Raw genomic sequence first — 221,313 nt, forward strand, 5'->3', positions numbered from 1 at the left:
ACGGACATAAGCATGAGGAGAGACTGTATTTTAACACCCTGTATAGTCTGGCTGCGTGTTGCATCTTTGGGAATTTTACTGCATTTATGCTTCACTTTGTGTAATGTTTATCTTGAAAAGAAGGTGTTTTAAGCTTGGCTAAGCAAAAAGACTTTTCAAGGGGCGGAATGGCTGGTTCACGCTTGAGACGGCTGTCTGTTAAATGTTATATTAACGATAAGATCCTAAAAGAGCCAGCCGGGGGTGAGCAATCTTTTTCTTTCCTTTTTCACACTATCTTTGCTGAAGTTTCTTTTCCGCTTATAGTGAAGGGGAACAGTTTTCTTTTACTTTTTTTTTTTTTCTTATCACCAACTTCAACCACAGGGTCAGCTTTGATTTGGGTGAGTCAGAAACATATTTATCTCTGAAGTTCTCCTTCTGTGCCTGGGAATGAAGTGTTTCTCCTCATCTCAGAAGAAAGAGACATATTTTAAATAACAGCAGTGCCAAAAAGAAGAGAAAAGGTAATAATAGCTGTTTGTTTGACCTGCTATATAGTAGGCCTGATTTATATGTCGCTGGTACATACACGATTTTAAGAGACTTCTTTAGTTTCTCTGTGGCAATGTTTATAGTTTGTTTATAGAAGGAGATCTGTACTCCAGATTTTGTTCTAAACTCTGCTCAGCTCAGACAGTTGTTCCAGCAGATAGACTTGACCTAGCACTCACCCCGTTTAAGATGTGTTTTATTTTTGCAGGCATTCCATAGTTGCAGGAAGCACTCAAGGCTTAATCTGGACCACTTGTCGGGCAGTGAAAGGAAAAAACCAATTCAGGGAGCAATCCTCTTGAAAAACCATACATGGGTTTTAGGGAGAGCTCAGCAGGCCTGGAAATGCTGTAGGCAGCTTTGAAATCCCCAGTTTAAGAAGGGCCAATGAAGCTTTGTTGTTGATGCCCCAAGGGAAAAGCCAGATGCAGTGCTCATCACAATGTGAATGCATATCAGGAATAAACTGAGATTTTGCATGGTTTGATCTGCACATCCTCTTCCTGCCTCCTTCTGCACTTTTGGTGGAAACAAAACAGCTTAGAAGCCTGAAAACCCTGGAAATGTGTTGGGGTCTCAGACTCTAACAGGTACCTCCACAATCTTCAAGACTCTGGGTTCTTTTGTCCTCATAGCTTATGCCCTTGGGCAGGAGTACATGCCATCAGTGCAGCTGCCTATCTGCTCAGAAGGCTGTGCATAGTTAGGAGCATGCATACGCTGCTCTTGGCTATAGTTCTTTGTCAGTATTAGACATCCTGACAAGAGTCTTTGTGATATTCTTGGCTTCTGTGGTCTTCCGTTGCTGTACCCATAGTAACTGGACTATGCCTGGTATCACCAATGCCAGGCTCTTATACAGGATCTTGCATGGTCTATACGGTAGTTTCTGGTAAGAAACTTGTAACATTCTGAATCTCAGAGCGATCAGTATTTGCTTCATCTTTCTTTAGTATTTGAACTACCCATTTTTTCTTAGACTATGGTACGGCTAAACTCGAAAGAACAAATTTCTGGTTACATTAGAAACACTGCTGTGAGCTTTAATTTACTTATTTTAACCAAATGCACCATTTGAAAGAAGAGGGTCTTGGAGCAGACGCAGGATATAAGCAGTGGTCTGTAACATCCATGCGCAGTTGCTCTTTGAACCCTGTACAATCAAAATAGCAATACAGAATACTACCTGGAAGAACCCACCTTTCAGAGTAGAAGTAACATTTTCCTCCATCCTTACTCAGCTACAGATCAGAAGATGCAATCGCTACAAGCAGGCCGTAGTACATTTAGCAGTAATGTGATTGTACTTGCACAGTACAGTTGGGTGTGTCCTTCCAGTAATCATTTTCTCTATATTTAATTTTTAAGACCATCAAGAGCTTTGTTACGTTAGTTTGTTCAGACCAAATGATGATGTCATTAAGGGCAAACTGTGTCCTGCACTTTGAATTTTTTTGCCTAATTTCTTGAGGGAGAAACAAAATTCCGAGGCTGTAGATCATTGCAGTTTCAAATGAAGTTAACTGCAGCTGTGGGTGCTCAACATCCCTGAGAGTTAGCCACAAGGATTTCACACCCTAGGAAGTACCCTGTTAGTTTTACAAACACAAACAAGATGACTGGATATGTCATTTCAGACTACTCTGAATTACCTGACACACAACCAAACAATTCAGATGTACCTGTGGCAGATTGGAGAACTCAGTTTTATTGTTACATCGTGTTCAGTTTGGAAGTGGAACTTGCTTTTTCTGTTATTCATCTGGTTGCATCTGGGTAGATCAGGAAATTAGAAAGTTCTAGTAATTCTTGGAGGGAATCTTTTGATTTCTTTATCGCAAATCTCATCTGCAGTGCTGCAGTTACTGCGTTTCTGCAAGGAATATTCACTCCGATGCCATTATGATATTCCTTCTCACTGGACGATCCTTTCGGAAAATGAACCCATGGGCAGGAATAAGGTTGTACAGAAAAAGGGCAGCAGTGGACAAGTAACTCATATGTGTTCAACCACGGGGGAAAGCTATTGTATGTGCAAACCTATTCTGTGCAAGCAGTAATGATATGTGGGACCTGCATTACCACAGTATCTGAAGTGTACAAGTTCTGTACAAGTTTTTTCTTTACAGAATTCATTATTTGGTACTTGTGAAATTGGATATAAACACCTCTTCTGTCCAGCAATGGAGCAGCATTTAGCTAGAGCCCTAGAAGGAAGACATACTGGGTTGATAGCTTGATTTAAGTAGGTCCACTTCTGAATGACTTGGGGCTGAATGCAAGTATGGGGTATATCCACCCAAACTTCAGTGAGCTAGATGAATGTTTTTGTACTGACAGGATACAATTATAACTTGGTTTTATTGTCACTAAAAATGTGTTAATTTGCTGAGGTGACCAATCATTTATGTCACTGGGAAAGAAAGACATATCCTAAAAAGATCGTATTAAAATGGTGGTCATAGTGCATTTTGGCTTGTAATAGAAATGTTACTGTTTAAAATTGTTTAAATTAATTAACTAATTAACCAAGTTATTATCAATTAAAATTAATTTTAAAACAATTAACATTGTTAAAAACTACATCAGTATGGACACTAAAGGCTAAATACAAAAGGCCAGGTACTCAGCAGATGCAAACTGCTGTAGTTTCATTTATTTCCATTGAACTGTCGTAGTTTACACCAATTCAGAGAATCACTCTAATGGACCACTTTTACTAATTTAATGGAAACTCTTTGCGTGTTTTCCCACATGCACTAACCTCAATCTCAAGACAAGAAAAGCATGCAGCGGAGGTCGGTGCTAGCACAGAGAGCGTTATCCAGGCTGAAGTATAAGGGTGACTGAAGTAGCAGCTACTTGCAAAATTCCTAACTCTCCTTGGATGGGAAATTTGGATAAAGGGACAGGAAATTCCACAGCACTGATTTAAAAAAACACCTAATTAAAAGAGTATGATGCTACCAAGTACATCTTCACCTTGCCATAGCACTGCTTTTCACTGTCTGTGCTGAGAGCGGTTCCACCTCCGACTTGTCAGGTGTTGAAAAGGATGTTGATCCAATTGCCCCTACCTTGTCCTGCAGGCTTTTGTAAGCTTGGCAGTGATTTTGTATTTCTGAAAGCTTCAGGGAAGCAAGCCGCTTGCTATAGTGCTTCAAGATTATTTTCTCTTAGATCCTGCTGCTCCATGATATCTGCAGAAGATCCGTTTCCCTGCTCTCCTGCAGTGCTAGCTTTCAAGCTACGTACCTGTGAACTGAGTATGGGAGGAAACAGGGTGGAAGGACTAGCATGACTAAATAATGACCCGTGTATCATGCAAATTCCAGTGAAGCTGATGGGGAGAAAAAGACTCCAGATTGAGAATTAATTCTTCTGTCCTTCTCTCTCGCACTTTAGGGTTCTCGCAGATAGGATCTGGACTATTTAGCTGGTGTCTCTTTTTTGTGCTCTCCTTTTGTTTGACCATCCCATGTTCAAATCTGCTTAGAGAAGCACACAGCCCTGAACAGAGGAGATATGCATAGAAAATAAGACTTTTCTTCATAGCCGTCTCAGAATAATGTTTAATGGATTAACGGGTTAAAGAATGGAATGGAAAAAGTAGAATAGTCTTTTGGTGTTTGTTAAGAAACCCCTAACACATGTACACATCCTATTTTGTCAATCTGGGAAAACAAATAGAAAGTTAATGAAGCAAACCGCTCAGCCTACATGAAGATTACTAGCCACCCTGAAAAAAATTACTTCCTTCTACCAGCACTCTCCTCCCATAGACCTGAGACCAAATCCAGTGTAAAGAAACATTCGTGCTAATACTGAACATCACAAGACATTAAATGTAGAACCGAATGGCAATCTTGTCAGAGCATTTTCTTTCCTTAGTTGCAGCACAGATACCATGGTGTGTTCCCCAACTGTTGTTATTTTAAAGGGTTTTAGGCTGAAAAAAGGAGATTCTGGAAATGTCGCGCGGGTCCATGTGGGTTAACTTAGTCTGAGGTATCTGCGTTTTCAGTCTGAGGATTCAAAGCAACTTGGTGGAAGACTCTCACTTGCTTTTTTCTCTCTACTATTTCTCTTTAACCTGAAAATCAAGAGGACCAAGATTTAATATTAGAATTCTGTGCAGTAGATTATTAGCAGTATTATGAAAAATAATTCATACCTTAGATAATTAAAAAATGAGGAGTTTTTAGATGTGCGTAGATAGAAAATAAAAAATTTCCTGTTTGGGAGATTGTGTAGTGTAAGAACACTGTAATTTGTATTTCACTAGGAATGATGTTAAATTGTGCTATGAAGAAACCGTGCAGATTTCAGATTTGCCATGTGCCACAGGAAAATATCTGTATCCAGACAGTTAAGATTTTAGCAAGATTATTTCGGCTTTTGCTTTTGTAATAGAAACCTCTGGCATATATTATTATCTATCCAACTATCTATGCTCATTGTCTTCAAGCATATGTTCTTAACTATGTTTTCAGGAATCAGTGTAGATATATATATTTTTTTTGTAATATGTTTCCTCTTATTCCTTTGTTCATTTGGGAGCTACAGAATTCTGATTAAACATCCCTGTAGAGAAAGAATACCCCACTGTTCAAAAATCTTTTACTTTGCCGAGTTCTGTTTTCATTTAGGTGCATAGTCAGAATTCCATACTTGATCAGACTAGTGGTACCATTAGCCCAGTATCCTGTCTTTAAGAAAAGCTAGTAACAGATGCTGCATGGGAAGGGGAAAGGAATGCTTCAGTTAGTAACCCGGGGTAACCTGCCTGTGGGGAAAGATTTCTCCCCAAGCCACAACAGTTTTGAGACTGAGTTATGCCCTGAAGTATAAAGTTTAATATCCTTTCAAAACCTGCAGTTTTGAAAAACAGCTAACATAATTTCACAAAACTTTTTGTGAAGTATCTATTTCTTCGTAGAGTCCTATTAAGTTCCTGCCTCCACGGTTTGCACGGTGACAATGAGTTCAATAAGGCAATTATGCTCAGTTATGAAATAGATTTCCTTTCTGTCACTTTTCTGTTTGATCCATTTCAATTTAATTAAATGGTCAAAACTTAAAGTATATTTTTTCATCTCAAAAAATAAATCCTTCATCATAACTTTTCAGAAAATAGCCTATCTAGTTCTTTATTTTTCATTTGGAATAATTCTGAGCTTCTACACCGACGAAAGATTGTTTAAGCAACAATCTCACTTATTTGCTGTAAAAACAATATTTTAAAGATGCAGGTTTTGGGGAAAGAAGCTAGTTCAACATGTAATTCTCTTGTCTTTGATGGATCTTTTGCTCAGACATAATGAATTCTGCTGAGTCTGATAACTTTATTTCTCATAATCACAGTAAAATAATGAGTTACTGTATCATCATTTTTGCTTTGTTTCTCATTGCTTGCCTTTTTCACTTGAAAAAAAGTCCTTGAGTTCTTGATTAGTCTTCTTGGCTTAAAGGACTTGTCTTTTGCCAGGTTGAAAGAAAAAAAATTATTCAGATTCTTTACTTTTGATTCACCATTGCTCTGAAATAATGAATAGTATCCTTTCTTATAATGACCCAAAACATCAAGGGTGGCTTCCTACTCACTATGAAAAGACATAGGTCCAGCTTTTTCATTGGGATAAAGAACTCGTTAATAAAATCAGCACAGTGGTTCAGGTACGTTAGCCTGCTAGACCTCCGACAGGAAAGTCACAGATCTTAAGAAGAAGAAGAAGAAAGGGAAGGAGAAACAGAGATCGTGGGAGAAAAAAAGGGGGGGGGAAATATGATTTCAGATGGTATCAAACAAAAGAAAAGAATGTTACCGTCGGTTCTCTCCCACCAAATTTGCCTCTGCCCAGTTCAATGCTGGTACCACTGCTCAGGTCAGAGATTTATTAAAATGCAATAAAGTGACAATATTTCTGGCAACCTGGGACCATCCTGGAACTGCTTGAAGAATTCTTCTTAAAGGGACAGATCCAAACCCACAAAAGTAAATAGGATTTTTGCAATGATTTCAAGAGGCTTTCAATTATACCATAATCCTGCATCGTCGGACCAAATGCTGAACTGTTTGTTGGCAAGGTATTTGAGGGGAAGCTACTACTACTGTTACTAACAGAATTTATCACAAACAGAAGCAAAACACCACACTGCATTCACCGGCATGGTAAGAATACCTCTCTGTCTGATAACTTTATGCAATGAAAACCACCGCAAACTTGAGATTTTTGAAATGTTTGAGGAGTTAAAATCCATCAAAAGTTTGAAACCTGTTGTATTAAAGCTGTCAGAAAGATCTTGCATTTACTTCTCAACGGGTACATTTTAAAAGTATGTGCACTTTTTCAAATGCTATTTCACATCCTATTCCCAGTGATGACCTCTACTATCTATGCTGGACTTAGGTATTATTTTTTACTGAAATGAGATCTCTTTAATCAGCTTTAAAAACATTGTGAACTGAAACTGCTCTTATTTTAAAGTTTAACTTTACTTTCATCAATTTATAATCAGTGTTCCTCTGGTATGTTTGATTCCTGACAAACAAGGATAAAAGTCTTGTGCCCCCATTGCTAATGAGATGATAAAACAGCAGGGATCAAGTTTTTAATTACTACAGGCTATGCACTGGAGAGGTACCAATGATATTTTCTATTGCATGTCTAAGTTGTAACTTCAGGCTTATGACAGTCATGCTGTGTTCCTCTGCCTTTGATGATCACTCATCTTTGTCTCCTGAGAACATACAAAAATTTCTGAGCTTGGATCCTGGGGGGGTTGCAATTATTGCTGTAACCTGGCACAGGTTCCAGTGTAGTACCGTTGCTGCTCAGTGAGGATCTGATGTCTGAGCGGAGGATAGGACATGCAAAATATCTGTGAACTTTACTTCTCAATCCGGATTCTCAATCTAGTTGTACGCAAATCCCTTTAATAATCATGCTTTTAATTAAGCTGGAAAATCATTTAATATTGTTTCATTTTTTCCTATTATAAGCAGGATCTATTACCTTCTCATACATAAAGAATTACGGCCACAGGCACAAGCAAAACACATTTTCGACACTGGGGGACTCAGGTCTTGAAAACTGACAATACAGGCATATTTTTGGAAAAGATCATCATTCCTACCCATGTTTATAAGCTTGTTGAGTAAGTTTTGTTTGTTTGAATAAAATTAATACCGCTGCAAGGGATTAAAACACATTTTCTCCATTCCATTATTAGAAAAAGAGAGCTGAAGCTGATGATTTTGCAGACCTATCCTTCCCTTCCCCAGTTTTACAAATCTCCACCACACCGATCAAACTGCATATATTTGGCCATTATTCTGGTGATTCAAATGCTTCTTTTCCCTTTTGCTCCATACGACTATCTTAGATAAGAGTGAATATTTCCTTTGGCCCCAGCGCAAAGCAAACAACAGAAGAGCCACCAGTTGTGCTAACATAGACAAAGCAGAGATGAGACCAGAATGGGAATGTTTGTAGGTTACACGGAAAGTCACCTCTCCCGGTTGCCTCAGGACTGGATCACTGCTTAGATCACCAGAAATCTGTGGGGAGGGGAAAATCAGAGGAAAAACACTGGACGTATCTTCTCACTGGGCTTCTGTGAGTTCTTTCTCTGAATACGAGGTTCATCTTCTCATGAAAGAGTTTGTGAAATCTGAACACAAAACCACCAGATTCTTCAAGCCAAGAAGAGGCTGTCTCCGAACAGGCCGTGTACCCACCAAAATTTGCTCTGAACCCACTGCTCCCTTCTACTGCCACAGCTGCACAGCCCTGCCACTGTTCCACGGAATCCTACAGACAGACGTGATTTCCTTTAAATTCCTTTATGCTGAGAGCACTCTGTGAGAAAATTATTTCATCCCTGTTTTTTGTTGCCTTTTCTGTTTAATCTCTGCTTGATGTGAGAGATAGGTATGTCACAGCCTTTTTTCCAACCAAAATGAAGCCGCTATTCCTTTCCTCAGTTCCGTCAGTTTATACTTCCTCTCTGCAGCTAAGTCTTAACCCGGGAAGGAGTTTTCCATCTGGGGAAGGAGTTAAGACCACAGAAGTAGTGACATCTCCAGTGTTAAGTGGAGTCAGCAAGGGGGGAAAAGATGAGTCTGGAGTTGGGAGCAGGAGGTCCTCCCTGAGTGCTGAAACTCAAAAAATAAGAAAGCACTTTGTCTAAACTTGAAGATTTTACAGTAGCATCATTTCCGTATGGGAAAAATACCAAAGGATGTGCCTGCGTGCAGAGATATTGCAAAATACAGTATGAAAGCAAACTTTAACTAATATATTCATTTCAGCAAGAATTGTGAGTCTGATCTGACTTGGATTCTCCAGGGGCTTCATGTCAGACAAATGCTACAGAAATCAAGAGACCAGATGACCCACTTCTCTCTAGCTTGAGGATAAAACCCCACTGCTTTGGTAGTCCCATCCAAACTGGCTGTAAATAATAATTCTTAAGAAAAACAGGGTGGTAACACTAACTTCAAAAAGTACTTCACAAATTTGAAAACTTCTATTAAATAACCAACCATGATTAATGCACTTGGGTGTAGAATTCCATCACATTTTAAAAAACAAATCATGAAGGAGACTTCATACTTGTTTTCTTTTACAACGGATATGACAGATCAAAAATGTTAAAGCTACAAATACTGTTCTGACTGGAACCCAAATATAGCTTAAATGCACTGATTTAATTCACAGATGTAGGACATCCAGGTAATAGACAATTGTTCTGCAGGTGATCAGTGGCACTCAACTCAAACTGATGCATAAACAGAAGCAAGAGACATTTAATATGCTACATAATAGAACTTGAAATGAAGTTGACGGTAAAATGTGTATAGTCTGAACTGCAGAAATCACTCCATTTTAATGTTCTGTTCCCCAAAAAGAAAATGTAAAGTGTTTAAAAGATTTAGCAAAATGTGTGCATAGATTGAATAAATCATCATGGGTATCAATTATATCTTGAAAACAGTGTACAGCTCTTATAACATCAAGGACTGGTTTTAATTACAGCTTCAGTGTAACTAACATTTTCTTAATTTTAATGAGTGTTGTTCTATTATAGGATTAACTTGTGCTGAAGCTGAAGAAGCCAAAAGAATTTTGAATTAAAAGAATTCCAAAGACATTTGAGAGGTACACAGAACAGCAGATTCTTTTGAAATACATTGGATTTTGGCCCAAATGCTGTTCCACTTTCTCACTCAACGAGACATCTCCTGGGAGTACAGCAAACAAGATTTGGCCTTTTCTCCAGAACTGTAAAAAGTAAATATTGGGCTACAAGTGCAAAGCTCTAGTAAATTCCTGTCTATATAAGAGAAACTTGCACAACTGAAATGAGCACATGACATCATCATAATCATTAATATAGAGGTACATCAGCAACGCCAACTCTTTTAAATTCCTGTGTTTGGTTGTAAATCATGCTTGATTGACATACTGTATATATATTGAGCATGTACCACTGTAATAGCACTGATATAGCAGCAAAACTTCATCAGCCTGGCAAGGTATTAAGTGAATATTGTATAAAGGCCAAAGAACCACTCGGAAGGCTCCTGAATCATAAAGAAAACAAAAAAACCCTTTGAGTGTGCATTTATCATTGGCATTTCAAAGCATTTTAAAATTTTATTATTAAAGAACAATAGAACTTAGTTTACTGCAGACCAGGACACAGAACCAGTGCTTTGAGGGTTGACAACAGTCCATTTCGTGGGCACTCTAGTTTTTGCCCCCCCGCTTTGTCTGGCTTATCCAAAGGGTCGTCGCGATCAACTATTTGCTATTTATGTTCAGGAATTTTTTTTTTTGGTCCATTCTTAGGCTACTGGTCATGAAAGAGGTCTAATGTGGGACATAAAGAAGACTGACTTTATGATCCGCAAACAATTTATGGGAAGCAGCTGTTTTTGTGTGGACATGTGAAGTGTTAGTACAGAGATAAGAAGTCGTCATTCACCCTTGAAAGTGGGCTTGTGAATACAGGAGCCGAAGGAACATTATATTTCTTCTATGCTAAAACTATGCCACTATTAAACTAAAGTAAGAATTCCAAACCGAAATACCCATGTTTACAGAAAAGTGAACATAGTTCTTGAGGGTACTGCCATACCTCAGGCCTATAATTTCTGTACGCTGAGGACAGAAACATTTGCATTTGGCATCTCATTTTTCTTCAGCAAATTTCTTTCCTCTGACATTTTCATTAAAAGAGCTGTAGTGCGTATTGAGAACATTATTTTGCTTATACAAAAGGAAAACTAGATAATAGGTGCTTTTTATGTCAAAAGGTTGTATTGCTTTTCTCCTACTGCTGGGTGGCCGTAATATTTAAGTCATAAATGGGCAAATGTCAAAGCCGGTCTCCTGCAGTGCCTGACTCCCTCTAATAATTAGGTGCTGTTTTATTGTTCTGTGGCTTAGTTGTGAGTACAGCTGCCAGCTGACATAACTGGTAATGGAAGGACCACATTCCTTATAGCTAGACAACTCCCTTCAAAATTCATGGCATATTTACAGCCATCAGATTTGCAGTATCAGGTTCCAGACTATTGCTGTGCACAGCAAAATAATATTTCAGGCTATGTGACTGCACTGTTAAATGCACGTATTTAACATCAGAAATTTATATCCATACAAAATACAGAGGATCAGACCTTCCAGCCAGCTACGAGTGTGCCTTGCATTGTTTCGGAGGAACCAAACAGCTTCACTGCCCAGCTGGGGACTCTCCCTTCCCTGGCATTGCCCCACGGTGTAACACTGCTGCACTGGCCCGGTTCCCTCTCACACAAGTCCTGGAGAGCACAAGGCAAGGAGAAAGAAGCCCCGTGGAAAGAGCACCCCCATGATCCCCATCCACCACAGCAGACGTCTGGAGCAGTAGACCACTAACATAATCTAGGAACTTGCTAAAAAGCAAGTACAAGGCAACTGCAAAGGTGGTTGGGAGCACATCCATATGTAGACAGAGGGCTCCGATTCATGTCTTCCCAAGGGAAAATACAACAGCCGTTTATGCTTTGCCTGTGTTGCTACTGTTGGAAAGGTGTTCTATGATCCTACCATCCTTTTTCAGACTCTCTGTAGACTCCTGTGATACTTCGAAGGGCAAAAAAAGCTCAGTGACCACTAGAAAAGCTTGCTGCGCCCAAGTTATTTCCTGGGTGAAAGGACGTGGTGGGAGCGAGGGCTGCCTGACGGAGCGGTGCCGTGGCGTGGGCTGTGCCAGGAGCTGCCCGGCTCAAGGTGACCCTTCATCAGGTGTTCTGCCAGGACACAGCTCTGTGCCCCCGCCCACGCGAGCAGGCGTGGGGTGGCACGCAGCGATGATCGTTCTAGACATCTGTCGTGTAGCCTGAGCCAATCTGGATAGCAACAAGAAGAAAGCATAGATGCAGGGCCTGCTGTTCCCTCCGACGCCAGCGGGAGATTTGCCACCCGCTGTGAAAGCCCTGGCTGAGGTGTGGTAAGGGTGGGCTCTCAGAAATAGCCCTCTTCAAGAGGCATTCCTGAAAAGGAGCTACAACTTCTTGCTGCTCCAGCCAAAAAGTACGCAAGTTTAATGCTGCAGGATTATTAGCTCTTTGTGTACTTAACACAACATGTCAGTAATGTTCTGTACAAAAGCTTTCCCGTGGCAGCTGTCAGACTTGTTATAAGCTGTAGTTGAGCAACCAGTCAGGACATGTGGTTTTCTTGGGGAGAGGTTTGTTATGAGGATTGTTGTGTTACTTTATTCCAGAAAAACAAATTAGCTCCTTGCTATTCCATCTTCTAGCAATAACTCCCTACCGAAAATGCATCGTCCTTCAGCATGGTCTTAGGAAAACAAGGCAAAACCAGCTCATTCAAAGGTAGTAGCATTCAGGAGGAACATTTAGAAAACACTGAACCCTTAACATCTCTGTCTCTAGCCTTTATTCAAGGAAACCTTCCCTGGTATCAGTCGCCCCTTTTTTTCTGGGCAGAATGTGTAAGGGCAGTCCCATATTGCCAGAAGAGAGGTCAGAGGCCAGAGTTTTGGACAGAGAATTCATTTGCCACAGCGTGCTACTGGACACAGACATTATAAGGGAAAGTTTACTGAGAAGACAAACAATAAAATATCAGTAAATATTAGGGTTTTACTAGCAGTCACATACTGACCCCGATGAAGATGTTAATTCACTTTAGTGGTTATTTGAATAGGAAAAAGCCAGAGTAAAAAAAGGGAAAATAGAGCAAACAACATAAGATATTCTTCTCCTTTCTAAACACTGGCTAATCATTCACCCCACTTTTTGCTAGATAAGAAAGTTCTAGTGGTGACTATTTGTCAGATACTTAATGCAGTGAGACTTCTTTTTTTTTAATTATTTTTGCCCAGGAGACAAATGTGTAACCATATGATTTTTCCCCCTGCTATGTTAAAAATGCATTTATATTTTTTCAAGCACACCCTGATTAAAGAGGGCACATCTGTTTTAAGTCCTTCTTTATGAAAATTACTGAGCTTCCTCTGAAAGCTTATCTTTTAATTTCAAAATTCTTTGTAGCAATAACTTAGATAATAACCAACCATATTTCTGTCTTCTTTAGAAAAAGAGAGAGGGAGAGAGAGAGAAAGCAAGAAAGAACCATTTTGAGCTTTGAACCCCCCCTCCCTCCCCTCTTTGGGTCTCCTTTGAAAAGGCCCCCCTCATTTGCGTTTAAAATGGATGTTTCATACTGGTTGATTAGTGTTAGTATGGGATACCAGCCGCTCTGAGCCCAAGGCTCAGCTTGAGATCTGCGGATTATTCATCAACTTCCCCGGCAGGGGGGACCGTTTCTCACTTTCACTGCACAGCAGCAAAGTGTTCAGCTTTGCTTTTTAAGATTTTTTTCCCTTTTCACAAAGTTTTTTCTTCCCCAGCCCCCCTCCTTCTTCCCCATGAAGGGGTTACTTGAGTGTACATAACACCAGATCACTTTTAGTACCAAACCACCCCCTCCCCAACCAGCTTTCTTGGTTTGAATAGGACATAATGGATCGGGACGTATTTACCATATGTCTGTCTGGTTACAACCATTGTTTAAGGCAAAGTTCATTTAAATACATAAATTGAGACTTGGAGAGGCACTTGATTTTATCACTATATTATGGCCATATTACAGTACCTCTTTTTTTGTTGTTGTTCCTTAGCTCTGATTGATGTTTCGTTTATCATATATTAAGTTAGAAGAGATGTAGAGGACATCTGTTAGGATGTGTCTGTATTAACAATATTTCAATAACATTTATCATGGCTGCTGTTAGCAGCTTTAGGTACCGAGTCTAATCCAGCTCTGAACAGGCTTTTACAAAATTGTTATTTGACATTGGCTACAATATTTGATTATTATTAATCACACCTACTGAGATAAGGCTTTGGGACCAATGAAAAGGAGTTCTTGTGCAGAACAAAAATAAATAGCAGACAATTTTTTGTGCGTGAAATCTATCCCAATTTGGTGTCATCTGATCTCACAAAAGATGAGTTCCTTACAAACCTGGCGTATCTCAGTCCCATAAGCCATTATGGATACAGGAATACAACTGCAACATGAAGAGTTTTTCCAGACATAAGTGAGCATATATATTTTCCTTTGCTCCTTTGTCTCCAGCCGCCTAGAGGCATTCATCCTTCCCTGAGCATGGTGACTACGCACAAAATTATAATGTCTACAAAAAGGCAGAATGACTTTCTTTTAGCTTTTCCCATCTAAACCAGGTATGAATCCTGATGATTAGTTTAGAAGAATTTGTTGCTGATGGAAAGAAACCAGGAACTGCAGAATCTGACCACCCTACTTAAGATGGGAAAGAATATCCTCTAGATACGGCATGTGCTGTCCCCACTGACGAAGGCCAGATAACTAGTTCATATCAGACTCCTTCGACAGCAGAGTGGGTGAGATGATTCACACTTACTAAGACACAGGATGATTTGGTGCAATGCTCACAATCATTAATTTTTCTTAAAATTAACAGCTACCAGGAGCTGAATTTTCTCTTTTCTTTCCTATTTTCATCCCTGAAAACCCTGAAAAAAACCTTTCTCTTCCGTGGTACTTTTAGTGAACAATATTTCTCCTTTGGGACATCTTTAATCTGCTTACAAGGAGTAGGAGCAAGAGACACAGCACAGCATTACGCAGCCTTTGAAAACAAGAACTTCTTTACACCCACGCGGGCACCCACAGTTCCCCCCTCCTAGCGAATATAAACTAATGATACATTTTCTCTCTTTGTTACCTTATTTTTTGGTTTTGAACCTATACCTCCAGGCTGAGCTCGCTCTCACTGTGAAACCACTGCGTGTAAGTCAGATGTGTTATTTTAAAATATGAATGGCCACAGCCACTGCACATTGTGCCAAGCTCAGGGCTACCGATACGTATCTGCCACGCTCCGCCGGGAATTGGTATTTTGATACTCCCTCTAGGTCCTGGATCCCAGGAGGAGCCAGGCAGGACTCGTACCCGCTGCTCAGCCACCTGTGTCCAGAGGACAGAAGTGTGAGGATCTGGAAACTAAGTGGTCAAAGACTGATGTTAGGCCTACCCAAGGTTAGACATACGCTCAGGAAATTACACAGACTGAAGTTGAGGATTTAGGTGCCTAAATCTCTCCGAAACTTGTTTGGGGCACATGAATATTTATTTTGACAGCCCTTAATCTTTCCGCAGTTTTCTCGATTTTGTGTCTGCTGCAGCCATGACCACAGCAGTAGCTGCGTGTCGTTCATGTGCCTTGTGCGAATTCTGTCTCTTTCTTCTTTTTTTCCAGGGGAATACATGTAATAACTACAAATATTTAAATACATACATATATATACACACACACAATATATGCATATGTATATAGACCAGTGAAACTAGTAATCAAGATGTTTGACTCCTGCAGCCAGGAGGTGGGAGTTTTCATCACAGACATCAAAAGAAATATATGAAGGAGGTGGGGATGACAATGAAGCTGATAAGTCAAAGGATATTGCAAAAGATGTTGCAAGAGATGGAAAGACGTATTTTACATACTGTGCTGCATTACAAATGATGCAGTGCACATAGAACACTCTGGAGAGAACTCAGAGAATATACTACGTGGCTAGATTTCCTAGGGCCACTTCAGCAGGATAGTGCAAATCGGCACAGCTCCACTGACCTGAATTGATCTGGGCAAATAAACTGCAACAAGAGACACCAAAAGACAACGTAATGAGCCCTCAGTCATTTTATTCAGCTGTGTCTAGAGGCATGGTGACACTTCAGAAGTATTGCTTGCAAAGCATTTCTGACAGTGGCAGAGCCGTTTGTACCAGACTCAACATGTACCTGCACAACTCGATTCAAGCCAGTGGAGCCATGTACATAAGCACATCACCTGCTTGATAGGACAAACATAGCATAATATCAAACATATTTGATAGCAAACCTACATTTGACACACGTGAGAGCAATGCAAGGGGTAGCACCAGGGACCAGAGTTCAGTCCAGAACAGATATTAAATACAATGGAGTTACTACATCTTCAAATTACTGTTCCCGAGATCAGGATCTTTACTACCATACTGATCACCATGCTCTCTCAGCGACGTCCATGTGGAATTCCGTTCAGCGGGATCATTTCTAACATGGTCCATCGGGCTATGATGTGACATTTTAAAAGTTAACCAAAACAGAACTTAATAAAGTAATTGTCTGCAAATATTCCAAGGGAAGTGAGTGAAACGGTGACAGATGTTTTGCATGTAGGTGGATACAAACTTTGTTTAACATAACGTAAAATGTGTGAGAATGATTTAAATTCAATTGCAAAATTAATTATTGGGGTTTTTAAATTGTAAAGCACCATTTGGGCTTTTGCGAATCTTCAAAATAAAGAAAATAACTCAGGTGTTTATTGTTTTGTTTCAATTTACACTGGTGCTATAAATAGCTGACAAGAAATGATGACAAATAAGCTATTGTAACCCTTTGGGAGTTTATTAGGTCATTTGTGAGAGCATTGAATAGAGTCATTTGTTGCCCTCAGGTGTTTGAGAGTCTCTTTACCCTTGGGAAAGGAATTTAACAAAGGAGCGTATTTCAAAGACGGCACTCTGTGTTTTCCACCCTTTTTCTGAAGTGTTTTCAAACACACTCCAAGCTAAAAATTCTCAGAAGTGAGAAAAAGAGGTATATATCAGACGACCCCTGAAGCAGCTGACAATCCCAGGGAGCAGAAGACAGGGTCAGATTCTAGATACTTGAATCCCAAATACATTTTCACCATAGGAGGCCCCGATTTATTTTTGCCCCACCCACTGGGTGCAAACTTTGAAATGCACAATACAAAAGTGTTGGACTAATGCCCTACTTGCATTTTTTTATTTGGCTGAAATGTGACATGGCTAATTTTTTGTCTGCTTCCAAAAACACTGGGCAGGTCCTTTGTTACGAAAAGACATTGCATCTGCCTTAATCTATATAGCTTCTTAATTAAATAAAGGATCGGCATTTGTTTAGGCTATAATAAAACAGATTGTGAGGCAATATCAACATAGCCATCACAATAAACCTGCTAAACTGATGTAAGGAAAAAAATAACTACAGGTTTCATTATCTAGGTAGTTACCTGGTCCAAAGGCAATGGTCCAGACAGTTCCTCCAGTGGAAAGAAGGGTAAAAACAAAGCCAAGGGAAAAGGAAAAATGGAAGTGAATCTCTGTATTTATTGTTTTTCTTTTTTATTTCCCTGAACAGTAGCAATGAAATTCAGCTCATGATTCCTATCTAAAATGCACAGAGTAAGCAGTTTTAGCATCACCCATCTTGTATTTAGTTCAGGAGGTGCTATCATGTGAATTCACTAACTCATTATTTCTGCTTAATTAAGATACTTAGAGATGGAAATCTGTGGAAATTAAAAGGTTAGTAGTGACAATGATGAAATAACAACACAGCCTAACTGGGCAGAGCAAAGCTGCAATACAGAAGTCCTGAATGCAACAACAGCAGGTGATGGAGACCAGGTAATAAAAAAGACTGTTGCTTTATTTTTCCCTGAAGGCTATTGATGACGAGTCCAAGGCAAGATCGATCATCTTTGTTTCAGGAAAAGCATCCTACCCATACAAATTTTGCTTAAAATAACTTTTATTTGTAGTGTTTATCAGAGAAGTGAGTCAGACAGAAGTAAGGAATCTAAAAAATGAATGCAAAAACCTGATTTCGATTAGGGAGCTGTCGCAGGGACAGTAGTTAAGGCTCATGTCACGTGCGTCTTTGGCTGAAATAGGGGCAGATGCACCCATGCGATGCATTGATTAGGCCAGGGATATGTAAAATGATATGAAGTAGAATTCAGCATGAATTTTTCTTCATTAATCATAAAGGAAAAAATCTTAAGAATTAGTTTTCAAATTAATGCTGATCTATCTTCTAGCATCACCGCTCTGTCGTTCACTCTCTGTTTGCCACTAGCAGTCCAGAAAACTACAAATGGCTCAGAGATTTTTATCTTTTGGTGTTAGGACTGATTTGTATTTCTTGCTCTGTACAACCAGATGTTCTGTTTGCCACTATAAGACCATAAACCTGGATTTGGTGGGAGCCATTAAAAAACTCTTGAAGTTTAGAAAATTTTGTGTCCTTCTAAAAAAACCACTTCTTTAAAAATGTCCTTAATGACTTCCAGGGGCTGGGAGCTGGTGCTTTTTATCTTACTGGGAGGCTGGAAGATTTCACTGTGTTTTTATAGCGTCTGCCAGTCTCCTTTCCATTGCACAGTGTCAGGCAGGAGTTAACTGTATGTTTGAGAATGAGAAAAACAGAACAAAGCAATGTGAAAGAGGAGCTGTTTTCAAAACATCTTTCTGTGTTCTGGATGGGGTTTTGTTTCCCTTGACAGAAGTCTGAATGTACTGGGCATTTCTGGCCTACATTTCTGGGAGCTGACTGTTGCCTGTCTGTGTGTACATAACGCAGCAGAGCACTGCCTGCGTTCCCACCGCCTGCCGGCGGGCAGGGATTTGTACATTCCCAGCACCCTTCAGAGCTGGTTACGGGGGTTCCCAGACCGTCGCAGAGATGGTCCTGCAGCTTTGGTTGCTGCCTAATTCTGTCACTGAAAAGACCCACTTCAAGCATTTTGTAGCTACAATAAAAACTACAAAAACTACAAACTTTGCACCTGAGTTTAGCAACTAGGGTCTTGTTGTTATAAAGATGCCCGGCTATTGGTCAGAGTTCCTCTGCACAGTAAATAAGACTCAGGCGGAGTCCCAAACAGCCAGCCCATTGAGCCAGCCTAATATCTGCGTGATGGACTTGAACCCCTCTGTCACCTTCTTTGTGTTTATAGATGGGTGCAGGCTTGATTCAGTAAGGAAAGCTCTGCAGAGTAACAGTCATTCCCCCACCACATTGCCTGAAGTGCATGCACTAGCACATGCCATGGAGGAGGCTACAGTCCTGTTTTCTACCACTCTCAAAAATTATTTCTGGCTTATTCAGGGCCGCGAGAGTGTACTGTCACCCACTTAGACTCCACTTGAACTCTCTCTCAAGCGAATACTCTCCAGCTCTTGTCTTCAAATAGTGGTGTCCATCCTTTCTGATCATACAAGTCATGTAGATTTTTCAAAGGCAGAGCTGATGCTTATGGCCCCTCTTCTCTCTTGCTTTCTCGTTTCTTGACTGGACTCACTGTGCATTCAGTTCACAGGTAATTCATGCCAATATGCCACTTCTTGCTCAGAAGATGCTCAGGATGAAGAATGGCTGAGATTAGACTTCCCCTATGGGAATAATTCATGTGGCCCATGTATCTTTTGCTTAGGCTGAATTTGAGAGCACACAGACATTAGCTTGTCAATAGGTGGATGTTCTGACTGTGACTGCTGCTTATTCCTGGCTGCCACTTATTGCTGGTTACTATGTCTCTTACGGGCCCTTCGGTATCTTGCCCATATTGTCATGGATGTAATCCACAGGCTGCATGCATCTGACCTGGAGAGACTTTCTTCCCCTAAGCTGCCTCTTTGGTGCAAAGAACATGATCAGTTTTGTCGAGACAGTTTTGTGCTGGGAAAGTACAAAAGACTAACTTGGAGTGCCTGAGGAAATCTATAATCAAAAAGTTCCATGCATATGAAATTAGGCACCTTCAAGAACAGGCAGCATCTAAGCCGGAGATTCCAGTATCGGTTTGGCATTCAGGTTCTATATTGTACACGATAAGTAAATAGTCTGTTCCTCCATGCACCTCAACTGAAAGTTTGTCATGTAAACCGTTTAGGTCATTAAAATTCATTAAGTAATTAAAATCCATGAGTTCATTTCTGGAGTGCTTAGAAAAAATTAGGAGCTCTGCAGAAACCTGCCAATGTCCCCCTGGACGAAGCCCTGCCTGTTGCTGGTTACCAAAATGACCCGACTGCTAAGGCAGGGAAATTTAAAATCAGTTGCTCATCTACAGCAAAATCAGTTCAGCTGTGAGGGTTGAGTCCCATCACAGTCCAGATAGTATCTCTTGCTAGTCCCCGTTATTGACATCTGTGTCAGTAATTCAAGCACACAAATGGGAGACCGAACTAATACGAAAACCAAACTAGTGACAGAGTAAGTGGTAAGAGTTACTCAGCTCCTGAACTGAAACGCACCTTTGGTATCTGAGGTTACACCCATACTTTGGAAGCACCTAAAGAAAAGTCATTCCAGTTCTTTCTCACTCTCCTAATCACCACTCCCAACACAACCACCACCAAGGAAATCAGATGCCATTTTCGTACCTTGCGTTCCTAGTTCCTTAATAGCTCTGGTTTAGCAGATTGCCTCACTCGTGTGCCCTAAGAGGAAGGTCTAGGCTGAAACATCTCATAATGAAACGGTGTGCTCATTTTTCTTTCTCGTGCAATCTTTGCATCACTTTATTATGTGGTGCTCATTTTTAATTCATTTTACATATAGGAGAAATATCTTTCCACGCTGACAATTTTGCTTCCTTTAAATATGTAGCAGTAGAGATTGAGCCCTATTAATTTTAACTTACTGTATTATGTATCAGATCATCGTGATTGATTAATTCTAAATGAGAGATGCTAGAGTAAGATTTAAGGAACAGGTTTAAAATTGAGATTAAGCCTTCATTCTTTTGCTGTTCAATAATTTAAAACGACAGCCTTAACTATGGAGCAATGCATTTAATTTCCGGGGTACTTACTAGACTGCATCTGGAGTGAAGTTAAGTGCTAAGACACCACTGAAATATTCATAGTGTCATAGAGAGGGTGCAATACAGGATGACAAAAGTGACTTCAGGTCCTGACGATTAAATATAGGAGGAAAAGATCTGAAACTCTTATGAATGTCTTTGATGTAATCTAGCAAAGTTTCTGAAAACTATGAACCTTGGAGAACGTCTACAACTGCTGCCCAGGGTCTTAGAGCATCCATATATATGGAATCCCTCAGAACTGAGGGTGGGTCAACAGAGGCTTAAATGTCCCTCTGTGTTTTGGTATCCTTGCAACGCTGACTTCACAAGCACCCTAGCTAAAACCTACTGCCTGACAGGCAGCTCACGATAGATTCACTAAAACTGTGAAAAGAGGTATGTGCCGTTGCTTACGTAGACTGCAAATAATACTACTTTTGCCGACGCTGCCTATTTGTGTAAGTGCTATAGGAAGTATACCTTCTAACCTACTATATTAAGTACCCAAGAAAGCCAAGTTTTCAAGAGCGCAGCAGTCGGGCTTAAGAATGATATTTTATCTGGGTCGCTTACAGGAACTGAGCAGTAGACTATGAGTAAATGCTGCCACTTGTGGAAAGAAGTACACATTTAAATGCAACATCCTTTGAAAAAGGTTGGGGAGCACCAAATCTTCGTATCGTATTTTCCTTGTAAATACAACAAAGACAGTCGCCTTCATGCAATAAAATGTTCAGATTAAATAAAACTGCTATGGAAACAGAATACAGGGTGTGTGGTTTGGTTGCTGCAGCTACCCAGGTGTAGAAGACATGTAGGAACGTGTTTGATACTTAGTTGTGCTCTTCCCCTCCTTTCAGCCCTGCAGACCAGGCTCCGTATTTGTAAGGAGCCAGGGGAAAAGTGCTTCTTCTAATACCTTACCACAACACTGAGGAATTTACTCTGCACTTTTGTAACTAAGGATAACACCTGTGGATTTGTGTTCTTTGTTCCCATGAGGGTATATTTGCCAGATAACCAAGAACTTGACCAGTTTTTCAGAAGAAATTCTTGGAGTAGCGTATTGAAATTGTTAATTCACTTGCTCAGGTGGCCCTCTGGACTGCGACTGCGGATCTGATATTGTGCACAAAGGAGCAGCCACACTGGCCTCCGCCTGTGTCCGCGACAGCCGAACACAGTCAGGGCTGTGGTCACGCGTGAAGGCTGTGCTGCAAGTCCGCTCATTCTCGTGCGCAGCGCTGACAGAGGTTTCAGTGAAAACATTTCAAAAATGATTTTGCAACTTAAGAAAACATACTTCGGCAATTACCATTTCCTTTACCATGAAACCAAATTCACTGTACATTACAGCTTTAAAGCTGAGATCTAAGGTTCAGATCAACTCTTTAATCCTGACTGTGGCTTCGGGTACTTCCTGATATTTATGAGAAATGCTCCAGGCCTGCAGCTGGGCTTTGAACAAAAAAATAATGAACTTTGTTGACTGGGAAGAAAGTTCTACACTATTTTAAAGAAAATTAAGCTGTGACATTTTTTAATCCAACACTAAATCACATAACCCAAATTCTCTGCATAATGCAGGAATGTTCGGAGCAATCAAAATACGGTTAGATCAAACTGGGTTGCTAAATGAGCTGAAATCAATCTATCTGAACTGGAGAAATCTTGCTAGCCTCTCTCCTGAGATACGTTCCATTGCTTTTTGGAATAATACAATATTTTATGATATAATACCTGAATCAAAAGACTGTTTCAGCTGTGTTCTAACATACTCCATACACTAATTCGCCATCTCCTCTTATGACTTAAAAATATAGATAATAAAGGATAGGATCACATCCAACAGAGTTTTGTACTTATTTATACAAAATGCTTTACAAATCTCATTGTGGTATTAACTTCTGGAGGCCTTATTCCTGTCTATTTGATGTCACCTCTCCATTTAATGTGCCTATTTATTGAGAACTCATGTCAAATCACTTCTTGCTCACTTCGCTCACGATTCAGCTACAAATTAAACGTCAGCTAGGACTGATGTGAATTGTAATGGGCAGAAATCAACAGAAAATAGAGTTAAGTTGATACAGCACAGGAAATTTTGGCAGGGATATGATGGTTTGTAAACAAGAGGCCATTTTCTCTTCAGGAAGAGAGGGCTCAGGGCACGGTCTGACAAAACAGGGCTTGGAATGAGCAGTGGCGATAACTGCAGTGATTAGATACCCTGGTAAACAGGCAACACATGAAACAGAAAAGCAGTTCGCTTCTGTTGAAGCAAAACACATTGTTGTCAAGGGGAACGGGAGAGAGTCCTACACAGATTCCAAGAATAGGGTGAGCGTTGTTTTAAGAGAAGAATTACAAACGAGGGCTCAGGCAAAAGAAGTAAGGATCTGAAGGAAAAACAGAAATTAGGGATGAAAAAAATAGGCTTGAGAACAGCAGAGGAAATACAAAGTTGAAAAATATATTTTCTCTCACCTGAGAGAAAACACTTGCATTGTATTTGTTATGCAGTGAGTTGGGTATTCTCTCCTCAGCAGCAATTTCTTCCCACAACATGCCTTTTGCTTTTTGTCTTGGTATGAAAATACTAGTTTCCCTGCGCCCCATACTCTACCCGAGGCAGTGAGGGGACCAGGCTCCGCTGTGTAGGCAGATCAGTTCCTCTATCCCAAGCATACTTACAGTAAATTAAATGTGACATTAAGAACTTGCATTGGGAAGAAGCACGGCTGTTAACTCCTGAGATATTATTTCGGAGAGTAAGCCGGTCTTTAAAACCTTGCCTCTCTCACTTTAGGAAAAGACTAATTAAGAATGTAAAACCACTCTGGTCCAGATTCGTGAATACTTAATACCTACCAGAGGAACTTGAATTTTAAAGTTTATTTTTGAGCAATTCCCATTTGAAGTTTTTTAACAAATATTTAATAAGATTCAAGAGCAACATGTCGGGCTTTTTAAAATCTAGCCTCACGTCTGAATTGCTGAGTTCTGTTGTGAAGCGTTCCTTATTTTTCTTGCTTCATCACAGCAGACAATGCTTTCTGTTCTGATATCTTGAGGTATCGCCTTTTGTGGGGCTAGAACCAAAAGAGCTAGTGATACCTGGACTTGGTGTTACCAGAAAGCCACGAAGGTAAGAGTTCAACTTACATTGCTAGAGGTTTGCAATAAACTTAAACATTACACTAGAGATACCGAAGGGAGCATTTTCTTCACTGTGTGCATTGGAATCACTTATTTATTTACCATTCAGAACCCCAGAGTGCTGCTAACTCCACAGGTTAACAGCTGTCTGCTAGTACAGTTCCTGGCTCCCACCTCCTCAGGCATCTTTTTCCTGTTTATACTTGTACATCAAATGGGCCTTTGGAAAAATCCCTGATTTTCTTTTGTTCTGTTTTCTTTGTTCTGTTTCCATGCGGTCTTTTCCCCTTTGGAGAGGACATGTATGGGAAATGGCTTATTGTAGCAACAGGAGACAGAAGGGAAAAAAAAAAAAATTGCATCATGGGTAAAACAAACATCAAAGCCAAGAGCAAGCCAAAGTAGCTGTGAAAAAATTATTTCACGTGTGGTATTTCGACGTGTTGAAGTCCAGCATTGGTAGGGTTTTTTTTTTTTTGGCAACACAGGAAAAATAAAATGCAAACAGTTACCATTTTCAAAATCTTGTTTTTCTGTGTTTCTGAAAAACCAGCCAGGACTAAGGACACGAAGCACCTGCTGCAGTTGGTGCACTGCCACTTCCACGTTCCCTCTGACTGCAGAAATTCATTAAGCCTACCTGTAGAGTCACAGTTTTAGCCGGGCTTGAACATTTTTTTAAAAAAAAAAAAAAAAAGCAAGTCTGAAAGACTGTGAAAACCAGATTGGAACCTATCTTTCATTAAGTACTAATTAACTGTCTGGCAACCCACGTATAAAAATGAGGGTGCTTATTGTTGATGTTTATTTTCACATTATAAGGAATTGCTGTAGGTAGCCAGCCTGATTAAATACTTTTAACAACTCCCAGCTAAAGATAATTAACTTCTGCAGTGAAATGTAAGGAATCTGGCATAAAAAAATAAACATTAAGTACGGCTGATATTTTAAATGAATAAACAAACATAACGATTTCCAACACACACATTCTGCTTTCTCATGATTTACATAACGTAAATGACTTTGACAACATCTTTATATTCTGTTTATCTTTAAATACTGCTGAGCCAAGGAAATCTGCATATTGTGTTTTTGCAGCTTTAACCCTCTGACCCACTGGAGAGCTCTGCAAGCTACAGAGCAATGGAAGCTCCTGCTGTGGGTGAAGAACCTATGGCAAGCAGTAACCAGGGCTCTTTAAAGCTCTGAACATGCCGCATCTAAGGGCATGTATTAAGTTTGTTAAATATTTATCTAGATTTATATGTGAATAATAAAAATCACATGCTAAAAGTACTTCAGCTGTCTTTAAGCAGCAATATCCACACTTTCATAGTTTGAAAGCTCTTCTTTTTGAATTGTAAAAGAGAATCTGGCTTCCTAAGTGGGTTGCTATGCTGACATCAATGAGAAGCACAACAAAAAATGGCTTTAGGGACAAACCGACAATCTAAATCAAACAAAAAGAGGTATTTGTATTATTTATGTGAAGTATAGTGTGGACACTGGCACCTATTTCTACCTGGAATAACAGAGAACAAGGAAAAGGAACCTTGTCCTGTATTCCCTGCAGGCACCTGAAAAATTGTAAATAACCTCATGAGATCAGGCTTTTATAAAGGTAAGGTTTTAATTAGATGTTCTCTCTCGTCCCTTGAAGCCAGTGACTCCAGATGCATCACAGCCATCTAGTCTTTAAGCAAGGGCACACTTAAAAACAACAGAAATGTGCATTTGAGCCTCGGCGCTGTCTAGACATCCTGTCCTTCCACAGAAGCGTGGAAGAGCTTGTGTACGGAGCTAATTCCCACTTAAGGCTGCCTACTTCCAAGTCATAAGATCCGCTAGCTCTGTTGTGAAGTATCTAAAATACAGGTTGTGCTTCTCTGCAACAATCATAACAATTCAATCAGCCTTGGTACTTAGAAAAAGGCGTTTTTTCTTCTATTTGATTGCTAGTCTGCTGAAGAACGTATCCCAACGGAAGGACGGCTGCTCATGTGTTGGAGTTGTTGATGCTTAATTGGATTGTGTCAAGTCACTCCTGCCTACAGTGTCCATGCCCATCGCATCCATTGCCAGCAATTTGTCTGTGTTCTGTACATTCCTGGAAAAGAGCAGTAAGTTTAAGTGGCATCGGTCACTGACAAATGCCGCCCTTCGCTGAAACAAACTAAAGAGTTTTATTTCTTGTTTTATTGCTCCACCTTCTGGTTAACTTAGTTTTCAAGCAATCTGGGATAAGGAGGAAACAATTTTTAGCGGGAAAATCGTCCTCTCACGAAGGCGACAAACGTCACTCAAAGGCCCGGTTCTCGGGGGCACCGACGGCCGCACGCGGCGGCGGGTGCTGGGGGGGGTCCCTTTCTGTCACGGGCCGCCCGCGGCGGGGTTGGGGTGGCCGGGGGGGTGTGGGGTGGCCGAGGCCCCCCGGCCCTCACGTCTGCAGAGCAGCGCCGGCTCCCTTCGGCGCCCGATGGCGGGAGCAGCAGCGGGAGCCCCGCGCGACCCCCGGCCTCGCGGGGGCCTCACCAGCCAATCGGGGGAAAGCGGGCGTTCCCGCCTCGCACGGCCAGCGCGTGCCGCCCGGGGGCTGCGCGCCTGCGCCAGCCTGAGGGGTGGGGGGGGAGCGGGGGCGGGCGGTAAGTCGTTCCGAGGCGAGCGGGGTCCGCGCGCCTGCGGGCCCCTCCGGGCACCTGCGGCTGTGAGCGGCGCTCGTGGCCTCGGCGGGAGCAACGGCGCGTGGCGGCGTGAGGAGGGCGGCCTGCTGCGTCTCGCCGGGGCGGGAGGAGGGTCCCTCCGCGGCTCGGGGCGCGCTGAGGTAGCGCCGAGGGCGCGGCAGGGCTGGCGGTGAGCGGGGCCGCCTCTGGGCGCGGGTCTGGGCCCCGCAAAGTGCTCGGGGCTGGCGGAGAGGCAAGGGTCGCTGCGGGGGGAGAGGGTGGACAGGTCTGGGGGGCGAGTTTGCACCGTCCGGGAGCTGCCCGGGCGGCAGGGCCTGGCCTGTGCGTTGCGTGACGGTGCCCTGCCCCTTGCATAGCGTAACAAATCAGTCCGGACTGAGTCTCAAGGGTAACCTGAAAGTGACATCAGTAGGCCCCCAGTGATACTTGGCTGAGGTTGCGGATCCAGCCATGCTCTCCCGTATAGTTGCCCTTCTTCACAGCTTCAGAATTTGTGGTGGGTTGTGCTAGTCAGTTCAAAATTGACCAGAAGAACCATGACTTCCCACACTACCTGTTGTGGCTGTGGTAGTGTGGAGATCCAAGAGCAGGGAGGTTGGCAGAGGAGAATGTATTTTACTGAAACAGTTGAAATTAAACAAGGGCAAATGCAATAGTGTTCCACGTAATATTTGCTGGAGTAAGGACGGGGAGGACAAGCTTGAATGCTAATGCTGAAGTTGGTTTGTCTTAGAAGAGAAGATGACAGGAAGAGCTAGAGCCAGAGCAAGAGGAAGACCTCCAGCGCAGGAGGCTGCCATTCCTTCTGTTGGAGCTGCGTCTGTAAGTTAGTTCTCTTTTTAATTAGCACAGCTAGGCTTTGAAATGTCATAGCTCAACTATTTCCTATCTTATTATGAGGTATATATGTTAGATGATGTATATGCGTATATTGTATCAGGTGTACAGTTATATTAACACCTTCTAATTAAGGAAATGTCTGTGTTTTTACAAACTGCAGCCAGTGCCACATACCTGGAGACTTTTTAAAGCGGTTCCTCAAATTTGTCAGTTATTAGGACTCATCTTTCATTTGAGAATTGATCAGGCTGGAGGAGCATCCCTGGTCAGTTTCCTGCCAATGTCAGATGAGTTTAAATGCTGACAGAAGGTAGTTTGCTGTTCTGTTCCTCAAACAGTTCTTACTACTGAGGTTTTTATCAAAAAGAGTTAGTGAGGTTTAAAGGAGTCTGGGTTCCTTACTAATGTCCTCACAACCCTGTGAAACTTTCTTGCTGCAGAGGTAGGAAACAGGATAGGTTGGCCAGTCCTGGGAAGCGCTTCCCAGTGTGGAGACTGCAGCTTCCAAGGAGAACACTGAGAAGGTGGAGCTTGGCTCTTTGTAGTGGTGCATGGTGGGAGGATGAGACACAGTGGGCACAAACTGAAGCAAGGTTTGTGTTTTGACTTGACATAAAGAAAAATGTTTCCATGTTGAGGAGAGTGAAACACTGGAGCAGATTGCCCACTGAGGTTGTGCAGGCTGTGTCCTTGGAGATGGGATAAATCTCTGAGCAACCTGATCAGACCTCGGGACTGACCTTGCTTTGAGCAGAAGGTTGGGCTAGAGACCTCCTCAGGTTTCTTCTTCCAGCCTGAATTATCTGGTGATTCTACGAAGGACAGAACTGTTGAAAACCCCCTTCCCCACACCTGTACAGTGACCCCTGTCCCAGCACGATCTCTTGGTTCAGGTTACGACTTGACGTGGAGCTCTGCTCTGATCCTTTAATGGATGGGAGAGGAATACGGTAGCACAGGACAGCAGAGCTCAGTATCTAGCTGTTGGACTGGAGAGTCCATGTGGGTGACATGCCCACTTCCTTCAGGGGAGGGGATGTAATATCGGTGGGAGAGGCAAAGCAGAACTGATCTTTCCTGAACTACTCTTATAAACACTACAGGGAGCACAAAACTTGTGACAATGTGCTGTTACTGCCATAGTACTGGCCTCTGATACTTTTTGCATATACTCTTTAGGGTTGTGTATGTTCAGTCTTTGTAGTAGTGCTTATGGGTATTTACAGGCTTCTTAGAGGGTATGCTTTTGACAGATATTAACATGTAAAAATAAGGTGGAGCGTATAAGAACAGAGAGGCCTGCTCAGTTATGGATCTTGTGTTCGGTGTCAGAATGTGCATATGGGAATCACAAGACGTGCCGAGAGCTCCAAGAGCAAAGGAGCAGAGGAACTCCAGGACTGGATTGCTGGCAGGTTGTGTGACACTGGGTCAGGGGTTCCTACTGCTGCGTTGTAGGCCAAGGCAGAGTCAGGCTGGCTCTCGAGCTCAGCTTTCATCGTCGTCCTTGATACTGGACTCTTGCTTACGCTTAGAGAACTTGATTACTCCTGGAGGGGCTAACTTGTGGGGCAGGCTGCAATCCGGTAACATGAATCTCTGAATTGTGGGATTGCTGGTGGCTGAAGGTTGTGTGTTGCAGTTCTGCCAGGCGTGTAGCTTTTTAATATTATTTATTATTAATTATTTATTATTATTTCTTGGGCAACAAAGCTGGTGAAGGGTCTGGAGAGCAGGTCTTATGAGGAGAGGTTGAGGGAACTGGGGTTGTTTATCCTGGAGAAGAGGAGGCTGAGGGGAGACCTTATTGCTCTCTGCAACTGCCTGAAAGGAGGCTGTAGTGAGGTGGGTTTGGTCTCTTCTCCCAGGTAATGAGCAATAGAATGAGAGGAAATAGCCTCAAGCTGTGTCAGGGGAGGTTTAGATTGGATATTAGGAAAAAATTCTTCACCGAAGGAGTGGTCAGGCATTGGCACAGGCTGCCCAGAGATGTGGTGCAGGCACCATCCCTGGAGGTGTACAAAAAAAGGTGTGTACGTGGCACTTCAGGGCATGGTTTAGAGGCGCGGCGGTGTTGGGTTGGTGGTTGGACTTGATGATTCTAGAGGTCTTTTCTAACTGTAATGATTCCGTGTTTCTGTATGATTCGGTAGACAACAAAATTACAAAAGCTGTTTTTATAAAATAATTAGTTAGCTACTTTGAAGTATCAGAGGGGTTGTTAAGAATGAGAAGTCCAGAAATTTTGGTTAGGGCTTGGAAGGAGAAGATTTGTATTTACTACTAGTTAAAGAATATTAACTGAGAGAAAAAATTTTCCTGAACCCCATTGTTTTGGAGTCTGAAGTACAGACTAGTAACTCTGCTACTTAGTATAGGAAAAAAGATGTAACCTTACGTACTGTTCCCCTTGAGTATTTGAGTGTTCTGTACTTGGTTAGTGACTTTGTTTTGCTGTACTCTTGGAAGTGTGCAGTTTCTTCACTTGCGGTAGGAAAGGTTGTTCCCAACTGTTGCAGGTTCAACAGACCTTGCCCAGTCAGCCACCTGGCCGTCGGCAGCCTCAGCAGCCAGGTGTTCCTGCCTCGGTATCAGAAGGACCTGGTGGCCGTGGGCGACAGAGGGGCCCTCAGAACATTCCGCGAGGCTCGAACGGGGGAAGGCCAGAAGGTCAGAAAGGGTGCAAAAGTTCATTGCTCACAAGAGCAGTGTTTTGAAGAGAATGCAGTTAAGACATTCTTTAGACTGTATTTCTAATTTTTCTTTCCAAATCTTACTAATAAATCTAATTTTGAAAAAGTTCCCTGTACGTACCCTTGTGATGATGGTATTGTCATTCTAAGGTGCTCTATAACTGAACCAGGAATTTTGAAAACTACTTGAAGTGTGCTGTATTCCACCTGTACCATGTCCTCTGTCAAAATAGTTTAAAAAAACCCACTAGAAAGCAGCTGGTGCAATGAACTGCATGAATAGTAATAGTAAATTTCATTTTGATACTTCACTGTGTTTCTTGAATCTTAATATGGAAATTAAATTTTCTTACCTATTTTGCATCACAGTGTATTTAAACATTTGAGTGCTAACTGGAGCTGAAATGAAATACCTGCCCTCCCTGTATTTGCCGAAGAGATTACTCATTTGAAGGGTTTAAGTATTTTTTTTTTTTCAACTGGCTAGTGAGCTGTTCTGTTTGTTTGCTAGTTAACTGTCTGTAAATCTTAGGAAGCTATGTCTTATCTAAATGCTACTTTTAAAGAGAATTTACTACGTAGCAAAAGCTGAAACTTAACATTTCATAATTTCTTAATTTTATAGATATCTGACTTTCAAAATAGAATTGTATTCTTATTTGTATACATAACTTGATTGTAATTCTTCTTCTTCCTCAATTTCAAAACAGGATTACAGATTTCAGCAGGATTTCAGGAATTGTCTCTAGCAGATAGGGGTGGACGTCGTAGAGATTTCCATGACCTCGGAGTAAACACTCGGCAAGCCATAGAACATGTACAGGAATCAAAAACTGGTACGTTCAGATCAGACTACAGAGATATAAGCATGTTGAAGTGAAAAATAGTTTTGCTTTGTTTCTGCTGTTAGCATCCCCTAGAGAGCCAAATTTAAACATCTTCATTGTGTACTAGAAAAAGTCTGAGGAGGAGCAGTAAGATGGCATGGCTGTGGCCAAAGGGCTGTGTAGCATTTTAAATCGCAACTGTTCAGACCTAACTGGTGATCCTTGTGTGTTCCTGATGTCCAGTTCAGGCAGGACTCTTCAGGACTGTAGGTTTGTAACACATTGACCAAATAAATTTGTAAAGATCTCTTAATAAATGTGGAATTTGAGACCTCCTCTGAAGTAACTTCTTAGTTTAAATAAAAGGTGATACGCTTCTTTGAGGTGAAATCATGCATATGAAAAGAAGTAAAAGGAGGCTGTCATGATGGTCCTGCCTTCTTGCTAGAATGCAGCCGGTTTAATGTTCAGCAGTGCAGGTTGTGTGCTGATAATAGTTTGTATTGCAAGTGGCTCTGTGAGACATCCCAACAATGTAACAGCAACTGTAGTCTGCTGGTGCGTAACTGAATGATGACTGGAGCATGCCACGGGCCCAGGAATGGTAGGGCTTAGGTCTGCTCAAGTTGCTCTGGGCCAGAAGCAGTATGGTTTTCTTTCTGTCCTAGATTTTCTGTCTAGAGCTATGCTGATGCTAGATCATGGCGTGCAGCACTTAGTAGGCAACTGTATTGCTGGCATTTGGTTTTTTCTTTACAGCTTTGTACAGTTTTCAAGTATGATATACATACTTTATATGTGGTAGGATTTTTCTTGTTTTCATCTGGGGTGTTGTATTTCAGATAGGAAAAAATGAGTAATGAAAACCAAATTAAATGAATGATCCATAATTGTCTGCAATGTGGTTTTCTTGTATTAGACTTTTGTCTTTAAGTCTAAAAGAAATTCAAGTGAGACATGAAAAAAACCAAGGAAGAAATACTTTAAATGAGTGAGTGATCTGGAGCTAGTTCTTACTGTTGTCATTTTTGTGTGTTTATTTGAAAAATCCTGAAATACCAAAAGAAATGTCATCTTGTCACATATGGATGGGAACGTGGGTATCTCTAGTGATTGATACTCTTCTAGGTTTTGTTCTATGTTTATGATTCATGTAAAGAAAGGAAGTTTATATTTTGGTGGAAATTCATCTCTCTAGTACCTGGTACTAATCCTTTGGGAAACAGGTTACTGGTCTAAACGCTTACCTCATTTGACGTGGGAGTTTTCCTGACAACTGAAGGGATTATAAAAAGCTGTAATAAGCGGGTGAGCGTCTACAGTAACACTATGCCTGCGTGAGCATTTCCTACAGCTTACTGAGCTACAACAGTTGCTGAACACAACTGACCACTAATCTTTGTCTGAATGCCTTAGGCTTTTAAAATTTCTTCAGGCTGCTGCATTAGTATAAACCAGTAAAATTTTCTAACTACTGGGGTGTTTGCCTCTCATTTTAGGTTCTTCAGGTGTTATGATAAAGTTAACTACAAATTACTTTCGTTTGACGTCTCGACCCCAGTGGGCTTTATATCAGTACCATGTTGGCTATAATCCTGAGATGGAAGCACGCCGTCTTCGATCAGCTTTGCTTTTTCAGCATGAAGGGCTAATTGGGAAGACACATGCATTTGATGGATCAATATTATTCTTGCCAAAAAAACTGGGGAACAAGGTATGATGTGAGAAGGCTATTTTATTTTTTATTTTGACTTGCATTTTGTGATGCTTCTTGTTTCTTCTATTGATCTGGGTTAGAGAATTGATGTCCCATGAACAACATTTAGTTGGATTGAATATATTATTATAAGACAATTTGCTTGTGTAGAGAAATTTGGTAGTAAACTTCTGGTTCTAATACTGAGGTTCTGCAAGCTAGAATAATCCTCTGCACTCAAGTGGATAGTACAGACATTATTAGTAGTATTATTTATTATTTTTCATAACTCCTGTACTTTAACATCCAGCATAGTTGAAAGGGTGGATGTATTTGGTGTACATGGCAAGGTTTTGGTTGCTGGGGAGTCTGGGGTGGCCCCTATGGGAAGAGGCTAGGGGCTGCCACACTGTGCTGTACACAGCCATGTCCAGCTGGCTTCACAATGGACCCACTAAAGAACAAAGCTGAGCCCGTCAGTGAAGCTGATGGCATCTCTGTGTATTGAAAAAGGGGGAAAAGTTGCCAGAGCAGAAAAATCTGAGAAGGGAGTGGCAGAGGGCAAATGCCATGTACTGCTGGTAACCCCTGCCTCCCCGCCCACCCCTCGTGCTGCTCAGTGCCTCGCCAAAGGGCCTGGGTGTGACCAGTGGTGCTGACGGGACAATGACGACAGAGGAATCCAGGGTGGAATTCAGCCTGAAAAAGAGAGAGCGGGAAGATGTTTTCACTGTGTGTTTTAATGTTTGTCTTCTGAACTAGTAACTAAATATATATTAATTGCCTAATACTAAGTTTACTTCCTCAAGTTGAGTCCTCTTCCCATGATAGACATTGGAAAGTGATCTCCCTGTCTTCATCTTGAATTCAGCTTCTGTGGGGATGGCCTCTGTTCTACTACATTAGCTGTTTTCATCCAAATGAACAAAATGTTTCAGGTTGTAGTTTACTGTCATAACAGGAAATCCAATTCCTGTTTCAGCTAAGTCTTGAATTATTACTTAAAATCTTAATGTACAAGTCCAATTCAATATTAATGGTACAAAGTCCAGATAGAGCCCTCTTTGCGTCTGGTCTTATTAACCTGACTTCGCTTTCTCAGGTTACAGAATTGTTTAGTAGGACTCGAAATGGAGAGGATGTGAAGATAACAATCACGTTGACTAATGAGTTGCCTCCTACTTCTCCTACATGTCTGCAGTTTTACAACATCATTTTTAGAAGGTTTGCTGTCCAAGTTATTTTTAGAATGACTTCTTATAAAGACATATCTCACTTAAGCTTTTCCGTTCTGAAGAATGGCCTATAAATCAGTATTAAAAAATGTAAATTTTTAAGCCTTTGTAGGTACCATTACTCTGTGGCCAACCACATCTGGTGATGTTTTAATGTGCAGTTATATGCATGTTTCTGGCACGTGTTAGTGTGAAATGAGTTCATACCTTTTTCCTTGAGCAAGCAGATTCACACTGGAGTGCTGACTGTTGTGGGCAGTTAGTCCTATCTCTGCCCTCCTTCTGTGTCTCTGGATTTGCCTCTTAAAGCAAATAGTAGTGCAGGACCTTGAATTACTTTTTTTATTTTTGCTGTAATCTTTCCACTTAACCTTGGTACCTGGACTACCTGGTTCATCTGAAATGTAGCTTGTTTAAACTGCCACCTTCAGCTGGCTGGTGAAGGGTTGGGTTGTACGCTAACTTACTCTCAACTGATCATCATTAATAAGTGTCCTTGGCCTTTCTAAACTCAGTTTAACAAGAAGTTCACGTTTGTGACTGTTTCATGTAGTCAGAGGAACAAAAAATGAGGTTGTGCAGAGTTTGATAAACTGAATAATATTGTAAATGACATTCATATTTCAACTTCTAGGCTTTTGAAGATGTTGAATTTACAGCAGATTGGACGTAATTATTACAACCCCAGTGACCCAATCAGCATCCCTAATCACAGGTTTGGCAAAAAAGGGTACTCGGGTTTAGGAGGGGTGCAGGGAGAAAGGCTGATATTTTGATACTGCTCTGGTGATTTACTTTGTAATAAAACCATGGACTTAAAAACTGGTATTGCCAGGAAGCATGAGACCTTGTCCTCCTAACTTTGTTTCTTCTCTGTGTAAGATCTCATTACTTTTCACCAGTGTGTGTTGTGCTATTACATTTTACTCCAGTGTCAGAAACCTTGTTTAAACGTCTGTAAGGCTGAGATCTCTGAATACTTGAATTCTGAAGCTAGGGATTGTCCAGCCTTCATTCAGAAGGCCATTTAATCTGCCACATCAGTTCATAGCTGGCCACACCCACTGAACAGGTAGCTGTGGAACTCGCCTGTTGCTAGCTGTTCTGGCTTGCAGGGGGTCCCAGCAGGGAGCGGGGACAACGTGGCTCATCCTTCTGGCTGGCCCTGGGCCTGTTGTACGAGTTGGGGAGCTTGAGTTTGACTGGGGCCCCATCACACAGCTGTGGTATGCTCCTTGCCATTAACCTAGGTGACATAGCCTGGTTAGTGGAAGAAACTGGACAGTGTTCGACTAGATCAACTGTTGGTCTTTCTCTTTAAAGCATCTTGAATACTCATACACTTGGTATTTAAGACTAAGAGCATGCAATGAATTTCTTAGGTTTTGAGGCATCCTTTCTTTCACTTCAGTTACATTGCTACATCATTAAATAATTTTTTTTAATCTTAAATTGACTGAAGATACCTGCATTTAAAATATTTTTAATTTTGTTAACCTCGAGGAGCTTGTTTATGTTTGGATAATGGTTTCTTTGTGTCTGGATTGCTTTCTACTGTCTGGGGAAGTAGCAGACTGAAGTAACTCAAGGGGTGAGAATAGAGATGCTTTAAAGCACGCTAAGGTTCTGTATGTTCTCTTTTGACAGGTTGATGGTTTGGCCGGGCTTCACAAGCTCTATCCTCCAGTATGAGGAAAGCATTATGTTATGTACAGATGTGAGCCATAAGGTTCTTCGCAGTGAAACTGTGCTAGATTTTATGTACAGCCTGTATTACCAGGTCGAAGAGCAAAGATTCAGAGATGCCTGTGCTAAAGAGCTGATAGGTTTAGTTGTCCTTACAAAGTAAGTCTCTTTGGACTCTTGTTGTCTTAGAGATCTGTTTATGTTTTCGGATGTTCCATGTCCTGAAGTATACAGTGAAGCATCAGAAAGGGTGAAAATGGTATCACTGTCAAGCTAGCAAAGAAGTTGAGGTGACAGCATTTACAGAAGCAGGAAGTACATACTGGATTAGTTCCGGTTACATGGGGTTTTGTTACACTTTAGCTTTTAGTAGAATTGATGGCCTGTTACAGTTGAAAACTTGAAGTTACTGCTGCTGTTAAGAGCAAAACTGTCAACTTACACAAGTATTAACTTTTTTGTCCTGCAGTTCTATTTATTTTCTGTTCAAGAATTAAAAAAAAACTAATGAAATTGTTTGTTTAGGTACAATAACAGAACATACAGAGTTGATGACATCGACTGGGATGCCAATCCACAGTGTACTTTTAGAAAAGCCGATGGTTCTGAGATCAGCTACGTGGACTACTACAAGAGGGTATGGAAACTTAACTGTCCATGTGCGCATTATGCTTTAACTAGAAATGTTAGAGCATTGTTAGAGGTTTACTTGTGATGCATGGATTTGTAATTCATAATTTTCTTTAATAGAATTTTATTTTTAATGGATACTCTGTAATCTGAGAGCAGTAAGTAACCTGTGCAGCATGATTCAGCATGAGTAGTCCATCCCAATGAGTATCGGTCAGGCAGAAATGCCAGGAGGCCTGCAGAGGTGAGCAAGGAGCTCCTGGGAAAACTCAGAAAGGAAGTGTAGAGAAGGTGGAAGCAGGGACAGGTAATCTTGGAGGAATACAGCAACGTTGGTTAAGAAAGGCAAAGCCCAACTGGAATTTAATCTGGGCAGGAATGTTAAAGGTAACACGAAGGGTTTCTATAAGTACATAAATGGCAAAAGGTAAAGTAGGGAACAATTAGTCACATTCTGTGAGTGAGGCAGGGCCCCTGGTGACCCTGGAAAAAAGGTGGGGTACTGAATGTTGTCTTCAGCTCAGTCTTTACTAGCAAGACCGCTGTCAGGATTCCCAGGCCACAGAGAGCAGGGGGGCGTCTGGAGCAAGAAAGACATTCTGTTGGTGGAAGAGAGATCAGATCAGGGAATACTTAAGCAAATTAGGCATTCCTAAGTCCATGGGCCCTGATGGGTTGCAGCTACAAGTAACTGAGGCAGCTGGCTCATGTCATTGTGAGGCTGATGTCAATAATAACTGGATGATGGTGGTGATAGGGAAAAGTGCTGGAGGAAATCAAATGTCACTCCTGTCTCAAAGTTCAACGGGGATGACACAGGGAACTAGAGGCCAGTCAGCCTCACATTGATCCCTGGGAAGGTGATGGAGCAGCTAATCCTGGAAACCATTTCCACACACCTGAATGACAAGAAAGTCATCGGGAGTAGTCAGTATGGCTTCACCAAGGGATAGTCATGCTTGACCAACTTAATAAACTTCTATGAGGAAATGATTGGCTTGGTAGAGGAGGGGAGAGCAGTGGATGTTGTCTACCCAGACTTCAGTAAGGCTTTTGACACCGTCTCCTGCAAGGTCCTCGTAGAGAAGCCGGTGAAGCGTGGGCTATGTGAGCCAGCCATGGGTGAGTGAATGGCAGGCCCAGGTGATAGGTGACACTGTGTGGAGCTGGAGGCCAGTAACTAGCCTGGGGGTACCAGGCCAGTGCTGGATCCAGTCCTGTTTGACGTCATCATTTATGATCTGGATGCTGGGGCAGAGTGTACCCTCAGCAAGCCATGCTGATAATTTACTGGAGGTAGAATATATGGGCAGTCATCTTCAGAGAAATTACTGTTTGATACTTTTGGTTCTTTGAAACAAAGTTCATGTATGTCTTTCGTACATGTCCTTTACCATCGAGGCCACCACTGTAATTGTGAAATCTTTTTCTGCATGTCAGTTTCAACTGTTTGGTTCTTGGCTTTTTTTCCCCCTCTAAACTAAATTAGCGACTGCAAGACAGACCAGCTCTTGCCAGATCCAAGGAAAGGTTGCAGGAGGGTTGAATTTCAGAAACTTCACTTAGAATCTTGTTTAATTCTTATGGTATCTTGAATTAAATTGCTCGGTAGGGCAGGAACCTTGTCCATTACTGAACTGGAATGAGCATCCTAATCTTGAGTTAGATGCTGCGGGTGATACTGTCTCGAGCAAGGCAGGAGCATTGTTTCTGTTGTCTCTTACAAGTCAATAATTTGATGGCAGCAAGAGAGAGAACAGTGCTTTCCTCCAGGGACTTTTTCTGACAAAACCAGTTTCTCTGAAGTTAGATGTGCTAACTGAATTGAACTGGTTGCTTTTTTGTTTTTCTTTGTTTTAGGGAAAATAGTAATTTTCTAAAGTGAGCATTATTATTAAGAAAACTGAGTGTTTGTTATGAATAAACTAACGTACAAAATATATTTCTAATACAGCAATATAATCAAGAAATTACTGACCTGAACCAGCCTGTCTTGGTCAGTCAGTCTCAGAGGAAGAGAGGAAACATGATGCCAGGACCTGTGGTTCTAATTCCAGAGCTGTGCTTCCTAACAGGTACTGCAGCATTTTGTCATATCAAACCACCTATCAAACCATAATCACTCTTGAAACTGGTAGTTTGGCAGCAGCCTCTTGCCAAGTTAAACAGAAAGGTTTTGTTTGTATAAATGTGCGTTTAGAAACAAGTTTTGTAGCTAAAAGATCAGATCGTTAACTGAGGCTGAAAAGTTTAAGGGTTTTGATGTTGCATAGTCTCTATGTACAGTGTTCAATATTGGCCCGCTGATAACTCATAGAGTTTTTTGGTGGTAGAACTTCTGTTGAAAAAGAGAAATTTACTATAAATTGATAATTTTGTAAAATAGGTATTTTCCTCTGAGATACTCACTCTGCACTAGCAGTACCTGTCCATCTCAGTACTGTTTTGTTGTGCTTTGGAAGTGTAAATAAAGAGCTGTGTGTCTTGTGTGGTTTCCTCTCAAGTGCAAAAATCCAGAGATTTTCTTTCTATGCAGATGGGAACGTACATACAGGGAGCAACTGAAAACCTTGGTTACTACTGACACCGCTTTACGTGTCTGCAGTACATGCGTAGCTAATCTGCAGGACTTGCAAGTTCACTTTTCTTAGTCCTTAGTCTAACCCATACTCAGAAGAAGGTTTTGCTGTTGACAGGATTAACTGAGAAGATGCGTAATGATTTTAATATGATGAAAGACTTGGCTATTCATACACGACTGCCACCTGAGCAAAGGCAACGTGAAATTAGAAGACTTGTTGACTACATCCAAAAGTAGGCTACCGTAATATCTTCTGTACTTCTTTATCATGGCAAATTTGCAAGATAATTGTTTTTTTGCAACAAACTTTGGAAATCTTACTGGTTTTAAAAAAGAAGCCTCAGCAAGAACACATTTATTTCTTTTAAATTAAATCTTGTCTTTAAACAGGGATGACAATGTTCAGAAGGAACTCCGAGACTGGGGATTAAGCTTTGATTCTAATTTATTATCCTTTACGGGAAGAGTTGTTCAAGGAGAAAAGATCCTTCAATCAGGAAACATGGTAAATAAAACGACTTCTAAAATCTTCTGGATCTCTCACTGATGAAGCAAGTTCTTAAGGAAGGAAATAATCCATCATTTATAAACCAACAGCTAGTATGAGAGAAAACGTTTTACACAAGTCTTTGTCCAAACAGGAGACTGGCAAACTCGTTAAATTGTTTACAAGTTCTGTTTAGAAACACCTGAAGATTTTTCTGGCTTGCGTTACAATAGTGTCTGCTTTGCAAAAGTGCCCCTCTGTCTAAATGGAGTCGTTTCAGATACACAAACTGGGAGACTAGGGATGTTTCTAACTAGTTTATTAAAATACCAAGGCTTCCAAATGAAAAGCCACTAATTTCAGTTCACTAGATAGAACACATATGGCATCTGTTCACTCAGCAGTGGGATGACTTTCCAGTATAAATAGCTTAGATTTCAAATAAGCCCCAGATTGTTATAAAATGTTATATATTTGCTCTGTAGTAGGGGTCTCTTGTTTTGGGTGGATGCTGGATGGAAAAGGGCATTCTACACAGACCAAGGTGCTGTATCTGTGTGTTTGGTAAAGCTTGTTTTATTCTTGTTATTGGAAAGATCTGATAACTTTCTTATAATACTTTTCTCCCATTTTTCTCCCATCATTATTTTTAATAAGGTAACTGCTTGAGAAAAATAAAAGTAAGTCAATACATAAACAGCTATGTCTTTGTAGCACACAAAATATGCAGCAAATAGCAATAATGGATCTGGGCTAAAAGTCATAAGTATATTTGCATCACTATGAAACATTTGAAGAGCGTAGGATTTCTTGGAAGGGCTAGGTAGAGCTTATTTTAAATTAGTGACAATAGCCGTAAAAGAACAGAATCAAATCAAGTCATTTGTTGTAGGCAGAAGTGTTACAGTCTGTTCCTGAAGCGTGTCGGGACTTGGTTGTGGTATAGTTTGTTTGGTAGGGTGCTGATTTTCGTTCTCTCCCATCTCTTATTTACAGTTTGATTACAATCCTCAGTTTGCTGATTGGTCAAAGGAAACTAGGGGAGCTCCCTTGATCTGTGCAAAGCCTCTGGACAACTGGTTATTAGTATACACACGGCGCAACTATGATATTGCTAACACGTTACTTCAGAATCTGTTTAAAGTCACACCATCTATGGGAATCAGAATGAACAAGGCAACCATGTAAGTGTCTTTAGAAAGCTGATGGGAAAATCATTTTGTAATTACTAAGGTCGTCCTGGTTTTGGCTGGGATAGGTTGATTTTCCACCTAGTAGCTGGTGCAGTGCTGTGTTTTGGATTTAGCATGAGAAAAATGTTGATAACAGAGATGTTTTAGTTGTCACTGTGCAGTGCTTACACTAGTCAAGGACTTTTCCAGCCTCCCGTGCTCTGCCAGGGGCACAGAAATGGGAGGGGAGCATACACAGCCAGGACAGCTGATCCAAACTGGCCAGAGGGGTATCCCACACCATGAGACATCATGCCGGGGGGCAGCAATCGCTGCTCAGGGATGGGCTGCACATTGGTCAGCAGTGGTGAGCAGTTGCATTGTGCATCGCTTATTTTGTATATTCTTTTATTATTTGCCGCCTTTTTCTGTCCTGTTAAACTGCCTTTATCTCAACCCACGAATTTTACCCTTTTTTCCCTCGATTCTCTCCCCCATCCCACTGGGCCGGGGGTGGTGAGTGGGCGGCCACATGGTGCTCAGCTGCCTGCCAGGTTACGCCACAGCGTGCTCGGTCTGTGAAATGAGGAGATAGTGCAGTATGTCACACCACTGACTTCTGTGAGATTTTTGCTTAAAACTAAGTTGCTTTTAGTATGCAAATTGTTCAGTTTTCTCTAGCGACTGATTTCGTTACTTGTACTTTCATTTGTGAGATCTTTCGCTGGGGGTTAGTGTGCCAAAGCCAAACAGTGTTAGATGTATAGTCACTGAGCAAAGCCTTCTCAAGTGGAGCTATATGCAAGACAAGAAGGAATATATATTTTCTTGCTGACTTTGCATGTATTCTAATTTGTTCTCATTGCAAATATCTTCCTTTGAGTACCTGTGCTTGCTTTTAACTTTGAATATCATTGCTCTTGGAAGCCAAAGTTGGGGATGGTTCCTCTTAATCTTCAAAGCATGTGAATATTGTATGTTTATTGATAGCTATAAATGTGACACATGATGCAGTACTGATGCATAATGAGCATTTATGTTTTTGCTAAAGTTTCAATAGCTGTTAGTTGTTTTTTCTGTAAGCATTTTTTTCTCTTCCTTTTCAGGATTGAAGTAGATGATAGAACAGAAGCTTATTTAAGGGTTTTACAGCAAAGTATCACCCCTGACACAAACATAGTAAGTACTTGAATCCATAATTTCAAATCAAGTTGATCTCTATAATTGGTGTTTTAAGACGAGTGGGATTCATACTTAGGAGCCAAGAGTCTTATTTCCGAGAATCTCCTGCATGCCTAGTCATGCCGCTGATCAAACCCAGACTAACTGCAAGCATCCTGGGAACGAGCCTTTGGACTTGGCTCTGAAGCATAGGCACTGAAGCTTTCCAGGTATTTCCTTCACTGTGAACACTTGAGTATTTCTCTTGAGCATAAGAAACTTTTCCTAAAGAACTACAACTGTTACACAAATCTGAAAACGCAGCTGCTTAAAAACACTTTTTTTTTCTTTAAAGGTAGTTTGTGTTTTGTCTAGTTCCCGAAAGGATAAGTATGATGCTATCAAGAAATACTTATGTACAGATTGTCCCATTCCAAGTCAGTGTGTGATTGCTCGCACCTTAAGCAAGCCTCAGACTGCTATGGCCATAGCAACAAAAATTGCCTTACAAATGAACTGTAAAATGGGCGGAGAGCTTTGGAGTGTCGAGATCCCAGTAAGTAATTTTTTTTTTTAATGGTAACCGTTTTCTTTATTGAGCCTTACTTAAAAAGCAAGCCTATGTCCCCAAAATGAAAATTGAGTATTCTTTGTGTAGTTTGCTTTGTGTCTGTGAGAAGAGGCATGAAGGCAAGTATGATGTAAGGAGACATTTAATTCAGGAATTCAGTGCCCGTGCTTTACTTAAGTGTCCTGAGACCATTCAGCTTATGTCAAGATGTAGTTACGCTGTGGGGGGGCGATCGTAGGTGCTTTGGCATGTCTTCACCTACTAATACGTGTTCTGTGTTGATTCCTTTGAAGCTGAAACAGGTGATGGTTGTGGGAATTGATTGTTACCATGACACTTTATCTGGAAAACAGTCAATCGCAGGGTTTGTCGCTAGCCTGAACCAGACAATGACACGGTAAGGTTTGAATGCTAGAGGAAAAAAAAGAAAATCTTTTATCTTTCCCATAATTGAAAAATGATTGGCCATCATGACAGCATCCACGTTGATTTGCTGTACAGTGTTAATAAGAACTACGTATTGTGAACTATTTTTCCCATGGCATCCCTTAAGGAATAGCCTTGTCCTTTCAGTGCTTGGGAGAGGGGGCACGGGCTGGGGTGGGTAGAGGACACCAGGGTGGCAGGCGCTTCTCCCTTTGTGCTGACTTCTGTGAAAGCGTTTTGCTCGAGAGGAATTGCACGTGGTGGTAAGGTGTTTGTCTGCCACAGGGGCTTTGCGAGGGAAATACGCTCGTGGTACACTGACTCTTGCTTGACTGCCTTGACCCACAATCGTCATGAAGACTGACTGGTCGTAGCTGTTAAAAAAAATAACTTTGCTGGAGGAAGCCTGGGAAATGCTTTGAAGGTCATCTTTTGTTTTGTTCTTCACAGGTGGTTCTCGCGCTGTGCTGTCCAGGGTCGTGGGCAAGAACTTGTGGATGGGCTCAAAGCCTGCTTGCAAAGTAAGGGAAGGGTTTCTGCTCTCGTTGAGGCAGATCTGAGGAATGGCAATTTAGGTTCCTCAGAACATGCCTCCTCAGCCGCCCTGAGGCGTTACCGACTTGCACTTAGATAAAAACAGATTAAAAATACAGTGTTAAATATTGCTGAAAATTAACAGCATGTTGTGTACGTTCTTTCATTGATTCATGTATTTCTTAACAATGAAATACTGCTAATCAGTGCACTTCAAAAAATGCTTTAAAGGAGACGGATTTGAAGGATGACAGCTCCTTGCTGTGAGAGGCCAGTGGAAGAGAGAGTCTCCTTCAGTTCTCTGTTTGTGTCTGTATGCAGGTAAACCAGGATTCTCTTTGCAGGTAACGTTTGTGTATCATGATGCTTGCCTGTTTCAGGTTACTGAAAGATTGCGGACCTCAGGTTTCAAAACTTACTGCTGTTTTTCCAGTAATAAAAATCCCTTTTTATTTTGGAACGAATTGTCATTGTAGCTAACAGCTTTTACTCTTTTTTTTTTTTTAAGCTGCTCTAAGAGACTGGTTCAAGTGGAATAAGTATTTGCCCTCTCGTATTATTGTGTATCGTGATGGTGTAGGAGATGGACAGCTAAACACTTTGGTTAACTATGAAGTGCCTCAATTTCTGGATTGCTTGAAGAGTGTCGGTAAAGACTACAAGTAAGCCTGTTTCCACCAACCCCCTTTTTTATACCGTGAGAGGAATGCACACTGGGGTACAAAAAGTGGTGACAGAGGAAGATTGTGTCATCTTCCTCATTTATTTTTACTTCAGCTCAGATAACTGCTTTTCTGATGACTGTTTATGTGATTTGGGATACCTAACTTGTGGTAGAATGGGAAAAGTCTCCAGTACCCATGCCACATGAGTATCCAGTCTGCTCCTGAAATGCCCTCCGTGCAGTTTTTCAGGATAGTTTTGTGTTTTTTTTTTTCTTTTCATTTATTTCCTTTAATTTAGCCCGAGACTTACTGTGATAGTTGTGAAGAAACGAGTGAATACCAGATTCTTTGCACAGTCTGGTGGAGCACTGAAAAACCCACCCCCTGGCACTGTTGTCGATGTGGAGGTCACCAGACCAGAGTGGTAAGTTAGCAGAGAGGTAACACGTCTGATAATAGAGGAAATGTGTGCGATGTTAAATTGACCATGAGATCAGGTAGAAGAAATCTTGCCGCCCTTCTGTCCCTTTGAAAAGAAATTGTAGTGAATGTGTAGATGAAGGAAACAGAGAAGCTTAAATTTTATGAATTCATTATGCAGTTATTCCGTATATTTCAGAATATTATAAAAGCTTTAAGTAAGTATCAGAGTACTGTGTGTGCTTTAAGTACGTGTCTGTGAGTTTCACTTTTTGGTGTTTTCTTTTGTTGGTCTGCAAAGGTTTAGTACCGAATGCGTGCCTAACGGTAGGCTTGCCTGACTGTCCTTACTGAAATTAAATTCTGTCAGGCCACAGTTCTGACGTTGCCCACAGACGTCGTTACTTTGTACGCGTGCATTTCACGAGCAAGTGTTGGAAGCGCTCCGTGGTGGTTGGGAAGGCACCAGGCGAAGACTTGGAGCCGTAGTGATGCGCGTGGGTAGAACACGTGCACAGATCTCACCGACTTCCCTCGCCTGCTGTTAGTAGTGATCGTGTTTGCAAGCCACGCTCGTGAGCCGCAGGGCAGGAATGTGGGAAGTGCGAATGATGAAGGGCTCGACTGTGGTCACGAGCGCTGAGCGCGCAGGGAACAAAGCGGTTGTGTGGCAGCGCGCGGCTCCCCTGGGGTGTTTGCCTTTCCTTTTTTGTGTTTTACCAGCTTGCTGCAGGTGTCCCAAGTGCCACTGGTGACAAACACCCACACGTGGCGCGGGGTGCTGGGGTAGATGAGCAGTGTAAGCTGAGTGCGTGTGCGGGGTGATGGTCAGGAGGAAAGAAAACTGCATGCGATGATGGTTACGATCCTCACGGTCTCACAACCTGTTCCATACAGTGAGATCACTTACGCTTCTCTGGATCTCCTGGCCTTTGAGAAGTAGAGGAAGCTGATTATTTTGTGACCAAAGCATAAGTGTACTTCTGGGGTTTACTCAATATGCACAAAGTGACTTGAAGAAAATAAGTAGCACAAAATTGTGGGGATTTGCATTTTTCTAAGAAAAACAGCCCTTTCTGTACTGGACTTCTGGGGTTTTGTGTTTTCTGTTACAGGTATGATTTCTTCATCGTGAGCCAGGCAGTGAGAAATGGTTGTGTTGCACCCACTCACTATAACGTAATTTATGACACTAGCAAGCTGAAACCAGATCACGTGCAGCGTTTAACCTACAAACTTTGCCACATGTACTATAACTGGTCGGTAAGTGTTTCCTCTGGGAAGTGAGAATATTGTCCTCTAAGATTGTGCGTTGCTATGCAGTAACAACCCACAAGGAGGTAGGAACAGGTACCCTAAAAACACCCATGCAGACCCTAAGAGCCTGCAAGAATGCCTCTTGACCGAGAGCGGTGGTTTGAGAGCCAGACGTTTTATACTTATGTGATCTCTCTCAAGACTGGAGGTTACTTTGATATTTATTCCCACTAGAAAACTCCTGTTGTTTGGAGTATCGTTCCCAAATTCTATGTCAAAAGCGACACAGAAATGATTGTTCTGTACCTGCAGAAGTAATTATTCTTTGTGTAGAGATGGAGCCGTGTTCCTCCACTTGCCTCGAGGCTGCCTCTGTTGCGTTCCGCGGTCAGCGCAGGCCTGAGGCGTGCTCTACATGTCAGTTCGGAAATGCTCCCCCCCGTCGCACCCTGATGCTGTGAGATCCAGCGTCAAATGTAAACCTGTCTGAGAGACTCTTCTGGGGCGAGCAGGGGAATGGAGTTGGCGAGGATTTTGCCTCTGTTCTATAAAGTGTGGGTTTCTTTGGTGTGTTCAGTGTATGTGAGGTTATTTTCATAAATCTGCACAAACTACAGGGTCTATAAATGTTACATGTATCCAAACTTTTGAATCCCAGGGCTCTCTGTTACAGTGAATGCATGCTTATTGAAATGACTTGGAAATAATTCCTTTTTTCCCTTTTTCCTTGTGCAGGGTGTTATCAGAGTACCTGCTCCTTGCCAATACGCTCATAAACTGGCTTTCCTTGTCGGTCAGAGTATTCACAGGGAACCAAACCTGCTGCTTTCAGACCGACTTTACTACCTTTGAAGTTGAGTTACCAGCTGAAAACAATAGTGCAGCCCCTTTCTAGGGAACATAGAGTTGTCTGGGTGTTTGTGTGGCTTGTGTTGGGGTTTGGTTTTGCTTTTGGGTTCTTTTTCCTTTGTTCTTAAGAGACATGTATGGGCTAAGGAGCACGTGCAGTTGTGGAACTCCATTGTAGCAGAAGGTGAGATGGCAGGTCTGCGTTTTGAATAGGTCACTGCTTGCTACAGAAACAACGCGATATTATTTTTTAATACTTACTTACTGAAGTGTTTCTGGGATTCTTCACAAGAGATGATCAGTTGTTCTTATTTATGTTTTGGGGAAGTCTTGCACAGAATTATTTTAGCATACAAGATAGTTACGCAGACCAAACCCCAAACTTCTCTAGTTAGCACATTACACTTCTGATTTTCAAAACACGATTGTTGCTTCCTTGTTTTTCTCAGCTGTTAAAATGAAGGCAAAACTTTGTCTCCCAAACTATTTCATACCTTAAAAAGAGGCTGTCAGCCGTTCTTGGTTATCAGGGCTTTGGTTTAAGATTGCGTAGTGCTGCAAAACCTGTGGGAGGGTTTTTAACGCCTGCCCGCATAAGTGAGGTGCGGACCAGCTGGCAGCTGCCTTGTGCTCACTTGTGCCTCTCGGAGCGGCGGGAAGCGAGGTGGGACCGCCTCCAGCTGCACAGCTGAGGAGGAAGCTCTGGGTCTGCTGGAGCTTTGGGGACACGTGCCGGAGGCGGAGCCGTTCCTGCGCCGCCTCGCAGCTGCGGGAGCACCTCTCTTACCTCAGGCTGCACGGCGCTCTCCGCAGAGAGCGACGCCTTTGAGCTTGAGTGCGCTTGCAGGGGCTGCGTCACTGACCCTGGGCTGTCCTATTGCCACGCTTTGGCTTAGCCTTGTAACTTCATGTTTACTTGATGGCGTGAGTAAACCAGTGCTTCAGCCAACTGCAGCTTTGTAACTGGAATGAACTGAATTTCTTGGTTGCCATTGTTTAACTGCATGCTTGTTAAAGGAGGAAGATAATTTCCATCAAAGAATAGCAGTGCACTGACTGATGTGCAAAGGAGGGGAGGTTTTACTCTTCATGGAGGTTTTACTCTTTTGGTTATGCGGCTCCAAGTGCCAGGGAGTGCTTCGGCCTTCGTTTGTGTCGTACTTCTGAGACTTCAACTGGCACCCGTTCCGCGGGAGCAGCTTAACTTGCAAAGCAAACGGCAGCTGTGTTGGTGGGAGGCGATTTCAGGTTTTTGCGTTACCGGGCAGAGTCAAACTAGTGCATATGGAAGAATGTGGATTGGTGCTGGGTTTTTAAACTAACTTGTGAACCTTGTTCCTTTTCTTTGCAAGATTTAAATAAAGTTGTCGCCGAACGCCTTGCTTGTTTGATTGTGTGAGGTGTATTTGCACACGTACATCAAGGCTGGGCTTTGGGCGAACTGTGTGACACGCGCCAGGGTAACGCTCACCATCCGGGAAGGTGGCTGGAGCCCCGTGGGTGCACGAGGCGCCTTTATGTGACTGTTTCAGCAGCTGGAGCAGTTCTGAAAACCAAGGGAGCTCTGTAACCTGTACTCAGTTCGGGTTTTTTTGTTTACTAGGCTGAGAGAACTGCACCAACTTCTGTGTGATGTCTGTAATGGAGAGAGACAAAGCGGGGTTAGGCAAGGATTTTGGTCTTTCTGATGTTGTACAGCAGTAGCTTTCCCTATCCCGTACTTAGCGTTTTGTGTTTCTCTCCCTTACGCCTGCCACGGGCAGTCATTCTGATCTGCTCAGACCTGATTCGGGTTCCGTGCGGTGAACAGAAAAGGAGCTGGTGCAGCCGCTTCCTTCGAGGGCCGTGGGAAGGGGGGAATGGGCCGCCACGGCCCGCTCCCCCTCCACGCGGGCCCCGGGGTTGTCCCTGCACGCTCTGTGGTTACGGGGCGCGGATCTCGCCCTTCGTGCCCAGCCCCCAGAAGGGGAGGGCGGGCCAACTCCCCACGCCAGCAGCCGATACAGCAGATTCATGGAACGTACTGCACTCTACAAAATATCAAATGATTTATTTATATAAAATATAATACACAACAGTTGTACACATGCACACACCCACACGGTACTTTACCACAACTTTAGGCCAGTTATTTTCCTTAATTAAATGTTATAATCTAGCACACGGTATCTTACAGTAATTTACATTGTTATCTGAAGACACAATGGGGAAGCTTTGATCATTCATTTATAAACCTTCCATAAATTACAAAAAGAAAGGCAGTCTGAAAAGTATGTATAAACAGTAAAAACAATTTACAAATGGACAAGAGTTACAAAATAGTAACAGCCAATGACTGCCATCACGGTGTAAGGTGGTTCTCGAGATGCCAATATTGCAATTAACGTTTGATTATCACCTGTTGCAGCCTTTTTACTGGCTACGGCTTGGGTGTGGAACACAGTTTTTCACCTTTTACGTGCACTTTATCTTGAATCTGACATCAGCAATATGAAAATGCCTTTTAATGTAGGACTGTACCTCCACGGGGAAAAACGTTGGGGAGTTACAGGTGTTTTGTTGTGGAGTTTTTGGTTGTTTGGGGTTTTTTTTTTTTTTGTCCTTCCTCCCCCCCACCCCGGTAATTTTGACCAGTGAACCAGGAGCTCCAGAACTGGAGGTTGGATGGTTGAAACTGGGTGAGTCTCTGAATAACTTACACTGTATCCGATTTCAGTTTAGTGACAATGCTGACAAAAGAAATTGATACAAAGGGTTTGGTTTTGGGGAGACAAAAAAAAGAATAAAAAAAAAAGAAGCAAAAACCAGACAAAGCGTTTTGCACAGCGCTTCCAAACTCCCAGGAGTTACATCGGACATCAAATGGCGTCAGTGACATAGTACTTGATCTTAGATTACCATGTGTTAGGGAAGATGAAGACAGTTGAATACACAGTACATACAAAGTATACGCTGTATATTTATTAGACAGTACAAATTGTTGTGCATTAATAAGGCAAAACATCAAGGCTGATTAAACTAGGAGTTTCAAGACCATTTTTGTTTACGATAACGATTAGGGACGGTGGGGTGAGCTCTCCAAACCAGGAATTGGTGAACAGTTTTCTTCCCCCCACTCCTGGTTAAAGGAGACTAAAGGCTGAGATTTGTCCAATGTTGTTGCAGCCGTTGAGTTGACTTCAGCTAAAACCATGTTCTTCGGGTCTTAATCCCACCTTTTTTTTACTTTTTTTTAATTAAAAAAATATTTGCAACAACACATCCACTTCCTTTTTTCTTGCTGTTTTGCTTAAGCAGCTCACATGATTCTATTGATGTCAGAGTTAAAAACGCCAAGGTTTGGTAAAGTTGTACTGCATAGTCATGAAAGCCCTAGTTTTGACGTTTAAAAATAAAGAAAAAAAAAAAACCAAACCAAAAACAAACCACACAGACTGGAAGCTTTACAAGTTGTCCAGGAGAACATGACTCATTTCACTGCACCAAGCTTTTTCAGCAGTTTCTTGCCTTTGGAAAGCAGCCCCTTTTTCTTTTTCGAGGACATATCCCTGCCTCTCCCGGGACTACCAGAACCCATAGGTGACGGAGGTGACCCAGAATGGAGATGAACTGTGGGGGATGGTGCTCTCCGGGATGTACCTGTATTCTCAGGAGGAACCTATTAGGTACATTGTTATAATTTATTGAATGTTTGAAAGCTTAAAAGCTATTATCAGCAAGAAAGTTGGTAACATCGCTTGTCCCATTACCCACTTAAACAAAAGGGCTGGTTCCTGTCCTCTTTGTGGCTTAAAATACCTCATGGGCTTACGGAAAATACAGGATTTTGGGGAAAAAGTATAGACAGTAGCGAACATGCCAATAGAGCCCTGGTTTGGTTGTACTTTTTGAGAGAAAGAGTCGGATTCGCTTGGTTTGCCATGGCTCTGGCCACAAAAGCCACAAAACTGGTCTTGGTTTTCCATTTCGGTACTCTGATAGTACGAAAATGGAGAGGGATACTTTTAGCTATAGATTTAAGAAAAATAAACGTGTAAATCACTACAGATCAGCAATCTACAGAACCCAAACTGTTTTCAGAAGTAATTACTTCAAACACTACATGATCACTTTTGTTTTAATGTCCTTTAAATGCCTTTTCTTCAAAATCGGCTAGCAAACTTTATGTACATATTTGAGAAGATGGCACACTGGCTTAAAAAAAAAGAAAAAGAAACGGAAACGAGCAAACAAAAAAGCAAAAATGAACCTTAATTGCAATCAAAGAAAGCTTAAAGACCCTGACTGCTTGATGCGTGTGCTGCAGCTATGAGGTTGCTGAATGACGGTGAATACTTGTATGACAGTTAGATGACAGCATTCCTAAGTATTTTAAACAGCAAATTTTATTTTTTTTCTTTTTCTTTTTTTTTTTTTCAATCATCAAAAGCACTTGAATGAAAATGCTACAGCTACGTATACTCAGCCTACCCTAACTAGAGCGCCCGGCTGACAAAGTGTGATGCTGCCACTTAAGGTGATATTTTCATTGTAGAATCCACACCTTAGGGACCCCTGTTAGCTCGTGGCTCAAGTTAAAGCATTGGCGACTGCCTGCCTTGCTGTGCAACAGTGAGTTAAGCAAAGGGGCTTCAAGCCTACTTTGATTTTAAATCAAGGTCTAATTCTAATGGAAAAAACCCCAACTCGGTAAAGCACCCCAACGTACACCTGAAGATACCATATATTTAGTCTAATGCATTCATTCAGTGAGCTGCATGTTTCATACCGAGACTTTTATTGCATTGGTAACCCAAACAGCTGCCAGCACGTCAAATGTGCGCTTTCTAGGAAAAATCCGAGTAAATTTATGAAGGGATTTTTTCCGAATTGTTGAATAGCTGGTCTTAGGCAAACTGGGGTGTAATCGATCACGGCAGACACGTTTTAAGGCAGACAATTTGCGTAGCTATATTTGAGCGTCATGAGGTTCAAAACCAGCTCTACCCTCGTGAACCGCAGTGCGGATCAGCTGCTGTCTCGTTCGTACGTGCCGTAAGGGTTGGGGGTTGTGCTTGTCCCTTGACACAGGAGCTTGGAATTTTCACTTCCCGGGTTGGCTAGCAATGCAATATGCAGCTTTCGTTTGTAGGGTAGTTAGACATCAAACTCGCCTTTCTATGTAGACATAAACATTGAGCTCATGAAGAAATATGTTCCAAACGTTGACCTTCATAAAGCGAGGGCTAATTGACTTATTTCCAAGGATTCCTTTTTAAAGGCTTTGTCTCCTAAAAAAACCTAAATTGACTCGACTAGATCTAGTAGGAGCACACAGCCTCTTCTTCTGTGGCCAAGGATTTTGGAGACATATTTCTTTATTTTGTTTTTTCCCCCACAATTAAGTTTCAAGACTTGCATTAGATAGCCAGGTAGCTTTAACTGAAACCTCTATTGGTATCTTCAGTTGCTCACTTACGTGAAGGCTACATTGCCTTATTAAGGTGTGAAATGAACACTCTTCTTCTGTTCCCAAGCAGATGAGCAAAGAAATAAAAATATATATAAAATATATAATATATAAAAGTATTGCAGTGATGAAACAAAACAAAAAAAAAAATATGAGATACTCTAAACATGATTAGTCTTTCATAAAAGAGACGTCTCTGGGCAATTAACTAACGCCAGTTGGAACAGGAAGTCGTAAGGATTAAGAGGTGAAGACTGTCAATCAGCTGCATTGACAACTCGTATTTAAAGGAGCACATGTACCGGCCTTTCATCCACAAGAACTTTTGCTTTCATCTCGATATTGCGCCTAGCAGGAGCACGTTAGGAGCATTAGGGAGTCACTACTTTCACCGGGGAAAAGCTGTTTAACCTCAACACGTAACTGGAGGTACTGCAGGGACTGCGATGGAATGGTGAATTTAGTTCCTTCATTTACAAACGTAACAAGCTAGTGGAAGGTTAAGCGAGGTCGTTTTTCCTTTACGGTTCATTTTCTATATTTGAAAGTTATTTTGCAAATGGGCAAATGGGTTTAAAATGTTAAACGTAAAGTCTAAATTATATATGAGACAGAATGGAATGGAAAATAAAAATTTAAGTGTTTCTTAGCCGGTTGCTTACCCTTTTTGCTTTTGTACGCATCGGCATATCGTGACCATATCGCGAGGGTGCATCGGATAGATAGACTTCAACGTCGTCAGGCACTTCTTCAAGGAAGTTGGAAGGAACCAGCCCCTTTTGGCCATTAAGTTCACCCTGCAACGTGATGAGAATTTCAGTGACTGTGTGAGCTGAAGCAAACGCGGGTTCCCCACAAGGCACGGAAACACTTCTCACTGTTTCAGAGCCAGTGAGGAAGAGGAAATGTCCCTCTGAGGTCACTTGGGCCCTGCAGCGCTTACACGCTCTTGGCAATCACAAGCGTTAGCGTGAGTAATGGAGAGCAAATGAGCCCCTGTTCTTCGTGCGTGGGGAGAAGCGGGCCCTGAATCCCCGCCCAGTGCCTAGACCAGGGTCCTTGGGAGTGCAAGGCCAGGGCTGTGCGCGGCGCTCGGCTGCGCGACCTGAAGGCATGGTTGGGACCGTCAGATTATTGCTTTGGGTCTCAAGAGGGATCACTGCTAAAATGTATGTGAAAGAGCGCTGGGCCTCTTTTCTGTGGCCAAGCCACTGCGGAAATGGAAAGGGCAAGTTTGAGATGCAGGTTGGTGGCTACTCTCGACTTGAGAGACTGTTCAGGGCAGGTGATGCTGGAATGTTCTCTCCCATGACTAAGCTCTTCTTAAAGGAATTACAACATAGCGTGATGGGTTAACTAGTGCTTGAAAGACTACTGAGCTCTGCTATTGGTTTATTTTAATCAAATAATCCTTTAGCATAGGGACTGGCTGGATCTCGGTTTCTCACCCACATGAACTGCCTTACCCGTCAGAAGCCTTTCACGTGTTTGCATAGATACATGTATGGTCAAAATACACATTCTTTCCAGCAAACTAGATGGGGTGAATATCACTTCTTATAAAATGCCAGAGGCAGCTCTGAGCTGTGTGGACAACTCTCCCTAAAAAAGCGTGCTGGAGCGGCGAGCGGGAGCCACCTTCAGCGCCGCAGGAGCTGCTCGGGTCCTGCCGCAGCCCAGAGAGCCGCAGGAGCTGGGAGGGTGAGTGCACGTCCCAGCTCTGCAGCCGGGCTGGCCGTGAGCTCTGTGTCCCCCAGCCGCGGAACAGCAGCGGCGCTGCTCACCCCGTTGTGACAGAGCTTCCAGGCGCGCCCGCCGGGTTGGGATCACGGCTATTCCCACAGCGCGACGAGCTGGACCCGTGACCTGAATTCCACCCCCTGCTGTCATCTAATAATTCATGCTAGTGGCAACTGCTCTGACAGGTTGTCAGGGCTTGACGTGACCAACCAGAAGTCAACTTACATAGTAAAATCCATCTTCATCGATTTCACCAAAGACCGTGATAATGTCTCCTGTGCAGAACGTCAGCTCAGCCTGCGGAAAAAGGAACATGTGCCAGTGCGTGCTTTGTTAGGCAAAGGTTACCATGATCTTCCTTAATGGTAACGCCATTAGTATCTTCCCCTCCCCTTTATGTTACAACACAGTGAAACCGAATTGAATTTTGAGATCAAAACTTCTTTTTCTTTTAATTTTTTTTTTTTAAGCTTGCTAAATCTGGCACCTTTCCCCCCCAGCTGAGTGCAACCCGACCCTGGAGCCCCTCGGAACTCATGTGCACCAAGCCTTGAACAACCTGAACAAACCTTAACACTTTAAACCTCAAAAGTCCCTTAAAGTCAGTCCTTCCGCGAGGAGGGAACAAGACGGAGGGGAGGGGCCTGGCTCAGGCCCAGGCTCTGTGCTGCGCTGTGCGCCGGGACTGACAGGGACTGGGGTCTTTTAATTGCCCTTTGTTTAAACGTTACTTAATTAGTGGGTTTTAACTTATTTTCAATTTCCTTTGGCCATGGGAAAGAGAGAGAGCAAATAAAATGTTTGCAAGATATCAGTACCATTTATTTGATTTGTTGCCCAAACTACTTTGAAACACCATAATTTAGATGCAGATTTCGTTCAGTGAGAAATACAAGACACCGCTGGCTGGGTTTTAAAGCATCAAGGCCCACGTGTTTCAAAATTCACTTTCTTATTTAAAAAAAAAAAAAAATCCAAATTGTTCTACAATTCACCAATCAGAAACACCATTTTTGAGGATAACTGAGGAAGGTCCTGGGTACACAGTAGCTTTTTTAGAGCGCTGAGCGTACCCTGACATTCTTACCACAATGCGCGTACAAACGGAAGGCGCGGCACACCCTGACCGAGGGACTTGCCACGCAACGTCAGTGGCAACATAAAAAGTGATTCCGTTGTTGCTGATAACAAATATGGGAGACAAACCTGTAATGACGCCCTAGCTGATGGTCAGTGCTTTTGAATGAAGCTCTAGCTAATGCTCAGCTCTTGTTTAAGGTGTCCTTACAGTGTTATAAAAGAAAGGCTTACAGCCAAGACGTGAATTCATGAAAGCTCAGTCGCATCAGTTCAGAGATGGAAATACAACATATTGTCAGTGCTGTCCTACTGTGCTATACTGTTCTGGTTGGGGCTGCAAAGGAGGGTTGATTTTCGCAGGCATTGTAAGGTAGGTTACAGCGATTTGAAAGCTTGTCAGTGTGAGCTAGGACAGCTCCCAAAAATAATCGTGGTCTTTTGTGGAAACGTACAAAGGAAATTTGAAAACAATCAGTGGAAAATAATCATTCCCTACTATTGAGGAAACGGCTTCAAGCTGTGTCAGGGGAGGTTTAGAAAGGCTAATAGGAAAAATTTCTTCACTGAAAGGCACTGGCACAGGCTGCCCAGAGAGGTGGGGGAGTCGCCATCCCTGGGGGTGTTTAAAAGACGTGTAGACGTGGCACCTCAGGGCATAGGTTAGGAAGCATAGCAGCGCTGGGTTAACGGTTGGACTGGATGATCCTAGAGGTCTTTTCCAACCTTAATAATGATTCTATGATTAATAACTCCATGCTTTGCTCCTTACAGACGTTTGTTATATCCATATGTATGCACACATATTGCACGCCCTCATACCCATAACTGACTATATGGTGTATTGAGCCACATCATATAAATCCTACAAAGGATATTCCTTGGTTTTGTTTGAAGAAGAGCCGTAAATCTACTTGTACAGATGTCATAAGCGTGTCATAGACACCTGCCCAAAAACACTTGACCAACGTTCGTAATTCCGAATATTTTTTTTGCACATCCACTGTGAATGTACAACAGTGCTCATCAATGCCAAATATTTTTAACTAAATTATGGCTCCATAAATGGTAAACACAGTGAACAGTTATGTCTATACCTCTACATCAACGTTAGGAGAACTTTCTCTTGGGTCATAATCATAGAGCGCCACCATCCTTCTTGTAGACACAGAATGTTGCCGGCCACTCCGTCTGTTTCTTTCTGTTCCGATCACAAGGAGAGGAAAGGAAGGAAAGCTATCAAAGTTATTTTGAAAAGAACAACAAAGTGCAATTTTCTCCCCATGTCAGTGACACAACAGTGCAGTAACAATGTTGGGGTTTCTCTAGCACAGTGATAAAGTCACAGCTCACCAAACCTATTAGCACAGGTAAAGGTTTCAAAACAGCATGTATGTTTTGTATATATTCTTTATTATTGGCTTTCCCTCTTTATTCTAAGCTGCTGACTCCTCTGAACAGTAGTTAGCCGCAAAACTAATGGTCCAGAATTTTCAGCCATTCTTGGCTGGAAGCATCAGCGGTTTCCAGGCTATACAAAGCCAAACATTCAAGTTTCAGGTTTGTTTCATTTTATTCAAACTTCCACATTTACTGCCTAGTCCCTTCCCCCCTCCTGGTCACAAGGAATGTTGTGCCTGGGATTGTTCTTCAGCTTTCTGCTGGGAGACTGGAAGGAGAAAGGGACGCTCCCAGCTGCCCCAGGACAAGGGAGGCTGCCCATTTTGTCAGCGCTTTGCAATATCTTCAAGAGTGATGACAAAACCACCTTCTCAAGGACAGTTTAATTTTACAAGTTTCCTTTGTGGGGAACAAAAGGAAAGGAGTAAAATTCATAGTTTCCAGGAACCACATTAAATGTTTATTGGTTGATATTAAACATTTACAGAGAAGTCCAAAATGGGCTTCATTTTAAATTTGGCTGGTATGAGCATGATTCTTGCGGGTGATTGCTGTAGCAAGAGAAACATGCTTGTTAGTGCTGCTTACAGAGAGGCACTGAGGGCAGGCCTGATGCGCATTGTGCGGTGTGACAAGGGCACCCTGGGGTTAGGAGGCCCCTGCGGCTGTTCCGGCAGGAGGGTGGACGTTAAAGGTTGGGCTAATGTCGGAGCAAACACGGAGTGTAGCATGCACTTGCAGCTGCCGCGTCACCCACCAGCTGACACGGGAGCATTCAGTCAGAGGCGACCACTTACTTTTGCAGTGGGTGGTTTGGAGCTATTTCCCAGGGATTTACACAGAACACAAGGAGAGATCCAAAATGAAGGCACGGACTGTAACAGATGCGGGACCCGATCCCCCTGGCTCCCCAAAGCCTGGATCAACCCATACCTAAAGGATTGTCTCAGAGTCGCGCTTTCCATGCAAAGCACTTCTCTGGGGCAAGGCGTTGCCCGCTGCTCAGGGTCAAAGGCCCTGACAGAACTGACCGAGGAAAGAATCCAAGAGGGACCCTATCCCTAATTGCTCGGTGACAGTATTTTCCAACTTCTGGTTTCCAAAAGTTCAAAGGCATAAAAAAAAATAAATCTAGACAGCTCAAATCATTTCAGCTAATTTACAGCTTGAATCAAATGATCGGTTCTTAGCACAGACCTCTTTTAGACTTTCTGGATCTGCGGTGTACAGAGCGTGTGCTCTCTTTGAAACGGTCACAGTTGACTTCAGGAAAGGAATGCATACAAATAAAAGAAGAAAAGATATGAAGCTGTTCAAAGTTCTGTTTTTAAGGATTTAATGTGGGCAAAGGATTAAGAAAAATATAGTCATATGAACACAGCATGTAAAGTGTCTGATATGACATTAAAAATATGAGTAACAATATGAGACAGCCTGGCAATTCGAGCCTGTTTCTGCTACAAATCCACGTGGGCAGCCTCCGTGACGGCAAGGGTCTGAGCACGTGGATCTCTGCTATTCAGAAGTTATATTTAATTTAAAATTAAGCCAAACTAACCATTCCTTCCAAATCCATTAGGAAGAGCATTTGTTGTTTTTTACATTGTAAATGGCTGACGATTTATATCCATATTAAAGAGGAAATACATGATGCTTTTAAAGTGTTAAAATATTTAAAGGTGAACTGCTGGGGGTAGGTTGCTAACAGCTCGCTCAGAAACATCCCAGAATAAAAAAAATTGCTTAAAAATGCAAGGCAGGCAACGTTTCTGTCACAAATTGCCTCTCCCTCTTTCCCAGATAAAGACTTGCCGATTCCTCAGCTATTTCAGGAGGCACTGCCAGTATAGCACAACAAAAAAATCCAATTTTATTTGCAAAATATGACCCTCAGACAGCCAAAATATTCAAATTATGGGGAGCTACGTAGACTAGTGCTTCCATTTTGACAAGTGTGCTCTATCAACAGCTTGCTGGCTTTGCTAAGAATGGAGAGCACTGAGCAGGACTGAAAGCAGTAAGTTTCAGTCATAGCTGTTTAGGATGATCTTTTCTGTACCCATGTGTGACTGCCTTGCTAGAAGCAGAAATATATTTAGACACTTCTTAATCCCCTTAGGCCCCCAGCTGCGTTTACAGATGCACCTGAAGCAGGTTAGTTAGCCCTTTCTGATAGACTTGGAACGATGCGGACCCATCCTAAATGACTACTTGCGCAGAACGAGGCTGTCTGTAGGCAGCCAACATACTCAGGCACAGCTGCAGGCCTCGCTCGCTGCCTATCCTGGGTTTTTGCCCCATAAACGCACGTGTAGGCGTGTGTGCTGTCCCTAGAGGAGCCGAAGGGCAGGGCGTTTACACGTGCACGGGGGTGGGAGTATTTGTTGTATGTACATGGCGTAAGTAAATTAATACACAGACCTGAATTAAGAACTCACTTAAGCATGTAAGAACTTAAATCATCCTTCCCTCTCGTGGACAATGGAGAATTAAAAAATATCTCAATAACTTAAAAAAAAAAACCAACAACAAACCAAAAATTAATTTTTCTCACATTCACTAATACAATTTTGGAAACAGTAAGGTTTTATTTGATCTAAGAAAACTATTGTGGAAGATTTCTTTGGGTTTCTTTTTTTTTTTAGCAACCACTTTTACAGTTCACTTTTAAACAGGACTGAACCAATTCCAGCCCTTTATAGTCTCTGAATCATGTAGAAAAGGTTAAAACATATTGAGCTAGTTGCATGAAATTTATTTTTAGAAAGCAATCTAAGTTACTTGCACTGTGTATGCGTGTACAGCACTGAACCAACGATGTAACACAAGTGGTTCATAACACAGAATTGTTTGGCCAAACTCTGCTTTTTTAAAGGGTTTCTTACTGCAGTCTCCATAAAATCTCATCATATGTACAGCTATCCCAAATGAGATTATACATAACCCTTTGCCACCATCCCTTTAAGTTATTGGTAAAGTAGGAAAATGTAGAAGAGTAAAAATAACAACAAATAAGTGATTCTTTTTATGCTTTGCAGCAGCGAGCGTATCACAAAGCACCTCAGCACAGCACACTCCAAAGCACAGGGATCATGTTCTGTGTCTCAAAATCTTTCAGGTGACAAAACCCGTGTTTTTTTTTTTTAATAAGAAAAGAAAGTAGTGAGCAGAGTGGTGAAGATACAAGTCCTCATTTGCACCAAAGACGTAACCAAGATTAAGTATTAGTTGAATAAAGTCAGCCAGATACTGACACAGAATGTATCCCATGGTGTTGTAAATTGCTGTAAAATTTAGATGCATCTGCATATAGTAAAAACAAAAGGCAAAGCAGACCCAGCCAATGTAATAGCACCCAAAAGTTAGAAGTGAAGCATATATATTTTTCCTTACCAATTTTCTCAACTGGTGTGTTCAGAGGAAGAAAGCCTTGTTTTAGAAGCTGATCCATCATCTCTTCATCATCTGCTTGGATCTCAGAGACCATATTACATGGGATAAGGCCAATTCTTGTACAGGTTTCTCCACGATAGAAGCCATCAGCATCTTTGTCCCCATAAACCTGTTAGTCAAAGAGTGATAATGTTGGTCAATAAAGGTTTTAGCATTTAGGAATTTTAATACAGGCCAAATGGTTACTAAAGCACAGGCAGATGACTACAGCTTGGACGTGGAATTCTATTAGTTTTTGACTGACTTATGTTACAAAACTGGAATTGTTATGTGAATTTGACTGATGATCTCAGACACATAAGCCGAGTTTGGACTTTTTTTTTTAGCAGTGAAATGCACAAAACATGAAAGACACCATTAAAGTCATCAGTTTCTTCCCAGGCTGAGCCAAAAGTACACTTCATGGTTTGCACTTGTGTTTGTGGAGTTGTTCACAGGGCACTATTCTCGGTGCCATAAGAGCTATGTTCAAAATGAAGCATTTGCAAAACTGTGCCAAGTGTTGTTCCTTTGACTAGAACAACTTGTATATGATCAAACCCACCTACCTAATACTTCATATACTTGATATATGTACTTACTTAAGCTCTTCTATTGCCTTTCCAGAAAAAAATGAATTAAGGTATAAAAATAGTATGACTTTTCATCAATGAGAACAGGGAACTCCAAAATTTCTCCTACTTCTAAAAATGCAGCCAAGTCATAATGGCTACTAATGATACAAAGGCCTGAGGACTGTACTAAACAAAAATGACGTTCTTAAGGCCAAACTGCTGACTGAATTAGGTGGTTCTTTGTTTAGGCTCAATTGCTTTTTCTTTTCTTCAAAAACAAACAAAACCCCCCACCTAATCCCTTCAGTTCAAATCAGAGTTCATTAAAAGTGACCATTGAATAGCCTCAACTTTCTAGAGCAGGAATGCTTTTCAGTTTTTATCTCTGTATATCCACAACTTACCCAGCACCACTCCTACTCCACACAGTGCAGCATGTGTGACCGTAACGCACACGCACAGCTCATGGTGACACTGACCCTCCACCGTCCCACTGCGCAGGTAATGTATGAAAAGTAGTTTGAAAATGCAAACTAATCCATCTTCCCAACAATTTGATGACAGATTCAAAGCAGCAGATCACACAGTAGTCACCACGGTTCCAAATATAAAAATAAACATCACTGAGAATAAATATCTGATGCGGGACCTTTCTAGACTTTTCAGTGCCAAACAGGTACATATTTGTGAAGAAATAATTAAAACACCTGAGCTGAGCTTTCGTGCAAGAAAAAATAAGCTCTTAAACAAGTTCCATATTTTGGGCATAAATGCTCTGTCATGTAAAGGGGTAAGCAAAATAGCTAACAAAGTATTTAACACTAAAACAATAGTGATTTAGGATACAGACATTTGTGTTAGGATCCAGTCCAACAGAGTGGAAGGCAGGCAGTATTTTAATAGCTTAATTTACAATTTTATCTTTGAAACGAGTAGTGTAACAAATGAGTCTATAGTTTTTCAGGTTCTGTTTGAGATCACACTTAAATCTCAGTTACCCTTGGACTACCAGCGGCTCTTCCTTCTGCCTCTCTCCCTTCTGCCCATTTTGCACCAGCTCGATAAGACACAAGGCTGCAGGAGGAGATGCTTACATCTGCTGATTCAACAGAAAAATCTGCTAGTTTTTTAAAATCAGATCAGCAAACTGAACAACTTAGCCTTGCAGCTGCACAATCACAAGATGGGGTGAGATGGGGTAGGGGGCTGGCTAAAACCCTGACAGAGCCTAACGCTGTCCCTGTCGCATGAAACCCACCTGATTTGTCGCCTGCGCCCTGTTTAAAGGCAGCTTGTGTGTTTTACAGCGGCAGTCAGGAAAGGGAGTGTTTTTTCCCAGTTTCATAAGAGGATGACTGTGGAAGAGAAACATCTAATTTCTGGACTTTAATTAATCTTAAGCATATAGATACCAGCTAGGAGTGTTTAGCATTTAAAAAAAAAATACAGCAGCTCTGGTATGTATGACGGTACAACACTAAGCGCGTTTGTGGTACCTCCGTAGGAAAGACATCCTCTCTGAAGCAGTTTTTCCTGCAGGGTTCGTGGCAATGGACACAGGGGCCTTCAGCCTCACAATTTTGGTGTTAGCACCTAAATCTCTAACTGAGTCTGGCCCTAACTATCTATCTAAAGAACTTTGAGATTTTTGCCCATTTCCTAAGTATTTTTAAGGCATTAGCACTAGATATTAGATTCCAGGTGCAGTGGGATTTCCAGCCTGAACCTCTGGAGGAAAAAACCCCTTGGACTCTAGTCACACAAGTTGCTTTCTCCACAGGGACCAAAGGAGACCCTGTTTGTAAAAACTGTGCCCTTCATTTCCATTGTTTTTAGATCCCACCTTAATGATCTGTCCTTCTTTAAATGGCAGCTCTTCTTCTGCAGCGTCAGGATTTGGGGACATTGTCAGCGGATCGTAGTCAAAGAGTGCAACAAATATTCGAGTAGAAACATCCTCTGTGCCAGGATCTGTTTCTGATTCTTCATAAATGTCTGGAGAAAGATGGTCATGACCACCATAGCCATCTATGAAAGTAAATTCAGAAAAGACCAATTCAGTGAGACAAGTTGGCCTCATCTTTCAACTATTCCAGTCAATCTTTGAAAAATGTTTGTCATTTCAGTGAAAAAAAAAACCAAAACTTAATGCAAGTCCTATTAAGCTTGGTGTGTTTTTTTATTTTTTAATTAACAAGTTGTTATTTTTTAAAAAAGCATATACAGTCTGCATGCACCGAATGTGGTGTTGATCCCCTACACCACACTGACACTGACACGTGAATACAGCTCAGGTAAGAGAGCAATTCTTGTTAGGTTTACTAGAGTTTGCCATAAATTAATAAAGCATGTTAAGAGTGACATAATGAGGATAGGCTTTATCGTTACTGCAAAAATAACCATGCTTTGGATCCACCTGTTTTCCAGCACAGCTGCTTCTGCTCTTCATGGACACAAGAAAGCACATCCCAGCTGTGTTGCCATACCATGTTTTAGGTACCAGGGTTAAAACATGGTTATAAACTCTTCTCTCCAGACAGGCAAGAAGAAATATATTTCAGTAGTGTTAGTTATGCCAGGGTTGGAACTACACTGCCTGTGATTTTGTTTAAAAACAGTTAATAGTTACCATAGCCATCAGTGCCCCAAACCACCCCAAACACTAACAAGATGTGTTAATATCCAGGAGGAATGGTTAGCTATGGCTGCATTTAACCAGTAGCTCACTAGGAAAGATCGCCCACCACTATCACAACACTCGACACTGCACTGAGTTCTGTCCACTGCAGGGTACCAAATCAGTTAGGGCATAAAAAATGAGAATGGACGTTTTGTCTCAAATATCTTTCAGACTTTTCAAATGACCTGGAGAATGTGTTTAGTTCATGATTCAACAACAGACTTAAGGATGGACTTCAGTAAAACTCAATTAGAAAATGAGGCCAAAATGGCTAACAATGACCATTCTAACTGACGGGTTTCAAAGGCTTTAAATTTTGTTTTGAAAGAGCATGTGGCAGCACTTTCCCAAAAAGAAGGCTGTTTCAAGACATATGAAGTCCCCCAAAAATCAGGCCCTCAAAATCCCAAGCTACTTCTGAAAAACGTGGTTTATTCTGCAAGTCCCGCTAACTTCAGTGGAAGTCACATACTTTTGTTCTTTGCTGAATCAACACTTATCACCCAGTTTACAAGATCCTTCACAATGAATAAATCGAGAAAGTGATGTTATGAATTACGATGAAAATGTAGTTCAACTGTGTCAACATTTTTTCAAACAATTTTCATATTAATACAATTTTTATCCTAATTACCTCTTAAAAATTAAAGACTCCCATTTTTGGTAATAGTTTGAGCATTCAGTATGGAACATTTTAGATAAAATTCCTCTTTTTGCCTCTACGTCAGATGCGTTTTAGTCAACATTTGATATTTTTAAACTACCAGAAAAAAAATTTTCAGAGTCACAGCTTTAAGGGAACAGCTACTAACTCTTGGGTCCAGAGCGCAAGAAAGAGTGTGACTAGGGAAAAATGCAGAACAGCAAAAGGGCAGGGAAAAATTCCAGCCAAGAAGCTTTAGGCAGGCACAAAGCACAGAAAGGAAGTGTGCGAGAAGGGCACATGTGGGACAAAAAGCAATGGGACACAAAGGATGGGATCTTTCTCTGTTCTGTTCTCCTCCCATAGTCGGTCGCAGTCGTTCTGCGGTTCATACTCAGGTCCACCAGGCAATGTAAAACAGGTGGGTTAAGGGGTGTTTTGTTTTTTAAATGAAAAATTACAGATTTTTACATCCAACCTCAGCTGTGGTTAACCCCCCTTAGGTACAAACATAAATTATAGCCAAATGGGTCTCTGTTAAAAGCACTGGCCTGTAACAATCTGACTCAGAATAGTCATGGTTGCTTCAGTGAACCAGAAAGCAAATAATCTCTTGATTAGCTCATTAGCCACTTATCTTATTCTTTCAAGAGGTCTATACACTTAGTGTACGTATACACACATATAATTGTGTATGTAAAATCTTTGCCTTTGGATGCAGCCAGCCAGATTCCCAACGGATGCATAGTTGCAACCATGGTTGCACTGAATTTACTGGATACCCACCGATACACACAGAGCTGGTGACCCGGTTGTAAGTCAGTCAGATATGTTTGCTTTGAAACTCAACATTAAATTATGATTTATCTAAACTTTCAGGGCCCCTTTTGTTTCGTTTCAGATATCAATAAAACCCTAATGTGTCTCTTAGCTCTATATATGGCCTGGGCTGCTTTTATGGGTTAAGTGTTAGACACTTCAATTTACTGTGTTATGAACTGTGAAAACTGAGTTGTTGATCATGTAATGATTTCTATGTTGATGATGCAACAAATACTATCAGTAGCGGGTATAATTGCCTTACTCATGTAATACAAGTTTGTCATTATGATGTAATTATTCCTAAAAATAAGAATAATTTTTGTCTTCATGACATGACACAGCCAAAGTCCTCCGTGGTCATTGAAAAGACCCTGAATCTTCATTTAGCCCAAGCCATAAATCAGAATAACGGTTGGTAACTGCTTCCTGTTATTGGAGGTTGGGTTGCGATACGCCAGCTACTGTTTGTCCCTGTCCGGTCTGTATGAATCAAGTGGAAATGCGGTCATTCGGATGAATGGTTGTTCAGGTGTGTACAGTAAATACTGACTGGCATTAGTAGCAGCATAGCTTCACAGAGGTTCATGCAATGCAGTGTGCTCGGACTCAGTCGAGTATGGAAAGGTGGCCGCACAGCAGTTTCAGGACAGAGGACTAAGGGCTGTTTGTCCCTTACAGCTGAGCTGGAGAAACTTACCTGAGAGCAGGCAGGACTTAAGAGCTAGTTCCCCTGGCATTCTGCATTGCATGCAATGTTGTCATACAGAAACCGCACTTGTTAACACGCAGCTCTAAAATGTGTCTGTCACAAAGGATGAATAATGTTCGGCATACCGTATCTATATTCAGAGGCCATGGTACGCTGCTGAGGCCATTTCTTGTGTCCACCAATGCTGCGATAATAAGCTTCTTCTTTTACAGGTGAAATATTTCCCTCACTACCTGACCGAGACCGACCGCCTTCACTGTTACTGTCCATTGTAATTTCTATGGAGAAAAAGGGAATGATCTATTAAAACATATTGTATAGTTGCCTTTGCGGAGGCTCCTGCGGGCAGGCTTTGCCCACCATTCTTTCTGACTTGCATATAGTAGGGAGGCTAAACACTGCATAGGCTTTGCCAGATGTCTCAGCCTCTAGAAATCCTTCTTCAGCAGGGGAATCACAGAAATGTGTATCTCCTTTTTTTAAAGCATCTGAATTTCGTGCTTTTTAAAACTCATACAGTGTAAATATTGTTTGTTAGCTCTTTGGATAGGAATCATCTTTTATTATGAGGTTTAAACAATCCTACCTGCCAGATCTGCAAGGTCAAGAGCACTGTAAACTGTGTTTCACCTTCTAAAGTATCAACCTAAAAACAAAAATTAATTAATTTACTTAAATCCTACCTGCAGGAAGATACTAATCCAAAGTATTTTATAGATTAATGGAGAAAATACCTCAGATAACTTAAATTCTGGAACATTTTGGAGAAAGGTTTTATCACTGGAATCCTAAGAACATCACGGTTTTGAAGGTCTTTCCCACTAATGTAACCTCCCAGGGCTGCCTTAAGAACTCTCCATCGCTACAGGGACCCTTTAGCTGAATAACTCAGTAAAAACTCCAGGCATACATGTTCAAGGAGCAAGCTGCTGCCAAGAAATTTGGAGTCCACAATTTTGGCCTATATGCTGGGGCCCCAACAGTTTAATGTATTTAAGCAGTCTAAACTTCGGCTCAGTTGCATTTACTTTCTTCTTTCCTTTTATTTTACTCTGCTTTTCACTTTGTGGAACTACATATTATAATGACACGACTGTAATAACGTCCCTTTTCAAAACCCGTACTTGCAGCCCTGATTCATGGGGAACTTCCTCTGTCAGTGGGAGTTCTGAACGGCGGCTTCCAGTTTATACAAAGCTCTACTATATGCTTTTGGATGCTCTACTTTTACCACATTTTATTTATCTGAACTCTCAATATAGTTCATATCTTCTAGGTTTTCTTCTTTCCTAGCAGGCTTACAGGAAGCAACTTTTGTGAAGAGCTTTACCAAGTGTTTATATTTGCTTCACTTATCCCCAAAGTGATTTATTACGGTATGATGCTGAAAGCAAGACATATTGCATACGTATCTTTCAGCAATTCTAATGGCTAGTCTTTTAGTCAGAAATTAGGACTCTTGAAGTCTAAACCATATAAGACCATCTAAACCGTCTTGAACTCTAAAGTCATATAAAGCCGTTGAACAGCTCCACAGCAAATCATTATTTCTGTTAGACACTGTACATAATGCTCGGTAGTTTGCATGTTACCCACATTAGACATTATTCCTAATGGAACTTCCCCAAAAAGCATTTGTGGATTGCACATACTACAAAATACACTAATTCATCCTTTAAGTTACACTGAAAGAAATAAAAGCTGAGACTTTATTTTCTCTTTACTTATCTGTCTGAGCACAGACTGACTATCAGAAATTAATTTCTTTATCTGACGCCTAAGCTGTTGCTATTGAACTACTAAACAGCAGAGTCATTACTTAGCAGTTTCCATGTCCTAACTTTGTTGTTGGAAAGTGAGCTCTGGTAAATTTAATCACTTCCCTCATTTTTTAATTAAAATGAAATTAAAAAGAAACTCAAAGGATTAATTCAAACAAACCTGTCTACTCTCTCGCTGTTTAAAAAAAATGTTTTAGTTGATAACATAAAAGAACTTAGATACAAAGCTCGCTTTAAGTAGTCCAAACATAAACCAGAAATCTTCACTCCTGAGAAAAAGGGCTGCTTTCCGAGGAGAAAAAGGACATGAAAATCTAACAGTCTCCACATCATCATCCAAAAGCTATTTGGTTCAGCTAACAATAACCTGCCAACAGGAGCACTAGTGCCTCCCTGGAGCTGATTCTCCCCCATACCAGTGCAATTTCATTGACATCTGAGAAGATTCTCCTGGTTTACTCCAGGATGTGGGATGAGAATCAGGTCTCTGAACAGCCAGGCTATATTGAAGATACTAAGAGAGTTTCACATATTACAGCTGTGTGTTTTCTGATCTATGGTTTCAATAATAATTACTATCTGTTAGATATCGAAATAATTGTGTCCTCTAGGGGGATTTTGCTTTTAATTTACAGAACAGGCATTTTACTGTGATTCTGTGAAAAGGGAAAAATATTTAATATTTAAAAATAACAGCATTCCTTAATGATCAGCCTCTTTCTGATATTCCCCATTTCTGATGTCTCTTATTCACATAAATGTCAGGTGAGGATTGCCTGAGTCTGCTTCCTTCTCCTCCTGATGATGCCTACAGTAATCACAAATTAAAGCCCAGGTTAGGGACAGGAACTGGACCGGCTTTACATCCTCATGGAGTAAAGTTCTGCTAACAGCTCACAGAATTTCTGCGTTTGTCTTGCAAGTGTTTCCTGATTTTCAGTGTGTTTCTTATCTGTCAGTATAGAGTGCAAGGTTTAACAGATATGTATTTGTCCATAGTGTCTTGATTCCATTATCTTTTCTGCACTACTTTTTGGGTTTCTGGTACACAGCAACATACAGTTTAAGTCATAAGTAAACCAGAATAGGGATGAATCTGTAAGAAATATCAAATCTAGTATATATATGCAAGTTCTACTAAGTTGTTACATTTAACAGCTTCCATTTTTTTTGTCTGATAAATTCCAAAAAGTAGTCAAGAAAATGGAAAGTGAATGCAAAATGATGGTTGATGAATGGGAAGATGGATGGCTGAATGGATGGCTGAATGGGTACATTTATTTTACTCATCATGTAAGTAGCCTGCCTGCATTATAATTTCTTCTTACGTAAAATCTGACAGTATTGAAGCTTAACCAAGCTTAGAAAAGCTCCAACACCCACTAAATAAAATGGAAAGACTCCCAGTGATGTGAATGACTACTGATTCAGCCCCTGTGAGACCCCATCACACTCATATTTAGGTGGAGATGTTTTTAGTTCCATTTCATCCCATTAAAACTAGGAGTAACCACGGTTCAAGACAAGTGTCGTTTCATTTTTAAGGACCGCCTTCCCAACTCTAAGGCTGCAAAGAACAGAAATGCACCAATCTGTCCAACTAACCAATGGAAGGGACCAACATTGGTCGAGACCTTTGTGGCACTGCACTGCCATGAGAGGACCTTCGCCCTGCATGCTCCGCCCTTTCAGGCCGTCCTGCAGATGATGGATTACCTAAAAGCTAAAAAACAACAACAGAAAAAACAGGTTTGTAAGTTACGTGCATGGTAACATCATGGTTATATGGTTGGACATTAATCAGGTCAATCACATTTGGAAGCATAAGCTCTAAAGGCAACTAAACTTAGTTTTTAACTGAAAGGTTAGCTGAAAAGTAAATACTGCTGCCTGGCAAACCTGCAAAAGAAAAAATGGTTCCCTGATTTATGGCAGAGTTTTGTAACCAGCAGTCACACATCAGAACAAAAAGAAAAGAAAATAATAATTTTTGACATATTCTTTTGCCTTTGTTGTTGCTGCTAAGATGACGTTATAGTCTCCTGAAGAGTAGTACAACCAGTCCTGAGAGCTGTGGAGATTGCACTGCACTGAAAAGGCAAGCCTTTTTTGTATTCAGCTGTATAGCTTTGTCCAGTTTGCAGCATGTGAGCAAGTGCGCATCCTTCTGTCTTTGAGCACATTGCTTCTCTATAATGGCCTTCGGTTATTAGAGCCTTTTAAAGGTCATTGAAACAGGTAGACGGGAATGTAGACACCCTTCGTCTCGTATCACGGCTGTCTCTTTCTGTTCACTACCCTTGCAGAAAATGTCGCTATTTTGATAACTAAATGGTCCTATTTTAATGCTCTCCACAGTGTATCATGCAGTCATGGAGATTAATACAGCTTGGGCAACAACTTTAATGGGAGAAATTTTTAAGGATCATTTCAGCATAAACTGCTAGGCTAGAAGAGCAGGCAGCTGATTTCTACTCTTACATGAAACACATTAGATTTGAGTTTTCAACTCTGGACTGTTGCAGACTGAGAGGGTAAAGAACTTGCTCTGGTCTTTTGGGAGCAGGGAAGCCTATGGATGCAGCGCTCAAAGCGTGGAGACTCTGCTGCAGATTAATGGACAGAAACACAAATAGGCAAGATCACGCAGAGGCATCCTTGAAAGATATGGAATGGCCCTGGCCTCTCCCTTTGGAAGAAGCTGTTTGCCTGCATTCTCATGCAGAGATGCAGTCTGCAACTTCAAAGGCAAGAAGAGATGGTCTAAAAAGGAAGGCAAAGTGGTGACAGTGCAGAGATAAGGTAGAAAATGGAAATATGATGAAACCCATGACTCCATATATCTGGGTCACTGTCACACTGGGGGAGAATCTTGATTCTTGTCCGGAGATGTTTCATGATAAAGACCATAACTTGAAAATTCTGGGAATGAGGTGAATAAAAACAACATGATGAAATGAATTCCTTGACATTTAAAAAAATAAAAAGACTGATGAAATATTTTTCCAGTTAAAATGCAGCTTTTTTTTTTTTAAAGCAACATTTAGATGGGCAAAACAAAGAAAAATAATATTTTGGAAAAATTATAGTTCAGCTAACCCTTAATTAAAATTTAGATTCAGTTGTCCTTTAATAAAAGCAGCCATTATTGTAATTTGTTCTGTGGGAAAATCATTGTAAAGGAAATTAAACTGATTTCAGCATGACACAAAAGAGGACTGTAAAGGAAAATGCAGAATAATAAACAAATGAATGGGGAGGGAAAAAAAGAGAAAAATGCAGCAGATAAGTCCAAAGGATGGACCCTAAAAATTGTCAGAACATAAAAAAGGAGAAGAAAAAAAAGAACGAACGAAAGAAAATAGACTGATTTGGCAAGCAGATGTTAGAAGGAAGATTTATTTCACACACCAGAGAGTCTTCTGCATCTCTGTGGGATGGCTTTGCAAGTAGACCAGCTGCCCTAGAGTCAGCCATTTTTAAGTCGGTCTTCCAGCCTCCCTGAACATCTTCATTAGAGAAATTATCTGTTCTATTGCATTTCTGAGTCTCATACTTTTTCTCGTAACTGGGCTTGACCTGTTCGCTCCTGGGCTCTACAAAGGAAGGACCCAGGTCACCAAAATCTTCTTCGATGCTGGTTTGTCTGGTTAAAGTTTTCCTGCGAGCAAGCAATGGCCTCATGCTTTTCCTGCAGGAACAGTTAGCAGTCTCTGCACAACAGCTAGATGCAACGTTGGCAGAAACTGAATCGCAAGTATATCTGAAATTAAACCGAGATTCTTCTTCTTCACTTCCACAGTCTAGTCCACTGTCTGGGCTTCTCGATAAGGATCGGCTATATTTACATCCTTTGTCGTCTGCAGCAAAATCCTCCATGCCTGAAATTCTGTGCTTGGCTGGGTACCAGAAGTTGTGCTGCTGGTCTTGATTGTAGGGCCTAGGTGGTCTAGAGTCTCTAGCTATTGTGGGATTCTTTTTATAGGGCATACCTAAACCCTGCTTGTACAGCAGTTCAGAGTATTCACCATCCTCTTCAGCTACTTCTGGAATACTGAAAAGCTTTTTACTGTGGTGTATCTGCTGGGAAAAGTCAGGCTGTTCCAAAAAAGTGGCTTCAGTGGTCTTATTCTTATCGCACTCCTTAAGATTATGTAATGTTAAAAACCAGACAGGGAACAAATAGTGTGTGACAAAAATAAAATGGGAGGGAAAAGGGAAAAGAAAAGAAAAATAAAGACAGAATTAGTTTTAGAGCAATGGCAAACATAAGACATGCAGCTTATTTAGTGAAAAAGATGTCATGCTTCGAATGAGAATCTGTGAAAAATAAAGACATGATTAAGAAGTTGCTGGGTGTCAGATACAACATGAGAGGTCAGTACAAACAACTGAGTGATGCTCTTAACAAGAATAAACCCATGCATTTAAAACAAAGCAATAAAAGCTGCATACAGGTTCCAGCATGGTGAATGAGAATGGCATTAAAACACAGCACTAATGCTTCGTATGTTCCTTGCCCCATGCCAAATTGCTATTCAATTTTTCTTTGTAACCAGAACCCATAGCTGAGAATGGAAATTCTGTTCTAGCAAGCTTTCTTGCTTTGCCTCTGTTAAAGCTTCCTATATGAGTAGCAAATAATCCTAAACCTCCTGCCAGAGAAGAGCTATTCTTCAGACATCAGTAAAGGAGCTCTAGTTTCCTTTGTAAAATTGTACAAAAATGGCACCATTTTTAAAGCTTGGCTTCCACAGAAAGAACCCTGAGAAGCAGGCTGCTCTCTGATGTCACTTGGTCTGCACTGTCAGCAAATCTCTCATCTTAATCTTGTCCCTGCTTGATAAAACCAATGCTTGAAAATCAGCCTCTTAGCAGAAGTAAGGAAAAGTCTCTGTTTACACCAGAAGTAGGTAAAAACTATCCCAACCTGGATAAAATAAGCATTCTGCACACATGAGATACATTTTGTAATTTTTCTATTACACTGACACAAAACACAGGTTGGTGTGACAGAAGAATCCTACACGGTATCTTTGTTGGACTCTGAGAAACGACAAGAGAATAATGACGCAGGGGGTGTTGGTTTTGACTGACACGGTTTATAGATTCTACCTGGAGGAGTTCACCTCTCCTTGGACTTTACTCAGTGCCCAGATCAGGTGGGTCTCTGGATGCAACAACACACAAATAATGACAGGATCATCTTAGAGACTTCAGCAATACCTCTTTCTCTGAGCATGTTAAACTTAACTGGGTTTTGGATCTCTTCCCCTTTCAGGCATAATGAACATTCTAAGTTACTTTACGACTATATTTGTTCCACCTGTTTTCATTAATTTTAAAAATATGTATCACACCTGTGAAGCCTTTGAGACAAACTGCCATAAAAGGGGAAAAAAGTCAATAAATATGAACAAGAACAGTTTTGATTTGAGCTCAAATATCCCACATTCTAAAATGCTCAGATCGGATAAGAAAGTTGAATCTTCCCTTGATCACCTGTGTCGGCCTTTGTTTCAGGGAACCATTGGAGGGAATAATAAGCTCCCAATAAAGAAAATATAGATCTGCATGCAAAATGTTTTCTTGTTACTTGGGGGCATCTATTATCTCAGGAGAGAATACTCGATTCCAGCTGCAAGGGCATGGCTGGCACACTTTCAGATGCAAGAGGCACAGGAATCCGATTACATTATGGAAAATTCATTAAGCATGTTTTTCATTTTTTTTGTTAATTACTGATGTCGCAAGGTGAAATTGGATCTCGTGAAAGAGGGGGAAATTATCAAGTGCTTTGGGATCAGAATCTGACCTGCATTTTATATCAGAAAACTCAGCACGGTAAGCTGCATTCTCCAAACGAGGCTCAGACATCCATGAGCCCTTCCCCAGGAAGTGCTCATCCTGAATTCCACTTCTGCAGAATGAGTCAACCAGCCGTACCCTTCACATACACTCCTACATCAAGAGAAGTGTGCCTGCAGACTTTAACAGACTACACCAATTAAGGGTCTGGACCTTTCTTTTTAAATATCAATACTAGCAATATTAATTTAAAACCAAGAAGTAGATATCCTTTCTGATGCATAAAAACCAAGAACAATCCAGGGATAATTCACTTTTTCCCAGAGGAAGGGGACAGAAGCAGCATGCAGAAGGATTTCAGCTTCAACCTTTATGTTAGCACAATAATAGAAACACTGATTATTTTTTCATTTGAAAAAGTACCTGCCTCATTCCAGATACCTTCAGAATAAAAGGCCTGAATTTACAGTACATGAAAGCAGTTACAAGAACGGTCAAAATTCTTGTATACATGAGAAAATAGTATTGTTTTTTAGTTAAATAACAGCATATTAGAAGAAAACTCAACCTGTAAGCTTCCTTATCATTCAAGTTATCCAATGTTCTAAGAAAACACAATTTAGTGTAATCACTAGACACACAAAAAGCAAATACATTTTACCCGTACAAATATATATGGGAAACATATATTCTCTATTGGCTAGGTTCAATATTCCATATATGCTTTAACTTTTATACTGACATTGTCTTTCATGATGAATATTCCTGTGTAGTGTTAAAGCAGTATTTCTGATAGGTATTTCCTACTGTCTCTGGTGATTCCTTAATCATTGGAGCACGAGGATTTCTGATAACGCATTTGTCAAACAAAGCTGACCCATATCCCTTTCTTACAAGCACGCTTTAAAGCCTGTGGAAGAGATGGGACTAGCACTGGAAACAGGGGCAAATTGCTCAGACGTGGAAAACCTAAGTTGTTTTTTTTCTATATGTATGTATGTTTATATAAATGTCCTTGCTCAGGAAGAACTCGTCGTCTGGGTAGCACATGTAGTGTATCGTCACATAGACAGGGGAAAAGTCCCCAGATATAGATATTGAACTTCAACAATTACATACTGGAAAACAGCCAATTAGTTATAAGATTAGCTATCAAATAATGCAAAAAAAAAAAGAAGTAATGAATATATTAAAGTGGCCTTGGCAGCATAAACATTGTTCACCCCAGTTCTAGGTCTACACAACAGTGGGAGTTTTAATGGTCTGCAAATCCATAATTGACTAGAAGAAATGCTTTGAAGGAAGGATCAAAATATGGAGACACACCAAAGGTTTCTCTGCAGTCACACTTACCTTAAGTGCATTGTGTGAAGTCACACTGACTCGTCGTCTTCCTCCATCCTCCAGCTGCATTTCGGAGTATAGCTCTTCCTCATCTTCTTCCATAATATCAGACAAGTCAGAACCTCTGCTGCTCTCCGTATGGTACTCCTCACCGTGGCAATAGTGAGGCTAATTGACAGGGTGAGAAAGAAATATCTTTACTGACTGCAAAGCTGAAAATCCCTGTATAACACCAATGAGTACCAGTGAATTTCCTAGGTTTGAATATCACACTAATAATCACATATAAATTACATCATGTGGCTTGCTTCTCTGTTTCAGTGGAGAGTTCACATACAAATTTTTTTTTGCCTGCTTATACTCACAATTCAAGAAATCCGATCTTAATTCCATAGGTGATACAAAAAAGGGATGTCTGCATTCACAGTACCAAATCTAGTTCTGGTCTTGATTAAACTCCCTTGATTTAAAGAGGTCCTTCATGCATCAGTGGGCTTGCTGACTAAATTGTGAACGCCTTAGGATAATTCACATATCATCTGTTCTTCACAGCTGTTTGTTACATCACGTTGTAATTTAAAAGTGATCAGCATTTAATTCTTGCAGGATGTCACCATCTTTGTATGATATAGCTAGCTGGTGGAATTTGAAGCTTTCATTTTCCTAAACATTGTAGGAATAGGCTGGCTAAAACCTTAACTGCCTTTTAAAATTAATCCAAATATTTCAAGTTTCCTTAAGTTTCCAATTAGTTGGAAGATAAGGAGGAAAAAGTATGTCCCACTGAATTGCTAATGCTAAATAGGAGTGGCTTCTGTTAAACACTACATAGAATCTAACAAAGCAGATCATAAACCAAACTCATTGCATTTCCAAGGACAAATTTCCAAACGGAGTCATCTGACTGTCAGATTGCAGTAGAATATCTGAAGAAACCAATATTTTAGAAGCACTAGAATTCTAGAAATTACTGCATCCCTTCCCCTGCAATACTAATGAAGAAATAATTCCTGTGGTACCAGATCAATTCCCATAGCTATGTAATATGCTGATATCCATCAATCCTGGCAATGAGAAGAAAATGTCTGCAAGAAGCAATTTCTCCTAAGTGAAGATGGATTTCCCCTCCAAATACAAAAGACAATTTCACCTCTTTGAATTCTCTGTTCTGGAGCTAAAAAGACTGTAGGTTGAAGCCTTTAGTAGTAATTCCCGGTGCCAAGCCCAGAAATGTATTCAGATCCTTCAGATGGATATTAGGAATGTCTTAGGAAAAAAAGCCACTGCAGTTTCACAATGGTTTTGGTTTCTCTTTGTTAAAGATCAGGCTACATCCTAATGCTTAATTTTTCACATCTAAACTTGTCTACTAAATTTTATTATTTCATCAGTTCCATCCCAGCAGAATCTTGGTCCTGTTTTTCATAGAAACTCACTCCTGGGCTCAGCTGTATTCGGACAGACTTGGGGTTGAGCAGGCACGGTACCACAAAACTCGCCCAGCTGAGTGCACCACAATGTCTTGTAGGTTACCAAAGGCCAATACAGCTGGAATAAAGCCCTGATTGCTTGGGCAATCAGACTATAGAGACCTAGCAAACTGTCTCCAAGGCTTATCCATTGTGGTTGAATTAACAGGAGTACTTTGCCAAACAGCCACTCAATTATTTAAATAAATCTTCTAATTCAAGCACTACATTAACTGTGGTATAGAACATAACTAGGAGATATTGTAAAAGCAATAATCACGCAATTCTGCTTGCAGAATTCTGCTTAACTCTATGTGTATTAGGGCATGTATACTTTATGTTCAATAACTGGGCACAATTACACATGAGATTTCCATTGAAACCATTAGGACCATGTATTACACAAACCTGTGGGTATTATTTCACATTTTCTAACACTGCTTTTTCTGCAAATGTCGCAAGTTGCCTTTGAATTTCACGTCTATCTCCAATACTTACTTCCCTTGTCCTTAGCTGTTTACAGGGCAAATCAACAGCTTCAGAAAACAACATCTTCATATATCTTTGTGACAAAAGAAAGAACTATTATTCCCATTGTAGTCGTGGTTGGCAGGCCCGCTGACCCAGATCCTCAGAGGTGTTGAGCTATTTAGATGCAGAAAGACTTGCGAGGATCTGGGCAAGAAAGACTGGCTTCCTAAGTCTAAGTTCACCAAGAGAGTCTGTGAGATGCCGATATTGTGCCACTGTTTCAGAACTGTGATTCATGCTGCCCTTCCCTGTGGGGCATTTTAAACTGGGGAGTTTAAAATCAATATATCTTCCTACAAAATGCAATGTGACACAGATGAAGGATTTCCATTAGTAGCCATATCTAATTTTAATAAAAACCTTGATGAAAAAACATTAATGTTACTTGCATTTGCTTGCAGCTTTTTTATTCTTATATATGGAGTAAGGCAAGTCAACCGGTAGAAAGCCAAAGACCTTTGATAGGGAATCAGCACACGGACTAGCACTTGCTTCTGGAAGATACCAGCAGCACATGAGCATTATACTGAAATTAGAAAACTAATAATTTCTTATGGGGGAATCCACCACAGATTATGTTTCTCCAATTTTCTCCAATTATTTCTTCACTACAAACCAAGCAGTAAAAGTCATCATCTTTCATAAACAATGCAAATGAGCAATTAAACTACAAATATGTATATCTCTGAAGCTATAAAATAAACATTTAATAATCAATTTATACTTAACACACTGAGGCTGTTTTGCCAGACGTAATTTAGCTGCTATTTCTCAGAGTTAATTTTTTGACAGAGTGTTTTTAAGCCATGAAGGATTCTTTTGGCCTTACATGAAAACTAAATTTGAAACGTAATCAGATCTGAGAATACTTGTAGCCAAAGAGGTTTCAAATCTACCTTTCAGGACATTCCTAGTAGATAACAGAGCTTAATCTTTTTAGGTTTCAAGGAATATAACTTTTAAGGGTTCCCAGCCTTCTGAAGTTCATATCAAACCTTCCATTTCATAGAGCTTGGTAAAGCAGACACACTCCAAACCACCCTTTAATGACCTGAGGTAATAAGTCCACCCAGAGCAGCAACTTTGTACTCACATGGTAGATACTCCCAAGTTTATTTACCAAGGTTAAATATGAAGTATGGTTATCAGAAAAATGAAGTTGATCTTGGTCCCTTACGAACACTCTACACTTTTTACATTGGGACTTCTTAATAAGATCACTGGTCCTGATTAGATCACTGGTTAGAAAATCTTGGCCTCTTTGTGTCCAGAATAATTTTAACTGTACACAGAGGTATGGATGCATCTCACCCACAAGCACATTTTGTAAGCACAGCGTGATTGCAAGTATTCTAAAAATGGAATTTTAGAGTACTTCTCCACTGTATGTGAAGATGGAGCCCAATCAAATCCTGAAGCCACATATTTAGGACACTGGAAATTTGGAGCAATGGTTATACATTTATACATGCTTGAACCTTTATAATAAATGGAACCAAAATTCCAGAAAGTCCCAGAACTGGTACAAGAAGGGATGCCGTTGCTTGGGCCCTTCAAAATGGGAGGTCAGATGTTTGGCTGATGAGATTATTTGACCATGCCAAGACATTCTTTGCTAGAATTGGCATCTCTCTTGAAAGTAATGTAAGAAATTACATTTGTTTTCAGTGGGATCAGACTAAAAGCTGTGCAGATGTGCAAAATTCTTTCTATTCATTACATCATGGCAAGTATATATTGGTATTCTGGTAATTAGGATTAGAGTTTATGGCTTTTATGAAACACAAAAATCCTTCCCCCTTTCCCTTTTTTCGCAGCATGTTTGCAAACGCAGTAGTAACACATCATACAGGAAAAGCCCAGAGCCCAAAAATGACATTCCTGTTATTTTCTATTTCCATTTGTTCAGCTTCAGTTTTTTTTCAGTTCCCAGTGCTTAAGACTGTTGCTTGGGATAACAATCTGTAGAGACATGGTGCCAAGCATTTGGTTCCCATTAGACAGTGTTATGCTCCATTCATCTGCCTCCCCACAATTTAGCTGCTTATCTGTATCGTTTGCCACCATGGCTACAATAATCAGCTGGTGACCTGGATAGCCTGCTGAGCTTCATAAAATACTTGTTTCATGTCGGACACCTGACACAACAACAAGACCAGGCTACTTACTTGCTTTCCAAGTTCTGACCCTTTCAGGAAATCATCAACTGAAGCCCCCCTTCTTTTGACATTAGGAGAATCGTAGCCATCTTCCTCATCATCTGAGTTAGCGTACTGGGCCACGTTGCTCCTTTCGCTAAAAACACTCCTCCTCTCCATCTAGCAAAGCAACAAAAAATGTAAAATTGTGAAGCAGGCTTGTTCCTGCAACTAATGGAAGAAATGGCAAATATAAGACCTAAGGACGCAAGGACACAACATTTAAATATACTCATGGTTTAAAGCAGTGGTAGTTTCCCCTGACTGTAACCTTTTAGAAATTTTAAAGAATTTTTTGCTTGTCATATTACTGTTGTTTATAAACAATTTTATGCTTTTCTGTGACCATCAACCCAGCTGCTAGCTTTCTTCCCAGTACCACTTATGTCAAAATTCTCAGTACTCTACAGTCAGAAGCTGCTAACGAAGACATTAACTTCCCTGTGGCAGAGGGCTAGCAGAAGACCTAGCCACTACAGCATTTTTTACCTCAGCACAAAAAAAGCTCTAGAATGAGACTTCATGCTCTTCCTCTGCTTTGTAGTGACTCTTACCCTCAGCTACTGAACAGTAGCTTACTCTCCTGACAATAACCGTCAGTCATCTAACAGACTGGATGAAGGGCAGGGGGAAGACACAGCTTCTTCTGCAGCAGCCTACCACAAGGGAAGAATTTCTACTACTGGGGACTAAACATGACAAATATCATTGGCAGATTTTGATTTAATTTAGAGTGAATCCATCTGTAAGCTTCTGTCCAGATCCCTGAATTAAACATTTCAAGCATCACTAAAATTTATTTAATTAAACATGGTTCAGAGCATACGTTATGTCAGCAATTTGCAAAAACAGAAAAAGTATTTCAGTTCTCTTTCCCTGTATGATAGCTAAATCAATGCCTTTTCTCCCTCCATTACGTTTATTCCAGTTTGCTTTCTTTATAAAGAAAAGGAAGAAATATACATATGCATATATGTGTATTTAGCCAGAGCTTATCAATCCAGAGTTATTCACCTTCCCAAAAGCTGCATCATCACCCACTGGCTCAATTCTGTCCCAAAACAGGGACAGTCAATAAGTTGGGGCTGTTAAGACATGTGTGAACTGTCAAAAATAATGGATTTATATTGATGATACAATGGAAGATGAAAGACTGGACATAACAACTGATGACTGCCAGATGAAGGGCCAGGAGAATGTATGAAAAAGTGACACTACGTTGAAACAAGTCACAGACAGTTGTGAGCAGCCTGTGATGACAACGTAACTGCCCAGGGCAGAGGGAGTATTTAAATATTGTATGCTTGGGTAGGAAAACCAGAGCACGTTGTCAGGATGCATACGCATCAGCTCTGCTGACCCAGGAGCCTCAAATATGCGATTTAAATTAACTAGCAAACATCTGAGTCACTCCAGCAGCCATGGGTCATAATGGTCTCAAACCCAATGCATATCCTTTGGGCAGCGATGATTTTAGCAGCTACAAAAGGAGCTGTAACAAAAAGCTTTCACATGGCAGCTATGTTGAAACATCTATGAAGGTGTAGCACTTCAGAGAGGGCCACTCTTGAAGAGCAAATATGTAAAATTGCCTGTGGATCCGTGACAGCATACAAAACAGTGCTTTACGTGCATCCAAACTGCCATTTGCTGTTTTGAAAGAGCGGATGGTTTTAGTATACAAACATGTCTCTTATCTGACTGCTGGTTAGAATCCCTTATAGAAATGAGACTCTGCCCTCATTTTGTAAACTGTCAAAAAGATTAGCTCTCACAGTAAGTCTGCTCAGGACTTTTGTCTGTCTGCCTATTTCCAGACCCATTTTTAAAACTGCTTTTTATTGTTTAGATCTCTTTCAAAGCACTTCAGTACTTGGTTGACTTTTCCGACATAGGCACAAGCCTCCCCTTTGACCCCTGCAGGATCCAAGCACAAACTTTGAAAATAACCATTATTTTTTCTTTTCAGAAGTAAGGCTCTGCATTTTTGGAGACAACATTTGTAGCAATGTTACGGGGTTTCTATGCTGATCAAAGGCTGATCAATGCTCTTTATGTTTACAAGCATATTTGGGGAAGATGGGGCAGAATTTTAGCACACTGCTTCTTCTCAAACGAAGGTTTAGGAATGACTCCTTAAAGCGTACGATGAGAAAATTCTTTGATGGAAAGCGCCACAATGAATAAAGCCAGCCCAAAAAAGCCCTAAGAAAAAGTTTGCCTTTACCCTATTGCTCTCTGCAACTCGTTGTGCAGCTTCTCTTGCCATGGCTTTTGCGACAGTATTTGGGACAGGTGTGCCTTGAGGTTGAGGGAGTATTCGGTTAGGCGATGGAGACCTCCTCCCCTGAAGCGGGCTGTGAAAATTAGGGACAGGTGGCTCAAGCGTGTGTCCATGAACAGGGGATGCTGAACGAGTCTGCTCCCATGACTCATCCATTTTTAAATGTGGACCTAAATGTTCTTCTTTGGTTTCTGGGGCTCCGGCACTTGCTAATGGCTTAGATTTGGGAGCAGTTCTGGGGTGAGGGGTTGGAGGCACCAGTAGGTCAGACGGAATGACAGCAACAGAAGAGTCCACTGATTCCCCTTGTGCAGAGAGTGTTCGAACTGTAACTTCCTTTGCTTCCAAACTCCTTAGTCTCATTAGCTCCACCAATGTGTTCTCTGCTGTTGGAAAGATCACCTCCGCCACCTGAGTACACAAACAAGCAACTTACTAGCATGAAGACATATGTCTCCCTCCTCTCAACCCCACTAAAGTACAACCTTCAAAGTTTTAACATGGAGTGAATTCTTGCCAATGCAGAGTGGACTGCAAGAGCTCACACTGGGGCCCTACACCAGTTAGCACCAGTTGTCTTTAATCCTTTCAACCCCTTTGCCCAAAAGCTTAAGTGCTTATAGAAAAGAAGCAAATGAGCAAGTTATGCACGAATAAGAGTAGGTTCTACTAAAAGCTGAGAAAACTCTGTACACATTCAAGTGCTGTCACATGTACATTGTTGCCTTTACTGGCCAGCTGAAATTCCCCTGATGTAGATGGTCACTGTAACCCTGGAAGGAGAACTTACCCGTTGACCTTTCGCATAAACACCATAGCCTGTGACACTGGCGCCATGGGAGGTCCCTGTTGCTGTCAGGGTTGGTGGTTTCCAGGACACCTGTATGGTTGCTGGGCTGGACCCAGCCCGTACAGTAACATCTTGAGGTGGAGCTGGAGGACCTAAGACAGACAAGGCTGGTTACTGAGCCTTAGATCAGAAGTATGTATTTCAACAGATGCTTGCAAGTTGGAAACTACAGATCATAAAGTTTTTTTTTTTTTAAGAAAACAAGATATCCTCATTGCAGTTATATAAAACCAGAAGCATTACAATCAGCAGGTCATGGAGCCAGGAACTGACCCTCAGCTTACAGCCAGTAACTAAGCAATATTTCTTTGCGAGATGGTTTGTACTTGCAACTTGCTCTGGACCTATTTTTACCTCTCCAGGCAGTATAACTGCTATTTACTCTGAATGCAGAAGATAATAGAAAAATGCAGGGAGAAAAAGGCCCAGGAGTGGCACTTAGCAGAAAACTGCTGCAGGTGACAGCAAGTGACTTTTTGATATATATCTCTGCACTGAATGCATGCTACATACTCAGAAATCACTTTCAAATTCTGCCTCTCTGGACTATCAGTGGTTCCAGGTCACGATTTATGGGCCAGAAGCACACTGACAGTAAGGTGCAATGTGCACTGCAAGCCGAAACTTTAACCTTTTCAACAAGCAGCACGGTGGTTTAAAGGACTCAAAGTCTTTTCTCGGCACTGAAGAAAAAAAATACTCCTACTCACCTTTTAAGGCATTTACAGTATGTTATGTAATAGCACACCAAGTACGTCCTTAATTAAAATACATTACCCTACTATAAATAGCTCTACTTTGGACAGAAAGCCAAAGTAAAAATATCATAGATGTTATTAGTTCATGAATATTTGAGGTATCCTGTTGTGTTACTTTAACGGTCAAACCCTGAGAAGTGTTTCATGCTAAAACATTTCAGAAGCAGGTTCAGCTGCAGCTGTCTCTGGGTAATAGCTGGGAGAATACAAACCTCGGTTGCTGTGAGCTTGCTTTTGCCAGTGAACTAGAGTACAACCGGTATTTGTTCATCTACCAAAAAAGCTACAAATATTTTAACTGTGTGCATTCATTGCTACCAAACAGATCATGATACAAGTGTAAATATCAGACAAGCCTCAGCCTCCAGATATGCTGGCAAACCGTCAATGCATTTCAGTAGCTTGCTGTCACCAAATGTCATCCTCTAGCAGGCACAGAAATGAAATTATGTTCAGGACACTACAGGCACAACATGAGATTTTTGACTATACCATCCCTTCCACCTATAATGTATTTTTAACTTGCAAGGCCAAAGTATGCAAACCGACCTAATACTATTGTTGGCCAAGACATAGATTTTTATTTAGGATTGAATTTCAGCTTCCCTGACAGCCAGTGCTGTCAATCCAGCAAAACTCCTCAGCTTACAAGAAAGAATGCATCTGATCTAGGCCAGTCTCTTGTCTATGACTATAACATTAATCTGCTCCTGCAGGAGAAGTCACCTTCCTTCCATTCTCCCCAAACCAAACAATCCCCAGAGAGTCTATCTCAACCTTCACAGGCTGTAACAGAGAGAGGTTTAATAAACTGTAATGCCCAAGGCTTAGTACAGTTTCTCTCTTCCCCATCATTAAATGGGAAATTACTTTTGATGACTCTTGATGGTCTTGGTCATCAACATAAATGTTTGTTTCAGAATTCTGCTGCAGTTTGGTCTTTATGAATTTATTACCTAACTTAGCTCAAAAACCATAGCAGTCCTGTTGGTCCCAATCCTGTGAGTACTTAATGTCCATTTTTAGATCTGAGCACCCAAAAGAGAACGAATTCTATTTTAACTTAAACTCTAATGTTTTGATGAATCAAGAAGAGGAGTTCATTTGCTCAGCTACTAAAGAGCCGTCACTCAGCAGGAAGCAATGTGTTTTCAAGTATAAATCATGCAAAACATGATGTATCTGTGCAAAGAGAATAATGAAACGGTGACCTCTAATTGTCCTGTACTTTTCATGCAACTGCTCTCTCTAGCTTGGAAATGCGAGCAGTTATCTCAAGTTCAGTTTTGCTTAACGTATTCCTAAAAAACCCCTGAGATTGATACAGTGTGAATATTTAAAAATATTCACTGATGCTCACTCCCTTTTTGGTCTAAGTGGCTGATGGCACCCTTTTCTGTAAGGGTATCACTGAACCCACTAGTAAGGAGCAGAGCTTCTCAGCTTCAAATAAAGTAAGCACATGTATTCGTATGTAAACATTTCCAAAGCCCTCAGAAAAAATGTCAGTACAAACGTTACCAGCTGCCTGTGGCCAGTTATGTTGCAGTTCATGCTGCACTGTCTGCTGAACCTGGCATTCACCACAACTAAAGGTTTATGTGGCATCACCCACCCCCGTGCATCTGATAGAGAAGCATGATAACGAGATTCACTTCTCACAGAATATCTGTGTGGGTCTCTCAGCATACTCTAAAATCATCTTTGAAACAGGTCCCTTACAGTGTAGATCAACTGAAGGTATTTAAGGTGGAAAAGTAATCCAGAGCCTGAGAGAAAAACCAGTATTAGTCACATTAAAGACACCTTCTCTATTTTTTTCTCCTTAAAACTGTAGTTTGGAAGAAGAGAAATGTGATTACTTGAAGCCAGTAATATTTGCAAGAGAAGGACATGACACACTATGATGTTATCTCCCATTGCTGACTCTGATTTCATGGGCATCCTTTTCCCTTGTTTCAATGACTTTTGAAATACAAGCATCGGCCTCTAATCACTTCAACAGCCACTATTTTATTTTGCTGTATAACAGTAAAAAGTTGATGTGCTTTTGTAAAAATTCTCTCTGTGAAATGAAGTGGTGGGGAAGATTCTGGGATCTCTGGATCTAAAAGCAGAGGCTCTACTGCATTTTAGCTCCTCAGCAGAGAGCAGCTCATTTATTGCTTTAGCATACTTCAGCAGCTAGAGGGAGATACAGCATGTTAAGTGTTTGGCCTGAAAAAGCCTCACTCGACAGGCCTTTCCCAAATACCAAAGAAGTCAACATATCTGATAAGTTCAAGCCACCATCTCAACAGTATCTCCTGACCCCCACAAAACATATACAAAGTGTAAGATGCCCCCCTCCTAGCTGAGCCTATAATAGCACTACCACTTAATTCACAGAAATTAGTTATGACAAAAGAGTAAATACCCGAGCTGAGGACATTTTCACTGAACCTATAAACCAACAGCTTCAAAAGCAGTAGACATACAAGTTTAACTCCCTCTCTGCTTAACCAGCATTACTGTCCTGCATCTCTTCTTACATGTAAGCCATGCAAGCCAAGGAAGAGAGCAGAACTAATTCCTGCCCCTTTGCTAGAATCAAATCCCAGCAGGGAGTCAATTAAGCCATAGCACAGTACATGATATTGAAATTTCACTCGCCAGGAGTCACTTGTACTTGACTGTCCCTGCTTCAGAGGTATTTAGTGCTCTGAAAGTCTGAATATATAAGGAGTCTTCTACTTGTGCTTGATTAGATGACTTTGGTTAGATGGGTCTATAAGGGGAGATGATAAAAATTTTCAGGTACTTGCATACACTCCAAAATTATGAGATTATCCTTTAAATGCATTACATAACTCCAGCTCTAGTTTTCAATTTTACTTCACTGTTACTAAATCCTGGGAAATGACTGGTAACACTTATCAAAATTCCTAATGTAAAAGCAAGGTGGGAAAAAAGCTTGGACTTTCCAAAACATGACCAATTTGTTACCTTTACAAATGCAAATTGTACAATGTGATCACAACTTTACAGCCAAAATGCATTTATATCCCCTAAATGACTGTGTGGTCCTTTAAGGTGTCTGTGCTGTTCTTCATTACAGAAAAGGACTGGATCATCCCATCCCTGTAAAAGTGCTTTAAAACACACAAATAACATGACAGAAGTAAAAACTGCTTTTTAACCAGCGTTGTTCACACCAATGAAAACAAATTATTATCAGAAATACTATAACTGGACAAATTAAATACAAATGGAGATTAATCTGATAAAACACTTAGCGTGTGTTCTGTGATTATAACTGTAGCTTTCCCTCGTTTATCTCCCCAAAAATCTTCAGTCCTTACCCAGGAACAAAGAAGAGAATAAAGCAGGACAGGAATTCATTTTAGATACCATAAAGCAATCTAATAATCCCAGTCTACTCATGAGCGTGACAGAGATTACAGCATAAAGCTGACGGTTAGATTAATTTATCTAGAATTTTCAGAGAAACTTAATTGGAGTGTTTTGGGGTAGGGAAAAAAATATCAAACCTGCTGGCAATGTAGAGAATTCCACAAAGGCTTCCTTTTTCTCTCGTTGTTCCAGGGGAAGCTGCCAGGGCATCTGATGGGGTTTTGCCATGACCTTCACCTTGTAGGCCATATTGGGCTTCAAATTAAAAAAATGGTACTTGTAGCTAGCAGCCTTGACAATGTCAAATTCTTCTTCATTAAGAAAGATCACATGACTGTAATTACTATTTGTGGGGAGCCAGGACAGCTCAGCAGAAATCTGGGTTATATTGTCCACTTTAAGGTTAGAGGGGGCCACTATGACATCCTTCCCAACTAACAAAGTGCACTGCAGTTCATCTGAGTTACCCTTGTTTGTAATGCTCTGGACTGATATTCGGTATGTACAAGTGGAAATGTTAAGCTTTTCTATAAGAGCTTTCGTTCTGCTTCCCAAGGCTATGTTCATCCTTACTTCTTTGTCAACCAGAACATTGTAGCTGCTGATGGTTCCCCATCCGGGTGGCACTACCGGTGGCTCCCAGCCCACAATGACACTTTTGGCTAGTTGTTTAATAAGGGTGATTTTTCTAGGATAAGGCACAATGTCTTCTCCAATTTCATCAATGTTCACATCCAGAGTCCCTGCGCCATTGCTGATTACGCTAGAGTCTACGTGGGTTGGTGGACTTATCTCTGGGAGATCTCCTTCCAAAATAGGACCTGAATGGTTGATAAAATTCTGATCTTGTTCACTGCTTAATGTGCTTGATAACCGGGTCTCATTGTCTTGAACAAAATCCACAAAATTTGAAGGGACTAGTCCTCTTTGTCCATCTAGAAGTTCCCCTGGTGAGAAAGAACAATGTGATTAAAATCCTTGAATGAGCACACCTCTTGCATGTCAATGCCTTGCCAATGGCCAAGATAAGGAAAAAGATATAAGTGAAAACTGTACATAAACAGCATTCACAGTTTGAGCATGGAAAGGCTCAGTGAGGCAAAATCCAGAACTGCCAGTAAGCTTCCTTGTCAGCTTAAATCTTGCCAGTAGGAAAAGCTGACAATATAAAATATCTTATAATTAGCTATGCCTGCAAGGAGCGGCTTTGCTGGTGCAGAAACTCTGTTAATTAACACAATGATGATAGGGGTAATTTTAGCAACTGATTTAGTAGTAGATGAAGGAAAGAATTGGGAGCATGTTTGACAAATGAACTGATTTGAATCTGCATGAATTAGCATGAATTCACAGATTAAAAAAAAATACCTTCATAAAAGCCGTCTTCATCCATATCTCCATACACATAAAGGTACTTTCCTGCCGTAAGGGGGAGCTCTGCTTCTGGATTTTCATTTGGTCCATCAAAAGGGTTGTAACTGCAATGGAGCACAGATGGAAAACATGCGTTCACTTACAGCCCCCACACAACAGAATACCTATCAGAAAAAGGTGTACAGTTCTAAGGCTGCAGAGGAAGATAATTCCACAGTACAGCCTTTTTGCTTACCTTCTGAAACATGTATTCTGAGTGGAGGCTAAGTGAGTTTGTTGTCATGAACTGTATCACCAACAGATTGCTGTGAAATGCAACCTGTTTGCTTAAGCACTATACACTTAAACCCACATCATTTTCTGTAGAATTTAGACATTTCTCACTTAGAGTGTATGCACTCTTTGAATACACTGGTCAAAACCTTCTTCATTTTTTCAAGTCAATTCAAGAAAACTCACTTGCAGGGGTCTCTTCCAGTCCCCATATTCCATTTATTTTATATGGGAGTTTTTTACACAAGTTTATTAACTTCAACAGAGACAAGTTAAATAAAGACAAAAACAATAAGTTACAGCTAAAACAAGCTACTTGTAGACAAAAACTTCTTCTAAAGTATTTAAATCCATCTCTGTCCTGAAATAAATTGTTAGCCACAGATATTTTTATCATGATAGTACTTCATATCTGAAATTTTAACGTGCAGAGATATGAGGATTTCTTGCACTGATGCAGAAATTTATAAGAACAGATTGAGATATCCTCTGTAAAGTAGGAGGTACACATTCTCATCCCATTTAGACATTGAAGGCTAGAAATACAGTGGTAGGTAAAAGATCTATGCCATGTCAAACTTTCTCTGACAATTAAAGCTCTTGGAAATGGCACTATTTTGCAGCCAGTGTGAACAGGAGAGGAGTCTGCTATCTATAACGTTGGTTCCAGGTAATAATTCAGTGCATGAATAAAAGTGAAGCAAAACCAGATGTTGAATATTGCAAATACATATTATATATAGAATGAGCTGGTTTCATTACCTATAACGGGCAATGCAAAGATGGACTTTCCCAGAATATCTCTGCTTTGAGGTATTGGAATTCTGATCATTATCCATCTGTAGAGGAAAAACAAAAGACAATGTGATTTCAAGAAGGTGCATGCACTGTTTTCCTGATAGGTGATATAAATCAGACGGCAAACATGCATCATTTGAAAAAAAAAACCAACACATTAAATTCTGACATGGAACCAAACTGGTTAATTTTACTTAGAAGGGCTTAGGCTAAAAAGGATTGCAATTCAGGTTCTAACAGGGCAAAGAAATTGAGTTAATTCCTTGACGTCTTGCTAGAGATTCAGATCACTTGTCTGAGCCTGGATGTTGGTTGTCCTCAAAAGCTTGCAAAATTGAGACAGCACCAGTAGATTGGTGTTTTGTCATTTGGTCAGTGGAGATGACTGAAGGAGATGTACTGACCACACCATTCCCTTTCATGCTGCTGAGTAAAGAAATAGTCACGACTTAACTATACCAGTCCCACTGACCACCTCACTCTCCTGACTAAGCTTTTACTAGTCTTTGTTAAAGTACAGTAAACTCAGTTACTCCAGGATGACCTGTTGTAAGTGATATGCCTAGTGTTTCTGGGCATAGTACAGCTATACGATCACACAGACAACCTAGAGTGATACCCTAATATTTTAACCAGAAAACAACAGTAGAAACTTGATACCAGTGACTAAGTACTTAAATGATGAGTTTAGAGCTGGTGCAAGTGTCAACTTCCAAACACTTGGAAACAATGAGTACCTCATAAAAATACCCCCTTACCAATCCAATGCACAGCAGCAGCATCTGTTGAATTCCACCCTTTCCACTAACTGAAAGAAATAATATATTTCTTCTGAATCATATTTAATTCAATTCTGCAAAGTCACGCATTTATTCCATTACAAATCTGGTCTACAAAACCTTGAGATTAAATTGTGGTGCTAAATCAACACAAACTCCACCTATTTTAGCTCTATGCTAGGAATGCCACTGGTGAAATAGTAATTCTTTCTGTTAGACTTTGAAGTGACAGACACAATTCTTTCCTCCACGTATTTTACACTACGCTGTGAACACTTTTAGGAAGACTTAACAACTTTACACCTGAGCTTGAGAGGATTTAATTAAGGCAGAAATACTAGGTTTAAGAGTGGGATCAAATAAGGTAAGTTGTCCAAAAATTGACCAAAATTTTACAGTCTGGACAGAGTGAATATAGAACTGAAACTTTCTGGCCTAAACTGGTCCCTGCTTAGTTCCCAGTATGGAATAAAATATTGGATCAAGTCACTTTTTCTCTGAATTAGCTCTTAAGAGGTAGGTTAGCTTGTTGGGTTAACACAACACAGGCTATTCTGCCAACACTCCACTTCCAGTGAGGAAGACAGTAATAATCAGCTAACAGGTATTCTCCCCTGTGCAGCATTTGGGGATGCAGGCAAATTTTCAGGGGTATCTTCCTGATACTTTTTTATAGGCATGTCACAAAGCTCATAACTAACCCAGTAATGCTCATTCTAGAAGACTTTGTTGCTAGTAACAATCACGGAAGTTGCAGATATATTTTTGCAGAGTATAATTTTTTTTAATTTCAGATCACAGCATTATGCTCCGGTTTTAGATTTTATTCATACATTCTCCCCCTGGCTCTGGATACCTCTAAAAGAGAATGGAGCTTAATTTCTGTGAGCTTGCATAATGTAAGGACGTATCACATAATTACACTCTAGAAGGCACAAAACGAACAATTCTGCAAAAGAGGGCTTGACATTCTCAGTGAGAGATAACTCAAAAATAATAGAAAAAGAGAATTAGATTCGACGTGCACTTCTTCTGTTCCTTGCTGTTAGTTCTGCTTCCCTAAGTCTCATTGCTAAGCTGCTTTTTCTGGTTTGACTACTTCGGGCTGCTTTTTCTGTGGCCTCCTCAAAAAGCAGTGAATGTTCCTGCTTTTCAGTAATGTTGCTACATATAAATATGCACATATATTTATTTGTGGATAATCATTAGATATGCCCATGGAATTCCTACTGTACAAGAATCTAGTATTTTGTTGAATATCCTACACCATACTCAGGCTTGTGACCCATTTAAAAACATGTTGATTCTATCAACTTTCACAGGTTCAGTAGCAATAAATATAAAATAGATATAAAATATGCACACAGTTTCAATTTATTTACTTCTGTAAAGATGAAGAATGGGATTCAGGACTGTAAGGTGAGGGGTAAAATGTAAAGATCGTTTCCTCACAGCTGTTTGTCCATCTAAAACAGACTTACAGTACTTAATAATTTTCTATAATATTTTAATAATACCCTTCTGTAAGGTTTTCAAAATGTGTCCTATACCTCCTCATATTTAACATCTGTCCTAAATATGAACAACCAGCTTGCTGTGGCACCTCTGTAAAGCTCTTCTGAGCTTCCCATTGGCTTTCTACTAGAATTCTACTGAAAACCAGAAAACCTTTTTAAGACAGGAAGAACAGAACCTTTCAAAAGTACACTTAAATACCAGCTGTAAAGTTGAATGGTGGAAGGGTTTAGTGACAACATCCTGCAACTTTCGCTTCCAGGTTACAGGCTCAAAATCCATTTAGGAGAGTGTGCTGGAAACTGCTGTTAGCGGGTGGCATCCGCCAAGTTGTAGGGGTAAGATTCACATGTCATGAGAATCAGGCAAAGGACAGGTCCTGCAGAATGAGCTACCCCTCTGTCAGAGCGTATCTGCCTGGCCAGAGCACTGCATAGAATTTCTCTTCCATTTGCCCAGGCTGTATCAAAGTCACACCTTTTGGTAGATATAATATAATAACAATAACAATAATAATAACAATAATAACAACAATAATAAAAAATAATTAAAATATATATATAATAAAATAATAACATAGACATATGCCAAAGCAGACACAGACAGAAATGCTGACTTACACTTCTTATGCACAGAAATAGTACAACATTCTGAATGCACCAGTGAACGCTGAGGCTTTCACAGAAACTTGAGATTCTCACACACCCCTTTTTTATGCTGTGTAACTGGGATATCAGCTGAGACTTATTTGAAAATATCAGTTAAATTCCCACTGGTCATATCCCAAGTTATCTCAGAAAATTAGAACATTCATGGCTTGGCTTTTAAACAGCAGGTGGATCAACCTGCATTGGTCCCCTGGAGAAGAGAGGTATTGGCTCCATAACATACATTTTCAGTAACAAATTTAAAAAGACTCACGTCTGAATCAAATCTGCATCTTGGGGTACCAGATCTTGACTTGGACAGGAATGTAGGTTTGACAGACAATTGTTCTGGTTTGTCTCCAGATATCTGAAGGGGTCGTATAAACTCTGAAATCACACAACGACTTCCAGAAGGACTTTCATGACCTGGCAGTGAACAAAACACATGAGAATAAGTAATAGTTCTCCAGCAGAAACACTGCCAAATAATAAGCAACAGTGAGTTCCTTTCTCCTCCTGTTAGCAATCATTCTAGAAGACAACTAAGGTAGATGGACTACGGAGCATAAAAGTAGCCAAGCCTACTAGTTTCCAGCCTTTTGGTAAATTACATAAGTCAACAATATGTAATGGTACATAATGTAGAAAGTGAAGGTATTTTAACTTAAAATAATCAAAGTTAAAGTTTCCCCTAATGAAAAAAAGTCCACCTTTGTTCTGAGCGTCTTGGTATCTTTGGACAAGTTATCTGACACGCTGCTTAACACACCCGGCACTAAAAAGCTGCTGCTGGAACCCTTCTATTCCTTTCAGGGACTCTGTCATATACTGGAAAGTAGAACTAAGTCATGCATTTATCTTTTAAGAAAGCGATTGAAATGCTAATGATTTAGTTAGCAGGATATTCATTTTGAAATGAAGGGAAGTGGTTTGGCTTTTTGCAGGGCAGTAAGTTCCAAGATTCTTATTTCTTAAGAGCTCCTCGTTAACACCAGTACTAAAACACCTAATTTGATCATCGTGCCATCTCTCCAGTTTCTAAAAACTGGAAGACATAGACTATGAAAAAGGAAAAGTCTCCAGAAATACTTTTTGAATGTTTTTATTGTGCTTTTTTAAAGCACTGAAAAATAAAAAGGAAAAGACAGTTTATACTGCACTTTTAAAGGACCTAGGAGTCAGCCTTACAAGAGACTGAGCACTCCTATCTCCTATTTATTTAAGTGAAAACAAGGCCTAATGGTGAGGGGAGACAAGTAAAAATAACAACTTCATCAAGATTGCAAGCAGACTAATAGAGTGTAATATAAAATACTTCTACATTTTTTCCCCTTTTACTGTTAGTTTAGTCCCCAAACCACATGAAAACAAGCAGGAAATTGTAAACTGAGCCTAATTATACTTGCAGCATCAGCAGAAGCTACAGCAAAGCACAGAGTCTAGGGCATTGCTGACACAGTCAGATATCCACAGCACCTTCTCCTTTCTCTCTCTCCCATTAATGTAATGAGCCTATGCTCTAATTTTTCAGACCCTGGATACGTGTAGGTTCAGCATTTCCTCTCCAGTTCTGCCAGAAGTCGGACAGCAATGTTTTGCTACTGAATTGCAAGCTTCCCAGACACACGTCACCAGGAATTATCAGTGGAACCTCTTTATTCATATTGCAGAGGAGAATAAGCTCCAAAACGTATCATCAGAGGGTTTTTCTGATGTGCTCCTTAGTCCAATATGATTAATTTTCTCTGTAACACTGTAATTTACAGCAGGACAGCTTAAGCACATTGACAGCAGGGAAATATACAAGTCATCACACAAAAGATTAATTACAAGCAGCCTCCTTACATCAATCCCCAGGCTGGAAAAGGGCACATTTTTTATTCTTGGAACCTTTCTCACATATATAACAGAAAAGTCATCCCTGTTCAGAAACCTTTAGCCAATTTAGCTCCTTCTGTTTGCTGTTAATGTGCTTGCCATATCAGCCTGTCAGCGCCAAGCCTATAAATAATTGGTCCAACTGTGATTATTCATTCAAAGAAAACTGCTGTTTGGTCTCATACCTCCTGCATTTTTCAGGCTTTGTTACTAAATTAGTTGCACTGTATACAAAATGCAGAGAAAGATTCTTGGATAATACAGCCCTTGCTTTGCATGTATACAGGGTGATAACCAGGGTAGGAGCACACATTACCAAGAACTCCAGGAATATCAAGATGCTGGAAGGTATTTAACTGTCTTATTTTTTCCACTTGGAAAACAAGGTACATAAAATTTACCTTGAGTCCTTAATATATAGGAGAGAAAACTGTGTGGTAGTTGTAATTGCACCATGCAACTGGACACAGCTATGGCTCCAAATGGTGCTCATAACCAGATGCAGCCTACTGAGATACCTCACTTCCCATCACAGTAATTCTCTACCCATATCCATCAATGTATGTGGAAAAACAGCCTCTGCCCCAAATCTAGCTATGCAAAATGGATCTGTCTTCCTAACTGAACTTACTGCTGCCTTCAGTGTCGCCTGTTTCTCTGTTCGTTTGGCTACTTGTGCAACGTAACATCTCCCTGCTCAATAAAATCTGCACTGGGTGCCATCAATTCCTGTCTCTTTATGAAAAAGTGTGAGATGTAACAGCAGCTGATTGTCTAAGGCTCTTTCCCATGCTGTGGGACTGCTTTAAAAATTACTGCATTTTCAAGGTATCCTAGTATCTGCAATAAATTGGGAAAAAAGGGTTTTCAGGCAAGCTATATCATCCATTAGCAGTTAGTTCCTGTGTATTTGGTACAAGAGGCTTTTTTAAAAGGTCACCAGATGCTTAAATAATGTATGTAAATTCATGCTGATTCTATGTATGCAGAGCCACTGTTGGATTAATAAAAATAAACACAAGCATCATCAAGCAATGCCCCTGCAAAAAAAGCAAAACTGAGGTTCACTGTGCATGAACCACACTCCTCCTGAAACCTCCTGTATCTCTGTCATCTCCTGGTCATTTCTATCGAGGGGGTCTACTTGTGCAGACTGTGAATACATGAGTACAGGCAAAAATGGCTGTATTTAAAAACTGGCCTAACTTTACCTCCAGAATAAGAAACGGTGTCAAACTAGGTTCTCTTGTTCATCCAAGGCAATTTCACCGATGTCCCTGTGCTTGAACAACAGAATGTGGGGGAATCATACCTATAAAGACTGTTTTAAAACTTGCTAACTCACTGGAACCTAAGGAAAAAAAATGTACCTTTCTTTTTATATTTGCACTCTGGAAAAACACTAAGAACTAAATGCAAAAAATACAAGAAAGGTCAGTTCTAAGAACATGCCCCAGCTTCTAGAAATGTCTCCTCTTTTCTCTAAATACTAGAGAAGAACCCTATAAAGCCACAGGGTTTTTCTGGAAAGTCTTGTAAAATCCATATACCCTCAAAACAGCCTTTACTTTCCCATTGCTGGCCAGTATCTGTTAAGGAAGTCTGAAGAACACCCTTTCAAGGAAAGAGGCAAGGAAGAGCACCAGACTTAATTTAAATGTCTCGGCAGAATTAAAGCTGGCCATGCTTGTAGTACAATTAGACTCTCCATTTTATTTATTGGAACTGCTGATTCATTATGGACTACCTAAATTATCCAGAAAGGCCATTTAAATGAGCCTTTTATCTAATGAATAATAAATCTTAAGGTTTCTGTATCTGATTGTGACATTATTATGTCTTTAGAGTGAACTTTTTACAGTCTAATCCATTCTGGCTAGGTTTATTTCATTTCCTGATACATTCAAACATCGCCAATTAAGGCAAAGCAGCTGGTCATAAACTGATCTCATTTCCGTCATTTGCTTTGCTTTGAAAGCTGTCCTTGTGTTCCCTCTTGTGTTCTTTCTTCCTCACACATAATAAAAATAATTACACTTCTGGTTTGAAGAACTTGCTGTAGCATTACCATCATTATTGTGAAATGGCTGATTTAAATAATTAGAAATCCTGCCCACTTGCTTAAACATTACTTTATTGTTATCAGTGCATTCATACTGAGAATGAATATTGTCCAAGGATTTCTGATGTTTATACATCAGTGCTGCAGGCCCTGAATTCTAAGTCGCATAAAAATCAATAGGTTATGAGAAAAGGTTTACAGAGCAAGGCCCTTAAATGACTTCAGTACAGACCTCGCTGTGTTTTCTGTGTTTTTAATCAAGGGGTTCTTGGAAGATTTCTGTTTGTTATGTTTTTTTTTTTAAACCTGTTTCCATTAGTATTTCAAGAATAAATATAAGTTAGTTTCGAGAGTTTGACTGAGGACCTCAAAAAGTTTATTTGATTTTTATTTGAGGATTGGGGCCCATTTAGATCAGTTCCATAGGTACAGACTGGACCTTCACTGGCTGCCTAAAGGACATTTCATGACCTAATTACCTTTCCTTTAAAATTAACTGTTGCTTTGAAAATCCAATCCTTAGAGGTAGCTCCAACAGGAGCTAATCCTGTTGATATTGAGACAATTTCCACTAAATTCTTACAGCTATCAGGTAATGTATTCTGAATTCTCCATTTAGTGCACCTTTATATCCACTGGACTCGCAGCTCCAGAAAAGCCGATAAACTAATATACACCCCATTGGGCAAGACTGCAAACAGCTCAAATTTTGTGTTCAAAAATCCAAGGCATATAAAGTACAAAGTTACTGAAGTGAAATGAAAGAAGGATGTCACCTTGGTTCCTTTTGACTTGGTTTCACATTGAGTTTAGCACCCTTCACTGAAAATAACTGCTCAGCTGTAACGATAGGGAAATGATTTGTGATTTCTAGGCCCTATGCCTCAGAATTTTTCTAGAAGCTTAGGAAGATGAAATTAAAAAAAAAAGTCACGACTATTTAATTTCTGCAGTTCCTCTTCACACTTATTTTAAACCAACTTTGGGGGGAATTTGTAAGTAATGGAAATTACCTGACAAGTCTTCCTTTGCAGAACAAGTAGTTGAAGTCATTCTAGCATGGGTGATACCGAGCTGGTGAGCACACTCCTCAGCCTGGATAACTAGGTAGTTATAATATACAATCTAGCATACGATTTACATGCAAGTTACTTTCAAGTGTCCTCAGGTAACCTCTTGCCTTGATCTTTTAAATTTTCTTATGATAATGAATCGTTAACAAAGTTGTGCATTTAGGAGGAGCAGTTGCCTCTGGCAACAGGAGATGACCTGGCAAAAGTTCAACACAGATTTTGGAAAAACACATACTGTGTGGAAGGTACTAGGCACTATAAGAACACCTATACAGATGTAAACTATTTGTTTTTTGTTTATTTTACATTCTACATTTCTTCTGTGACTTTTCTGTTTCTACAACACCTGGCAGTTACATGTTCAAATGCTATTTGAAACACAGTCAAAAATTTAAACATACCTTTGCACAGTGCAGTAAGCAACTGTAGATATTACCCCTCTTCAGGTGTGATAAAATATATCCCATGAAATACCTTTCCAACCAAAATCACTTTGTGACAGAATTTGTGTTTTTGTAGACAGTGTTTGCTTCCATTTTTCTTAATATTTTACTTTCGAGTTTTTACGAAGTGCATATTTTCTGTTGAACACATGCAACTAAACCAAAAATATTTTCATGTTTTTCAAAACACTCCATGCAGTTTTGAACTGCTACTTCAACCAGATAGCAGACCAGCTCCAGTCCATGAAACAGTGAAGGTTTTACAGCAAAGCCTGTATATGTAGACAGTCTGTCTTCTTCCAACAGAAGTAGATATTTAGATAAGGAAGACATCATTTTAACACTAAACAGGTTTCTTATCACTACAGCCAACAACAATTAGAGAGAATTCTGCTCACAGCAGTGCCTGAATGACACTGGAACAACCTCAGTGAAGGCTTAAGAGATAATCTGAAATTTCAACAAGTCACCAAACAGGAACAGGAGCAAATCCTACCCTCTGTTTGTGCAGTGACACTCTACTTACATCATTGAGCTGCATCTTAAAACCTACAGGGCAGAACAGAGACCTACAAATAAAATGCTGGTCCTTACCTTTGCCTATAGAAGTGGCTATTCCATTCATTAACTGGGACAGAGATTTACCAGGAGAACCAGGGATATCTGAGGATGCCACCGAGTTACTGCTCAGGAGATCAATCTTTCCCGCTTGCTGTCGAAACTTCTCCAGTTCTCTGGACAAGAGGTTAAATTGTTCGCTCTGTGTCCGACATTTCTCCTCTAGCTCTCGGACCTTGGCCTGCACAAGCAAGACATAACACAGACATTAAACTGAGATCAGAGCAAGCTACAACTGTGTTAGGTTTTCCTTAAGTACCAGGAAGCCAGGATAGGCAAACTATTTGGGATAAACAGGCCCACAGTCACACCTTTCTCCCCTTAAATTCTCACCCAGATTTAGAACAAAAGTTTTTAGTAGCCCTGTAATACTGAGCTAAGTGCTCCTTTCATCCCCAGTTTTCAGAATGGAAAACCCTCCTCATAATTTTTGGCAGTGCTAAAAAAATCACTGCCAAGAACACTTGCAAACAGGATCCTACAGCTTTGTGACTTCTAGACACATCTGAATGTCACTTTTGTACGCTTTTCCAACTTCATCTAAAACTCTGGCTTATTTCTGAGGTTTGCCCATCCTCAGCTATTAAGCTGAAGCCTCCTGAATTGTTACATTAACACTGATGTATTAAAAAACACCACCAAAAAAATCCCCACCGTGGTTCATGCAGAATATGGACCCATCTAGTGGCTCAATTCCCTTTCAAAAATAATGCTCCTCACTATAGGTGCCAAACCACACAGAAATCAGCCATACACCAGCCAAGAGGAGATTGTTTGTAAGCTTGTGAAAAGTACCAAAATGGCCTTGCTGGCAAACATTTTTGTTTTAGTTTTGAGGTGTCAGGCTTCAACAAAACAGAACTTAAAAGACAAGCTTCCATGGTGACTTGGGAACTTTGCCTACATACGGTTTATGAATTCCTGATGTGAAAAAAATGGATGAGGTGATGGAAAGGAAAGATTCCCTGAATGACAGAAATGACAGAGGGCACATGAATTCAGGATTTCTCCTACAACTTCTGCAACTCAAAAAATATATGAGAGTAGTGAAGACACTAAAGCATGAAAAATCCCTCTTATTCAAATCTGTACATTCACTGTACCGGCTAAATTAAGGATGTAATAATGTTTTCAATATAATGCATTTAATTTTTAATCTGCATTTATAAACAGCCCATATATCGCTTTCATATACTGTCATATGTTCCTGAAGAGAACAATCTAGAGTGCCCAAAGAGTTAGGAAAGAGCATATTAACACCTGTTGCAAAAACTGAAGAATCAGCAAAGCTCCTGAGAATTTCATTTGTGAGGTCTGATTTTCGCCTAGGGGCAACAGTTGGTCTGTACTCTGGAAATGGGGCAGAGAAAGGCTGCCGTTTGAGGCCCAGGGAACACTTGTGTCTCGTGCTGTGACCCAAACGCTGCAAGCAGAAGTAGCTCAGCTGAGGCAGTAACAGGCTGTTATATGAAAAGCTAATGCATTATAAACCCCTTTATAGGGGGTTTTGCCTAGTTAAACAACTGTACTAACAAACAAAGTCTGGATATCAGCTAAATTCATTCAACTGTACCGAAGGTTTCTTCTTCTTGAAAGAGAAAAATGTTCTCAGTTCATAGAAGAAAAACTGCACATATTACATATCAAGAAAATGACATAAATTAAGTACTGCCTATGCAAAGATCTTAGCACATCTAAAGATAAACAAAACACTCAGATCCCCCAGATCACCACAAAAATCCAAATTTCCTACTACAGAAGGTGGTACTGTTTGATCCTTTTTTTGTAACAAATAGATCTTTAAAGCTACAGTGAGTTTTGAGGATATAATTTCTTCGTATTCATAAAACACAAATTAATTTAGTTCTGCTAAAGAAGTCTCAGGGTATCTATCTGACTGATTATGAAACAGAAAACAATAAGACACAGAGACATTGTGGGAGTTTTACACAAACATTAAACGATTTGATTCTTGGTTTTGTCTTTCATCTTTTCATTGTGGTTTTGAGCAACCAGAATGTGAGCCTTTGCTACTCATTACTTTGCTGCATGAATAAGGCATCTATGTACAATTTTAAAAAGCATTGAACAAACAAAGTAGTAAAGTGGTTTGGGTTTTTAGATCCCCTCTTTCCAATGGAAAGTTTAAGGATGAGCTATTCAACTGTCTAAGAATATATACTGACCTTTCCACATGCAGTTATGGAAACTCTAGCATAAAATAAAAAATAAAAACATCATCATCCAGAACCCAACAAGATGCTAAGACTGTCCTAAAATATATTTTTGAAAAAATGTTAATTTAATGTATTAGTATTATTTATTCATTTAAAACTTATTTGCATTTCAGTATATGCCTTCTTTGACTTTGCTTTCAAGTATCTAGAATCTTCATTTTCAAGTCATTCTCTCATGACAGTATGAAGCCTGGAAGAAAATGCCTTTACTACTTCTTTTTAATCAAGGTTATGAGTTAGAAGTGAGCACAAAGCCAGTACTATATAAAGAAAAAATTACCATAAGCTCCAAAATAGCACTAACAGGAGGCATCCCCATACCCACAGCTATTTCTTGACTTCAGGCAGGTGCTTGGTTCGTTCTTAGCCAGCCAGACTCCCCTCACTGCAGGTGATCTACATAGTCTTGTACATCGCTGCAGCAAGGCATGTGCTTTCACTCTCAGAAGCACTGAATTTTTATTCCATATCATGGTTCTGCCCATGTAGCCCACCCTAACATCGACGGCACCAAAGTGCCAGGCCTACCAGATCTCCTCAAAACTGGATCTGCCTTTAGCAGTGGTTGTATGACAAGACATTCTCTGCTGCAGATCCTTATTGATGTATTGCACTGAGGACTTGCCAAGTTTCTCATCCAATACATAGTGCTATTTCTAAAACCTAAACAGCATCTTAAATTGAAAATGAAGTAGACTTCATCCATTACAAGACAGATACTCTTCACACCAGACAGATAAGCTGATGAGCAACTTTCCAGGTGGACAGGCTTGAATTCAGACTAGTAATTAGCTTACAGATTCTGCTACCATTTCATAGTTTATTTGTTTACATAGCAGCAATGGCTTTCAGTAGGTGGCTCAATAAATCAACCTCAGGTGAAAATGCCACGTAAGACTATCTTTGTGTTAATAAAGAGACAATCTGAATTCAGACAAAATCCACACAGTCAGAAAGCTACAGTCTTGAATAAACTACCGAACCATTGACACTGGGCATGCTTATAAGAAATTCACTTTCAAAAACAGGATCTGAGTTTTCATTAAATCATGCCTTATTTGAAGATTAATCACTTGTAGAAAAAAAAAATCTGGTTTTGGTGATTTGGTATTAGGCCAAATAAATGCCAAGCATGCTTGCATAACAATGGTTCTAGCACACACCCCATGCAAGGTTAGGCAGGACTATCATACTCGTTTTAAAGGGAAAAGTGCAGGAGTCAGGACAGGGAAAGGAGAATTTATGCCCTAAAATACCTGCATGCTGTCCAAGGTGTTCTGGATGAAGTGCAAAGCAATAAATTCCAAACAAGACACAGTAAACAAAGAGATGTGAAATAAACAAAGGAATAAAACCAGTTTTGAACACTTCTTTACATTTCAAAGCAAAATATGTTAGAACAGTTAACACGTATAAAAACATGCATTAACGCAAACCACGCTATAGAATGTTTCAGAAATCAATACCACTGCTGGCCTTAAATGGCAAAAGGCAGATTAAATAAAGTGCTAAAAATTAATGGGTTTATGGCAATAAAAAGCAAAAGCTTAGGAAACCATGATGGGGTTATGCAAATCAGAGGTCACAGACAAATCAGCTAAAAAGGAATTTTGATTAGCTTGAGGGGGGTAAATAATCACTCGCCTGCTTTGTTCCTAATGAAGTTTTCCTGCATCATACACTTTGCACCAGGCATTACATAATTTAATCCTATGTTCTTAAAGGCAAAACAAACAATATATGTGATGATAATGAAAGCATATGAGTAAAACACTTTCTGGGGGAATATTAACTTTCATAGATATAAATAAACAATTTTTAATTTTTTTTAAAGATGATCAATGCACCACAAAAACCACCTTCCATCAATGCATGGCCAGTAAGTACACAGAAAAGAACTACTGTGAGAAGGTATAAAGACTAGATATTTCCTTCTGCTAAAAAGAGATTTCTGAGTAAAATGTCAACAACACGCTTGCTATAATTAATCTATGGTATCACATGTTCTTTCTGATATGGACGGTATGGTAAGACTTAATAATCATTTAATGCCTTTTCCTCAGACAGAAAAATTTAGTTTGGTAGTTATCAGTGAGAACCTATTTTGCATGAAAAAATGAAGACCAAAAAAGAACAAAAGGAAATTTGCATGCAGTTAGCATGCTGTTTACTTGTCCATCTATCTCTCTGACACTTTACCTTATCCAAGTACACCAAACAATATGATTTGAACTTACAGAACCTCTTGAGCCTACTTTTGCAAAACTGGGGAGGAATTGTTTGCTTTAGGAACTTTCTTATAGGAGTTCTAATTTCTGCTATATGTTGCTGTCATTGGTCCTATCTTGCACAACATTGTGGGTCATCTTGCATTTCTACACAGCAGACAGCAAAGGGAATAAAAGGCTTGTCAGCACCAGGCAGATAGTTCAGTGTATTCATTTATTTCAATTCTCCTTTGATTTTTTTGTGTTTTCATATGTAATTTAACAGTCCCAGTTTAAAATATCTAAAAATTTCACTCCAGCCTAAGACAAAGAGGTTTTGCAAGCCATGTCCTATTCCAACTCAAACTGACAGCAAAGCTCATGTTTTTTGAATGGGAGTAAGAATTTGCTCTTATTCTTCATGTCTCTTCTATACATGACACAAGCGATTCTATATCCTTAGGCACAGAAGACTAAATTACTAGATTTTTCTTTAGGATTAATGACTTGAAGAAAGTTTTGAAATGTGATGTAAAGTCCATAAACAGAACTACTAATGAATTAACATGAAATGCCCCATGCCAAGGTCATAACTGAGCAATTGCTAAGGAAAATACTAAGAATTTATTGATGTATCTTTATGGATGATATTGCCTTTCTGGATGATGTCAGTATTTGTAGGTATTTAATGTCTTAAAAGTTAGTAAATCAGATCACCTTAATCATCTCTCAAAACTTTATTTATTTAACAGTGTTTACTTACTAAATCCAATAGTCACTGGCAAATTCTGAAAACATATCTCAGCATAGTTGGAAAACACTAAGAGAGGCCCCTGCTGGTGTTACACAGCCATAGGATTAGAGGCAATGGACAGGGGTAGCATCCAGAGAAAAATTCTGACAAGACACAAGAATAATATTCTTCATAATGAAAGTGCTCAAAGCCTGGAAGACGCTGCCCGTGGAGGTTGTCATATCTCCATTCCCAGAGATATTTAAAAATGGACTGGGCAAAGCCTTGGGCAGCCTACAGTAATTTTAAAAAGGGCCATTCTTTGAGCAGGGAGTTAGGCTAGATAGCCAGAGGTCCCTACCAAACAGGACTATTCTTTTTCTAACTAAAAGTTTGAATATGTCCGGTGCCCTTGATTTTTGAATGCCCAGTTCAGACTGCTTTGAAAAGATCTAGTTTTCCAATAAAAAGAATGAAATGTTCTCTCTTTACCACATCCTTTGGAGACTTTTTGAAGTAGCCAAATTCTTTACTTGGGTTTAAAAGGTGTGGCACTTTAACACATTGCTCTGTGTTACTACACGGTATTTAATTAGGAACCTTAGGTAATCGATTGGTATTTGCAGCTATATTTCCAGCCTAAATGATAATAATTCTTACAAGTAATCACTTCCTTTCTATTTATTTAATAATATTTTACCAAAAAAAATAAAAAAGAGAGGTACTAAAATTTCCATTCTATACAAAGAGATATTGAGGTACACACATCACCTCCAACAGCTCAGCTTAATGCACTCCTCACTGACTTGTAATCGATAAAGGATGCAATTATATTTGAAGAGAAAAAAACCCTATTTGCCTACATATTACTTGAAACTTTCAAATGCGATGATACTATAAAGTTATCACATTCAGAATAGAACCTCCACAAGCAAAGGTAACACAAAGGATATCTTCTTACCTCTAGCAACTGCACTGCTCCTTCATGTTCCTTCTTAGCTTCAACCTGAGCCTTGTTTTCATAAAAAGGAAAGGAAAGGAAAAAAGAAAAATTAATTAGTTGTGCCACATATAGTACGCTTTAACCACATAAAGTGGCATACTGTGTCCTCAAATCCAAAGCCAATTACAGCCTTGAAGGGGTGGCTCTGTCAATATTACTATAGTGCTTTGGTTCCAAGCCACTGAAATAACTGCTTATTTTTAGGAGATTGAATCTCAGTGAAGCTTAATAGCATTGGTATTTTGTTGGAGCAAGAAAAGCACGCTCAACACACTGCAAGAACATGAGAAGTACAGCTGAAACCCTCTGAATTAAAACTGAAAAATGAGCTTGTTACTCTACAATGCAGGATGTTCATAGCGTGGAAACCTACCGCACCAGCTAGGAGAAAGGAACACAAAATTAAGCTCATTCTTTACATGCAGCAACAGCATTTATCATCTAAGTAAATTGCTTACAAAACACTTCAAGGCAACCACAAGAATGGTCGTCTCCAAACAGGAGCGTAACATTTAGAGTCCAATCAACTGAGTCAAAGAAGAAAAGAGGGAATCAGTAAGAGGAGAAAAGGGTATTTTGTGTAGCTCAGAAATTCAGTTATCAGATTTTGGTCAGGAAAAGTCTAAATCTTCAAAACAAAACAACCAGCACTCAGTAATGTTGTGTTATCCTCACTTTATTTCCATTTACGTTTTCACTGTCTCCTTTATTGAAGCTTGCCCCAGATAAGAAAAACTTTTTATTAACCACTGGATCAGGCTGATAGCAATGTGATGCACTGAATTTGCCTCTTAGCTCCTTCTTACTGTAACCCAAAGACCACGTTCTGCACATTCCTCAACAGAGAAAAGCCTTAAAACCCTCCAGTTTAGCAGAGGGCAGCACCCCACAGGCTTTCTAATTTCATGGGCCAGATACTCATCTACGAGGCCTCCCTACTCCCTTATTGGTTTCAGTGGAAGCTGGGTTGGGCCATAAAGTCACAACCAAAAACATATACCCAAACTATACTTCACTGTCACTTATGGTAATAAAGCCTCCTTCGGTCCTGCCTGCACAGTCATATTTCTTCCTGTATTATATGTCTTATTGCTAGCACCTGATAAAATATTGGCTCTAGGAGCATTAGCAAAGGTTTGATGACAGGTAATAGAAAGCCTTGTGCTATCCATCATTGCAAGTTTAATAAAATCTACCTAGAATATGAGTTCTTGATAAATGATTAGAAAACCTGCATCAATACCTATCTCTCTTTTACATCGAACTGTCTTGAACCGTCTGGTTCCCTGTCAACACAAAACCTTGATGAACAATATCAGAGTCTTCCTTCTAGGCTGAAAATCTGATCAGTCTCTACATATATTAAAAACACAACGATTTTTATTTACAATATAAAAAAGTGACAGCAAATGCATCAGACTGTACCAGCAACTTCCTTTGTTTTAAAGTGCACATTTCTGTAGTTCATCAGCAACTTTACGACAGTAACAAGATATGCTGTGAGATGTCATTCTGTTACTGCCTGGAGTTACTACTTGCATTTCACGGTACTTTTTCAAGTAATTAGATGACTCTAATGAAAAAAAGGAAGACAGAATTTAACACACATGTACTAGGTACATTGGGAGGTCAGCTCTGGATGAAATGTGATCCAGCAATTCCTGTTTCATGATGGAAGCAAAGTAGTTACTTATGTAACAGATTTACTTAAATTGTTTTTCTGACAATATACACTGCATTATAATGTTGAAAAGGAAATGTGTAGGATTCCAGCAATCTAGAGGCTAAAGCAGGACAAACTAATCTGTGCTTATCTCCACTACCATGCCTAGAGGACTCCAGGTAGCTTGGGTATCTCTCTACAAGGTAGAATAGTGCACAGTATAGACACCCCCCCAGAATCTTTCCATGTTTTGAATGCTTTATCTCTTCTACCCATCCAGTGTACTAATTCGGTCTTCATTCTTATTCTATAAGATTAATAATAGCATTACAGAAACAACTAAGCATCTCAACCAAGCTGGGATCCCAACATATCACAATGAAAAAGAATCTGAGCTTGGAAGGGCTAAAAATAAAAATTAAAAACAAGCAAACAAACAAACAAAACTCATTTTCTTTTTGAGTGGTATCGAGAATGAATATTACATGCAGACTTTATCAAGAGATGTGATGGGTAGAATACTCATTTAAGTTGTCACGGATCCTTATCATGAAAGGCAATTATAATTAAAAAAGACACAATAGCAACTTAATCACATAAAGAATTAGATGTTTCAGGGTGAAAATGAGTGTCTGTGCAAAGTCCTAGGAGGATTATTTCAGGCTAATGGATGAAAGCAGTAAGAAGGATGAATTATTTCTTAAATGCTTCTACTAAGTAATACATAGATGAATTGTTATGGCTGATTTTCGATTAGGAATTCTAAGCTAAAATTCTAGTGGAACTTCATGTTGAATGATTATTAGATAATAATTTTTAACACGTATGATCTTGTGTTCTGTGCTACTTCAGGTCCACTGAACAACAATTTAATCACTGGCTACAGATGCTGAGCTCGCATGGAGTAAAATAATGAACACAATACAACTTCATTTGTGCTTGAAGTCTATCATGCTATAGCTTAGCAAAAATGACTGGAGAAAACAGTATTACAGTGATTTGTCTCCTGTTGCCTATCTGTAACAAAGACCTGTGTAATGCAGATTTTTTAGGATGTAACAAAAAATAGGAAGCAGAAAGCTGTACCTGTCTTTGATTTGTTTGCTTTGCCAAGAAATTTAAGTCCAAAATTTAAGTCCAATATTTACTGGAAGTTCAGACAATAACAGCTAAATATAATGAGAAATAGGGTTTTGAAATAAGACTAAAAAGATTAATTGTGAAAGGCTAACAGAAAATTAACTGGAAGACTTCATTTGGTAGAGTGAAGCTTTCTATTTCAACCAAACTATATTTAGATACATCTTTTTACTCTGCTGAGAATGCCCCTCTATGCCAATTCTCTAGCAAATTATCATTAGCATTATTATTTTGATCTAGTCAAGCAATTGGAAAAATCAACACTAGTATTGAGACAATTGCAGCTTTAAGTAACTTTGGCAAGACTGAAACTCGATACCATGTTTTTTTATATTATAATGAATACTTGCAGTGTGAAAAAAAAAAGTCTTAAAGTGGTTTGTGAATTAGAGAAAGAGCTTGGAAATGAGGTACTTAAACAGTGGTTTAGTTTATGAAAAAGAAGATCAACTGTGATGTGCAAGTACCTTGTCAAGGACTTACTTTAATCTAATTTAGTGGAGAAAGGTAGTAAGAATCGCCAGTGTCTGGAAGAGGAAGCCAAAGAAATCCCAACAAAACATTAATATGTCAGCAAGAATGATTAACTGTTCCAGCAAACTGACAGGGAAATGGTGGATTCCCCATATTTTGATTACCATGAAATTAAGACCAGAGTCCTTCCAGGCATTCAAGGAATGCACAAATATTCCTGAGCCCAATATAGAGGGAAGCAGTGGAAAAAGAAAGAAAATACATGCATTTGTATTACTTTTCTCCTTATTGGGAAATACGGGGACTTACACATACTGGTCAGGTTAATCTTCACTGGCACGAACATTTATAAATCAATTAGTAGAATCATGTAAACCCAAGAGTAAACGTCCACATGTTACAACTGCATCAGCAATCATGCAGAACAATCCAGAACAGGGACAAATTTGGTGGGTGTGGTTTAAATTCCTTTAAACCAGGAGATCTGTTTCATGACCTGTGCTCTGTCACTGTGATTTGCTATTTCACCTGACTTTCCCTTTCTCCACTTACCTTCTGCAGGAGTTCAATTTCCTGCTGTTTGGCGTTGAGAACAGCCAAGGCTTGCTCATGCTCCAACTCCAGCTGTTGCCGCCGTTCAGCAGCCTCTCGCATATGCTGTTTCAAAAGAAACAGAAAAAATTCTCAGGAGATTTCAACATATTCTACCTGTGGCCAAACATGCTGCCAGTCCCAGGCATGCAGATGTTCATCTCAATGTAAAGCTCTCTGGTATCGCTGCTAGGCAAGCTGGAAACTGGCTAAGGTTTTAATTCAGGCAGTGCTTAGGGGCATACTGCCAATGCTAAACTCAGGTATCTTGACATTTGACAGCAATCTCTTTTAGGATATACAACTCTGTCATTGCCAGCAATGTGGCCACTGCGATGCACGAGTGAACAGTACCCATTTTACCCATCAGGCACACATTGAAATGTGGTATTGTACTGAAAAAGTAAAGCTTTGAAAAAAATTAGCTTAATTCCCTAAATGCCTCTTTATCTAGGATATGGTTTTGTGATTTATTTTGCAAATGATGACCCAGAAGAAATAGCTTACCTTTACTAATCTCTGCCTATTATTTATTGCAAATTAGACAGAGCAAAACTAACGCAGGTGGGTTTGTGACAAAAATGACTCTACAGTACTCAAAAACAACTTTGAAAGGACAGTTGCTACTGATGATTCAAAGCAATATGAGAAAGGTTCTTGGGAAGAGCATGAGCTGAACAATGTCAAGATACCCTTTGCAGATAGAAATCTTTTTCATTACAGGTTAATATTATTCTTCCAATATCATTATCACTTTCAAACAGCCTGTTAATAAATAGGAGCTAAGAATCATCTCTTTATAGATTCTGATCTCTTTTCTGGTGAAACTGGTATTATTTTCCAAATTACATATTATTCCCATAATACTCTCAGAGCAGAGGCACAATGTCTTATCTGCAGCACCATGAGTTATTACACATAAACCTATTGGGAATGAGCACTCGGAAACAGAAATACGTGGTTCCAATTGACAAGAACAGGCCAAAATATCTCTTCTTGTGTACAAGAGAAAATCTTATCAAGCATATTGCTAACCTTTAATGAGCTGTTATTCTCTGCTACATGTTACTCATAACAAAGAGGGACAGCACGGTGAGGCTGACTTCTCTCGATCTGGATATTTTTGCAAATGAAGCAGAAATGTCTCCCATATGCCTTTGGCCTCTGCTTGGGATTTATTTAGTTTCATTTGATGTGTTGATTAAAAACAACAAAAAAAGTGAAAGATTTTTCCAATTAATCAGTTTTGACCCTCAACTATAGCTTGTTTTCTAGGAGTTTTGAGTACAGTGTTTTGACTGTAGATACTTCTGAACTGTGCGTATTGTACGAAAGGTAAATGGATCTGTTCATGGGTAATGTCTGTTCTCAGTATTAAATAATGACCAAAAATAATTGTCCCGATTCTCATCTTATCTGAACAAACATAACCTATTTTGCTAACAAGTATTACTCATTATTCAAATTGGCACAAAGCTACATTTACTGAGCTCATCAGCTTCCATCAAGTCTTATGTAAAACTTGACACCAATGGAGCATCAGCACATTTCTTATATTCAAGAAATGGTGAGGCAATCAAGTCATTCTCACACCTTTAATTAAAACTTGTAATTATCAGAAAAAAAACATAGGTCTCGCTTCACTCTCTCAAGATTTATTTTCAGATTTGGTAGAACATATTTTGATACCGTTAAGTTCTTACTAATTTTACAAAAGATATCACAGAGCATTTCTAGTCCTTTACAGAGATCCATAAATAATTAATACTGTGACCATATAGCAAATCTATAAAATGTAATGAAGAAACAGATGGTGATACATGATCTGTGATTCTCCCCAGCTTTTAATTTCTGTTTCCTAAAATACATATTTAATGATCTACAGTTCACAGATTTTAAAGTCAGAAAAGACCATTTGGTCATCTATGTTAACCTAAAAGTATCTCTCTGTCATTTTAGTATTGTCATGATCTACTTTGTATTGAAAGCAGCAAGGATCTCTTCACCCCAGCATCTGCCCCTCCCCTGGCACAGCAATTAAATCTCCCCCAAACCAGAAGCAATTCCTCCCCTTCCACTCTGGTCACAAACTGGTTCTGACTGCAAATCTGTTTTGTGCTTCCTATCTGCATGTCAGCTGCCGTCACTTCTTGTTCCAAGCCTGAAGGGAACAGGTTAGGGCAGTGGAGGAGGACTACAGAGATGACTAGAAGAACAGCAGGGAGAAAGCTCTGAGCTGCTGAATTCTTTATGCGTCTTGCTTCAGGACTGACTTCCACAATCATCATATTGCCATGGTTCGTGTAGGTGGTGGCAATCCCTTAGCCCATGCTACGGCTGTCCTTAACATGAGGCAGGCTAGAACTTTCTAAACACGTAAATTTGCACTTCCCTCTTTGCACCCTTTCTAGAGGCTGTACTAATGTTACTCTAACATCAGAAAGCAAATCCACATCTAAAAGAGCACAGAAAAAATTGAGTAAGGACTTCGTATTTCAAAACAATTGGCAAATAACGCTCTGTCCTTCAAAGAAACTGTGAAGAAGGAACCTTTCTAGTGTATCATTCCGATCAAAGGCAAGAATCCTGCTAAGCAGCAGAGAATGAACTGGGGACATTGTGGATATCTCAGTTTTCTTTTAAACTATAGAGCTAGATGGCTGTATAGTATAAACTGTTTCTGAAATAGCACTTAAGGGATCTGCTCAAACTGTTCTTGTTTTTCCAGCTTCTTAATGGGCAGCAGGGGGATTTGACAATGAATAGCCATCCTCGCTCCAACCGTTTCAGTGGTTGCACTGTATTACCTGCGGCTGCAAACAAAACACAGAAACCCATTCTTTCCTATAGCAGTGACCTTTACAGTTCTAAAACGTGCAACTGGTTAATGCTAGAACAAACTCAAATGGCTTTCAAGTACTAAAGTCTTGTTTATGAGACAGAATTCATACATGATGCTGAATGGGGAGCAAATTTAATAATTCTCACCCAAGTACTCTGATCAAAGGACTCTCATCTGCGCTTGCAGATGGGTGGGCACCGTTACAGTGGAATGAATGGGAAAAGCTGGCTGAATGCATCAGAAAATCAGAACCGTTCTGTGTGAGAGGCACTGTGAAGATTCTCAGAAGTTAGCTAATTCAGCAGTTCTTCATCTTCCTTTTTCTGCTTTGTTGATACATCCTGAGATAACAGAAAGTGTAACAGAATTTCTCTTTTGACAGGGAAACTAGGCTAAATATTTCTCAAAACTTTCCAGTCGTTGGAAAGCTGCAAACCATTTTTTTCAAACTACTAATTTCCCGAGCATATGAGGACACACACGAAATATACAATTAACTGCATCTGCTTGGGCATGATTTAATGCTAAGAAGGAGATTTAGGGTTTTAAGTCTGTTCAAGGTACTCTGACAGCTCAGAAGAGTTCTGCTCAAGGGAGAGAACTACTGAACATGTAAAGCCAGGGTCTCTATATCCACCAGATAAGTTTTGTTTCAGTGAAGGAAAACTTTTGAAGGAGGTGTTAAGCAGAACAATAAGATTTACAGAATATTTCTCCCACATACATTAGAGGTATTATTTCCATAGAAATTAAGCAAAAATCAGTCAAATAACCAGATTCAGATCTTTACAGAAGAAATTTGGAGGAAACATTAAGTGAAATGCCAGTAGATATCCTAATTAAAGAGTGGAGAAATTAGCCTTTTTTGGTATGGTCAAAGAAGAAAGTGAGGTCTTTAATTTGTTTTAAAAAAGTAAAACACAGTCCGTCATTAAAGGAGTTTCAAGTGTTCAAAAACATACAAGCCTAGCAAAACCAGTACCTTTACAGGGTATAAGAAGGCAGTTTTATTGCTTATGAAAGCAGTTTATTTTAGCAGCACAGGAGTCTGGACAACAATAATTTGTATTTTGATTTGATGAAATGAGAATTAATGTGAATTTACTTAGAACAAAGTCTAATTCCCAGCTGTTTTATGAGCCATGAATCCATAGTTCGTTTCTTTTCTAGACTTTTTTTGCCTTATCTTTCTACTTTGTTCTCCTTGAAGAAGTGAATTTCTGCAGCCATCCAGCTGGAATCCCACAAACGTAATACAGAAAGCACAGGCAAGACATATCTGTTGAAATAGCTTGTAGGTGTTGATTCTACTCTCTATAGGTACTAGCACATGGCTCACAGCTAAATAGTAAATTAGTGATAGAGGTCTGTGGAACCATCACTTTCGTTTTCTCCAGAAGAAATGGAAGGAAATAACAGAGAAAATAAATCAGGGAAAAACTTCCTACTTATTCCTGGGTAAGCCGTATTAGTTCAGTGACAGATAACAGTATATCACTCTTCTATTCAATTAAGCAGTTTAATTTTCCTTTCCCAGTACATGTGTTTCTTATTTGCACATAATTCTAGATTTATTCCCTCAGTGCTACCTCTATACTGGTACGTAGGACACTGACAATTCACTGCGCAGCAATCCACATAACAGTTAACTCCCCTTGGCATTGCCCAGTATGTGATTTCAACAGCTCATGTTTCCAGAAGCCACTGGAATAAGTTGATTTACGAAGCAGTCAGCTTACTTCTGATAACCCTGCAGTGTTTTGGAGACTCAGCAAGAGGCACATAACTTATAACCACCTTTTATTTCCACCTGTAGCTGGAAAACCTTCTCCTCCCCTCTTGAGCAATATCAAATACAGCTTGACAGAGGGTTTCAACAACATATTTACCAGTGCAGAAAGTCAAAAATAAAATCCCTCCTTCTCAAAATTCAGAGAGCTAGCCATTTTTATCACTACAATCATCTCCAAAAGCCCAGAACTATTCTGATGCAGCCAACAGTGAAACTATTTGTCACCTTTTAGAGTGAGTCTGATGCAGGTCAAAATGATTAACAAATAAAATTTTAAATAAGTGCTTGTACTTAGGACAAGCATCGGCTGAAGCCACTCAGCATTATTAAAACATTCTGCAGAGAAAACTCTGGCTCGAAATTTAGGATCTCAGAGCACTTATTTTTATTTCCACCTCCTCTTACTCTCAGGGCATCCCTCCCTCCTTTACTAGCCATTTCAGTGGTTTGAAAAAGAACCTTGGGCTTGAGAAGATGAAAAATAAGCATCTCTCTGGCAGCCTGTCAAAAAAGTTTCAGCACTGGATCAGTGCTCCATTCTAACCAGACAAACACATCCTTCATTTTTCTTAATGGTCTGCAGTACAGGCAAGTGTTTACGAGTGCTTTCTCTCTCAAGAATTCTCACTGTCGTCCTCACCGGTGCAGTTCCTCCACTGATGCAAACAGCTATACCTGCATGACTTCGTTTTTAAATCTCAGTTGCTAAACCCCCTTCAAGGCTTGTTTTGGCAGCAGTTTTCAACATCACATCTTCCATATTTTCTACAACTAAGAAAACCTGGCAACAGTGACCTGTCCAAACCAGTTAGTGTTTCCACCACATCATATGCTCCCTTCCACTGGCTCCCTCCACCCCATCACACTGGACACCAGCTCATTGTCTGTAAGGGACCTTTCTCCACTACTCCTGATTCATCTTTCAGGTTTGGATTATCGAGTTACTGAGCTCCATCTTTATTTAATCGATGACACTTTGGGAATTTGGCTGTTTCCTGGCAAAGCACTGCTTCCTTCCCACCACTAGAACATTTTTGCACTTTGTTTCAACATCAACAATCTATTGCTCCCTTGAATTAGCTGGTAAGTGATAATCTCTTGGTTGATTCCATTTTACAGCAGAATTTTACTCTTTCTCTACCCCATCATCTCAGCTAGATCTCATCTCTGTTAGATTCACTTGGTGAATTCCACTATTTCATAGAATCAGTTTGTCCCATAGAATTATGCAAATCAACCAGGAAAACAGAATAAACAGTGAAACATCTACTGAAGAATACTCTTAGGATTAAAAATAATTATTCAAAATAATCAAGTTAGACTGGCAGACATAGCCGTCTTTAAAATATCTTTCATCAGCATAGTCACTTCTCATCCTTTTCTTCTCATCTTGACTTACTTCCAATAACTGTATACTGAAAACCCACATCCAATTACTTATAAAATATCAGATAAAGACCTCTAAAGATGTCTCTCCTCTGATACTTTGAGATCCCTTGTAGGTACTTGGTCTACTGTATTCCATGTTTTATCATAACTAATCGGGGCATTCAGACCCTGAGTTTGCTGTGCACCTGTGCTTCTGTCACTCACTGGACGAACATCAGAAATATTAAACAAGCAATAGAAGTACTGGGTCGTCGGACTTTACGGCATTATACATACCTTTAGGACCTGCTCTAAGTTCTCCAGCTTGGCTTGGAGCTGGTGTTTTCCCTTTACAGCCAAATCTCGTTCTTTGGTCACTCTGAGAAGGGTTTCTCTAAGATGGTCATAGTCTGATTTTACCTAGAAAAATTAAAATGTGGTTATTGCCCAAACAGGTAACTAATGAAGGGAAAATTATATCTGACACAAACGTTTCTGCATGTTAAAATGGAAAAAGGGGAAAAAAGTTCAAAGAAAATAGGAAAGAAGCATAAAAAATGGAAGGGAATGTTCATCAAGGGAATGTTCATTATGTGTATCTCATATGCAAGTACGCATGAAACATATTTTCTTTCAACAAGGGCTACAATCTGGCAAACAAACTATAGTTATGCATAAGATACGCAAAGTTAAATAAATATACTATATAATGCACACAATAAATTACAACCAAACATTTCCTAATTTCTCTGGATCTCAGATACATCAGAGATGGTTGTGCTACATAAAGAGACAGTGATCTAACATGTACTAGAAATGTAGTCCTGGACTATTCTTTAGTGTAAACAGAATAGACAGAGTGAACTCAAATATACATGATCAGCCTGTGCTAACATTTGAAACCTGTGCATCTACAATTAAAAAATAGGTATTCTTCTGCAACAAAACCCTTGCTCTCCCTTAAAATATTTGCATACAGACAGATTTTAAAGCATCAGATACTCATCAAGTAGGATTTGTTTTCTGATTTAATTTACTTGGTGCTACCTTAACCATTTCAGTACGACTAAGTCTTTTTATACTGGATTTTGTGAATCATCAGCGAAAGTGACTACGTCATAAACACATATAGGAAATAAGAAAATATATCATTAAACTACTTTATCCTGCAAAGGAAAAGTTCTTTCTTCAGCTCAGGTCAGCTGAAAATTTGATTTCTTATCCCTGACCATTTAATGACTTACGTCCTCTATTGATGTATAACAATAGGACCGTAACTGCTTGTATCATATCAGAAACTGCAAGTTTTGCATTAAGAATGAAAACCCACCAGCAATAAACACCTGGGTAAAAAAATACATAATGTTAGCATATTATTTCCACTACCCTGCGCTGTTGATAGGAGGCGAGAAAGCAAAAGGAAGAGCCATAATATTTTTAGAGAACAGTGTTCCAAGAAGTATCTGTTTTCCTTTGCTAACCGCAACACAGTGCAGAAGCATAAGCAATGCTGGCAGGAATACTGGCTAAGGAAAGGCAAAGCAGTACGAAGTGTTGGGATGAGGCATTGGCTTTAATCTTGGTGCAGCTCACGTTTCCTTCTAACTTCAGTTAAGGAAGTGACAAGTACTTTTTTTTTTCAATTTAATTACTATAATTTCTTGGGTTTTTTTAAAGAGCGAATGGCATTAAGCAATCTCTGACATGGATATCTCCTAGATGTCTTCTAAAGCGATGTTTTGGAAACTGTTTCTGCCTTTCTATTTGCCTTCTGGCTCCAGTTTGTTAACTTGCAAATTTTGCCATGGACCAAACAATCTAAACGATTGCAGCCAGCCCTCGTATTCATTTTTCTACAAGGGCTCTTTAGAGTGCAGTGGACTAGAAAAAAGGAGGAGGAAAATGGAACAAATCATGTTTTCCACAAGAACTGATGCAATTATTGTCAACCTCAGGAATTTTTTTTTTCTGTGCATGGATCTTTCTTTTCCTCTTCCCTCATTTCTTTATAACTAAGGAAACTATTAAACAATGGATTTTCAGAATATATTAACTTCCTGCATCCTTTGTATTGTATTTCATTGCTCAGATCAGTCAATGTATATTGTTGAAGAATAATGGAGTGGAAAAAGGAAGCAATGAGGTATCACCATCAACGATGCAATTTTGTTATTGCCTGTGGTTCTCAGTTAATTTACTGAGGATGGATGATGTACAATATTTTGCACACACTTCAAGAAAAGGCTATTTTCCTCAGGCTTTAGTTTTCCCTGTCTCTAAACCAGTTGTTATCAACTGACTTCCTTTGTAAAGCATTTTCTGAAACTTACTAGTCATCACAGCCTGAATAATTTTGGGGAGCTAGTGAGCATGGTACCTTTCTGCTGTGTGTTTTTCCCTGTTGGCAGTGAAGGGGCTATCAGAACAATTGGATTCTATCAGGCTGCTAATGTAATTTTGAAAAAGAGATGAATTAGAGACTGGTAGAACTTTAGATATTTTACACATCTCAGGATCTTTCATTTAAGATCTCAAAACACATACCTGAATTAGTTAAAGTTTAGGAATACACAAATGGTTCTGATAATTGCTCCGCTTTCTCTTTTGGCAGGTCAGCTTTTGGACAAAGTTCTGTGTATATTTTCATTTTGCAGGTTGAAAAGAATGCAACCAGATTACCAACCACTTTCTGATAATTACTTTCATTACTTCCAGCAACACTGATAAGTTTTAGTATTTCTACAGGGCATTTTTGCCAGGACTTTTTCCTGAGGATTGTGTATCACATAGAATGCTGTGATATATACATTTATATAACCCATAAGGCTCCATAAAACTTGATGAGTCTATAATTTGCCTTTTTTGTTGTTGTTGTTTAGACAACATTTGTTCTTAAATGTGAATTTAATGCTCTTTCCAAGCAGGCTGTTTAAGAACATATGGGATATACGCAAACTTGAATTACACACAGAGCACATCAGAACATCAATGCTCCCAGTGGCAAAACCAGTTGACCTAAATAGAGTGTCATCATAAACAGTTCTGATTTCATGACAGAAACAGGGAACATTTTGATCTGTGATGTTTGTCTGTTCAATGTGTCAACCAATTTATTTTTCATCCCATAACTCCACACTTACTAAACGCCCTTTCATTTGAGTGAGTTATGAAGGCCTGAATACTTTTAAAGTGTCGTCCACTTCCTGAGCACTTAAACAGAAACCAGGTATTGAAACCCAGCACACCAAAACCAACCAGCAGTTTATTTCACTGGTGAAAAGCTCCATCAGCCTTATAACCCACCATGTCCCTTAATTCTAGACTTCAGTGGCCTGCCAATTCCTGAGACATCTGACTTATTGCTCAGAAAATGTTATTCAGAAACTACCATGAAAATGGTATGATTTCAGGTATTGTGGGAATAAATGCTGCAAATGTCATGCCTATTCTATTTTAACAGAAAAACACTAGCACATATATATTCAGATAAGCAGGAAAACAAGTCAGAGCCCAGTGTCATAGCACTCTCAAGGACACACAATCTTTTCACAAGTACTCCGCTGCAGGAATGCAGCTTTCTTTCTCCAATGCAGAGTAGCAAAACTAAATGATACAAGGTATGCAAAATTTTAGCTTTGTTTTGTGGATTTAAAGGTCTAGAGTAAAATTTCAGCAACTACATTGTGTAAAAATGAGCAGTAGTTTTATCTGTGCTACATAACAGAATGCATAAACACTCCTCCAGCCCCATTTGCTTGGATAAAGTTGGCCTGTTTTTCAGGCCAGCTCTCAAGGGTGAAAGAATAAATTATTTTAGGCAGGTTTTCCCCTTCAGGCTGAGCCCTAACTCTGTTAGAATTCTGCTCCAACCTCCACATCCTAAGTTGTGTAGTTTCACACTTTCTGAAGAGTAAAATGTAACCTACACTGCACAATCTATCCTCAACCTCATTGTGTGTGGTTAAAAAAAAAAAGACAACAAAAAACCCTCAACCCCACCCCGACCAAACAGAAATACCCAGGTAATTCCCTCAGAAAACCTGTTATGCAAGAAGGAAAGCTCAAGGTTAGTTAACATTCAAGGTACGCTGCAAAGATTGCATATTGTTAAAATTGTTAAAAGTGAGAGGGTACATGTAAAGCAAGCCTTTGATCCTACTGAGGCTGCAACACTAAATTAGTGGCACAGACATCCAGAATTGTTGCATTGTGCCTTTCACAGGATTTAACATATCAGAAGAAACAAACACCCATAGTATGACAAATTCTGACACTACAATAGTAATAGGTAATTTTATTACTAACTTAGTGGCTAATGTGTCAAAGGCTGACATTTTACTTCTATATCTTAAATTGCTTTCACTAGGTTTTTCAATGTACCTCAAAAGCTCTTCGCTATAGGAAGACAAACATCACCTATTATAAAGTATTATTAACCGCATAGTTCTTCACATTCTGATAGTAAAAGGGCTAACACTTTTAGTGTCACCAATGTACTGAGCCTTCACTGCATTAATGCTGCATGCTATCCCTGGGTCAGCTAGAATATAAAACTGCCTAAGTAAGACTTTCTGTGCCTCAGGAAGTAAAAAGTAAAGGCAATGTGTAAATGACAATGAAGAGAAGAGAAAAACATTAGGAAAGGAAGAAATTCTAGACAGATGAGGAATAAAATCAAGTGATGTTATGATGCTATGATACACGTGGCTTCCTCCTATCACAAAGTATTATTATTCTGCCCTTATATATATAAACAATTTAAATTCCTCAGCGACAGGACATTTCAGGTCTCTTCAATACCAGGTGCTACACACAAAATGAAGAGTGCAGGCATGCCATCTCTGAATTTTAGTAATTTGCATTGTCTCGGTGACTTAATCAGACCTCCTTTGGTTTGGAAACTCAGCAGCGGGCTCCTCTGTGACACGCACATGTCAGACACCAAAGCATGCAGCTACCACTGGTTTGCAAGCTTTGAGGATGGACTTTCACCAGAGCCTATGTGAGTTACAGCTCTTCTGATATGAATGAGGTTGCTGAGCAACTCACTTAAGCCCTGTAGAAATACTAGATTAGTGTTTTATTTTTAGCTAAATGTAGCCTTGTAAAGTGGCTGGTTCATGATGTTTCTTCCACAGAAAGCATATGTGGTGAGGTAAGGCGCATCAGCTTCTCCTCCCATGCTAGCCCCACCAAGCAGTATTTGCCATAGACATCATCAGACATAATACCACTATAGTCAGAAAGACATTTTTTGTCCCATAACAGGCACAAAAACCCCTAAACCAAACCAAAACAACATAAAAACTGAAGGAAAATGCTTACTATTAAAACAGGTTTTATATCAGGATCTGGAATAGCTGAGACTATGCCATGTGCCATGCTACGGGGGAAATAACAGCTGCTACGCAGAGTATTGGACATTTGCTGCTGGACAAGACCATTCCAACATTTTATTGGGAAATTTAAAAACGCAAAGAAAAAAATGCAGAACGGTAGGAAAAAAACCCCAACTAGATAGCAATTATTTCTGTTAAGTATTTTTCAGAAAAAAAAGGTTAATTTTTCAATCAAGCCTCATCCAAAAAGTCTTTTAACCAAAGCCTAATACAAATTTACAATACTAAGAAAATATGCATCAGAGAAATTATGTACCTCTCTAAAGTCTATCAGTGTGTCTTAAATGGTCACTTGAAAATAACATTTGTTCATAAAATAAATGCTTGTAATTTATTTTTAATTAAAATATTTTATGTTCCCAAGTAGAAGCAAGCCAATCAGAAAAAATGACTATACAATCCACTTTTGTCTACTCTGCAGCCTGATTTCTGTAACAAGTGAATTCTGTATGAGTTTGGTGCTCATGGTGTTACCTGGTCATACTGCAGTGCTTTGTGGGACACACTTGCATACTGAAGGCTCAGGCGATTCTTTTCTTGCACAGCATCCTTCAGTTCATTTTCCTAAAACACAAGTAAAGAGTGTTACAGACCGTTTATCTCCCTTACAGTACATCCTACTAAGTGCTTAAGGAGGCAATGTTTTTGCATTATTTGGTATTAACAAACTATTAAGAGTAGTATCAGGCACGGACCCAAAGACACTGAAGGTGCAGAAGCACCAGATTAGCTTGCAATTACAGCTGGCTCTATCGGAAATGTTTTCAGTAGATGGATGATCTGATTAAACATGTGCAGTCGAAGAGAGATGACCTAACTTCACAGGCCTGGTGCCAATAATAATAATAATAACAGCAACAATAATAATAACAACACCAACAACAACGACAATGACAACAACAACAACAATAATAATAATAATAAAAAATCATCTCCCCGTGGATGTAACAAAAAGCTCAAACCTGGCTGCCTCACTTAGAGCTGGGAAGAGAAGGAGACTTGGCTCCCAGATAAAAAATAATGCTATCAAACTTAGGCCTTCAGGGCATTTTGAGGTCAAAAGCCAACAACTGGAATGTATATTCATGTAGATATTTTTATATTCACACACACTTTACTTATAATGTATATCTATTTATAATATATGTATATATACGCATTCTAATACAAACAGTTTTAGAATCTGGGTAGAGCATCGGTGTACTGCAGTGGAAGGCAATTCAGAAATGCAGATGGGAGTCAAAAGGTAAGTAACCTACGCCTAGAGATCAAGGTATTTACAGCCTCAGGAATGTATTTTTATTTATTTAGACAACACTATCAGGAGTAAAAAGGAAAAGTAAATAAAACTCAAATATAGAGTCAAAGGTCAAACTAGAGGGTTGGAAATGCTTTGTCAGGTCACACAAATCAAAATACATGCAGCTCAGGAAAAACCAGCAGCATCCTCTGATATTTCCGACAATTTCTTTTTTGCACAAGTTCACAAAGGTAGTTGTCTGAGAGTAAATCTTAAATTCGGTTCCTTATGCAAGGTACAATTAGTCACACTGGGCAATCTGTAACCTTTCTGTTTTACAGTGTGCATTATACATCATCTTCTGAAAACACCAGCTATATTTGCCAAAAATTATACTAAGGTGGGCAAAACTGGGCCCACTTTTGAGTGATTTGAAATAATTTATAATTTCACACCATTAAGGTCCACACTATCAGCAGATTTCTCTACAAATTCTGCTGTGGTCTTAAGAAAACCTGTTAAAGTAATGCTTTATCACAATTTCTCTTTAAAATTCTCAACATGAAAAAGAATTAAATTGCTAATTTTTGATTTGCCCATGTAAGCCCTACAAAAGGAACGTAAAGATCCTGATATTTAAATGTTTTTCTTACTACTTGAACCAAAAATCTTGCTATTTTAAGCGTAACTTTCTTAAATCACTTTCAAAACTCTCTGCACACAAGATCCAGGTTTTGAATAGAAAACTAGTATTTGCAATGAACCAAAGTTGTTAAACTGTTTATCTAGATTGTTTCCTAAGCTTCATTAGCTGAGCATCAGAACTAAGGAAGCTTACAGATTTCTGCCTTGGCTACTTGGCTGATAGCTAAGAAGGTGTGACATCCAAATCTGATTGAAATTAACCACTGGGTTCAAAATGTATAGGGTCAGCTAAAAAGGTAGTATGATTATGTGAATAATTTTTTCTATAGAAAATGAGAAAGAAATGTCAGTTTTACAAAACATTTCACACAGAAAAGGCCATTCTGGCTAACCGTGATTTTAACACAGCAGTTAATCCTGCAGAAGGTACTGCATTTCTGCCCACACCTGGAATGCCAGTCTGATAGCTAAATTTGAACATAAACAAAGGACAGTGAAACTTAGTTCAGCTTAAATAATGACATGTTATAGCACCATCATCGGAGAATATCAGAACATCTCATCATCTGTGGGAAGCAGTTCTCTTGACTGTTAAGTGCTACTGCACTGAACAAAACTAAGACAATAGACTGCAGAACATTCAGAGTCTCCTGATTGGAGCTGTACCTACCATCTCGCATATAAGGAGCTCAGCAATTACAGTTTCTCAAGTCTGTTAAACCTGTTATTCAGGGTGCAACTGAAAGTGGCAGTCAGGCTCTGTGACATGCTAGACAGTTCTGAGGGAACTGAGAAGGATCCCTTAGCTCATGTTGCATTTTCAAAGGTGTGAATTAAATCAGTAAACATTTTTAAATATCAACAAACTGCACAGAGCAGTTCCTTGGATATGCAAATAAATCATCTCATCCCATTAACTGCTGAAAGTCACTTGGAAAGCATTGTGTCTGTCCTGCACGTTACAAGGTGAAAATAAGCTACACCACCTGCTCTGAAACCCTTACAACTGCAGGCTTTTGACATTGACTTCAATGGATCAATTTGTATTTGTAACAAATCAATACTGCTCAGCTGACTTTAATGGGCAACAAGGGACAATAAGTCACCAGGTTTTAATAATGTTATTAAAAGGAATTCAACCAGAAGGGGAGGGGGGTGGGAGGAGTAATTGATGGCAGTCTAGGCCAGCATCTTTCACACCCTACTTAAATTCTCCAGAATGGAAAACAGTTTATGAGAAATGGCACAGCAACAGGGCTGGCTGTTTGTCCTACCTGAAGGAAATACATTTTTAACATGTTATTTGCAAGGATGAATAGAAGTAGGGCAGTAACTATCCTACTTTCATTGGTCCTTAGTTATAAGCCTATTTCTTTTCACTTATATCTTTGTTCATCATAATGGTAATTTCCCTCAGTATTCTTTTGCATTTGCCAGGACAAAGGACTGCCTACGTTCCCCATCCCAACTAAATCCATAAAAATCAAGAATCACCTGAAACTGTAGCAGGAATTACTGGCACACTTCTAGCCTAAAAAATACACAGGGACCCAGCAACTAAAACTCAGGTGCAAAGGTTCCACTTGCAGGACTTGCAATAAGGATATAACCTATTGTATATATTACCAGTGTGTTTGGAAGTGACACAAATACATGTACACTTATAATACTCAGATTGCTAGCTCTCAGAAAATGCATCAAGGAACAAAGAATAAATGATTCACCAAAGGTCTCATGTGATAAAAGCCAGAAACTGAACGAGTCATATAAATTTTAGCCAAGTTCCTTTATTGGGCTGTCTGCTGGAAATGATCCAAGTCATAATCACTGTCATCTCAGAAATTCCCACAACATTAATTTCAATCATTTGTTGACTTGAGTCATCTCTCAACAACAATGAACCTGTATAACAAGGGCTCCGACAGAAGAGTCCTGGTAGATTCAGCTACAATAGTTTAGCTACCGCACAGTATTATCAGTCACGGCCCTGCAAGTAACCTGTGATGTGCTTAACTGGAGCAGCACATACTACTGCCCAGAGGGGAACACAAGCTAGTTTCGGTGTAGTATACATGAATAGTGCTTCGACAAACAGTTATGTTCTCCCTCAAAATTCCTCATGACCAACTTCTCCAGTGTTGAACATTTCTAGATCCTAACTTCTACTTGGAGAAACACACTTACAGTACTCATTATACATCTCCTCACCACCTCCTCTTCTCGTGTGGCTGGGGAATACCACCTGGATTATTGCAAATGACAGTTATGCACCATCGCAGTTTGTGATTTTCTGTCTAATCTGTTGGCTGTAGTGATTCTGTCCCTTAACAATATCCACCTCAATATTTTACACGTTAGTTAAATATAAACCTTTAACAAAAAAGATCAGAGTTAATCCCAGCTACCCCAGAACTAAACTCCACCGAACAGGCAATCCATATATTAAAAAAGAGAGTTGAAGTCATGTAGAGGAAAACAACATTTTCACTGTTTTCTTCCATGTACAAACCATAAAACTCAAATTTCTGGTATAAATGCTTACTGGCCCACAGTCAGCCTCTGAAAGTTGCCAGTTCACACTGCCCTTCTCAAAAGCGCTGTCATACCACCACTGTGTATACGCCCACTCGACTGGGGCCAGAGTGCGCACAAAACGGTGATTCTCATCTGGTGGGGAATCCAACACATTTGATGAGCATTTTACCATGTTGGGAGTTGCCTTTGTTGGGATTTTACGGTTGGATCCTGAAAGAACTTTGAAACTTCAAACACATTTTAAGGAAGACGGATGCCTTTTGAAAATCCCAGCTATGTTTCTTCCTGCACAGGAAGGCTATGCTTCCTTAAGATACTATATTGAAACACAGAGTATTTTTCCATTCTCTCTCCTTTCCTTGGCAGCTAGCACCGAGTGTATTAACAACAGGGCAACACTTCTCACTTTAGCTCTTACAACTGCCAATTCCAAACAGAACCTCCAAGTCAACAGAAAGAAGAGGTCAGCAAATACATAGGGCAGCCATCACAACTGACAGGCTTACAGGCAGTAGGCTGGATACATGCTTCTTGTCTCCAGCTTGCCTGTGAATGCTAGGGATTCTCTGCTACAGCCTTCTCCACTCGCAGTTTTAACTCTACCACATTCTAAAGGGAACACGTGAAGAGGCATCCCTCTGTATTGCTCGGACCTAAGAGGAGATTCTGTGGGATTTTGCAATTTACTTTGAAGCTTGACATGATTCAGGTTTTTAAACTTCTTGACAATAAACCAGTACCAGTCCAAAACCAAACCTGTGGAAAGCATTACCATGCACTCTTCCCTCATCCTTTCTAATTTTTAAACAAACAGCTTTTGATTTCTTTTTACAAATTTAATGAGAGTTTTGTCCTTTTTTTTCCCCTGCTGCCCTCTCCCCCTGTTCTTCATTTATTCACTGTATGTAACTATTCTGACAATTTAATTGTGCCTAAGAAGCAACATTTTACTAGAGCCAAATGAGGTCTACCATTTAACCTGTGCAAATCAATCCACTGCAGCTGTTAATAAAGACAAGTAGAGTGACAGTTAAGAACTCATCAAGTCCAAGACACAGTATAAAGGCAAATGCTGACTAAATGTTAGCAGACTGATGTGCAAGTGAAAAGGAAGCAGTACTTCATACTTCCAAAAAAGCTTCTCAACACTCTCCAGACTCTTGACATTGGGTTTCAATTACTAGTTGAAAGTCTGTCACCCCCTTTCTAATTACGTTGCTACACCATACCCATTTAAAACAAAAGATCAAGGGCTTGAAGCAATTTAATTACTATTTTAGCTTGCATCTGAAAATTTTACAGAGAAATGACTGTGGAAAATTAATAAGTAAAGAGACAATAGAAACTGTATGTAGAACTATTTCATCTTCCCCCAGAAAAACAGATGAAAGTATTGTCACAGATCAGCTTGATTTACAGAACAAACTAAACCCAAACTTTTTCTAATCTAGGCAGGCAGAAGTTGCACAGAGCTTAGATTGCTCCTGCTTAAGATTTTTTACCAAGTTAAATACCAGAAGCATAAACCATACTTACGTATATAACGTGTGTGGCGGAATGTCAATCACGCTGTATTCGTGTCAGGACCATAAGGGGTAAAATTTGCAAAAAGAATCTGAAATGTCTTTACCATGTCAGACAGAATTCCAAACAGCAAGGAGATTTCCTGCTGGATGTAAGGAATGCTTTAGGCATTCTGCGCTCAAACAGGCATTTTGATTTAAGAAAACAACACTAAGGATGATCTTTTCAGAATCTGAGAAGCAAACTGAATCAGAAAATTGACAGCCCTCCAAAACGTAGCCAAACACAAAGGGTCCTGCACTGTACCATTTTTTAAAGGGTGCCCAGAGCACTACACGGATTTAACGGCTCACACACCAGTACATACTTCACAAAACATGAGAGGATTAACACAGAAACATCCATGCAAAAGTAAAAATAAAAGACGTTAAAAGTAAAATGTGTTACCTTATATATAAGTTGCATCTTTTTAAGTGCAGAAATGAAGGCAAAAATGTGTGCTCATAACAGAGCAAAAGTAGAAATTCTCCTACGGATATGAGGACTGACTATAAAAATTCACGGTAGGAGGATGACTTCTGTAGATTTAATACAATCTGACACCACTGTCTGGGTAACAAGGTTCTACATTGCCTGGAGAAAGGCATCTGTTGCCCTGTGTGCTAGTTTGCTCATCCATCAATTATTTTTGTTTTAAAAAATATTATACACTATTCATTTATTTTGTAGCTCTTTTTCTTTAAGACTTGTTTTTGCCAGTAACCTGGAATGACTGTATTAGAACACTCTGATTTGATTATAATCCCCTGTGATAGTTCTCTATTTTGGTGATATATGAATAGAATTAATCCAAGAGAAAAGCGAAAACCTCTAGTCTACAGGTACTTAAAGAAAAAGGAAAAATGAAGAGCCTTCTGATCTTTTCTCCTGTATTTTTGCCCTGTAAATGACTCACTTCTAAGGTCAGGTTCATCACCATCGATTCATTTTTTTCTTCTCGTAAGAGCTAGATTTTAAAGGCAAAGCTGACTCATCCTGAATATTTACACAGTAGAACTGTTCAAGAACCTCAACATGGACAAGCTAACAGAGCTAGGCTGAGAGGCACAGCCTGTAAAACAAACTACCATTAAAACCTTTTTCTTTGTAATTAGCATGTGGATGATGCAAGAAAAATACAGGCTGTCCTGTATAATTCTAACCACTCTACACGACGGCACCGAGCAAAGTGCAACCAGAAGCAAGCAGAGAAAAATGGCACTCGCAAGAGATGCTGCTGTTCTGTCACTGTTAGCTAATGTTCTGACACCACTTCCATTATACCCCACAGCTTGGGGTCCATACCAGCAAGGTAAAAGTAGGAACAAAGAAAGCACTGAAAGGTGCTGAATGTCCCCTCCCTGTCCCATGAAGTTCTGTCTGGTACTGGCTTCCACAGTTACCAACTTTGATAGTTGGAAAGCTGCATTTTTAATAAACAAAATATTATAAGTTAGTGGAAAACTGTTAAACGCAATGAAAAAGAATCGAACTAAAGACTTATTTCTGAGGTGTTTTACTATCTCCATTTGATCCTTCCTCTCAATTGTCACGATGAAGTACATGTCAGCAAGCAGTACAGGAAAGTAGTCTGACATTTTATGATGTTAACGTTTAAAAACTAGGGAATTTCTACGGAGAATATTAACAGGCATAGATAAGCTTTTTCTGCTACCGTTCTCAAGAGAAAGGAAGATAAACTCAGAAATGCTTGCATTTTAAATAAAATCACTTCACCATTCTATTTTCTTCATTTTAAAATTAGGAACCTTTCTATGCAAATTATACTTCCTTCTAATAAAGGAAAACAAATGCAGCTTTACCCCTGTAATCAGTAGGCTGAATTTAGCATAAGAAACACTACATAAAAATAGCACTTGTTAAAAAGCACTACTAAATAAGGAACGCAGGGACTGTAGTGTTTTGTTGGACTTGGAAATCACCAGTGCCTTGGCACTACAGTGACCAGGACCAGAAGTTCTGGAGGGAGCAGAGACAATTAATTCATGACATTATTTTTCACTTCATTAAGACTCTTAAGATAACAAGCTTTGCGCTACCAACTCATTTCATTCACATCCTTTTTGTCTTGTCCGTCCGAGCATTAGCTTTTCACACAACTGTTTCTCATAACTTGTCCAATCAATCTTTTCTACCACCTCAAATCCATCCCCCCCATAAGAACACTGATGTACACAATAAGGTACTCACGGCCATGTTTTGCAGGATCAGAGAGGAAAAGGACAGATAAACATCAGGTTCACCTGAACTTCTGGAAGATTCCCCTATTTTAGAATCACATGTAACCATATTTGATTTGCTGCTGCTCAGACATGGCCATCACTGAAAAGTGTTCATCACACTCTCCATCTTATTTTCTTCACCTATGGCACATACTATGAACACAACAAGACCCTTTCACCCCTTTTAATAATGAAAATGGGTAAATTGATAACTTTAGCTATATCTAAGTGCAATGGTGTTATTATAGCGTTCATACTTGTGAATGAATAAGACAGCAGACATTCCCTCTGCATCTCTTGATAATGAATTACCAAATATGCAAGTTCTCTTCAAGACATTACTTTTGCACTTTATACCTACTGTGGCTGAAGGAAGCAATCATGAAGAGAGTAAAAAAGCAGACATTCCCCATGATAGCATTATTTAATATTTGCTATTATATTTGTATTTTATGATGCCTTACTTCCCCCCGAGGTACGTGGAATGCATCAACTAGACTCTATACTCAAAAGCAAAAGACCAAATGTCTTTGCACACTTCCAGTTCACAACGCAGATGGAATAAAGCCTCTGACTGGCAGTAGGTGGCATGACTTTTTTTCTCATTAACTTCTGCAGAAAGTATCAAACAACACTATTCCAACAGGCAAAGACAGCAATTGTATAACTTCTCAGTATCATCTTTTAAAACCATCTCAGCATTTGCAATGAAATCTTATTATTGGATAACTGCTTAATGACAAAATCATACATAATCTTGTTGTGGAAAAGTAATATACAAATGTATAGCTGATAACTGAAGAATCAATTCCAGGTTATTTTAGGCCTACCAACCTCAAAGAAAAATAAGGGGTAATGGAGACATCAATTCTCATCAATAATGAGTTATTTATGTATGTCAAACTGTCAGTCTGAGGCTGTTCCAATGACTAAAATTAAGCAGCATTGATAATGTTTTAATGAGTGACAACATAAATTTATTTTGGTAGGCGTAAGTTTTAATACAAGCTTTGTACCAAAGTAATTCAACCACCGACAGCACAGCTGTTCCTAATTTAGCCACCCAGAGCACCAAACAACGTGCTTTAGCTTTTGTTCAGGCTACCGCCCCAAGCCTGTCAGTGTTTAAGAGGCATTTGGACAATGCCCTTAATAACATGCTCTAAGTTGGTCAGCCCTGAACTGGTCAGGAAGTTGGACTACATGAGCGTTGTAGGCCCCTTCCAACTGAAATAATCTGTTCTGTCCTACCCTCCTGAAGACAACCCTCTCACCTCAGGTTAGCCAAACCACTACTTAGTATTTCCTTTAAAATACAAGCACATTTGTGTTCTACCTTTCAAATAACATCTGGCTGCTGGGAACATAAACATAGCCAAAGATATAGTAAAAATACATTTTTGCAGCCTTTAGTAGTGAATTAATCTTAAACTTCATATTACAGCAGTGTTTTCCTTCAGTCAGTATTAGAAAGTTAATCAATTTGATTTGTGGGCTGAAGCAAAATCAATATTTATTCAGGGGTTTTTCTTTCAATTATTTTTACACTCACTTCTCAACATGATAAATTAATCCATGTATCTGAGGTCTAGTTCTCATCTACCACGGCACAGTTCTAGTTCCTTCAGGGACAACTTATGGCCAAGGGAAAGAAAAAAATAATGTTAAGTTATCCACTGCAAAGGGGGAAAGGAGAGAACAAGGTCCCTGGTCTTGTATAAAGTTGCAAAGGAAACAGTGTGGCTTAAACATTAACCCCATTTGAATGCTGGTGTCAAACTAGCACTGTCTGAACACGACATTCCCTGCTGCCCTCTTAACAAGTATTTTATTTTTATTTTACCAACATACTGCATATTTTTTGTTTCACTCCTCCAATTAGTACTAAATTGTTCTTTTGCCTTGAGTCCAGTAGATGTGCCAAATTAAAATAATTAAAATGCATAGTGTGGTTTTAGCGGTTTCTCTGCACGCGTGCATTTCCTCTTACACTTTGTAACAACTCCTAAGGAAGTCACCATCTACATTTTCCACTTTGATTTCACCACTGGCAGAACAAACAAAATACACCAGCTAAAAATTACAAACAAAGTTGTCTGATCACCACCGGAGCTCATCAGGGATAAGGCTGCAACAGAAAGCATCTGTTCATTTATCTCCTAAGGCATTAAGGTTTCCATTTGCTGATCAACAGAACACATAGAGAAGCGGGGCGAGCAGCAATGCAAACTTGGAGATCTCTCAGTAGCATACCTTATGGGATCTTCTAAAGACCATGTATGTTAGTATTCTGCTAACACACCAGTTGCAGATGCTTTCATACAGGAATAGCTCAAGGAAAGACTATGCCAACTTTGATTAAATTGTCAAGACCATTGTGCTATATCTTATAACATAAATTTCTTATTCTTGCTGAAATAGAACAAGCCATTTCTTGTTCTGTTTCACTGATAATTAAAATGCAATTAGTTAGATCAGCTTTCACAAATATTTCTCAAAAAGCTTTCCTTTTTGTCATGCACCGAGAGAATAGCAAACAAGATCAACTGTTGTCATGGTAACGTCATGCCCCAGCAGGTGAAAAACTCGGTCCTGTGGCACTAAAAAAGAAGGATGAAATGCACTGAACCTAAGCATAACATCAACTAAAGCTCCATGTTTTTTCATAGATTGGCATCTTTTTAAGCAACATGTTTCGAGAGGCAAATGTAAAAAGAAAAAAAAAAGGTGTGAACTCTGGTGACATTAGTCATTATTCAATTGTCTCAGAGTCATTTTATTAGGCAGAAATTTATATTGATAAGTTGCATAATTTTGGAGATACCTATGCAAAGTTCAGCACAATTTTTAAAAATTGTAACAGATTTGCAAACAGAAGATATTTTTTTATTTCGAGAGATACGAGAAAAATATGCTGAATAATTTGAAGGGGTAGATGCCAGAAGCATCATTCAAAAACAGCTCTTCATGCTCCAAAAGTTTTGTTTTCAGAACAGATATTACAGCCTTCAAGTGAGACTGTACAATCAATTTTTCATCTGCTGTTATGCTAAGATGATATATACACTAAAATATTTACGAGTTAACTGAAACAAAGTACTATGGGCCACTGCTTTCTCTACATGAGTTTTTTAGAAAAGCTGTACAAAACTGTATGTTGGTCACTCTATGGTCCAACCAAATCTTCCTTAACTAAGATTATCTACAAGTAAGCGCCCACCTCAGAACACTTCACTCCCATGTACAGAGGTTGGAGCAAGGCTTTGCATTCCTTAGGGAGCACAAACACGCAGGTAAGTCACGAAGCCTTCTTTTCATCTGCAAGGCTCTCAAACAACGGGCAATCACCATGTTTCATGTTCTATTAATCAAAGCTGTTTTCAAACCATTTTTAACACAATTTGAAAACTAGAAAAAAATGGAACTTAATGTGATTTCTTACATATTACAACATTAAATCTCGAAGGGCTACATTGTTTGTTCTAAACAATACAGATATCATTTTCTCCATCCATTTCGCAAAATGAAATGACTTTAAAAAAGCTTGATAATTTTACTATGTGTGTATTTACAGGTGTGAAAAGTTACACATACTGTTCTTCTAAGGATTCTCAGGAAAAATACATCACACAGCAATGAGTTTAAACAGCCTGCCAGTCAGAATTTGGGATTTATTCATTACTCTCAGTCCTTGGGCAAGCAGTGAGTGAACTGTGCATTCATCCTTCCTAAGTGCCAAAAAAGGGAAGACTGCTCTATCACCTAACTAAAGCAATGCTGTTTCTTCTACTCAGTATCATCTGAAGTCCTGTCGCAAGGACATCAAGAAGAAATACAATAGCTAGCAAATACCAGAATTTACCAAAAACTATTAATTTTTTTCAAATAATATGTTATTATTTTACTACTTGAACTTTAGTTCAACCTTGAATGTCAGTACTGTACCAAACTTCATATTAGGCACTACCCAATTAGAAGAAAGTCCCTTGCCTAAGTATGTTTTATTTTTTAAAGCATAAGACAAAATAAGGAATAGAATCAAGTCTAAGTAATATCTAAATCTGGAGGCAAGAAATCCTCTGCATATGGAAAAAGGAAAGTAGCTTTACAGTTTTTAAACAGAGGCTGCTTGAAGACACTTTGCAGCTTGGAGTTATAAAAATGATATTAGGAAAGGTTATTTGTCAGAATGCAAACAAAGAGGCTGAGAGCAGTATCTCCATGAGAATAGTAATTATATATATTGATATACCTACATGCGGAGGATATCAGTGGTTTGTACAGTAAACCTGGGAGAAACACATAATACCTGTTTTTCACAAAGAGAAACTCACTGATTAAGACCAAAAAATGCTTGTTGATTTTTGGATTCCTCTGCTGGTTGTAGACATCCTTGAAAAATTGGGGCAGTCACCAGCAATGAACGCGTTGGAAATGTGGTCTTAGATGATTTGACTGGCACTGAACAGCAATATGAAAGCAGAGTCAAAGACACATACTAACACAAAAATCCTCCTGTATGTCACACTCTACACAAACACACAAGTCTTTAAGCCTTTATGAGCGACCACAACTTCTTATTTTGCTGCCATAAATATGCTCCACATCTCTGTAGTCTATAAGGACATTTTTCTAGGCATTTCTGAGGAGAGCAGAACATAGACAAAATATTTTGTGTTAACATATCATAAGAAACAACACAATCTAACCAATATATTTGCCATGTTACTTTTCCTTATCTTCTCTTTCCTAAATCTAATTGAGGCTGCCAGGAAGATATTTATATACTATTCTGCTTAGCATAACATAAACAAAAAAACAAAACACAAACTAAATCATCAAGGCCCCAATTCAGGCAAGGAACTAACTGCTTCACAGCAGTGGAACATGGAAGCAATTTATCCAAACCCCCTAATATTTCCCCCTTCATTTAACTCTCACACAAATCCAGAGTCCTGAGTGCTTTCAACAGGGTAGAAAACCAACAGCCAGAAATCTGCGTTAGAGTTGCAATCAGACTTATTTCTTTGCTATTTCCAAGTCTTAGCAAACATATTATTTGGCATCTCCAATTAATCTTAAATTTGCTTCAACATGACTAATTAGGTGTATATTACCCTCAGTCCTAACCCATTAATTATTTCATTACTTAGAGTTCCATGTGGTAGCAATGAAATGTATTTCACCCCCACTTACTCAGAAAGCAGTCCTGTACACATGCAACTGCATCCATCTTCCCTCCTTAATGACACAGGCAAAGAGAAAGAGTCAGAGTTTCTTTCTGCTCATTCAAGCTGTACCGCGTCATACTGTTAAATTAAAATTAATCTTCCGTACTAGCTGAAGCTGACCTTTCAGCCACTGCCTGGAAAGAGAACATCACTCCCCTGGGGGCTGTTCAAGGGGAGGGCCTTCTTGCGCCTGACACCTCTCACCCACCGGATGAGATGAGGCAACAGCACATTAGAACGGGTAATTTGGTAAGGTATGATTAATATTATTTATACAAGGAAGGCTGGTAAGCCATGCCCAGCTTCATGCTGCCTTAAGTACCTGAGACAGGGAAGCCTTTTCTGATCTGCAACATCAGTAAATATTTACATTTTGGTTTATTCTTTAAAAGTCCATAATTAACTGCTTGAGGCTGACAAAAAGATTCTGTAAGCTTTCACTCAGTTTCTGTATCCAGCTTGCTATTACTATATCCCTGAACTAGACTAGAACATCCTGGGACTTAAGGTGTCTGTATTCATTTCAATAACCGAAGTTTATTCATAGTTGTTTCAAGATAAAACCTTGACACATTAGGGAACCACAGAGTTTATATTTTTCCTACTTGTTCATTTGTTAAATGAGATGTGTAAAATAGAGACTGCAAAAGGATTTGCCTTCTGTCACTCAAAACAATCTGAGCACTAGGAAATTCAATTTCTCTTTGCCCATAAAACCTTTTAATACGTGCATGCTTTACTCATATCCTGAATACAGCTTTTAAGATCTTTTTCTTGCTCTCACTTTGCATAAAATTCACGTTATTTTATGTCCTCCTTAAAAACATATACAATATTTGTTGTGATTTATTCATTTGCTGATATTTAATCAAAGTTTTATATTTAAAATATAAATAACCTGGAAACAGCTCATAAGTTTGAAGACCATTAGGACAACCAACCAGGAGAAGTCTAATCAGAGCACAGAATTCATCTTCTGTATAAAATACCAGTTGATTAGCAAATAATCTCACTGAAGGAGAGAAATGGAAAGGGGAGGAATAAAGATGCAAAATATTTCTGATTTGTGAACTGACTGAAAATAAACCTTGACTGAAATTATATAAAGGGGAAATTAAAAAATTATTAAACTCTGGACCGTGGAAATATCCCTACTGAAGGAAATGTCTGAAAATGGCAGGACAATGTAAAGGATTACTACTGCTGCTACTGGAATATAGTATTCCACTTTATAAAATTAAGTGTTGAAAATTTATCACATTGAATTAAAGACCAAAAAGAAAATATCTCCAATGCTAATAATATTTAGCTTTAGGGCTCGTCATGTTTAATTTTTTCAGTTCATAAAAATCAATTATTGTGGCAGCGACAAATTTAATGCTTTGTGGAGGTTCCCAGGAAAGGCTTTGAGGATAGGAAAAAAGAAAAAAGAGAAATACTGAAAACCACAAAACACTAGTCACAAAGAATGTCTTATTTTCTCTGATTCAAATGGCTACTCACCAAAACAATATAAAAAATAATGATCCTATACTTATGCATTTAAAAACTTACTTCTAAATGAATTACGACTTTAATCTCCCAGTAATCTAACTGAAAGATACTGCCAGCCACTATATGCTAACAAATACAGTTCACATGGTAGCTTCTGGCTTCCTTTTGGGCAGAAATTAGGATGCTTTTAACGGTAACATTCTCTATACCTGCATTTGAGTGGCTATTCATTCACTCAGCTATCACTCAGGTATCATTCTGCTTTGGTCTAGAAACCTCAACGTGATAAAGTTTTTTTCAGAAGACCACATCAACACTGACCAACTAATCAAAGAAAGTTTAACTGATAGTAATTTTTTAAAAATAATTTAGAATTGTAAATAACTGATGGCATGCATATCTCTGGTCCACTTTGAGCCACTGTAGAACTTTTAAAATAATTCAAAGACTCTACAGCTTGGACGAAAAGGCCGGAATACACGTTTATTTCAAGTTTTAAGCAAGTATAAGACCGGTTTGAGAAACAGATTAATGAAATCATTACTCTGTTTAATAAAGGATAGGATTTGGTATAAAACCTACTGTGTTAGGGTTGCAATCAATACCAGAAATAGTAAGACCAACTCATTGTACTGTCTACTTCACCAATTTTCTTCTTTATCCATTCACAGCCATACAAAAGGACAAGCCATTTTTAAAAACACCTACAGTAATATCCACCATCCCAAAACCTGCAAGAGAATGAATTCAGTTCAAATTCTGGGAAGATGTAGATTAGTTCCATTTCATTTCACCTGAACCTATTTTCACTTCACAGTTTCTGGTCCTCACATGCTGTGCAATATCAGTGTAACTGGGGAAAACCATGAGCAGAAATAATTTATTTATTAAAGATAAAATTTTTTTGCCATGTGTTTCTTAAAACTATCAATATTATATTTCCTCATGAATCACCAACTGAAAAATGACACTGAAAATTATATCAGATTAAAATAAGCCTCATGTTTCATCATTGTATGGCAACCTCTTAAGCCATACACGGACAATATCAGCATAATTTCTAAAATCTCCCAACTCATCAGTTAAAAATGAACCTACAGCTGAAAATCTGTTCATGAAGTAAGAAATGGACCTCTAGCAAGGTAATTCTAATTCTCTATGCAAAACAAATCCTTGGAGAACATTTAAAAACTACACTAAAATTTCCAGCACTTTAGACCAGATACTGTCAATTTTATTTCTACCTATCTATTATGAATTTCAATAACATATTTTTATTCATATTGAAGTAATTTTCAATTATTGCTTTTTTCCCTGATGTATTTATTTGTAACAAGGAATGTTGAGCAATTTTCAGTCCTCAAGCAAACTAATTTGCTCTAATAAAGCCAATTTTGGTTAAATATTAACATATAACACATTTAAGTGATGTTTCTGAATTGCAAAAGGCTGAATTTCAAAACAGAAGGTTAATCAAAGAGGAGGTTCGATTTATCTCCCATTATGAATTGAGATCTAGAAATGAGGCAGCATTTCTAGGCACATGAGGAACTGAAAAAGACAGTGAGAATATATGTGTTTGTATGATGGCTATCAGGAAACCTCAGGAAAAATAAAAGTAGACCACAAGATAGCAGGCAATATTTAAAAGATCATAGCTTAGCTGCATTTCTGAATGTATTAATTCAAAGTATCAATAATATTAGCTGAAGATCAACTCTGCCCCTATGCTTCCAAGGGACACTGCATGGTGTTTCTTCTGTTACTTTAGCAGGGAAGTAAAAGGCAGCTATCTACCCTCTGCATTTTTAAAATAGACTGTGATAATAATTATGCATGCACTTTAAAGGTTGTAGTGCGGGGACGTCAAATGCAAATGATGCCAAGCTGCTTCTCTTCTTGAGATCTAGATGAAACCTCCTAGTGTCATACTGACAGTAGGTTTAAATGAAGTTGAGCATCGCTGAATTCCCTCTGATACAGCTATCAGCAACGTGAAGAATGAAACTGAAAATTAAAGACAGCCTCAGATGGCTGCATATTTATGAAGTTTTCTGAAATATAAATTTCATATCACTGATTCTTTTTCCCAACTATCTACTGAAGAATGACACCTGCCTGCAAAAAGTGATTACCGGAGATCACTGAGGTACCAGAGATCAGATGACTTGACAGATCCCCCTGCTCCAGTCACAATCAAAGTATCTGTCATTCCAATAGACATAATAGCACATAGAAGATTAATATTTCTCCTAAATTTCCTAATACAGTCTATATAGCTCCAGAACTGCTATTTAAAGTATTTCCATTGCCTGGAGCACTAAACTAGCTTCTATTTTCACAAAAACATTTTGACAAGAATGTACATCTATGAGAACTATTTATTAGCGCCTCACTGCAAGCGATATCTGCGTTTGTGAGGAGCTGCCTTTTGGTGAGCTATCATTTCAGCACTGATGTGCATTTTAAAATGGAATAACTGAGTGTGGAAAATCTGATGTAAATATGTGAAAATCATGGGCTTACTCTCATGATCTATTGAAGAAAAAGCAGTAGCTAAATGTGCGGCTTTTGATTTAAATGTTTTACATTTCACCATATATATTCAGTTTTGATTTAACACTCCAACCCTTCATAGGTAAAATATTGATTTCAGCTTCACTCTCGAACACAGACTTTCATGAACACATTATTTTATAGTTTATATATTTTATACAAAAATATATATAGTTTATTTATTTTATTTTATTTATGTTTTATAGATTATTCCACCCCTGCATGCATGGGCCTTAAGAATGAGCCTAACCTACCACAAACTTGAGCAAACAGGAAGTTAGAGTTTAATTTGTTCAGTTTACATGCAAGAGGATTTACTAGCATTTCCAGTTGCTAAGAAGAAAAGTTCTTCCATAATATTGAAGTGAATTTTTTTATCTATACACAAAAGAACCCATGACAGCAGGCAATTGTAACACACAAACCCAGAGTCTGCACTGTTTTGCTCTTCTGTACAACCTCCACTTATTTCAGGTTGTTTCATACCGTGTGGTAAGAGAAAGTACCACTTACAACCTAAACAGACCACTTTTTAATGTTCTGACTACCAGTCCATTCCCCCAGGAAAAGGGAGTTGTGGAGAGGGGAGTATGTATGTTTGCAGACACATGCCAAACTATATCCACACACACTCAAAAAACCAAAAATCAACTACAGTGAAAGTCAGCAACCTGCTGATTCCACAGTTTTTATAGATTACAGAATCCCAGAATCCCAGGTTGGAAGGGACCTCAGGGATCATCTAGTCCACCCTGTCTATGAAGAGCACACTCTAGACAGGATGGCCCAGCACCCTGTCCAGACCTAAAGATTGCTGCTAGGCCAATCAGAAGAAAATTCTAGACATGAAGATTTGTTACATGTGTTATCTTTTAACTGCCAAAACATACCCCAGACAGCTGAGCAGCTCTGAAATCACCTGTCCTTTTTATCCAAAGGAAACCACAGTTTTGCTGTTTCTTTGAAAGTCTGTGTTACTCTAACAGCTGGCCTTTCATCTCATTAAAGATGACATTGGACACTTCTGCCAATTCTTTCCCTCCTCTATTGCCAGTTTGGTGTGAAGCCTATCTCATAGAAATCAGGGATAAAATCTGCTTTTAGGAATGTAAACTCAATTTTCATAATAAATTACTATTTTCCTACTTGCAAAGACTGGCACCATTTATGTGAGTGTGAAAGTCTTGTGTAAGCGTTTTACGAGCTAGTCATACAATTTATTTTTGCTGAAGCTAGAAATAGATGAATTGCCTTTTTGCATATGTTCTCCTGACTTTCCTTAAAAACAAAAAGACAAGAAAACCATGATGAGACACGGCAGGTCTCTCAAGATAATACCAGAATGAGCTTTTTATCAGTTTGCAGATCTACCCTTGCATATATGGTCACAGAACAGTCACAGTCACGTGCTTAAAATCATGTGAACCTCAGCAACATAAAGCTATGGGTCTTTAAAGGACCCAACATACCCACTAGCAAGGTGAGACTGGAAAGAGAACCTTCTCATGGCAGAGCTAGGGAAACAGCAGAGGGTAAACAAAGGGAAAAAATTGTCACGTGCCTACCAGCTTAAAGCAGATAATGGATTTTGCAGTTTAAGCAATTTTGTGAAAAACTAACAACAATTATGTTGTAAAATACCTCATAGGCAAAATGTAAACACCTGTCTCTATCTGTACCTAGATGAACCACATCTGCTTCCTCTCTCCCCCCATGAAAGACTCCAAGAAGCCTTCTAGAAAACAGGATGTGAATACAGGACCCAGCATTTAATTTATCATTTACCTCAACAGCAATGAGAGTGTTTTGACTTTCTCCTAAATTTGTGCATCATCTCATTAGCAATCCTTTCCCTCCAATAGTGGTTTACTGTTGTTCTATTTTGTAACCTTCCAGCAAATTAACACTAAATTGAGTTCCATAGAAAAAGATGTTACTGGCTTTCTCCTCCATGCCTGATTTAATCACATTTTCTTCTCCATTAATTTGTGCTACATTTAATGGTGGAGATTTTTTTTAAGATTGATTTCTGATTATTATGCTTATTATAGCTCCGAGGATTATTATTCTTGTCTATCCTTGGCTAGTTCTCAAAGAAAAGATTTGATCTGGAACAAAGTGTGAAGGCCTACAGTGATATTTACACACAAGATGATTTCTTTTTTCTTCTACTTCCCCTTTACAGCCCTACACCCAGCATGTGGCAGAAGGCACGGAGTCCTCACATATTTCCTTCTTTCACAAATAATACTAGCAAATGGTGGAGAACAGACAGAAGAACTAGAAGTAAATCAGCATCATTCATTTGAATTAGCTGTAGAATAAATTCTTCTCATTATGAACAAGCAATCTGCCTATAGCCAAGCCTACACGTAAAGATATTCCCTTACTGTTTTAAAGGACTCTGAAATTCTTTTAAGAAAAGAAAATTATTATTTATTGGCAGTATGTCATGAATGTAACCTTCCTTTCTTTATTTTTATTTCTCCATATAAAATTATCGCTTTTCAAACCACTGTGCTTCAAGTAGTTTGAAGTATGCTGGGAGATTATCTGCTTAATCCATTTCTTTCACTCAGGCATTTCAGATTTCATGCAGCTATGCAAAGTTTAGTTCTGCTTAACAGACCTGTGAAGCTCTTCACAAAGCAGAAAATGAGTCAGGAAAAAAAAACACAGCCTCAGGGTGGTTTAGGAAAAAAAAAAAGTAGTGAAATAGAACTACAAGGGAGAAATTTTGAGTTACATCTCGTCTTGACACTGTCACTAGCTAGAGAATCCATGTTACCTTTCTGCTTTTATTTCTGCTGAAAAGGCGGCAGCTGAAGGAAGCTTGTTAACTCCATTTCTTCAGACTCAAGATTCTGTTTCAGTCCTTGTCAAAATGGAAACTGCCACTTGATTACGAGCTTGACCAAATGCAAACTACTGCAGCCCTCAAACACTCAGATGATGCTTTATTTACCCGGAGGAAATGAACCTCACTGCCAGCATGTTTTGTATGCAGTTTTCATGCCTGATTCAGAGGATCAGAATCTGGGCTTTTTCTTCACTCTTTTCAGCATAATTTGACATGATTCAGTCTTGGTGCTGCCAAGACTGTATCACCTTAAATGGGCTTTAACTACATAATTAACCAAATGACTTAACATCACTTTATTCTTTCTTTGAGAATGACTGGATTTAAGTTAATGCTGTCTCCTTAACTCAGTCTCAACCATTGCTAGCTGAACCACACGTGGAAAATGAAAGAGCATTTTTCCCTGAGGGTCTGAAATTGCCCACAATGAAGTGATACGCCTCTGCAGAGTAAAGATGACAAACAATATCATGGCAAACTACATCTCCACCATAGGAAACCTGCAAATCCCTGTCCTGTTCTCTGGACAGGTTGGAAAACAATCCAGATTTTGAACATTCTTTCCCTGCCAGATTGTCAAATGGCATTATTTCTTCTTATGTGCAAAACGTGTGTGGAAAGTTGCTCAAATGCCAAAATGTGTCTAATCCTGCTATAATGTGGTAGAGAATAATTTCTAAATTTAGGAAGTAATTGCTTTGCTATCCAGTGAAATGTATGCTAAAAAAAAAAATCTCCTCTAGGCAAGTCCCTCATTTTAAACACCAATTCAGACTTCAGTGAACACAAGCACTAAACCTTTGGAAAAAAATGAAGCTGTACAATTCCATTGTTGCAGACTACTGTTTTCATGAGTGTTTGCTCTGTATCAAAACATAATCAAAATAACAACATTCAGTGCTTAGTTGTTATCCAATACATAGTTACAAAGTGCTTTGCAAATAAAGCTGTACAGTTCTCTTGGGTAATATTTCTTTTCATGGAGGATTTTGGCTTGCCCAGTGGTGGTTTTATTAGAATTCTGAACAAAAACTTCCCATTTTGAACTTCTTTGTGCAAATGAAAGGAAGGAAACGTTCTTGTTTTAAATACAACCTACCTGACACTGCTGCCCTAGAGAGCTCCTTGCCAACTTGAATCTTGGGAGCATTAAGTCTTTGACTTCAGGAATTTCAGAGGACTGAATTCTTAGTTACTAGAATCTAGAGACTGGAGTGAACCACCAAGCAAACAAGCTGGTTACAGAATAGTTTGCCATCTGCCAATTTAAATCAGTCTTTCAGTAGCCCTACAACATGGGTTTCCAATACACTGCTAAACCCCCAAGCAGCTAATTAGTGTCATTCCTGATTTTAAGAAGCTATCAGTAATGGTCTACATGCATTTATCACATACAGATTTTAGCTTCACATATATCTGATATTTTATGAATTAATACAAACTAAAAGATTCCATATAGACACATTCCACATTTAAACTACGGTTTTACAACTGATAGGACTGGGCACCAATCCCACTGGGGGACAAAAAAGGCAAAATACAACCCCCAGAGACCAAATTTCCAATATTTTTTCAGAAGTATTAAAAAAGAATCAGGCAAAACCCAAATAAAACTGCACAGACCAGCCTATGAAATGAAATCACAGACAAATTTAAGAGAGAAAGAAGGGTGCCCCACCAACCAGCAATAAGCAGAAGCCTCTGTGGAAAGCATAGCAAACTCCCAAGGTACTTTGTCACCTCTGACCACTGCCTTGATAGGGGAAGAGGAGGGAATTTAGTCCTATTCATGATGGTGTACATATGCACGCTAGCTTCTGTCTTCTTCAGTAAACCCCCTCAGCAGATTCTATCACCTCGCTAGCCACTGGCCAGACAGGACCCTGCTTTATACATGGGCAAGTTTTCAAAGGCAAAATGCTTTTTATGGCTTTTGAGGTGTTGATGCATTCTGAACATAGGAAAACTGCTAAACATATGGAAGAAAACCTGCAAGTCTATAGCTGAGTCCCACAGATTCAGAAATTCACTGTTATTTACAAGGATGATCATCTGCTATGGCAGTAAAATGTCAGAACAGATTAGTAGTATTTCCACTTTTAGTGATAACCCTTCCTATGTTGGACAAGAGCTTTAAACATTGCGGTATATCACTTTTAGGTCTGTGTCACTATATATGTACAATCTGATCTTGTAAGCCTAGGCAACACACTGCCATACAGAAGTATCAAGGATACTACAAGCATCTATCAAGAATCTGTTCTTTGATATTTTCTGTTTATCATGAAATTGCATTCATTTAAATAATATTACTACAGAACTATGAAAAACCACAGATCAAGGCTTTGCAGGATTCTATCTTTTTTTTTTTTTCATTTTGAATTGAATCCATCTCTGTTCATGACCAATGTAAATACAAGCATTACCAAAATGATCCATAGAACAATTTAAAATAAAACCTACTATACACAGTAATTCTGTGTTAGGGAGTTCAACAGATGTCACATATAAATACAAAATAATATGTTCAACAAAAGGAGACAGGATTACACTTCCACTTAACCTTCATGTTGAGTATGCCTCTCTTCATTAGTACCCCAAAAGAAGCATGCAGTTGCTTTAATCCCATTTGCTGAACTATCCACTTTTCTCATACATTTTGGTAGAGAAGGGAAAGCAGAAATCAGTCAGTACACTGCAAGCTTCAGGCCACTAACTTGACAGAAACCCCTAATTCTCTTCCTCTGAATCTTTCTCTTTTTCACAGTTTAAAAAATAGATAATACCTATGGAACTTCAAGTAAGCTCTTTGCTTTAGTCTTCATTGTTTCCAAAATTTACCAAGATTGTAATCTGACTGTAGACTAGAGGATCAGTAGGTACCCAAGGTCACCCACCATAACTATAATAGACACGTGAAATGGTTAACCTGTCAAATTCCTGTTCAGTGCTGGGATATATAAAGGGTTGTTTCTAGATATGAAAATCTTGGGATAAATAAAGTAGTTAGAACTGTATCAGACCATTTTGATTTAGGATCTGCTGGACTTCTGGGGTTTTGGCTTTGTTTGTTTGTTTTTGGTTTGAGCTCTGAGGTTTTTTTAACTATACTAAAACGTTTTTTGTATTAGGCCCATTCAGGTGTCATTCATCTGCATTAGCCCCAGTCCATTACAAATAGTAATTCCTGAAAAGTTAAGATCTTTAATTGGGTCTTTAGTGTGTGCCTAAAACTTCCTTCCAGGTGAATGCAATCACTTCTTCCTCAATTTGGGGGGATGGCTCTAATCTTATCTGACTGACATTCACTGTAAAATAGAGAGAAAAAGAGAAGGGGAAAGAATAATGGAGTAATAACTATTGCCTCACTCAGGATAAATAATCACAAAAGCAGGAGAATTAGAAAGCTCTTACTTCATATAGAGTGTTTGCGAGGCAACACACAAAGGATTAAGGTGACAAAAGCATTTGCAGATTTAGTAATTCTTGATAGAAGGGGCAGCTAACCGGAGGTCACTGGTATCATACAGGGAACTGTCCGCACCTTAATCATCCACGAGACAGCCTTTCTTTGATGCAAAGCAGATTCCTCCCACAGACTGAATCTGGGATTGCGATGGAGTCTCAGCCTGATTTGGTATAGCTTCTCGGTTTTACCAGCAAGACAAGGTACATTGCATAGCCCCCATGAGGTTTAATCCGGAACTTGAAGTCTCAACTTAAGTCTCTTAATAATTTCTAATAGCATAGGATCTCATAACTTAATTTCTATGCCATTAGAACTCTCTGATATGCTACAGTACTGTGACGCTGCAGAGGAGTCCACAAGTGAAACTACACAGGAATTCAGTTTTGAAAGAAAAAGTGAAACATCCATCTTTGTTCTTGGAAATTTTTTTTCACGGGACTTTACCTGAATCCTCAGAAATGAGAATCTTTATGATCATTAAAATCTTTTGTATTCTAAAAATATAAAGATGAGGATGGTGATGGATTTTTGAAGACTATGCAAAAAAGAGAGGGTGCTTTTAAAATATTGCCCTGACTTCCAAATTAAATAAGATACAATATCTCTTACATTTTCGAAAACATGAGCAAAGAAGCAAAGTGCTGGTACACTGTTATAACACAGAAATGACCATTTCTAAACCTGTGAAGAAGGGTAGGTTACTGTGACCTAAAGTTCACTGCTCTTTAATCAGTGATGCTTCAAAACAACAGAGAGTATAAGAGTAATAGAGGGATTTTCCTATTCTTCTGGAAAAGCTTTATTACCCATACTCAGTTCGTCTGTACCGTACAGCGACAGGCAGGCACATATGCACAGAATGGCTTCTCTTTTCAACTGGGTGAGCTAAGAGAACAGGGCTTCTAAAAATAATTCATTTTGTTCAGCAATAGCTTTCATCATTATTCTTCTTTTTGCTATTCTTGCAGTCTGGGAGGAAGGCTAATTTTTCTTCACAGACCTCTGCATGTGTTCTAACAGCTCAACCCAGGCTTTCATTTTTCAGCCTGCTTAGGAAACAGAAGAGGCATTTGCAGGGTGGGAGACATTAATGCCACTTGAATCAAACCTACTTGAGAACTTTTATTGGCATATTCTAAAGAAAAGATTCAAAATAGGAATTGTGGGGGAAGAAAATGGAAGAGAAAAATATTAAAGGTGTTGTTCACTGATTTGATGTTTGCAACTGAAAGAACCCGAACGTTTTCCATTTCCTCTAAGGCACCAGTTAAAGTACAATCTAGTTACACATGGTAGCCATTCCTATCAACTGTATCTTTCATTCCATGAGTGTGCTGAGACTATGGGCAAGCAACAGTTTCCCACAGGGTGAACCACGATTCTCTTGCAGAAACCTACCCATTCATTTGCTATTGCGTGGAACACCCCAACCCTACCCCCAGCTTCTTTGGATCATCCGATTCACAGCTGGGATCAGATCTCTGCAACTGCTGTCCGGACACAAGCTCCCTCCTCCTTCACTGACAGACGCTCTTAGAACTATGAAGTTTGGAGAAAGACATGACTGATAGAAACCAGATGGAGAAATCAGCAACATGCCAGAGGACTTCTAGTGATTCACAGATCACTGTTGGCAACATGGCCTTGGAAAATTGTAATAAACACAAATCTATATTTTGTAATAATTTGTAATAAACACAAATCTATACTTCTGTAGCTTCTTATTTCATCAGTATTTTAGAACAGTAGAGCTTTTTCTTAAAAAAAAAATTAATTTTTTTACCAAGTATCATTAATACAGGGTTCCCAAAACATCATGTGTCCTATTTGCAGTATACAAAATTGAGCCCTTTAAGTATGTTTTCAAATAACTCAGAATATTTTAAAATTGTTATTCAAGTTGAAACAGTTATTTTGAATTTGCCAAAAGGAAAATTTGAAAAAACTTCTGCTTTTCTTCAAAGTCATCATCATACCTTTCTTCAGTATTCACCATTGTACATCTATTATTTTAAATGAATCAGAACTGTATATATCAGAATCTGCAACTGAAGTTTGGCACTGAACTCAAACATGATTAAATTTCACTAAACACTGTCACCTTGAAATGACTAAACACTGTTTTGCCATTTTTTTAGTTGTTAGCTCTATCACACTCCTCCTTCTGGCAAGAATTCACAGAAAATTCTGACATTACCAAACCTATACTTTCTGTAAGAGGAACTGCAGTCCAAAAATATCTAGTGTGCTAAAGCACAGATGACTTTCTTATGCACCACCCAAGACAGCAAGATTAAAATCCTGAGTGGTTTCAAATGGTTAATATTGACACCGAAGAAAAAGAGCTTCACTTCCTATAATATTAAATACCACGCATAGGTAACACCCCGCGGTGTTCACCTACTTAAACCTGGTTTAGCAAAATTTTTACAGTGCTTTCCTGACTATTCTTATTGGTTTACTAAATATGGTGCTACTTTTTCCAAGCGGTAAAGATTTCCCAATCACACTTGAGGGGTTGCCTTGGTTTTAAACTTAATTATATGGTAATGTGCTAAAAATGCTGTTACATGGGAGGACTGCAGTCTTAATCATTTTATAGATGAGGACACAGTCCTATTTCAGGAAAATTATATCCAGAATCTGAATAGTTGAGATCTTGTAAAGGGTATGTCCCAGCTCATCTGTCAATCTAATTTGGTTCATGTGACAAGATGCTGCACTCACAAGGCTAGAATCCAAGAAACAGAACTGAAATTCAGTTCCACAACTGAAATTAGAAAAGGCCACAAAACAAACAAAAAAACCCCACTGATACAGCAGCAAAGGGGAGTGGGGTGGGGAAAACTCATAGTAATTTTCTGTATTGGTGATGTTCTGGAAAAGTAGTTTTTTCCCCTGTTATCTGCCAAGGATAAACACACCTCAGAAGATAAATGCTAGTTATTTTCCGTGAACTGCAAAAGTCAAGCATTCAATTCACCACATTTTTCTGCTCTCTAAATCATGATCTACAAGCCTCTAGCTCTGAGGCTGGCAATGGTTTCACTGCAGACATAAAAGAGACAGAATTTACATGGTGTGCAGACATTGCAAGGACATGAAGAAATCCAGGCAGATTTCTGAACTAATTTCCATCATTTGCCTTTGGTAAGTGAAGAGCTAAGAGAACATTTTTCGCTTTCAAGGTAATGCTTAGCTGCACTGCAAAATATAAACTTCCCTACTAAATGAATCAGATTAGGTTTCAATAGAATAAATATATGGTTGGTTCAGAGGCCTGAAATAATTCAGAAAGAAACAACTTTTTCCTTTATATTAACTCTGTTTTTCCAAAATACTGCCCAGACCAGCAGAGATCTTTGAGTCTTTGCCCAGAATCGCAAAGACAGTTCACAGAAAGGTATGAGCCCAAAGGCCTGTCCCCAGTGTACAACCTCCAACACCGCAGACTCTGTAGGAGCGGAGGAGAATAGGCCACAGAACTCTTTTAAACAATTTTGTTCAGAAAATTGGAATAAATGCTCTTTTTTTCCCAATTGCCTTCCACAACTGGTGACTACCAAGTGAACTCCCCCTTCCTCCCCAGTTTAAGGATGTGGAACTCCTTGAGCAAGTCCAGCAGAGAGATACAAAAATGATCAGGGGACTGGAGCATCTCCCTTATGAGGAAAGGCTGAGAGACCTGGGTTTGTTCAGCCTGGAGAAGAGGAGGCTGAGGGGGGATTTCATAAATACCTATAAATATCTAAAGGTGGGTGTCAGGAGGATGGGGCCAGGCTCTTTTCAGTGGTGCCCAACGCCAGGCCAAGGGGCAACGGGCACAAGCTGGAACACGGGAAGTTCCCCCTGAACATGAGGACAAACCCCCTCCCTGTGCGGGTGCCAGAGCAGGGGCACAGGCTGCCCAGAGAGGCTGTGGGGTCCCTTCCCTGGAGACATTCACCCCCCGCCTGGACGCGGCCCTGTGCCCCTGCTCTGGGGGTGCCTGCTCCAGCAGGGGGTGGGACGGGATGAGCTCCAGAGGTCCCTTCCAACCCCTACGATTCTGTCATTCTGTGAATTGGTATCATTTGGAATAACAGAAGCGATTACAGCCTGGAACAATCCAACTCCAGTGATACTTCATAAGACAGCAGCTGTGTAAACCAAGAACATGGTAAATCATCCATCTGTATGCTCAGTGAAACCACTCTTACTGATTGATTAGTGCTGCTATTTAGCATCACTTTCTAGAAATCATTAAAGAGTCAGTGCTTTGCCATTGACACTTGTGACAACATTCCTGCTCACAAACCTAATCTGAAGACAACTTTTCCACAGCTATATGAACTCATATACAACAGAATTGCATAAGCCACACTTCAGGTCACCTGTTCTTCCTTATCAGAGAAGCCCAACTTAATTCTGTCCTAGAGAAGTTGTCTCATTCGTACTGAAAAACTGCTTCAAGAATCTGAAATTTTAGAAAATATCTGCAATAGTAAATAAAGTAAAAACCATGTTTTTGTAAAACTTTGGACCCAGTGCAGTGAGTCTGCATGTTGGTTCTGGAACTGATGTCAATGTGTTTGGAGAATGTTTACACCATGGGAAATCCAGGATTAAAGTGCTGTTCCTGGTACGGGTGGTGTTGCACCTGCTGTCCTGTTCGGTTCTTTGAACCAAGCAACTGAGGGAAATGCGCAGCACTGAGACAGAAAGGTTTTAGGGAAGAACCTGTTGTGACAGCTAAGAGTTTCTCTTTGGAATGTGGCTTCATTCTGTTTCTTGGGCAGAGATTCAGTGTAAGAGACAGTGGTGCCAGACAGTGATGTAAGAGACAAGCACTAAGAAGCTCCTATATTCAGTATGGTACACTTCATACAGTCATTTCAAGGAAATGTAAAAAGCTTACATAACTAAGGCTTACACAAGGCCTATGCTTAAACTATATGCTGAAAGGCTTAGCCCTAAAAAAAACCAGTGCAGTCAAGAAATACTGACTTTAAGCTTCTGGTTGGACTGCTGTCTGCTACAACTATCCTGACCCACGTAATAATTCTGTTATTCTTGTGTAAAATTCTCTTGACCCACTCATGCATCTATGTTTTTATTTTATTTACTTACTAATTTATTTTTTAGAAATGGGAAGGAAGGAAGAATTTTGTTTTCTTAGCTCTTTCATCATTCTTTCAGAAAAAGAGATCAAAACTTTCTCTTTGCTAGAAATGTAGTACTTCTGAGCACTGAGTGCTGTAAAATGTGGGTACAGTGTAGACTTTATGGTCACTACAGAATACATAAAACTTAACATATTCAGGATGTTCTTACACACATATTCCTTTTATGTGACCTATTGCTTGGAATCCTGTGCATCTGGATTCATGGAAAGACAGAACTTCAGAGTGGTCCACAGCATGGTGATCATGGGAGTCATCAGGGATCATAATTTATAGCTTCACTCCAAAACGTCAGCTGGATTCCCAAATTGACAAAACAGGTTATTTCATTTCTCCAGGGCTTCTAGGATGGGAGGAAGCTTTGTTTAGTAACACTTTGGCACTCTAGAAAATCTAGGAGACATCCATTATTCAGTCAGTCAGCCTATAAAAATTACATGACTTTTAACACACTTTTTAATTGCTTTTAATTATTAACATTTGCATTGCTCTCAAAATGACAAAGTGTCTCAGCTGGAGACACAGTTAAATTTTTAATAACACAGGAAAGCAAAGCAACAAATCTCAGACTGAACTTTAAACGTACACAATATTACATGCATGTATTTTAATATATAATAATTTCTATATCAATATATATAAAATTATCTCTCTCTCTAAAATATATAAAAATAAAAACATATATATAGATATATGTTTTCATGCAAGTATCCTTAATGGAATCTCATGATGATGCTTTTCAGAAGGTAAAAAAGAGATTAAGCTCTGAAGGCTTTTGGGCTCCACAGGCTTGATCAAAAACAACTGCACAGACCCATAAAAGCCTGTCTTACCATATCTTTAAATTGTGGAATTTTATAAGCTAGGAGAATGGTGAGGCTACTGGAGACCATGGTGTAACAGGCTTGGTCACTACATATTTCATAGTTCTAATGGAGAACACTCATTACAAAAAAACTCTCACATGCAGTAAATTATTTTACTCATGTACAAAGCCAGCTATCAATAACATTGTCCATTTAACAGCATTTCTCTCCAGAAAACTAGTGTGCTTTTCATTTTTACTACTCTGTCAAACATCAAATACCTTGCAATTCTACAATTTTAATTGGCACTGGAGATCATTAAATACAACATTTGTTGCCCAAACGAGATAAGCTGCACCTGTGTTCTCTCCTTGTCTCTCTGTGGCTCTCTCTTAGGACTTTTCCCCAACTTGCATTTTAACAACTTACGCAACTTTTTATACTAGATCTTCAAATTAATTCTACCCTTGTTCTGGGTTTATTAGCCTTATAAAGGAGAGGTAGGTTAAGTATAGCAACATTGTTTTAATTGAGCTACGGTTCTTTCTCTCATGATTTTGGTCAGAAGACTGACATTTTCCTAGTGGTGTCACTATCAGATGTCTTCCATTTTATATGACCTGCTCATGTCCAATGAAGTTTATAGATATGTTTGCTGCCAGGCAAACCTTTTACCTTCTGAAGTTTCCAAACATCTATTTTCAAAACTCATCTCTGCCTGCAATATGAACCACAAGAGAGTAAATGAGCCACAACACTGCTAAGGCTAATGTCATTAGGTTGCCAAGAGACATGTTGAATATAATTCAGATTGACTCATAGCTGAAGAGACCTATCCAGTAATGCTGTTAAGACATCCCCACAGGCTTCTTGTTCCTTCGTTTCTAGAAAGTTATTCACACAAATACAAAATAGTTGAAAATTTTAAGAGTACTAGAAAGCAGTGAAGATAGTTCCCTCCACTATTTGGACACAGACATACCCAGCTACTCATGCTCAATCCTTTCTCTAGGCATCTTTCCACCTTGGTCACTCACACCATCCTTTCAAAAGGATGTGTCACAATTTTATCCTCCCTCTTGCTATATCACTTTGTATTTGAGCCCTGATAAGCCTCAACCCTCTGATAGGAACCTTAGGAACACGTAAATGAAAGTCAGACTCCCTGTGGAAGGCTTAAACCCATTTGGAGAGCTGGAAGTACCCCATAACTCTTAAGATATAACTATTTATCATAGGCAAACAGTGTGGACAAGCTTGCTTCTCACTTTAACAAAGGAGTTAGGAGGCATCTTTCCTTAATAAAGGAGTGAGTCTCATAACTGTCCAACTTACAGGACTTTAAGGAAATAAAAAAACTATGCAAGAAAAGTAGGAAAACTGAGTTGGTTTCAGAGGAATGGAAAGAGAATGGGGTTAATACAGTGCTAGCAAACAAGGTTCTAGTTTCCTTCCGATACTTCAGAATAAAACCTGCAAATACTTCTTGGTTCAAATCCAAACAATAAAACAAACCTTGTGTGACAACCAATACACAACTCTGTGTGCACCAGAGATGATCAGCTTGTGAAAATTACCTCCTGAAGTTGTAAAGTTGGGTCATAAGGGATTAATTACATAACTAAGAAATGCCCAGAATACATCTTGCCACTACTGTTACTTTTCCTGTATTTATGGGTTTTTTAACTTTTCTATTTTACATTGCCTTCAGACCCAAGTATTGCCAAATCTACAAACTAGTCAACATCTTTTACAGAGAGAAATAAGAACAGATTCTCTTATGTATACATTTTTGTCAGCTTTCTTTATCTTTTACTTACTCCCCACTTCATAGCCTTGGTTTACATTTCAGAATCTGACAGGAGCAGGGCTTCTTCCACTAAACCAAATTACAGGTATTAATTAATGGCTCTCGCTTGCTTGCCAGCTCCTGCAAGCAGAAGGGTAGATAAAAATGTATTTACAGCAGAATTTAATTACCCATTTTCAAACCACTGGCCTCCTGGCAAAAGTCTCCCAATGTAGTGCAGAATAGGACTTGGATTAAGAATTAATTTACTGTCAGCAATGATCTGCAATCTAATGGCTTAATCAAGTTTGCTATGAAATTGGTAGGGAGCTCTGGAGCCTAATATTGCCCCAGAGCCTGCTGCATCTAAAGGCAGGTTTCAGAGACCCATAACGTAATCATCATCCAGCAAATCCAAGATCTCTCTCATATAATCAGGAACTGCCTTTAGCAAGCTTACTACTCACATTACAAAGTTATACCTCATGGATTTGAAGTTCAGTGCATACCCTCGACTCTTTCCTCCTCTTCCAGCTAAATCTCCCAAAGAAACTGTACTTGCATGAATACCAAGATTAGCATGTAAATACAGGCCAGTGAGTGACTAACACTTTCTCTCTCATCTTTTCAAATCATAATGCAAATATAGAAAACTGTTAATAAAAAAACCCAAAAGGTATTAACACACAAATGCTTCTTTTAGCTCTGTTCAGAATTCTCCCTACAGTGGGTAGTATGATTACAGAGTTCTTTCTATAGGGGCACAGCTGAAGAGGGAAATAAGAGAGTAAGACTTTGAAAACCACAGTTCAGGCAAAATCAGCTATGAACTGAGCCTTTTATTTGTTAACATTTTGAAATTTAAAGGATCTTGATTATCTTTAAAAATAAAATCGATCCAACTTATAGAATTATTAATAATACGCTAAGTGCTGAAATAGAAAATGTTATGCCTGAAACAGGGGAATAAATCTATCCTCTTGAGCTTTCAAGGCCAGATTTTAATGATCTCAGAGACTCCAGCCTTTCAAAAAATATGAATAAGCTTCTCATGTGGGTTGTTTAGCCGGGCTGAAATATTCCAAACTCTCTGCAAATTATCATTGGTTGACAAAATATCCTGGAGAAAACTCCTAGAAGTGCTCTGAACACCATACCACCACAGCAGCTTACCTATTTTACTACTTTTTCCCTGCTAAGATTATGAATCATCCTTATGCCTCCCATTCTGTCACCCATCCATATTTACATCACACCTGGCACAGTGCTATTAGTACATTAAATGCTACTTTTTGCAGCACTGAAGACTGGGTGGGTTTTTTCTTTTTCTTTTTTTTTTTTTTTTTCTTCATAGAATCACAGAATGGTTTGGGTTGGAAGGGACCTTTAGAAGCCATCCAGTCCAACCCCCCTGCAGTGAGCAGGGACATCTTCAACTAGACCAGGTTGCTCAGAGCCCCGTCCAGCCTGACACGGAATGGTTCCAGGGATGGGGCATCTACCACCTCTCTGGGCAACCTTGGCCAGTGTCTCACCACCCTCACTGGAAAAAATTTATTCCTTATATCTAGTCTAAATCTCCCCTTTTTTAAATTTAAAACCATTAACCCTTGTACTATCACAACAGGCCCTACTAAAAGTCTGTCCCCATATTTCTTAGAGTCCCCCTTTAAGCACTGGAAGGCCGCAATAAGGTCTCCCTGCAGCTTTCTCTTCTCCAGGCTGAACAACCCCAACTCTCCCAGCCTGGCCTCGTAGGAGAGGTGGTCCACCCTCCTCTGGACCTGCTCTAACAGGTCCATGTCTGTCCCGTGCTGAGGGCTCCAGAGCTGGGTTTTTCTCCTCATTTTTTCTCCTTTCCTCCCCTCCCCTCCCCATTTTTAAATGTCTGTCTTTTTTTTTTTCTTTTTAAATACTCTAAAGCTTTTTCCACTCATTTATTCTTAAAGCAGAATAATACACAATACCTCTAAAGAGGCACTACATCACAATGTGGAATGACACTTTATATGCTGATTTCAAGAAACATAGATGCAGAAGTTTTGCTTCTTAACACCTAAGTATGAAAATGAACATGGATACATTCAGAATTGTACAGACATGACCAATATGCAATCCTACACCTTCACCAAAAGCTGCCATGTGCACATGTGGTGGAAGAGCATGCTCCCTATTTACAGTTAAATGAAACTCATGGGTTAAAAATTATGAAACTTATGTGTAAGTGAAGATCTAGTGCAAGCCTAAAAAATACCAAGCTTAAGTTCACTGAATCGCTCGTATCAAGAAAAATCTTAGCTAATAGCAAACTCTTGTAGTAGTTTTTAGGTTAATGCATATGCTGTTGTCAGAACTCAAGCATGCACCAAAGGTAAAGCAATCAGAATTCTGAAACACCAAACCAGCCCCCCAAAAAACCCCCAAATGATGAACTACATGTTAACGTAATACTGTGGATGGATGTTTGAGTAGCGATCACTTGTGTAATGTAATTGTTTAAATACAGGATGTAAGCTGAAGAGATGAAGAATGCATCTCCATAAAGAAACAAAAAAGCCAAAGCCTTAAATCATAGCTTGTCATGCCTAGTGATTCTCTCTTGTAGTATTTCTCAGTTGAGTTTACATACAATATATAAATTGACAGTAAGCCCTCTAATGAGCATGTTGAGAGTACTGCAACATGGAGTCAGACATCCAGAAACATCTCATTAAGCATTTGACCACATCTATTCTAAAAGGAGAAAGTTATGAGAAAATTACTGTAAGTGTCTGTACCTTAATTAAAAAGGCTAATTAGGTTTTATTTCTAAGACTGGGCTTTAATCCTCTAGCCTTGCATCCACTCAACTGAGTAGTCAGCTAATAATCATTTCTCCAACATCTGTAGAGATCACTGGACTCTGATACATCCTTTTCTTAACAAATGTATTGTTCCCATATATTCTGCAACACTGCTTTGTTTAGTTATCCGCAATGACATGTTTCTCATACCATGAAAACTTATTCAGAAGCAAGAAAAATCTACTCTTTTACTGTAGTTCTAGAGGGTTCCTGCACATTCTGTTTTAAATTATATATGTCATGTATTAAAAGGATATGTTATAAAATATTATGGCATTTATTCTTTGAACTTTAAGCATGGGCCTGCCTCCAAAGATGGCTGAGAATATGGTTGTTAAACTCTTCAGCGTCTTAACAAGTAAGTGTAGTCTTCATCAGAAAAGCATGATGTTCATTCATAGAAAATACACAAAAATCTCTTTTACAGCATTATATCTTTCCTCTGTCAGCACAATGTATGTGCTAGGGTAGTTATGTTCATCCACAAACCGCAAATTACCGGAGCACACGTACAGATCTTAGCGCACGCAGCAACGATGGCAATGACAGTACTAGTGGGTTACAGTTCTAATAATCATCTCCCTGCCCATTACGATACTGTTTACAGCAGTGAACTGAAAACAGCAGCTTGGACTTTCTAAACTCCCCTTTCTCATCCCAGACAGCACTTGATGGAACTAGCGGGCCTAAAAATTCACTCCACACATAGCAACTTCAGAGCCTGATATAACCCTGGTTGCTTCACTTACACACCTGCAGCCTGGATTTTTTCTCTTCTCTCCACAACAGTATGCCTAGTGTTACATGCATGCTGTATTGCCACAGGCCATTTTTTTTTGATCCCATCACAACAGGAAACCTGATGTTTTCAAACCTTAAATTTTTCTGGACATTGACCTAAATTTTTAAACTGTCAACTATTTAAATACAATTTACACTCTCTCAAATAAAGTTACACTGTGCTAGATTTCCTTCAGTATGAGAGCGCAGTAGGCATAATGCTTTGCTTTGTAAATTCAAAACAGAATTTTCTTTCTGTGCAATCATCTTCAAATTTACACACTGAATTCCCTTCTAAACAGCTGCAGGGAGCTTGCTGCTAAGAGCAGGCAACAGCAAAGCCCACCCCCATCTCAAGTGGGAAGCTAGGCTGCAAACTATCAAAATGCCAAAGGCACAAAATAGCATGCTTGCCCCAATTTCTTCATGTTATTTTGGTATACTTTAAAAAAAAAAAAAAAAGCACAACATATAACTCATTAATTATAACCTTTCAAAAGTGTTTTCCTTTACCCCAAACTGTTAAAATTTAGTAGAACTGCAGCCAGAGTTCTAACAAAACTATTTTTAGCCTTTGTTAGGCAGAGAACATCATGAAGAGTCTCATCTTTCTATTAATGCAAATGTATTTAAGCAGTCAGTACAGGAAACTTTAAAATATGCTAATCACTGTTTCTTTGGACTCCAGTCTCTGTCTTTGCTGATGTGTACACATCACAGAGAAGCTAAGTAAAGGGAACACCATCATTTAAATTGTCAATAGGTATTCACAGCTCCATAAAGTGACAGTCACACGTATATTTTATTGCCACATTTATATATTTCATAAATTTCCACATTCAACTTCCTTTTAATATATAACGTTGTGGTGACTGAGCTGAATTGTCATGGTGTGTTATAAATGGAAATGCTTTTCATAAGCACATGCACTGTATTTCTTTTTAAAGTGATTCAGTGCTGATGAAAGGGGCCAGACTGGCGGCCTTGCAGATTGGAGTTCCCAGTTAATCCACGAAGGAAACAAGGCACTATCAGGGCAGTAGCTGGACCAGCTTCCCTCCAGTACATCTCATTTAAATCGGTAAGAGAAAAAGAAAAAAAACCAAACATATATATCACATCTCTAAGTCACAGTCTGACTCTGCCTGCTCATATCCTTGGCCTTGCTTCTTATTTTTACTAGCAAAGAAAGCAATCAAAGTAAGCAATGCACTTCTGGGATTGGACTGCTGCCCGTGAGCTGCTTCATGGCTCATGTTTAAATCTAGCAGCACACATGACTCTGAGGCCAGCACGTCCCTCTTCAATTTGTAGTTAAAAGACTGCATGAATTTTTTCTAATAAAGCACTGAGGTAAAGTTACTGGGTCTTACTTGGCTTCAGAACTCCTTCTCTGAAAGCAAAGGGTTCTCATCTACAGGGTGTCCCATCAGAAATGACAGATATTTTCTTCAGCACGTTGCTATGATAAGGAGAAACCTACCCAAGACAGATGTATGTAACTCAATTTTGTCACTATTATTTATGAAAATGAATATCACAATTGTAGCAATATTAGCAATGTGGCCGAAATATTGGAAATATTATTTTGGATTTTACTTACCTACCGTACATGTATAGCAGCAACAGCCACATCTGAAAGACAAGGCCTAGACTCTTGTCTAAACCACCTGTTAACCCCTAATCTATAAAACTGATCCAGAAATTGAAAGAACAGAGGTCCTTTTTAAATGACACACAAATATGCCAGCGATTAGGGGATAATATGCTAGCATAGACGTTAATAAACAAATAAAAACATAGGATTTTAAAATACCAAAAGTAGCTCATCCAGAATACTTAAAACAGTTACATGGCTTAGTCATATGGCTACATGAACACAACAGAGTGATGTGGCCAGAAACAGGAGCGTTTCACTGGGCAACGATAGCTGTGAGTCTAATAGCTTCCTCAGACACCCTCCTGCTGTTTGCAAGTAAAATCCTGCCTGCCCACAAGGAACTGGGGAACTGACAGTAAAGAGATAGTGGGCCACCCCTTCTTAATATATATCCAGCTATACAGCTGCTTTCATATCTCAATAACATTTCATAAATAATACTAGCCTCCAATTTTTGCAAAAGATCAAATCACAGAATAACAGAATCCAGTTGAAAAGAATCCTCCAGTCTTCTCTGGAAGCACTGGCTGTGTCTAGAATTGCATTTTATCTTCTGTTAACCGAAATGATACAGCTGGTGGAGTATATTTCAAGTGTCTGCATTCCTTTTTTTCTCCAGGTGAAGATGTTTATGCCATTTTTTTTTCTGGAATTTCAACTGTTAGAAATGATCTGCAAATCTTCATGGCAATGACGCAAAATACGCCATCTACTGCTAAAGAAGGAATCAGGAAGTTTCAAACTATGTTCATGAGTGGTCTCAATGTAGTGTGCTTTGCTTAGAATCATATTCTGTTCATTTATGACTACACTTCATGTTTTATGAATTCTAAAAACCCACATGGAGAAAGAGTTAAATAGTATTTGCCTTGCTGAAATAAATAGTCCCAATTATGTCTTTGAGACCATGCACTCAAGCCAAGATACTTTTGGCTCTATATGAGCATATTTTAAAAATGTGTTGCTAATTATTTATAGAGCTCATTATCTCCTTGCTATGCTAAGCACGACTCGTTTCCCTTGTCCACCCACTACTTCTCAGGTAAGGATGAACTAATGGTTTGAACATGTCTGAAACTATTACTTTTTTTAAGAAGGAGAAAAATTAACCAGTTTGGAGGAACACTCAGTGAAATCGAAAGATGAGATCTCGCTGTTGGTAGATATGAGAAGCAAGGTGCTTCCTTTGCAACTTACCCCCAAATAGAGAAAATCACCTACCAAGGTTTCTTCAAGAGAAATGCAGGTACCTTATAGCCAGCTGTGTGCATAAGGCAAGAGACAACCTCCCAAGTAACGATCGCTTCAAAACGGTTTGTTTTAAACTATGTAGTTAATTTCTGGCCATCCAAAATAAAATAAGCCATACCTAGGCCCCAGATGGTGTACCAATACTGCCATGTATTCCCCAAGGAGAGAAAAAGTGGCCATTTACATAGAGCATGCTGCCAAACGTTACTAAGCCCGCAGTCCAGCATGTAGCTGGTGGCTGCCTCTCTCCCAACATGACAGAAAATGGCAAGGCTGGTGGGCACACTTCCACACTCGTTAGCATGTCTTCACACAGAATAGGTACTCTTACAGTGTCTTTACACAGGTTAGCTACAAGCGTACGCGCAGTCTCAGAGCCCTGTTCTGCAAAACCTTATGCTTATTGAAGTATATCGCGAGCTCTCTGCAACATCACTGGAATCGCTTGTGCCAATTATTTACAATGGTAAATAACTGAAGTATTGCATATATTCTCACACACTTCACTACATAACTGCAATCTTGCACGCTGCCAGTGCGCACTGAATGTTTTCAAGTCTCTGAAGACACTTAGAGCTTCATACACCCAATCTTAATCAATTAGAAACAGAACCAGAATGCTTCTTTGGAGGGGAGAATCACAACTGCTGCTTCAAATCAGAGATGCAGTCTCAAAACCATTTAAACAGACAAGCAGAAGTTTCTAATACTTTAGTAAACTGGTCTCATTCAACTCCCAAATTCATTACATTCCCTTCACGCTACTTCACGCCAAGAAAGTAAAACGTGCATTATTTCCTGATATAAAGCGAATGTTCCAGGTTGCAGGTGTGTTTGCTGAAGGACAACGCTGAGGACCACAGCACTTGCAATATCAACTTGAGGTTAACTTACCATAAGAATTAAAAATTCCGGGACTGTAGTTTGTAGTTACGTAGTTACTTTTGATCTAAACACAAACATTATGCATGCCTTACCTTGTCAGTTTTAAACACTTCACAGAAATAATTTTTTTTCTTTTTAAACCAACATTTGTCAGTAAAGCGCCTTTGCATTTGGAATCTGTACTAAGATCCCCAACATATATGCACAGATTCTGTATGTGCATCTAAAATATGCATGAGTGCTAAGCACAGGTTAAGACAGGAATTTGTAAACTTCAGCACACACTAATATGCTCCTGTTCACACATCTCAGATTTTCTGGTTATGTTTGATGAAAGAGGACAGCTAACAAATACAGTTTTGTGTATCTTTTTGACATTCAATACGCTTTTCACCAATATGCTTTTATCTCTGACGTACACCACCGAGCCATGGGCTCATCACAGGCTCTAATATCTGTATATGGAAAGGGGTTTCATTTAAAATATCTTTCTCCCAGCTGTGCTGTACACCTTGTGCAGCATTTATATAAACTGGATTTTTGATCCAATACTTCTTGTGTTCCTTAGCCAGTGAAAAGCAAGCTTGGTAGCTTTGAGTAGCCTTCTTGCTATAGATCTAATCGCTAGTACTTCTCCAGGAAACAGTGGAAAGTTTGGTCAAATCATGATCTAGTCTACATTTATATGCTGCTAGAGAACAATTTGGTTAGTCACACAGATAAGGCTGTATCTTGCTTGTACTACTCTCATTACCAGCCGTGCTGACTTCAGTGGTACTACCAGTAATCAGAATTTGGCCTATATTATGTGAAACAAAATGAACACCAACACTAGTAAAAAGACTTGCAGATATTTAGAAATGGAGTCCAGACTATTCTGGCTTTAGGCCATCAGTTTTAACAGAACAGAGACTGTTTTGCCACCCAGTCGCTCATTTGAGTAGTGATCGCAGTCTTCGGCTATGTGAAGGCTGCTGAAGAGTCTCTTAGAAATGCATTGAAGGACTCAGTCTAGTTCAGTTTGAGAACTAGGAGAAAACTAGGAGTTGAAGAACCGGTTGTTTGATAACATAAAAGCCAGGAGCAAAATTAATATTAAACAGTTAGGTTTTTGGAAGCTCAGCAGAGAGTCTGAGGTAGCTCCAGACCTGAATATGAAACAACCAACAAGAGAGGTGTTACTGCTGTTCCTACCAGAGAAAGCTTTGATGTGCGCTATCATTTTAATCATCTGGGTTTGATGTAATAATTATTTGAAGATAAAACATTAATTCCCATGCATCCTATAAAAAGAGTTAATCAGTCCCCTAAATTATTTGTAAATTAAATCTCAAGCCAAAATCAGAGAGCCATCATCTAATTCATCTCTGAATTCGGTAGTAACAAGACTGAGCCTAAAGATTTTAGTATGGAGTTTAAGTTTAAGGTTTATATTTTTAGTATCACCTGAATACTTTGTCTCCAACAGATTTACTGGACAAGAAGCTTCACAAAAGCTAGTACAAAATTCTGCAGTCTGATTCATTAGGACAAAAGTTAATTAAATAACGTTCTCTCCTCAGACGTACTATATTGTCTTAAAGATGATTCAACAAGAGGCAAATCTAATCAGGATAGGAAAAAGTATAAGCAAAAAATTTAATCTTATAATGTGTTTCAGAAAAATGAAGTAATAAATCACCTTGCTCCATAAGCCTTTTGTTTTGCTGCAACCAATAATGCATGAGATTCTTTAGCTTTCTCATCAGATATGAATATTACATTTGTTGATGCAATTTAGAAGGAAACTGGGACTGTGGCTATGGACAGTAGATTTAGGAGAAAAATAATATACACAGTTAGGCTTATGCAGATATGTCCTTTCAGAGAGCAATGAACAGAACCCTGGGTAGTGTGAGATTTAGGAAAATATAGACTACATCCATAAACACAAAATCAAGATTTAAAAAAATATATACACTGTCTTGTAAACAGAATCCCAACTCATATCCCAGGTTCAGAACATAACTGTTTTAGGGGAGGTGGAACCTTCAAAGTTTGTGTCACTGGCTGTTTGTTGGTTGGATGTATTTAAATGACAGAGAACAAAATGCAAAACCAAAAACCATGCCCTGCGAGCACTACCTGGGAATGAGAAAATCTGCATTCAGTTCCTGAATCTATCTTTGACTTTCCTTAGGTATTAATTAGCTCACTTGGTTCTGTTCCTTACAGAGGAATGGAGATAAGAATGTTTCATTGCTCTTGTCTATTTAAGCGGGATTCACGGCTCAGTTATCTCAGTTATACTGAGTTCATTTTGGGATGTCTCCTAAACCTACAGTCACAAAACCCAAAAGCCTAGTTTTTAATATAAGAATTTGCACAGTTTGAATATATCATATACAATAAAGGTTATCAGAAGGCCTTACATTTGAATTTTATAATCCAGCAGGATTAATGGATGTATTCATGAGGGAAATCACAACTATAGATCTATAACACTTCAAAGATAGCTAGCATGTTTTTTCCAGAATCGTAACAGGGCAGCACTGCATCCAGCACAGGAAAAACTGCCCTGAGTCTGCTAAAGGCCTGCCTCACCTATGCTCTTTTGAACATCTAAGCACACATCATCTCTCCAGTGCTCCCTTTAACAGCCACCACCGTGCCTGTAAACCACTCAGTCCCAGGCAGCAACAGCAACGTGCCTGAGTGTACCTGCTCCAAGCTGGTGCCTCTCCTGACCTACCCTGGCCATGGCTTTGATTAGTCCACAAAAAAGATGGAAACTATGTTACAAGAGTGTTTTTATTAAAAGGTCATATTTGAGTCAACAACCTTTTTAAACTGAGGGAGTAAGAATATTACGTTCTAGGGAAGAAAGAAAAAAGGTCTGCCTGCTTTAATGGCTACTAATTTAATCCAATCTTATATGGGATGTCTCATTTTGGGGCTTTAAATACCTTTTACTGCTTTCATTCATTCAGGAATGAAACAACCTGCTTAAACTGAGAAAAAAATACCTTTCAAGACCACATTAAGATCTATTTCTGATGGAAGTTCCCTTCACAGCCTGCAGATAGGAAAGGCTTTTATTATACTGGTACTGCATCAACAAGATCAAACCAGAATCCTACATTTGCACAGGCAATAGTTAATCTAAAAAATATCATCAGGAATGGAAGGTTATATAAGTCATTCCACTGGTATAGAGAAGAAAATTGATGATGGAATGGTAAAGGGAAATAAACTATTAAAATAGCTCATTGGTACTCGGTGCCATATGTTTAAAAACGCTCCGAAGAGACCCAATATGATAAAAATTCAAACACATTATGATTAACTTCAGCATTTACCAAAACCCAGATACTGGTTTTGGCCATAGATATTGTTGCTTTCACTGCTAAAAATCCCACATATGTACAAGGCACAGGAAAGACAGGTAACTTCCTTTCATAGAGCCAGCTACCTAGGCTAAACATTAGGTATTATATCAGAGGCATTCATGGTTTTGGTTATTATACTAATATCAAGCCTCAGTGCTCTGCCATCATTAAGAGGCTGCAAACCATCTCCAAACAGCAAGCAATACTCAAAATATTTACAAATTAAAAAATAATGGTTTTATTTCCTTTCAGCCCAGTTTTTTGCCTATTGTAAACATTGAGTGCTCTGACCTCAGTCAACAATGGATCCAAGCGAATCTTGGGAAGCATGACAGACTCCTGCTTTGCACAGAGGCAAAGAGGCTTAAATGGAGTACAGCGTGTATCTTACAGAAAACTCCGTATTGCAAAAGACTAAAGCAATTACGATTTTTCCATCATGAACATGTGATAGACGGCTATATCTTAGCAAACTGCTGTTGTTATAGAAACTCTGCTGACATGTTGCTACTATGGTGAAAGCGGCATTATACTTGCACTAACGTCCTTTTTATCAACCTCAGTTCAAAATTCAGAGCACTTTAATTTACAATCAGGGAGACGGACGCCATTCACTGCAGCTGCAGGCAGTGTCAAATGCTGCTGTTGCCTGGTAACTAACAGGTAACTGGTGCAAGTCTGTTATATTTATGTACATGGAAAGCTAATGACAGATGACGAAGGAAACATTTGTCTGTAGATAAAAAATCTGGTCTCTGTTTACTAAAATACACCATTTTTCTCTTGCAGTGAAACTGCTGCTGAAACATACAGTACCAGAATGAAAAATTGCGCCTATTCCTTCTGATCTTCAATGTAAATGTTTAAAAGTTATTGTTACTGATAAAGTTGCAGCAATTCACTAACAGTTATATAGTTATATAGTTATATAGTGAACAGTTAAGTTAAAATTTAGCCCCAAAGTACTGTAACTACAGTATGAAAGAAACATTATTTAATATTTTGTTAGGAAATTTTAATCCTGGCTCTAGAGTATCTAGCTCTCCCACTACTCACACTACAATACTGTGCAAATAATAGTGTTTTAAGTAGAGGCTGGTTTGGGTGTCCAAGTGTGCCCTGTATCCAGATGGCTGCTACTGCCCAGCGACCATTTATGTTTCTTGTGTTCCCCTTAAATACTGACAAACCGAACGGTGAGAATAGGCTCCGAATGGACTCAAAGGCTACACTGGACTGAAACCAGCTGCTGCAAATAATCGTTTTTCTATTCTGTTCTCAAGACCCTGATCCAAACCACTGCTTTTTGTTTTACAGCACAACTTTAGACTTACTGAAAGCATGAATTATTTGTGTGAATTAAATTAAGAGCAAAATTCCCATTAATTTTAGTGGCATCCCATTTTTGCCTCAAGTTGGTCTTTTGTAAGTGTTCTGGGTCTGGGTCTGCAAACAACTATGTAACTTCTCAAATGCCTTCTGTTAAGGGAGCTTCTACGCACAGCGTTAGAAGATTGACTTCACTTTTTTACCAGAAATGTCTTTCACCAGACCTTAACATTCAGTTCACATCACTGCTATGTAATTATTCTTTTCAGAGGCAGAGATGCAAAGAAGGAATTAACAGCCGTTCAAAATATCACATTTATGCACTTTTCTCTTGTCATATTAAACATAATTACTTCTGATGCAATCAAACTCATATCCTTCAAATGGATAAATCCAGCACCAAATTTAGAACCTCAAGCTTCAAACATCAGGCTCTTAAAGCAAAGCTTTAAGCCTTTACTTTCAGTTCAGTGAGGTACAATGTAAGAAAAGTGAGAACATTAGGTTTAAAAATGATATATTTTAATGAATTTTCTTTAAATTATTCTGTTAGTTATTGAATGCACAGTGCTTTGAAGATCAAAGGTGATATATGAACTACATCTTATAACTCAGTCACCAAGAGACGTCGATCAAGTATCTGACCAACATACACACTCCTCAGAACTCATTATCACTGGAAAATAAATCACAGTAGCTTATTTTTCATAACACCTGCCAGTCCTGAGGGGTCTAAAGGACTTACAGTATGCACGTATTCTTCACACAGATATGGACGTACATGCTTTTAGGCTGGCATAATAGCACATTTTTTAAATGGGGAGTGTACAGTACTAGCAAATATTCATACATGCAGGTCTAGTTATAGGATCGGTCTTGTTTCAATACCAGTATAACTTCAATTACACAATCAATTGAATTGCAATCAGCTACGCAGAGTGCAAAAACTGTGTTAACAGCTATAAAACATGCTTATAGGACAAACCTTTATTAGCGGCTCCTCTGCCCCTTACACATTAAAATATGCTTTTAGTATTCCCTGTTGTATACTTTTCAAGAATCTATTGTTTGAACTGGCTGTAAATGTAATAGTGCCTTTTTCTGAGGACAGGTATATACAATCAATAATCATAAATAAGGAAAATTTATGCATGTAAGTAAGTGTTCCCATTTATATAATCATAGGATAATTTAGGTTGCAGGACTCTGAAGGACCTAGTCCAAGTTCCTGCTCGAAGCAGGGCCAACTTCAGGGCTGGATCAGTTTGCTCAGGGCTTTCACCGGTTGAGGTTTTCATCTCTCCAAGGAAGGACATTCCACAACCTTTCTGCAAAATGCCCTGATGTTTGACCACCCTAATTCTAAAGATTTTTTTTTTCTTAAATCTAATAAGAATTTCTCTTGCTACACCCTGTGTCTATTACCTCTAGTGCTTTCACTGTGCATCTCCACAAAGAGTTTGGCTCCATCTTCTTTATAGTCACGCAGCAGAAACCATGTTTTCTGAAGGGTAATAAACTCACTATACCATCCCTGAACACATGGCCCCCTGCTTTTATGCAGGACATGTCCAAGCCAATCATTACTTACACGTCACTCAAAGAAGTACCACCATAGTAAACATATTTGCAAAAAAAAGAGAGTAACTTAAAACTAATAAAATCATCTGTATCTTTGGCAAGGAGAATTCAGAGCAATGGCTGCCAATGTTGGGACATAAAGAGATCGAGGGAGCACATTTCAGCTTCAAGGTTTTGCTTTGTAAACTGAATTTTAACAAGTATAGTTGCTTTAGCACCAGAGAGTAATATTATTCTGTCTCATTTGAAAAGAATATTTCTCTGTAAAACAGCACTAGGTTGAGAAACAAAGCCCTGAAGTCTGTATCTAAATGGAAGATCTGAAAACTGTAGTTTACTCTGTTTCAGGTAACTCTGAACTCAAACAACAGAAATGGCTTATGCTACTTCATCTTGAAGTAGTATGTCTAAACACAAAATCAGGTTCTTTTCTATGATAAAGAACAAGTTTTAAACACAATTTTGTTCAGCTATTTACAAAAAACCCACTGCTAAAAGATGACAGACAGATGTTTCCTTGCCAAGCCACAAAGTTTCAACATTTCTTTACATTCAAAAGCAACTGTTCTCCTTCTACTAGAACTAAATAATAAGCAATGAATAAAGGCAATGTAGAGTTCCAAACTTATCAATATTCTTTGCTTCACTATCATTATTGAGTCAGTCAGTTGTGGTTTTGTCAGTGTTTCTGAAAAGATAAACAAAATATAGACAGTTTTGCAATTCTAGAAGTTCATACAAGGATTCTCATGTCCCAGTATTATTATGCAGTATTTAGTGCTAGGATTTTTTCCTGCTGGCAGTAGCATGAGCACCAGTCACCTGCCCATCGCTCGCTTGCCACAGGCATGCTACACTTCCCAAATGTGCCATTACAACTCCTTCTGCAGCTGTGAAAGGAGCTGCATGAGGAACTGATCTGTGCTAAAAATAATGCTGGGGTGGGCAGGGGGAGAAGTAGCTTGATTAAGCAGGCGCTTTGATGGAAAGGACAACCGTGAAATTATGGCTTCTTTATCTCAGGCAATTGGCAAGTTTTAGAGGATAACCCTGTACACCATAGATCTCCGCCTCTACCCACAGAACTGCATTTGCTGCTGAAAATTGACTCCAACAATCAACTCAGGACTAGTCCAATCTAGTTTCTCCAAAGACTTCTAAAACCTTGTCTTCTTTCTTCACAGTATTTTTGTTTTCATAACCAAGTTTAAAAAAAAAAAAAATAAATTACACCCATTATAATTTCATAGTCCCAAAAGGAGTAAATTCCTTAGTGTAATGAAAGCTACTAATTACAGGAAACAAAATGTAGTGTTCCATCTGCAACTCTTTTTAAAAAAAGCAACAGAAATTTGTCCATTCATGTATTGAAATGTCTTTGTACTTAAGTGAAGGTATTTCACTTTCTAAAAGAGATAATTCAAGACACCTCACTGTCACACATATTCCTCTCTGGAAGTTGTCATCAGGTGCACTAACATTGTCCTATAGCTTTTATATTCAAAGGACCCATCTAAAAGGTTCTTCTCTGAACACAAAACGGCCCTGAAAATCAGAATTTGTGCAAGCCCGTAGCAATCCAACTGGACAAAATCTGCTGACATTCAGAATCAAGTGTTAGGATGTATACACCAAAACAGATTGGAATGTGCTGATCATAACCATTAAGCACTGGATCCTGTGCTTTTGTGTTCATGCATCCAGAACAAAGCATTGGAATTACTCTTTATATCACATTTTTGTTTATTAAACTATCATTTCATGCTTAAATTATGTCCCAAGTACATATCTATATTATTTAGGCACTACTTCTGTTCTAAAAGATTTTAAGAAATCAATACAAAATCTATTGCTATAAAGATTGTGGAGCTAAACCCTACTTCTCCCAAACACTCCACCTCAGAAAACCCCAACCCCCTGATGTTAGTGCACATGCAAACAAAAGAAGCCCAATCAACCAAGCAAACAAAGAAGCAGCACAGACCACAAAACTAGAGCTGTCTTTATATTCATCACTTGCCATAATATAGTAAAAACAAAGACAGGACTTACTAAAAACTGCAAATTATGATGTTCTTGATTTAAGGTGGTGACATGAGACTTAGAAATCTGGGTCTCTTCTAAAAACTGGGTCTGATCAAATGTTTTCTGTGATGTTGTAGGCTGCAGACATGATGGATCATTTCCAAACTGTGTAAAATAAAACAAAACATGTCAAGTGACCAGTTTGTTAAAAGCGCATTTTTACTAGCCAACTAGCACTTGCTCTTCTTACAACGCAGCAGGTTTCATTAACACGTTTTTCATTGCATGTGGCCCCAAATGCTGCTTGAAACTGATGGTTAAATATACATTACATACAATAGAAGCCAATCTAAACCAATAAATTCAACCTTGCTGAATAAACATTTTGTCAGGGCAGGCAACAAGACAGAAGTCCAACAGACCTCCAAAATAAGACTTAAACACCGTAGTCATTGGTCCCTTGCAGGAAATTAATTTCAGAGGGTAAATTAAAATATTTAGCTTCAGTATTTTCTCTATAAAATGTAGGGACATAGAAGCAAGCAGAAAAATTCTGACTAATATTTAGCATGGGAGTCTGCAAGTTTGTCAGAGTATCACTTTATATTAACAACACAGTTCCAGCAAACCTTATACAAAGTACCATTAGAAGTCCTGCATCTTTTTGCCAGCTCACCCACATGACTCAGTGCTCCCTAGCTTAAGAAGGAGCATTAGGTTTGATATTTCAAAATTTTTTTGATGCAGTCAGCTATGTCAACATTTGCAAATTCCTTTTTAAAGAAGGTTTGGGAACAACCACCTCAAATACACTACATTTTCATGTAAATATAATTTGAAATTAACTTCTTTCTGAGGAACCTTAAAAGATCCTGCATTTGGGATAGGTCAAAACTACTTAATCTTTTGCTTAGCATTTTCTGTTGTGGCCAACAACCAAATGTCATTTGCAAAATGACTCAGTAGAGACCATAAATTATTGAGATAAGCACAACCCAAAGTCACAGAAACCAGTGGACAAACTCCTACTGATCTTTGTGTAAGATCCTAATTGTTTATAGTTCAGCTTCGTAACCCAAGAAAAGATCCATTAAAGCCTCTCTCCCCCTCAGGCAAAATTAGCTGCCCTTCCTTACACTGTAAGTCCATCAATTTTAATACCACCTACAGCGAGTAAGAATCATATGCATTTTAAACTGCTTCCTTGGGAAACATGAAAAATGGTGAAAAAGTTTTTTAAAAATAAAAAAGGATTTAAAAAGTAATGTAACACAGCATCAGCATTGTGACTGTTTTAAATGAATGAATGTTTGATGTAAAGTCTAGCATGAAATGCAATTAACTTGTTCTTCCTATTCCCAGAAGAAGCTTAGCAAATCACTAAGATGATTACATATAAAGATACCTATGTGACTGTCCACTTCATGGACAGTAATGAATAGGTGGCTGTTTCCACTACATCAGGATCAGACACAAGTCTGTCAAAAACCCCTACAATTTCTAAGACTTAATTTACAAGGCTATAATTCAAGTGCTAGAATGAACTGACTGGAAGGACAGCTTGCAAATATGTGCAAGAAAGAAACTTCTGTTGGCATGGTTAAATTCCCTCTGAAGCTCCAATGAAAACCTTCCAAAAGATGCACAACATCAACCATCTGAGCGGTGCATGGGGCCAGTAGATTTATATGCCTATTCACAAGCCATCCCTTGAATCAAAGCATGTACAACACATTACCAATCACATACACACATTGGAAAGGCTGACTGTTCAACAGTATTAGGTGCATTGATTAAAAGAGCAGAAGAAATACAATGGTAAAAATAACTATTTTTCATAATTTCTCACTTTTAAGACTAAATATAAAAGATAAAGTATACTGAGATGCTCATTTGCCATCTGCACTTTTGGGTTGTATCTTGTCACTAAATCAGGACTCTCATCTGTTCAGTGAGTACCTGATTTGTGAATGAGGTTTCTAGGCAGGACTATAGCACAAAAACTTAAATAAATAATCTTTTTTATTTATGTACTATATAAGCTTATTTATTTATATGTAAGCACACCCATAAGTATTTAATAATCTAGAGTATTTTGTTTATGATTATTTGTTTCCTCATGCAAACATCACTCTCAGCAGAAAACTTTCTAACTTCCTCTGAAGGGAGCCATGAATTCAAACCATGGTTTCATGGAGGTCTATTTCTTTAATCCAGTAGATTTTTTTTCTGCCCACAAATGTAAAGATTTACCAACCCGAGGTCCTCAGCACCCTTGTTGACCTTTCCATAACTATCTTTTTAATATATTTTACCATGGCACATCTGATAGGAAGTATTTTAATCTTTCTCTAGTATTTTTCTAGTTGAAAGACTCCATAAGCTGAAAGCAGTATCAGACATACTCCTGCAGAAAACAGAGGGTGTTTTGCAGTTAATTTCTGCAAGAACTTCCTCTGCGTCCTCACTTTTGCACAGTCTTCACGCTCTGAACCACATGCTTTATCTTCACATCCCTCTTCTTGCAATATTCAGGTCAAAATAACCATGTGCAAAGATGTTGGGGCTCTTGAAAGAACAGTTTTAGAAATAAACAGTGTTGCGACCACAGCTGTGAAGCAGTAAGGCACCTTTCCATATCATCTTCGGTTGCATTTCAAAAATAAGAAAGTAAGAAAATCTCGGTAGAAAGATTTGCTGATTAAGCTCGGCAAATTAAATTCAGATAAGCCCCCATCTTTGCAGAGATGGCTTCATTTCAGCTACACTGCGAGAGGGTAGGGAAGAATTTCAGAAATGCTCCAATGCAGGCCTGTCTGCTTGTGCTCGGGATCCAGCACACTATGCTGTGCAGTCAGCAGGGGAAACACGCCAATAGCTTCCCTCCACCCAGTAAATAGAACTTAGGTCTTGCCCTGTCTACATCCTGTTACAAACTACCAAGGTGTCAGTACCCACCTCTGTTCAGCCAACAGTTCCACCTTTCCTCCCTCAATAGCTGCACTTTCACATAAGTATCTCTGCTTCTTCCTCATGCCCAAGGAATGCTTTCCTATGAGCATTTGTCAAAGGTATCCAGCTGTCCTCCTTAAAATTCTCAGTTGCTTCAGTACTTATGAAAACTAATACTCAGCCAAGTGGCACACGAGGGTTACTCTCATCCCCACCACTGTGGTACCATGACTTCCTCCCACTCCCTTTTTCTCTTATTCACCTTCTATCACCTGCTAAACTGTGAATTTCGCAGAGGAATCGTTCTTGTTACATGTATGTAGCACAACCCTCTCTGGAGTCTGAATTCGTGCTAAAAACCATGATGTAACCACAGAGAAGAGCTGACATAGTTATTGGCCTCGGCAGATGATAAACATGAATAAGTTCTCCCAAAGACTTTAAAACTCGTATTTTTCACTAAAATTGAATTCTAAAAATAACTTTGGATAGTGCCCCTTCACACACAAAATGGCAAGGCATATGAATTGCATCCTATATGCACAAGCTAAATATCAGAGGTTATTGTCTAACAGATTGTTCAGAGTTAATGATAGATACTTCCACTCATACCCCCACATTTCCATCTATTTTTAAATGTCTTTACTTACATAATGTTTGATGTCTTCATCAGCGCCAATCTAATTCTGATGGCAACATTAAGGCTGTACTTGTAGGACATGGGAAATGACACTGAAAAGCATGCACCCCTACATTTCTGCTAGGCTTGGGCCTGGAAGCACAGGATCTTTTATTTATTCATGAGTTTCCTGAGAAGAACTAGCGGTTGCTTTGTGACAGCTGAATAGGATCGTAATTCAATCTTCACTGGAACCTGTTTATCTGAATGACTCATTAAGGTGCGAGCTGACTGCTAAAGAACTCTGTTTCATAACAACGAAGCCTCTTGTTAGGGGAAGATGTTTTCTGAGAAGTCACTTTATGCAGTATGAGTTTATCAAAGTTCACTTTTGAGAGGTAGCGTTATTTCTTAAAAACATAAACAAATGAAGTGAAGCACAGTCACACCTGTAACAGTAACATTTTGCTGCTAGGATTGTGCCAATAGGCAGTAGGATGTTTCATGGGCACAGGCCTTGAAAATGCAAGCTCACAGCTGCAGGAGCACTGGAACAGGATAGATTCTAACGTGCTCAAGGCTTGGTATTCAAGCACGGGATTTGCAATCACCTTTCCAAACAGAGCTGTTACCATTCCTCTGAAATTCTAGTCTTTCCAAAGGGCTATTGGAGTATAAAGGACAAGGAGTCAATTGGAGTTTCACAAGTCTACCGCTCTAGTATCTACAGTATTATTAGAAATGCAGGTGAGAAATGACCTCTTAGAGCCATATGCTTATGATAATACTCATTACAGAGTTTTCACTCAGGAGAGTTTCAGGTAACGGAAACAGCAAGAATAGTTGACCCTTTACAAACAGATCTTTTCCAGAGATCACTGCTATAGCATACACAGTATGAAAGTCAGCTCAAGAACTGGAAGAGTTGTTCTAGGAAAATCATCTAGGAGGCAGAGCACAGGAGGGCAAGCGACTCATGACTGCTGGCTACTGCTTAGCAGCTCTGTTTGGAACCAAAGAGCACAATAATAGTTTACAAAGGAAGAAGAATAAGAGGAGTTATGCTCATAATGGCAAATAATTCTGGTTTTACATTATTTTTTCACATCACCTCCACCATAAATAAGGAAAAATTATAAAAAATTACGTGCTGAGTTGTGGTGCATGCATTCCCTCAGGGATTTTTGAACCCTGGAGAATGGCTGCTTTTAAGTTTCATCCTCTGATTTGGGGCTTTGATATTTTGGTATCTTCATTCTGATTTAAAACTAAGACTTATCTCTGTCATAGGAAGGAGAGAAAAGAAATTCCAGCTCTTTCTCTGCCCCACTGGCAAGAAGCTCTGCACTTCATAACATGATCTTCGACTGGATATGCAGTTCTCTAGTTTGCTGTTCTGTTTGCACTTGACAGCAGTTTGAAACAGGAATTATTTTACAAATAATTATTCCAGTTTTCCTCTAGGCCCATGGGAGGTATCAGTTTTTGAGAATAGGCATCACTTCAGTGCACAAGGAAAGCGTGCTAGGCATAGCCTTGCACTCTATACTACAGCTACACCACCAGGAAATTCTCACTACATGAAAAGGGAACTTCTGAAGACCATTGAAATGGACAACATGAAAACAGATTGTTATAAAAGATGAGTGAGGAGATGAAAATACATTTACTTTACTTAAATAGACTCTCTCCTTTTGTTCAGCTGACTGGCCATGGACATTTTTCTGACAAACATTTTCTTAGGGATTTTGTCTTCCAACACTTCCTGTCCTTTATTACATTCATTTAAAAATCTTTCTTGGTATTGCTTTTATAGCTGATCTTTCTGCAAGTATTTCAATGATCTTAACTAATTGAATCTTTTTCCTCACCCCATACCTATGCAAAACCTTTTGCTTGTACTTATTTGTGATATAATCTAAAAGGGATTAAATACATATGGTTCATTATTGGCTATTAACCAAAAGCAGACATTATCATAAGCCACAGTTCTAAAGCCATAATGTTTTAGGGTGACTGAGCTCCAGAAGGGAGTTAGAGGCAAATGCAATGTGCGAGTCACAAAAACTGCATTGGGATAACTTAAACCTTAACAATACTTAGTTATTATGCTATGTCATAATACAGTTATACAAAGTATTGATACATAAAGATGCAGCATAATGAGACTTTTTATCATGGTCCATCGGAGATCTATGTCTTTATCAGTTTACATATTTCTTTTCAAGCTGAAATCAGCAAGATGCAAATGTTAGCAAAAGGCAGAAATCTAAATCTGAATGCTGTCATTCAAAGGAGCATCTATAAAATTACACCTTCGCTAAAGTTTCCATAAAACTCAAAGTCACACTGGAGTCTAAAACAGTATTTCATGCAGATTACAACATCCAAAGTACTTTATGACAGCTAAACCTCTTCTGATTGGTGAGGTATGAATATTTACCAACTTTAAATATAAAAAAATATAGCTACAAACCCAAATTACATTAATATTCCTTACTCAACAGGGTTGTGAAACAGTGTTTTGGAAATTCATTTGAAAGGTGCTATCATTGTGTCATATATTTTACAGTCTCTAACGATACATTAAAAGTAATTCAGGAATCAACTTTGATCTTACATTGCAAATGACAAATGCATTGTGGTTGAAGAATCGGTGGCCAAGTTACATGAAAGACAAGAACATTTGACATATCCTGCAGTGGGAAAACAAACATGGAAGGCAAAATGTCAACAATTATAAAGTTATCAGTCTGCTGAAGCAGTTCTTAAATGCTGAATTTGTAATGTAAGGCACTTCAATAAATCCTTCACAAAACACCTTTCAATCTTTCCTCTTAGATTGCAAGAATTACCCTGACCTGCCTCTTCTTTTAATACATGCCCTTTTTATTCTTCCTCTATCAAAGAAATATTCAGTATTAGTGAAATAATCAGTGGTATTGCAATATAGAATAATTATGCAGGTCTACAGTCTGTGTGGGTGTGTGCACGTGTGCAGAGAAAGATATATTTAATAGACATGCTAAGCAAGACAATATTTTTTTTTACTGTCTATAATTAATTTATTACAATTTATTACTGTCCTATTAAGTCTAAGTAGGTAACAATAAGGCAAATCCTGGACTAGCAGCACTGTGGAAATGCCTTTTGATTTTTTAAATGAAAAATACCACGGAGAACAAATTCATTAGCTTTATTGTGGTAATGCAATACAACATCGCAGAGTGTCAGTGAAGGGACACGGCACACTGTACTACCCACAGCACAGAAAAATACTGCATGCCTCAACAAGCTTACCACCTCTATTTGTCCATAGTAGTTCACATATGGCATCATTTTTAAAAAATGAGAAAGCATGAAATTTTACAGCTGCCTGTATATTTTCACCAACAAGAAAAAACGAAACTGTTGGGATGTTGAACTAGCACTACGTTATGTGCAAAACCTGACTGAGTTTTATGACCATAAAAAGAAAAGATGGGGTACTGTGTCTTACTTTAAAGACAGCATCATCACTACTTCCAGAGCCACCCCACAGTTCCTCCTAGATACAGAGCAAAGAAAGGATCCAAAAATCAAAGCCCAAGGAAAAAAAAATGCCTTTTTTTTTTTTTTTCAGCACAACTGCCTGCAGCTTCTGCGGATGGTTCCTTAGTCTCCTGCCACATCACAGGCCCATGCCTGACCTTGTGCAGTTTATAACATCTGACAGTGTCACAGTGCAGTGATTTGGCTGCAGGCAGCCACCCTTACAAATGATACACATAAACACACACTTTACTCTTCATACAGCCTTGCCAGAGGAGCAACCACTTCATGTGCTTTGCAACCTTACTTCATGTTTTACTTTTCCACTGAAAAAAAAATTATGACGATTCTGCATTACCACCAAATCTTATCCAGATCAGCTGAGCTACATAGCCACTGACACAGCAATACGGCTGATGCTGTCAATTTTATATACAGGAACAGGAGGAGAGATTGGAAAAGAGGTAACAAGCTTTCTAAAACACCAAAAAGATTTTTAAAATCTTTTAATTAATGCTTCCTGAGAAGCATGCCTTGAGGAATTATGAAAATTACTGCTAAAGAAGGAAAAAACCCTTTTAATCACTTGCAAATTATTATTACCCTGCAAAAAGACACTTGCTCTTGATCGAAGGACTCAACAAGTAAAACAACATGCCATTTCATGACTCCTAAACTACCATTTTTGACCTTGTTAACCACAACACTGCAGACCTAATTTCTCTACTCTGAATGTATTTTGCTCTTTTGTTGCACTGCTTCCCTGATCTTGCACTCTAAGACCAGGACTCGACTGCAAGAAAAGAGGGGATATTTTCTGTCCTATTAGAATATAGGGGGGAAACATGACACAGGCACTCCAATAGTTGTTGCGTAGGTGAGAAGTGTTGGTATAAAATTCACTGAAAACATGGAGCTGTCATGAAGAAACCTGAGAGGGGGTAAAGAAATCTGAAGGGTCTTGCCTGAGAAAGCAGTGACTTAAAATAAGAGAACCTCTGCAGTGATAGTAATAACTGATGCTTCTTTAAGAAGGAATGAAAAGAATTTTGTTTCATCACTTTTGCATTTATTTACTTTAGCTCAAAGGTCATACTCAACTAACAGTCGAGGGCTTAATTTACCATGAAAATAAAATTTCGAAAGGTGCTACACTAATGCTCTTAGAAATGGTTCACACACCAGGTTTGGTGCCAGCAGTGGCCAGTATAAAGTCCTCACAAAACATATCAAATGCCATCTAGAGAATCCACCTCCTGATATCTCTGCATCCGTAAGGCTAAACCATGCAATACATGTTTGTTTTAATTTTCTAGCGTTAAGTCAAATATTATCCTCCATCCTTATTACAGCGGAGAACATGGACACACTTTGATGATATTTGTCCTACGATTTGAGAGCTTTCTGGTGTACTAAGCAGTCCCCAATTTTGTACTATTACTTCATATATCAAAGTCACCAAACAAATTAATTAGCAAGATCATGTCACCTCGTCCTTAATCTCATTAGAAAAGACTAATGGCTACAGAATCAATTATTTCATAGAGATTACTGCCTTAACACCATTAGCCTTTACATCGCAGAGGCTCATTTTGAATTTTCAATTCCATTGTAATTTTCTCCACTAGTTTAATTACAAGCCTTAATTAAGCTCCTTCTTTAATCAACTTTATAGCTATGTCCATTCATTTATGGCTGCATGTAAAATAAGAAACAAAGAGCAACTTGCAAAGCTCTAAGGCCAGCACAAGAGCTTTCACAGTATTTGGCCAGCCTTAACCTCTGCTCTAAGAATTGCAAGCATTCCTTCCCTTTAAATATCCATAATAAACTCTTAACAAATACGAAGAAAACCAAAATTTTATCTGGATTTTACAAAACCATGACTGAGAAAATTTTTATTTTGCAGTTCCTGAAAATCCAATGGATTAGGGATTATATTTCCTTATGTCATTGTTTAGTTTTCTGTCAGTTTTAAGAATCTGTAGCTTGGTCACCGTTTTCTAGTTACTCCAAAAGCTAAGCTTAGATGGCAGGTCTTTTATCTATATACTGTGAAGATACAGTGGAATTTTTACATCACACTTTTATCGTACACTTAGACATCCTGTTCTGACATGGAAAACATGAATCAATATTGAGACAAGGAGTGTCAATTGTGGAATAGATAACGTAGTATAGGAAGCTCAGCTGCTTCAGGTAAACTGATCGGAGAGGTGCAGCTCGGCTGGCAAAACTATTTCCAGGATGTCCCCAAGTTCAAATTCACTTGTACAGATCTACATCTGAACCTGAAACAATCAGTAGGGGCTGTCTGGCAAAGAAAACAGTTGTAAACTGTTCAGATATATTCAACCTCCCTTTACTCCTATGTAAAAACAATTTACATAAGCCCCTCTGTTTCTCACTGAAAGAGCTGTATCTATAGACACAAATACTTGCACGAATTTTCACTGATTTGTTTCAATGGGTGCAGAAAGTCCAAAATATATGGGCTTAAAGAATATTTGCTTTCCTAGTGTTTTTGGCATTTCAAACCTATTAAAGCCACACTCTGAAAATTATGCTGCTATATATGAAGCCTGACCTCAACCCTTTAACCAGGAAAGCCCAAATTTAATCTTGTTTTTTGCAGACCCTCATACCTCTAAAACATCTACACAAGGAGATAGCTTCTTTTTAAATAAATGACCGTGTCACATAAAAATGACAGTATTCTGATTCAAACAGAACCATTACTCGTACTTCTCAAATCAAATAGTTTTTTTAAAAACAGCTCTCTGCTAATACTTGCAAACTCGCTTCCTTTGAAGGCACATATGCAGCAAATATCAGCCTTCTTTTCAAGAAAAAGCATTCTCTCTGAATGCCCATCAGTGGAGTTGCCAGCTAGGTGTTCGCTCCATAAATAGACTAGCACATAAGCATTCTCATGGGGAGAAATACTTATTGGATCTAAAGAGAAGCATGTCAATACAGAATTGCTCAATGTCAACATCTAATACCATAATTAACAATCAGAGAATATAATTTTTTACTGTTTGGTATTTTAATAGAAAAGATTAATAATCATTCTGCAACAATGGTACCATTTCAAGAAAAAATTAAAATATCTTCCATTAACCTGCAGAATCTTTCTTACTTGGTGGGCATGTGATCAGAGACATGAGAGGCTCCGACTCCTAAGAAGTTTCTAAGGTGAACTGTTAAGTATTTGACACTTTTTAACTGGGCATAAGGGAAAGGTGCGGGTTTTCAGTGACCTTCAGTGAAAGAGGAGATTGGAATGGCTAGGAAGAGCCTCTGTCCTTCTATTATCTTTAACTAGTTCTACTGAAATATTTTTCTTTTCCCTCTCTCAGACAATAGAACTAAAAGCCGGTGTATGTTCCTTCCTTATTGCAATGCTGCAGACAGCGCAGCCATATCCCCCTGATCAATAGATACTACAACTTGGGAGATATTTTCGCCATTTCTTGCTACTTTACACCACACAGAGTCATCTTTTTAACCTGCCTCCCATCCTTCCAAATCCCTGTGATTACCAAAACTTGTTGTTAGGCTCTTATCAGACTGTTTCTTGAACAGGGCAAAATCCCTGCCATCCCTAACACACAATTTGCCCTTTTCCATCTGTGAAGTAAGCAGTTATTGTTACTGTACTCTTTGCTTGTGAATTACTTTTGAGTTTTCAGATGTGCTAAGCAGGAACTGATCTCTCAGGAATTGCTATGAAACTCCAAATAAATTTGGAATAGCAAATTTTCCTATTGGTCCAGACGCATTTCCTCTTTTGCTTTGTTCGCAGAAATTTTTTTTCCATCATGGTATAACAGAAATTTATTGTCATTTATTGATAAAAAGCCTAAATGTTATTTTATTTAAATTCTTTCATATTCTCATGCATAACTGATAAAACTTTCTAGTGACTTTTTTCCTTTAAGATCTATTAGAGTAAGTCAATCAGCAAAAGTAAATCAGCAACAAAAGTGAGACATGCCAACACCCTCTCTGCATGCAAATTTTTTCTCTTAAATATAAAAAATGAGACCAAGGGAATCCTATTTCACTGAGCAAATTAACAAAAGGTCAGAAAGCTTGACCTCTGTCACTGGTGTACTCTGTCTGAAAGCTGAACTGCCATTTAAATATTTATAAGGGAGCGCTGTAATTGCAGGTTGAGAGCTGTGAGACAGCCCTGCATGTACAATACAGGAAACTGAAAATATTCATGACATGGGAGATATTCCACTGAAGGAAAATTTGGGTGAAGGAAAGGAGTACTAACGTGGTGTTTTAATACCTTCTGAATCAGGATACATAAGCAGGTGACCTGAAACCTGTTACTTTTGGGGTCTGTCATGGGACACAGACACAGAAGAGAAGAGGAATTTAGACTCTTACTAGCAACTGAAAACTAGTGAAAAAATAGTTTCAAACGATGACAGCATGACCAGCAGTAGATGGAACCACGTTTCATTTTTGTTAATATTTTTAAATGAAATAAAAAGAAAAAAAAAGGGGAGGAGAAAGAGCTGCCTGTGTGACAAAGTTGAGAGAGCAAACAAAAATGTTCCAGACCCTGCTGCATCTATTAATTGGGCTTGCTACTAGCAGCAGTGCTATCTCCCAGCAGATTAAGGGTTCTTGCTAGATAATCTTCCTTCCTGCCTGATTTTAGTCCCTTTAATTAAACTAAAATTATACTTGTCTCTCTAGTTTGAAATCCAGTTTACTGAATTTTTTTTTCAAGCAATTTATTTTATTTGGCATCGTAAGAAAAACAAGAAAGCTCAGAGAATTCAGTCCATTCTTCCTACACGAAACCCCACATAATATGAATCAAGGTGACCTGCCTACAACATACCAGGAAGGTGCTCTATGCCTATGCCCACCCCGTCATCCTTTATCTGTCCTCCCTTCCTTCTCACAAGCCCAAATAAGGTCCAAACACGTGATGGAGCATGTTTCCATTTTGGTCATTCACTAAATTACCTTCCAGACACATGAAGCGCAGCCCCAGAATGACTCCAGAAAGAGGCTCTGCAGATCTCAGCAACCAAAGGACAGAGTATCAAATGCTTATACAGGTGAGATCGTATTTTGAGATAAAGGTGTCTGAAGAACTGTCTTGCAATAAATGGAATGATTGAAATGGATGTAATTGCAAGCTAAATTACAGATAAACTGTTTCTACAGTGAGCTTGATAGGATTACTCCTTAAACAACTGAAGACAATTAATATTTAGCTTACACTTAAGAAACAAGTAGCCCCATGAGCACCAGGCTTAGATCAAATGTATTCTGTCATTGGTTCTGCTCATTCCACAACTTTTTAGAAAAGATGCTTACCTGCATAGTCTCTGACTAATTTTCTCCATGATATGGGAAGTTTTGAAATGAAGCTGTCTTTGAAAATCATATAATAGATTTCAAAAGAAACAATCATAACTTCTTCCTAAGTAACCTTTTTGGGGCATGTAATAAAATATGTTCATTGGTTAAACAAGCCAACATCCCAAAATATTCCACTGATGACACCTGGTGGAGTTGCATAGTGATTTCTATCAGCTTTCTGAATACATATCAGATTACAGGCAACCAGGGTATCAATCTTTAAGGCAACTGGTCAAGTGAGGATTTGCATTACACACTGGATTCAGTATTTAATCTGTAATACCATTTCGTATTCGTGGCCTTTCAAAGGAAAATGTGTGCCATAGGAGTCAGATATGCAAACGTCACTTCTTGGTATAGAGGCAAAAAATAATAAATTAAATTATAGAGCATGATTAGGAAGATGCAAGGCATCATTACCAAGCAAAGTCCTTGATCCAGAGTAAATAATCTTAAACATTTGATCCATGAGCAAACTCATCAAAAAGTGTTAAGATTTCACACTTCACTAATCTTTGGAGTGTCAACCAGGATGAAAATTGAGGCAAATATTTATTGCAGCCCAATTAATGCGTTCACATCTGTTTATATAAGCAATTTTTTTTTTTTTTTTTGGTGAAGAGGGTGCTTAAGACAAAGATTGCTGTGCAAAGTTCCTTAGCACATGCTATGTGACATACCCACTAAGAGCTATTATGGACACCACCTCTTGTTCAGAAAGTCTCCTCAGCAGCAAATTATTAGAGTTTGGAAGAATATGCACACAAAATATAACTACATGTTTGCCAAGCTCTTACTTTTGTCCAAGCAGACTGTTGGTCACAGCTGAAGAAAGTGTACTAAACTAAGTGCACTTTCGCTCTGAAGTAATTTTATGTTGTTAGAATGATGTTATCTCATGTTCCTTATACTCCTACACCCATCATTACCACTCAGACCATTTGTTAGCTTTAAAACCCATGATTATTTGAACATTCATTATTCTATTCAAAGTGTTTCTGTTTCCATTTTGGGGTTTGTGAAGCATAAGAGTATTTCAAGACTGCCATTTCAGCATTCCTAGCTGGAACATCCATTCAAAGCATATTCATGTGAAGACGTACAAAACCTTCCCTTTATGCCAGCATTTCTTTCAATAAAACATGACCTATGTCACGTGTCATTCAAAGCAAACAAAAAGGTGTTTGGAATATTACTGCAGTAAAGCAACTAATTATATAAGTTAATTTTTGTGAATAATATTTTTTGCAGTGAGAACAGGGTGTTACTGAGATTGAAGGAAAAAGACAATATTTTACCTAGCTCTAATTAGACAATATCAATAGCAAACACTTTTTCTACTTGTCCAGATGGTAGTGCCAGAGAAGTTTTAACATCAGATTCCATGCAGTAGGATCTGCATTTCATATGAGTCACTGGGCTCTTGATTGGCTCAGCTTTTGTTGACAACACACCTACTCCACCTCCTATCAATACACTTTAACTCAGTTATAAAAATCCATCTCAGTACTCGATATCTTAGACAGGTCTTCCACAAGGTCTACCATCTTGAAGGAAGCCCTCATGCATTTTGTGTAATAAGAAATGACCGGTGTATTGCCACTGCCCTCTTCTGGATAAGAACGGGACAGACGTCTGTAGTCCCTTCTGGGTTATCAGGAAACTGGAACTACTCTACAGCTCTTGATTTTTATTTCCAAGGTAGTGTTCTTGGATTTTATTTTTATGCTTGCCATGCAATAAAGATGTGCAGAACGGTAACAAACACAAAATAGCAGAGTGAAAACAAACTGGTGGCAATAAGGTAACCTGAATTTTTCAAGAAGTTGACAACATGAAGACCCTGTTGATTTCAGCTAAATCCCCCCCTTCTTGCTTTTGAAAATAAGCTCTGGTGATATGCAAAAAATCTAGGTTAAAATGTGATGACTGACTCATTTTCTGGCCTAGCTGTGGCAAGGTTGTAATCTTTAATAATATTGCTTCCTCCACTAGTTTGGGCTGCTAATGAAAAGAACTTGGTGACTCTCTGTCGCTTCCTTCATAGGATCAAGAACAAATGAGTAAGAAATGTTTGTCATCAGAGCACAAGAATGGGATTCAGGGGATGCAGATCTACTACCTGGCTCTAAAGACTCAGCCTCTGACCTTGGATAATTCATTCAGCCTCTTTGTAAAGAGGAAAAAAAAATCATTGAAAGCAGGTCAAAAAGCAAAAGCAGTTGGGGAATAAACTATATTACTGACATGGAACCACAGAAGTACCATAGCGATGATGGATTATACAAGTATCTCAGTAGGTAAAAGAACCTGGGCATGATACATAACTTGGAAAAGGGATTCCTAATTGTCCAAATCAGTTAAACTACTCACTGATGGTGCCTGATTCCTTATATCTCTATTCAAATATCTTTCCAGTCTTAGCCAGATTGAACAATTCCCATTATGACAGGAAATAGGAAACACTACTGAAAATGCTAAGTTTAGGTTGAGGGTAATAATGCAGATCTAGCTTTGGATGAATGGTGATCTTGATTGTGAATGGGAAGATTGTTGTTTAGATTTTTTAATAAAAAAATTAAAAAATTAGAGCTCACTTGTCACTTGCAACTCAAAGGAAGAAAGAACAATAGGCTGTACTGGAGGCTATCCAGGCATGCAATCACAGCACTGGAACAGAAACATCCCATAGTCTACATCACCAGAATGACAAAATAAAAAGAGACAGTTGACACAAGAAAAACACTTGATAAACAACTGAATGCACCCCCCAACCAATGGGAAAAATTGTAGAAAAAAAAAATTATTATTTATTTTGATTTGATAATGAAACTACCTGGCAAAGTGAACCGCTTCTTTCCAAATGAATGTAATTAGAAGTAGCTAAGGCTTGGGCTTTATTTTTTTTTAATAAGAATAATAAATATTTTAAAAAATAAAACCCTACAGCTACCACAGAACTTTAACAGAGTGGTAGTGTAGTTTAGGATGGCAGGTACGGCATCGGAGGAGGCCTAGGATCTATTCCTACCTTTCTTACTTACCCTTCCTATAACACAGGTAAGTGACAGTCTTAAGTAGTCTTTTCTACTCAACTATTTCAAAAAGTTGAATCCCAGTCCCAAAGCTATATTTTAACAGTCAATAAACATAGGATCTATAACAATGGGGTTACTCTTCTCCCATTTATCTGGTACATGGTGGTCAAGTAACAGTAATCCACGCAGTCACAAACTGATCGTGTTTGTGACAAACCTAGCTTGACCCTCCTCTCCTAAACAGGCTGCTTGGCAGCTAAGACTGTATGTATGCTTTCCAGCACATGCAGCTGTTATAAAGCAAGGTGCGTGGGAGATACAGTGATACAGAATTGGTCTGCATTTCCACCCAGTTAGTTCACCTCCCACTTCGAGCCCTGACAGGGCATTTAGTGTATAACACTATCCTCACTGAAGGGTTCCAGCTTTGTATTACCCTGGGGAAAATACCACCATCTTACTGTCTCAGCCAATAAGCAGGGACTTGCATTTGATTGGGATGATTATATATACTTGTAAGGGCTGAAATATTCTCGCTGTGTAAATAATTCCCTTCCAGAGTGTAAGGCCGCAATTATTTGTAGCCCTGTTTTCTAGAAGTCCAGTACATTGAAGATATGATACCTGCTCAGTGCTTTTGGAAAAAATCTAGCTTTCATTTAGGTTCCTGAACAGGAAAGCAATGCCAAACTGTAGATATTTAGCCACTTGAAAGACATATTCTTGAAGACCTTTGAAGATCTGTGTTTGTGTGTTCCCTGGAAAACTCTTCCCAGAACATGGTGCATCCTAAATTTCTGAACCAGGACCACTGGATGCAAAAAGTCTTTGCACATACCCACTTTGGTTCTATTTCCTGGTCCATTGTGCACCTCAAGCCCCACAACCATGCAGGCCACCTCTCCGACAGTTTATATTGCAATGACCATTTTAAACAAGCCAACTGTTTTCCTAAGAAGTTGACAAATTATGTGAAGTCACTGCCCTGTGAGCAGTGAAGTCTTCAGCAACCACACTAACACAATTTCCAGACCACTCTTCCGTGCTTTTTTCTATGAGTGGTCACCTTCACTTTGTGCTCCCTCTCCACTTTTTGAAGCAGATATTCTGTAACCTGCTCAGCACGCAAACACTTCCTCCACCAACCTGATATCTCTTCACAAAAACTAGCACTGGTGGGAGCTACACTGAGCAAACTCATATTTACAAAAACTTCTTATTACTTCTCATATCCTTGTCTTAATTTTACTCTTCTTTATGCATTCAATAATACATTGGCTTGCCCTTTCAGTTTAAAACACTCTCAATTACTCTAATTTTCTTAATGGCTCTTGCTTTAGCTGACATCAGGTCTTCAAAGCACTGCAGCTTTGAGGGTTCCCATATTTTTAACTACTGTGCCAAATTGCTCCGAACTCAATTAATTAAACACCTAGCTGCAGAAGTCTATCCTAAATTCAATGCAAGAGCCTGCTGTCACAGTTTTTATAACAAATTCGAAGCTGCTTTACTTTAGCACCTTCTGGACATGAGGTTGTGTTGCAAACAATTCATGTGTTACATATAAAAAGCACTCCTAACTATATGTGTCAAAAACCAGAGTATCACAGAACATGTCAATGAATACTGTGGCAAGAGCAAGAAATGTGATTCTTGGGAAAAATACCAATCTAGCTATCTAGACAAAATTTTTGCTTTTCCTTTTTTTAACACTCTGAGATAAAAAACTGCAACTACAAACTAAGATAAAGATGCAAATGACACCTCTATACTGCCAAATATTTCTTTAACGAAGTACGAATATCAAATAATTTACATATCTTACAAATGAGAAAAAGCTTATTTAACATGAGGCTGGATGATTCCTCCATTTTATTCATGCTGCAAATAGAGTCAACATTTGTGTACTGGTAAACTGGCGTAAGAAATCACTCTTGTGATAAACGTGCCTGTAACTATTTTTCACAGACTATAAGGAAGCCCTGCATTAACAATCAGTTCAAACCCATATAAATCTCCTGACTAACTAAGAAGAAAAAATAAATGTCTTTATGAAAACCAGATATACATTAATGTTGAATCTTCTAAAATATTTGTTTTAATATGAAAAGTCAAAACATGACATATTAATACATACTTCACATTCAGGCTTTATAAAAGTACAAAGGATTCCATGGTCCACATGTCAGGAGATGAACAGATCACAGCTGTCACAGCTATATCCCCATTCAGCAAAGCATTTAAACCCCAATTCTTAGCAACATGTATGATCAAGTTACTGCATCAATCTGCAGAAATCATACACTAGCAAAAATAATACCTATCTTTTCCAGGGGGGCTGTTGATTTTTATTTAAATGAGTTATGTATCAGCCAGACCAATTTTTCTTTTATTTGCACACATGTAACTAATACCTTTCTTACTGGCATTATCCCTGAACGATACTACCAAAAGTCTAAGGAGAATCAGGCCTTTAAGCCCTAAGTATTATCAACATGAAATGTAAATCCTTTAAAAAGGATTTGAGGTGGCTTTTTATGAGAAAATGACAGTCAGAAAAATGTCTAACGCCCTTTAACGTAAACAACAGGACAAGAACTAAAGATTCATCTCTATAAAGAATTCTGAAACCCAAACAAAAGCCAGAAGGCATCTGATAACAGCTGGTATCTTTCAATAGCCAAACCATCTGAGTGTGACATCCCTATTTTGGCAATAGCAAATGTATCATTTCAGCAAAAACAGAATCTCCCATCACTAGACAAACAGCGCCTTGAACACGTATTGTAAAGTCCACGATTTTTCTATCCTCTCCTACGTGTAGCACTTTCAACGACTTATGTGGTAAACAGCAGTACCACTGTTAATTCTCTGATCACCTGGCATCAGGGCTCTGTTGATAGTTAGAAATTATTTCATGACCACGTTTAAATGTATCTGCCAAACCAGAAATCGAACCTGCAGAGAGAAAGCGTTTTATTTCCAATGCAAGTCTTTCACATAAGCCTTGCTGGATCTGTGCCTACGTACGCAGCCAAAAACATTAGCAAACAGACTAGCCCTACAGCACAGCCACCTGAGCACTGCGGGCTTCCCCCTGTGTTCCAAAAACACTGCAGCCCACAGCTTTAGCTCTACAGGTGAATAATCTGTCGTTCTGGCCATGTACTAATGGGCTAATCAAAAGAGGTTTTCAGCCTGTGGAGTATAAAATGGGACTGCTACACTCTAAAATCAGAGGGATGTGACAACATCAGACTCGAGCCTTCAAGTCCTAGCCACCACTTAGTATAAGAAACACAGCTGGTTTTTCAGACAATAAGAATTTTGGATCATCTGCGCAGAAATTATGAATCATGCATCAACATTTATCAGAACCAATCATTTTAAAACATTTATTCCAATTATAGGGAATAAAGGTGTTTAATATTAAGAACTAATCACATCTTTATACAAAATTGAGTATGTAAATCTTCATGGTACGATCTTATTTCTAATGAGAGTTATATAAACACCTACACTCAACTAGTTGTCTGGGCCCTCTTACAGTCAATGGAAAAATGGGCACTTCTAAGATGTAATTTATCTCCATTCTAAGACAGATAACTAAAAATAGAAAGCTTGCTTTTTCCATCTAATTTTTATAACTTATTGCTAAAGTACTGCCCCGGTATTAGTCATTCGTCATGGTCTCTCTGGGATGGTGCTATAACCGGTCCTTTCCCTGCCCAGACTTACAGCAAATTTACCTTGACCTCCCACTTGCTTTTATTATGAGCTGTTTAACAGATCACCTGAACCCCATACACATCCATGCTTACACTGTCCTTTCACAGGAAACGGTGCCTACAAGAGTTGCTGACACTTGCCCTTTTTCAGGGGAGCTTTTTGAATAAAGGCAAGTTAAATAACTAAATTATCACAGGTCCAGAATTAAGCCCAGGAAGTGAGAATCAATTTACTTTGACTTTCCCATTAAGTTATATGAAGATTAGTTAACGGATTTTCTTTTTCTCCAGCCTCCATCTGCATCCTGTATAAGCAAAAGGATAGAATTGATGATATGCAGGTCACATCTATCTTTCTCTTTGATCCGGTTAATGAAATTGAGTTTCATTGCAATTTTCGGCTTTCCGTCATTTAAGGATTGTGGTTACTTTGAAGATTCGTTGAAGCTTACAATATTTTTCCTCATAACCAGATTCTATTTCTCCTGGATATCTTACTTCTTTATCACTGCCAGTGTAAGTTGTTAATATAAATCTTCTGTCTAAAGCAGTCTAGACTGACAGAGCTCCACAAACTTTAATTCCATCTTGAATTTGTATAGAAACTTTTCTAGAGAAGTTTTTTGCTTTCTCTCTCTCTTGCAGAAGTGTCACGTATTTCTTACTAGTGGAAGTACTGGGGTAGCATTTAATCTATGAGTTAACACATGCTAAAATGGCTGAAAAGGAGCCTTCATCAAGGTAATGGTTCAACTAGTAGGTCAGTGCTGAAGCAGTTCAGGACGCTACCCCTTCTCTACCAGAATACGGAATCCACAATCATGTGGTGACTGTACACATGTACATGAGGACAAAGATGATGCTTCTCTCACGAGTCAGTGACAAGAGCAAAATAACCAGGGCACATAACAGGAAAGGCCAAAGTCCAAGGCTGGCTGATGTATGCTCTGTGCAATTCGTCTGAAAAATGCCTTCCTAGCCAGCACGTTCCCAGTTCCTTTTTGCCCACAGACTTTTTCTCTGCTCCATGGGCCCATTCATAAGACGTTCATGAGTACAGGAAGTAAGAAGCAGGTCAGGCTGACAAGATGCATTTAGCATATGACTTCAGTGAAACACACCATATCATGCTGTAAACCAAAGAGAAACAGCTATAGGTGAGAGAAAAGAACGAGGTTGAGTTAGCTTGTGAAAGTTTCACTTCCGCTGTGACAGGTTTGAGAGGCCTGTAAATAGGTTGTGAAGCCCTTGTTTGGACAGAGTTCTGGCACCTTAAAGGGAGCACCACACTATCTCTAAGTGACTTGCTGCTAAGCCTTGTACTGCCATTTCCTTCCTGGAGTAAGAGAACAATAGAACCAGAGGAATCAGAGTATAATCTTTACACCGAACTTCCACCTCTTTACCTTCCGCAGAGCAGATTAATGCACGTTCTATTTTAATTCTGCATGAAAGCCGTTAGTGCAAAGATTGGAATACATGAATAAAAATAACCAAACAAAAAACCCACCCCACGTCTCCTTTAAGTCTTTACCTTGCATGTTCTGCTGGCAAGCTTAGATAAGCACACTAGAGGGAAACTAAGAATGCTCCAGACAGTTAAGGTTAATATTGCTGTGGTATGGCTTGTTTCTGCAGTGATTAGGCTTGCTGCCAGCCTGATTCCTTCAATGTTTTAACTATCTGCATCTTGAGTAATTACATTAATAAACTTCCAGTGCAGACAGCATGCTAAACTCTAGCCACTGTTCATAATGGAAGTCTTCAAATACATTTTCTCTTTTAAAGTCTAAATAAAAAGGTAAATCCTGGCCTGATTTTCTAAGGAAGAACCATTCCTTAGAAACCTACGGCAATCTCTTGATTCTCAGCAGGATTTTTAGGACCAGGAGAATTACCTATCAGCCAAAGAAAGGATTTTCTTTTTCTTTATTTTTAAGGTTGTAGCAGCAGATCTAACATTCCTATCCATCACCCATCACAGATCTGCTTAATTCAGATCCCAGTCACAGAATCCCTACAAATTACAGTCTGAAGACTTCAGGGCCAAAAGCATACTTGGGTACTATTCAAGCTAAGAGAATAAGTCATCATCCATAATTTATAATCAGAGACGAATTTAGCTCATCACAGGTCAGTCCAGCAATCTTCAGGTCAACTCCAAAAAACCCAGCACCCTAAGCGATCAGATTGAGTTGCACACAATCACAAGAATATCTTACAGACTAGTATGTTATCAAATAAGGATGGGGAGCAATTGAGTCCTGTTATGTAACAAACAAAGAAGAATATCTTCCCATTTGGATACCAGGAAAAAAATATTTGCTTGCAACACAAAGGGAGAATTTTAAGCAATGTATTACAAGCCACATTGCTTCACCAATCTCTCTGAACCAACAACAAGAATACCTCTTTCAGCAACTGTAATAAATGCAGTTTACTCTTCTGTAACAGGAACAACTCCCTGCTAGCCCTAAATCTTGACTTCTACCTCTACTGTATCCAGAAAGGAGATAAAAGGAGTATTTGCAGGGTGAGTCACATGTAGCTCATAGTTACTCTCTTCCTGCAGGGAACTCTAAGCACCTGTTAAGCAGTCAATAAAAGTATGTGTGTCTTTTTCACAAAAGGTTGTTTCATCACTTCACCCTCCATGACTACTAGTTGTATACAGCAGCATACATCTGCTGTATTTTTTGTTTGTTTTATTTTAATTTCTGCATCAGGAAATGATTGACAACTGAAAAAGTTTCATACATATTCTACAGAGATCTACACATTTCCCGGTAAGTTTACTCGGTGGAGCAGGGCTATGGTGTGGGCGGAACATTCAGGTTTCATTCTCAGATCTGTCACTGACTCACTGCAGAAACTTGGGGAAATCATGTGCCCTTCTAAACAAAACGGGGATAATAATAATTCTTACCAAAGAGATCTACAGTAAGGCTTTGTTAATTAATGTCTGTAAGGACTTCAAAATCCCAAGATGAAAGACAAAGTGCATCACATCAATCCATAAAATGCACAATAATGTATCTATGGAATAATGCATTTAACACTTCAGAACTATTAATCATGTGCACGTAAAAGGCAAACTACTGCCATCCTTTTCTAAACAGACTTGCATACACAGAGCCAGAAGCCAATAATAGCTAGAGACTCTGTGCCTCCTAACCTTCTTTCACCTCACTGAGGTGGAATCATTTAAACACTATCAGTATCAAACAATATTGCCTGGAGACAAGCATGCAGGTCATATATAAAAACAACCTTGTGACTAAGGAAACAAATAAGGCCGTTTTCTGTATGCTTAATCATTTGCAACCTGGTCTTCAGGTCAGGCTCCAGCAGAACTGCTCTGCAATCCTTCTGAAGACAGAGAACGTGGACAGGGCAGCAATAATCTATGATGACCAGTCCAGGTAACAAACATAAAGCTAAAAGAATACAAAGTAATGCCAAAAAGTAGGCCATCTTTAAAACAGAAAGCTTACCATAAATGCAGCCATTTATTAGCATGACCTTCTCTTTTATCTTTATGGAGAAAAATTGAATATCTATTAATAGCTTATTCTACTCGAAGCAGATGAATGAGAGGCTGTCACTCTAAATTGTCTTCAATTTTGTGCCTGGTCTCCTTCCTCCCTTCATATGACTGCAGCATGTATGTTTATTTTGAGACACGTTATTTGTTCATTATTTTAACTTTAATGAAGTTTTGCGGGTAAGTTTAGAGATGTAACTTCAATTTTCTCTTCATAGTTGAATCAAAGAAAGTTGGCATTATATGCTACGCAGTTTAAAGAGCATTTTGTGCTGGAGGTTTCTTCAATTTCTTTGTTGCAGAAACAGGCCCAGACCCCGTCTAGAAAGGAGAATTCATATGTAATAACTGATTGAAAGAAGGTCCCTTAACTCTTGCTTACTCACATCAAAGGATCAAAACCACTACTGCCATTAACAACCACCTACCCACCTCTCCAGCTGATCACTTTCCTGAAAGCATCCTTAGAAATCTGAAGTTTTTTCAAAGAAGTGGAAATCAAGGCACTTTATTATGAGAAGCTGGCAAATATGTACCACACAGGAGTCTTCTCTTTTGGAACAAAAGCAGTGTGTGCCCATGCCCAGGTCATGGCAGCGGGGCTGCAGGAGCCTCTGTGAGGAGAGGCCGGGGCTGCCCCATGCTGGGCACACCCGCCAAGGAGGAAAAAGCAGAGGCAAAAAGCTTTCATGCATCAGCTCCTCAGGAATTCTGCTTATGTGGGCCTCCAAGAACTGGCCTGAATTTGAGGCACAGCCTATGGGTAAGGCCTACAGGTCAGAGCACCACCTCTACCACCCTTGTTGCTAGTCTTCCTGAAAAAGGAACCGTGTGAACTTAAGGTATGTGGAGGGATGCACTACCCAGTTATTCATTGCCTTCTGTGCACAGGCTGCTGATGCCTTGTATTTCATTGAGATGAAGACACATCATGTTTTAAATTACCCTTACATGGCTATTAGTGAGTTCTCTCAACTGTTATGTTCTTTAAATCACTTCCCCATCTCTTCAATTTAATAACAGATGTTCCCCTCTGGGTTTGCTATTAAGGTGTTAAATTTCCCTGGGTACTTTTCCTCCCCCATCTTCATGGTTGGCTTACATTTGACATAAATTGGCATAAACCCTGAGCAGGTATTCTTGTGACAGTATAAATATTAATCCAATATATTTGACCCCACAGGAATAACAATTTGCAATAAGAATCAGGAACACCCTAAAAATTTGGGAAAACCCTAAAAACTATTCACAATACAGCAAATATTATGGCAGTGAGAGATTAGGAGAAACCTAGGGCTTCTAGAGCAGACATTACTTTTAGTTAGGAACTCTGCGTTTTAAAATATTCAGTCACCTTCACCGAGAAAAATACCACAGGCACCATGTAAAGATTGCAAAAGTAAAAGGGTTTTTCTTACATGAATAGCATTCAGGTAGCACTTTGAAGAAAGGGTTCATTGAGAATTACTGAATTCAGACAGCGAACAAGTCCATGAAGCACTTAGATAAGGTAAACACAGAAGCTAGGTTAAACCCTAGACAGACAGATGCTACTGACAAATTACTGACAGCTTTAGAATATTTTTGTACACTTCTATCATCTTGACAATCTTTTGGTGTTTGAATTGGAGCACTAAGCTCTAAGTACATGCTTAACTTTAAAAATTGTAAGAGGCAGAATTAGTGATGAAATTAGACTGTTACCTGGTTGTTTTGTCACTATTAGACTACAAAGAATATGCTCTTTTGGTGTTCTTTCGTAACATAAGCTGCCCAAATTCCTGGTTTATTCATATGGCCCTTTCTTTTTGCTTGTTCCAGTTCCAGTTCATCTTTCCTGAACATAAACCCTACACTGACACAAAAAGGTAGAGCTTTAAATATATTCTAAGTATTTCACAGTATATGTAAATTGTTTCAGTTATTCATGATGGAAATAATATGGCTTGTTTCTTACATTTCTCTCCTTCACTTTCGAATGTGGATGGTAATTTTAAGAGATGTGCAACACAGAGTAGGATGTTGTGATAATTCCCCTGAAGTATTTACTTGATGTTTGTATTATTTATGTAATAGTAGTCTATTATCAATTCAATAATGGTGGATAGTGATAGTTAAATGTTCCTGTGGGACTTCACAGGCCTTCTTCCATAAAGCAGGTTTGATGGGACTATAAAAATCCAGATGCATTTTTTCCCATGCACACTTGTACTGGATTACAGCAGTGGGATTCAGGCACATGAGAGAAGATTTACCACCTATCTGGAAAAGATATACTGCACCGACCCATTATGAAAGAAAACCTTTTCAGCCCTGAAGTTATTCCAATAAATTAAGAAATTCTGATAATAGGAACAACATGGACCTTTAAAAGCACTGTTGCTTAGAGGCATGCATTGTTTTTCCTAGTTAATGCCAGCATTTATACTTCTAATGAATGTTGCAGATAATAAAAACAAATTACATAGTGTACATGCCTCAAATATGTATTTTTCTAAGAGTAATGATTGCTATGAAAATTCTGTCCTCTTGGCAATTATTACACACCACAAAGAAAAGATCATTTTTATCCTCAAGGCAGATCTGATGTCAAGGGCAGTCCTGTTTTGCTCACTTGTGAGTGTTAGTTTTGAAGGGGCTGTAGTCCACAAATGATAAGCTTACAGAAAGCTATATCGTAGTATATTACTGAGGACAAAGACGGGACCAGCGACAAGGAATTAAGGAGGATGCAGTCATTCAGCAGTATTTAATAAAGAGCATTTCTGAACTCAGCATTAAATCGGCCAAGCTATCACATATATGGAATGATTGTGATATATAAGTCTGGACAGGCACCGGCAGAACCTCTTCGTATATATGGAAAATAAATGGATGTTACCTTATAGTTCTGTAGGTTTATCATCAAGATTTCTTATTTACCTCACTTCCTTCATTTTCCACTCTGCCTTCTCTCTGTGGTTTTTTTTTTTTAAAGCCTCTCCACTTCTTCCTTCCCCACTCAATTGCCTGGGAAATCCTACAGCATCTGATCTAACTTCCACAAAGCACTAGTACACAGAGCTACAAGGCAGGCAAACAAAGCTGGTTCAAACCCAAAAAGAATACTAGAACAAGTGAATGCTTTGCTCCAGGCACCTTTCCTTGTATACAAAATACCCCTCTCCTTTGCAGAATAAAATGCATATATTATTAACATTTTTTCCTATGGGGTTGCATGACATTTTGTCTTTCAAAGAGTAATTTCTCGTAGGTGAGGAGACTAAAAATTAACCATGGCATTATAACCTCTCCAGAACCACAAATCCACTACCTCCAGCTCCTGAAAGAAAGCATATCGAAAAATTAATCTCTGATTTTGGTTTTCCCTTATTGTGGCTAAATAATTTCTCACATTTTTTAAAAAAATCCACAAAGACTGTTCAAACAATAATGTACGTCAGGATTCTTTTGTAAAAGTCGTTCTTTGGGACTGTAAGGAAAAGGGATAGAAACAGCCATACTGGATCAGATCCCAGACCCATGCAGTCCAGGCAAATCTGGGTATCAGATGCTTCGGAATAAGGCACAAGAAAACCACAGTAAATTCCTGTAGTATAATCTCTAGTCTGCTATGGGGCCTGCAATAATTTATGAGAAATACTAACAAAACACCAATGCACACAGGGCTTAACATCCCCTCCAATTCAGCTGCAGTCCAGTTCCATCTGCACGTTACAGTGTATAACTCAGTCATGTTAGGGAAAATTTCCTGTTACTTAGTTACAGGAAATCAGAGCTGAGAAAATATCATTCTCAGTAGCAGCACAGTCTCTTAAATCCTATTAAATAAAATTATATTAAAAATCAACAGAATTGTTTATCTAAATGCACTGGTAACTTTTTACCTGAGAGACCAAATCTTAGTTACACAAACCAGAATACAGGGAGAGAGGGGAAAGAAGACCCACCAGAAGGTGGCTAAAAGGAGGGGGAAGGAGAAGGAGGCTTCTCCTTTGTCCTCCCTCAAATGCTGTGTCACTCTGCTGTGCCCAACTGTATATTTGGACTGACAGCTCTTTGAGAAGTGTTCAGTGCCTCGTTTAATGAGGCTGATACTCAGGACCTGTCTGGCAGCTTTTCCTGCAGATCAGAAATAGGAAAAGCTTCAGTTGTTCAGTGTCACTTTTAGTGTCACGCACTTGTTGCATCAACGTTGACAGTTATGTTTAAAGAAACATGGGTATTTATTTACAGTACACAAATATTACGTTTATAGTAATGTTCAATGCTCTGTGCTCAGAGCAGTTTTTCACAAAGAATCAGTAAACAGACCTGAGCCCTGCAGGCACAAGTGTGTTGCACCGCTAGTGTCAGCAGTACAATGACCTCATTCACTATTAGATTCTTGTAGCTCTTATCATCATAGACAGCTTTTCTTCCTGTCTTGTTCTGTTCTCTAAAGTGTTCTGTCTTATTTTAAGAAGTTTTCCATGATCCATATATCAAGAAAAAATTATGTACTTACAAAACTTCTGTCATTAGATCATAGAAATATCAGCAGTGTGGAGCTCCTTATACTTCATTTCCTTTTAAAACTATACTGAAATTAAACAGAAAATTTTGCAAAAGGAAGGATAGCAAGGTTGCAAGCTAAGCATAAGGTTTACGGTTTGTAATGACTACCTATCAATATCAAAGCTGGCAAAACTCATTTGCATCTAACAGTGGGGATCAATATCTACAAAAAAAGTCAATGAGTACAGTTGCTTTTCTCTGGCTGCATGACTTAGCATTTTGGAACTTTAAAAAAAGGCGTGACCTACGACCATGGTAGGAAATAAGCAAGTCCATTTGAGCCATCAGAGCTATGACAATTGGTATGACGTGACTTCCAAATCCCCTCTCCCTTATCAACAGGTTTTATACAGGATGTTACTCTAAAGTTTGTAAAATCCATATCTGCGTTTCCCCCCTGGTAGGAATCCTCAAGAAATGACCACCACAGCTGCTGCTCCCTAGCACTCCTCGCTGGCATGTACCACAGGGCACAGACAGTTCAGATAAGACAGACATTGGATTATTGCTGATAGTGCAAGAAGAGATCTCCTGTTTTATGTCTTCATGTTTCACACCTTCATTTTTTCAGGTCAGCCACTTACTGCATCCTGAAACAATTCAGGATGGAGCTTGCCAGGGTGACAGCTCTCTTCTTGCTCTATGACTGTAAAGCACATTAACCGGAACACGTCCGGATCCTGAACGGCTCATCTGCGCACGTTGTTAACAGAAACAAATGCCTTAATGACAGTTTCCTTTAAAACACAAAAGCATTAGCTGTACCCATCTGCCCTACCACACAAACACAAAACTACTTTACAGTTGCTTCTTTGTTCTCATCCTAGTTCATCCAGCAGCCAACAACCATGGTAACACAGCAGCGTTAACTGTACCCACTAACCTTAGAATAAGGCAAAGGTACCATATCATAGGGAATGCATGGTACGTACCTTTGTACACATGATTTAAGACTATTGAGAGACAGAGACCCCTTCCAGCAATGAAACATTTGTAGTTTCAGTACACCCAGTAGGTAGGCAGGCAGCCATGAGGACAAGAGACAAACTGGCTATAGCCACCATGATTTATGACAGTAGTAATTTTTTGAAAAAATTAATACCCTTGCACACTCTTTATTATAAGTAGCACACAAGCAAAGGGTCAGTTAAATTAAAGTGAAACAAAAGAAAGCCTGTTTTTAGAAGATCAGTACTTCCCCCTCCTCCCTTCTTATACAACATTTAATTAGGAGAAGCAAAACGATGGATAACATGTTGGACAGGGCTCTGGAAACAATATCCATAGATTTGCATTGATGCTGCTGAATGAGCTTGGGCAAATAAACCTGAAGCACACTGGAAATTGCTTATGTGCAAAATGGACAGAATGATATCAAGCATCATTCTCAAGCACTTTGTAAAGAGCTTTTACTGAAAATTGCTATTACAAAGTAAGGGCTACTTTAGAACAAAATGTAGTTTCACACAATCATAGATTTCAATAAGAAATTATAAACTTGAAAATCTGACTCCATCAAAAAGAAAAGCAAACCCAACAAACACCCAAAATTTCATCTGGTTTTTCCTAGTTTCTAACTGCAACTTTTGCTGCAAGTCTACAGCAGCTCATTGCCACTGAACCTTCCCAGCAGGTAAAGAAACAGAGGAAGAAAGATCTGCGATTTCCTCGAGAACACACAGCACGTCAAGCGTCAGAGTCACAAACGAGACCCAGCCTCCAAGGCCCATATCCTGGCCAGGAAACCAAAATGAGACTTAGTTTCTTCAGGGCACAGAGCTGGCCCATCAATAATGGACTGCTTGAGCTGCATTGGACAGTGTATAAATATGTTTTAGGCAGCAAAAATGCGAAACTGTACGTGAAGTAGGACCAAAAGATGGTGCTGCTTCAGAAAAAGCGAGAGGAGCTATTATTCTATGAGTGGGTACATTGCTGTCACTTATAAAAGCACTCCTTTCGCAGAACAGCAACCTAATGAATTACTGTGCATTAATAATTGATCGTCCCTACATAGCATTTTTTTAAACCTCTGTATTGATTTATGTTTTCATTTTGCATAATGCACCAGAGCCCAATTAAGATCCGCAGGAGGTGAAGGGGTGGGGGGACAGACTGAGAGGTTTTCTATGTTTGTTCTGTACTCCGGTCACTTTGAAACTAAAATGAACAAACCTATCAGGAAAACAGAAGGGATCCTAGCATACTGCATTTGATATTCATTTGATCATTACCTGGCATGTCAGAATGTTTAAATCTAACCCCTCCCCTCTTCTACCCTGCAGGAAAGGCAGACAGCGCAGACTGCAAAGCATTTCAGGAAAATAAGACAATTGGCCTGACAACCGAGGGCACAGATCTTGTGCCAGAACAAACCATCCACAAGATTTCTACAGTCATTGTACATAAAAAACCTGATCAGACTGTTGGCTTCAGACAGAGCCTTATGTCAGGCCCAGTATGACACAAGCACATTTTCCCAAACTACTTAAAGGTTATGTAATAGAGATCTGCAGAGCATTAGCAGTCACATGACATGTCCCACTAAGATTTCAAACTGCCACCTACAAAATTTAATTAGCAAGCAGTAAACAAGAGAGAGAGGAAGAAATACGCTCCTGGAACTGACAGAGAATATTCTTAATGTTCTAAACTGTATGCAGAATTGGAGGCAGGGATGTGGGGAGAACAGAAACGAGGATTTAACAAATAGGAGAAACTGTGACCATCACAGGAGGAGGAAAGTGCAGTAAACAGGGCACAGATTCAGCCATGTATTGCTTGTTATAGCGACAACTGTGAGCTTCACCCAGCTGAATTCTAAGCACCATCAACTCTACCCACCTTCAGTAAGAGTTTAGCCCATTAGCACACTCCCAGGAATACTGTGCTGAGCTCTCCCTCCTGGTGTAAACTAGTACAGACCTATAGAAGTCCCTGCTGGTTAATAGCAGAGAACATTTTTAAGCGAGATGGACACTGCACTTACTACAGATGCACTTTCCACATCAGTGAAAAGGCACCATGGTATTCCATACAGAAGTAATAAGTAACATTTTATAACTGTGTAAAAAGGAGGTACAGGAATATTGAGCAGGAGCTGAAATGATGAAGCCACAGAATAAATTCCTGATTCTGGAGGAATTTAGTCTCAATTTAGGATTTTTCTAAGCCAAGCCTAAACAAATTAACCTGGCTCAAAAAGGGCTTATTTTTCTTCCAAAACTGGCAAAAGGGTCTATTATTGTCATTTTTTCCCCCACACATTCAGTGTAAAAATTTAATTGAAGCTGTCTGTAAAAATTATTTATGGTCCTCAGCGAAAAAAAAAAAAAAAAAGAAAAAGAACGTCAGTAATCAGTCCCAGTGGAGGTGGAGCGTGGATGGAAAGCATGGATATTCTCACTGTCCATCAGCCCACTGCGCTCAGATCAGGCCTCGAGGAAGGTATCGCACTGGAGAGCTTTGCTACAGGATGATCTTTGAAGAAAAAATGGAAGTTAGTTTCTAATTGTCATTAGATGAGAACAGAGAAGAGAGACTGCACCATACTATTACATTCACAATGCCTTCTTCTGGATTCTTCACGGTAATATTGCGCACCACTGCTGCTTGCTAATCAGCATCAAACATTCGGCATAGTAATACTTATTGCCTTAGAAACCAAGAGTTATACTGTTTGTAACACAAAAGATATAAAACTTTATGGTCATTAAAAAAAAAACCAACAACAATCAGACCTACAGTCCCACTTCCTCTGTCCTGACTTCTGCACTGTAAATGTTTCTACCAAACCACTGCCACCATCAGGGAAACTAGGCTCTTCACTCCAAACTGAACATACCCATGAGCACAACAGAAAGAGTAGCAAAACAAATGTTATTCCAAAAAGCTTAGAATCAATTCAGATGCTTCTGGCACTTGGAAATATTTTTCTATAGATCAACATACAATGCAGACTGTCAAGTGATTTTGTAAGCAGCATCTGGAAGCCTCCATTGGGATTTAGCATTCCGATGGAGCAAACAGTCTTTGGTCCGAAGATCTCATTCTCTAAGCAGATAAAATAGGTAGAACATAGCAGAAAGGGTTCACTGTTATTCCCATTTACAAAAAGAGGACAGAGCCCAAGAGATACTAAGTGCTTTGCCCAGGGCTATTCACAGAATCTGTGGCAGAGCTGGAAGTCACACTCTGATTTCCTTATCAAGTGCCGTGTCACAAGCACAAGCCAAAGCGTTGGGCCACAAGCCTATAAGCCACTCTGATTTCCTCACCAAAATGCCAACCACAGGTGGCTTTACAGTCGTACTTTACAGAACGAACTTGAGTCCCACATGTTATTTAGCAGGATGGTTACGGTTAGCAAAGAAACCCTCAATGACCACACTCAAACTTCCGTGTCACCCAGCGGCTCCAGAAGGTCATTCAGGCCTCTCCCAGGGTAACGTCAGCACCACCATTTCCCAGGAGCCCACTCTGTGCAAATAACCCTGACAAAAGCCCTCTTTTCCCTGGCAAACAGAAACTGGTTTTGTGACACCTTGCTTTGAAGAAGCTGCATTTTTCCAGCACAGTGGCTACGTTGCAATTCTATTTTTAATCATGATATTGCTATATATTTTTCAATTCTAACGGCAATAAGTAAATGCTACTGTCAGCACTGCTTCATGACAATTCTCATCTGTGATGGACAGTCAGCTTAGAACATCAACCGTCAGCTACTCTGACATATTTTGTAGTAGCAACAAGGGTCTATAACAATTTCAGTTAAATGAAAAACATCCTTGACTCTCAAACCATACTTCATTCAGCATAAATATTGAAAGGACAGCACAGTGATGCATGACCAACTACTTCCTTCTTTCAGAATAAAGTCAGCATGATTTTGAGCATTTAATCCTGATGTGCGGTGGGGCATTTGACACACATAAAGGAAAACTCCTTATACCAGAGGATACTAATTATCAAGTGATCTCAGGCATCTTATTTCTACTCCTGGCAATCCAGAAAGGCTCAGACTTTTGTAATAAGATATTACAAGAATGAACACTTTTGTGCTTATACGTTCATTTAATACTCAATATTACATACCTATCTGAACTACGAGTATGCACATCTAACACATCTAAAATAGAATGAGCTGACATTCAAAGAGATACATATTTTGTATATACGCAGAAGTACATACCCAGCTTGTATCAGTACAAGATTGGCCACATACAGAGATGCTGAAGATTTCTGAGCTTGTAACTGTCGGTTAACTGAAGTAACATGGATCAGCTATTCAGATCGTTTTCATGCAGAAATCTGTGGCACTGCACTGTCCCATATTTTGTTCCACCTCACTTTTCCTATTCCTAAAATCCATGTGCCATTTTAAAGCTGTAATTTCGTTATAATTCTAGAAAATTCAACACATTAAATTTCTCAAAAAGGTGTTCCAGGAACACCCCAATATATAGAGTTGTATGTAATAATACTGCACCTCTGTTCACTGCCTCTAGTACAGAGTCATGCTGTATGTAAGCAGGCTGGACCCCATTCAGATATATAGCTACGAAAAATCAGGGTTGCTCTCTAGTCTGCAGGCAGCATGAGCACTTCAGTAGTTTAATTTAGAGTAGGTCTTTTTCCTATTAAAAAGCAAGTAGTACGCACAAAGGCACTGTTCAGGACCACCAGATCTCTTTAACAAAAATAATAGTCACCTAAAAAAGATCTAACACCCGCCTTTAAGGTACCAGAAGTAATGCATATGTATTTCAAAGGATGTCTACAGTGGTGAAACCTGGCTGACATCTGTAAGATTTGATCTGAATTGCCTTCCTCATTTGTCAGCTGGGCAGACTTGAAAGCCCTCCTCTAATAAAAATGTAACACCTCCTGATCAAAACAGCTGAAATACAAAGTGACTACAGTAACTTTCATATGAGTTCACGTATACTGCTACTTTTTATTGTATTGAATTTATGGAGATGCTTTAATTTCCACTGTACCGCTTGGTCTGTGTTTTAATATTTCGTGCTGTTTTCTTAAGGAAGCTTTTCTATCTTGCTAAGCAATAGTCCTTATTTGTATTTTGATAATGGCAATCACAGTATTCTTTCCCTGTCTCAGCATACTTGGTGCATTTCTTAACGCTAAGATCAATGGCTTTGATTTTAGGTATTTCTTCAAAATATATCCAGTCACTTAAGGAGCAGACTCTGTATTTACTAGATGCAGTGACAAAGCTCGTTAATAAGTTATTCTGCTGAGTTATTTTATATATGAACTCTGCATCACTACCTGCACCGGACAAAAAAGCCCAGTCAGTGCTTTACCACTAAAATAACAAACAGCAGTAGCTTAAAAAGAAAAACCAAAGCCTTCGAATGCACTTAGATTTTCCTCAGTTAAAATTGTACCCAGACCATGTCCAACAGTAATGTCGACCATCAGATCACTCTTGGAAAGGCAAACCTTCTCTGCCCAACGTTACAGGCAATAGCCAATTTTGAAAAAAGGTTAAGAAAACCCCTGCAGTACCCCCTGTAATACTGAGCACAGCATACTGGTACGTGCTAACTAATTAACTGATATTTATATGCATATGCTCTAATCAAATGTTATTATTCTGTTCTACATACTCATATACATAACATACTTCCCACAAATACTGCTATGTATAGTGTGTCCGTGTATATATATAGCTGCAGAAGATCTCTCCCTTCTACCAAAAAAGGACGAGATCTTTATTTGCAATTGGTCTAATTTAGCATTAGATGCCAGACAAACACCACATGTAATTTCATTAGCAATATCTGTATGGAAGAGCAGTCACATTGATGACTTTGCCGTGACATGACAATACACATCTGCAGAGCAAACAGATACTGTGCGTATGCACCGGGCTTGGGGGCTTGGGGGAGGGCAGGGGGGAGCTGCTGGCCAGTATAATCACTAACTTTGCCCACAGACACTGACACAGAGAAGAAACATGGCACCACCAAACCTGTCAATACAGTATTTATTTCACTGGAAACCTTAAAAGTGACTGGAAAATGACATCAGATTAAACATCAATAGAAGGGAGGATGGAATAATCTAGCAAGAGTTTAATCCCTTTACCTATTGCCCGTGCACAACACTAACACATTTTATTATTCTAAGCAGCACCTGGAAGAAAAGATCCAGTGAAGGGCATCATCAAATTGCAGCAGAATAATAAACTTTGTCTGCCTCTGGTAAGAGTTACTGCTGCATTACTGCTAACTAAAAAGAGGATTCTCCCCACACACACACCTACAAATCTTCAGCCCTCCCACCTTCATTTGGCCCATAAAGCATTTAACAGAAATAGCTATTTTTAGAAAGGGTGAAATCTCAGCGTACCTTCAAATCAAGTGCTTCCGATGTTCAGCAAGATCATTGCCGAGAGAGAACTGCAGTCTACTGTGTCAAATTACAACCTTGTAGAGGAAGGCAGCAGCGTCGGCGGCAGCAGCATTGGTGTGTTTGCACTGCTAGTTCAGGCTAGAAATGATTCATTAGTTGTCTGCAGGGAGGCAGGGTGAAAGAGAGCAAGCATCATCGGCCATGCAGCAGCTGCCAGAGCCTATGAAACAGCAGTGCTTGCACACACATACGCACACAAAGATGGCTTTCCCTATTTGCCAGTTTCTCTTTCACATAGTATTAACCCCGACACAGCAGCAGGGAGCACGGACAGGAGCTGACAGGCAGCAAGTGGGATCACGGCAAGGGTGTGTTTCAGTGAGGGGGGGCGGGGGGGAGGCGGGTGTTGGGAGATTTTATTTTACCTCCAAGTAATGCTATCACAGGATCTTCTCAGTAGGTCATCTGTGGCCTACTGGCACGAACCAATGAACTGTAAATGTGAGCTGCAATTTTTTTTCACTCCCAAGCCTGCCCAATGGAAGGCTTAGAAACTCAAATGCAGAAGGGTATTAAGACAGATTACCTGGAGCATCCTAACCATTCTGTCTTTCCTCTTCTCAAGAAAACCATAATTGATATATTCACACAAAACTTCTAAGTATGCAGCAACCATCCCCCCAGCAACTAGAGGGAGACACTGCAAGAGGGTACAGGGAAAGATTTTAAATAAATCATTCTTTAAAAATCTAGCTTTAATCTTTCTGTCCCCCCCTTTTTTCTCATTTTTTCTTTTTTTCCCCCCAGCAGAGATGAGCTGACTCACAGCATTTGACCACTCAGGAATGCATTCACTGTAACGTAACTCAATTTTCGAGACTGATGAAGGTTAAATTATCAAGAAAACATATGAAGTTGTGTTGAGTGGAACTTCTATATTTTCCTTGTAGTTTTAAACAGGGGAAGGAAATATTGTACTCTCAAGGCACTATTTCACTGAATTCTGTTAAAGTATCAGCAGAAATACATCTCTCTGTTTAATAATGTCTCCTCTTTATCCCAAAAATTAAGTGTCCATGCAACTGAAACAGGCTGTAATAATTTATAGTTCCTTTTCAAATGTCAGTTTTCCCCCCACAGTTCTACTAACAGGCATAATGAGGAAGAGGAGGAAATTTTTCAGAGAAGTTTGGCATTAGCAAAAGGAGCCAGATTTCCCCCAAAGCCCAATACTTCCATATGAAGTTGAAATGCATGGAGAGTACCCTGATCTCCAGGCACCGTCAGCATCAGAGGCTTCGCTGGAAGGTATTAAGAGCCACAGAAGAGGAACTTGTCAGGTGATTTCTTGTTTTGTCCTATCTGGACTTCCAGTCCACGCTAAATTTGAACCTGATGATGTTTACTAAGCAGCTAAGGAATCCTTCCAAAATGCCATTGCCTATATTTCTGGATATTCCAGTTCCCAAGCATCGACCCATTTGAGCACCTTATTAAGACTGTTACCCTCAAAAGCTTCCAGCAACATTGAGTACCACCGCTCTGACTTGGATGAAAAGCATTCCTCTTCAGAGGTTTAGAATTAAAGTATGGTTCAGAGTATCACAGTATGATCTTCAAAGTAACTGATGGCTTCTGAAAAATCTGTACCTCATTATTCGAGTGAAACGGCTAAAAATCTGATTCTTAGTGCTGTGATATTGGGGGGGAAAAAAAAAAAAAACAAAACAGGAAAATGTGGACGATGTGTGCTTTGTTCCCTGAAGGTCTACCTTGGCACATTCTAGAAAGACTAGAAGTTTCTGAATGGAAAGTCCAACATCTAAAAAAGAGGTATCCAAGACCACTTTTTTGTGCAAATCTCAGCCCCAAATGACCTTCCCTGAGATTACTCACAACTGTAGCGGGAACAAGAAAACTCTGGTATTTTCAGAGAGAAAAACTGTTCCTACTCAGGATCATATGTTCCTTCCCAGATTAGATTATGACTTTGATCATCAGGCAAGTGCAGTCTTATTTTTATAACAAGTTTGTGGCATAACTTGTTTCTTTTTTTAACAAAAAAAAGTCTTATTTCGGCAAGTTAGATATTTTTTCCCCCAGTTGAGCTACATACAAACATTCCTTCTGAGTATGAGTGTATCAACACTTATCATACTGTGCCTCAGCAACAAATACAGATCTGCAGCATATGACACGAAGCGATACCAGAAGATTCCAGGTGACACAGTTTGGAAATTCGTCTTGCCTAGGCTGGAGACTAGAGGAACATACCTATTGCTTTATGTGCACTTGCACAAACAAAACCAAAATTTGCTAAGCTAACTTGGTACTTGAAAATAAGTCAGATCATGGTAAAATGGCATTGTTAGTGCGTTACACTGAACCAAATCTAGTTGTCTCATTCCTTTTCATAGGTGGATTTAAAACAAGTATATCTGTGCATGTGTGTATGTGGTTGTATATATAAAATATGTGATTTATAATTTTTCTGGACATCTTTTCTTAAAAATATGAAATATTGTATGAATAAATTGAATTAAGTCACTCTGAAAATAAAATAGCAAATAATTTTGAAACTATCAGCCCAGATTTAGTGCTATGAAGATTTGAAAACATATTCTTTATCTCAAGTAAACATTTAGAAACTTGAGTCATCAAAAATTGACATATTCAACTTGCTATGCCACAGGAGATGAGAAGTCATGTTCTACAGGAACTGTAAGATGTTAGGACATTGCTAACATGAACAGTTTATTGTTAATTTGGTATTTTATATGGCCAAATATCAGCATCAGGTATGATATAGCTTGATAGTAATTTTTGCCCGTTCAAGGCTGGATGTAGCTATGCTGACAACGGGCTGCTGGTAACTAGGAATGCATCTAGGAACGCTGCTGGGAGAAGAAAGGGAATTACAGTTCTATATGCCAGGCCAAGAAATCCCCCCAGAATAACAATCCCAATATAATGATCCTACCTTCTTATAGAGAGTTTTCTTTAGAAAAAGAGATAAAACAAAAGACATCTTTCCATATACGATAGGGCTCTATGAAATGCCATTTTAACTATGTAACCTTTCACAATCCATAATGAATTTCATGTTCTTTCTGGTCTTTCTGGATTACTTGAAACAATTATTTAAAATACATCCTAAAAGGTGAATCTTTCTCTTAATACCCTAGGTATGAAAAATAAATCTTGCAGTGCATTGTTTCAATAAAACAAGCCAAAATGACGGTAAACCCTTCCCTTCCTAATTCCACTTTGCACAGTGAGGTAGACTGAAAAAATAATAAAGGAGCTCACCTTGCCAGCTGCCAAAACACACACGGGGCCTCCTGCGGAGATAAAGGAGAGCTGTCTCTGCAGCCACAACAGCTCTTTCTGAGATTGTTTCAGTAACTCCTCCGTGTCGCCTGGCTTCTGCCCCATCAGCCCTTCCTGCATGACAGGAAATTTTCAACTTCTGTTTTCTCAAATATATGGTGATAGTAACATATGATTTGTCATAGCTGAATTTGTAGCTAAACAAGAACATCTGTTATAGCCATGTATCTATATTTATGTATGTGACTTTTTATGCTTAATTTAACAATTCTCTGCCACCTAAAAAGCAAGATGTCTCTTCATAGCATCAGCAGCACAACATCCTACGCTTTGAGTACCCTAATACTTCATGCTTAGTAAACTTCCTCTGGGTATTAATCAAGCCAGGTTAGGTTGAGGTAGAAAACAACAAGGGAAATTGCAGCCTTCAGAAACTGGAAGAAGTTCCTCTTATATGATATGTTGCTGCAACAAAGGGCTCAGAGATGCTGGTGATAGGGCACAAATTTAGTAGAAGACAATGCTGACAAGAGTTTGATGCTAGCAACTAAAAAGTATAGGAATGCCACTCAGTAATCCAAAGTACACGTTTATATCCCTAGTGAAAGTCTTAACTTGAAACTAAACCAGAAGTATTGTGAATTCAGACCCAAACTCTCTTCTAGACATGATAATTTACAAAATATTTGATATCAATAAGCTGTTTGATAAAAACTGAGCAGAAAACCATTTTTTTTCTACTTGGTTTTAACACTTTATAAACTATTTTCAGTGTGTTTACCAGCACAGTTAGATATTAAGAACAGAACTGGATTTTTACCTACCCTCAGGCATCCTAGCTGATTTTTGAGTTCTTTGCACTCCATTTGTAGAAGTTGGATATCCAGATCTTTTATACTTTTGGATTGTTTGTCGATATTTTGCAGATGCTGGGCCTTAACATTGACAAAGTGCATTTTCTGCTTTAGAGGAAGCGTTCTGGTTATTGTTTTTGTGATGACAGCAGTGTTATTGGATGACAATGTCAATGAAGTTGAAGGGTTGACATCCTGGTAAAAAGAAAATACATTTTTCATGTCATTTTTGCTAAAGCTGTGTCTGAGGGAAAGAGTATAATTCAAATTCTTTCAACAGTCATATCGTAAGTGCATTATTTGAAAATTTTCTTCTTCAGATGTTTCATTCAAACAGTAAGTGAGCAAGAGACAATCTTACTTGATCAATCACCGGTAAAGAGGTAGGGATAACACAAAGAAATGAAAAGCAGACAATTTTTTGTCACCTATTTCTTTTCTTCATTCAGTGGATGCCGGCCAGCCATGATCACTCTGACTATATAGATATAGATGTATTTACCACTTGATGGCAACATAGTGCTGCCGCTCAGCCCCTACTTTTGGTCTTTCAGCATTGTATCACACAGCTGATTAGGTAGCTATCCTCACTGCTGAACACGCACCTCACTTGGAAGCTGTGCTCCAGCTATGCCTGAGATGCTGCGTTCCAAAAGGCGTTTGACCACACGGCAAGCCCTTCCCTGGGAGTCCGCTGCTATGCAGTCAAACGTACTGTATGAGAGTGGTGGAAGAAACTGAAGCTCTTTTCTGAGACTAGGCAGTTCACAGCTCTACATATCCCGAGTCTTCTTGCTTTACACTGAGTAATTACCTTACTCCTTGACTTGTCCCAAAGGGCTCTCTTGTGCAGTGAGAGAGTACACCACTTCAGCAACAGTATGAGAACCTAGCCCAGACGCGCAGCTTGATTTGGCAAGATAATACTCAGCAGCATGTAATAAATTTAGTTTTGATTAGGAGGGTCCATCTGTACTGTTAAACAGATATGAGGTTCTTCAGCATAAGAGCCACACAGTCCTCCAGACTTTCACAGAAGTTCTGCTGCTGAATACACAGCCATTTTGCTAAAACAAAAGGCATTCCTTGAAGTCAGCATGACTGTAACAGAAATTTCCCTTCACTGAATCTATTTCTTCTGGCTTTTCTTTTTGTATTTTTTTTTAAACCAAAATAGTCTAGATCTCTCTCTAGATGGAAAATGCACAAAAAGTGTTATTCTGTGTGGGAAATTAAGCTGTTTGGTTAAAACAGCTATACAGATCCCATTTTTTGTAACACTTAGCCAGTTTTCTCAAAATCCATTATCACTGGGTAAAACCTTTCAAAAAACATAATGTCTTCTATGTTAATTTTATGCACCCAATAATTAATATACAAAGGCAGACCCATTTAAAATTCTTTCATTTTACAATTAAGCTCAAACTAAGTCAGGAGACAAAAAAGTTACTTCTTATGACATGCTTGCAGGAATACCACTTCCAGCCTGGTGTTGCCACTTCCAGCCAGTACCTCATTTGAACAGGTTACTAATTTTTCAAAAGTCTACATATAAGATGAGCTTAGTGTAGCTTTAACACAGAAATAGTGTAAGTATGAAAAATAGAGAGGTGCAAAGTCTGTATTTCAGGTCACTTAATGTGAACCTTGTAACCATAACTTTGCAAGACACACATCACTAATACAAACATACCTAACCTTGGTGAATTCCCAAGGAAAAAAGAAAAAAAAAGAATATTAATTTGTAATATACTGAACAAAAATCCATGAACTTGAGATTTGTTCAGCATGATTAAAATTTGATCAGAGATACCCCAATTTTAAAGTATCTCCCAACAGCTCTTGTACTTCAGGAAATAGAAGACTAATGTTAATAGAAGCATTGGGGACACCATATTTAAAAAAAGGAGAAAAAAGAAATTATAATTTCTCAAATATTAAACAACCTGAAAGATAAGTTATACGTATTTCATAACAATATGAATGCATCCCCAAGAGAGTCATATCAGCAGTTACTCATTTTAACACTGCTATAGCTGTCAAATTATACATTTTTGGTTGTATTGTTCAAACATTTATATTAATTCTTTCTGCTGCAGTGTGATGTGTTTGCCTTGGCTGGCTGCCAGGTGCCCACCCAGCCACTCTTTTGCTCTCCCTCCTCAACAGGTCGGGGGGAGAAAATGAGACGAGAGAGCTCGTGGGTTGAGGTAAGACAGGGAAATCACTCACCATTTACCATCACAAGCAACATGGCCTTGACTTGGGGAAAATTAATTTCATTTATTGCCAATTAAAATAGGTTTGGGTGGTAAGAAACAAAGACAAAAATTAAAACAACACCTTCTCCCCCTGCCTTTTTCAGGCTCAACTACAAGCCTTCATTCCCAACTGCTCATCTATCCCTTCAGGAAAAATCTGCTCTGGTACAGGCCGCAGGGCAGATGTCTGCTCCCCCATGGTCTCTCCCTCATGGCTGCAGGGAAACCCCCGCCCCGGCGCCCGCAGCACCCCCTCGCCCTCGCCCTGCTCTGACCTGGGTGCTGGCAGGGCTGTTTCTCACACTTTTTACCTCACTCCACGCGACGTTTCGCCCTTTCCTAAACGCGCTTTCCCCGAGGTGCCACCAGCCTGGCCGAGGGGCTCAGCCGTGCCCTGAGGTGGGGCCATTGGAACCGGCTGGAACCGGCTGTGTCCGGCGCGGGGCGGCCCCGGCCTCTCCTCACAGAGTCAGCCCCGCTGCCGGCGCCTGGGCCGGGGCACCCAGTGCACACATTTAAAATATAGTCTGACAATTTAATCATCAGAGGATAACCTTTGCTGAAGTGGTCAGTGTTCTTCATCTCCTACATCAAAGTAGGTCCCCAGCACAGCAACCAGTCTCTCAGGGTGAGGGAGGCAGTATGTAAGGTAAATGAGATACAGCTGTGTAAACTGCTTTAACTTCAACTGACTTCATTCTTTAAAGCCAAAAAGGCTCCAGATTTTGGATGATGAATACTTTACTGCCCCAAACTGGAACACTGGCAGATTCTTACAAATAGATCCTGACACTGACCTCAGGTGACTAAATCAGGTGCTACTCTCCAGCAAATGCAATTTCCATGCTCCAAAACAATTAATTTTGTCATGAATGAAGAGAGCTAGAAAAACGAAATCAAACTGTGATGTGTTATGTCTGCTAAATCAGCACATGAATATTTAACAGGCAAGTTTCTTCTATTAAGCATTAAACTGTTGAGTAAATGATACAGTAAGAAGTCCGAGAGTTGCCAAACACTTGTTTATTGATTTTTTTAAAGCAATATTTATCACATTTGTATCTACTGAAAGGGGAAGCATTGAAAGCTCTGGAGAGCAAATCCATTAGTAAATAGAAAAGATGACTCAGAGTAAACATCAGATAAAGTTCCCTATTACTAACGCACCCCACTGTCATTGGAAAAGTAGTTTCTCTGTAGATAAACAGGGTGCTCTTTCTCGATCACAAGGGCATCCTCAGGTTATCCTCACTGCTTCCTTCTTCTATGCAATCTCAGACTTTTGCTGGAATCATGACAAAAGGAATTTATCATCAGCATGTAATTTTTTTATCGGGGGATTACTTCAAATTGACCAACATTTTAAATTGGGTATCTAACAATGAAAGCAGTAAGTAACTGTAATTAGAGGAGTTAAAAAAAAGAAAAAAAAATCGTAGTGGTGTAGTCCTGTAAGTGGTTAATATTCATAGCGTAACTCCTGAAACTGCAAAGAGTTAAGTAATTTGTGCTGGACCATAAAACCAAAACATACATCTCAGGGCACTAAAACGTGAGATAAATCTCAGTGTGTCAGGTGCTGGGGAGGGTGCAGACGGTCGTTTCACCCGACATGTAGTCACTTCTCCTTCACGTCAGCGCCATGACAGCTGTTTCAGCCATTTGGAAGATGGAAGGAAGATTTTAGAGCATGTAACGCTCACCTTGCTCTTCTTAACATTTATTGAGCTACTCTTCTGTTTGCTTCTGCCCTCAGATCTGCAGCATGGAGACGCTTGTTTTGCTTTCTTGTTGCCCTTTTTGGACTGTGGAACAAAATTCATCAATAGCTTATTAAAATATATTACAAGACATCTAAAAATGTCTCACTGATTCTGTCGGTCTTCAATTTGTTCTTGTATGGTAGAGCGCAAGTTTCAAAGTATAGACCTGAGGCTCGGGAGGTCTAATGGAACAAATTAGATGTGGCATTCAGTCAACACCAGAGGATATCACATCTCTGGCAAAGCCCTGTGTCTGTGCAGTGCTTGGCATGGTGCGAAGTGTGCTAGTGCTACAGAACGGGAGACCAGATAACACTGCAATCCAAATAAGTAATATTATTAGGAGCAACTTATTCCTTGCGTGGCATTTTTTCTCTTTGTCTATCTCAGGAAGAATCTGATCTTGGGGTTAGGTGGAAGATGGGTAAAACAGCAGGGATGCAAGCAGCATGTAGTTAAATGGTAAATGGCACTGCTTCATCAGATTACTCAGTCAAGAAAGGGCACTTTCTGCTACATCCCTGGAAGTAAGTGGGATAAAGAAGTGCACAAAGAGGGACCTTTGTTCCTTCTGCTGTTACCCAATACAGAATGACAAGGTACAGAATAAATATGCAGTATTATTTTAAATGTGCTAGAGATTTTAGTATTGATCCCTTTTTTAAATGTCAAGGTCTTGCTGAAATCACGTCAACTTTACAGTGTGCTACATTCACTGTAAGACAGACTTGTCTCCTAGAGCTTACAAACCTAAATGAACAGCATTAAGCAGCCAGGGAATTGGCCTCATACCATATTGCTTGGTTCAAGGTAGTTCGGTATGCTTTCTTTTAGGAAGGCTGGTCCCTCTTTCGCCTGCTGATGGATGTTTAAGGGACATTTCATAATGGAGTCTCCTGTTGTCCCTCACTCTGTATGCTGTCAATAGGCACAGGCAAAGCAGCTGGTTTTTTTACTTTACGTAACATTTAATCTTGGATAATCAAGACTGCTCCCAGAGGGTAAACAAAGTGACTGAGATCTCTGTTTTTCCAAACACCACTACCCTTATTTTCATCCTTTCTCTGCTGATGGTGAGTCAGGCTGTCTCTGTTTGGCCAGCATGACTTGGCATCTTCTACCATCTGAGGTGTGAGTTGAACCTTGCAATACTGAGAAAGAAGATGTATTCGGAAAAGGAAGTTTAGAATCTATTCTTTTCTCTAATTAGCCCTCAATATTATCTAATTACCCACCAGCAGAAGATGGTAGGAGAAAAAAGCAACAAAACAAATCAAATAGAAAGAAAACGTGAATTGGTTCTAATAAAGCAGATAGCTGCTTGGAATTGAAAAGAAACCTTTTCTGGAGCTGTTCTGCAGTTGCTGTCCATGAACCAAAGGTGTTCATCAGAACTGCTCGTATTACAAACACCAACCATCTGTCACTGGTTTAGCTGTGATGATTTCTGCTATAGGTGAGAACGCTTGGGAGGAATCAGGAAGTCTTTTATGAAAACAATGTCCCCTCCCCTATATTCTCTGAATTTTTCCTGTTTTCACCTGATGTTCCACTGGTGGGAACCCACCACATCTAAAGAAGACACTGAAACTGGAGGGGTAGCTGGACTGTGAATAAGATCATCTATAGAATCCCGACCAGTACAGCAGACAAGTGCGAATACCTTTTCTTTAGTTCACCACTGTACCTGGATATTAAAAGCAGATTAAAATGGAAATAAAACTGAATGAGCTCTAGTCTGGAACCTGAGCTGGCCCCCGGTGTGGAAAATGTTGGCACAGCTCGGTGCGACTGCTGATGGTGAGGGCAGGAGGGAGATATTGCTAATGTTAACAGGAGCAATCTTCACAGCAGCAGCAGCTGGCACTGATGCTGTAGACTACCACCACCTCTAGGAAGAACAAAAGTGAAGCCTTGCTCAAAGGAACCCTCATTTCCCGGCCTTGCTCACACCTTCTTTTCCCCTTTCTGTTCCTGTACTCTATCTCACCTCCCAAGGGTAGAGGAAGAAATAGGAAAACCATTTTCCCTTCACTGCTCTCATTTCCAAGCCAGTAAGGTCTGTGAAAACTCACTGCCTCCTCCTAAAGCTGTCAGCTTTCTCTCAAACTGCAATAAAATAATTCATTTTAATAAGGACATTACATATAAATTATTTTTTTCTTTAAATAACCACTATTTTACAGCAATTCAGTTCAGTTTTTATTTTTCTTCTACATGTTACTGTATTGTGCTGTGGTGCTATGTATATCAGTATGTAAGCACAGAACTTTTAGGTTATAACAGATGGTAATGAAACAGTCCCCCTTTAATCACAGAGAACATATTTTAATGCAATTAAAATAATTTCAGATTTACTTTCCTAGTACTAAATGATAGCAAAGTCAGTGAGGGCACTTATTTATATCTGTGGAGGATAAAAAGAATGCTCAATGGGAAACCAAGAAAAGCATCCTGGCCTACAAGTCTATGAGTCATTCCGCATAGCACACGCTCGCCTATAGCTTAGCAACGAACCAACTCAGATGAGAAAAAAAAAGTAGAGAGCAAATATATCATCTAAAACCAACTCTTTTATACGGGTATGCGAATGCAGTTGGATTACAGGGAAACACAGAGCCTTTGCCTTTATTTTCTTAAATTCACTTAAAGTTTACAGCAATTTCTGTTATTTCTAGGGACTGAAAACCAATAATATATCAGCTGTAATTAAAAATACATTTCAACACTTGCTGAATTTTATCATCCTGTGATTTTATCTATTTTCTTTCTAAGACTGATTTGTTCTATGGTTTCATTTGCCTCATATTAGAAGGAAAATCAGACCCAAAAATACACTAGGGGAAACTGTATAAATGGGAACTCTGACAAAAGCCTTATAAATAGCTTCAAATCAAGTCAGCGCGAGTGTGCCCAGCTGTCATGCTCTGGGTCGGAGCAGAACATCAGAGCTTTTCTCCCAGCCTGCCCTGGCAGAGAGAGTGGGTGACTCTCCGGGGTGGATCAGGTCTTCAGGCACAGGGCAAGATTACTGTAACTTAAAATTAGCCTCCTAAATTCATACACAGGCTGTCAACTATCCAACTTCATTTCAGAAATGCCGATCACATGGTATTCTGCTAAGTACTTTGAAAGCCTTTTGTAGAAACTTGCTATGGTTTTTATAATGGTTCTGAACCTAATTTTAGGTGAACTTTTTTTTTTTTTAAATCTTGCCATCGGTAACTATTGAGGAGCTGTGTAAATATGTGGTGAGAAAGAGCTTTATATTGTAGGAGGAGGCTAAATGTACTCTTTTACACATGCAAATTAATTTAATTAAAACTAAATGTACCACTTGGTAGGCAGCTTAGAAAGCAGAGGCTTTTTATGTGTGGTGAACATGAGAAGGAGCTACAATTATTTCAAAAACTAATGCCTAAAAATGTATGCATCGGGGACGATAACATCAGTTCACCACCAATGCTGATATCACACATGGGTAACATAGTTGAAGACAGACCAGGCAATCATGTTTTACAAACCAATATTATGACGCCTTGTGGCAAATCCAGGAGACTACTGGGTTTAGACACAGTTTAGACTGGGTTTAGACTAGACCACTAGTTTAGACATACTAAACTACAGCTCTTAATGTGAATAATTTGCTGTGGGGATAAAAATATTTCCTCAATGGAAGTGCAAGAAATAGGGATAGATTGAAAAAGCAGCCATGACCTTCTGGGACTATGAGCCTGGTTTTCAAAAACTGGATCTACAACACACTTAAGACTTACCAAGCCACCAAAATTTACCTGCTATCGAAAGTTTCACAAGCTCTAGAGCAAGTCTTCTGTGATAGAATTGGCATCATGATTACAGCCACAGCATAACCAAAACACCCCACCTCTGTAGCCAAAGGAGGTGTGTAAATGTTACGACCTTACAGCTCACAAAGAAGCCGCATTCCAGTTCTGCTTATCATCCATGTACTTTCTGCTTAAAAAAAAAAAATCTCCACTTTCTAAGCTGTCTACCATATAGTGGGATTTTTCTTTTTTAATTAATTATTTTGCATACTGGATACATATCCTACAATATAAATAACTTTATTATCAAGGCTTTACATAGCTCTTCTATAACTATTAATGGCAAGATTTTAAAATATGCCTATTTTAAACAATTGCTTATAACCCCACCCCTCAAAAGGAAAAAAAAAGCCACAAACCACCCAGGCAAGTTTCCAGACAAATTCTGGCATGTCCTGGATTGGAAATAGTTACTCACCACTTTTTCTTCCTCTTGTCCTTTAGTCAAGGGCTTATCCACTTTTGAGAACGATTGATTTGCCTTGGGGGAATCCAGTGCAGAACAGCCGTGATCCAGAATGCGACTGATAGCCGCCTTCTGCAATAGAGGGAAAAGTGGCTTGACAGCATTTAAAAGAAATTAAGCATTTAAAAGCATTAAAGCATCTAAAAGCATTAAAGCATCTAAAGAGAAGCCTAAATTGACCTGTAGGACTTCTGGCTTCTAATAAAGTCAGCCAGCTCCATTTGGCTCATTACAGCTTCAAGGTAATAGATATATTTCTTGGGTATTTCTTCTTTCCTTTCTATATGCCCGTGTTTCCTCCTTCCCATCCAACACATTCATGGCTTGCCTTGCATCTGTAATTCAAGGTTTGGAGAGGCTGGGTGGGTATTCTGACACGCCTGTAAAGGAAAATGCCTGCCTTTTTCTCCTCCCAGGCCTTTTCAAAAGACAACCCAGATATTTAGTCACAGTAGAAATCAGCATGGGTGAAAATGTCCCTTTTCCTCTAAGGAGTTTTATTGCAGATGAGAAGCCAAAGTGCTTTTGAACCTTGGGAACTAGTACTTTTGGAAGGCAGCCTCCCAGATGGTTGGCAGGTATTGGAAGACAATAGGTCAAACTCCTTAAAAGCAGCAGCACTGTGCCTTTCATTTGGGAGAGCAAGTAGCCTCCTGTCAGCACTCGGGGATTCTCCACCCACGAGGAGCAGTGAAGTGGTTTATATCCAATAATAACATAAACAGCAAAGTAAGAACAATGTAACAGCTGAGTATAATGTCCGTATAACAAGGCAGTGTGTGCCAGAATTGGGACAGAGGTAAATATCATTTTCTTAGGCCAACAATCCAAAAGATTCATATCAGGTGAAACAAAATACTGTGCATCATCACCTAGCGACATATTCTGGGGTTTTCCTTAATCATATTTAAAAATTAAAGGTAAATTCTTACTGAAAAACATACACTTGATATAGCAAACAGTTTCAGAATGGGGTAGTCTGATGGCTGCAAGTTTTACTCTCAGAAGGAGACGGTGCTTCCCACCTACCTTCCTGTTTTGTTCTGGAGTGCAGGCACAGTGACCCAATTTGAGATGAAAAAGCCCAGAACAGATTTCAGGAGAAATCTCCGTACAGCCAGATCATCAGGTTTCTCCTCGATTAAGAAAGAGCTCAAGAGTGAAAGAAAACAAAAAGAGTACAATACGCAGCTCCCAGTCAGTTGCGATGCATTTATATGCTGAGAAGCTAGTTCTAGCTTTCACTGCCACAAATTCATAGACTGCCTCGTTTCAACAGCGGTTTGCAAGAGAATAAAAAATCCATCAAAAAGCAATTGAAAGTGTATCTGCAAACTACTGCAAAACGTACAAAACCCATTGAGTTTTCAAATTCAGTGCTCTCTTGTTGTGAAAACGTACCCAAAAATAAAGTGGAAAGTACATGGGAAAATTCAAAGTTGAAAAAGATGAAAGAAACAAGGTCTCTCTCCTGGGAAAAAAAAAATGGTTATGCATTCCAGCAAATCAGTACAGAATTAATGATTCCGTTCCAAAAGAAATATCACTTCCCTGATCTAAAATCATGGGTCAGGAACCAAGTCACGCTGAGCCATGTATGCCCGGTTATAACCCTTACACTTAACAGCTAAAATTCACACGGAGAGAAGTTGTTCCTGCAACATTTGTACAGAGGAATTCAGTCTAAGCTTCCTGTCTCAGCTGAAGAGAGAAGGCAATCAGAAGCGTGGCTGCTCCTACTGAGCACCACACAGGGCCTTCTGTCTAATGCATTCGTGGTTGTCCAGCTGGGACTGAAAAGCTGGTGTCCACAGGATACAAATTAGAAGATTCACATTAAAGATGCCAGTTTGCTAATGCTCGTATTGCTTGTTTAATGATGGTGTGAATAGCCTCGCCGGCATTCATCTGCAGTCTGTGCTTGCATTACACACTTCAGAAGGGCGAAAGATGTGCTTTCTGTGGTTAACAGAAGGAAGATGTTTGGGGGGAATTAGAAGATTTAAATTAGAATTGTGCTTACTGGCACAATAGGTTAAGGCACAAATTATTAATCTCAGGAAGCACAGGTTTAAGTCTACTTTGCATGTAGGCCTGAATCAAGTACCTTTGAAGCTAACAGGAGCCTTGCTGTGAATTTCAATAAGAGAGGCTGTAGAAGACACTTCTTATGGAGACAGAAAGTCTGGCAGAGAAACTAGACTGAAGCAGCTCATTTGTACCTGCACAGCTATTTCAGAAGCTCACTTAGCTGCCTCTTTGTTCATAATTACTTATAGTCTTCCCCACTTTTTAAGCACATTATTTTTAGATTTTTTTTCATAACAACCATGTGAAACCTTTTGAACTTTTAACTTCTACCATATTCTAGAATGGTCCTATGTTATATATTTTAAATATACTCCAGTAAAATTAAAATACACTCCTCCTCATGCTGTCTACTTGCCTCAAAGGAACAGACGGTAGGCAGGAGATCAATCGCCCTTTGCAGCACCTCTTGAAGTCAGTGGAAAGATTCCTATAGGATGTGATTTGATTCTAAATAAACGTCCCACTGGAACAGAAACTCCAAGCTTGGACCCTCCCTGAGATTAAGGTTTTTCTTTTCAATTTCTAATCATCAAGGACTACAGCATCAGCCGCTGTAACCTGGAGTAGCATCACTGCAGTCAGTGAAGCAATGCTTCTTTGGTGTAACAAATGAAGATGCCTGTGACAAAAGATGCATCTCCTCAGGGACTCTATACTATTTAGGCATTGCTAATGATGTGCACATGTACATATTGTCTGGTTTAGAGCAAGTTCACAAATGCATATGAAAATGCTGGTGACATTTTTATTGGCTACTAAAATGCTAACGATGCTCTGAATTTCTTACACAGAAATGAGTAGGACTCTTAAAAAACTTATGTTTGAAACAAAACTATCATGGCTTCCAAAATGACAATAAACTGCGAGTCACACTTCTCCTCCAATAAGATAAATGCTTACAGAAACGTTACTAGACTAATGCATATATGTTAATACTGCAGTAGGACTCCTATAAAGCCATAACAGCCTTTAATAGGCTCAGCTTTATTTCACCCATAATTTATTTGGTACCACATCTCATTGAAGAAGCGTGAACCGAAAACCTCCTGCTGCAACCAAAGTGAGCAGGTGATTCTCAAGTGACACATGATACCCAGAATGAGGGCCTGTACTGGTGCATCACAGACTGCTGTGACACTTTTCTAAACAGCAATGTGCAAAGTGAATATAGAGGAAATTGTACGGCAATACCCTGAATTATTGAAAGGCTAGCTATGCAGAACAAACATAATTAGAGGGTCTCATTATCTTCTAAATAATCACTGTAAATAATGCTTTAGATAATTACTTCATTAGTTCTCAAAACACTGGCTTTTATTCTCCTCTGAGATTCCATCCGCTAACTCTACTCTGAATAAATTGCCAAAAGGGAAAATCAAAAGCAGAGCAAGCATGTGAGCTGGAAATGCAATGTGTACTACTTGTATGAACTGATTTAAACCCAGGGTGTTTTGAAATGTTTTTTTGCCAGTTTTCAGAAGGTTAAAAGCAGTTACGTTTTTGTCATATATGCTTTTTTCCTTCAGATCTCTTTCAGATTCATTTGCTAGCAGCTATATTTATCCATTTAAAGATGGTTGACAGCAGTGTGGATAGAACCAAGACCAGTCTATATCATGGATGACTGTCCTTCGCAACTAAACATACTTATTGCCATGTTTCTTCACTACAAATACAGTGAGGTAGATTCAATAGTAGAAGAGACAATGCCTGTAAAAGCAACAGCCTAAACAAAAGGAAAGCCGAAAACTAAGAGAAGAAATGGGCAGAAAATTTAAGACCTGCAATTAGATGGCTCAATAGCTACGAAAGTCTGCATTTGGAAAAGTTAATATCTTCTTCCAAATGCAATCTGAGAGAACTGCCAGTAATTAGAGCAATGGCATGAAAAAGGGACAAATATTTCCCTGATCAGGTCCCAGGAGAATCTGTAGCACTGCAGAGGGCTGATACTTACGAGTCATGGTATTTTAAAAGGCCTTTGCCAAAAAGTCCATTAAAGAAATTTAGTAGCAAGAGGAAAACAGTAATTCTGCAGAGCAAATTAGCAATCATCCAATCCTTTAGACAGAAAAGGCACAGTAAACAAATCAGCAATGTTTGAAACTAAGAAAATATAATTCATCTTCACAAAGGTGATTATTGCAATTTTGAAAAGGGTCATCAGCAGCAACCACGAAGCCTAGAGAGAACCGAGACCTGTTTTGCAGAGGTGCATTTTTTTTTTCTTTAAATCAACTTATGTCCCGGTTTTAGAAGAAAGAAGCAAGTTTTAGGGCACTTAACTTCAGTATCTCCAGGCTGCCTCTTTGAAGAGGAACTAATTTAATGGACATTATATAGACATTATTTGAGGCTAGAAAGTTAACGTGAGATAAATATACATGACTAAACTGGTGATCCGTGCCCTGATACAATGCTGTGGTGTATGAAGACTGATATAAAGACTGAAGTAATAAGCACTGAATAGATTGTATTATGCAAAATTCAGAAGGCTGTCCGGAAGATGTTGCTAGGCATAAATCAATCACCACCAGAAAGGCTAGAAAACAATGCATTCCAGAAATTGGTTTCCAAACCCTACAGCAATTGGTAACTTTGTTTTAGGGGTAAAAAAAAAAGGCAAATAGTATGGAGGAAAGGGATCTTACTTTTCTCCAGTCTTTCAATCGCTGTCAGAAGCTGAGTACTGCTGGTTAGAATACATGAAAAAAAAAAACCTCAAATCCAAAGAAGCTTCCTTCTACACTACACCCTTTTTTGCGATGTCAGCATTTACAAGCAGTTTCCACACGGTGGCGAATTCCGGACTGAACAGTAGCCCTGCCAGCGCCCATGGCCACGGGGGGGGCTGGGAGACGCTGACTCATTTTCCTGCAATTTCCAGTTCTCTTCCTTTCCCGCTTTATTACGCTGTCGGCCGCTTAATATGAGACTACGGTACTCCTGCCGTGAATGCGTGAGACATCAGTGTTGTGAACTTGATAGTAATTATTAAGCCATGTTCTAATGATTATGGTTTAAAAATAAACATAAAGCACTTTTTCAATTAGAACAAGATGATTTGACTGCTAACTCCCCATCGGCTTCCTTGTTTGTGAAGTAAAACTACTTCAACCAAAGTTTTCTACCTGCAGATGCATCTTCACGTGGTAACTTCAGCTGTCAGTATTTCACAGCTCGAAACGTAATGCACCAGGACAACTAACCTCTTTTTCCCTCCCTGTGTTTAGCTAACCACAAAACTTGAATGCTTCCGTCTGAGATCTTGAACTTCGCTTAGATTTACAGCAACAATAAACTAAATTTCTAAGCAAGTCAGACTACCACTCTAATAAAGATGCGTAACAAACTGATACTGAATTCAAATTGGTTTGAATTTTTACTCACCTGTGGGCAAATTGGTCCTTTCTTTTAAACATAAGCAACCCAATTTATTTCCATGCCAATAGGAGCATTAGCCCATTACAAAATGAGCTAAGCAGAATTAATCTGACCCAATATATACGGATTTAAATCTTGAATGTGTTTCCTTGCATCCCACACCTACGGAGGCAACTTAATTTGCTCGTTTTTTGAAGATCTGACCTAGGTAGTTCACATTAGTAAACTTAATTAAAAAAACGCCATCAATGCTGACTAATACTGCCTTCACTGGTTTATATCTGTTTCTTTTTATCTTTTCCCATGCGCTTTTCAGTGACTAAACTTTTCAGTCAGAATTAACAAAAAAACCCCAACCCTTGTACAAAGGTTTGGGGGGTTTTTGTGTTTGTGTTTTTTTAAATTTTTAAATAAAACGACTGTAGTAGTAAGGTCACGACTTGCTTCAGCACATTTCAAAGGTCTTACAGAAAATATCGGTAAATATAGAAGATCCAGTGTTTTCAACTTGGGTTTAAACTCCTCTCCCTCTAAACTTCCAACTCTTGCCGATGCAGATCTGCAAGATCTGCCAGCTGACCATTCCCACACGTGGCTATGGCTGTGCAGCAGGGGTGTCTCAGTGACGCACCTCTGCCGCACTTCAGGAGAAAAAGTAGTTAGAAAAATAAGATGCACAGTAGGCATCAACCCAAGCAGGCCTACGGTAGTACCCAGCTGTTTCAAGAGTACCATTCTCCAACCTGCTCCTTACTCATCCAAAAGTTCACCCTTTCACATGAAGCTCTCGGGTAGGTCAGAGCAGTGAGGCAGGAGACCTGCTTCTGTCAAGGCAGCTCTTGGGAATTAGATTTTTTTTTCCGACCTTCAAGTTGATTTTGCAGAGGGTACTGTAGCTTAATTGCTCACGCTAAATACAGCCCAGGTATCAGATTTTTTCCCTAGACTCTGGTCCAGATTGCTAGCTGTGCTCAAATCGGAAATACCAGAGAAAGGCCTGGAAGAATAAAATCGGAATTAATTGTCTGTTCTGAGAGCATTTCTATCAAGCTGAAATTTACAGCATTAAATATACAAGGCTGTGAGGGAGCTCTAAATGAAGTGGTTTTGCCTACCCCAATGCACCCTTCTCTCTAAATCAGGGAGATATGGATTCAATGGGTGGACTGTTCAGTGGATGAGGAACTGGCTGGATGGTCACATCCAGAGGGTAGCGATCAATAGCTCATTGTCCAGATGGAGACCTGTGGCAATTGGCATCCCTCAGGGGTCTGTATTGTTTAATTTTTCATCAATGACATTGAGAGTGCTATCGAGTGCACCCTCAGCAAATTTGCAGATGACACCAAGGTGACTGACACGCGTGAGGGATGGGGTGCCCTGCAGAGGGACCTGGACAAGCTCAAGAAGTGAGTGCACGTGAACCTCAGGAGGCTCAACAAGGCCAAGTGCAGGGTCCTGCACCTGGGCCAGGGCAAGCCCCGGTATCAATCCAGGCTGGGGGATGAAGTGATTGAGAGCAGCCCTGTGGAGAAGGACCTGGGGGTGCTGGGGGATGAAAAGCTGGACATGAGCCGGCGATGTGAGCTCGCAGCCCAGGAGGCCAACCATCTGCTGGGCGGCATCCCCAGGAGCGCAGGCAGCAGGGCGAGGGAGGGGGTCCTGCCCCTCTGCCCCGCTCTGTGAGACCCCCCCTGCAGCGCCGCCTCCAGCTCGGGGCTCCTCGGCACGAGGACACGGGGCTGTTGGAGCGGGGCCAGAGGGGGCACAGAAATGCTCCGAGGGCTGGAGCCCCTCTGCTGCGAGGCCGGGCTGGGAGAGCTGGGGTTGTTCAGCCTGGGGAAGAGAAGGCTGTGGGGAGCCCTTATTGCGGCCTCCCAGTGCTTAAAGGGGGACTATAGGAAATATGGGGATAGACTTTTTAGCAAGGCCTGTTGTGACAGTACAAGGGATAATGGTTTTAAACTGAGAGATTTAGACTGGATATAAGGAAGAATTCTTTTTTCCAGTGAGAGTGGTGAGACACTGGCCCAGGTTATCCAGAGGTGGTCAATGCCCCATCCCTGGAACCATTCCAGGTGAGACGAAAGGGGCTCTGAGCAACCTGGTCTAGTTGAAGATGTCCCTGCTCACTGCAGGGGGGTCGGGCTGGACGGCCTCTAAAGGCCCCTTGCAACTCAAACTATCCTATGATTCTGTGATTGCCAGCATTCAAAGGATCTGCTTTCCACTTTCCCAATATAAAACCTAGCAATAAATTAAAGACAAAACAGGGTTTACTCATAAAGGACAGCCCCTTTCACGACCAGCAGCCTGCTGGTTTGGAACAGTGACAGAGCACAAGTCAACCTGCCAAGTCAGCCGACATTGTAGCCAACGCACAGCATCTACACTGTGGCCAAATTCCTGGAGGTGTGTGAGTACTGCTGGAGAACCCTCGGGAAAAGCTCTGCAGAGAGACATGCTGATTAAGATGAATAAAATGACCGCATAGGGTTGTTTAGAAGACAAACTATGAAGCGAAACAGCATTCTGCCACACCACTGACTGAATGGGACTAACAGTAAAGGGGTTTGTCGCTTTTGAATGCATCATTGACGCAGGATTACAACTACGGAGAGAAAAGACCTGCTACTTTCTCTTACTCCCAAGCCACTTCAAACGCTGGAGTGCAAGGTTGCAATGGCAGTTTTTTTTTCTCTGTAGGAATCCTTTGCCACTTTTAGCAAGGAACCAAATTTAGGCCTCATTTACAGCAGTGGATGCAACTCGTGACTGCAAAGGGTTATCCATGGTCCAAAGTTTTAATAACAAATGAACAAAATGCGCAGAAAATCGAGGTGGCAATACTAGAGTTTTTCAGTTCAACTTTTGTCCCCGAATCACTTCCCACATCTATAAAGTGCAAACAGTGCTTTCCACAATAGCGTTGTGAATTTCTGTGGAGCACTTTGAAACCAGAGATTTTAAAGCTGTCTTTACCAATTTGGATACCCACTCTATGAGCCATGCTCTGGGTTAGAACTAGGCAATCCAACTCACCAATCTTCAAAATCTTACAGG

At 39.4% G+C, this 221,313-nt stretch overlaps 2 protein-coding genes across 4 annotated transcripts; one reads left to right on the top strand and one right to left on the bottom strand.

Moving 5' to 3' along the window:
• Positions 1–26,571: 26,571 nt before the first annotated feature.
• Positions 26,572–47,714, top strand: PIWIL1 (piwi like RNA-mediated gene silencing 1). Its single transcript, XM_075110466.1, has 21 exons — positions 26,572–26,749; positions 27,343–27,431; positions 29,969–30,119; positions 30,853–30,978; positions 32,469–32,683; positions 33,768–33,889; positions 34,535–34,615; positions 35,548–35,745; positions 36,112–36,223; positions 38,171–38,291; positions 38,913–39,030; positions 39,188–39,302; positions 40,281–40,468; positions 41,563–41,635; positions 41,973–42,173; positions 42,482–42,585; positions 43,065–43,135; positions 43,657–43,810; positions 44,112–44,237; positions 45,349–45,496; positions 46,226–47,714. The coding sequence occupies exons 2-21, from the start codon at positions 27,351–27,353 to the stop codon at positions 46,340–46,342; spliced, it is 2,622 nt and encodes an 873-aa protein (XP_074966567.1). The 5' UTR covers positions 26,572–26,749; positions 27,343–27,350; the 3' UTR covers positions 46,343–47,714.
• A 649-nt stretch (positions 47,715–48,363) lies between these two features.
• On the bottom strand, positions 48,364–207,081 carry RIMBP2 (RIMS binding protein 2). Of its 3 annotated transcripts, XM_075110328.1 has the most exons (25): positions 207,010–207,081; positions 204,408–204,632; positions 203,563–203,697; positions 118,667–118,756; positions 113,091–113,213; positions 106,753–106,857; positions 102,882–102,932; positions 96,720–96,924; positions 90,944–91,095; positions 87,693–87,769; positions 86,652–86,761; positions 85,421–86,230; positions 81,073–81,224; positions 80,226–80,693; positions 77,969–78,118; positions 73,810–73,968; positions 70,060–70,791; positions 68,254–68,371; positions 64,993–65,145; positions 61,857–62,041; positions 59,400–59,568; positions 55,703–55,806; positions 53,754–53,825; positions 52,451–52,585; positions 48,364–49,997 (listed from the first exon to the last, which is right to left on the bottom strand). In XM_075110328.1, the coding sequence occupies exons 2-25, from the start codon at positions 204,537–204,539 to the stop codon at positions 49,809–49,811; spliced, it is 4,776 nt and encodes a 1,591-aa protein (XP_074966429.1). In that variant the 5' UTR covers positions 204,540–204,632; positions 207,010–207,081; the 3' UTR covers positions 48,364–49,808. The 3 variants fall into 3 exon arrangements, with proteins under 3 accessions (XP_074966429.1, XP_074966430.1, XP_074966431.1); XM_075110329.1 differs by lacking the exons at positions 203,563–203,697; positions 204,408–204,632; positions 207,010–207,081 and adding exons at positions 165,535–165,672; positions 200,251–200,413; XM_075110330.1 differs by lacking the exons at positions 70,060–70,791; positions 203,563–203,697; positions 204,408–204,632; positions 207,010–207,081 and adding exons at positions 165,535–165,672; positions 200,251–200,413.
• Between the last annotated feature and the right edge of the window lie 14,232 nt (positions 207,082–221,313).

The sequence above is a fragment of the Phalacrocorax aristotelis genome, chromosome 15 (genome assembly GCF_949628215.1).
Source record: "Phalacrocorax aristotelis chromosome 15, bGulAri2.1, whole genome shotgun sequence".
Lineage (NCBI taxonomy): Eukaryota > Metazoa > Chordata > Aves > Suliformes > Phalacrocoracidae > Phalacrocorax > Phalacrocorax aristotelis.

What these genes read in the sequence shown, in the direction of transcription:
- PIWIL1 (XM_075110466.1), top strand. Translation starts at nt 27,351, where the DNA reads ATGACAGGAAGAGCTAGAGCCAGAGCAAGAGGAAGACCTCCAGCGCAG. An exon ending in CAAAAAAACTGGGGAACAAG is followed by an intron (nt 32,684 to 33,767) that starts GTATGATGTGAG and finishes TCGCTTTCTCAG; the next exon opens with GTTACAGAATTGTTTAGTAG. An exon ending in CTGAACCAGACAATGACACG is followed by an intron (nt 42,586 to 43,064) that starts GTAAGGTTTGAA and finishes TGTTCTTCACAG; the next exon opens with GTGGTTCTCGCGCTGTGCTG.
- RIMBP2 (XM_075110328.1), bottom strand. Translation starts at nt 204,539, where the DNA reads ATGCACTTTGTCAATGTTAAGGCCCAGCATCTGCAAAATATCGACAAA. An exon ending in GTGTTTTGGCAGCTGGCAAG is followed by an intron (nt 118,757 to 203,562) that starts GTGAGCTCCTTT and finishes CTTGTGTTTTAG; the next exon opens with GAAAATGAACTGAAGGATGC. An exon ending in ATTCTCTACATTGCCAGCAG is followed by an intron (nt 81,225 to 85,420) that starts GTTTGATATTTT and finishes TGTCTGTCTTAG; the next exon opens with GTCCTCCAGCTCCACCTCAA.